This window comes from Talpa europaea (assembly GCF_964194135.1).
Source record: "Talpa europaea genome assembly, chromosome: 8".
Taxonomy (NCBI): Eukaryota; Metazoa; Chordata; class Mammalia; order Eulipotyphla; family Talpidae; genus Talpa; species Talpa europaea.
Genome location: NC_140075.1, coordinates 96138369 through 96426726, shown reverse-complemented (window position 1 = coordinate 96426726; position 288358 = coordinate 96138369). Strand labels below are relative to the sequence as shown.

Sequence of the window (288358 nt, the reverse complement as noted above, 5' to 3'; positions counted from 1 at the left end):
GAGGCCAGCTTGGGCCGCGCGCAGGAGAACTATGAGCAGTTGGTGGAGCAGCGCACCCGGGATCTGCGGGAGCGGGCCCGTCGAGAGGAGCTGCAGGGCCGGCGGGCCAAGGAGGCTGCGGAGCGCAAAGACCGGGAGCATCAGGCCCACCTGGAGGCGCTGGCTCGGGTAGGCGAGCGGCGACTGCAGCACGCGACGCAGGCTGCAGAGGAGGCGGTGCAGCAGAAGGCGCGGCGGGTGGGCCAGAATCGGTTGGAGAAGGAGCGGACCCAGCGCGCCAACAAGGAGAAGGTGGACAGGGACGAAGACAGCCGCCGGCGGGAGCTGCTCCAGGCTATCGGGCGCAAGCTGGAGCGCAGCGAGCAGCTGTCTCGGGAGCGACGCTGCGCGCTGGAGAGCGCGCGCTCCACAGCCCGGGCCTCTTTCCACGTGCGGGAGAAGGTTCGCGAGGAAACCAACACGCGCTCCTTCGACCGCATGGTGCGGGAGGCCCAGTTGCACGCCAGCTTGGACCGCAAATGACCGCCGCCCCGCGCTGGACGTCCAGTCACACGCAGCCCCGTGGGGCCTCTCAGCCACGTTGACCATATAGTGCGAGCGCCCCCGTAGGGGCGCAGCACCATGGCCTTCTCAGGCTTTTGACCTCTGAAGCAATGGAAGGACAGACTTACAAGACCAGTCTGTTGCCTTTGCTTTAAAAAACTGACTTCGTTTGGAAATGACATAGCACAATCTTTGACCACATCCATTCTTGGTGTTTCTTACACAGGTCCCTTGCCAAGTTGCATCTTTTGGATTGAAATAGAAAAGGCTGGGGAAAGCCTCTCTCCTCCGCCCCCCTCACCCCCCCAGAGTCCAGAGATTACTACCCCATTCCGTAGCAGTCACCCCAGGCTGGTGTTCAAGGTGCCTCCCCTTAAGCAGCTGAGGAGGCATCTCCCTGGCTGGTTCACCTCCATTTCTAAAAATATGGCAAGTTGCACAAAGCTCAAGGGCTTGGAAGAAAAGCACAGCTCTTGAAGGTGTAAGCTCACATCCATGTGACCCAAAAAGAGATTGGCTTTTGTGTGCGTGACTTTTAATCTACCACAGACAAATTCTGATCTTAGTTCTGATAGTATTTCAGTTGATTCCTCTAGGTTTTCTAGTTAGACATTCATCTGCAAATAATAAGTGTGTCTCTCTCTCCTTGTTCTCCCAAGTGACCCAAGACATCAGTTGGTTTGGTGATGCAATTTAGCTGTAGTGGAAGCCTCCAGCACTGCGTGGGGTGAGGGGGAAGGAGGCAGGTACCTTAGCCAGCAGGGTTCCAATTAAGTTTTCTTGCAGGGTAGTTTTGGGGGAATCTGTCTGATGCCACCTCCCAATGTGGAACCCCTGCCTTGGAGACAGTGGCCATGCCTTAAAAGCAGAGTACCTTATGTGCCTGCCCAGGCCAATCCTGCCTAATTCTCCAGCTCTTGATGCAGTCCCAAGGGTGGGCCCCAGAGAATTTGTAGTGTAGGATTCACTCTATGAAGGAATCACCACAGCTGTTCTGAGGGCAATTTGCTATGGTGGCTGAAGAGCCGGAATTGCCTCTTTAATGTGGAGAGTTGTGTGGCGGTGTATCGTCTCCCCTCCCCAAGTGAGGAAAAAGAATCCCCCCCTTTCAATTCCTGGTTCCCTCTCACCTATCACTGACAGCATTTAATCAGTCTCTCTGTGCCTCACCTTTCCCATCGGTCAGATGGGGCCATCAGCACTCTTCTGGTACCTCATGGTCCTCTGGACCCAAAGCGCTGCCTCAGTATTATTTGTTGGTCTTCTTTGTGCCTTTACTGACCTGGAGTTGGGAGGCAGGAGGGATGCTGTTGACCAAGTTTGTTTCTGGGAATCTGGATTCCTAGTGTTGGAAGGAGCAGTGCATCACAGACAGACGGTCATTTCGCTTCTGGGGGACAATACTTGCCACTACCTGGTCCAAACAGCCCAATTTAGTTGTCTTCAGGCCACCTCCAGTGCTTCCCTTCCATGAAGCTGAAATTGACCTTCCCCTGCCATATTCACCCACCAACTTCTGCCTTCTTCAGGAAGGGTGGGAGGTAAAACATTACTTTTTACATTCAGTCAGGATCAAGAAATAAAAGTTACCAAAAGAAGAAAAGAATCAGGGTAGAGAACTACAATATTAAACATATTTCATGTTTTTCTGGACAGGATTTTCCCTGGTAGCTCACAAACACACACACACACACACACACACACAGTGTCGGTGCCCCTCTCACAATCACATACTAAAACAGGTGCAGGAGTTTTGTGTAGAAGGAAGCAGTGCTTACACTTCAGATGTTTATTTCTTGAATGGGTGAACTTTTCCCTCAAAGAGTCTTCTTGTCTGTAACCAGGTTGTCAGTAAGCTGTCATAATTGGCTTTGTTTGTGAATCAAGGTTATTTAACTAAAAGGTTAATATAATGCTGGTTCTTACTTTGTGATTCCTGATTCCCTGGAGGACTTTGGAAGCCTTCATAGAAAGTCCATGTAAAACTACTCACTTCCAAAGTGTGGATACTCATTAGAGATGGACACAATGTGGTTTCCTTGGAGAAGGCACTGAGAAGTAGATAGGTGATCTTACCTGTCTCTTTGTTCAGTTTATTTCTGACTTACTGAGTGACCTTGGGTAGATTACCTCTCTGTGCCTTGGCTCCCCACCTTCAAAGTGGGGATCATGAGCTCTGTCCTCCCCTCTCATGCAAATACTGAGGAAAATCAGAATCATCATGGTGCTCTCAGTTGTATGCTTTGGAAATACAGGTGCAATAGTTGTGAACAGAAGGGATTCTGTGACTATGTCTACAGTGTGTAATGTACAGCCATGACCTAGTGCCGAAAGACATGATCTTGCAAAGTACATTGCAGGGCAAAGTAATGTAAACACCCAGGTCTGAATGTCACCAAATGATGGATTTACACTTAGGGAAAAGCATTGTGTAAAGGCAGAAATGGGATTCTTTAAAAAAAAATCCACAAACCTACATAGAACTAAAAAGAAAACAGAAGGTAAACCTAGTAATAGTAAAGAATGGTCCCTCCAAATGTCAGCCCATGCTCTAGCACATAGACCCATCTGCATCTAGGACAAGTGGTCATGTTGCTCTTTGAGGAGAGACAATTTCCAGGATCCCTTTATTTATATTATTCTCTTTGAAGTGATGCTAGAGGGGGAAGTTGTTTCTTACTTGTTTGCAGCAAGAGAAAATTGCAGGGGCCATTGGGTTGGGGGGTGGGGGGACAGCAGGGATGCTGCGTGGAGAATGGCTGACTTCTCCTGATGTGAACATTCTAACAGAGGAAACTGGAAGTTTTCATACCATTAGGAAATTGTAGCCTTGATGTGTCCCCCAGATCTTCACATCCAAGATGTGCCTTCTTGGATCAGCTCCTTGCTCAGAAAAAAAAAATAAAGAATGTAAAGTGGCATGAGGATAAATGGAAAGGGTGGGGAAAGCCTAGTTTAGTTCCTTAACCAAGGAATAAGCAGGACAAAATAGCTTCAAACAGAATTACGGGTGAAGCTGGCCAGAGTCTTGTTCAGGCTGGGCAGGAGCCTCCACCACATCTGGGCAGGAAGATGAAGGTTTTGCTTCAGAAGCACACACCATGAGGCTTCAATTGGAGCAGTCACCAGGACTTGCCAAAGGCGCAGAGGCTCTGGCATAGTAATGGCAGGTGAGAATGCAGTGTGTGTTCACACCACTTCGGCACAACCCACCATTTATCATGCCCTCTCCTTTGAAAGTCTGTTGAAACAGAAAGGTAACTGATGCTACTTGAGGGCATGCGTTTTGCTTACCACTAAATCTCCTGTAGTTTAGCACCTCACATATAGTAAGCATATAAATATTGGATGGATATTTGGATGGATGGATGATGGACAAATGAATGGTAACCAGAGAGATCCATAAAAATAAATCAGGTGGACAGGCCTCTATTTGACAACTTTTTATTGAGCAACTGTTAACATGCTAGGCCCTGCTCTTGGTGCTAGGGAGACAGAGCCTCTCTGATCACTAACTCTGGGACCAAAGTCAATGCAGACCCCTGTATTTCCCCAGTGGGTTTTCACCCTGGATTTCATTCACAGACCTACCTGATGGTTCCTTAAGCACTAACTTCCAGCCTGTTTGGTTTCCTGGGGACACACATCCTCAACCAGCCATCATGTAGTCACCGTTGCTTTCTCCCTCGAAGGGGCCTTGATTAATCAGGTCAAATTCCTCATAAGATCATGTATTTAATCAGCTGTAAATAACAGTAAAGAGAGAGAGATTAATTAGTACCTTAAAGGGCTTTATCTGTCATGCCTTGAGCAGCATAAATAAGAACTGGAGACTAGAGAACTAAGCCCCAGGCTGTGCAGAGTCCCAGATCACCAAACAGGGTTCTAGGTCCATCACTCAGCTGTTCTTGTTGAGACGAGAAACTCAACACTTCAGAAGGATTTCTAGCTTAAAGTCTCCACAAAAAACAGATTTTTCATCAATGCAAAATGTGGTATCAGCAGAATATCACACTACTGAAGACTGCCAGGTGAGTGAGGTTACCTGCACATTGCTGAGTAGACTTGCCTTCTTTTCCCATGACTACATTTCCACCCTGTGTGTCCCAGGGGAACATTTGGCCCAGAAACATAAGGAAACCTGGTGTTTCTTGATGCAGCCTGGAAAGGGGCTTTCGGGGCTTCAGCAGATGAAGTTCTAGAAATGTTTATGTATGGGGCACTCAGTATAATGCCTGATCACATGCTTTGCCTACATGTCTCTTTACAGAAGAGCCCATTGTCTGCTCCTGGATGTGCTCTGTTCCAAGGAGCTCTGGTGCTCTCTCCAGGCTCTTGCATCTGCCCCCAAACACCCCCAGCCCTTCTTGCTGTCCCTGGTCACATAGGTCACATAGGTCAGGGCAGGGACAGAGGGAGTTAGCAGCACATGTTAGGACATGGAAGGACAGGGTGGTTTCCTCCTGAGGAGCACTGGTAGTGGCAGTGTGGTTCCTTCCCAATTCATCAAATGTTATCATGTCCCATGTGAGCACAAAAACCTAGTCCAATGTGATTTTCAAATTAGCTGCCATTTTCAAGTGTTCATGCCTTTCTTCCTCTCCACTAGAACAGAATAAATGACATGTTTTTGTGTCAGACATTTGCACAATACAATACACAGGACTGTCAGAAAGATGACCTATATTTACTCATGTTTTTGAGTGTGCACGAGTGCTCAAGTAAACACACACAGACACACACACCAGCATCTGCATTCTTGCAGAGGTAGGGACCTTATAGCCATCTCATCCTTCCTGGAAAGGGTAAACTCTGGGAAAGGTGAGTTGCCCCTTGGTAGGGGTCCACTGATTCCACCTACCTCCAGCCCCAAGGCCACTTCAGACTCTGGCCTGTAAGCCTAGTGTCCATATTTCCCAAGTCCATCTGTCATTGAGCCACATGGGTGGTGAAGGACTTCCATGTCACTACTGCCCTTCTCTTTCCCCCTGCTTAGTTTGAGAGACTGACTGGCAAATGGAATTTGGAGGCAGAAATGTTGACATTTGGGACATCTCAGTGTGACAGAATGACTGATACCTACAAAGCTTTGAAAACTTTGTCCATGTGGTTATGACACCTTCAAGGCAAAGAGTTTGGCAAAGGAGCAAGTGTCTTTGTCTTGACTCATTGAAACTCTTATATACTGTTCCACAAGCCCTTCTTGTCCTCTAAAAACTGGGGACATTATATCCTACTTGTAAGCAGTCATTAAATGGATTAATGTTTAGAAAGAGCACAGTCCCTGGCAAATAACACTGAATTCATGGGCACAGTTACTCTGAACTCGGGAGGGTGGTAAAGGAAAGAAGTTGACCTTCTCAGCCAGGTGGTATGTGTGGATGACAGGCTTGGATAGTAGCCCTTTGCAGCGGGTCATACCCCTTACTGTATAGCAATCCCCCAATCCCCCCACTATTCCAAAGGAAGGGGTTCTGGAATAATGATTCCCAGGTCATGTGCAGTAGTCTGAATTAGAGGAGGGGGGGTGGAAGGAAAGGGATGACCTAGTTTACCAAATGTTTGGCAATAAAATTGACATCTGATGATAATTTTTTGAAAATTTCAAACTCCTAAATGATGACCAAAACAACAGAATGCTTTAAAATTTGTGTATCTTTCTTGGGGGAACAGAGGGTATGTTTCTGTCCTGGTGAGACCCAAATTCTATGATGGTAGCTTTAGCAGAACCAAGTAGGAGAGGCTGTGGGAAACCACTGTTCTGGGGGTCTCTGAGATTGGGGGTCTGGTGGTAACTAACAGGAATTCTGGGATGCCCAGTTATCTCTGCCATGGCCCCATGGGAGTGAAAAGCAGACCTGGGATAAGCTCAGCCTGGGAGAGTACAGATAGATCATTGTAGGAACATATGTTGGAGCAGAAAGGAGAGAGGTGGGTGTGCATTAGCGTCACTTCATCCTCAACAAATGACTTTCTCGGAGAATAAGAGAAAATGCCATCTCCTCTCCTGCACCCCTGAACCTGCAGACAACTGCATGGTAGTTAGCTGTGGGGCTGGCTTGTAGAAGTCGTGGATGCATGTCAATCAATGCACAGAGGTGCCAAACAGGTCCACTAGCCTATGCCAGCTCTCACCTGGCATCGGGAAGTAAGGACAATGAGAATGACAAAGTTCTGGGAGCAGCCAGCAGATCACGATACTTTAGTGCTCGAAATAGACAAGTGCAAAATAGATACCATACCATCTCTCTGTCTACTGAATTGATAGGCGCAAGCCCCCTCCCCGACCAGATATTGTACCGGGGGGGTCCCACTCTAGACACTCCATTCATTTTTATCTTATTGGAGTGGTTGCAGGTGTCAGAAACTTGACTTTCCAACTCTCCCTAAATATGTAGCTTTCATCCTCTGAAGGTGGGGGTGATGGGTGGGGGGGGGTAAGGGGGTAGAACTACCCATAGAGCAGTTTATTAAGGACCTTCCCTTCACTCTATCTTTTGGTTGCCAACTGCCTTTTTTATTTTCTGGTCTTACTTATGCTTAGTATTCCCAGTTACAACAGGCTATGCAGTCTTCATTCACAAGTAAGCACTTGCTTTCATTATCATGTAAAGCCAGGGGGTTGAGTGAGAATGTCTGGTGATTCTCCTGTGCAGAGAATGCATCGGGTGGATTCACCTCACAGTTACACATGTCATCCAGCCCGTCCTGCCTCTTGAGATGAACGACAAAAGGATATTAGGGGTGAAGCAGTTTGATTGTTTTATAAGGGCCCAGCCAAAAGCTCTGGCCTTCATGTTTCTTAGCTGCCTCTGTTGCCAGAGGTGGTCAAGAACTCTGCTTGGGGGCCTCCCCGGTGGTGCAGCGGTTGAGCGCTGGGTTGCGAAGCTGCCCGCAGCCTCTGCAGTGCCGGTTCGGTTCCCAGCTGCTCCCCGGACACCGGAGGAGGGTCCCACGTGGCGCGCAGACCGCCTGCTGCTCCCCTCAGCAGTGTACTTCGATCCTTCTGCCTGCTCTGCTCCCCGCTCTGGCTCTGGTGAATTCTCTCACCCTCCCGCACTTCTGACTGTACCCAGTGCTTGTATAAATAAATAAATAAATCTTTAAAAAAAAAAAAAGAACTCTGCTTGGGGGACCTCTGTGGTGGTCTGGGGGTTAAGCCTCAGAGCTACTGCCATGACGGCCCACACCCACCATGAAGGCTTGAGTTCTGTCCCCAGCCAGGAAGCTGACCCACACATGGTGCAACAGACCTCTCCTGTCTCGCCCGCTGCTCCCCTCAGCAGTGTATTTCAGTAGATCTCCCTGTTCTGCTCTCCATTCTATCTCTGGAGAGCCTCCCCACCTCTGGCCTACACCCCAGATCTTCTACACAAAAATAAATTTAAAAAATTAAAAAAAAAAAAAAACAACACTGCCCGGGCCCTCACTTTCTAGAGCCATGCAAAGAAGTGGAAAAAATGACAGGGAGAGAGAGAAGTGAGGTTCTTGGAAAGGAGAGAGTTGATTTATGAAGGATAAAAAATAAGTCAAAATAAGTCATTATATTCAAGAAAGGAGAAACTCTAGTAAGTATATAAAGGAAGGGAGTGAAAAGAAACAGGGGCTGGGGAACAGTGAGACAGAGCATTGGACAGAAGAAAAAAAAAAAACAGGCAGGATATAGAGCTTGTGAGTCTGAGCAAGGGGAAATAAAGCAAAGGCTCAGCTGAGGAATAAGAGGCCCATCACTGGAGCCATCTGAGGGCAGCTCCAGGAAGATCCTGGGTGGAGAAGAGACAGAGCGGGTGTACTAGAAACTGAGTTGCTACTTAGGCCCCAACTCTAAATGTCTCTTAGTCTGGAGGTGTCACATCTACAGAGATAAGTGTGTCTTGAAAGAGGCTTTCCAAAAGTCATCAAAACACGTAGCAAAAAGAATGTACAAGTAATGAAAACATACGGATTCTGTGTTTGTGATAAAAACCAGTTCGCAAATCCTTGGAATCTATTAGAAGTTACTTTGAGGTGTCTCGTCTCTCTGTGGGCACTAGAACAGCTCTCTTTTCTACAAAAATTAAGGAAAAGAGTGTGTTTTGTAATATAAAGGGCATGATTAGTAACAGGTGCTTAGCTAGGACGGTGAAGACTGAAGCATTTGTGAGAGCTAGAAATGAGAATGATTTAGAAGGTAATATTACATTTACAGGGCAAGCAAAAATCTGTGGCTAATTTTCTTAATGTTATTACTATCTAATCCTGAAGCAAGGTGCCAGATTGCCCTGAGGTTTTAAATTAGACTGAATGATGTGAAATTGTTGATGTTCACTGTTTCCTCACCTACAAAGCAGCAAACAGTGGGGCCATAGTTGCCCTAAATGGGTTGTCTGAAGCCCCTGAAGAAATAATTGGAGGTGTGGTAGGAGGGGGATGCCCAGGCGGTTGGTCTCATGTAGAAAGAGGTCTCTTAAGGAGCTGGCATAGAATTGGTGCGGGGCAACCGCTGGCATGCATTAGCTAAGGGCAGCTTTTCTGCCTGAATGAAGCACAAATTTACATCAGTGCATCTAAATGGGAGTCTGTTTGGTTGGGCTGCACAACACTTCATTTCCCAGGGATCTGCAAACTTCTGTGCTGAGGCTGTGGCCTTCCCTGCGATGCACCCCCCCAGGGGGCCTGCAGGAAGCAAGCTGATCAGTTCATGCCCACGCTGCCTGCTTGGAATACCAAACAGTAGCAGGGGCTCACATCCTTCTGCATGGCTTGCTACCCTGGCACCAGCTCTGCCCTCCAAGGGCCCTTTCTCTCCTTCCATTGTAGCTTTTCTACAAACCCACTTGTTTCCAGGTGGCGAGAATATGCCTGCAACCCAACAATATGTCTCTGAAACCTTCTCCATGGCAACACAGGGCCTCAAGCAGGCCACTGGCTCTGAGCCAACCAGCGAAAAGTGGTGGGGGCAGATGGCACAGACTGCACCAGGCAGCTGGGGATGCCAGAATTCTGCCTTAGCAGGAGAGCGGTCCGAGGACTAACATGACCCAAGTTCTGGGGAAGCAGTGAGCACATGTCCCCAGATGTCCAACTGCAATAATTCGTAAACCCTGACATTACCATGGGGGTCCAGGCCAGCATAGACTTGCTTTCATCTTGAAAGATTTTTTGCAGTTGAATAAAATGAATCATGAGAGCCTAGCAAAGGATCTGGGTTTTAAAACAGGCTGCTGGTACTCAGTGATTGGACAAATCATTTTGATATCTCAAGTGTTGCCCAGATGGTATTGCCCACCTGCCATTGTTCCCCAGCCCTACCTTGTTATCGCCCAGTGGCCAGAAACTAACAACCAGGGCCTCTATTTTCCCTCCCCAGCATTGTTGACCTCTGACCTTGGGCAGAAGGCAGGGCACAGCAAAGATGCAGCTCTGGATCCAGCTCCACAGAGGAGCTTTCTAGGAGGCAGCTGTTGGCATGGGGATAGGGTCATCAAGAAGAATCCTGAACCAGCGAGAAAACCACAGGGGCAAAGCAGGGGCATATCTGTGAGTTAGATAAAAGGGGTAAAGACAGGAGCTAAAGTGGATGGCACCAATTGGCTTCCCATTCTGTCCTTCAATTTAGTTTCTTTATGGCCAAAGCAGAGGCAGGACCTCCAGACCCCTGGGCAGCCATTCGTGGGTGCCAGTCACTACCCCTGCCTTGCTAGGCTGCACCCCTCCCCAACCCCCAGCCATCTAAGAAGAGCCTTCTTCTGTGGTTCAATTTCAAAACCAGGAACCGAAGGCTCTGAACTCCACCCTGAGATCAGGACACGCTCATGTCAGGTGCTAAATAGGACCATTTGCCTTCAGTCAGGGCATCAAGGAAACCCAGACTCAGGGAACATTGAGCCACCTATCCCTGTTCTTCTGGAATTTTCAAATAAGAGCAGCTCCTGTCATCTCTGTTCTGCCCTACTCTTAATGATGGTATCAGTGCTGAGCTCCTGCTCTCGCTGCAGGGTGGGCGAGCGGACATCTCCTTGGGGCCTCGCCCTGTGGCCACTTACTCTCCATGGCACGTCAGCTTTGGCCCTGGGGCAGGTCATGGCGGTGGCTACCCTAGGTCATTGTGCATTCTTTTTATCTCCTAAGTGACAGGACTGTTTGCACACTTGTAGTGTGCACAGCGCTGACTGAAAATGCATGGCCTCACATTCAAATATCACTAAGTTTCAGGACAGCTACAGCAGGGCATTAAACCAAACATGGAATCCCTCAAAGTGCAGGTTCCTGTGACCACACAAGTTGCACCCCCAGAAAGCCACCTAGCCAAGTCATCACACCTGATGGAAGAGGCTGTTGCAAACTGAGATTCCACCTCTGCAGTCTCTAACTTGGGGCGTGGCACCCTAGATTCTCAAAAGCACCATCTCATTCTTCCTAGGCTAGAGGACACAGCCCGCCTGCTCAGGGGAAAATACCACTAATGGCCAGCTTACACCCTGGGCTCAAGCTCACTGGGGCCACCAGCCCTCTGGAGAGCTGACGTGGTGTCTGAGCCCCTTGGGGCTGGCATCACTTGTGTTTAGAGGTGGGTCTGGGTGTGCAGAGGCTGCTGTGCGTGCGGTTCCTGAAGCCAAGACTGATGCATGGTGAGGCGGGCTGACTGCTCTTCTGAACCCTCAGGCAGAAAGCAGAGCTGCTGTCTGCACAAAGAACCCCAAAGAAGGGCCTGGCAAGGGAGAAGGAAGCACTAATAAAAAGCGGCAGCATCTAGTTGCTGCCAAGGCCAGTGCTCTTGGGAAGAGTCTTCAAGGAAAGGCTGGCGGGGGGCCAGAACCCAGCTTTCAGAGCTGGCTGCCCAGGCCTCTGTCCAACAGGCTGCGCAAAGTTCCCGCCACACGGTGCCCAGAGAAAGCCACTGGGGTGCCCTGGCCCAGACTTGAAGATAAACAGACCTCCACAGCTGTCTGTAAATTAAAAACAAATTATATAGGAGGGTTTTTATACCTTTTTCAAATAAAGTTCATATATAGATCCACCCCCCTTGGCCAAGAGACTATTTTCGCCCAGGATTTCAAGGCAAAACTAACCAAGTGAGGGTAACTCCTGCTACACCTCACAGACCTAACCAAAACACCACCCGTGTGAGGTAGGGGTGGAGCACGTCTGATAACAGGAAATCTACTCCACAGGCTGGGGACCAGCGCTGGCTGCACTTTGGCCACAGGCAACAAGCCCCCCTGGGGAGCATGTCTTCCTGGGACCTGGTCTGGCCAACTGGATATTGGAAGAAAGTGCTGGATGTGTTTAGGGCCAGGGAAAGAAGAATGGGAATTGGGCTTCGGTTTTGCTTGGGATTAAGCACGTGGCAGTGGCAAGTGTGTGGCACTGCCATTGATTTAACATTTACTACATGCCTACTGTAGCCCAGTAAGGCTACAATACTGAGAAATCAAGGACCAGTGAGACTGTGGTCCCTGCCTCATGGCACGCCCAGTCTGGTGGGGCCTGTAGACAGGCTGACAAGTCTTTATTTTATTTATTTATTTTTTTAATCAAGCATTTTTTTTTTGATTTATACAAAACTGGGGTATAGGCCAGAGGCGTGGGAGGGTGAGAGGATTCACCAGAGACAGAGTGGGGAGCAGAATAGTTAGACTGACCGAAACACTGCTGAGGGGAGCAGCGAGCGAGGCAGGAGAGGTCTGGTGTGCCATGTGGGTCTCTCCCTGGCCATCTGAGAATCGAACCTGTGCTGCAGAGGCTGCAGACAGCTTCACAGCACTGTGCTCAGCCTGCTGCACCACCTGGGAGGCCCCTGAGAAGTCTTTATAGGACACCGTGGTGTCCAGTGAGGACAGGGCCGAAAGCTCTCAGGCAGTGCTGGTCCTGGGAGGATCAGATGATTTCACAGGGGAGGTGACTTCTAGGTGTGGTCTGAGGGCTGAGCAAAAGGCTGAAAAGAGGCTTATTTTGCTCTTGTGTGGTAGCGATAGCAGGCAGATAGTCAAGTCTGGGTGGATGGTACCATGGCATGAGGCTGACCAAGGTCTAGCTTCCTTCTGTCCTAGCTTGCTATCTTCTAGGGTTTTTCCTCCTTTGTGTGAACAAAGCTAAAGCACCACACCATTTCCACATTCCAGAAAAAACAGGACATAGAAGACAAACAATTTCCTCCTGTAGAAGTTGCATACATGACTTTTGCTTCCATTTCACTGGTCAGAATTTAGTCATATGGCCACCCCTGGCCTGCAAGGGACTCTGGAGAATATAGTCTCTGGCTAAGAACCGTGTACCAAACAAAACTTACAGGGAGGAATGAGAGAATGGACATTCTATAGTCAAGGGTAGGAGGCAAAAGAGTTCAATGGACTTGGGGAGAGGTGGGCTGAGCACTCTACTGAGTGCCTTATCTACGTCATTTTGTTTAGACCTCATAATCCTTTACATAAGGAGTGCTACTATTTTCATTTTACAGAAGAGGAAAGTGAAGTTCAGAGAAGTTAGGTGATTTTTCCAAGATCACACAGCTATGAGGGAGAAGCCAAGATATTAATCTAAGTTCACCTGGTTCTAGAACTGCTGGGACTATCTGGTCTCTCCAAAAGGCTACACTTCTTTGTAAAACCAACTAGAAGGTAGGAGAAGCTATAGGAGACTCCAAGAATCTCTGGCCGGCTGTGCCAACAGTGGGCACTGTGGGAGTGAATGAAGATTAGGAGGCAGGGAGAGGATTGGTAACAATTGGCAGGTAAATCCAAAAAAGTAACATCTGATAAAGTCAACCATTTTTGAGCATAAGAGGATGAAGTCAGATTCTGATTTTATACCAATTCATGCCTAATAGTTGAACCCTAGGATTTCAAGACACTCAGGTGTGAGGATAATCTTGAGCCTCAAACTGATGAAGAGATCTTCAAACTGATGGCTTTAAATGATCACCCACAGACATCGATCCAGTCCCACCCCACCCTACCTAGAGCACGCCTGGGGTCTCCTCATTGTGAACGCAAAGGCTTTCAGTCTGGGGAACTCATTACCTACAGAAAACTCTGGATCTCCTGGTTCCCTTCTGAATGGTACAGCTGCGGGGATGTGGGTTCCACACAGGTCTAGAGACTGGGTGAGGTCTGGCCATCTGCTGGTGTGTTTAATCTATCAGTCCAGATTGAAGAGCTGAGGAAGACCAGGGTTCCATCCACACCCAGGCCAACCACCCAAGGCCAAATGTGTGCGAGTTTCTACGCATGCATTTCTCTTTACCTTGCTTGTCCTAGTACTCATGAGACTGAGACTCAGGACTGTCTGGCTTCTGCTGGCACTTCTGACTTCCACGAATGTTAGGTGTGTTCATTAATTCATTCACCCATGCCTCACAACCACAACCTTGAAGAAAAATCACTCTGAAATTTGCAATAGATTTGGTCTATAAATAATTCAGCAAGACTCTGGACTCAGGGGAAGTATTCAATTTCTGATCCTTCTTATGCTACAGGAGACAGTAGAGAGCCTGCTGCAGGGATGCATCGGCTTAGATTTGAGTGAAAGGCTGGCAGGGAGGAGCAAGGGAGGGGAGGAAAAAAGGAAGGAAGCCAGAGGGGAAAGGAGAGGGAGGAAGGGAAAGTTAGCATAGAACAAATCTCCTTCAATCCATCTCAGAGGCTCCCAAGAATTTGATCTCATGCTGAGTAACAGGCTAAGGCAAGGCCACCAGTTAGGTTGTGGGAACTGCCTCTGGGGACAGGCTACCGACCTCCCAGGGCAGCTGTGGAAAAATAGTGACTAACTGTGGCGCACAGAACCGTGAACCAAGTCAGAACCTAGAACTGGTATGCAAAGCTTCTTCTGGAATGCCCAGGGCTGCAGGACCAAGCCCTGCCCACCCGCCCCCCATCTTGGCTAGATGTTGTCTCAAGAGTAGAAGAAGAAGCGAAGAGATGGGGTCTTGGGTGGAAAGTCTGAGTTCCCACCCCAGTTCTACCTTTCTTGGCAGCGGACTTGGGCAAGTCACTAGCAGGACCAGATAGGACAGTGGGTTGTAGCCAGAGACCCTGTATCCTCCAGCCCCATCCCATCAAGGGGCAGACAAACACAAACTCTTTTATTACTGATGCCTGCTTGCCTGGTGGACCAGCTGCCCCATGTAAGGGGCTCCTTAATGTAGGAAGAACTCACTTAGGAGCCTATTTTTCTCTTCTCCTGAATCCTAAAGCTACTTGACACTCCCATAGATGGGAAAGGTGAGTTCCAGGAAAAACAGGCCAGGAAGAGTGAGCAGCTCTGTGCAGAGCCAGGCAGAATGGAGCCAACCACTCTTGGGCGTGGAGAACAGCCCGAAGAGGCACCTTCCCCATGGGGTAGGCCGAGAGTATCACCTCCTTCCCCAGATACCCCATTGCTCCTGGCATCACCCTATGCTTGCAGATGGAAGAGCTGGCTGGGCAGGGCAGGCAGAGTGGGATTTCAAACTACTCTTGAAGGCAGCTGCTCATCTTTAAAATAGAAACTGTAAAAGTATCAGTCCTATCTTCTCCTGGGGCTTTTGAGGGGAAGTTGAGGCAACTGAGGTGAATGTGAGCTGTCAACAGCAAGGAGCCCCATAGAGCTCTCATTGTTGGGGTGGCCAGCCCGTTTTGGTAAAGCCCCCCTGCACTGCAGATGGGTAGTGGACATCCTGGCCACTGCAGGCTCCTGGAGGGGCGCCCTGTGGATGAGACACAGCCCCTGCCCGCAAGCTGCCTACATGCTTGCTGGGAACAAAGCGGACTCCTGCAACACCTCGAGGAGCACGGACAATCTGGTGGAGGTTGCGCCGCAGGGAGGCGGTTACGCATGGTTTGCATGACTGTTTTCAAAGAGACACACAGTCTCCTCTGTCAGGCATCTGACATCTTCACACTGACTCCCAGCCCAGTCCTTGACGCTGCAGTTCTAAAAACCCTTTCAGAAACTGATCCACTCTGGGTCAGAGGATCCCAGCAGCCAACCCCCATGCCAGATGCCCGTGGATTTTTCACAAAGGAAAAGCCCCCTTCTTTGGCTCCGAGCACTCATCCTGACTTGGCACCAATGCACTCAAGGGACGCAGTGAGAGGCCAGGTTTCCTTTGAAAAGGATGGGGCCGGAGGGTGCTGGTCACCCCCAGGAGGGGCACCTGTTCCTCCTCATACTTGCATGGCAATTGCCAACCATGCTTGTCTCATCCAGGACTCATGCATGAGTCCTATCCAGGGAGCTCTGAGTTATCACTGGGACTGAAACTGTCACTCTCGTGGTAGCGCTTTGCCCCTCCTCTTCTGTCCTCCTTGAATCGTGCTACTGAGAAAACACAGCAAGTTACCTGGGAGCCTACACTTTGGATATGGCCTCCTTAATGAGACCTCAAGTGAACCAAATCTCACCCAGCTCAGGCTTCCAGGCCCTTCTGTGACTGACTGGGCTGTGTTCACTGTCCTACGCACCCACTCTGTGCTTCAAAGGACAGTCTATCCCCCACAAACAGGGAACTTATCAGCATGTCCCTTAGGCCCTGATTCTCATTGTTTTATTCATTCTTTTAAGATTTATTTATTTATGCATACAAGAACTGGGGTACAGGCCAGAGGTGTGGTGGGTGAGAGATTCACCAGAGACAGAGTGGGGAACAGAACAGGCAGACTGACTGAAATACGCTGATGAGAGGAGCAGTGGGCGAGACAGGAGAGGTCTGCTGCGCCATGTGGGTCTCCTCCCTGTCTGGGTGTCGAACTCGTGCTGTAGTGGCTGTGGATAGCTTCATAGGTTGCATCTCAACCCCTTGCGCCACCAGGGAGGCCCTGATTCTCATTGTTTTAAAACTCAGAGCCTACCCACAAAGATTCAATCAAGCTTTGTTGCCAGTGGCTTAAATGAGAAAAAGTGATAGATGATGATGATCATTCTAAATTATCTTAGAATACTGGATGCATTTTCAAACTGCCCTATCCCTCCCAGAATATTCTCTGCCACCTTGTCATGAATTGCTGTTTCGGGGTGACCTATTCAAATGGACCCTCTCACTTGTGATACCACAAACCAATTTCACAGGCAATTAGGAGTGCCAGGCGCTGTGCTGATATCACCAGCCTGTGGGTGGGTGGAGGGGGGTGGGGAGAGGCAGAGATTTGGAAGAAATAATCAGCACCAAATTCAATAGTGAAAGTGATTTGTTTTTTTCTAATTCTGTTTTCTGATTCTAAGGGTGGATCTGGAGCACGGGGTGGCATCTCACTGAATACAGGAAGTCTAATTAGCTACAGAATGAAAGATAAGGAAGCAAAGGAATACGGGGAAGGGGTGCATAGCAAAGGGAGAGCAAGGGGAACAAGGACCACCAGGATCCCCCCAAGCTCTCCTTCTACAACCCGCAAACAGAAAGTGGCTTTCCCAGCCCAGATTCCTCCAAAGGTCCCTCCACTGTGTCCTGCCTCACTCACAGGCAGACAGAGACCGGGACTAAGTGACTTATGGTGTCCCCAGTGCTGGAAGGGCAGGTGGAATATCTCTGGGAGTTTCCTCATTATTTATTATCTGTGAAGCTCCCAAGGCTTTGTCTCCCCTGTGAGAAAACCAGTCGCGAGCATCACTAACACCATATGAGTCATGGAAAAGAAGGAGGTGATTTTTCCATGGGTTGTTTCCCTGTGGACATCGACAAAGCACACACCCCTGGGCCAGGGAGGGGTTTGGGCAGCCAAGAAGTTGATGCTCCTCTGGCCTGGGTAGGTGAGGAAATAAGGTCCTCAGCCTTGGATGGCTGGACCACAGCAGCCACCAGCAATCTGGGTGGAGACAAGCCAAGAGTAGGGGTGGGGGGGCTGTGAGACCTGGGACCCACTGGGAGCGGAAATGGCAAGCAAGCACCCCTCTTGGACTGATCAAATCAGGCATGCGGGGGAGAGAAAACTCACAGGCATCTGTCCTGCCCTGACAAGTCAGAAAGCAGAGGATGGTCAAAGTAAGACCCCTTAGCTCTATTCTCAAACTTTCATGCTAATTCTTTTAAAAGCTCAGAGACTGGAAGCATGGAAAGACTCTATGTCACAGCATATCATTCTTGAAGGACAGGCTGGGGTGCGACTCACAAAGAGGTTAACGGTGATGAGACCAGAAGCCTGTCTCTGGAAGCTATGGGATGTGGTGTCTAGTTACCCCTTTGTCCTCCATTGGGAACCCCAGTTTTGAGCATAGGGGCCCGGTTCTTAGTCTCTGGGAAACTCCTCCTGCTGTTGGGGTGCCCCAGGGCCAGGCCCTCATCTTGACCCTTCTCTCACTCCTTTGGTGGCTTCATCCCACACTATGGCTTTATTTTTTTTTAAAGATTTATTTATTTATGCATACAAGAGCTGGGGTACAGGCCAGAGGCACAGGGGTGAGAGGATTCACCAGAGACAGAGTGGGAAACAACAGGCAGACTGACTGAAATACACTGCTGAGGGGAGCAGCGGGCGAGTCAGGAGAGGTCTGCTGCTCCATGTGGGTAGCTCCCTGGCTGGCCGGGGATGGAACACATGCTGCAGTGGCTGCAGACAGCTTCATAGGTTGCATCTTAACCCTTGTGCCAACAGGGAGGCCCACACCATGGCTTTAAATACCAGCAGTATGTAATGCCTCCCAAGTTTTCATCTCCACCCCAGATCTCTCTCCCAACACCAGCCTTATATATCCAGTCACCTACCTGATACATCCCTGGGATAGCTAGCAGATATCTCAAACTCAAAAATTCAATAGTGAAAGAGTGATTTATTTTTACTGATTTTTTTCTAATTCTAACCTAAAATGGAAAACACCTGGTCCTTCCACCTCAACCTGTTCCACAGGCAGCCTGCCCCATCTCAACCAGTGGCAACTCCATTTTTCCTATTACCCAAGCCAAACCTTGACGTCATCTTGAGTCCTCTCTTCTATCACAGTCTATGTCCAATTTGTTAGGAAATTCTATGGGCTTTACCTTCCAACCATATACAGAATCTGACCCTTTCTCATGGCCTCCATTCTTATCACCCTGTCCGAGCATCATTCATTACCAGGATTTCTGCAAGAGCTCCATGACACGTCTTCCCGTTGCCTGAAAACACACTGTACGTACTCTCATAAAAACAAACTTTACTGGGCCTCCCTGGTGGCGCAGGTGGTTGAGTACTGCACTGTGAAGCTGTCCGCAGCCTCTGCAGCGCGGGTTCGATCCCAGCTGGCTGGCAAGAATCCCACATGGAGCGGCAGACCTCTCCTGTCTCACCCGTTGTTCCCCTCAGCAGTGTATTTCGTCAGTCTGCCTGTTCTGTTCCCTGCTCTGTCTCTGGTGAATCCTCTCACCCTCCCGCACATCTGGCCTGTACCCTGGTTCTTGTATACATAAATCTTAAAAAAATAAAAAAAATCCACAAACTTTACTGCTGCCCATTGCTCAGGAGACCTAGTGGCTTCCCCCTTCTGTCCTCAGATGTGGCGGCTCTCCCTTATGCTAAGCTGCCAGGAAATGCCCCTGTTGGTGAACTCATAGAATTTGAAACCCTCATCACCCCTCAAAGAGCGGTTTCAGAGTGCCTTCAAACTGACATGTCAATGTTCTCAGCATGAAAAACGTGAGGTCGAATGTTCATGTAAGGAAAGTGCTATATACCCAGTAAATACCATCCCCCCAAAAGCAAAGAGATAATGCTGGCCATATTTGCCCTTCTGATGTCTGGGAATCTGCAAGTACCTCCCTTTCCCCCTCCCACAAACAAGACCTTTAAGTATGTGTTAAGACATAACTACAGAATGTTTAATAATAAAAAATCTTGGGCCTCCCCAGTGGCACAGCAGTTGAGCGCTGGGCTGTGAAGCTGCCCACAGCCTCTGCAGCACCAGTTCGATCCCCGGCCGCCGGGCAAGGGTCCCACATGGCGCGCAGACCTCTCCTGCCGCCCGCTGCTCCCCTCAGCACTGTGCTTCTACTCTCCGCTCTGGCTCTGGTGTATTCTCTCACCCTCCCGTGCCTCTGACTGTACCCAGTGCTTGTATAAATAAATAAATAAATCTTTTTTTAAAAAAAATTAATGTTTAAAAAATAATAATAATAAAAAATCTTATCACTCAAAGATACTAACATAATCAGAGCCTATTTATTTTATTGGCTCAGGGTTGCCACAAACCTTTCATTTGCTAAAAAACAAAAGCAAAAACAAAAACTCAGTATCTGTAAAGTGCAATAAAGCAAAGCCCAGTAAAATGAGGGATGCCTGTAGCTGGGCTTTGTTTTTCTTTAGCCCACAAGAAAGGGGCTTGTTATAGGCAGATATCATTCAAAACAGTCCAGTCTTTTCCTTAAGACCCTGCCATCAGACTGTTGCTATGTCAACCACAGCTGGCCCAGCCTTCAGGAAACTGCTGAAGCCCTGGGAGGATGTGGTCCTGCTGCTGCTGCTGCTGCTGCTGCTGCTGCTGCTGCTGCTGCTGCTGCTGCTGCTGCTGCTGTGCTGCTCCTCCACATCATTCATGCTGGGAGCCAATAGCCTTGGCAGCTTTCACTTCACACACACACACACACACACACACACACACACACACACACACCCCCCTCTGCATCTGTCTGCTGCACATGTTCTTTCCACCCCCTCTGTAATGGATGGCCTAGGCAATTACAAATTGGAATCCCCCCAATATCCCCCCCTCAACACACACACAACAGTGATTCAATCAAGTGGCACATGGTTGACGGGCATATGACCTAAGCTGCAGGACTAATTCCTTCCCGGGCATGAATACAGAGACCCTCTAGAAGAAAAGAGCTTTCCTTTAGGCACCAAGCTGGGACTGCCAGCAGCCATATCTTCTTGCAGGTGTTTGCAGCGGGAGAACAAGGTCAGCACACAAAGAGAAGCGAAAACAAACCAATACCCCAGCAGAAGAGTCCAAAATTCAGAGGCCCTGGCTCCTGCGGCTAATCCTTTGTTTCTGAGTCCTTCTCAGCCCATTAGGTCAATATGTTCTGTCCTCACAACCAGAAGTGTCCTGCCAACCTGCCTGCTTTCCAAGCAAATTCTTCTCAGTTAAGTCCCATAGCTTCTTTGGCCCCCTCTCCAGGTCTTAAGTTGTATTGCTCTAAAACAAAGAGAGTGCTTCTTGTTTCCAACCTCTCTTTCCTCTAAGAACTATAGAAGAGGGGCCTCCCTGGTGGCTCAGGCGTTAAAGTCAGCACTGTAGGGCTGCCAGCAGCCACTGCCATTTGTGGTTCAATCCCCAGCCAGGGAACTAATCCACACGGTGCAGCAGACCTCTTCTGTCTTGCCCTCTCACCCCCCATACCTCTGGCCTACATCCCAGCTCTTGTATGCATAAATAAAAATAAATCTTTTTTAAAAAAAAACAAAAAAAACTGTAGAGGAGCGAGACAGCCAAGCACTCAAAGGCCTGGGAACTCAGAAATATGCTATAGGATTCAGGGAGGGCACTCAGGGAATGGTTCATATGCAAAACAGGTAGACAGACAGAACTGGACCAGACTACAAAGCTGGCCTGTGGAAGAGAGACAAAGTGTGTGTGGGGCAGCCCCAGCCACTGGCAGGCTGCTGCCAGGAAAACAAGTGCTCATTTGCCACACGTGGTGAGAGAGCCAGGGCCAGGCTCTCTCCCCTTTCCTTGGGAACTTCTCAGTAATATTAGACCTCAGAGCCTCAGTCCTGAGTTAGGGGCTTTACGTTGAACTCCCGGGAGAGGCTTTTAAGCAAGTGACTTAGAATGGCCATCAGATGTGCTGCCCATGCCGACATCACCCTCCTTCACTCGAGGAGTGCTCCTGGTTCCTTCTAGGTGCGGGCGCTGTGCTCTCTTTGCCATCACAATAAAATATTTGTATAATGCTTTGCTGTCCACAAAGTCTCCCTACTTCAGCTCTGTGCATCCTCTCCACAACCTGAGAGGTACTAGGAGCAGGAATTGTGGCTACATATACGACCAAGGAACCAAAACCCAGAAATTTTAAGTGATTTGCCCAAGTCTCAGAGCTTGTGATTGGTGAGACCCATATTCCTCCGCGGGACCTCCAGTGGCCTCTGCACTGCCCCTAGACCTCTGTTCTAGAGTCTGGAGTCCTGCACCTATTCTACAGAGCAAACTCACCAGGCCTCCCAGGCCCCGACCACGCAACCTGGTGGGATTAGCAGAACCAAGTGACAGGGCTTTACAGGCACACCTGAAAAATCTCTTCTGCCTGAATATCTCCAGTAGAGGTTCACGGTTTAGGATAAGCACTACAGAGTCCATTAATCCCATTAGCCAATTGGTAACGTGATCTATGAAAGCCTGGTCATCCATGGGGGGCTATTATTCTGTGGCATGAACTGTGGGTCTGCTAAACTTAAGCGGCCTGTTTGGCCACCATTATTGTACCCTGCAGTTCTGGATTCCTGTACAAGGTCAGAACTGCCCTTCAGAACTGGCCAATCAGCCAAAGTAACCAAAATTTACAAGGTGCCTGTCAAATCAATCAAGAACAGAAAACTTGATCATCTGGGAAGGGTGTGCATCAAGAAGTATGACCGGAAACCCCCGGAGGGCTGATGACGGATGAATAAACTTACTCCCGACTCATACATCATGAGGTATGACTGGGAACTCCCGGGGGGCCGAGGACCGATGTATATGACAAGGGACCCCAGAAGCTGATCAGTGGAATGCCTTGTTGATAAGATTAGGACCATGGCCGGGGCCTCACGTCTGGTTTCCATTACAAAACTTAGTCATCAAACTGATAACATGGTCAGCAGACTCATGTCCCCCCAAGCCCTAGATGGCATTCTTTAGTTTCACCCATATTTTTCTCCTTGTCCTCCTAAACTAGGTAACTGATGCTGTATGATTATTCTACCAATAAAAACGGCCGGGATCTTGCTCTCAAGCAACATTCTGCATTATGTAGCCTGCTCCATGACTCCCATTTCTTTATCAGTGTGGTGTTGCCTGATGCAACAATGAACATCTTCCCATTCTATGATGATACCTCTGATATTCAGGACAGCGTCCACAGAGGCAGCAGCAGAAGGAGCAGGGTGCTGTGCTTTCTTTACTTCGGGAGGCTCTGGCTGCTGGAACCCCACCCCACCCCACCTCACCCCGCCTCCACAGTGCTGCTTCCAGCGTGAGGCACAGACAGCTGGCTACTCGTCAGCATCCATATCATCTTTCTCCTGGGCAATTGAGGAGGCTACATTTCCCAAACTCCCTTGTAGGGGATGTGGCCATGTGACTGAATTTCAGCCAATTAAGTGAGAACAGAGGTGATGGGGGTTACCTTCAGTCAACAAAATGGGGAATGCTATAGAGGCTACACCTGAGGGCATCCTTGGAAACCTCAGGCTGCTGGTGGGAATAAGGACTATTATTTAGGTCCCTGAAAGATAGTAAAGGAATGTCCACAGGAAAACTGTGCAAAAAAAACAGGGTTTTGTGTCTTTTCCAGTGCTGTCTCCTCAGCACCAGACCAATGTTTCTCTGAGAGAACATATCATATAGAGCCTTCTGGTGGCACAGGGATTAGAGTCTCAGCACTATGAAGCTATCACCAGCACTATGGCATGAGTTCAATCCCCAGCCAGGAGGCTACCCACATCACAGCAGATCCCTCCTGCCTCACCTGCTGCTCCCCTCAGCAGTATATTTCAGTCAATCCACCTGTTCTGCTCCCCACTCTGTCTCTGGTGAATCCTCTCACATATGCACCCCCACCCCCGTACCTCTTGGCCTACACCCTAGTTCTTGTATGCATAAATTAAAAAAAAATAAATATTCAAAAAAAAAGAACAAATCATATAACTTAAGGCATCTTTGAGTGTGAGGCACACCATTATTCTATGTACCATGAGGGAATAAAAGATGCTGCCAGTTAAACCACAGTACTATGCTTTTACAAAGAAAGAGCTCTCTCAGATTCATTTAGTCACAGACACTCATAAATCACTTCTGTGCATAATAAAGCAGGAAATAGAAGTAAAATAACTGGGGTTAGGTACTTCTAGGATGTTTCATTCCAAACCTGACTCCTTTCTCTTGACTAAGAATGACAATGACCATCTTTTTTTTTTTTTTTTTTTATGTGCTGCCATCCTGAGGCATCAAGGTGTTGAAGATGCAGCATTTCTCAAAAGAATTCATAAGATAACAAAGCATCTTACATGCTGAGCTCTACGCCAGCATTACATTTCCATGGATCTTGCTGCACTGAAATGCTGCCAAACATATCTGATTCACCACCTCCCCATAAACATTGGATTCTTTTTTGTTATGAGCATTCTCTGTGGCTATTTTGGTACATTCTCCCCCAAACTGTTGACAGTCATTCTGCACATTTTGATCCTGGCATTTTTGATATCTGCACAGGTAGTGACAACCTCCCTAACCCTGCTGTGGCCAGCAACTGTCAGAGATGCCATTGATTTAAGACACATCCCAATTTCAAAGATTTTGAGTCACGGGGTGGGGTGTGTGGTGTGTCATAGAATTTGAAAAATAGGGTTGTAGATGCTCAATAAGTGTTTGTAGAATGGATGAGGAGATGAATTCTAGTTCCCATTCTGTGATAGAAAAATGCTTCCCCCTCCTTAGGAAAAGTCTTCTCATCTCATCAGTCAGCCTGAGTCACATGTCCACCCCTAAGAAATCTCCAGCCGAGCAGTGTGACAACTACACTTAAGTGAATCAGGATTTACTTTTGAGCTTGGAATATCATTCTTATAATCACCTTGGATACCTGAAAGTAAACCAGGATTCTGCTTAGAAGGCGTGGGAGAAATGTCACCTCAACCTTTTCCTCATTCTATGCTTGTGTTTGCACTAATACTGTTATTTTTCATCTATAATTTCTTTGCAGGAAAGTGTTAGGGCATTCTATGTTAGTATATGTTTAAAACTGGACAGTGTAATCTGTGTACCTGTTTCATGAAATGTAAACTGCAGTACCCTGAAAGTGCCAAGATGTGAGGGAGGGGCCTCCCTGGTGGCGCAAGGGGTTTAGACGAAACCTATGAAGCAATCCACAGCCACTGCAGCACGAGTTCAATATCCGGCCTGGGAGCTACCCACATGGCGCAGCAGACCTCTCCTTACTCGCCCGCTTAGCAGTGTATTTCAGTCAATCTACTTGTTCTGTTCCCCATTCTGTCTCTGGTAAATCCTCTCACTCCCCCACCCGCACCCCCTGCACCTCTGGTCTGTATCCCAGTTCTTATATGCATAAATAAATCTTTTTTTAAAAAAGTGAAGGATGTCCTCCAAATTGTGGGACTCAGAATTCCTCCTGTAGTGTCTGTGTCAGGGACCAAGGCATGAGAAGTGATGGTGCCAGTGTCACTGTGTATATCATGTTTCTTCCTGGTGCCTCAAATGAGCATCATATGTGCCCCTGGGTACCTGTACCTTCTCTGGATACTACTGGGGTGACACCCACAGGATTCCAATGACCTAGATAGGCAGGTTCCTTGCTCTCCACGGCCACTTGCAGGAAGCTGGCTTTGAAGAAGGCTAGAGGGTCAGAGATGGAGGAGGCTTTGAGTAATGTTTCAAGGTATGAGTGTTACATACTCCAAGAAACAAACTTTTTGATGAAAAAGTACTGCCATTTATTTTATGAAAGGTTCATTCCTCCCAGATAACCTCTCCAAGGTGAAAAGTCTGCTACCACAGCAGAACTGGAGAAGGGTTTTGAAAGCATTTAATTCTGTGGCCTCATTTTACAAAGGGGAGGTCGATGACTTCCTCTCTCTCAGGATTAAGCACTGGCTCTGTCGGACTGCCAGGCTTCTGGATCCCTAGCTAAGGCCCTGCCATTGGCTGCCTCCCCGCTGAGGGGGACACTTCTGTGCCAGAAGACACTGGACTGGGGAGTGTGGGGAAGGGCAAAGGAGAGGGAAGGGCGAGAGACTGCCAGCCTGGAAGTGGTTTGAGACAGCAAGAAAAGGCCCAGATGCTCTGCAAAGTCCTAAGGATGAGCAGCTCTGATCCTTAGGCCCGGCTACATGGGACTGGCCAGACTTTCGGAAAGGAAGGATTCTTTCGAGACTGTCAGTTTCCAAGTAGATGAATCAATCCCTTAAGAACCCATAAAGGAAAGGATGTGAAAGGAGATTCTTGGGGCTTAGAACATAGAGGAACTCAATATATTTGTTGAGGGAAAAAGGAAGCTATAAATAACCTACATATGTATATTTCTTATATATAATAATATAACATTTATGTATTACTGTGTGAATATGTGGTTAGAAGAAGCACTGACTCAAATACCTGAACCTGCATTTACAAACTGAAGACCTCGGGCAAGTTCTGTGGGTTTCATTTTTCTGCAAATCAAGGAGAGGGATGTTGTGAGGAGAAAAAAGAGCAATCAGCGTGAAAGTGCATGGTATATAACAGACACTTAATAAATGATAGTTGAGGGCCTCCCTGGTGGCGCAAGGGGTTAAGCACAGCACTGTAAAGCTATCTGCAGCCTCTGCAGCACAAGTTCGATGCCCGGCTGGCCAGAGAGAAACCCACATGATGCAGCAGACCTCTCCTGTCTCGCCCGCTGCTCCCCTCAGCAGTGTATTTCAGTCAGTCCACCTGTTCTGTTCTCCACTCTGTCTCTGGTGAATCCTCTCACCCCCGGTACCTCTGACCTGTACTCAGCTCTTGTATGCATAAATAAATCTTTAAAAAATAATGAATGATAGTTGAAGCGGGTTTTTGTTTCATACCTTTGATGGGAAGAACAGGTGGGAGATTCAACACCAGTAATGCAGAAGCCCAGTATGGTCACAAAGCGCCCCCCTTGCTCTGGAGCCTCTGCTCACTTCCCACTGGAAGGTGCTGCCCAGCTCAGAGAGTGCTGCCATCTGCTGGGAGGAGGGAGGAAGTGACCAGCTGAGCATCCCCAAACAGCTCCTGGAGCAAGCTGGAAGTAGGCCAGCTTAGGGATCCAGCTCCCCCGCAGCTATGACTATCTTTCAGGATGGCGGGCCCCTCCCTACTGGTCAACAGTTTATCAGAAAAATAAGATTTTAATCCATTTTTCTTTCTAAAAGTAAGTGATAGATACTTTGCCCGACCGCCCCCACATTGCTGCTGTGGGGCAAACACAGTGGGCAGCAGGCAGAGTGCAGAGACCATGAGCCCCCAGAGCATCCTCAGCTGACGCTGCAATTGCCTGGATATCTCCTGGTCAAAGCTTCCACCCCTGAGCCTGACTCACCCCAACTTTCCTGCCTGATCACCAAGTCTCACCCACAGGCAAAACCAGACAATGCTATGTATTTAAGCATTTATTGACAATTGCAGATAGAATTTGCCACAAGATGATTTAGTGTATTAAAACCCCCAACTCTCTAAATTCCTGGGTTTGGGGTGCTTCCAAACTTCCCCCGAGAAACTTGAACCCAGCAGGATGGACAGAAAGCTCATTTCTGGGTCAGAAGAGTTGGTGGTATGAGTGAAACCCAATCTAGGAAAAGGAGGGGGAGATGGGAAATGCAGTCAGAAATGAAGCTAAGAAGTTACAGTGCAACCATCCACACTCACTTGGAAGCTGAATAACCAGTTGCTCCCAGATGTTTTGAATGTCTGAGGACCCTCTTTCCAAGTGGCGAGAACAACTACTGTTTCCTCTCCCTAAACCTTGCAAAGAGTACCTCTTTATCCCTGATCACCAAGGGTGGAGTGAGATAGAAGAAAACCCCCAGCACAGGGTTTTTGCTTTGGGGAGCACTGGGAGTTGGTATTGGGGTGCAAGCAGCTTCAGCCTGGCTGATCATAGAAACCCAAAGTTTCTGAGGGACTCCTAGGCTTTATTTGATGGCACCAGGTAGATCCTTTGGTAGGTCTAATAACTACCTTCCAGTTAAATCAGATACATCCTGGGCTGGCTCCCTGGGACAGGAACAAGTTCCTGTTTTCTTCCATCATTAGTCGCAGGCTTCAGATTCACTTGGATGGTCCCTGAGCACCCACAGGCTGTAGGTCATGCTGAGTTCGGTGGCATAGGATGGATGGGGGCCGTTTCTCCAGATCCACCTGGACAGTGGATCCTTCCCAGGGGCTGGGAGCTTGGGAGTGGGCCAGAACCCCAGTGTTTTTTTACAGATCTCTTGCTCCAAACATTAATATATCTTTGAGAGAAAGCATTACAACCAGGACAACCACATAACAATCATCCAAACTGGGACACCTGTGGTAGCAAAGGGGAAGCCATTAATAACCAAGCTGGGAAACAGCACAAATGGGAATCCTGGGCATAGTGATAAATCATCCCCAGTGAGGAAACAAGCCAAATAGGAGGAGAATCCAGTCATTACAACTGCTCCCTCTCCTATGACTAAAAAACAAAAGTATAAACCTCTTCTCATCAGAGCAGTGGAAACTCAATTTCTGGCAGTGATACTGAAACTAGCAACCTGTATGACTACCCTTTGTCTCACTGAGGCTAGTCCCACTCATAGTTACTCTGCCTCTTTGATGCAAGCTCAGATCAGAAGAAAATCCCATTGATATTTCCTGTTACATGGAGACAGCCAGAACTTCAGGGTGGGAACACAGATTTTTTAGTTAATTATTAAGAAGCCTCTCAAAGGAGGTGCAGCCCAGGGGAGTGCTTCCTCAGAAGAGCGGGCAAATCCTGTAACTCCACATTAGGCCTCTAGGGGGCAACATCTCTCCAGCAATGACCACACCACAAGCGGTGCTGCAGGAAATACATTTAATTGGCCAAGGAATGAGGGTTTGATTTTGATATATTTTTTTAAAGCAGATCTATATATTTCCAGTAAGTAATTTCCACTCCTACATATTTTCACGTAGATACATTGCTCTTTTCCTACTTACAGGGATCGGTACATAGTTGAGGTTTTAACAAATACTTAAGAATTGATCAGTTGGTTGATGATAACCCAGGCTGACCTGAGGTATGGAGAACATAGGGTGAAATGGGAGGAAAGGAACCAGGAACAGGTGAATGTGATATGGGAAAGCACTTTTCTTTCTAGTTAATAACTTGCCCAAGGGGGAAAATTCATTTGAAAATTTCCAAAGACCTTCCTCCAAGATCAAACCATTATTAATTCTTTAAAAACAACAACAAAATATAACATCTTGGTTTTACAAATCTTCCTCCTCATTTCACCCCATCCTACATACACATTAGAGAAATGAGTTCCAGGTTTATGCAGGCTTCTATATGTTTAAAGCTTTTACCTTAGGCTCAGCCCTTTTAGATGCATTGACCCTGGAAGCCTCTGCCCTATGCCCACTTAGACCATGCAGAGACTGATTGAAGTCATCAAAGCCCACCCACCGCCGAAAAGGGACTGTTGAGCTAGTCTCAGCAGGCAACCCTGAACTGAGCAGGGCAGCAGGCCTGGCCTTGGCGAGCCTAGCGTAGACACGCTTTTCTTGTCTGCAAAACTCCTTCTCCCACAGAGCAGACTACTGGCGCCCAGGGGCCTGAGCCTCTACTCAGACGTGCCTGGAGCTATCCGTCCATCGCTCAGACTGGGCTCCCTATTTGGTTTTCCAAGCAGCAGAGAATCAGCACCTTTAATACCACCAGTGTCCCTGAGCACCTTGATCCTTTTTCTGGAGAGGCCAACAGACCCAGGCAGCTTTGAGCGTGGAAGGAGAAGAGCATCTGTCCGGGGTGAAGGGAACACCCCACAGCCCTCTGGAGGGTGGCAGAGTTCCACAAAAGCTGGGCATAGGCCTTTCAACTTTACCCAATGACAAGGGAGTAACAAAGGCTACTGGCCTTATCACAGGCCTGGGCCCCCTGTCTTCCAGGGCTTGTGGTCACATTGCACTGGGTGAAGCCTCTTGAGGGCGAGGAGGCAGCAGGGTGAGGCAGCTGGGAGGGAGGCATCCGTGATCCCATGGACCCGCAAGGCCACTGGCACCAGAGGCAGCTGCCTCCCTACCCAAGCAGGAGCAGATAAGGCAGGAGCCAAGGCCACCTTCTTCCACCCTCTGAACTTGCTACGTGTAGAATTCTCCACAGTGCTGAGCCCAGCTTCTGCCAGGGCCCTGAGCATGTATAGAGAAGGGGCGAGGGTGGAAGTGGGGATCACATAACCCTGGAAGGATGCTGGGGCTCAGGTGTTGGGCTCACCTGAGGAGGGGAGTGAGCAATGAATGACAGGTAGTCCCACAGCCAGGAACCAACCAACCCCAGGAAAGGCGCTGGCATAGCGAGTGGAGTGCGGTGCGCCATGCAAACAAGCTGCTGGGCTAGATCCTGATCTTCCCCACCCCACAATGGGGCAGCAGTGTCTTCACTGAGGGATGTCTGTGACTCAGAAGCAATGAGAGGGTTAGTCCTGGAGAAGCAAGGGAGGCCTTTCTACACAAGGGGCATGTGGCAGAGTCACAGAGAGGTATCGTGGGCATGAGAGAGGCTGTGGGCCCTGCCCACTCACTCCCCAGCCAAAAAAATGTCTTTACAACCAGGCCCCTTCCTCACCTCACCCACCATAACAACCAGGCAGCACCCAGTTGGGCTTGCAGGGACCTGGTGCAGACCCCAAGTAAGGGCCTGGGTGGGGGCGAGAGGTGGGGTCCATGTCCTTTGAGGGTGAGGCTGGCCTCCAGGTGGAACTCTGACCCAGAGGAGAGCAGAGGGGAGCCAGGTACAGTCAGGCCTCCCCCTGCTGCCCTGTGGGGCGGGGAGCACCAGGAAACACTGGGAGGCAGGGGAGAGCACCCATCACTTTCCACCCCGGGGAAGTGCAGAGGCAGCCCCAGGCTGGGTCGCCATGATGTGGTAGATGGACTCCCGGAAGCGCTGGTCTCGGCTGAGCCGCTTGGCCACCTCTTTCAGTTCCTCCATGTTGTTGGCTTCCAGCTGGGAGGTCATAAAGGACTGGGATGGCTTCACTGGGGAGACAGTAGGCTTCACTGGGGAGACAGCAGCCCGGAAGGCCTGTGAGCAGCTCTCCTTCCTCCAAGGCTTGGCCCTGCCCCACGCCCAGCCTGCCTCCCTCACTCCCAATCCTACATGCCACTCAACTTCCCCAGCTGCTCTCAGAAGTCACCTGTCTGCCCAAGGTCAGTGGAATCAGAGTCAAGGTCACAACATCCAGTCTCAGAGCTGGGCCAGCCCTTCGGGCTCCTTCTGCGGCCTCTTCCTGCCTTGTCCCCCACAGCCGGGGGCCACCCCAGCCCACCCCACCCCACCAGGCAGGCAGCAGCCACACTCACTGTCGTTCCAGGAGGTGCTGGACCGGCGCCGGTGGAAGCGGCAGCTCTTGATGCGGCGAGTGGCCGCCTTGTGGATGTACACGGAGTTCTTCATGATGACCGGCATCTTGGCCTCCAGCTCCGCGTTCCGGATGCACTCCTCAAAGAACCCTGCGGCCGCAGTTCAGCTGCACCCTTCCCTCCTGCCCCACCCCACACCTCCAAGGGTGCTGAGGCTGAGCGGGAAATATGTTGACCCCAAACCTTGGTAGATGGGAGCCACCCGATGAAGGGGTCAGAACTGTGCCCCCTACTTCCACCCCAGACCCAACAGCCAAGGAGATGCCTGCAGGCGGGAGTCTGGAGAAGAAACTCCATCAATCTACATGTCACCTAAGCTCAGCAGGCCCTGCTCCCTGCTGGGGTGTCCGGGGCTGAGGGTCCGGGCACCGGAGGGCAGGGCTTACTTTTCAGGTGGCTCACGTCAGCACGCATCCTGTCCTCCTTCTCCTTGTTCCGCACCTTGGAGTTGAGCCCTTGTTCCAGGCTCCGCAGGGCCCCCTCTGCCTCCCGGAGGCGCTTCTCCAAATCCATGCGGACCTTCACCTCAGCCTGAGGGGACAGCGGAGAGGGAGGGGTCCTAGGAGCCGTTGGCATCCTCCCTGGAAGCCCGGCCTGAGCGTCCCTGGCTCGGGCGGGCACTCTTCCCTCTGGACTCGGATGCAAGTGACCCTATTCAGCTCACATCTCACGCCCCTGACCAGCTGGCCTGGACTTGGGCCCTGCACCCAGCAGGTGTCTACCTAGGAGGCTCCACCCAAGCGCAGGCTCACTGCTTCGTCCCCCATGGTGGCTCCCACATCTACACCCGGCTGGTCAGATCAACAGAATAATTCAGGGAGCTGCCTGGTAAAGGACAGGGATGTGAGGGAGTTAACTGTGACCGGAGGGCCCTTAGAACGTGCTGCTCCTAGTGGGCCAGGCCAGCACCTTGAGCTCCCGCTCAGCCTGCTGCTTCTCTGCCGTCAGTTCCTGCAGCGAGTTCTGCAGCGCCTGGGACTGGGTGGAGTAGAACTCCCGCTCCTCCTCCAGAGCCCGTGAGCGCGCCTCATTCTCCTTCATCCTGCGAGGGCAGAGGAGGCAGCTGCTCAGTGCCCGCATGACAAAGGGGGCCTACTATAGGGGGGCAGCCCCTCATAGAGACCTGCATGGAGAAACCCCGAGACCCAGGCTTCATGAACCCCAGAATACTCCGGGTCCTGTCACCCAGGTGACGTGAGGGGTGATGTGGTCGGCGAGGGGGCGTGGAATCAGAAGACTGGAGTCCTGGCGCTAGGTCTGGCCTCCTCTGTTAGCCTCTCCAAGGCTAACATCTGTTTAAAAGAAAAAGGGGGCTACGAGGACCCACCAGGCTGCACCTACATCGTTATATGGACCCAATGGCTGTGTGTCCACAGAGCTGTCACATCAACTGTGGGTAGTGAAGTTTCTCTTCCCATTTGCCTGGCAGGGAAATTGAGTCCTAGGCAAAAGAAAGTGAATGACCTGTCTGGTCAATATCAAGTAGAACCCAGGAGTCCACGTGTCCTGTTCTAGGGAAGTTAGCAACCCCCAAACCTATCGTGGCGATCATGGACTCTGGGGTCCTGGGACCCCTACCGCTTCTCTGCCAAGAGCTTCTCCTCCAAGAGTTGTTGCATCTTCTCCTCAATTTGCCTGAGGTTGCTATGGAGACCGCCGCTGGGAGGGGGCTGCTCACTCTGATTGGCCAGTGTCTGCAGCTGGTTCTCATTCTCCTCCAGCATTTCCAGGGTTTTCTTCTTCTCTATGGAGAGTTCCTAGCATGGAGGGAAGGAGGAAGGGAAGCAGAGAAAGAGCCTAATTTAGGTTCTGTAGCCTGGATGCCCTCACGTGCCTTTAAATTCCAGGGAGTGAAGCTCCCTTCTCTCAATTCTTGAGTAGGGACCCCAGAAAAGTCTTCATTATTCCCTTGAAGTAAAAGGCCAACCAGGATCTCACAGTGAGGCAAGCTTACTCCTCCATCGAGGGAGTTGGGGAGGATCCAGAGTGTCATCCTGCAAAGGTGGCTCAGGGCCCACCAGCACCAGGGCCTTCTGAGGTCCTAGTTCCTCCAGGGGTGAGGCAGGGAGTACGGGGGGCTTGTATGTGAAAAGCCCTTCAGGAACCAGCCCAAGATTTAGATGTTCTCCCCACTTAGCAGAGTAGAATCTGGCGCTACACAGAAATTCTAGAATTGAAACTCCCCATGAGAACCACCTTCCATGACGTGAAAATGGGAAACATAATAAAGGTACAAGCCCAGCCCCAGTCAGGGGAGAGAGGATAGAACCCCTCATAGTCTGCAGGGCAATTTGTGAATCCAGTGAACATTACAGATCCTCCATGAGGTGCCAGGCTTGCCCTAGGTGCTGGGCTTGGAGAGAACTTGGCAAGGCCTAGTGAGGTTCACAGTTTGGAAAACACAACCTCGTGTGACATGACAGGTGCCGGGAGAGCCCAGAGCAAACACCTGCTGAGAACAGCCAGGGAGGTTTGGCCAGGCGACGCGTGAGCTGAGTCTTAGGAGGATGAGTGAGTTCGCTAGGCAGATGGGAGACAGAAGGACATTCTGTGCAGAAGGCCCAGCCTGGGCACCGGTATGGAGCATGGAAGCATTTGGCTCCCACAGGGCGTGCGAGCTCAGTGGCTTGGAGTAGGGGGCCATCTTTATGTGGGGTGCAGAGGGGCAGCTGAGGTTGAGTGGACAGGAGGGGAGGAGAGGCTGGGCCCAGAGTAGGCACTTGCACGCCATGCTAAGGAGCTGGAACCTTGTCCTCGACACATGCCACCTCCTCCTCCTCCTCACAGTTTCCGTGGTATCAAATGGAGGTGACCTGGCAGCTGATTTCCCTTCATGTGCAACTACATTCAGGAGCAACTAAGAGTTGAGCCACAAGAAGGAAGTGGTGGGTGGCCCCACGGCCCACCTTCATCCATCCTCCATCTGGTATAAAAATATAAGCACTGAAAAGAGTAGATTTCCGGAGGCCCCGGTCACCACAAGGACACACTTGAATTTGTCCTTCTGGGTCTAGCTTTGGGCCTCAGGTGCTGGCTGGAGTTCTCAGCAGTCCACAGAGAGGAGACCCTTTAGGTAGCACCCCTCCATGCCCCATCCTGCTTACTGATAACCTCTGGGGAAACATTGTTGGAAAAATTATCACATGGCCCGACCACAAGCCCACGTCCCAGCCAACTCACCCTCCAGAAGCCCCTCACCTCCAGTGTCTGCTGCAAGGACTCGGTGAGGTGCCTCAGCTCCTTTTTCTCTTGCTCCACACCCTTGAGGCATCTTGCCGTTAGTTCTAGCTCCCTGCACGGACAGAGGGCTGGTATGGCAGTGTCCACCCTTCCTAATCCCCTCCATACGCAGAAACCCTTCCACTTTACCTCTGGACTCAGAGTCATCGGAAGACCCGGCCCTTTGCCTGGCTGGGTCCTGACAGCAGCTGTGGGGGCCTAGGGCCAGAAGGAGATCCTGGCCAAGCAGGGTTAAAGTCTCTTGTTCCAGGTACCCATGCTTCTGTCAGTCGGGATAAACCAGGGCCATCCCACAGATGAGAAAAGCACTGGAGTAACAAAGGAGTCTGGCTTCACCCCACCTTCCCTGGACAGCCCCTGCTAGAATGCACACATATTCATACCTGGGCTATTGCCGAGGCCCTTCTTTGGGGTGACAGACTCCTTGCTGCCTTCTTTATAAGTCTTAACAACCTCAGGCCTTTATGCCTGACTGCCCCTCTTCCTGCTTCGGCTGCCCTTTCTTCTGCCCAATTTTCCAAATCCTACCCATCCTTCAAGGCCTGGCTCAGCTAACCAAAGAATCACATAGATGTCTTAATTTCTGAAACATAGGGGCCTGTACTATGTCTCCCAGCACCTGGTTATATGTGATTTTGTTAATTTTTCCTGGCTGTGAGTTTGGTTTTTCCAAACAGATTATAAGATCCTCAAAGGAAAGGCCTTTTATTCACTGCCTGGCAGTGTCTGGTTCTGGCTACGTACTTGGTAAGATCCTCTGCCCTCCTTCCTCCACACAATGAAAGTCTACTATTTCTATGTATGAGGTTGTTGCAAGAAAAATCTTTCCGGGTTATCACTCATGAGCAGCTGCAATGGTGACAATGGTGATGATGAAGAGGATGATGGTCACCACCCAGAGCATAGTTTCCAAATTCCAGGAGAGGCTGTGCACACGCAGATTTTTGGATCCTGTCTGCTAGAGATTCCATACATGGGACTAAAGATCCTAAGGGACACCATTAGCTAGAATGTGAAAGAACTAGGTGGAAAAGTCTGGGAATGTTGGGGGTCTTGGCCAAAGGCACCTCCAGCTTGGTCCTGTCTGCCCTGGTAAGGAAGGCTTGGTGGAGGCAGCGGGGTGGGGTGGGGGTGGCAACTGGTGGGGAGATGCCTATAGCTGCCCATACCTCACGCTGCAGTGAGCAGAAGTGGCCTGATTGTGTGATTCCACAGTTCCTTCTGTAACAGTCTAATCCCCACAGAAAGGGAGGTTCCAGGTGTCCCACCTCACCTAAGGAAGGGTGGAGCTGAGCAGCTAGGAGAAGCTAGAGAAGACCAGACGGACTTGGGAGAGGAGAAAGGAGAAGACCTGGAAGAGGCGCGTGCAACAAAGAGGCATGTGAAGAAGGTACACCTGCTTCTCGGCCTTGGACTTGTATCAGGGGCTTGGGGAACATGGAAGGAGACACTTCAAAGAGATGTGAGTGAGAGACCGATAGGGACGCTGACAATGGCAGTCTTTATCTTGATTTGTATATTTTGATTTTGCTCCTTTCCTTCCAGACTTGCCCGGCCCCTTCTGCCTCTTTTCCTATGAGTCCCACCAGAAGATGCCTTAGACTTATAACTAAGCTTTCAGGTCTCACTGGCCCTGCTTTGGGCCAGCCCTGGGCATTTACCCACAAGAGGATGTGTAACTTCGGATGCTTCATTGGGAAACCATATGCTTTCTTTTCTTCTCTCTAATGCACTCTAATTCTACTAAAGTTCTTTTCTACTGATGGTCTTACACACTAAGAGTATGTTTTGTGTTTATGTGGCAGGTGGCAGAAACTATGTAGAGTGTGCAGATTTGGGAGTTAGGGTGTCTCTCATTCTGCCCACTAGCACTTCTGGGTGGAGGAGTCCCCAGACCTGAGAACCCACAGGGAATGTTCTAACCTAACTTTCTTCCCGCTCCCCTCCCAAGACGCCATCACCACCTCTTGATCTGCTCCTGTTCCATTCTCAGCTCCTGCACCACCTCCTCAAACTGCTGCTTCTCGGCCTCCAGCACCTGGTTAAGGCGTTCAAGCTCCTGAAGAGAATCAGAGAGGAAAAGTCAAGGGCAACAAAAGGCCCTGAGGTCAGGAACCCCCACCTTAACTTGGGGACCCCTCCAGGATTCAGCACAGTCTGGAGTACATGCCAGACCCAACCTGAATCAAGTCCTGAGGAGCCCTGGCCCACTCAATGACACAGACTCTACAGAACCAAAATCTGTGGTGAGCTGGCCCATTTGAGATACATTTAGCAAGCAAAAGGCGGGTCGTCTCCAAGGGGCAATTTTAGTCACTTACACCCTAAGGCATGTTGCTGGCCCTTAAGCTCTGGAGGCAAATGTGGATGTGTATTTCCATGAAAGATCCCTGAAGCAACCTTGGTTAGAAGTGGCAATGAAGGCAGCAGTCTCTGCCCACCTGTTACTATGCAGGTGTTTCCTTTCACCAGCTCTCTCCTCCGCAGGGCAGCAGCCTCCCTGCCTGCCCTTGACCTGTACCATGCCCGGCTTTCTTCACTGACCTCCCTCAGCAGAGGCAGCTCTCCTCAAGGCCGCCCACCTGTAATCATGCAGGCCTCTCTCAGCAAACCTGTTCCTCTCGGGGCAGTTCTTCCTGCCTGCTTATGTCTATGCAAGAGTACTTTACTTTTCTGTCCCTTTCCCTAATAAACCTGCTCTTGAATAAAAAGAAGAAGAAGAAGAAGAAGTAGCAATGAAAAGCCACTTCCAACCCAAAATCTAGAAATCAAGACTTTCTCCCGGCATCCGGGAAGCACCTGCACAGTCGGCTACTTCCTAACACTCAGCCCCTGAGGAGCAGGGAGAGAGCCAGGAACCCCGAGCTGGCCCACGGACAGCCCGTCTCTTCAGGAACAGCAGTGAGCATAAACGTTTCCCCAGCAAGTATGCACCTTCCAGGGGTCCTGTTTTCCTGGGGTTCAATGGCAGGTGGTGTTGGGGGGGAGGTAGCTGGAATCCAAAGTAATGCCACTTTGTTTCTCCACATTTTACACTGGGTCAGGGGATATTATAGCTAGACCCACCCTCTTTCTTATTTTCTAGCCCAAAATTATACTCTGACTTTCCACCCAGGAGATTTGTTCTCAAGAATAATGGGAACCCCTCCTGGGACTGTGGCTGCTGATGGGGAGAAGGTGCCATTGAGGAAATACAGAAAAGCTGTTTTAGCTGAAGGAGAGGGAAGAGTTTGATCCTAAACCCCACGACCACCAAGCCTAAACTTTTAAAATTTTATTTATTTATTTATTTTTGCATAGAAGAACTGGGTGCAGGGGTGAGAGGATTCACCAGAGACAGAGTGGGGAGCAGAACAGGCAGATTGACTGAAATACACAGCTGAGGGGAGCAGCAGACAAGAGAGGAGAGGTCTGTTGTGCTGTGTGGGTCAGCCACCTGGCCGGGGATCGAACTCAGGTCGTGGGGGTGATAGCACTGAGACTTAACCCCTAGCCCACCAGGAAGGTCCCATGCCTAAACTTCTTACCCAGATTGCTGCTCTTTCCCATCCCCATCAATGGGCACAGTTGGAAATCAGTGATGGCCACAGCGCTGCTCCCTGGTGTTCTCAGACTCCTCTTGGCATTCTGCACGGCCACAGTGCCCCTCCTGCCCACCCAGAGCAGTCCTCACCATGGGCAGCAGCTTGACCAAAGTGAAACTCACTCACTTTTGGTACCCAAAAACCAGGGTCCACAGCTGACCTGCCTCCCTCCTCCAACATGCTGTGGCTTTAAGGAAGGCCGGCGTGTGGCGGCCTCCGCTGGCCTCATTTCCTGGCTAAAGACCTAGATAGAGTGTCTAAATTTTCCTCCAACTCACTGCTGCCCCAGATTTAGCCTCTCTGATGGATAAGTCCATCTCTCCCTGCCAGTATCTGTGTCTGTCACTCCATCCTCTCCCCTACCTGTTTTTAAGTTGCTGACAACCCACCCAAAAGTCTCCCTTCTTAAAATGTATAGAACTGTAGGAAGGAAATGCCAAAACTCACATGCGGGACCTACATGAGAGTTGGAGACGTGGCCCCTACACTGCTGGACAGTGAAGGCTCAGGGCTGCCACGATGCCAGTCTTCACAGTCCGCATCCAAACCCTCAACAGGTCTTGGATTTGTGTTTGTTAACACGACAATTCCCTTGTCATATCCTCGGGGCTGTGTTCTGCCTAGTTGTTGACTCACAATTTTCCATGTTAATTTATAGACTGATTCCCTTTGTGGCACCACATGTGTAAGTGAAAATGGAAACAATTCATGTTTTTGGTCTGTTTGTTTTGTCTTGTTTATGGTAATTGACAAAATGATTCTGAGGTTCAGCTGGAAGAATAAATGGGCAAGAATTGCTGACAAAATTTTGGAAGAGGAAAAATGTGGCTAGATTGTCCTACTGGATTACAATCAGGTGGAATATAAAGTGACAGAGTCAAACATGTCCATTCATTGAGTCTTTCCATGAACATTTATCAAGCACTCACCCTGGGGAAGTTTGGGGTGAAAAGAGACACTGTGCTTCTTGGCTGTTAGGCCTGATTCAGAGCCCAGGTTGGGGTGGCTGGGAAGAGTCAGGGTTAGCAAGAGGTAAGTCAGAAAGGCAGGCACTGGGCCAAGGCTGCTCACACCGGCCCTGTGACTTGCCTGGGAGAGGACAAGAAAAAGGAGGCAGGCAAAGGGAAGGGACTAAATCGGGGCTCTCCCTCTGCAGGCTCCTCTGGAAATATAGTCTAGAACTTCCAGCTTCAGGCAGTCCATGTGCCACATGGGTCGATTATTAATAACATGATTGTAATACTAACAAAAACATACATTCACTAAGCCCATGCTCTGTGCCAAGCACTTTATGAGTGACACCTCACTCAAGTTTCATAGCCCCTTAATAAGATGGGTTCTATTATGATCTCCAGTTCTCATATGAGAACATGAATGTTCAGAGAGTTAAGTAACCTGCCCAAGGTCACACAGCTAGAAGTGCGCAAGGTAAAACACAAACCCATGCAGCCTGGCTCCAGAGCCTGCCTGCCTCCTTTTTCTTGTCCTCTCCCAAGCAAGTCACAGGGCCGGTGTGAGCAGCCTTGGCCCAGTGCCTGCCTTTCTGACTTACCTCTTGCTAACCCTGACTCTTCCCAGCCACCCCAACCTGGGCTCTGGAGCCCATGGCCACTACCCTCACCCTCAGGGGGGATGATGACTCCTTAGAAAATCCAAGGCCCAATACTGCACAGAGATCCCAAATGAAGAGGAATTTAGGGGCTCCCCACCCTGAAACAAGGGTCTCCTTTGCTCCACAGGCTGCCTGTGTTGAGCATGGTCAGAACTTGCATTGCTGACATTTAGAGGGGACCATTGAGATCATCCAACACAATCACCCTCACAGTGCCAGGAGCCCCCTGGACAGTAGAGGCCATCACAGCCTCCTGCAAACATCGCCAGTGACGGGCGGTGCATTACCTACTGACACAGCTTATAAAATTTTTCAATGGCTCTTTTCTAAAAGGTGATTACTGACCCTTTTTACCTTTGTCCCCTGGGCACTGGCAAGGAGAAACACATTTTTTGCCAGGAAGCTATAGCAAGTCTGTCTCAAGCACTAGCAGCTCATCACTGTGCCCGTTTGATTTCTCAGCAAGTTCTCTGGGAGCCCAGCTCTCCTCCATCATCCCCTAGTGCCAGAAACATAAACCAGCACACCTTGGCATTTAGGGACCCACAGAATGGAGGGGCAGCAATTCTGAGCAGCCTCCATGTGCACCCACCTCTCTCTGCTCCCTCTGCAGGCAGAGTTCTTCGGTTTCTTCCATCAGTTTGTCTGCCAAAGGGAGGACACTCAGTCACAGAAAGCTCACTCCAGATCCGGTGCAGGGGCTTTGGTGTCTACAGTGCCTCTGCCACCCCCAGCGTTCCCCATGGAAGAGGGTGGTACTGACAAGCCAAGACCACCCAGAGGGTGGGACCAGCTCCTGGGGGCAGCAGCTGGATGCTGGCAGAGCTGTCACCGACTGTCCATTGCTGCTCCTGTACTTTGCATTCGCAAGGCAATGGAGGCCTCATCCTTGGAGCTCGGTGGGTCTCTGCACCCCTGGGTCACTGTTAACCTCTGCACTAGTGTTTGGTTGGTGGGGGAGGCCAGAGCCTGGGGAGCAGACAGAGGGGAACCTGGGGCCCCAAGGACCTAAGGAAATGGCAGAGAAGGTCCCAGGCAAAGGTCCCAGACTCAGCACGAGCATGCTTAAAAGCCAGCCAGGTGCACAGGGGCCTGGAGGCCTGCAGTCAGGTTTAAAGTGGGCTGGGGGTGGCAGTGGGGCAAATCCATGAACTCCACTTAAGGGCCCTTCCTGGGAGCCTGCCACAAATGCTTACAGGCTTTTCCCCATTTCACTTGACCCCATGCCACCTTTTAAAAGCCTTTGTTTCCATTTCAAGGATGAGGAAATTAAAGCTTAGAGAGACCACTCTGACTATGGACACTGACAGATAAATGGCAGAGCTGGGTCTGGAGTCAAGGTTCCTAACCACCAGGCTCTTCGGCCTCCTGTCATGTGGGCCAAAAGGACATTTATTTTGCCATAAAGCAAGCTCCAAGCTCTAAGCTCATCTCTGGCTAGCTTGCCAAACTCCCCCACCACCCCCAAGACACGCCCCTGACTGTAGCCCCTGGCCCTGATTGCTACCATTAGGGAGCCTCAGCCTCCAGTTCTTCCCTCCAGCCAACCTAAATACTCCTGCTTCTCCTTGGCCAACTGCAGGCCCTGGGCCTCCAGGCTTTTGATCATGGCTTCTCCCAGCTGGGCGTTCTTCCAAGTCCTGGGGAGGGAGGGCAGATGGATCAGAGGAGAGAAGAGGAAGAAACACAAAATCATTCAAACAGAAGCTGAGAGGAGAAAGTGCGCATATTTTGTACTCGCCCATCCTTTCTCTAGAATCTGAGCTCGGATCCACTCCGCCCTGGGCCCTGGGCTCTGGGCTTGCCACCAGCATCGATCAGTTACAGTACCTGGAGGTGGGCCCAGGTTGCAAAGTGGGCCACCGTGGGCTGGGCCAACAGCACTTTGGGAGCAGGGAAGATTGCTTCCTGGCTCCTATCTACACCACCTGGTGCAAGCCTGGCACGGGGCACACACTGTATTCTTTGTCACACTAAAAAGCACAACCCAACTCAAGCAGGCAGGTGCTGAGACAGGGGTTTACGTGCAAATGGCCTGTGGTGGGCTGCAGGTTTCTGGAATCTGGCTTATAAAACAGTAGCTCTTGATCGTGCTAGGCTTAATTATGGGCCCAGGGAGGTTGAGAGGGGTGTTAGGAGGCAGCTACATCTTGGGATTTGCTCCCAAGAATTTGAGACAAGTGATATTCGGCTGTGACACTAGACAGGTAAAGTTCATTTTGCTCAAAGCTCACTTAGGAGACCCTTCACAGATGTTCTGAAACCTTGCCCACTCCAGCCAACTCCCACAGCCCTGTCCTCAAGCAGGCCCAGAAATTTTCCTCCCCAACCTTGACCTCTCTGGGGTTCTTCAGTGCCCACAGGGATCCCAGCAGAGAGGCAGGGCGGTCAGGGTAGGCCCAGTGCCCATGCCTTCCCCCCTCCTGGACCCACGAGCACTTACACCTTCCCCGACTCCTGCAGCATCTCCAGCCACTGGGTCTGCTCAAACTCAGACTCGGCTGCCAGCAGGACGTTCCCCTGCCAGGAAGAGGAGCCACAGGGGCACCTGAGACGAAGCCACTCTGGGGATGGAGGCTGCTCCCAGCCTCTGCAGGCCCGTTCTGCTCTCCCACCCGGCATCTTTGTGACACTGACACCCCCTCCCTGGCCACAGGGAACCTGGCAGAGCCAAACAAGCTGGCCTGGCCCAGCTGAGTCCAAGCTAAGGGGGCAACTTTACTCACGTGGAAGTCCTGGTGGGAGATTTTCATGGCGTAGGGCATGCTGGGCTCTTCCCTGGCCTCCACCAGGCAGCCTCCCAGAGGGATGACACCCTGAGAAAGAATTGGAACAGGCAACCCCCAACCCACCCAGCCCAGGTCACTCAAGGCATCTGGGAGGGCTCAGCTAAAGTTGGGTCCTGCCAAGGGCCCCAGGCTGGCAGGCAGTCAGAACCGATGCCCAGAAGGGAAAGGGCCGTGGCAGGCTCTGTGGCCCAGGAGGACGGGGAGCCCAGTCTGGGAGGGAGGATAGCGCATCTGTAGCCCCCAAAGGATCCAAACTGCTGGATCAGAGCAAGACAACAGATGATGCCTTACCCTCCCGGGATTCATTTCCCTTTCCCCCTCCCCCGGGGCCCTGGGAAGAGGTGCTCACCTTAGGGTGTATATTGAAGTATTTATTGCTTTCAAAGCTCTTTTTTTCGCTCTCAGAGTAGTAAAGAAGAAAGCTCTCTTTGATGATGAAAAATCTATGGGAGGGGGTGGGGTGGAGAGGCACCAAAAGGAAGGAGTGAGGTTTCTCAGGACAGCAAGTGTGCCCTTCGGCCCTGCACACACACGGGCACCCATGGGACACCAGCTCAGACTCATTCTCATCGACTCCCAGCCCATATCTGAGCAAAGGCAGCCCAGTGGGCATCTGAAGTGGGAGGCCTGCAACTGACTTCCAGCTCTGGCCCCTCCCCCTGTCCACCACCCTTGGCAAGGAGGGTGTCCAAGGTCCTCAGTAACTCCAACCCCATGGGCCATTTATCTCCAGTCCCTTGGGGCTTGCCTGATGAGAGATAGCAAGATTCTGAGATGGGGGCCTCACTGGTACCACAGGGGTTAAGTCTCAGTGCTATCAGCTATCACCAGCCACTTTGGCATGAGTTCGATCCCCGGCCAGGGAGGTGACCCACATGGTGCAGCAGACCACTCCTGTCTCACCTGCTGCTCCCCTCAGCAGTGTATTTCAGTCAGTCCACCTGTTCTGCTCCGCACTATGTCTCCGGGAAATCCTCTCATCCTGCGACTCCCTGTACCTCTGGCCTACACCCAGTTCTTGTATGCATAAATAATCTTAAAAAAAATGATTCTGAGACAGGGCATGACAAGTGATCGTGAGGCTGACTGTCAAAAGGGGTGTGGGTACCAGTCTGACGAGGTGCCTGCAGCTTACATGGATGCCTGCATCCCCCTTTGATTCCTCACAGCCTCCTTCCAAGACAAACTTAAGCCTTCTGTGACCCTGGTGCATTCTGAGTGTCATGGAGGTGATGTTCTTGATGCCAGCACGTGGTGTGCTTGTACCCGCCCTGGGTATCCTTAGGGGACTAATGATTGCAGCTGACTACTATGGGATACCAAGTCACTCCCAAGAGGAGAGCCCATGGGCCCCAAAGCTTGAGTTTCAGGGACACCCAGCCTAGCTGGCTCCTTCCTCCCAGGACCCCAGTTCATGCAGGTGTAGTTGTGATGGGATTGGGGGGCACCGGAAACAGTGGCAGCTGCCACTGGCTCAGGGGCTCAGGATAACCCACAGCCCAAGGCCCTCCCCCTACTCTGGAGTCAGTGACTTCTCACTGGCAATTGGATATCAGCCATAGTGGGAGCAGGTAGACATGGAAAGCACGTTCTCTGAAACATCACAGGATGGGCCAGCACGCCATAGGCTGAAAGTGCTCTCCTGTGAGGAGCTTGCAAGTTGCCGATGGGCATCACAACCCAGTCACAACTCAGTGACTCTGAAGGTTCCACAATCAAGTGATCTTTCCTGAGGCCACAGCTGCTGTTGGGAGGGTCCCTGGGACTGCTGCCAGCTGCCAGCTCTTCCCCAGGAAACTGGAGCTGTTTTGGTATGAGCCTCTTGCTGACCCATTTTCTTTTCTTTTCTTTTTTTTTAAAGATTTATTTATTTATGCATACAAGAGCTGGGGTACAGGCCAGAGATGTCGGGGGTGAGAGGATTCACCAGAGACAGAGTGGGGAACAGAACAGGCAGACTGATGAAATACACTGCTGAGGGGAGCAGCGGGTGAGACAGGAGAGGTCTGCTGCGCCATGTGGGTTTCTCCCTGGCTGGCCAGAGATTGAACTCGTGCTGCAGAGGCCAGGGATTGCTTCATAGTGTGGTGCTTAACCCCTTGCGCCACCAGGGAGGCCCAGACCCATTTTCTTTATTTGCACTGGCCCTCAGGTCTGCCTAGCCAAATACTCAATGGAGTCCTAAGAACCTCAGAGGTGACATCCTGTTCATGCCAACTTTTCCTCTAGGACTTTCTGCCCCCAGTGGAGAAAGAACACATAAATCCCACCCTCTGCAGAACTGTGGGGACGTTCTTGGCCTTCCACCACCTGCCCACCTTCTCAGCTTTCCCTCCTCCCCTGCCTTCAGCCTCTGCTCCAGCTGAGCTCACAGCACCCCACAAGCCTACGTGAAGCCTGATCTGCATAGGAGACCATGAAGTTCCCTCTTGCTCTTCATCTGGCTGAATGCTTCTTGCCCCAGGTGACCAGCCCAGGCCCTGCTCCTTTCAGAGCACCTCCTGTACTCGTGTCCAGGCAGAATGCACTTGGCACTTGCATGCTCATCTTGTCCCAAGGGGACGCTGGGCTTCTGGAGAGCAGAGCCATGCCCCTCACCTCCACCCCTGCCCCAGTCTCATGGACTGAGGGAGATGTCCCCCACCATTTCAAGGGAATTTCAGATTAGTTAAAAGGATAGGCTTTGGCATCAAACAGACCCGCCCTGTCCTAGTTAGAGGGGCTTGGGCAAGTAATATCGTCTCTCTGTGTCTCAGTTTCTATACCTGTAGAATGGGTAACAACTGCCCCTGGACATTGTGAGGATCCGAGGAGTTCGTGCATGGGAAGGGAGAGAGCAGGGGCTCTGGCATCAAGTGGTCCTGGTCCCTCAGGCCACAGCCTCAGGCCAGCTCTCAGACTTGCTGAGTGGCCTTCCCAATGTTATCCTATAAAATGGGGATGCAAATATCTGCAGGAAGTAGATTCATTTATTGATACAACACATAATTGCTGAGCTCCCAACTGTGCCAGGCACAGTTACAGGTGCTGTGGATAGAGATGTGGACAAGGAGACAAAAATCCCTGTCCCTGTGGAGCTTACTTTTGAGTGGGTATACGTGCAGTGGGGAGGCAGACAGTGAACAAGTAACAGATGCCATATACCAGATGCTGATAAATGCCATGGAGGAAAATAAAGCAGCGTAAGTGACAGAGTGAGGGGTTGGGGAAGAGATTTTAAGGTTTAAACAGGGTGGCTGGGGAGAGTGTGGTTAAGAAAGTGACATTTCAGGCCTCCCTTGTGGTTCAAGGGGTTAAGCACCACACTATGAAGCAATCCGCAGCCAGTCCCCGGCCAGCCAGAGAGAAACCCACATGGCGCAGCAGGCCTCTCCTGACTTGCCCGCTGCTCCCCTCAGCAGTGTATTTCAGTCAGTCTACTTCTGTCCTAGACCATCTTCAGTCCTGGGCGAAGCACTGTCTCCAGCCCTCACCCTTAGGGTGAAGGGTCCTAACAAGGAGTTGATGGCCCCACTGGGCTGGAGTGAAGCCCAAAGAATGTGTGAGGTAAAGGGCCTCTGTCAACCTTGCCACCTCTTCTCTCCGGTCTTTAAGAACAGTATATTCACTTCCAGATTAAGGACCATTTATAAATTCAAAGACACTCATTTTCCTGTCTTATTGACTTTACTGAAATCTCCTGACAACTATGAGTGATGGAGGTATTTATTTTTGTTTTACTGTGAGGAAACTGAAGCACCGAGAGATTAAGCAAATACTAAGTTGCAAACTAGGAACTCAGCTCCGTCTCTGCCAAAGTTCATGTTCCCAACTGCTTGCTCTTGATGTCTGGGCCCCCTCATCACCACACCTGACCATCCTTATCACCACACCTGGGCCTCCTCATCACCACACCTGACCATCCTCATCGCCATACCTGATCCTCCTCATCACCACACCTTACCATCCTCATTCGCCACAACTGATCCTCCTTATCTCTTATGACCTAGAGTCGTAGTCTTCCTGGAGCTTCTCCCAGCAAAGAAATTGCAAGCTCAGGTCAGAGCTTATTAATGAATCTCCAGGTACAGACAGGTACCGTGCTGGGGCCGGGGTCTGGATTATTCCCTGCTTTCAGGGAGCTTATCATCAAAATCAAGAGAGAGTGTAGAAATCAATAATTTAAGAACTAACTAATGTCCATCAGGCTCCTTCTTCATGCCAGACACTATTCTAGTATCATCATTATGTGTGTTAACTCATTCACTCCTCACATGAGCTAGGTGACGAAACTGGAGCACAGAGAAGTTAAGTGATATGCCCTAGATCACACAGCTGCCACGTGGGGGGAGCTGCCATACCTATAAAGCCCCAGGGTGCTTATTCTGTGGCATCTTGAAACCCCAAAGTACTCTGTGGCACTGCAAATAGGTATGGGTGGAGGGTGGGTCGGGGGAATGCAGGCAGGGAGGGATGGGGGTTTAGATGTCTGGCCAAGGGAGTTCTCAGAGAGGAGGTGACAACTGAGAGGGGCTATAATAAATGAGTAGGAATAGCTTAACAATGTGGGAAGAAGCAGAAGGGAGAGGTGCATTCTACACAGCAGGAACAGCAGCTGCAAATAATAATGTGTCCAAGTTTATCAGAATATGTCTGGTATTATTGTCCTATAAGCACAAAAGGGGTGGGCAGTGTGTGCAGGGGGCACCCGCTTAGTGGTGGGGTGGTGCCAGGTAAAGGGTGAGATAAGATCAAGGAGAGAAACTGGCCCAGAGCAGCGTGGGCTGAACAGTACTGGGCATGGCCTCCCCTAGCGGATGAGGAAAGCTGCCAGTGGGCCCCACACACGCTCCTTATGAGGTCAAACTAGTTTTAGATAAGGGGAGGGTGTCTCCGAGGGGTCCATAGCCAGATAGGAAAATTAGAGCTGCTGGTGATAATAGTCACTGCTTATTGCTGATAAAAATTGCCAGGGTTTGGGGTCTCCCTGATGGCACAAGGGATTAAGCACCACACTATGAAGCAATCCACAGCCTCTGCAGCTGGAGTTCGATCCCCACCCGGCCAGGAAGCAACCCACATGGAGCAGCAGACCTCTCCTGGCTTGCCTGCTGCTCCCCTCTGCAGCGTACTTTGGTCAATCTGCTTCTGTTCCTCACTCTGTCTCTGGTGAATCCTCGTACCTCCCGCATCTCTGGCCTATACCCCAGCTCTTGTATGTATGAATAAATAAATCTTTTAAAAAATCCACAGGGTTTCTCGAATGCTTATACAGTTATTCTGGGCACCTGGTCCTCCTCATCACCACACCTGGTCTCCTCATTACTTCTGACCTAGAGTCATGGTGTTCCTGGAGCTGATCCCCGCTGTACAGTCAGCCTGGGATGACATGAGGGCCAGGACTCTGGCCTAGGTGATAGGATGCCATCCAGCATGAACTAGGGAACCCAGGAGGGATTTTCCTAAACTTTGCCTCCACCCTTTATTCCTCTTCTCATTGCTGCAGCTAGAGTCGGCTGGAGCTTGATGGTCAAGCCTGACCTCTCCACCGATGCACCGGGGTATGAAAAAAAAATGCTGCTTAGACCCAAAAAGAATCTTCTAAGTTGGGCAGGTCTATTATAGAGGTGCCCATCCACTCTGCTGACCGCATCAATATCTAGAGATGCAAAAGCCAAGTTAGGGAGAAAGTGAGAGAAACTTGGAGTTGGGGGAAGTCCTGTAGGCTGAAAGGAAGGAGGGGTGATAGGACAGCACAGGAAAGAGGATGCAGGCAGACATAAGATCCTGGATCCCACAGTGTCAAGAGACAGTGTGATCAAGCCCGTTCCCACCTCTGGTGATGGCAGATGCGGTGCTGGGAAGACTGGAGCACCAGGTGGCTCACACACAACCTGAAGGTGCTTGCACTTCCTTGATTTAAATGCCTCCTCTTGGCCAAGACTTCCCTTTGGCATAGTCTGCTAGACTTACCAATACCTTGTGTGAGAAGCTGGGGCATCTATCAATATATGGCAGTGATGAGGGTGGGGACTGAGATTGAGCTGAGCCCCACATCTGGTTGTGCCAACAAGGATCAGCAAATTACTCTGTGAACAAGGAACCATGTTTAGAGCCTCTCGAGGATTAGCAGAAACTCTGGGGCAAGTTTTAGACTTGCTCAGATGTGAGATTAGACCTTGGGCCAAACTTATTTCACTCTCAAGAGGACAGTGGGGGTGTGAACTAACCATGGGTTACATTTTGCAGGAAGGAGGATGCTCCTGCTTCCCCAGACTGAAAGTTCTAGAAAAGGACTAGCCTTGAGCCCCTCTCAAACACTGAGAACAGTGTGTGGGGTTGCCACTAGGTGCCTCCGAGAGCCAAGGAAGAGCAGCTCATCAGAAGCGTCCTTTTCAGAAGTGGCAGAAGGAAGGTAGAGATGATGTGATCCCCAAAGTGTGTCCTTGGCCCATTCTGGGTGACCGGGCATGCTCAGGGGATACTCTTCCTGACGATGAACTTTTCTTGAGTTAGGTCTGAGATGGTAGATGGCAGGAATCCCACATGTGATGTGCAGGAGTGTTGAAAGGTTAGTTTATGAACAGATTGTCAAATCCAAGGGTATTTAAAAAATTGTTAGCAGTAATTCTTCACAGTACAGCACAAACAAGCTTCATATATAAAATGGATAATAGGACAGAGATGCTGGGTGTGGACTTTGAAGCCCCACTTCCTCATCTCCACCTTCTTATGCTGGAATCAAGGCAGGTTTAGAATCATCTGTGGAGCACAATTTGAAAACCACAATTCAATCCACCCCCATTTTGTAGAGGAGCCACAGCCAGCCAGTGGGGGGACACGCCGCCATCTGGGTCATGCGGCTGGTCCCCGACAGAGCTGGGACTGGAATTCAGAGCTCCTGCTGCTAAGCCCTGGGTCACTTTCCACCATAGCCACAAGCTACTCTCAATAGAAACGGCTTTATTCTTTCCAAGTCCTGGGCACAAGTGCCTTCAAGTGTTCTGCTTTGGCCTGGCCCCTTAGCAGATGAGACATTTTCAAACAGAACATCAGTGGCCTCTAAAGCAACTCTGGGGGAGGCGGGAGAGGAAGAAGTGTGATTTGTTTGCACCATTAACTCAGGAACTTGGACAGACTTCGTCCAGGTGAGTCACGCTGACCCTGATGAAGGCTGAATGAACGAGTGTTACTTCTTTTACAGCTGGATGAGCCAGAGCCGGTGGCCCTGGCCTTTACCTGAGGACTCAGAGCAACCTCAATGCTGCTCCCTCGGGAGGGCCGCGAGTGGTGGACAGAGATCTGGGGAGATTACTAGCGGCAGCCTCACCACCCACTCCCCCATGCTGTCACTCTAGAACAAGTGGGGAGAACACCGTGGATTATAAAGGAGGGTCTCAGGTCACGCCCAGTTGTAACATGACCAGCAGGGAAGCCACAGCTGCGTTGGGAGGACTCGTGCACGGTCAGCTGTGGGGGAGGCTCTGAGAGCCAGAAAGTAAGATCAGTCCCCAGTGCCGCCTGTGTAAGGCTGAGCCTGGTGCTGGGGATGACACGGGAGGCTCTTCTCAGTGCTTTGGGACACTCAGTCTTGCAGAGTGACTTCTAGGAAGTGGTGCTCAGGGTCAAAGGTCAAGTTCCTGGCCCCAGATCCCTGCAGCACGGTGACCACCAACTGTAGGATCACCTTTCTCCCCTGTGCAGGTGATGGCCTGAGATTTGGGGGGTGCGCCGCCATCTCCATGGCTCCCTTGGCCACAGGTGGACCTTGTGAAATTTGGGTCCCTGGTCAAGGGACCCCTGATGTTTCACAAGAGGGAACTGCTGCTGGGCTGGGCTCAGACCACCAGCCACCCTACAGCTCGGGGGAAGGAGTGCAGGAAAGAGGCTCCACGTCAGGGTTCCAGTCCTAGGAGTGGCACAGAGGGACCTGGGAGAGGGACAAGAATACTGGAGGAAGGATTAAACCCTGGGAACAGTTCGCCTGGCTGTTCTTTCACCAGCCCCACCACAGGGCCCACATGGGCCAAGCCCGAGACCACACTTCCCTCCTGGTCTCTGAGCTGTGGGGTGTGAGCTGCCAATAGCACCCGCCTCTCGACTGCATCTTTACCCACTGGACCTCTCCCCCAGATCCTCTTATCTCTGCTAAGTAATGTTTTTGATTCTTTTCCCCTTTTGGTGTCCATGGAGAAAAAACAGATGCCTTAGCTCAAGGGCATTGTCCCACCCAAGGAAGGGCAGGGCTGCCCAGGCAGCAGGGCACAAGCCCTGAGCAGGAGAGGTTTCCTAGGACCTAACCAGCGGCAGCCAGTCCCATCCAGTCCATTGGTTATTAATGCAGCTCAGGAGTCTTTCCAGACCCCTCCCCTTAGCCGCCCAGCTAGGGCATCGATCGCCCTAATGGCGAGGCTCTGCAGTGAGTGGCCCGAGCTGCCCCCTCCCCAAGCCTTCCTGTGGCCACTAATTAGCTGAGGTCCAGAGATCCATTTCACAAATGGGGGACTGGGACTCAGAGGACTCTGCTGGGAAGTAAGAGGGGGCTAAGATAAGCATCGTGCCTTCCCCACCCCCAGGCCCCCTCTGGATGGCTGTCACTGACCCAAGGCTAAAGTGTGTGTGTATTCCCAGAACTGTGAACACTGACAGAGGCCTAGTGTGGGGCACTGGGTAGTGGTTCTTTTCTGAGCTTTAGGGGAGGGGGCCCTGCACACTGGCAGCTCCAGAATTCCTGGAGCTGGAGGCGACAATCTCCAATTGTCACTGGAGGTGACAATCTCCTTAGAAAGGGAGTGGAGGGCTTGACTTGAACCTGTGTTTCAGGGCATGTACACTTAGATTAGACAGGTTTTTGAGTGAAGCTACTGATGGAGATTCTTGGGTGGGGGTGGGGTGCTAAAGCTCTCCAAGACTCCTTGGCTCCACCAGCGTACTTTCGGCTGAGAGTTTTTGCCTCTGATACCTCCTGTCCTAGTTATCTGTGAGATTAGAGGTCACATCCTCATAACTGTGGGTGAAGGGGGCTAGAAGACATACGCTGGGGATCACATTTATCCCAATAAACCCCCTAGCACTTACTGTGGATGCAATCAGGTGAAAACGCCTGGCAAGAAAGTCTTGGATATCAAGACCCAGACACAATGCCAAGGGCAGCAGCCAGGTCCAGTGGAAGAGTGTTGGCTGCCCGGAGCAGCCGAGGTGTCGGGGTGGGGGGACATTCTGCAGATGGCACTTGAACCTACAAGCAGCCTTCCCACCCCCAACTCTGCCCTAGGAGAGATAAGGCTGCCCCTGGGAGGTATGGCTCAGACAGCACAGCCTAGAAGCCTCTCACAAGCTCCTCTTCCGCTGCCATAAACCTCCATTTAGGGGATCTGAGATGAGTTTAACCTGGAGGAATTCAAGGAGCCTATATCCCACCCAATCCCAGAGGGAAACCTGGCAGAATGAACAGCGGCTGTGAAGCCAGCTATGGAAAACATGAAACACTGTCCGCAATTCCATTTGTTCTGTGGTCTTGTAGAAATAGTAAATTATTCATTAAAATAGAACATCACAGCCAACCACCACCACATCCCCTGAGGTCCATGGTTCTGGGAAATTTTGAGGGCCTCCTGCTCAGGAGCACATCAGTGTGGGTGGGGGAGGGGGGTCTCCACATACTCCTAGTTTGCAGGCAGGGTCACGCCTCCAGGGAGGGTCAGGATCAGGCTCTCAGTTGCAGACCATTCCTGTAGCAAATCTCAGAAGCCAGACTGGCTTGAGGGTAAAAACTGCCCAGAAAATGCCCCAAAGCAGCTGAAAGGTCAGGGCTGTGAGTGCCCCCTTTCTCCTACATCTTTCAACCCTACTTTTAAGTGAGCTTCTACTGACCATCTGGGGAGTCTCCTCTGAGATGGGAACGGGGATGCTAGTGCTGAAAGACAGGCCTCCAGTTGCTGTGACCCTCCCAGCCACCCCTTCCAACAGCCCAACCCCTTAGCTCTGCTCCTTCTCCACCCAGGGTTAGAGCCTCCTCTCTGCCCGCATCACTGGCATTCCTAAACCTCAGGCCAGGTTTTTAAAATTATTTCAAGGGACAGTTAGAGGGATTGCCAAGATCATTCCCACAGGAGGGGGCACAGAACCTTCCGGGCTCTTCTTCCCTCCCCTGGCCTGAGACTTTCCAAGGGCCTGCATGCAGCCCAGCTCACTCAACGCCACTGCATTTGGGTAAACAGAATGGGGAAGGTGGGAGGTAGGACACCAAGCCCCACCTCTAAGCCTGCTGCTCCCAGCCAGGAGGAGCAGCTGAAGTAGAAGGGAATTAGCAGTGGGGGGTCCAGGAGGGTGACTTTGGAGAGAAGCCACTTCCTCAGTGGTAGAATTTGGCCCAAGCGGACCCAGCTGGGATTCTAACCCAATCAAGACCTCTTCAGCCGCATCCATGCGCGCCTCCCCACTCTGATTTAGATCAGTTCCACAGAGACTTCACCATCACCCCTGGCCAGTGGTTCCAAACCAGTTTACAGCCCTCAGACAGAGATGACCCCAGCCCAGGTTGGGAGCCAAATTTTCCGGGGGGTGGGGTGAGCGTCGAGTGAAATGGGGGTGAGGCCAAGGTCACAAAGGAAGGCAGAAGCAGTTGAGGTGATGAAGGCAATGAGAAGGGCGTGATCTTCAGGCCCTGCGCTCCCTCCCCAGCCGGTGCCACGCGGCACGGGGCACACTCACCGGCGGGACCACTTGGCCGACTGCCTCCCGAAGGGCCGCTTCCACAGCACTCCATAGAGCTGCACTTTGGTGCTGATGTCCAGGGCGTCCGAGTCAGCCTGCTCCAGGGACGGTGAGGGCGACACCGAGTTGGACTTGGACGTGAACATCCTGCCACGGCCGGGCAGCCAGGGACCCGGCCCAGCCCCTCCCCGGGCGGCGCGGGCGCGGGGCTGAGCGGGAGCGAACTCGGGGCGGGAGGCTGCGCGAGGCGGTGTCTGCGGGAGGCTGGGGGAGCCGTCGGGGCGAGCCCCAGTCTTCAGGGAGGCGGAGTGGCCGGGTCGGGAGGCGAAGCGTTAAGGCGCTTGGGGGTCGGGGCGCGGCGCCCGGGAGCGAGGGGTGAGCAGCCAGCAGCCGGGCTCGGCATCAGGGCGGGCCCGGCGGGAACTCCTCCAGCAGCAGCATCCCTCCCCCTCCCCGCGACAGCCCCAATTCTGGTGTCCCCGATTGGCTGGGAGGGGCAGGTGAGCGAGCGGGAGGCCCGCCGCGAGCGCCAATCAGTTCGGGCGCCGGCGGGAGGGCCGGGCTGAGCGTCCGGAAGGGCCCGGCGGGTCGCTCTGCTCCGGGATGCGGCCCCAGCGCTCCGCACCCCCTCCCGGGCGCGCTTCTCGCCCGCGGCTTCCTCCTCGGGCGTCCTCGGGACTAGCCCCCGCTGGCCACCGGGCGCGCCTGCTCTGCGGCGGGCTTGGAGTCCCTCCTGCAAAGACGCCCGCGCCCCCGGGGAGGGGCGAGCAAGGAGCCGGGGTCTGGTGTCCGACAACCAAATCAGGCTGGGAATCCCAGCTCAGTCCTCAGACAGCTCCCTGAAGCCGCGATGAGCCTTGCTTTCCCGCCAGAGGGGAGGAGACGCCCCAGCCTCCGTGGGCAGGTTGGTGGCCAGGTGAGACTTGGGTAAGTGCCCGAGGCGCCCCCGGAGCGCCGGCTGTCTGCGCTGGCGGCCCCCCCGCCCCTGCCCGCCCCTGCCCGCCCCTGCCCGCCTCCGCAGGGGGTTCACTTTGCACCGCAGCCACCTCGCCGGGCTCGGATTTCTTTTCCCAGCACTTGGCTGTCTGCGTTGGCAGTTGGCACTCAGTGCCCATGCCGCACAGTCAGTGCAGTTGGAGCCGTGATTTGTCTGCGCGACTGGCTGGTGCTCCCTGGGCCAGGCGATCCCCTCGCTTCCGCTCGTCTCCCCGTCAGCCCGAGGTGGCCGTCTCACTTTCGGGCCGGGGCAGACGTCTGTCTGGTCCCTGGGCTCTGCCCGCGGAAAGGCTGTGTTAGCGCCGCCGCGCCGAGGGCGAGGAAGTGAGTTTGCACAAGATGCGGCCCCCTGGACGCCGCTGCGGGCCACCACCCCTGCCTGCCCCGACCCACCCGCCAGCTCTGGGTAGTCGGGGTTCGCCTGCGCTCTGGGCAAAATCACTTAGTCCCGGGCCTCCCCCGCGGCGCATCGGGTTGAGCGCAGCGCTGTGAAGCTGTCCGCAGCCTCTGCGGTGCCGGTTCGACTCCCGGCCAGCCAGGGAGATACCCACATGGTGCAGCGGACCTCTCCTGTCTCGCCCGCGGCTCCCCTCAGCAATGTACATCGCCCCTTCTGCCTGTTCTGCTCCCCACTCTGTCTCTGGTGAATCCTCCCGTGCCTCTGGCCTGTAACCCAGCTATTGTATAAATAAAAAATAAATCTTAAAAAAATATCACTCAGTCCCTCAGGGTATGGATAGACCGAAAGCCAAATCACTTTATAAATATACTACTTTACTACCTTGCTCAAGTACAAAATTGAGGAATAATTATTACACAGTAAAATGCACAGATCTCAAGTATTTGATGAAGTTTAATTGATGAATGTACACACTGAGTAACCACCAATGAAAGCAAGAGGCAGAATATTTCCATCACTCAGAAAGTTCCCTCATGCTCCTGTCTAGTCAACTCCCTATCCTCCACTCCCTTCCAAACAGCTTCCAGATGCTTATCAATACTGACACACTGTATTGATAAATTTCCAATGTTAATGCCTAAAATGGCATTTTCCATTTTGAAAATGGTTCCATTTCCAGAACCACCATCCCCTCTTGTTCTTTGCTCACTTATGTGCTTGGCTCCTCCTAGTGGGTGTTTGAATTTGGGACCCTCTCTACATGCTCCCACAGGTCTAATATCTTGTATGCCTCATTAAGAAGGGGCCTCCTCAAGGGCTCCCGTGTCCTGGTGTCATTGTCCTAAGCAACTCTTGGGTTCCCAAACCCAGGCAGCGACCTCTTGTTGCTCACTACCCAAAGGGACCCATCTGAATCCCCATGTGCCCCTCCCATGGCTCGTGTGCCTCTGCCTCTTTGGGTCCACCCGGTGGGAGAGGACAGAACTTGGAAGATGACAAGAGCCCACAACCAGAGTGTAAAATAGACATTTCACATGGTTTTTTTTAGCTATTTTGATATCTGTCCTAATGCTTAGAAAATTTACTACTTTAGGAGTCTTGCTTTACCCAGATGGGAGCTAAAAAACAAGTGTTAGAAGCCTGTGCTGTATAGTTTATTGGTCAGGGGCACCAGAACAGGACTTTGAGTTGCAGATGACAAACAAGTTTGTCAAGAAGAAAAATGCAAGTTTCTCAAGGGAAGATGGTGCAAGAGCATTGGACTTGCTTTGGGGGTCAGCTGTGGTGGCAAGTTTGCATCCCAAAGCAGCAAGTCACATTTGCACCAGCTGCAGTGACAGTCATAGGCTGGGGGCTCCCGCCAGCACGCAAGTACAACCCCAAGTGCTCTGGGTTTTTTAAAATTCCACATATAAGTGAGGTCATACAGCATTTGTCTTTGTGGCTGGCTTATTTCACTTAGCATGATGCCCTCCAGGTTTATCCATGTTGTTGCAAATGCTAGATTTCCTTTTTAAGGGCTGAATAATACTTGATGTTTGCTAACAGTTCATAATACTTGAAGTCTGCTAACAGAATAAATCTTAAGTGTTCTTAACACACACACACACAAGCAGCAGCTTGCTTCTTAGGTTGCTTCTGCAGTTTGGTTCTGGGTAGCATTCCTGGAAGCTTCACTTCAGGTCAGGCCTAGTTCGCTAATTAATTCCTTTTCTGCTTAATCAGGTTGGTGCCAGTTTTGGTCGCTTGTAATGGACTAGTAGTGTGCTCAATAGCCCTAGAGGGGAGAAAGGCAGGTTACCTGGAAGCCCATTCTCAAGGAATTCTTTCCCAAAAAGGGCTGAGTGTGCCCAGAAAGTTCCTGGGAAAGAGTGTTTCTTCAGTGAAAGAAATACAGTCCATGTGTCTTTGGTGGCAAAGATAAACTAATTTTTGCCCATTCCCTCTGCATACAGAATATTTGAACAGAGCTTCTTAATAGCGGTTAAGGCTGGTGGAAAGATCACCAGGGCCGCAACATGGGTTTCATCAACTACTCCATATTTCAGTGGCTTCTGCTTCCCATTACCAGCCCAGGTCATGCCAAGTCAGCCTTCAGAGAAGCTGTTCCTGCTTCCATTGTGTTCTCTGCCCCAGTGTACTCCCAGTGAGAGTGCTGTGTGCCTGGCACATAGTCCTGCAGAAGACAAAACAAGCTAGGTGCCAATGTAGTGCCCCAGACCGAGTGTGTGCCAAGATAAGTGCCAGGCTTATCAGGAACTAAGTGAAACCAGGCAGGGATGGAAATTCAGGTCCTGAGAGCCCTACCTGCTCAGATATGGAGCGGATGTTCTAATTATCTTTCTTATACTGTATCCCAGTCCCAATGAGGTACATACTGCTTTTCTTTTCCAACTGAGAAAAATGAAATTCAAAAAGTCTGTCTCAGCTAATCATTTCCTGAAACATGATGTGTTAAATGGAGGAAAGTGGCAGGATCATATACTTGCCTTGGTCTGAACCCTAAGCCCAGACCTGTCATACTGCAGCACGCATACCGCTGTGGCAAATGCTAGACCTCCCTCTCTGCCTTTCCCTTGTAATTTATCTCAATTGCCAACTCACCTAAGACTCAAAGTTCCTGTAGAACTGAATATGCAAATCTACATACAACTATGAAATTCCTGCCTCTTAACTGTACTCAGGGATGGAATTCAAATAATGAACATAAATTTTCTTTTTCTTATAGCTTTTATTTTCTCCCCAGCTTTATTGAGGTATGACTGACAAATAAAAATTGTATATAGTTAGATTTTACAACATGATTTTTAAAAGATGTACATGTGATGGTCCAATATACACATACATTGAGAAATGTTACCATAACCAAGTGAGTTAACACATCTATTACCACACATACCTTTGTGTGTGTGTTAAGAACACTTAAGATTTATTCTGTTAGCAAACTTCAAGTATTATGAACTGCACATTAGATCCCCAGACCTTATCCCTCCTATAAATGAAAGTGTATACCCTTTGACTAACATCTCCCCATTTCTCTACCCCCAGCTCTGATAACCACCATTCTACTCTCTGGTTCTATGGATTTCACTTTTTAAAATTCCGCATCAGTGAGGTCATACAGCATTTGTCTTTGTGTCTGGCTTGTTTCACTTAGCATGATGCCCTCCAGGTTTATCCATGTTGTTGCAAATGTTAGATTTTCTTTTGTGAGGGCTGAATACTATTCCATCCACGTGGGCTTGTGTGCACATGCTCTCACATACACATATAAACCACATTTTTTAAATCTCATCCATTGGTGGACATTTAGGTTGTTTCATTATCTTGACTATTGAGAATAATGCTGCAGTGAACACAGGGGTACAGATACAATAATCCCTACTCATCTGCAGTTTGGCTTTCTATTGTTTCAGTTATCTGTAGTCAACTGAGGCCCCAAAATATTACATACAATAAAGTATTTTGAGACCATAGTCACATAATTTTGATGACAGCATATTGTTATAATCACTCTTATTATTAGTTATGTTTGTTAATCTCATACAGTGTCTAATTTATAAATTAAACTTTATCATAATAGGTATGTATAGGAAAAAACAGTATAGATAGGGTTCAGTACTGTCCATACTTCCAGGCATTTATGGGGATCTGAGAATGTACCCCCTATGGAGAAGGGAGTCCACTGTGTCTCTTCAGGACACTGATTTCATTTCCTTTGGATATTATTTCCAAAGTGGGATTACTGGATCATATGGTAGCTTTATTTTCAATTTTTTGAGGAACCGCTATACTTTTTCCTATAATGACTGCACCAATTTACATTCCCACTGCAGAGCACAAGAGTTCCCTTTACTCCACATCCTTGCCACACTTCTCTCCTCTTTTTGACAATAACTACCTGAATATGTATGAAGTGATATCTTGTGGTTTGGATTTGCATTTCCTTGATGATTAATTATGCAGAACACCTTTTCATGTACCTGCTGGCTATTTGTATCTCTTCTTTGAAATATGTTTATTCAGGTCCTTGTTCATTTTCTAATCAATTTTTTTTTTTTTTTTTTTTTTTGCTATTGAGTTGTATGAGTTGTTTCTATATTTTGGATACTAACCCCTTATCAGACATATGGTTTGCAAACATTTTCTCCCATTCTATAGGTTGCCTTTTCATTTTGTTGATTTTCTTAACTGCACAAAATAACATACATATTCATAATATTGCTTTTATCCATAATCTGTAGGCTCATGTGACAGTAACATTGTTCCATGAAACAGGTATTAGCAGACCTCCCTTGTGGTGCAAGGGGTTAAGCACTGCACTATGATGCAATCCACAGCCTCTATAGCATGAGTTCAATCTCCGGCCGACCAAGGATAAACCCACATGGCGAGGCAGACCTCTCCTGTCTCACCTGCTGCTCCCCTCAGCAGTGTGTTTTGGTCAGTCTGCCTGTTCTGTTCCCCACTCTGTCTCTGGTGAGTCCTCTCATGCCCCACACCTCTGGCCTGTACCCCAGCTCTAGTATGCATAAATAAATAAATCTTAAAAAACAAACAAACAAACAGGTATCAGAGGTGCAGGGCCGGCGGGGTTGAGGGGTGGTGGTGGTGGTGAGAGGATTCACCAGAGACAGAGTGGGAAGCAGAACAGGCAGATTAACTGAAATACACTGCTGAGGGGAGTGGCAAGCGAGATAGGAGAGGTCTGCTGCGCATATGGGTTAGCTCCCTGGCAGGGTGGGGATCAAATTCATGCTGCAGAGCCTGAGGATAGCTTCAAAGTGCTGTGCTTAATTCCTTGCGCCACCAGGGTCAACGTTTTAGTACTGACTGGGTCCAAGAGAGCCAGATGTCAGCATCTTCTTTAACCCACCCCATGCAGGAATGGGCAAAAAGACATCCTCAACAGGAAATGATCACAAGGGTCTCTCTGGAGTCATCCTCACTGGGTCTCAAAAGCTCCCAGCAACCTGAACAAAAGAGGCTCATCTCATAAGGCCACCTCCTTAGCTCCCGGTCCTCTCTGTCCCTGACCCCATCCTCAGGCAGGCTGGCCATGTCTTTTCCACCTGGTGCCAAGTAAAGGATTTAGGACTCTGGGCTCCCTAAGCTGTCCTGTCAGTCTGATGGCTGGGACCTCTGCAAATATACTTACAGGACCAAGAATCAGAAGAGGCAAAGATTTGGACATCAAACTAGAACTTGCTGCAGCGCCAGATCTCCTCCAGGCAACCTCTTTCCCTCCTCCAGTCCAATTCCATCATTCAGGGTCCTGTTCTGTATTCCACAGGGTATGGCACCAAATCAGCTAAAACTACACCCCTCCTTTTGGTTTCTTTGCCCTCCTTCCATGCTAGCACAGTCTGTATGTCCTGTTCAGTTTTTCTCTATGTGCTTGCATCCCTTCCAGACTGTGAGCTCCTGAGCACAGATTCCAGGCACATAGTAGTTGCTCAACAAATGCTTACTGAATTGATTGATCATCACTTTGGCTGCTGTTCCATGTTTGTTTGCAACTAAGTGGAGACTGACCTTGCTGCCCTCAGCTTTTCCTCATCTATAACACAGAATCTTTGGGGAGCTGGTAAAAGCAGTTTTTAGATGGCAGACTTGTCACCTGCTTTAATGCTATGGATTTGAGTCTGACCACTGCCCATAAACTGTGTGAATCAGGAATAATCCCTGGACTTCTCTGGGCCTCCCAGCTTACTTCACGTAATCCTCTTCCACTTGGACTCTACAATAATGGCCCTTCAGATGCCTCTGCACCTCCAGCAGTATCCCCCAAGGAATCCCAGCTTGCCACCATCACTCATGTATCTTTTCAAGGCTCAAAGCTGATTACATGAGTCTCCTGCTTCAAACCCTCTTCAGGATCTCCATTCAACTTCAGCTCCCAACTTCTGACCTTTGACTATAACACCCTCTACAATCTGGCCCTGACCTATCAGGGTTTTGCCCTGCTCCTGCCCCACTGGTTCTGAGACACCTGAGAAGCATGAAAAGCCTCTTCCCCACCTGAGGATGAAAACATTTGTGTCTTTAATTGTATTCCTACTTTGAATACATTTGCTAAGGCCGGGGTGGGTTTTGTGCTCCTTTACCCACTGCAGGGCTTGGCTGCACCTCTGGGAGAAACTGAAGGAGGGGAGTCAGGGTAAAGGGACTACATGCAGGTTAGAAGCTAGTGGGCCAAAGGGCTAAAGGGGTGGGGGCCCAAAAGAGAGCCTGTGTGGGCACAGCCCAGCTGCTCTCTCTGGGCAGTCGCACATTCCAGATGTCCCAATACGGAGAGTCCCATGTTTTAGATCTGTTCTCATCAGCAGGATCAGCCTCTTGCTAGCTTCTACTGTCCTCTCATTGTCTAACAACTGCTCACACCCAAGGCATGCCAATGTAGAAGTGTTTCTGGGGGGTGCAAAGAACCTTACTGCCCTGCCAGCCTGCCAGCAATGTTGCAGCACTAAGGCGAGTTTTTGGCATTCCAGAGCATGGCTGTGGGCAGCAAGCAGCTTAGAAACTCTGAAGTTATTCAGTGCTCCCCCTCATGGGTAAGTAGATAAAAATGTAGATACTAAAGTGACTGCTAAAAGTAATCTATTTCTTTAGGGGGGAGAATACATTTAGTTTAGTGAATAAGCCTGCAGTCATTTATTGTTACAATCTCACATACTACCAGAAAGCCTGAGGGAGGGCCACAGTGTTAGTTTCTCCTAGGGAACAAATTAGCTGTTCATCAGACCTGGTGCCAGTGGCACCAGTGTTAACCCCATCTTCATTCAATGAAAAGACCTTAGCTCAATCTTTACTCAATGAAAAGACCGTGGGCGTTACTTTGAGATCTTGGGGATTCATAGAAGGGGGCCATCCTTAGACTATTTTCCCAAGTCCAATAGCACATTCTTTTCTGGCTTCTCAAAGTACCAAGCAGAGCAAAGGCAGGGAGAGAAGAAAGCACAGCAGTTTCCTGCCCTTGGCAACCTCCTGCCTCCCCTCCACCAGGCCAGGGAAAAACCCAATTCACATTGGTTGGCAGGTTGGAGGAAAAGAAGAGGTGGAGGGTGGAGGTTTTGGTGAGACAGTGGTAAAAGGTCTGAGCACACAGGCACAGGGAAAATAGGTAGGGACACTTCCAGGGCACCCCCTTAAATAAGAGAGCAGAGGGCACAGGAGTGTTGGGCAGGGAGAACGAAAGGGTAGAAGGACGAGTGGGCACCAGCCCCAGGTGGGCCAGGCCCTCTGTACATAACTAACACAGATGTTCAGAAGTGGGATTAAGGGAGTCCTTGGGCCCCAGCCAGGAAGTGGTGGAGACACTCAAGGATGAGGGAGGATCAAAGTCACCAAGCTCCACCTTGAAGTGGCTATGAGCCACTGGAGTGCAAGGATCTAGAAACTTCGAACTAGCACCTCCATCTGTGTGGTGACAGGCACTTAGAGGTCAGCCGGACTGCACCTGTGAAGAGAGCTTGGAGTTGAGGCAGGAACGACAAGCTCCTGGCTAAGTCCAACTATCTGTAGAATTTGAAATCTGGAAGTGTAGAAGTCATCCAAAGATTGCGCATACCACCTTTCGCCTCACCTCTCCTGCAGCCTGTGGGCTTTCTATGCAGAGTCCATATTCTTGTGTGCTACCAGCCTTTGCCCATGCAGGTCCTCCTGCTAAGAGAACCTTTCCTATCTTTTTTTTTTTTTTTTAAACAAAGTTTTTTTTTTTTTATTTTTTGCATAGAAAAACTGGGGTGTAGGCCAGAGGTGGGGTTAGAGGAGACAGAGTACGAAGCAAAACAGGTGGATCTGCTGAGGGGAACAGCGGGCAAGACAGGAGAGATCTGCTACACCTTCCACACTCCTCCAATGCTCTGGCTTCCCATGCCCTCCAATGCTTTGGCCCAGTCCCCCCTTGAATGTATGAGGATCCTTCTATAAATGAGGCAGCCAGAGTGGGACACATGCATTCACTCCCATTTCTACCCAACATTTATAAAACTGGACAATGGCTAACACTGCAACAGAAATCAGTAGCTGAGTCAGAAATGGGAGTCACATACTCCGGTCCCTAACCAGTCATATAGTACCTTACTAATGTTTGTCCTGGATTAGTAACTTGAACCTAGTTAAATGCCCACAGGTACACATTCAGTGGTCAGTTCCATGCCCTTTCTTTTTTTTTTTTTTTTTTTTTTTTTTTTTAAATGATATTCTTTTTTTTTTTTTTTTTAAGATTTATTCACTTATACAAGCACTGGGTACAGTCGTGGGAGGGTGAGACAATTCACCAGAGCCAGAGCGGGGAGCAGAGCAGGCAGAAGGACCGAAGCACACTGCTGAGGGGAGCAGCGGGCGGCAGGAGAGGTCTGCGCGCCATGTGGGACCCTCCTCCGGTGGCCGGGGAGCAGCCGGGGAACGAACCGGCGCCGCAGAGGCTGCGGCCAACTTCGCAACCCTGCACTCAACCGCTGCGCCACCGGGGAGGCCCTCCATGCCCTTTCTGACTCCAAATCTCTTGATAATCCTGCACAGCCCTCACCCCAGTGTGAGACAAAAGTGAATGCCAGCAGCTGGTTCTGCCAGGGGTCAGGGTAGCAGCTGGTGGCAGGTATGGGGGAGAGCATAGATTAGAAAAAAATATGTCCCCTTCAGGTCAAATCAATACATTGAACAATATATATTTCCTGAGAACCCAATTCTTGGAGCTTAGTTTTAGTAGGGAAGAGGGACAAAGTAAAGACACATAAGACAGATTAAAGGTGATCACTGCTACAGAAAAAGAACAGAACAGGGTAAGGAGCACTGGGGTGGAACTGGGGGCAGTTTACAATTCTTATATAGGCCCAATTGAAAGAGTCACAGGTTAAGGAGACGAGGGAGCTGGGGAAAGTCATTCTGGACAGAGGGACAACAGAGACACAAGGCTGCTGATTTCTTACGTTAAAAAACCACACTTAAGATACAGGTCTAGTTTGTTAGAAACAAAATTAAACAGAAAAAGGATTGCTGGCCACATACAAATTATTACTCCCCCCCCCCAAATATTTATCTCAGGACAATAAAGCACAGGCTGTTAACTTGATAAATCTTACTACGTTTTCAAAGTCTAGTACTCAAGGCAAAGGAGGGATATGTAGGCACTTCACAGGAACCCTTCCAGAAGAGATGGCAGCAGTCAAAAAAACCTTTTTGCCCATTTTCTTCTTTATGAGGAGGGGTCTTCAGGAAACATGTAACACCTTGGACACAAACTTTGTTACTAGCTGTAGCTCATGTGAAACAGAAGACCAGCACAAAGTGGACCGTAAGAAATAATGACATCTAATAAACAAACATACAAACCACACAATTAAATGAGACGCCGGTGTACACAGCGCTGACAAGCTCTAGCTCCAAAGTCCACAGAGGGAGAAAACATCCAGACCACAACTGCCTTTCTATTCAATCTCTAGCATCAGTTGTTCTCGGCTCTAAATAGCCATATAATTACTCCACCTTTTAAAATGAATACACCGTGATTTGGGTCTGCTGGCTTCTTCTCTTTTATGGGACTATAAATATGGGATTATAGATAGCTATCCTCACAGATACTTGCTACCAACAATGACAAAGCCAAGAGACGAGCATTAAATTTGTATCTTTTGGGACAGCTGGTACATCAAATCCTTAATCCCCCTCCTCCTTTCCTTTCCCCTCTCTCTAAACCATGTGCACATGGTGGGCACAGCTTTCCACTGTCCTCAAAGCTTTTTTTTTTTTTAAGATTTATTTATTTATGCATACAAGAACTGGGGTACAGGCCAGAGATGTGGGGGGGAGGGGGGTGAAAGGAATCACCAGAGTGGGGAACAGAACAGGCAGACTGACTGAAACACACTGCTGAGGGGAGCAGAGGGCAAGTCAGGAGAGGTCTGCTGCACCATATGGGTAGCTCCCTGGATGGCCAGGGACTGGCTAGTGCTGCAGTGGCTGCGGATAGCTTCAAAGGTTGCGTCTTAACCCCTTCCGCCACCAGGGAGGCTCTGTCCTCAAAAATTTTCATTACCATTTCCAATATTCACATGTGGATCACATCTGGTTGTCAAACAGAAAAACAAACTGCCCAGAGGATAAATAATGAGTCACTACATAAGGTATGCACTAATAAAAATTTAATATCATAAAACAAATCAGAAAAACAGGGGAACAATTTTTGAAGCATTCACAATTAAAGTGGAAAGGGACAAAATTATAAGGCAGCCATCCATGGAATGATTTCATGTTTACAAAGGATCCAGAAAAAGGGACATTTAAAGTCATTGTTCAGGCTGCTGAGCCAGGGGAGCTGTAGTGCTGTCCCAGGAGACTTCCAATTTGCTAGAAGATGATATCAGAACACACCAATCCTTGTGTTAAGCTGGGCATATCTAGAGAATTCCTCAAGTTTGTCTAGTCCTTTCCTACCAGTCACACATTTCCCTCAGGTCTCCTGAGGTCAATGGAGATGTCTCACTTACAAGGGGACTAGCTACATCCTTGGTTTTAATTTCGCAGATTCACCACCAGTGCTCTTTGGGTGATGGAGACCATTCTGTATTGAGCAGAAATTTTCTAATGCAAAGCAAGTTCCCCCCGGAGAATACTTTACAGACGGTTCTCATCTTGCACTGTAGCAGTTAAGGAATGTTCTTTGGCAGCTTCTGCCATTGGCAGCAGTGCCCATGTTCAGTACCTAGTTACCATGTATCTGAGGGGTTTAATACACTCCAATGCTGGTGTGCCCTCCTAGTTCCAGTTCTTGAAAAAAGAGAAAAACCAGGCAGTGACACTTAGAAGCAGGCCAGTTAAATAAAATAAAATAAACAACACAAATCTCCACAATTACATTTTCTCTTTTACAAAAAAACTGAACACTCAAAACAGCCATCTCTTTTTTTCCTAATGATTTGTAATACAGGCACAGGGCTGACTCTACTGTTTGGAATAGGAAAATAAAAAAGTGAAAGGAGGAGGAAAGAACACATAGCCTCTGTGGGTAGTACCATTTCCAACTCTCTACTCCAGAGCAGAACCTTGATCTAAAACAAATCTGGCAAGAGCATGCACAGCAAAGCCATCAGACCTGGAACATTGCTGCTTTGGGGAGATGGGGGCTGATAAGCAATTCACTGGGGAACATGAGGGGATAGATCAGTAGTACTTTTTCAGTTTAATTTTCCACCTAAGAGAATACTTAGAATCTGAAGAAAGTCTATCCCTACCAAGGAAGAAGAGTCCAATTGCAATTAACATTAACTTTGGTTATAAGGAAGGACTATCATCGATTACATCTCTTTGGTAGCCAAAAATTCCACCTGTAATCATGGCAGCAACTTAAGTATGACCAATGTTTTCAAAGGTGTGAAAGTGTTAAGGCATCCCCATCTAATGAGGCAGTTTTAAACAAGAGGAAAACGCAACTGAGATATGCCCAGAGAGGCCAACCACAAGTTGGCCTCTCCTGGAACAACATCTACTAAGAGCATGTCCCTCCCCCAGTGAAGGAGGCTCTGCCGTGCCACTCAGTTCCCTATGTTCTAAAGATGCATTTGAGCCCTGTAAGGTTAGTATGGCTATTTTTGCCTGCTGACCAGGAAATGGGGGTTTCCTGAGGCAGCAGCTTTAAAATCTGGGAAAGCCCAGAGCTTCTGAGAGCTGATAGTCCATGAAAGGTTTGCTTGTTAATGTGAGGTTCAGAGGGGAAGGCAAATTTGGAAGTTCGATGGTTCGATCCTTGCCCTACCCAGCAAGATATTCTAGCCCAACTTTTAAGTGTGATGGCAAGGCACTGCTGAAAGAGGCTTTGGCCAGCAGAACAAATTTCTGATCATTGCACACGACGGTATGATAGAAAGTGCTACTATCCAAACCAAACAGACACTAAAATGTGCTATTTATTGAACACAGTAAATCTGCAAGAGAATCAAGGCAGCCATATCATTTTGAAGGACCAGATAAAACCCCATGACTCTCATAAGCCAGGGTTGTTTTCAGGAAAATCACTAGGCCCTTCTGTATAATACCTCCTGTTGGCTTTAACATCAAATGCAATGGTTGCCACCAGTACACAAAACCATATCCTATATATACTACTTTGGTCTACAGTCAGCAGAGGGCCTGCAAGTTCCATTTCCAAGCTGCTGACCCAGTGAAAACTCTAGGAAGGAAATAAAGAAATCATAGGCATGCTGGCTTATGCATCATATAAAATGTTTTACAAACCTTAAGTTCACTGCCCTGAAGAAGAGTCTTGGTTTCCTCTTTATGTAGTGTGTTTTGAAATGGTACAGAAAATCAAAATAAATTAATAATACAATATTATACACTTATTTGATAACATAAGGTTTACAGGGATTTTGGCAAATAAGGAAAAATATCCTAGTTTGTTAAACACTTTTACTATCTCAATTGTTTAAATTACCAGAATATTAGTGATTGTACCACATTACATATGAGGAAATGATATCTTAAGGCTGCACTTGACACAAAGGTAACTTCATTGAAGGGAATAAAGAAAAGACAGTATTTTCTTCATCATCACAGTTCAAGAAGTGGTTGTCCTGATGAGAACTCAACTCACACATATATTAACATTGCCACCAGCAGTAAGCAGCATATTGCAGGGAGGAAGGGTTGAAGGGAAAAGTTAGGAGAAAAGCATGGAAAAGATGAAGTGACAGCAGACATGATTTCGGTAAGTTTTATATCAACAGGCAAACACTTCCCATTTGTGATACATCCTGACTTTCTTCACTGCTACAGGTGCTTATGTAATGTGACACTGACCAAGCTCTTCCCAAGGGCACCAAGTATTTGCCAGAGGGTCTGCTGGTCTGCTAAGAGAAATACTTAGAAAGAAAAAAAGGACACCATAGGTTTTGGTAATCTTACTTGTAAAAATGCTACTACAAAGATGTCAACAACTATTCAAATTCACTTAAAATTTAACACCCTTTAATTTCCAAAGATACTCTGGAATCTGACTGTCCTCGAGGGAAAGCCTAGGCCTTAATCTACTAGAATTTGGCTCTTCTATAAGAATGTTTTGGAGGCAGGTATTCTGCAGAAAACTTAAAAAGAAATGCTACAAAATACTAGTCACCTCTTTAGAAGCTAGTTCACCTCAGTTGCTCCATTTGATGGAATAGCAGGCTCTCTTTAGAGAGGCACGTGCAGTACGTCTCTCCAGACACCCCCTTCTCATGGATGTCTCGAGTATAAAGTCAGTTTCAACGTGTCTTGTCATCATTTTCCTGACTCTGGCCCCAAATTAACTACAATTATCTTTAGCATCTAAGACAGTGGGCATTATGACCTTCTATCAAGGCATGTGGCATAGATGCTAAAGCACCAGTAGTACACGGTGAAAACCATGTTAAAAATCAGTGGATAAAGTGGCAGAGCCTCTAAACTAAGAGATTTAGCTTAATTACAGAACACTGTCCTTTCATAATTACTGTTCCATTGTGAGCATGAAGTTCTCCACTTTTCCTTAAAACGAAATTCCATCTTCCCTGAGAATAGGGTTAAGAAAAACATCAAAACTCCAAATGCCAAGGGCCCTTTAAAAGACAACACAACGGAATGTCTATGTCCAATCCTATGTGTTGTTTCTACTCTAAAAGCTTTCCATTACTCCAGGTTTTAATCTCACCTCCCTCTGGACTCTAGGAATACAGGTGGAGATGGGCAAGGTGAGACAAGAGACGGAGGAAGTGAGCAGCTGTCATGTGCCGGCTCGTCTCACGGGATGGTAAACGGCCATAGGTTGAGGCTGGAACCAGATTAATGCTGGTGTCCTATTGACAGGATGAGTGGGATGAGGCAACCCAGAACCAGGGCTGCCACTTCCAGGCGGCTGAGGCCTCTCCCCCCAGCGGGGTCAGATTTGTGACTGTGCCCCATTCCGCCCACCTCAGGGAGGACGTGTACTGTAGCAACATAAAGAAATGTCCCAGCAGAGAAAAGCATGGCCACTCCAGTGGCATTGACCTCTGAAAGGGCTTCTTTACTGCTCTGTGAATTAAGAGAGAGAAGAAAAATTAAGTCAAGTAAAACTCAGGCTCAGGAAGAAGTTCCAATAAAAAATAACTTGTAACTGGTGCTATCTGGGATCCTGGGGACATTCTGAGGTCAGAGAGATTTTATGTTATTATGGAAAGCTTCCAAATATGGATTCAAGACTATTGGTGATGTACATAATTTCTTTTTCAAACAAACTTCAAGTCTCCTTGAACAGGTTTGGTGTGTACTTTTCCTAAGATGGAATCAACAGTACCATAATGCAGATACTAAATTTCACATATTCACTTATTTATTCTTACTAATATTTAATAAACATCCTCTATGCACGCACCACCAGGCTATAGGGTGGTGGGAGATACAGCAGTAGTCAAGTGGGTACCTGCTCTACAGAGCTTAGAAACAGCTCATAGCTAATCTTTATACAATTAATTTCAAGCTTTTCCATTAAAAAAGTGGACCTATGGACTAAGACAATTATTTAAAATTTTAAGAACAGGTAACATGTAACTCCATGCCTCCAGAATTATTAATGCCTGTCAAAAGTGCTAAAAACATACTGATTAACAAGGTGATAAGTAGGGCAGTATTAAACAAAGAACTACTTATTGCTCATTGACTGAAAGATAAGACTCTTCAGATGAACAAGAAGAGGCTTTATAACAACTCATTTGTTAATAATCCTGATAAACAAACCCTTGGTTAATAGGACCTTAACCATTTTTTGACCATCTAATTTCTCACGTTTCTTTTTTTTTTAATATTTTACTTTATATAATTCTTACATCATTTTTTCATTTTTGCACAATGTATGCATTTTCATTTTGGTTATATTCCCCATACAATTGCACCCCCCCCCTTATTTTGACCCTAATCCTTCCTCTCCCCGCCCCCTCCCCTGCTGTAGTTTGTCTCTAGTTTATAATTGCCTGTTGATTTTGATTTTCACTTTGTATTAATTAGTCTTTTTCCTGATCCTTTATTTAGATTTCCTAAATTCCTGCTATGAGTGAGACCATCCGGTATTTTTCTTTTTCTTTCTGACTTACTTCGCTGAGCATGATCCCTTCTAGCTCCATCCATGTTGCTGCAAACTGCATCTTACGTTTCTTTTAATACATGTTTTACTGTATCATGTATCAGATATGAATTGAATGGCATTCAGAAGAATCAGTGGCTTAGAGACAGTATGGGGGAAAGCAGTTCCCATGAACTAGACTTGAGAAGAAGACCAGAAGATCTTCTTCTGTTGTCTGCCAGTTGACATTTAAGTAAAATGGGGGCGGGCGGGTGGGGGGGGGGGGGGAGTTGCTCAGCACTGCAGCCTTAGCAGAAAGAATGGGAAGGTCCAAATTCAACAAGAGGAGAGAATGCCCAGGCTCTGAGCGGACAAATGACACATGTCACTTCAGGTCTGAAGCTATGTTCAGTGCTATCAGTGATATGAGAGCTGGCAGTACACGGATTTGCATCTTCGAGGAATAAAGATATCTCTCCGTATTTTCTACTGTTCTCAGAGTTGCTGCATGGCATGTTAGTCCTGCTTCATGGGCCTACTTAAGCACTAAATATGTATTGTTGTGACTTATACATCTGTCAAGTAAAATTAGCATGTGTGGTTAGGTACCTTATATTACAGATTGAAGTACTATCATGTATTTGTGCAAATATTTTTGGAACAGATAGAAAAATGTTTTTGAGCTAAATGAATAAGAAGATGCTCTAAATTTATGAAGAGGACTGACTTGGAATTAAGACGTTTACCTTGCACAGGTTTTTACTCCTCACTTTACCCTTTAGTTTGAGGGAGTAATTTAACTGAAAAATTCAACACAAGAGACCATAAGTTCCAGCTAATCACAAGAGTAAGACATTTGTCTAGATAAGCTCGGAGTGAGACTCACCTTACTCAGTCCTAAGTAAGTCACCATGGACATAACTGGTGCTGCCAGTGAGAAGACCAGTAAGTGTTTTCTGATTCGATTCCGCTCTAGGCCAGCGTGCATTAAGAAGGAAACCAGCCCAAAGGCAGCTGGTGCCTGTAAAAGAAAAATACAGCAATATAGACTTCCTCTACATTAAGAAATATATGTCATTTGAACTACCTACAAAAAAGCCAGGAATTGTACTGAGACTGAATTCTGACTTTTAGGAATTCTTATTCTAAGCTAAGAAAATATCCCCACTTGTGTGTGTGTGTTTACTGGACAGCAGAAAGATAGAAATAGTTGAGACAATAATTTAAGAAAACAAAAATATGAACAAAAATTATTAAGAAACATAGAAATATGTTTCACATATGCTTTCACATGTTTCAAATATGCTCACAGCTTGTATGTATGACCACACACCAAAAAACCCTTCACAACTAAGTTTTAAGAAAATGATAGCAGGGCCTCCCCGGTGGCGCAGTGGTTGAGCGCTGGGTTGCGAAGCTGCCCGTGGCCTCTGCCGCGCCGGTTCAATCCCCGGCTGCTCCCCGGCCACAGGAGGAGGGTCCCACATGGCGCGCAGACCTCTCCTGCCGCCCGCTGCTCCCCTCAGCAGTGTACTTCGGTCCTTCTGCCTGCTCTGCTTCCCGCTCTGGCTCTGGTGAATTCTCTCACCCTCCCGCGCTTCTGACTGTACCCAGTGCATGTATAAACAAAAAAAAAAAAACAAAAACAAAACCACAAATAAATAAAACATGCCTCTATAAAAAAAAAAAAAAGAAAAGAAAGAAAATGATAGCAAAAAAAAAATTTTTTTTAAACAGATTGATTTATTCTATTCTCCAAAAATAATTATGAAATAACTAAAAAAAAAAAAAGTTTCCCATTCCAGGAAAATGTTAATGACCAAGAGAGATTTTAATTATGAATATACACAATATCAAATCTTATACCAAAATGTTGCTTACCTTATGTAGCATTATCGCCACAAACACAATTAACTGGACACTCGTCTGTGAAGTTGAAGCTGCTGCTCCCAAAGCAACACCGTCAGCTAAATTTGGGAAAAGTGAAACAAACAATAAATGTCAACTGCTAACAGGGTAGTCGTTGAGTGTGGGCTGCAGAGTCAGAGAGGGTTGGCTTTGACTGCCTGAAGATTACCTAGTCTTTCTGAACCTTAACCTTCTCATCTTTGCAATGGGCTTAATAAAGTAGAAGCTGCTGCTGTGTTCTTAAGGTTTTCATGAAGGTCAAATGAGATAACACACGTAAAGGATTTAGCCCAGAATACTCAATGTCAGCTATCGTTGTTGCTATTATTGGAAAAAGTATAAAGCTCAAAAATTTATTAATTACATTGTAATAATAAATATCCAAGAATTTTAAAGGAACCATTTCTGCATTTTTCAGATTAAAAAAATGACACTACAGAGAAGACCAACATAAACTTAGTAAGTAAATATTGGATTGAAAGGATGAATTTTTTGTTAAGAAAGGATGTATTTTTTGATTAGCAACTAGAAAGGTCCAGATAATAACAATGTGCCATCTTTCACCTGCCTTTGTTTGTCAATGGCAGAATCCTTCTACTGGAGCTAGTTCTGGGTCATGTTCTAAGGTATGACCAGTCAGCTATGCTCAGGCTTGTGTAGCCTGCCTCTTTCTAAACTGGTACTTTGGGTATATACTGGGCAGCAGTACAAAAGTGCCCAGGCTTTTTTCCAGACAAGATTATAGGGCAGATGTCAGCAAACTTCCTTAAATGGTCAGATAAGAAATAATTCAGGTTTCACAGGCCATCTGGTCTCTCAAAACTACTCAAGTTGGCAGTTACTGCTCAAAACCAGCCATGGATAATACATAAACAAGTGGGGATGGCTGTATTCAAACAAAAGCTTTATTTTTGGACACAGCAATTTGAATTTCATGTAATTTTCATGTGCACAAGATATTTTACCTCATCCATTAAAAAATATAACCCTTTCCCAAAAGGAAGGCCAGACAAGCCTAGTGTTTAAAGAGCATGCTCCTTATACTGTAAACATGAAACCTCCCCTTGTATGGCAGAAAAGAAAGGGGTTCTGCAATCCAAACTTACCTGCAGCATGGACGACCAGACCCAGCGTGGTGGTGATTTTGGAATTGGAAGGCCTTGCTGTTTCTGTATCTGAAGTAAGAACAAGAAAGTCAGTCATTAAATAATGTGAGACAGAAACTATTAGGACAGTGACCTAAAGATGGAAGGATTATTTGAAAGCTCCTAAAGTAGATTATTATTTTCCTGACTACTGTCTTTTTTCTTCTGCTTTAAACACATAAAAGTTTCTCCTGTCTAAAAAGATGGATAGGAGGGAAGTCTTCATTTGGCCCAGGCTTCCCTGAACAGACATGTCATCATCCCCTACTTGCCTCAAACCCCTTAACTGTCTACCCCTATGGAAAGTGCTCTGTGGCACCGCTGACCACTTCTTTTCAGACTAATCGACTTATCACTACCTACCGGCTCCCCTTCCTCAGTTTCCTACATCAAAAGTTCTGTCACATTTCTCTATTTCAATGCCACCATCCTAACCTCAATTTTCATCAATTCAAACCTAAATTCGCAATAGGTTCCTAACTGGTTTTCCTTTACTCTCATTTCTCCCTAATCTAACTCATCTTACACATCCTTTCCAGAGTCAGCCTTCTGAAACACCACCCTCCTGATGTGTCAGTTACTTTATTAAGAATCTGCTGCTTTTCAAATTTAATCAAAACTATTCTATAAAGTAGTTCCTTGAAGCCTTTATCAACTGGTATCAACTTATTTCTCTCTATTCAATATTCAGTATTCAGAAACTATAGTTTCCTTGTAACTGTAACAAAACACTGTCATTCTCCTTTCCTTAAATCTCATCTATAATTCTTGGCATTACTGAACTTCTCAGTTTGACAATATAAATATAAAACCAGACACTGTTCAAAGTCTCATTCTAGGACCACTTTCTTCAAGGAAAAAAAAAAAAATCAAAGATTAATTCCAGCTGAAAACAATTCTCCCCTTGCCTAGATACCAAAAGCTCAGTCTTGCTACTTCAGTTTCTTCTATAGCATCACCTTAGATACATGAAATGCTTTTCACTCAAGTGTCTCATATTAACTCAGACTGAATGTAAATTATACAGAATTAAAATTCCTACTTATTTCCATTTCTTTCTACATGTCTTAGAAAGTGTAACACACTGGACAGTGAAAAAAGTCATTATCTATATCACATGAATGTAACTGCTATCACAGAAACTATCCAAGCACATAAATAATGTGCAAACAATGTAAATTTACAAGATGAGGACGTCAAAAATGCCAGATGAAATGACAGAACATTAATTTGTCAAAGAAATTTCAAGTAATTTAATCTTGACGAGCCTAGCACACAAAAGGAATGGTTTATAAGAAAAAGCATATATAAAGTAACATGTCATCCTTTTTCTACAAAATTTACCTTCTAATTAAAACACTGCAAGGAAGGACGCCAAACCCCTGATAGTTCTGAGACAACAAATATTGCAATATCACCCCAAACTGGGAATAATCATGTGACATTATTTGACAGGCTTGTTTGGCTTTTGTTTATAAAGTAACATCTTAAACAAAAATCAGACTTTAACATTACAGCACAGTTTTTATAAATCTACAAGACTTCAGCAAAATTAAAAAATATATTAAGTATTACTGATACTAAGAATACAAAAAATCCTGCAAACAGGTAAAACCAAGAAAGCCAACAGGGCCTCCCCCAGTGGTGCAGCAGGTTGAGCACTGCGCTGTGAAGCTGTCCGCAGCCTCTGCAGAGCAGGTTTGATTCCCAGCCGGCCAGAGAGAAACCCACATGGCGTGGTAGACTTCTCCTGCCTCGCCCGCTGCTCCCCTCAGCAGTGTCTTCTCCCCTCAGCAGTGTCTTCAGTCCCTCTGCCTGTTGTGCTCCCTGCTCTGTCTCTGGTGAATTATCTCACCCTCCTTCCCGCACCTCTGACCTGTACCCCAGTTCTTGTATAAATAAATAAATCTTTTAAAAAAAAGAAAGCCAACAAAGTGACCGCAGAGCTAAAACAGAAGAAAGAATAGAAGAACACATGTTCGAGCTAATTCTTTGCATAGGATCGCAGGGCACTAATGGGCCCATGAATGTATTTTAAATTGAAATGGTGAGAATCATAAGAAAAATGTCCTAGAGGTCACGGTGGATGATTGTTATGTTATGCAGCTGGAGTCAGCTACCATCCAACAGAGCATGCTTCTCATTTGTTATTTGTAATAAAGCACAAGAATAAAACCATATACTCCTAAATCAGTTTTTCAATGTTAGTCTTTGTGAGTGTAAAAAAAAAATTCTATGGAAAAAATTAGAAATAGTAAATGCAAGGAGATTAAAAATCTTTCTAAACCAAAGGGTTTTTGTTTGTTTTTTATTCAAGTTTAATCCCATGATTAAAATTTTTTTTTTTTAATTTTGGAAACTTGCTTCATCATTTGTCCTTATTGCTTTCTCTTTCTCTACCCATACAACACAAAAACACACATGCCATTGAAAAGTTGTGCATGTAATTCTTTGCTTCGGTGTGTAGTTCCTATATTATATTTTCTTACATAATCACAGTACAATTTTCAACTTAAGTAAATTTAACACTGACACTTTTTTCTAATCTCTCTTGAATACTCCAATTTTGCCAATTACCCAAGAATGTCTTTCAGAGCATTTTCCTTCTTTCCAAGAAGGATCCAGTCTAGGATCACATAGTGCAATTAGTTGTATCTCTTTAGTTACCTCTTACCTGGAACATTTTCTCTGCCATTTACTTTTGTGACATTGATGTCTTTGGAGAATACATTCCCCTCCCTCAGCTTTTCTTGTTTTTAAAGAGAATGACCCTCCCTTTTGTTTGTCTGATGTGTCCTTAGATTTTGTATTCTTGGAGAGAATACAGAGATGATGCTTCTCAGGACATCACATATGGAGTCACGGGATATACACCTGCTGCTCAATGGCAATGTGCATTCTGGATTATATCTTAGACATGGCAAACACTATCTTGTTAGATACTCTGGATTCTATTATATTCCTCCAAATAATGTTTTGTTTTGCTTTAAGTAACTTAGTTTGGACCAAACTAAGTTCTGACTTTTCAACAACTGCTCAACTCTCAGCTTAATTCCTCATCTTTAGTTGAGCAGGCTGGTGTCTGCCTATGAAAGCATGGTTCAGGGCTTAGTCAGAGACCAGGGCAAATTTATACATAGAATTTGGGGCTATTGTATTTCCGTCTCCCTTGTAAGATTCTCCCTTCACATTCCAGTGGCTCTAGTTGCCCTGAACTCTGTCCTCTGGTTCCTTTGGCCAGAAAGAAAGCTTTCAACCAGTTTTGGTGATCTCACTGGGTGTAAATTAAAGAGCAGTAAAAGCAGGAAACTCACCCTGTTCCAAATGTTGACTCCCCTCCAGAATTTGCCTGCTCTAGTTGACTCCAGTATCATTAGGCAGTGGGTTTTGTTTTGTTTCAATTTTGTCTAAAGTTTACAGTTATCTGTAGAGGGTTGGTCTGATAGGAACTTACTTGGCCACACTGAAAGCAGAACACCAGTGACATTAAGGTATTATCTGATTTCTTCATTATTTCTTTTTTCACTCGCAACTAACAAGCAAATCAAAATTTACCCCTTAAACTTAACATTCATTGTTGATTCTTGCCTAAGCCAACTTTTGTCATGAAGGTTGCAAAAAGATTATTTTCTAACTCTAGTTAGTTGATTTTTAGCATTCTATTGTAAGCAAGTGCTATCTCCACCCATCCACCCATCTGCTATATATCTGTCTACTTAACTACCTACTTACCGACCTATCTGTCTACCTACCTACTGATATCTATCATTCATGTGGCTGGGCTCATCCAATCCTATTTTCAATACTTTATATTTCATTATGTTCTTAATTATTCCGGCACTCAAATTGTTCTAGTTTTGGCCAGTGGGAGCTTCTTCAGGCTGGCTCCTATATCCCATGCCATGTTTTCATATTCTTTCTTACTTTTTTCCAATCATTAGATATCCCAAGTTCATTCTGTACTTACACTGGCCCTGCTCCGGAATCAATCATTTCTCTGAAAAGTACCCTGGTATGCTTATTATTAGAGCAGTGTCTTTACTTCTAGACTCTCTCTGCAAATAGTTAGGACATACATGCATGTATACATAAACACACATATATATGTAAACATACATATACAAACACATTTTAGAAATCATGAGTCCAATACTTTCAAGTTCAATTCATCCCCTTAGGGTTCTTTCTTGCCTTCCCCCCCTTCCATATTTATATGGCTCTTCTTCCATAGTGAGAGACTCTGATTCTACCAATATCAACAATTTACTTATTTGTTCAATTCTATAATATATCTAAAACAGTTTAAGAATTGTTTTATCCATACAATTACAAAAAGCAAAGCCTGCTAAAAAGAGTTGAGTATTTGTTTATTTCTTCCTAACTCCACCCAAGACTAATGGTATATAAACATATATACTACATTCATAAGTGACTTGAATTATTTTTTAAACCCCCTTTAGTGTGACTATGTTATTCATTTGAAATATAATTCATGTTTCAGTGAGTTCCATCCTTGATTTTGTTTTCTTTTTTGAATATGGAAAAGATTAACATGTTTCCAAAATCAAAACTGTATCAAAAAGGCATGTCCAGAGTGAGATCCCTGTTGCTGAATTTTGGGGGCAAATAACTAAGGCCTGATGGGAACACGACTTCTAACATGTGGCTGGAAGGCTGTGATCATTTTTGCTGGCTATAGCGGGGTCTCCAGAACCAGAGGGAGCATACAGTTATTCTTAAAATTCAGGGGTTTATGCTCAAGATGAAACTGAATTCTGTCTGGGCAAGAGATGTGCTTATATGCACAAAGCAAAGAACACCACAGTGACTGGTGGCAAACTGAAATAAAATGTAGAGTAATCTGGGGAAAGGTAACTCCTGACTAATTCCTAATGATTAGAAAAAAGTAAGAAAGAATATGAAAACATGGCATGAGATATAGGAGCCAGCCTGAAGAAGCTCCCACTGGCCAAAACTAGAACAATTTGAGTGCCGGAATAATTAAGAACATAATGAAATATAAAGTATTGAAAATAGGATTGGATGAGCCCAGCCACATGAATGATAGATATCAGTAGGTAGGTAGACAGATAGGTCGGTAAGTAGGTAGTTAAGTAGACAGATATATAGCAGATGGGTGGATGGGTGGAAATAGCCACCTGGTTCATGCCAAATTCCAGTTGCTTTGGACACACAATCCATGTGACCCTTCGAGGATTTAAAATTACTGAAAAGGCAATAAATAAAAGTAGATTTGTCCTTCTGTTTTTTAAAAAAAAGACACATCCATGAAAACATTGTACCATCCTATAACCCTTTGGACCCATCACACAGTCCAACCCCCACTCTCTCCAGGCATTCAGCTTTGTTTTCTAGCTGATTCTTAAGTTTCTTTTTCATAAAAGCTTAAGTGAGTGTGTGTAGTTGGGATGGGTCCATTTATACAGATTTTCTAAATGATGTAAATTTATAATATTGATAAATACAGAAGAATATAAATGTATTTTCTCATGATTTTCTGATAACATTTTCTTTATTTCTAGCTCACTTTATTGTAAGAACACGGCATATAATACATTTAACATATAAAATATATGCTAACTGTTTATACTACTGGTAAGACTTTCAATCAAAACAGGCTATTAATAGTTGTTTTTGGGGAATCAAAAGTTATGAGGATCTTATATGAGGGTTAGTGGCCCTAACCCCCATATTGTTCAAGGGTAAACTGCATGTGGTTAATTTTATTTATTTCCCCTTGTTTCTCATGCAAAACATAGTATATATGATGGATGTTCATTTAGATTTACGTTACATTTTTTACTTAACAATATTTCCTGGAAATTTCTCCCTAGCTGTTCAGAGATCTGATACGTCATTGTTTTTCATAGCTACACAGAATTATAATATATAATACACCACACTTCATTTAACCAAACCTCCATGACAGTATGTATAAGTGGTTTTACCATGATAAATAATGCTGCATTGAATAATCATACACATAGGTATTTCCATATCAGAACTGTGTTATCAGAATAAATGCCTAGAAGTAGAATTTTGGGGTTAAATATTAAATACATATGCATTTATTTATTAGCTACTGCCAAATTCCCCTGCACAGGGCTGTACCATTTTGCATTCCTACAACAATTTTGCATTGCCACAACTTGGGCAATAAAGTGTATTGCTGATTTTTTCAAGTTTTGCCCTATAGACGAGAAATGGCATCTTAGTGGAGTTTTGATTTGCATACTTCTTAAAATAAAATTGAGCATCCTTTCATGTGTTTAAGGATCATTTTTGTATCTTTTCATGAACTACCTGTTCATTTCTTTTGCCTGCTTTTCTACAGAATCTTTATAGACCAAGGATTATTAACATGGGGTCCACAGAGAACACAGAATATAGGGGATATCTGTGACATTAATTTGGGGGGAAATGCATTCTTCTTTTTACTAACCTCTAACTGAAATTTAGGATTCCCTTTCATCATAAATATGGGGTCAAAATAAGGGGGTTGCAATTGTATGGGGAATATAAAAATAAAATTTATTTTTAAATAAATATAAAAATAAATAAATATAGACAAAAACCCTAGGTTGTATCAGTACAATCTGTACTTGATGGTCAACAGGAATCAGGTAATTTTACATTATTTTACAGTTATAGATATCTTCATATTATCACTCATCTATGACTCATCACTTCTCTAAATCAAGAACTTAAAAGAACTGCCTGCACACTGCATGGATACAATCTTCCCATCTGCAAATGCCATATATGTAATGAAGATGGGCAACCATCCCGGCACCAGGTTGTAAAAATCATGGAATCTCTCACTGGGGACAAGGAGACCTATGCTGTTTTCCAGTAGGTTCTTACCTACAAAATTCTCTTATCACTGGATTTGAAGAAAGATGTCTATAAACACCTACACCTATTAGAACTCTCCCGAAATTATTTCTATCCCAGTGGTATCAAAGTTGTATCATCAATCAGAATCCTTTATTTACTATCAACCAACCATATCAAAGATGTTCATCTAGTCAGAGATGAATTCACTGACCTTAAGACAAAAAAGTTACTGTAACTAGAATAAAAGTGAAGTCTTACAGAATTCTAGTTGTCCTTGAGAGAAGTTTATCATTCCTTAGAAACAAGCTTAAGATGTTTAAGTAAATTTATTTTTTAAAGATTTATTTATTTAATTTATTTATACATACAAGAACTGGGGTGTAGGCCAGAGGTGCGGAGGGTCGGGGTAGGGTAGAGAAGGGTAAGAGGAGGTCTCACTCCCTAGCCAGGGATGGAACTCATGCCGCAGTGGCTGGTGATAGCTTCATAGCACTGAGACTTAACCCCTGCGCCACCAGGGAAGCTCAAAATGTTAAAATAAATTTGTAAGAAAATATACCTGCGAATCAGAATTTTCCAAACTAGGAAGCATCAAAAAACAAAAAAAAAACACAGAAAAAAACCCTCAATTCAACTGGAGGTCTGACTTATGAAAGTCCTTCTCACAATTTAATGTTCTTAGCAAAGTTAAGCAACAATAACTCATACTGATGCCTAGATAATAAAATTTAACTCTATTTGCTTGTGGTTTAATCTTATCTCATTATTTAAAGCATTGCTAAAGAAGACATATAATACTGTATCACACATCTGTTTTCATGTTTTAGTAAGTATGCTTCATGTTATTGGTCGTCTCTGTAATTATATGCACTATGCTTTAAACATTTAAAAGCATCATTCCAAAAAAGGTACACAGATTTAGATTGCCTAAGAGCTCCCTTGCACAAAAAAGGTTACGAGGGTTTCTATTCTAGACTTTTCAACCAAATGCGACAGCTCTAAGATAACCAGAGTTAATAACCCATAAACGGGCCTCCCAGGTGGCGCAGCGGTTGAGCGCTGGGTTGCGAAGCTGCCCGCGGCTGCAGCGCCGGTTCGATCCCCGGCTGCTCCCCGGCCACCGGAGGAGGATCCCACATGGCGCGCAGACCTCTCCTGCCGCCCGCTGCTCCCCTCAGCAGTGTACTTCGGTCCTTCTGCCTGCTCTGCTTCCCGCTCTGGCTCTGGTGAATTCTCTCACCCTCCCGCGCTTCTGACTGTACCCAGTGCATGTATAAACAAACAAAATAAATAAATGAAAAACATGCCTCTATTAAAAAAAATTAAAAAAAAAAAAAAAAAAAAGAATAACCCATAAACACTGTCTTGTGCCACATGTCACAGCTCACTAGCTCCCCCAACTGAACAAAATGTTCACTGGAGAATGTTAACAAAGATAAAAGAGGGCCTCCCTGGTGGTGCAAGTGGATGGGCATCAGCACTGTGAAGCCGTCTGCAGCCACTGTGGCATGGGTTTGAACCCTGGCCAGGGAGCTGACCCACAAGGTGCAGCAGACATCTCCTTTCTTGCCTGCTGCTCCCCTCAGTAGTGTATTTCAGTAGATCTGCCTGCTCTGTTCCTCACTGTCTCTGGTGAATCCTCTCACATACATCCCACAATGCCTCTGGCCTGCACCCCAGCTCTTTTATGCATAAATGGATAAATCTTATATTAAAAAAAAAAGACTTTTAGCACTAAATAAGGGCACTGCTTATTGTACTATCCAGAAAGCCTTGGAGTCACTTACCATCAGTAGAATGCACATGGGAGCTGCCAATCTGGTCCACAAGCAACATGAAAACGAAGCCCAGTACTAGAGAAACACCAATGTAGGCATGCAGGTGTGTGTGGTCGTGACTGTGCTCATGTTCATGGGCAACTGGCATTTCTGCTTTGTCTGATGCAATCACATTCTGTGTTTCACTTGATTGGTGGTGTTTTCCTAGAGAAGAATGAACCATAAAGAGAAAATGTGATAACCCCTTTAAACCATTTTCCATTTCCAAGAAACTACCATTCTTTTGTATTTCAAGCTCTATTTTTTTTTTAACTGCAAAGAGATCCACTTCTTAGATTGTAGTCATAAACTCCTTCAATTTCAAGTACACAATGAAAATATTCCCAGGTATCTTTTCCTTTTGGCACACAGACCTTTCAACTGCCTATTAATCTCAAAACATAAGTGGAAGCAAACCACCACACAAAGTCCTATTTCAAGGGATATCATCCTAAATCCCCCTCGGTTGAGAAATTCATGCTAATTTCATTAAAAGCTACAGTGTGTTTTATTCCAATGAAAACAGGCATATGAAGAGCAATAACACTGAAAATAATTACAATTACAAGTCATCTACTTTTTAACCTAGGCTGATAGAAAAACTGCAAATAATGTGCAAAATGAGTATGAAACTTTAGCTTTAAAAACATCAGGGAGCAATCACTAACTGGAAATCAAAAGGGCAGTTTACAAAGCATGTCCTTCAGTCTTCATTCAGTTCTAGCTATACTATGATTCCTATGAGCCTCTGAATTATAGCAAATGACACCTGGCCAAGAAATACACTACTGGTTTATATCCACATATTTGACACCCAAAGCACAAATGCTTCAAGAACAGAATCCTTATCTTTGCTGTATTTCATGAACAGAGGCTAAAATACTAGTTATATTATAGTTTGTAATGAGATTAAGCATGTTCCACCTTTGATCAAATAAATTGCACAAGCCACTTGTAATATTTTAGATCCTACCTCAACTCTTTAAAAGTCATTTTTGAGGGGTACAAAGCACATGCCATGGGGAAATAATAAAAGTATATGCATTTTTCTAATTTCTGAAAGATTGTTTTGGTTTTCATAGTTCTTTATAAATTTTTTACCGTTACATATATATGTGTATACACACACACACACACGGATGTTACTCATGGATGAGTAACACATATATATATGTGTTACTCATCCATGAGCGAACTCTCAGGCTATTATGTCTGTTTCATTCAGGGCATTGCTGGGTAACTCATTAGCTGACACATGTTCCACGTCATAATCCCTGGTGCAAAGTACACAAACCAATGGTGTTACACTGATTATGGCACATCAGCATTGTTTCTCATACCACTAACAGAGTGTTCAGCAAATCATTATGGGTTTGATTCTTTCCCTAGAACTCATAAAGAATCCTTCCAGTAAGTTCCATGAGTAGCTGAACTATTGATAAAATGTACAAGCCACCCAAAAAAAGGTAACAGAACAGGTAGTTTGAATCTAAACAGATTAACTGCCTGCTAAAACAAAAGTAAACATTCTCCAGAGGATCTTGAAAGGATGTAGAGTCTCAAATTAAAATATTCAAAATGGGGCCTCCCCAGTGGCGCAGTGGTTGAGCGCTGGGTTGCGAAGCTGCCCGCAGCCTATGTGGCGCCGGTTCAATCCCCACTGCTCCCCGGCCACCTGAGGAGGGTCCCGCATGGCGCACAGTCCTCTCCTGCTGCTCCCCTCAGCAGTGTACTTCGGTCCTTCTGCCTGCTCTGTTCCCTGCTCTGGCTCTGGTGAATTCTCTCACACTCTCGCACTTCTGACTGTACCCTGTGCTTGTATGTATAAACAAATAAATAAATAAATCTTAAAAGAAAAAAAAAAAAAAAAGATGGTGGTCTTAATGATGTTGTTTAAAAATAAATAAAATAAAATAAAATAAAATAAAATATTCAAAATGTATAGGATACAATCCAAAATTAGATATACAAATAAATAGGAAAATTTGACTAATTATCAAGGGCAAAGAATCAATCCCAAGATAACTTAAGATACTGGAATACTCAAAAGACTTTAAAGCAGCTGTTATAATTATGCTCCCTGAGATATAAAACACACTTCAAATGTGTTTGATAGTTTGTCTCAGTAGGAAAGAAACTGTAGAAAAGAACCAAGTAAAAATTTTAGAACTGAAAACTGTAAAATCTAAAATAGTAAAATGGCCAGATGAACTCAGTAACAGAACAGAAATGAGGAAAGAATCAGCTACAAAGGTGGAGTTTGATAGTGCCAACCAAGGTCACATGGGTTACATTGTCTAAAATAGTCATTACTGGGCCTCCCCGGTGGCGCAGCGGTGGAACGCTGGGTTGCGAAGCTGCCAGCAGCCTCTGCAGCGCCGGTTCGGTTCCCGGCTGCTCCCCGGCCACCGGAAGAGGGTCCCACATGGCGCGCAGACCTCTCCTGCCGCCCGCTGCTCCCCTCAGCAGTGTACTTCGGTCCTTCTGCCTGCTCTGCTCCCCGCTCTGGCTCTGGTGAATTCTCTCACCCTCCCGCGCTTCTGACTGTACCCAGTGCTTGTATATATAAATAAATAAATAAATCTTAAAAAAAAAAAAAAAAGAATTATTAAAAAAATAAAATTAAATAAAATAGTCATTACTAATCTTTTATAGACATTTGCCAAGCCCTAGTCTAAACAAACCAATTAGAAGACGGAGATGGTCAAATTAGATTGAAAAAACATGATCCAACTGTGTGCTGTATACAAGAAATCTACTTTAGATATAATGAATGGCACGGCTAGGTTAAAAGTAAAAGGATGGAAAAAGATACGCCATACAGACACTGGTCCAGGGAACACTGGAGTGACCACTACTATTAGGTAAAATAGACAAAATAGAACAAGGAATAGCAGGATATTACAAAATGACAAAAAAGATCAATTTGCCAACAAGAAATAGCAATCCTAAATTTCTAGGCACCTAGCCAAAGAACTTCAACATGCATAAAGCAAAAACTGATATAATTAAAAGAAGAAATAGATAAAGCCACAATCATACTTGGAGAACTCAATATTCCTAATGCAGTAGTCAACAGAACAAGCAGAAAATCAGCAGAATGCAGAAGACCAGTATAACCAAACAATTTGACCTAAGTGGCATTTACAGAATACTCCGCCAAATAATGGAATACACATTCTTTTCATGTGCCCCTGGAACATTATGCAAGATAAACCATATTTTGGACCATTAAAAAAAGCATAAAAATTTGTAAGCATTCAAATCATACCAACAATGTCCTCTGACCATAATTAAATTCAACTAGAAATCAGTAACAAACATTTGTGGGGGAGGGGGTTGAAACACCCAAATACTTGAAAATCAAATAACACTTCTAAATAATACATAAGTCACACAGGAATTTGCAAGGGAAATTAGAAAGTATTTTGATCTGAATGATGAGATCAGTGATTGCCAAAGGTTTGGGGATAAAAGGAAAGGTTTCACTACAAAAGGAGGGTATGACAGAAATGTTCTGTATTTTGATTGTAGTGGCAGTAACAGGACTCTGTATTTGTCAGAACTTATAGATGTGTACACCAAAAAGAGTGCATATAAAATACATAAATGAAAATAATAAATAAAAGATTTTTAATGATACATACAATTGGGGCTGGAGAAAACATGATAAAAGGTTAAAGAGATTGGAATGCTTAGTTTTACCAAAGTGGACTGATACAGCACATATCTATTTTCAAATGAATCCTGAAAATTCTTTTGGACCCAAAATCTGGAAAGCTGAAAATAAGAGACTGTAACCTGACCCATGGTAGCTAAATTTAACCACAAAATTGCAACTAATTTATAAGTGAATTAAATCTCAATAAAACTGAATTAAACAGCAACAACTATAACTACTATATCTGAAGCATTTCTTCCCCCTTAGCCAGTGTTTCCCAAACTTGTCTAATAAGAATCATTTGACAACTTGTTCCCAGGCCACTTTCCTGGAGATTCTGATTCTATAGTCTAGGTTGAGGGCAAAGAAAATAGATTTTTAAAATGCACTCCTCCTTCAAAAACTTTTATTATTAAACATGTTTAGAAAACAATTACTGTGGGTTCCTATGAACTGGCTACTCATGGGCAACTGTGACCTATTTGCTATCTACAGTAGAACATTCCTTGACTACCTACAGAGTTTAGCTCGTATCACGAGGCAGGCCCGGGGACGCCTAGGCTGCTGTTGACCTGACTATGTGACTATCTCCATGGCAATCTCAGGATAACTCTGCCTGTGACAACATCATATTTTGCTGACACAAATGTCTTTTGACACATGGTCACGATGTCCCCTTCCCTGTCCCTCCTAAAATTTTGTCCCCCATTCCTATCCCATCCTTTGGACCCTGTTCCTCACACCACTGTCGCATGATCAGCTTTTACTAGCCTGTATGATTTCAATAAATAGCACAAGAACTTCTGCTCAGGTAGCAGAGTCTTGCCTTGAAACCTCCTCCACCACTGTTGTGTCCCTCATGGAGTTTCCCCCTGAAAGCAGCAACAAAGTTCCTGTTGCAACAAAGTAGCGCCCAAAACAGGGACAAATTACAATCCATAATTTTTTTCTTAGCTACAAAGCCAAGCAAAAATTTTAAAAAGTTTGTCTATTTAATCACAGTCTGAATGTTTCCTATTATACCAAGACAGTGACAGTGGAATAAAAAACATCCAAATGTTCTACTGGGAAATAAAAGAAAACACTATCTTCTACATATACTTACTTTATATCTCATACTTCAAAACTTTCTATTTTTGGAGTGCTTTAAAATAAGCAAATAAGTGCAGCAGTACATGTATATCTTTATTCCCTAATAATATGTGTGATCAAAAAAGTAGAAACTACCGTTCCTGGGCTCCTTTTCTCCCCCATAAAACACACAAATCCTCAGCCTCAGTCCTGCATTAAGACTGCATTATAACATCTGCCATCACTCTCTGCCTAGTAAACACCATTCTACCTACTTTTATGCCCTCATAAAAGCATCATCACTCTGGACCAAAAACACAATTCTTTTCCTCTACCAAGATATGAAATAGTATTTATTGTATTTTTGCCTAGTAAGAAATTTGGAAAGTGTCTCTCTTTTATACTGTTCTTTAAGTCCAGTATAGTCTTGGCATTTGAGGATTCAGCTCCAATTTAAGTGGTTTCAATTCTTCATATGTAGCTGTGAAGCTCCATGACAAGCAGTAACCTGATTTTGCTGCGTCATAAATCTGAATCAAGCATGCATTCAAGTGGATGTGAAGGATGAAGTTACTCAGCAGGTGTAAAGCAAGTTGACTGCGCAGCATTTATTCTCACACAGCTAAACTGTTTTCTACTTATTAGTAATTAGGATAAGGAAAACCTCTAATTTTTTAGTTATCCTTTACTGCTTCAACAATTATCGACAAGTTTTCTGTAAAGAGTCCTTGACTCCAAATGTGCACATATGCATATATTTTCAAAGAACACTAAAATACAATCACTGCTATGTAGTGATACTGGGAAGTTTGACAAGTTTTGCAATAGGCCTTAAAAGAAAGATTGTGATGCTAAGACTGGAATTCATGCATTTTTGCAAATAATTCTAAATACTATTCATAAGTTGGGACAGTTGATTCACAGACAGTTCTAAGGAAATGTTAGATGTTAAAAATGTCCAAAGATCTGTTTCTAAGAACACTTTCCAGGAGAGAACTCTACGGCAAACATGAGCTATGTTCAGAAAAAAATACCACTACGCTTTTCCTTTCAACTCTCCATGTCAATAACATATCTCAAAGAAAGCCCTTCTCCCTCTCACCCTCAAGAATATCTTCATAAAGTGCGTGTACTCCTTCAGGCACGATGACCGCCAGGGCAGTTCCACAGAGAAGGCCAGCACCCAGAACAGTCACCAGTTTTAGTCGCTCCTGGAAAGAAAAATAAGGAACTGTTGAAAAGACTGATGAATGGGGAAAAGTTTCTGAAGCATCTGTACTCAAGGCCATGAACTATTCATTTGTGAGACCAAAATCCGTACTGGCCAATGAACATGAAAAAGGGTCAGCTTCATGAATAATTAATGCCAATTAAAACAAGGAGACGCCATTTTTCAAGTTACTAGATTGGCACCATGTTGGGAAATCTGTCTACTATTAATGATGGGGGAAAATGGTCACCCTTGTCTAACACTGAAAAGAATATAAATTGCTGTGACCTAATGGATTGCAACTTGGCAGTTTTAAGCCTCAAAAATGTGAATTCTTTGATCCAGCAATTTCACTTCTAGAATTTCATCCCAAGAAAGAACTATGCAAGGATGACCACTGCACTTATCAAAAATGCAAACTTGAAAATAATACAAATGTCCAAGAGAGGAAATTGGCTAAACTATAATACTTGGTTACAATGCCATAGCACTAAATCATTAAAAAGTATAATACAGCTCTATTCATAATATAGAAAATCATGATGTACTGTTCTCAGGAAAAGGCTGGTGGCAAACAATATGTATTGATAATCTTATATTTGTATAAAAAAGTATACATATGAATGCATTAAGTACACATTAACACATTTTTACTTTGTAATTTATAAATATATAACAATTTATAAAACATTTGTAATTTTTTCACAATGAATATATATTACTCATACAATGAAAAAAGTGTTCAGTTCAATATTAAAATGTCCTTTGGTTTTTTAAAAAATCATTTCGTTGAAAAAAGATGGACATAAAAAAGCAGGTATTTAATGAATACAACTTGACATGAATATATCTGCAGAGCCACCACTACCATCAATGCCATAAATGTTCTATGGTTATAATCTGACTCAATCCCATTTTCCCTTTATACTCAGATTTCTTTGAGAGGTTGCCTTCTGACATAAAAGGCAAAGTTTCAAAATTTCTTAAAGTACTCATGTACCATATATGGCTTCCGTGACTTAGCACTATGAAAAATCACCTTAAAAACTACAATGGGTAACTATGTATGTATCTCATGAAAAAGTTTCAACAATTTAAAGGTACAGCATGTACTTTGCATTTCTGTTTTAGTTTCCCTTATGAAGTTAGCAAAAATAACAGTAACTGCATTAGACCTGCTACTGAACTTCTGACTGAAATTGGGGAGAATACACACACTCTCTCTCTGGGAAAACGGGTACTTAGCTAAAAGGCTGGTTGAAACATTACTATTTCCCTGTGTGGGAGAAAGACGGGATCTATATTTCTTTGGGTCTCTATTGAAAACAGGAGAACCACAGCTACAATGTCAGCATCAACTAATTGTTGTGTTTAGCAAGAAGGGAGTCCCCCCCCCACCCAAATCCCTGCAACCCCACCCCCATCCCAGATCAGTCCTTCAACAAATTCAAGATGGCCATCAGCTACTTAAAAACAGTATCTTCTGAATGCATCCAGTGGCTGGCGCACTGGCTTGGGAGACAGAACTGACACCATGGCCAAATCAGTCAACATCTCAGCATCTCAAATTTTCTTCTGTAAAATAAGAATACATGTCTCATGAAGCTATCAGTGGAAGTGATTAAAGCTGATCAGAAAAATGACATCAAACAGTTGGTGCTACTATTTTAATATGGAACTATTCTTTAAGAGTCTGTCTTTTCCAGGTTACTAAACTCACCAAAGCACTGCTAATCACAGCATTCACTTGAGACAAACTGTCAGAGCACAGGGAGTACAAGATGGAAAAACAGCTGTGTTCTGTGTAAAGGGTGACACGGTGATTACTTAGTCTTTTCATGGTTCTAACCTAACCAATTTGACACTTTCTGGAGATTCATATGAATTCACAATTCATAAAAGTCACCATTGTCTTTAACACAATTCAGAAATATAAAGTTTTATTCCTAAGGAAGTACAAAGATAAGGGTAAAACTGAATCTGACAAGGCATACCATTACATTTTAGGGACCTGGTTTAATTAACTCCCCAACTCAAACTAATGAGTAAGTTGCCAGAGAAGAGAATTATCCTGTCAGCATTTTGACTATGCTCTCCTTTGGGAAATGGAAAGGAAAGATACCTCTGTAATTTCAAATTAAGGAAGAAGTGATGAAAGGGGTATACTTAAAAAGAGAGTTATTTACCCTCGAGAATTACTTGGGTAATAGCTCAAAATATGCACAAAAATTAATTCTTGATGTATTATATACCTGAGATAAAACCTAAAACTCAAAAGGCTCTAGAAGAAAATATAGAATATGATCTTGGGATTGGTAAAGATTTCTTAGTGAGGACATGACGAACACAAACCATAAGAGAAAAAAATTCAAAATCAAAATTTAAAAATATTTGGTGATCCATTAAGAAAAGCAACAGACAAGCTACATACTAGAAGAAAATCTTCACAATATCAGCAATGGAAATACACACACACACACACACACGTCCACCCCTTCAGGTTGGAGGGGACAGAAATCAGAATAGTGGTTGCCTCTGGCAGGAGGGTATAACTGGACAAGGTAGTGGCAGGTAAGATTATCTGGAAAGTGGCACCAGGATATTTTTTAGAATAGTCTTCATCTTGTTTGAGATGTGAGTTACACTTGTCAGGATTCATCAAATTGTATTTACATCTATACCTTTTTAAAATAATATATTACAAAAAAAATAGCTGGGTAGTTATTTACTCAGTCAAAACTTCTGAAAAGATTAATTTTAGAACTATTTAATTTTAACATGGCTTCCTCATGGCAGCTCTCAGATGAAGGAATATGAAAAAGTACTTAGTCTAGATTTTTGGAAAAATCATTAATCTTGAGACACAAAAATTTAAAAGGGTATTAACTACCAAAGTTATAAACATAGTTCAGGAACTAGAACAAAATGTAAGAAATAATCCTCTCAATATAGAAAGAATCAAAGGCCAAAGATGAAAAATGATTTGCCCAAGATAACACAAGGTTAGAAATCAAGAGACATGACTAAATATAAAATTGTAATCAGCTGTCCAGTGTATTCCAAGACAAAGTCCATCAGCTAGCACAATATATACAATCTGTAATATAAAATTTACCTCTTGGGCCTCCCTGGTGGCCCAAGAGGGTTAAGTCTCAGCACAATCACCACCACGTTCTGAATTTGATCCCCAGCTAGGGAGCTAACCCACCTATGGCACAGCAGATCTCTCCTGTCTCGCCCACTGCTTCCCTTAGCAGTATATTTCAGTAGATCTGCCTGTTCTGTTCCCCACTCTCTCTCTGGTGAATCCTCTCACCCCCCTGTACCTCTGGCCTACACTCCAATTCTTCTACACAAAAATAAAAAAATAAACCCTTTAAAAAATAAAATTTACCTCTTAAAAAAGGGTAACATTCAATCACACAGTCTCTTTAAATAGTGTGAAACAGCAAAATCCCTTAGCAACAAGAAGAAAATCAGAATTGCAATTAGTTATAATTGTTCTCTAGTAATAGTTTCCAAACTGTCCATGGCAAAATAAGAGAACTAAGAATCATATAATGAGCTTTTCATATTTTATTTCTTAATTGTAAAAGATTCTTCTTTGTTCTGAGATTATACTTTACCTACCTTTGGGATTAAAATATGCTTTGTTTTAAGAAATGATGGTGACAATAGTTATTATTTTTAGTGTTCTTACATGGCAAAATTAAAAGCAGGCAATCATGTATCAATTCTCCTGAATTTCAAAAATATTACTGGCCTATGAAATCCAAAAGTCTGGAAACCCTGACCTACAATGTAAGCATGAGAGCTGTATTATAAGAAATTCACAAAGAATTTGAGAATTTGCAGGAAGATATCACTAAAGTAAACCTGAGTGTATCATCTAGCTTTGTAATATTTCCTTGGAGTAAAGGTGAGCTAAAATTACTGTATTGTGTTTTCAGTTCTTTTTGAAATTATTTAAAGCACGCTATTTATCAAATGAAATTAAATACCCACTGTCCTTATTACCCCTTCCACAAAAATTGTAAATTTCCATGAGGGCAAAGATTTTTGTTTTCAATTTATTGCTGAATTCAATTTACACGACAGTAGTTGGCATATAACAGATTCTCCGGAAACATTTATTTAAAGAACGATGCAAGGGACTAGAAACTTGGAACCCACCACTTAGATGGCTCCAATCAAAAAATACATTAAATCACAGGAATCTCTTTAGAATATTTGTACTGGTGTTGATTAATAGGCTTAACACATTCCTTATAAGTGTAGCCACATCAAGAATTTTCAGTGGTCGGGCCACCCTTGGTAACACAAGGGTTAAGACACAACCTATGAAGCAATCCGCAGCACCAGTTCGATTCCCAGCCAGCCAGGGAGCAACCCACATGGTGCAGCAGACCTCTCCTGCCTCGCCCACTGCTCCCCTCAGCAGTGTACTTTGGTCAATCTGCCTGTTCTGTTCCCTACTCTGTCTCTGGTGAATTCTCTCACCCCCCACACCTCTGGTCTGTACCCCAGCTCTTTTATGCATAAGTAAATAAATCTTTTTTTAAAAAAAAAGAATTTTCATGGTTAACTGACTCAGAATGTATGATTTGGTTCAGGAGTTATACAACTACATATAATAAAGAACCACAACAGCAGTCCACCAAAGTTAACGTGAGACAGTGCTGTTATTTGTCTTTTTTTTTAAAATTAATTTATTTATTTATACAAGCACTGGGTACAGTCAGAAGCGCGGGAGGGTGAGAGAATTCACCAGAGCCAGAGCAGGGAGCAGAGCAGGCAGAAGGACTGAAGCACACTGCTGAGGGGAGCCGCAGGCGGCAGGAGGGGTCTGCGCACCATGTGGGACCCTCCTCCGGTGGCCGGGGAGCAGCCGGGGATCGAACTGGCGCCGCAGAGGCTGCGGGCAGCTTCGCAACCCAGCGCTCAACCACTGCGCCACAGGGGAGGCCCTGTTATTTGTCTTATTAACGCAAACAACTTATACGACATCTACATTTTTTTAATGGAGCTCAAAACCATACTCAATCATTGTTTCAATCTTCAGCTAAGCAATATAAAATTACTTGTGCTATAAAACTTTTATCAGCCTGTTAATTGTGTACTAATTTGTTCATGGTAGAAAGGCAACACTTTCAAAGAAAAGCATCAGTAGTCAAAAATAAAAGCATCATTGCCATGTAGTTTCAGTTATTTTTTAAAAAGTCCTTTGCATCTAAATCATTTTAACTCATTCTGATATGGCTCTGTGTTATTTGTACAGCTGTCTTCTTTCATACAACTTCACAAGTTGGGATTCAGTATCAAAACTGTGATTGTGCCAAAGTTATCAACATGCCAACAGGTTCTCTCCTTCGTTTACAGTAAATCATTAAAAGGGTGTATTTAAATGAAGTACAAATTCCAAATGTAGTTCAAGATGAAAAGAGTTCCCAAACCAACAGTTTCTGTCAGAGAAATGAAGTATTTGCTCAAGAGATGCATGAACTATGCAATGTCATTGGTTTTATGTTCTCATTTTACAATTTCATAGCTGTAGCCTGGTTAAATCAAAGGACTGACCACATCTATTAATGAAAAAACAACAGCCTGTATTCAATGCCATTTAAAGTCAATTTAATTTTCTTGGCAGACACCAACCAAGTAGTTAGATGCTTTTTTTTCCCTCGCTTATATAAACAATCAACAAATTGTTTGACTGAATATAAAATAAACAGTTTTTAAAGTGTTTAACATTGAAAAGTTTATTTCAATTCCCCTTGTACAATGTTCATTTTAGTAATGAAAGCATTAACTATGGTATTCTTAAAAATTAAAGATGCATCTGGTGGTGTAAGACTGATCCCGTCAAAACTTTTGGCACCAAAATGAAATATCTTAGAGGACAGAATAGCTCTTGTTCAAATAACAAAGCTTTCTCCACATCTTATAAACACTTGTTTCAATAAGGAGATATTGTTATAGGATAGGGAGAGGGGCAGCCCAAACCCCGCAAACCTGCCTATTCTAAATGGGTTCTGCCATCCATCGCATCAACACAAAACATATGAGACTTTAATGGGAAGGAACTTTAATAAAACTAGGAAACAACACAGGTAAGGCAAAGAGTCTAGTTTCTAAATCAAGCACCCAGAGTTACCCGTCCCCTCGTGGGTAAAAGTCCATCCAAATGGGATTAGCCCAGAGAAAGGCCCCAAAGCCTGCCACAAGTCTAAAGCATCTTCCGGTGGGGACCCACAGAAAAGTGTCAGAAACAACCAGACAAGCCCGGAAGGAAAAGAGCAAAATCACCATCAAGATAAAAGCTGCCATTGTCACCTCCCCATGGGTCTCACCCACATCTGTGTCACCCAGTCCACGACCACAAGACAAGCGCAGTTTCTTCACGTGTCTCCTGGCTCCATCCTGCTTCCTTCCTCAGTCTCTTCTGCTGCTTCTCCTCTTCCTGCTCAGCTCCACCCTCTCTTGGGTGGGGCAGGGAACCTCCCCTTTTCCTGGGGACCACCCTTTTACAATATGATGTCAATATCCACCACATTATCTCTGCTAAGTATCAGTAACAGGTAATGAAGAAAACTCAAATATGAAACTTTTTCTTCAAGTCCTTAAAATTGAGCCACGATGCCAAAAACTTCTGGCCTCTAAACAGTAACAACTGTGTGACCCTAGACAAATTCACTGGCCTCCGTAAGAAAGGACTATTACGACCACCACTACCACCATGGAGGAGGGCAATATTAGCTCACTTAGCAGGGAGTAACTATTATTACTGACCTTCAACATCATAGGGAGTATGAGGAAAAAATTTCAACAGCCCTCCCCTACAAAAATACCAAAACAAAACCCAGCTACCTGATAAAGGTGAACAATGGGAAAATGCTTACCATTTTGCCACTGGCATACAGGCTTCCCCTTTCTTAGTTCATTTGTCATAAAGGTTACCAAACAGGTTCTAGGAAGTAATAACAAGGCATACTAATCTACTAATTGGCATTTCCTCCAATCTTGGAAAACAAGACAAATTCGTTTCCTTTGCAAGAAGATGTGGTACATATACACAATGGAGTATTACTCAGCAATCAAATAAGATAAACTCATGCAATTTGCAGCAACACGGATGGAGCTAGAAGGATCATGCTTGCAAAATAAGCCAGAAAGAAAAAGAAAAATACCAGATGTTCTCACTCATAGCAGGAAATTAGAAAACCTAAATAAGGGACAAGGAAAAAGACTATAATAAAGTAAAAATCAAAATCAACAAGCAACTAAAAACCAGAGACACACGGTAGGGGGCGGGGGGAGGAGGGAGTAAGATCAAAACAAGACGGATGGGAATTGTATGGGGACAAAACCAAAATGAAAATGCATACATTACGCAAAAATGAAAAATGATGTAAAAAATACAAAGAATTTTTTTAAAAAATTTAAATTTTTAAAAAAGAATCCTTTCTAAATGTAAAAGGAACTTCGTCACTTAACATGTTCTAGGGTGACAAGCAATATTTTATTAATATCACTTCTTCCAATCTTGGAGGAAACAAATTTGTTTTTCAGTTGAGTTAAACGTAAGTGGAAACCCCTAAGATAGCTACATGTGACTACAAAACAAAAACAAACAAAAATCCACTGGGACAGTACCTGGAAAATACTGGCAACGAACATCATTATCATTACTATATAAGATGACAATGAAACTGAAAAAATGGAAATAAAAATATATTTTCCCTGTCAAATTAGCAGTCTTTAACAATAATACCCAATGTTTCTGAGAATACACTTTATCACCTGCATGTTAGGAAAATCTGGTAATTTAGATTAAGAAACTTCTTAAGAACATATATGCCCTTTTACACCATCACTTTAGCTTTGAGGAAATAATGTGAAATACGACCATAGCTTTAGACACACAAATGTTGACTATTATGGCAAAAACTTTAAAACAAGTTAAATGTGTAAAGAGAATTTCTGTATACAAAATAAATGAATGTAATAAAGACTTTACAACCCTTCAGAGGGTTGAGCACCCAACGGCGGGGAGCGGTAAGAACAGAGAGACAAAGAAACACAGTGGACTCCGGTGGTGGGTTAGGGTGAATTGGTGGCGGTGGAACTGTGGTAGTCATACCTGATGGACTACCACATGGAGGTATTCAAATATTACCTCAACTAAAACTAAGTTAAAAATATATAAAGACTTTTAAAAATGCCTAGGATGTGTTTTCACTAATAAAGAAAAATGCTTATGATATACTACCAGGTAAAACGAAGGAGGATGTGTTGTAATGATTTGAAATGTTTTTCAGTCTCCCCCTTGACATCATGTTCTAACTTCATGTACTTGATCCCCACCTTTCCTGATTTGTTGTTTTTAGTTTTCAAAAAAATTAGAAACCAGGTAATTGCAGCCCGGAAGTTCTAGACTGGCAACAATAGACTGCTTTGTTTGTTACACACAGTGATTGGAGTAATATATTTTTTTAAAAATTTATTTTATTTATGCATATAAGAACTGGGCAACAGGCCAGAGGTATGGGGAGCTGAGAGGATTCACAAGAGAGTGGGGAGCAGAACAGGCGGATCTACTGAAATACACTGCTGAGGGGAGCAGTGGGTGAGACAGGAGAGGCCTGCTGCGCCAGGCAGGGTTGCTCCGGCACGGGGATCAAACTCATGTAGCAGTGGCTGCCAATTGCTTAATAGCAGTATCTTTAACCCTGCGCCACCGGGGAGGCCCTGGAATATTTGAATTAAAAGTCAAAATGTAGGGTCTCCCCAGAGGAGCAGCGGTTGAGCGCTGGGTTGCGAAGCTGCCCGCAGCCTCTGCAGTGCCGGTTCCATCCCCGGCTGCTCCCCAGCCACCAGAGGAGGGTCCCACATGGCGCGCAGACCTCTCCTGCCGCCCGCTGCTCCCCTCAGCAGTGTACTTCGGTCCTTCTGCCTGCTCTGCTCCCCGCTCTGGCTCTGGTGAATTCTCTCATCCTCCCGCGCTTCTGACTGTACCCAGTGTTTGTATAAATAAATAAATAAACCTTTAAAAAAATAAAATAAAAGTCAAAATGTAAAATTGAGAAGACTTCCTATTAAAATATCCAGATTTCCAGCTTCTGAAGAGCAGGAAGATTTGGTAACACCAGGGCTGACATACTCAACAGCGACCTTCTCTAAAGTTGACCACCCTTCTTGCCACTCCCTTGTGGCCCAGGCACTGCCACTGAAGGTCCAGCTGCCATTTATCATGCCACTTGAACTGTTTTATCTTACCCCAGGTCTGATTCACTGTTCAATTTCAGTAGCAAGTTGATTTTGTAATCAACCCATTATCTAGTTGTATTAATTAGGGTCCAATCAGGAAAGAGAAGTCATACAGTACTTTGAACAAGGGAAGTTTAATATAAAGAATAACTAGAATAGGAGACTAGAGTAAGGAGAAATGAGCTAGTGAGAGAAAGCTAGCGAATATAAGAATAGCAAAAATAATCCTCACACTATTTTGAGGTAGGTACTTCTATTATCCCCACTTTCAACAAAAGTACAGAAAGCTCAAGCACTTTGTCCACTCACATAGCCAGTAAATGGCAGAGCCACAATCTGAACCTACACAGTCTAGCTATAGAAATTACACCGTTTTTTAAAAAGATTTTTTTATGCATACAAGAGCCAGGGTGCAGGCCAGAGGTGAGGGGGGCTGAGAGGATTCACCAGAGACAGAATGAGGAGTAGAATAGGCAGATCTACCACACTGCTGAGGGGAGCAGCGGGAGAGGTAACAGAGGTCTGCTGCGCCATGTGGGTCACCTCCCTGGCCGTGGATCGAACTCTTGCTGCAGTGGCTGCGGATAGCTTCATAATGACGAAACTTAAACCCTTGCGCCACAAGAGAGGCCCAGAATTTATACTCTAAGGCACTACACTAAGCTGCTTAGCAGCTTATTTCATTGTTTCATTTTTTTGCTTTTAGTACCTGTCTTCTTCCTCCAATTTGCCTTTGCCAAATGCATAAAGAACCAATGGAAAGAACATACAACAAGGTAGAGAAGTTAGGGTATAATTTTTTGGTTATTAGAAAACTGATCACATTGAGAGTTTATAACAGACCTTTTGATGTAATCAGTCCATGCTTAGCCTCCAGACATGTCACTTATACATCTATATAATCAGAGTCAAAAATTTCAAACTAATACCTATTTCTATTTCATTTCAATAGACAGTGAATATCAGTATTCAAGGAAAACTGAGATTACTATAATTCCACTATAGCTTTTAAGAAATATCTGCGCTCACCCTTAACATTGTCAACTTCTTACCTGGAAGTCCAAGCTGAGCTGTAGAAGACCTTAAACTCGTTATCATTCAACAAAGTCTCATATCTAAGTTCTTCAATTAGAGTAGATTTAGACTGTGACATAGAGAAGCTTTTGAATACACCTCAGGTCTTCTGCCTTAAAAGGATGTCAATTCTTGAACAGTTTTATCTAGAATTGACTAACTGTAATTATGTCAAGTATGAAATTAATCTTGGATAGTTCAAAAAGGGAACTGCTTCAGAATCCAATTTGGCAGGTGATAATTTAAAGGACACCTAAGACATATTCAGTTCTCTCTTATAGATTTCAAGACTGGAGATTATTTACCTCTGTAGTTCGAATTCTACTACACTAAGCATGAGAAAAGAAATGCACCATGGAAGAGAAAAATGTTAACTGATGTTAAAGATATTCCTAATTTCGGATAATAAAGAGATAAAGATATTCCTAATTTCGGATAATGGTGGTGGTGTTAAGATGTTACTAATTTTGAGCCTCCCTGGTGGCGCAGGCGGTTGAGCACCATACTGTGAAGCTGTTCACAGCCTCTGCAGCACGGGTTTGATCCCGGCCGGCTGGCGAGAATCCCACATGGTGCGGCAGACCTCTCCTGTCTTGCCCACTGCTCCCCTTCAGCAGTGTATTTCGTCAGTCTGCCTGTTCTGTTCCCTGCGCTGTCTCTGGTGAATCCTCTCACCCTCCCACACATCTGGCCTGTACCCCAGCTCTTGTATAAATATAAATTTAAAAAAAAAAAAAGATGTTACTAATTTGGGCAGCAAACGGTGCCAATTTAGACCCATCATGCTTTCATTCCTTTATTCTGTGTTTATTAGGAAAGGAAATAAGCCCTTTAGGACTGGGTATCAAACTGGCTTAGTTTCAAATCCCACCTCTACCAGTGTTTGTGATCTCTCCAAGCCTAAGTATGCTCAGCTGTAACAGAATCTATCTCATATTCTTGTCCTGAGGATTAAATAAAATAATGTATACCTGTGCCTGGTACACAGAAAGAGATCAATAAGCATTAACTATTAGTATTATGCAGATAAGTTTCAATGTTATCTCCCATATATTTAAGAGAAAATAAAGTTTTTCAGAAAAATAATATTGAATCAGATTGTATCTAGATTTTTATCTGATCTAAACTTAGTTTTATCAAGCAGAGATCACTAAAAGACAATAACCTTTTGAGAATAAGCTGAGGAAAACAAAATTACTGAGTGCTTTCCAAATATGGGTAAATTAAAGAGAATGTAATTTTTTTTTTAATAGAGGCATGTTTTATTTATTTATTTATTTGTTTGTTTGTTTGTTTTGTTTATACATGCACTGGGTACAGTCAGAAGCACAGGAGGGTGAGAGAATTCACCAGAGCCAGAGCGGGGAGCAGAGCAGGCAGAAGGACCGAAGTACACTGCTGAGGGGAGCAGCGAGCGGCAGGAGAGGTCTGCGCGCCATGTGGGACCCTCCTCGGGTGGCCGGGGAGCAGCCGGGGATCGAACCGACACTGCAGAGGCCGCGGGCAGCTTCGCAACCCAGCACTCAACCGCTGCGCCACCGGAGAGGCCCAAAGAGAATGTAATTTAAACTATTAGATTTTAAAAACTAAATTCCAAAAACATGTAGAACCTATTGCCCTACCAAAAGAGAATAAACCATTAATACACCATAGATGCAAGAGTCCCTGAAAATGCAATTTTGTCAAACCTACTTCATAAAGCAACAATTGCTGGCGAAAAAACCATACTGAACAAATATGTTCTTTAGACACAAACTTTTGATTGGTGGTAACAATTGTGAATGGATCAGTTATGGTAATTAGACCCAAAAATAAAACTACGGCATGAAAGAACAAAACAAAGCTTAAAATGAGAATATACTGAAGAAAGTTAAGACTAAGAAAAACACTATAAAACATGAGGTTTAGGGGTAAGTCCTAGTCTCTCCAAGTGGAACATTCAAGGTGAATAGGAATGGGCCTCCCTGGTGGCGCATGGGGATAAGATGCAACCTACGAAGGTATTCGCAGCCACTGAAGCATGAGTTTGATCCCCAGCCAGAGAGCTACCCACATGGCACAGGAGAACTAGCCTGTCTCGCCTGCTGCTCCCCTCAGCAGTGTATTTAAGGTCAGTCTGCCTATTCTGTTCCCCACTCTGCCTCTGGTGAATCTTCTCACCCCCAACCCCATACCTCTGGCCTGTACCCCAGAGGTATGCATAAATCTTTAAAAAAAAAAAGGGGGGGGCCTCCTTGGTGGCACAAGGGGTTAAGACACAACCTATGAAGTTATCTGTAGCCACTGCAGCACAAGGTTGATCACTGGCCAGTGAGCTACCCACGTGGCGCAGCAGACCTCTCCTGACTCGCCTGCTGCTCCCCTCAGCAGTGTATTTCAGTAAGTCAGCCTATTCTGTTCCCCACTCTGTCTCTGATGAATCCTCTCACCCCCACACTTCTGGCCTGTACCCCAGCTCTTGTGTGCATAAATAGGTAAATATTTTTTAAAAAACAAACAAAATAAAACAAAACAAAAAAACCAAGGTGAACAGGAATGCCAAGCCCCAAACAAGACCTTTCAGTTTCCAAACTGCTGATATGTTTCTACGATTTTAGTGGAAAGAAGGGGAGTTTAAAAATTACAATTCAGAACATAATTGTAAGAATGAAAATCTTTAGGTTTTTGTAATCAGTACTGAAACTAATCCTCAACATGTTCTGAAGTTCTTATTTTAGATACAGTGTGCTAATATTGTTTCATTATATCCTCAACATAAATCTTCTAAGGTCATTTACCAGAAGAGACATGGTTATTAAGTAGTTTGCTAAAAAGTCTTTTTTTTTAAAAAAAAAGCTTGTTAAAAAGTAGAGACAACCCAGTGGCGCAGCAGGTTGAGAGCTGTGTTGTGAAACTGTCTCCAGCCTCTGCAGCGTGGGTTCAATTTCCAGCAGGCCAGGGAGATACCCACATGGTGCGGCAAACCTCTCCTGTCTCTCCTGCTGCTCCCCTCAGAAGTGTGTTTCAGTCAGTCTGCCAGTTCTGTTCCCCACTTTCTCTCTGGTGAATCCTCTCACCCTCCTGCGCCTCTGGCCTGTACCCTAGTTCTTGTATAAATAAATAAACCTTAAAAAAAAAAAAAAGAAAATAGCTTAAAAAAAAAAAAAGTAGTGACAATGATTTTGAACTACACCACCTCTCTCTGACAGGGCCTTTAGAAATGTGTACATTATTAATCATCTTAATCCTTTACTGAAGTTAGAGTAGAACTATTTTCACCCATCCCTGTGGATTATACTGTTATCACACATGAAAAATGTATCATTATAATCCAAACTGGTCTGTAACAAAAGAAACTGAACGGAAAGCTGATGAAAAATTTTACAGGAGTGTGACTATTACATATAATTAATATAAGTACATGTATGTCTGTTAAATCTAATAACAATTCATTTGAACTTGTATTCTGCATGGTTTTTTTTTTTCACTTCATTTCTTAGTACTTCATTTTTACTAATATACTGGTTTGCAGTGTTAAGAAATTAAACACTAATTATTTGCCAGAGTTTGAGGAACATGCACTAGAGCTCTGGTGCAAACACAGCTTGCTCTCTGTTAACCAGCTCTGTGACAAAGAGGACACAAGCTCTGGTAATCAATATAAAATCCCACTTTGGCCAACTGTTTATACTTTAACTTCAATCATCAATCAGGTCACCTGCTAAACTAGGTTTTTATTGGTAGTTAGATTGCAGGCTCTCAACTTAGCACTTTTATTTAGACCCAAAGAAAACTACTCATTAACAATTAAATCTGGGCCTCCCCGGTGGCGCAATGGTTGAGCGCTGGGTTGCGAAGCTGCCTGCAGCCTCTGCAGCGCCAGTTCGATCACCAGGCGAGGGTCCCACATGGTGCACAGACCCTTCCTGCCGCCTGATGCTCCCCTCAGCAGTGTACTTTGTCACTCTGCCTGTTCTGCTCCCACTCTGGCTCTGGTGAATTCTCTCACCCTCCCGTGCTTCTGACTGTACCCAGTGCTTGTATAAATAAATAAATCTTTAAAAAAGTCATTAATAATAAAAAAATTAAATCTAAAATAACCAAAGATAGTGCTAAACTAGTGAGTCCAACACTTCTACCACACCAGACCTCATTGTCTTAAGCATACTTTGGTCTCCTTTACAATTTATATAGTTCTTCCCCATACTATATGCTGAAGAAGAGAGCATCTTATTAGTTATTTTAAATTTCATTTCAAAATCAGAGACTATTTTTCCTACATTTTGCAAATACAGGAATTTGAGGAGCTACATTCTAAGAATAGAAATTGTGATTCTCAGGCCCCATTCTTTCAACCTTGACAGTATAGTTGCTGGGTAAAAAGGCAAGGAAGACGTTTGGGAGTAAGGAATGTCAGGCAATAATTTTTATAAACTATCTCTCTTTTTTTTTTTAAAGATTTATCTATTTATTTATACAAGCACTGAGTACAGTCAGAAGTGCGGGAGGGTAAGAAAATTCACCAGAGCCAGAGCAGGGAACAGAACAGGCAGACTGACCTAGAAATACACTGCTGAGGGGAGCAGCGGGCACGACAGAGAGGTCTGCGCGCCATGTGGGACCCTCGCCAGCGGCAGGGGATCAAACCGGTGCTGCAGAGGCTGCGGGCAGCTTGGCAGGCCAGTGCTCAACTGCTTCGCCGCCAGGGGAGGCCCATAAATTATCTCTTTAACTTCACAATACATTGGTATATACTAAGAGTCTGATAGTACTTATAGTCTACACTAATAGTCTATGTTCCTATTACAATAAACAGATTTTATGAATGCTGATTTATTTATAGCATTTTAAGATCTACAGCTGGAAAAGACCTCTTGACCATTAATTAGCCATAAATGACATGACATACTAATTGTCTTTTAACAGCCTGGTTATTTACATTCACATATACATTTCCTTTTAGTGGAAAACCATGTACCTACGTACTGCAAAAATCACTTAAGATAGTTAAATACTGAAAATGGAAAAGTTCTCAGCATCTTAAAGAAATAAAAACAGGGCCTCCCTGGTGGCGCTGGTGGTTGAGGGCCGAACTGTGGAGCTGTCCGCAGCTTCTGCAGCGCGGGTTTGATCCAGGCCAGCCAGCGAGAATCTCACATGGCGCGGCAGACCTCTCCTGTCTCACCCGCTGCTCCCCTCAGCAGTGTATTTCACCAGTCTGCCTGTTCTGTTCCCCGCTCTGTCTCTGGTGAATCCTTTCACCCTCCCGCGCATCTGGCCTGTGCCCGGGGTTCTTGTATAAATAAATAAATCTTAAAAAAAAAAAAGAAATAAAAACAACAGTTTCTTAACTTGAATTACAATTCTTGATGTTACTTCAGTAAGCTTTAAAATATTCAAATCAACAAAACCCCACAAATGTCAGTGCTAATAACCTCAACTGATTTCCAATGCAGTTATAAGAAAATATAGTTTATTTCAGAGGAAAGATAGCAGGGTCAGAGTACTGGGCAGGCAGGTAGCCCAAGTATGCTTCACAGCCAAGGGCCACAGCAATCTACTGCTACTCATCTCCAGCCAACTGTTGCCTTGAGGGAATACAGACAAAAAAATAATAAAATTAAACATTCTGCTAATACAACAAGGCGAATCTGTGGACTAGATTTGGTACATGTAGATTCACAACAACTAAGAGTAGCTAAAACCTATTCTGAGTCAGAAAAAAAACTAGATTTAAAAACAGCTCTTGGGCCTTCCTGGTGGCGCAAGGGGTTAAGACACAACCTATGAAGCTGTCCGCAGCCACTGCACAGTGAGTTCGATCCCCGGCCAGGGAGCTACCCACATGGCGCAGCAGACCTCTCCTGACTTGCCCGCTGTTCCCCTCAGCAGTGTACTCGGGTCGATCTGCCTTTTCTGTTCCCTACTCTGTCTCTGGTGAATCCCCTCAGCCCCCACACCTCTGGCCTGTACCCCATAAATAAATAAATAAATCTTTAAAAAAAAGATTTATTTATTTATGCATAAATAAATAAATCTTTAAAAAAAAACAAAGAACAGCTCTAGCTCTAACATACTTCAGTTGTGTGAGTTACAAACTACTGAGTCTAAGTTTTCTCACCTGCACCCGAGTTTTAAAAATGAAGTCAGATAATGGGTATACTGAAGAAATTCAGCTTGGTGTTATCATTAAAGAAGGAGGGATACAGATTTTTAAAAAGGAAATGGAAGAGTAGCAATAATCCAGGCCTCCTTCCATCTGGTTGTAGGCTTTACTATTTCTCAAACTCAGAATGCCTAGTCCCACCTTCTTTCCACCACACAGGATATTTTCTTTACCAACAATGCCTCCTCTTCCCTCAGGTTTCAAAGTCTACCTCACACGTCATCTAAATCCATTTCTCCTCTCCCCTCTACTTTGAAAGCACATATTTATTTTACAGTTGAATCCCAGGTAAAACTCAGAATCCTGTTCCCTCTGCATGTGGCTTTGCACCCTAAATCTTTGAGCCCTGTAGGTGATGTGAAACCTTTATGACAATTTAAAGAATCTATCTGCATTTTTACTGAGCAATGCTTTCATCTATCTTTCGTTCCTGTTTGTTCAAGTAATGACAACAAAATTAGCCAAAATGTCCATCAAAACATATTTTAAGAAATGTACTTCTAAGCAGAGATTTGAAAACAACTTGAAATATCTGCTCCAATGTTCTCTTTCTTTAAAAGGAAATATATGTTAAGAACTACGTAGGTTCTACGTACTTTTTCTTACCATCATTCTAATACGGGTATTCCCAAAAACTTCTTTCCCCCAAAAGACTGTACTTGATTTTCTCAAAAAGAGAATTACATTGATTTCAACTAATGTTGTCAAATAATGTCCTCCATTTATATTTCTTGATAGCAGCCTGGAATTTTGATTCCTTTTGATTTCTTGAAATCAAAAGAATGTTATGGTATCTCTTTCCAGGAAAATGCACAAAGCTCCAAATTTTTTATTGCAACTTCAGGGGATTCAGAGTACCACCGGAATCTTGTGGATCCACGCACTTCAAGTTAAGAACTGTATGTTGAATGCGAGGTTTGTTTTTATTATGAAATGGTATGCTTCTTTTTAAGATCGTTTCCCTTAATAAGGTCTTAACCTTTAGCTCTGAGATTCACTAGGGAAGCAGCTTCCCTTTACAACTGTCACTACTTCCCAACAGCCATCCCGACAGCTAACAGAAAATCAAGAATTTCTTACCTCCGAAAAATTAACAGCCAAGGGAATGATTCCAGCCACGTAACATCCCACCAACATAGCCAGAGACAGCAGACTAATGGAGATGAAATCATCCATCATGCCCTCCTTTATTCACCCACCACTACCAGGTTAGGTTTTCAGAGGCTTCAAAGGGTGCTTAGATTCCTAAACACGTGTCGTGGTTCCAAGAGAATTAGTGAGCTTTCCAGGTCTTGCGTCCTCCTCACCAGCAGATTTGTTCACGAGGCACCTTTCTCTTCAGCGTACCTGGAAACAGCCCCTTTTTGCTGATATAGACACCAGCCCAAACTCTCAGCAATCCTGAATCCCAGCCCCTGGGTTTTCAGATGCCAGTCACTGAATTCCCGCGGTCTAACCGATCCGGCAAGCGTACAGGGAAAACATTCGAATGAGCGATTTCCTGGATCGTTGGAATGAGGGTGAGACAACGGACCCACGCCCCCCAAGACAAAGTCCCAAGTGGCAGCAAGAACGGGAGGAAAACCCAAGCGAATCTGTTCGTTCTCTCGGTACCCCTGTCTCTCTGGGGCAAACCCCTACCCAGTGACCCCCCTTCCCAGGGCTGGGACCAGCCCACCAAACTCTCTTCCGAGTCTAGAATGAGGAAAGGAGTCCTGCAGGCTTCCAACGATGGGTCTTCAGGGCTCAACAGCGAAGCTGATACAAAGCTGTCTCTGCCCTATACCCGGTGCTACCCATGCTACTCCACTCCGCTGGGCCTTGAGCCGGAGCCTCCAATACTACAGCTGCCATGGCCGCCAAGTGGCATCTCTTCATCACATCCACTTCCGGATTGCCTCCTCGCCCACTTCTTGAAAAGGGCACTTCCGGGTTACAACCGACCTATGGCCCGCGATTTTTATACTGCCGCCATTTTTGAGTCGGGTTAATGAAAGATAGCTTGAGTCCCTGTCTATATTGGAGGTCACGTTAGTCGCATATCCAATAACGAGAGTACGGAAGAAAGCGTCTTGAGAAAAGATGATTGCTTTTAAAGCTCCGAAATACTGCCTGTGTGGCTCATCGCCCATAGCCAAGATGGCTGAAACAGATTCACGACCGCTCTAGCTGCCGGAAATGGATGCGCCTCTATGGTCTAAAAGGCTTTTTCCCCGAGCGCTTGTGACGACTTCCGGCGGCTCCTCTCGCGGGGATTGGCTGTTGGCGGCGTTGCCTCTAAGCTCGTGTGCGGCAGCGGAGTCGGCAGAGGTTGCAGCGAGAGAGTTTGGCGCGATGGTGAGAAAGGCCTGAGCGGCTCCCCGATTTTCCAGCCCCCGGGTGACCCCAGCCCTGTACCTCTTCTGTCCACCCCATTCACCGCGAAAGTGCTGCTCCCCGGCTCTGGCTTGGGGGCCGACCATTCCGCTTCCCGCCGCGGAGCCGCCTGGCCTGGCACTAGGCCCCGGAACCCGGGACCGCCCTCAGATCGCGCGCCCGCCCGCTGGCTCGGCGAGGCGTGCTTGGGGCCTGAGGATGCGCTTTCTCGCGATTGCTGCCTGGTAGAGGCAAGGGTGGGGTGATGCGCTGGCCTCCTAGGGGCTCTTGCCTTCTGTGGGAACAATGGCCGAGGGGGGGTTGAGAAACCGGTTCCCAGAAGCTGACAGATTGAATTTATTGCAGCCAGCTCCAGGAGAGGTCGTCTTTGCTTTGTAGTGTGGTTTCTCAACTGTTCCCTTTCGTTTTTCGTGCTTTCCTTTTTAGAAAATACATGAGGTTTCTCCTTTCTGAGGCTCGTGGATGCCTGGTTTAGCCTTTCTTTCAGCTTTCATTCATGTTCTTAATTTCGTTTATATTCTCTTGGAATTGGGAGACCGAGAAGATGGGCCCCGCTCAGGCTCCAGGTCCCTTGCAGCCTGACGGGGTGTGGTGGTGGAGTGCGTGGGTTTCCCCTCTTCCCCTTCCCAGTCCACAAAAGGAAGATGCGTACATCTTCTCAGTAATTTCTCAGATTCTGAAGAATGCTTTTTTGCTCCCACACGTAAGCTTGGGTGTTCTGGTTGCTGCAGCTCTTACTAAGTTATGCAGCTGCTGTTAACAAGGAACTTTTTCCGTTTATATTTTTCTGAGGTTGATGCCTTTCAATGCTTGATGTAACATAGGCTCCCAAAGAGGACCGGGAATGAGAGGGCTGGGGTTCCACTTCATTTTTTTGTCCTAACTAGCAAGCCACTGTAGAGTTTTCTTCTCTTTTTATGTCACTATTTGGTATTGTGTTATAACGCTTATAGTATTGTAAAATCTGAGAAAGTGACAGCAGTTAATGTTAACAACTCATTCTTATTTGACAGTGTTAGTGGTAATTCTGAGTCAGTCTTGGTAGAATTAAAAATTAGAATTTGTATTTGAGGTAAATAACGTTTCAAAAGTCTTAAATACCTTTGCTTTATTGGAGATACAAGCTTCTGTTTTGTTTTTAATTTGGAGGAAGTATTTAAAGCTAATGAGCAAATTGTACTATTCTGCAACAGTAGAGTGACTTGTTAGGGCTCATGTTTGTGAGACTAAAAAAGTTAATACAGACAGGTTAATCCTTTCTCACAGTGAGCATAAACTGCTTTGTAATCAGAGAGAGTAAGGAATTTTTAATTCTGGTTAACTTTCCCCCCCTCATTTGGGTGTCACAGTCTTATTTCCCTATTATGCAAATGTAAGTCCACATATATTCTACATATGTATTTACATTTTACATTATATATTTTTGCACTTGTTATTCCCCTGAGAAATAAGATCATGAGGAAGGCAAGGACCAAATCTGCCCAGAAGAAGGGAAAAACTGATGAGAAAAATATATTTGGACTTTTAATTAAACGGTTCTGAAAATAGCTCCATTAAGAAGAAAGTGATCAAAACTGGTTTGGGAGGTATCATAGTCTTAAGCAACTTGTAACAGGAAAGCACTGCCACTTAAATATATTAATTTTGCCTACAGTTTCGTTATTTAGTCATTTTTAAATTCTTAGTTCTTAATCTTTGCTTTGGGAAGTAAGTATTGAAACGAGTGAACTTTGTCACAGGTTCAAGACTAGATATAGGGCCTCCCCAGTGGCGCAGCGGGTTGAGCGAAGCTCTGTGAAGCTGTCCACAGCCTCTGCAGCGCGGTTTCAATTCCCCACCGGCCAGGGAGATTCCCACATGGCGTGGCAGACCTCACCTGTGCACCCGCTGCTCCCCTCAGCAGTGTGTTTCGGTTGTCTGACTGTTCTGCTCCCCACTCTGTCTCTGGTGAATCCTCTCACCCTCCTGAGCCTCTGGCCTGTACCTCAGCTGTTGTATAAAAAATAAATAAATCTTTTTTTTAAAAAAGACTAGATATAAAAAACAGTATACTGTTTAGCCTTTTCCACATCTTTACTCTCTTAAATGAGTCCCTTAATTTTCATTAAAGTTAGAAAAATGGCTGTTGTAAGTATGATTAGTGTGCAGGGCTATTCCTATTGTAGGAGTGCTAATTTGGTTTCCATAAAATCTTTTTTTCTCCCATATGACTCTTTGAAATGGCTTTTTGTTTTTGAGGAGATGGCTTAAAAAATTTCTGTGTAACAAATAATCTAATAGAATGCTTTGTTTGACTTACAACCACTTATTTTTTTAAAAACAAAAGTTTTGATTTTCAGGTCATTTTAAGTGAGAAACCCCTCATTTCTGGCACTAAGTTGTATTTTTATCTCAAAACCTCTCAAACTCAATCAGAATGACCCAGTTCTTGGTGGGTGATGAAGGAAATATGTAAATCCTTTGCTTTTTATTTTTTGTCCAAAGTACTGTTTTTTACTGCTCAATTTGAAATCTAGGCATTAGCTATTTCAGTTCTGATTTGTTAATAGCTAAAAATTTCTTCTTGCTACAAAAGTTTGGCATCCTGTCATTAGAGAAATTTTTTTACACTAAATACTAGTACAGCAAGGGAGAAGAATGTGAATAGTTTTTGCTTTGAGATTGGGTTTACAATGAGGTTGCATCATATATTTAACCAAGCATAATTTCAGTAGACAATTTTGATTGTCAGGACTTTGCAGATAGGGCTGGGGCTAAGGGTGGTTGGTGTAGGCCAAGGATGCTGCTAAACATGATACAGTGCCTAGTACAGGCGCCACAACAAGGAACCATCCGCCCAAAATGTAACAGTGTCACTAACAGAAACCTCACACCCTGGTAGCAGGAGGTAAAAGACAGTGTACTGTTCACTGTTAGGCATGTCCACATTTCTTGTAGTGTGATCATTTTGTGTGATTCTGTTGTTTAAAAATACCTGATTTCAGGGCCTCCCCTGGTGGCGCAGCAGTTGAGCACTGGGCTGCTCGCAGCCTCGGCAGCAGTTCGTTCCCCGGGCACTGGTGAGGGTCCCACAAAAAAAAAAAATCTGATTTCAGTAAATGTCCCCTTAAAGAGAGTCATGTACTGGGCAAATACTTTAAGGTTTCCTTGGGTAATATAAACTATATGTATGTATTTTATATTGCCAGTTTATCTTATGCTTTCATGTTTGAGTCTCACCCCCCACATAAGATGTGGTTCCACTATGGTGCTAAGCAGAGAAAGCATAGATTGACTCAAGTGCTTGCAGTCATAGTGCTTCCCTTTTTCTCTCATTTCCTATCCCACCCCCCCATATCTGGATTTTTATTAGGCACTTTGTAGGGCTACAGATAGTGACCAGTGGAGATCGGAAACCTAAACAAGTTTGTGATTTAGTTGAGAAGAAATACGAGAAAGAAAAAACAGTGTTAGGGAGGTTATGCTGAGTACTTACTGACTTGCAAGTACAATGGAAGTTTGAGAAAGCAGCCATTAAGGGCTAGGAGACAAAAGCCCTTCCAGAGGAGTTGTGAATCTAGCTTGAGGCCGCTCTTGGACAAAGGCATATTGTAGGAGGAGCACCCTCATAATGTTTTAGTAACCAACAATCAATTGTCATGAATAGGGATTTGATATCAGACTCTGAATTTCTCAAACATCAGTTAGAAACTTTTATTGACATCACTTTTTTCCCCTGCAGTCTCACACCATTTTGCTGGTACAGCCTACTAAGAGGCCAGAAGGCAGAACTTATGCTGACTATGAATCTGTGAATGAGTGCATGGAAGGTGAGTAAACATAAATCAGGAGGCAGAAATCTTTGAGTTATTTTTTCTGACATTGACTATCATAATGTTTCAGTTAGGAATTGATTTTATGGTTTTCTACATATTTTATCACTTCATAATATGAGTAAGGAACGTATATGGTTAAGACCGTATTTATTGAATATTTGAAACAATTATATATACTTTCTTTTCCTATTGCAAATACTACTTTTTGAAAATCCAGCTCTTGTATATAATGAGTGACTTTCCAAAGACTCATTGTAAATATTCTCTTATATATTATTACTTAAGTAATATTTGTGTATTTTATGTAAATCTTTATAGGGTATTTCATTCTGGTTAATAATCTGCTTATTTAAACTAACATTAAAAGCTGTTGAGGTTTGAGTACAGTCCAGAATGTTAGAAAATAAAAATTAGAAAGATTTGGCAAATGAAGCCAAATAAGTATGTTTTATTATTCATTTGATAAGCTGAAGGGAACTATTAACCCTTTTTACTCATTACAGTTTTAGATGTGAGCACATAGATTGGATTGTCATAAATAGTATTCATCCTTTTCTACCCAATTTGTCTGTTCTTCATTTCCTTTTTTTTTTTTTTTTTTTAAGATTTATTTTATGCATATAACAACTGGGGTATAGGCCAGAGGGGTGGGGAGTGAGAGGATTCACCAGAGACAGAGTAGGGAACAGAACAGCCAGATCGACCGGAGTACACTGCTAAGGGGAGCAAGCAGGTGAGTCAGGAGAGGTCTGCTGCACCATGTGGGTCAGCTCCCTGGCCGGGGATCGAACTCATGCTGTAGTGGCTTCAGGTAGCTTCATAGTGCTGCGTCTTAACCCCTGTGCCACCAGAGAGGCCCTGTCTTTCATTTCTTCCTAAGAAGATTGTGTAGTTGTTTTTGCTGCTTGACATATTCTTGAGCTTGTTGACTATCCAAAGCTAACTTGATTTGACTTAAAATCTGTCTACTTGGGCCTCCCCGGTGGCGCAGTGGTTGAGCGCTGGGTTGCAAAGCTGCCCGCAGCCTCTGCAGCGCTGGTTCGATCCCCTGCCGCTGCTGAGGGTCCCACATGGCGTGCAGACCTCTCCTGCCGCCCGCTGCTCCCCTAAGAAGTGTATCGTCAGTCTACCTGTTCTGTTTCCTGCTCTGGCTCTGGTGAATTCTCTCACTCTCCCGCGCTTCTGCCTGTACCCAGTGCTTGTATAAATAAATAAATAAATAAATTTAAAAGAAAATAAAAAATAAATAAAATAAAATTTGTCTACTTAACGTTAACAATGGGTAGACCTTTGTGGGGAGTAAACCAACTTGTAATAATTAGACATAGCCTCAGGATGCTGCCTCCATGTCTTCCTGGCTGCTGTCATATTCTGTCTTATTTTTACTGAAGTGACATTGGTTTACAACACTGTATGTTATTCAGAGGTCACACCACTTCAGTTGTATGTTACCACACCCACCACCAAGACACCCATGGTCCTCCACTATAGCACATTGGGGCACCTCCACATTTTGCTCTACCTCCCCATCTTTACTTTCATTTTTAAAAAGAAGGCTTTCTTGTTCCTTTCTCTTCAGGTCCCTTCTTGCTTGCCAGTAAGGGTGTCTTTGTGCACATACATACTCTTTGCTGACTTTAGGAAAGCCTATTTTTTTTTTTAAATACAATATTTCTAGGGCAGTTTCAGATTTACAGAAAAATTGAACAAATTACAGAGTTCCTATGTACTCTCTTTACCCACTGCCACACCATTTCCCCTCTAGTAATGCCCTGGTATGGTACATATGTTACATTTGATGAATTGGTATTGATACATTGATGTTAACTAAAGTTCATAGGTTACATTGGCGTTTTGTTCTTTGTGTAGTGTTGTTCTGTGGTTTATACCAAATGCATAATTTCATGTACCCACCATTACAGTGTCATACAGAAGAGAATCACTGCTTTAAAAACCCACTTCGTCCCATTTCACCCCCTCCTTTGCCCCCTGCCAATCAGTGGTAATCTTACCTACAATTTTGCCTATTCCAGGCAAATAATGATTCACATAATTGGAATCATTGTTACATATAACCTTTCTCACTGATTTGTTTCACTTAGCAACATGCATTTCAGATTCTTCCTTGTCTTTGTGTAGTGTGGTAGGTTTTTTTTTTTCCTTTTGTAGTTAACACGGGTCACTTATTTTCCATTTAAGAAGTTAAATGGAATTCTCACATAGTAAAAATTGCAAAATGATCACTTTAAAATTTTTCTTAAAATAGTATTTCTCTGTAAAGCAGAGTTTATCCCTCTAATTAATAGGCTTTTTTAAGTGTAGGTTAGAATTACAGGAAAGTTGGTTTAAAATTACAGAGAATTCAGTCATAACCCTTTTTCCTTCCTTATACTCTCACAATTTCTTACTATTTACAGTATTATTAACTAAAGCCCATAGTTTATATTAGTATTCACTTTGCTTAAACATGTATTTACTGCCTTCCAAATCCCCTGTACTCTACCTTTTTTTCCCCTCCCCCCCAGGCTTCTGGTAATCACTGGTCTTTTATTTATTTGTTTATTTTTGAGATTTATTTTTATTTTGCTTATGCATACAAGAACTGGGGTATAGGCCAGAGGTGTTGGGGGTGAGAGGATTCACCACAGACAGGGTGCGGAGCAGAACAGGCAGATCTACTGAAATACATTGTTAAGGGGAGCAGTGGGCAAGAGAAGTGAAGTCTGCTGCACCGTATGGGTTAGGTCCCTGGCTGGGGATTGAATTCATGCCACTGTGACTGGCAATAGTTTCATAGTGCTGAGACTTCAACCCTTTTCCCACCAGGAAGGCCTACCACTGATTTTTTTCATGTCACCATAGTTTTGCCTTTTCCAGAATGTCATATAATTGGAATGGTACGGTATGCAGCTTTTTCAGATTGACTCTTTGATCTAGCAATTTGCCTTCAAGGTTCCTCCATGTGTTTTTGTAAACTGATTGCTCATTTCTTTTTATTACTGAATAATAGGCCATTGTATGGATGTACCACAGTTCGATTTTAACCATTCACCTATTGAAGGACATCTTGGTTGCTTCCAAGTTTTCGTAATTAAGACTAAAGCTGTATGTATGCACACTTATGCCCAGATTTTTGTATGGATCTGAGTTTTCAACTCCTTTGGGTAAATACCAAGGAATGCAATGCTGAATCGTATGGTAAGACTGTAAACTTGTAGCTTTGTAAGAAACTGACAGACTTTTCAGAAGTGACTGTATCCTTTTGCAGTCTCACCATAATAAATGAAAGTTCCTATCACTCCAATTTTTTTCCTAAAGATTTATTTATGTGTAGAAAAACTGGGGTGTAGGCCAGAGGTACAGGGAGTGAGAGGATTCACCAGAGACAGAGTGGGAAGCAGAACAGGCAGATCTTCTGAAATACACTGCTAAGGGGAGCAGTGGGAGAGAAAGGAGAGGTCTGCTGTGCCATGTGGGTTGCTCCCTGGCTGGGGATCAAACTCATGCTGTAGAGGCTGCAGACAGCTTCATAGGTTGCGTCTCAATCCCTTGTGCCACCAGGGAAGCCCCAAAACCATCTTTTAGATATGACACCAGGTCATATACTTTAGGTCCCTTGTATTTCTATATCATACTTAAGATTGACTTGTCAATCTCTGCAAAACAGCTCTGATTTTGAGAGGGATTGCTTTGAGTCTATACATCGTCTTAGGGAGTATTGCAATCTAAATATTATTAAGTCTCCCCATCCTTTGACCTGAAATATTCCATTTATTTCTGTGTTTTCAATGATATTTTGTAGTTTTCAGTGTATGTCTTGTGCTTTTTAAATTATTTCTAAGAATCTGACTTTTTTGATGCTATCATAAATGGAATTTTTTAAATTTCATGTTCAGATTGCTTATTGTTGAGGTATAGAAATAGATTTTTGTACAATGACCTTATGTCCTGCAATCTTGTGTTTTTAGATCTATGGGTTTCTTGGGGTTTTCTATATGCAAGATCATATCACCTACACGTAGAGATAGTTGCACTTATTTCTTTCCAGTTTGAATACCCTGGCCGTCAATAGAACTTCCAGTACTATCGTGGATAGAGGTGGTAAGAGCAGATAGTCTAGTATTCTTCCACATCTGACTGGGAAGCCATCTGACTTTAACCATTAATGGTGGCTGTGGGTCACTGCCTTTTTAAGATCAGCAGTGAACTAATTTTTCTGGGTATTATTTCCTTTCCATTTTGACCTTTCTGATCAGTAACTCTTGAGTGATATTCTCTGATCACAGAGTGTATACCAGTGGCAATCAGAAATCCTAAGATAGCTTTTGATAGCACTAGTTGAATATTAATTTTTATTAGGAAATTTATTAAGTCACTTTAGCAGCACATAAGGACGTGTGTGTACAGTATAGGACATGTTTCCCAGATAAAAATTTTTGCTGATTGTCCATCATAATAGTCGGGGGTTTTTTTGTTTTGTTTTTTAAGATTTGTTATTTTGCATGTAAGTTCTGGGGTATAGGCCAGAGGTACAGAGGATGAGAGGATTCACCAGGACATAGTGGAGAGCAGAGCAGGCAGATCTGAAATACACTGCTAAGGGGAGCAGTGGGCGAAACAGGAGAGGTCTGCTGTGCCATGTGGGTCAGTTCCCTGGCCAGGGATCGAACTCAGGCCATCGTGGTGATAGCGGTGAGACTAACCCCTAGACACCAGGGAGGCCCCATAGTAGTCTTAAAAGTATTTTATAGTGGGGGGCCTCCCTGGTGGCGCAGGGGGTTAAGACGAACAAAGCCCATGAAGCTGTCCACAGCCACTAAAACACAAGTCAATCCCTGGCCAGGGAGGAGACCCACATGGCGAAGCAGACTTCTCCTGACTCACCCACTGCTCCCCTCAGCAGTGTATTTCATCAGTCTGCCTGTTCATATTCCCCACTGTCTCTGGTGAATCGCCTCACTCCCCATACTTCTGGCTCCTTCCCCAGTTCTTGTATGCATAAATAAATAAATCTTTTTTAAAAGTTTTTTTAAAATTATTTTATAGTGGGAATGAACTGGAAGTTTCCATTTTGTGGGAATGAGAAATGAATGTGTCACTGAATAAAAATTAAATACTGTGTTCTTCAAATTGTTACATTAATGTGACTTTGGTCATTATCCTTTTGTTATATTTGATTATATATTTATTACCTATGTTATTTTTTACTTTTTACTTATTTTTAATGAAGTGCCATTGTTTTACATCCTTGTTAATTTTTTGACGGTATAGGATATCTCCCCTCAGATGTGGTGGTCATGATAGCTACTTCATATGTATTATTTCACATGATCCTCATAGTTGCTCTATGAAGAGATAGTATTTTTCTTTTCATATAACAGGTAGGATGGGGGCGGGGGAGGTGAAGTCATTAGTAAAGGGCAGAGCTGAAATTCAAGTCTAAATCCAGCGTCCAGGGTCTCAAGTACTATATTAAGATTATCTCTTTATCTTTGTTCCCTACTCCTTCTATCATACACATTGTATCAGAGTTTGAAAGCATTTTTCATCCATTATTCCTAAGCGTGTTGTTTTTCTTTATTTACTCTGAGGTTTTAGGAATAGTTATTCATTGAAAACCTGGTAGGACCCATGGTGTCATCACTTATTGAACCATCATATGTCAAAGTTTTATAAAGTTCTTAAAAATCCAGTGTTTTGAGTGCCATTTTATTGCTACAGCACAGAAAACTTAGCAACATTTTGGTGAATTATAATATTTGTCAATGGAATAATGAAAACAGAAGTGATCAACTTACTGCTCTTTTCCTACCCCAACTTTATAAAAATATGTATGATGATGTCAGCATATAAAACTTCCCCCTCTAAAGTTTATGGATTTAAAAGATCTTGGTTTTCTTCCCTTTCTTAGGTGTTTGTAAAATGTATGAAGAACATCTGAAGAGAATGAATCCCAACAGTCCTTCTATCACATATGATATCAGTCAGTTGTTTGATTTTATTGATGATTTGGCAGACCTCAGCTGCCTTGTGTAAGTATTAGCCATGATCTCTTTAAGATGTGTTTTTCTGTTGTTTATCATTCCGCTTGAGATGATTTATAGTACTGGGAGTTCACTGTGTGCCTTCTACTGCATTTTAGCTACTATATAGCAATTAATATTTCACCTACATACATATAACTTATAAATTGGCAGCATAAAACTGAAGGCACAGGAAACTTAACTTTGCTAATTGGGGTAATTATAGTATGCAGAATACATGCTAAGAAGTTCAAAATCCTGATTCTTTGTCCTTTAAACTGAAAAGTCTTCTCCTTAGTTTCTTTTCCCATATAATTTTTGTCTTAATGGACTTTATTTTTGTTTGTTTGTTTGTTTGTAAAAAGTTTTATTAAAAAAAAATCAAGTCCATTTAATCTTCTATCCCATGAGCATCCATCCACACAGCTCTCTGCAATAAAACAATGGACTTTAGATTAAAACTAAGATTATTCTGTTTTCGTGACATCATTTTTAAAGCGTGAATGTATGTAGAACGGAAATGGTTTGATTTTAATCCCACCAAGTGTTAAACACGTGTATTTTAGTTTGTTGAAATGAAAAATTTTTTTTTAGACCCTTGTATTTTCTATTCTCGGATTTGTCAATTTTGTAAAAATATTTGTTATAATAATTTGTACTTATCTATTTATCCCCATTATTGCCAGTGAGCAATAGTATTATAGACTTACTTAATTACAGACTTACATAATACTTAAAAAGTATTATAGACTTACTTAATCTCAACATATTTGGACTAGAGACTTAAGTCCAGCTGATTTTAAAGTGGAAAATGGAAACATCTTGTAATGAGATGATTTTCAGTCGTTATATGCTTCAGTATTTATTATATGCTAGAGACCATGCTAGAAGTGAGTATGTTTTCAGTGGTGAAAGACATTGGACCTACTCTTGGGCACTTTAGGATCACCACTGGAGTCAGGCCTGGAGTTGCTAATTTCATCAAAAAGGTTCTTGTGAAAACAAACTTTTCTTTCAAATTTATTTGTTTTTCTGTACCTTTTAATTGAGTTTCACTTAAGGTTATTTTACTTGATTTATTCAGAGCATTCAGATAATCTTGTGATCTTTAATGAAATGTGCTGATAAGAAAGTTTTTATTATTTCATCATGAACTCAGAAAACTCTTAAGAGGGCAACAGATCTGCAGCTATTAAGGTACATTGGCTTTTAATGTCTCTAGTTGATCAGCTTAGAGTCCTACACACAAAGATATATATTCATTCAACAAATATTTGCTAAGTGTTGGTGTTTTACCGTACATGTTGCAGGCACTGGGGATTGAGCAGTGAGTAAAACAGGCTGAAAGGTAACCGGTATATCTGCAGAGGAGTAAGTGGGGGGGGGGATCAAAGGAGGTGAAATTAGAGGAGCAGGAATGGTGATATCCTAGGAACCAGTTCAAAAGTATTTCATATTATTGATAGGTCAAATAAATGAGAACTGAAGATTAACCTCTGGTTTTAGTTTTAGTCTTTGATGACATAAAAAACTAGATAGCAGGATGGGAGTAAAATCGTCATAGATTTCGGTGTGTTTAACCCTTTGCACTCCAAACCATTTTACGATATTTTGATTTAATTTCTTGTGCCATTTCAAGATAAAACTTCAGGGAAACATGCATGTCTCAAAAAGTTGCGTTGAAATAACCTCAATTCCCCGTAATCACTAATAAATTGCAATGTCCCCTGAGAGGGGACATCTGAGTGATATGCTAGAATTCCGATGTCCCCTGAGAGGGGACAGTGGAGTGCAAAGGGTTAAGGTAAGAAGAGAGGAATTATAGTCAGCCAATGTAGACTTTTTTTTAACAATTTAAGTTGAAAGAGAGCAGAAAAGTGGGGTTACAGCTCACTGGTGGAATAAAAAGATGCTTTTGTTGTTGTTAAGGTGAGAGAAATAATGAAAGTTTGCTGACTTAATGAAATGATTTAGCAGCGGGAGGTTTGATGCCTTTTAAATAAGGTCTGAGACAGTTCATTTATAGTAAAGTAGGAAGGAAGACAGATGTAATGGAAGCTAGGGGAATCTATACCTTGATTGTAATCAGAAAACTAGGAAGTAAGGACACCACTTGAATTAAGAATGAAGGAGGAAAGAGGTACAAGAGGTAGGTGTAGGAAATTATGAAATGAGGTAAATAATCTAGAACAGTGAAGGGATTAGGGAAATGTGTGATTCATGATTCCTGATAATTAACTTAAAATGAAATTAGTCATTGTGATGGCTTTTTTCTAGTCATTCTTAACCTGGATGGTTACAGGTGAGTCTTTACAGAGGGAGAACTAAAAAAGATTTTGCGAAACATTGGGGGTGTATGTACAGGAGTTTTATGCACAGGACTGAATGACCATGAAATGTTAAGTAGAGGATGGAGACACAGGTAAGATCAATTAATTCTAGGTCTCAATAGGGTCAAAGGATTGTAAAAATTGAGTTATGAAGTAGGGATAAAAGAATGAGATGCTTGAAATTAGGGGATTGCAATTACTAGTGATGACAAGATTTAGGATCTGGCCAAGGAAGGACAGAAGATGAGATAATTGGAGGAGAGGAATTCAGGAAAGTAAGAGGCCCAGATGTGGGCAGAATTATCTGAATATGAAACCACCAATAAGGTTTATGTTTACTTTCTAGAATTAAATCGCAGAATAGGTGTCTTTGGTTTTTTTTTGTTTTTTTTTTTTGTTTTTTTTTTTTTGTTTTTAGATTTATTTATTTATTTATTTGCACAAGCACTGGGTACAGTCAGAAGCGTGGGAGGGTGAGAGAATTCACCAGAGCCAGAGCGGGGAGCAGAGCAGGCAGAAGGACCGAAGTACGCTGCTGAGGGCAGCAGCAGGCGGCAGGAGAGGTCTGCGCGCCATGTGGGACCCTCCTCCGGTGGCCGGGGAGCAGCCGGGGATCGAACCAACACTGCAGAGGCCGCAGGCAGCTTCGCAACCCAGCGCTCAACCGCTGCACCACCGGAGAGGCCCGTGTCTTTGTTTTTGTTCACTACCGTATCCCTAGTGCCTCAGTTTCTGGCACATAGTTGATATTGAATGAATATTGGTGATATAAATACATATCACCTAGATAATATGATTTAAGGCTGCTTTTTTAAATTACTGGTAATTTTGTTTCTATTTAGAGCTATATTAATTGATAGGATAGTCTAAACAAAGTGAAGGAATCTCAGATGACATTTCATGATAAACTCTATAGTGTCCTATAGTCTCAGAAATCAGTTATTTAGCTAATAAAATTTTTAATATATATTTATCATAGGTATATCTGGGGAAGTTTTCACACTCAACTTAAACTGGATGTATCGGTTGGAAGTTAAGATTTTAACATGCAGAGGGACATTTTCATTCCTATTATAACAAGGTCAGGAAGACAAATTGTTATTAGTGAAAACACTAATTTTAGTGCTTAGACCCACAGCTTTCTATTCTTGTATAGACCTGCATCCATTGACCACCAGTAGGCTGAACAGTTCATCTGTGCCAATAGCTAGGGATTTTATTAAAGTAACATTTAATTGTATCATTTTCAAGTACCAATTAACAATCACCAACCAACACACAGCTTTCTATAATGAAGGCTTATTACTCTTTCTTGAGTTGGAAAATAGCATGTAAGTCAATGTATTCCTCAGTGTTCACAAAGCAAGAGTTATCTTGTTGGGGGAAATGGTCTGTCCCTCCCAAACATAGTTCTAAAAATTGTTCCTGAATTACTTTAAGCATTGGTAACTTAATAGGTATTTATTATTATCATTTGTAATTATATGTAATTTTGCTGTAATTTTATCATTAAAAAAAGATACTTGCTAAAATGAGAACAATTGATAAATATTTGGAGTTTTTTTTTTTTTTAAGATTTATTTTTTTATACAAGCGCTGGGTACAGTCAGAAGTGCGGGAGGGTAAGAGAATTCATCAGAGCCAGAGTGGGGAACAGAACAGGCAGAAGGACCGAAGTACACTGCTGAGGAGAGCAGCGGGCGGCAGGAGAGGTCTGCGCGCCATGTGGGACCCTCGCCTGGCTGCCGGGGATCGAACCGGCACTGCAGAGGCTGCTGGCAGCTTCGCAACCCAGCGCTCAACCGCTGCGTCACCGGGGAGGCCCTGGAGTTGTTTATTTTTTGAGGCTATCCTTGTGGTCATTTTTTTAAGGCAAATTGTATCTTCACTTCTTAGATATTGTGTACTGTTTCCACCAGATGGGGCACATGGCTTTGAGACATTGTGAAATTTGTATAATCTCTGCTTACTCACAGTCTTTTTTTTTTTTTTTTTTTTTTAAGATTTATTTATTTATTTATTTATGCAAGCACTGGGTACAGTCAGAAGCGCGGGAGGGTGAGAGAATTCACCAGAGCCAGAGCGGGGAGCAGAGCAGGCAGAAGGACCGAAGTACACTGCTGAGGGGAGCAGCGGGCGGCAGGCGAGGTCTGCGCGCCATGTGGGACCCTCCTCCGGTGGCCGGGGAGCAGCCTGGGTTCGAACCAGCGCTGCAGAGGCTGCGGGCAGCTTTGCAACCCAGCGCTCAACCGCTGCGCCACCGGGGAGGCCCCACAGTCTCTTTTTAATGTCATAGCTTTAATATTTTACTCCAAATATTAATTATCACTTAAACTACCTAGAGTTCAGTTTTAAGTCAGCTGGAATGTTTCTGTTTCCCATGTCCTTTAAAGATATCTTGAGTGATGGGACTATTGAGTGATACCTTGGACTCCAAAAAGCCTGGCGTTCCATTAGTTTCATTGCTAATGCTAGTCCTTGAGCTCCAGACCCTTTTATTCTGCTAAGAGCTATTTTGGAGTTCCTTATGTGTTCTGATAATTTTGCAGTGGCCACTAGCAGTATTTATTTTAAAAAGCAAATCTTAAAGGTTTAGAGATTTCTTATATCAGTGCTTTATAAGGAAGAATTTTTTGTGGCACTGACATGTTTTTAAAGGTTAATTAAGAATAAATTTAGCAAATCTGTAGTTTTTATTAGTGTTTGATTTTTGTTTTTCATCATTAAAGATACCCCAAAATAGTAGCTATCAGAGAAAGAACGGTTTTGGTCATACTGTGTCGAGAGATAGATGTATAACACTGGGCATTTAGTGTAAGATCTCTAGACCTTGGTTTGTCACTATAAGGTTGTATCAGGTAATCTAAAGTTCACATTGCTCAGAATTTAACACGTGTAATCAGCTTTTTTTGACATTTCATTAAGTTATGTATTAACGTGTATATCTTCACCATTATTGGGTAGCTATAATTTGGGCTTTTAAAAACATGTCAATAATTGACTATTGTAACCTTGCCTCTTATCGTTCTGTTTCTTAGTTACCGAGCTGATACTCAGACATACCAGCCTTATAACAAAGACTGGATTAAAGAGAAGATCTACGTGCTTCTTCGTCGGCAGGCCCAACAGGCTGGGAAATAGTTGCGCTGGAAGCATTCGGGGGATGGGGGTGGGCTTGGAACACAGGTGTGTACAGCGTGCTGTAGTGGAAGTTTTGTATTATAGTAATCCTGTTTCCATTTTGGTACATTCTAGCCAGGATTGAATGTATTAGATGAAATGCGAGGATCTTGTTCAATCTGAAACCCCCATTGCCTGCCTCCTTCCCACCCCCTTTTTTTACTTAAACATTTTTATGATGTTTTAGATGGAGGTTGTTCTTTGTCAGTTAATGTTGGTTGCAGTCCTTCAAACTGTTCATATCTGCTTATTAATATTCACTGTACTAACCATTGGGGGGAGGTGATCGGGGGGTGACACTTCAGTTATGTCCTCAAGATAAAGTCTTAGTGCAAAACAAATAAATGTTCTTTAGTTATATTTTTCCTGAGTGATTTTTTTTTTTTTTGGTCCTAAACATTGAATTTTCTTGCAAAGCATCAGCTGTTTTAAAACCAGTGGGCTTCTACATAAAGAATTTGAAGAGAGCTCTTATATGTGCTAGGTATACTTTGCTGTGATTTATGTGACGCTAACAAGCTTTTTAACCTCATTTCTTCAGAGAATCTCAACTATAGCTCCAAGGTTTGTATTTGCTGTTGATGAACACATTATGAAAGACTTTGATAACATAGCTTGTCTGCAACAGCAGCAGCCAGGTTAGTTTCTTAGCTGTGGTCTTCTCTCTCTGGGTGGTTCTTGTGCCCTTCACATAGCCTTCCATGTTTGATTACTGATTATCATCCCTGTGTGGAAGCTATAAGGGTAAGGGAAAGGCCACAGATAAGTAGTGAGTAGTCTTGCTTTAAATGGTTTTTTTTAAGGATTTGTTTATTTATTTATACAAGCACTGGGTATAGTCAGAAGCGCGGGAGGGTGAGAGAATTCACCAGAGCCAGAGCAGGGAGCAGAGCAGGCAGAAGGACCGAAGTACACTGCTGAGGGGAGCAGCAGGCGGCAGGAGAGGTCTGTGTGCCATGCAGGACCCTCCTCCAGTGGCCCAGGAGCAGCCGGGGATCGAACCAGCGCTGCAGAGGCTGCGGGCAGCTTCGCAACCCAGTGCTCAACCGCTGCGCCACCAGGGCGGCCCTAATCTTGCTTTAAATGTAGAGACTATGGTCACATTGTGATTTGATCACACATTATATTGTACCTCATCATCAAGTACATGGGCATTCCCTAATGTTTCCTTGCCTCTCCCCCACCATTAGGGCCTTTTTCTTGTTTTATGCAGAACCAAATTAGAACTTAGTGTTACGTGTATATATATTATTATATATATATACACATATGTATGATATATATTATATATATACACATATGTATGTATATATACACATTTTTTCTATAGACCTATTAGTCTAATAATGAAATGTCATCACTGTAGCACAGGATTATTAAAATTAGGGTACTTGACAGAATTACATATAGTTGTAGTTAATGTTTCATTATGAAGCAAAGTTTAAAGCTAAAATGTTCTCACAAAATAAATAGATCCAAAAGTAAATTGGAATATCTCACCTTTCACTTGGCCTATCTGGCTGATAGTTTTATTTCTCCAACAGATACAATCTTAACATTGCTTTGGGGGGATAAGAAAACGGCAGCGAATCTGAAGGAAATGGGATCCCTTGCTTCTCATAGACAATGTTTCTGGCATTGGGCTTACAGAGGAAAATAGGATTCTCTAAGGAATATGAGGAAACATCTGCATCCTAGATGTTAGAATATGAGCAAAAAGGGGAGCAGTATTTTGAATCACACTTTATAAAGTTCAAGAAAGAATAGCCCTGGGCCTCCCCGGTGGCACAGCGGTTGAGCGCTGGGTTGCGAAGCTGCCCGCAGCCTCTGCAGCGCCGGTTTGATCCCCGGCTGCTCCCCTGCCACTGGAGGAGGGTCCCACATGGCGCGCAGACCTCTCCTGCCGCCCGCTGCTCCCCTCAGCAGTGTACTTCGGTCCTTCTGCCTGCTCTGCTCCCCGCTCTGGCTCTGGTGAATTCTCTCACCCTCCCGCGCTTCTGACTGTACCCAGTGCTTGTATAAATAAATAAATAAATCTTAAATTTAAAAAAAAAAATAGCCCTGGAATAAATGTGGAGAAATACACATCTGACTGCCCAGTATCACACAGAAGTAGCCTTTTCATTGTTAAGGGGAAGCCTGTGATGAAACTGCCAGTGGTTTAGACCCCTGCAACCACTCTTCCGTGTTGCTGGAGAGTTGGAGTATTGATTTTGTGGCCTTTCCCCAAGCACAAGTAAAACCAGTTTAATTGCTTATATAACATACATAGCTACCTAATGGTGAAATCTACCGGACCAATTATAATATCCCCCAAACTCTAATTCACTTTTAATATACCTGAGCATTTCTAAAATACTTTTTTAAAAAAAAGATTTATTGTGCATATAAGAACTGGGGTACAGGCCGGAGGTGTGGGGGGCGGGGGTGGATGAGAGGATTCACCAGAGACAGAGTGGGGAACAGAACAGGCAAATCAACTGAAATACACTGCTGAGGGGCCTCCCCAGTGGCGCAGAGGTTGAGCGCCGGGTTGCGAAGCTGCATGCAGTTTCTGCAGCGCGGGTTCAATCCCCGGCTGCCCTGGCTGCCAGGGAGGGTCCCACATGGCGCGCAGACCTCTCCTGCTGCCCGCTGCTCCCCTCAGCAGTATACTTCGTAGTCTGCCTGTTCTGCTCTCCACTCTGCTTCTGGTGAATTCTCTTGCCCTCCCACGCTTCTGACTGACCCAGTGCTTGCATAAATAAATAAATCTTTAAAATATATATATATATATATATACACTGCTGAGGGGGGCAGGTGTGCTGCGCCATGTGGGTAGTTCCTGGCCGGGGATCAAACTTGTGCTGCAGTGGCTGCGGACAGCTTCATCGTCTGCATCTTAACCCCTTGGGCCACCAGGGAGGCCCTCTAAAAGACTGCTTCTGTCTTTTAGCATTTGACCCAAGAGGCCCCAGGAGTATTAGAGGGACATCCTAACTTCCATCTCCCTGGCTTAAAATATTTCCAGCAATTCACTAAATGCCCAAATTATACATCTTAGTCATACTGTATAGGGTGGGAATGGTAAACTGTTTCACTTTAATCAAGGATGAGCAATTTTTTACTGTCCTGAAAGCAAACCAGACTTTGGATTGGGAGAAAGAGGACAAGGAAGTGGGTAGTATGACATCATCCATGTCAAATGGCCTTCCCTATGTCAAATTGTTTTTATTAATTAAATTTTGGAATGAAAGTCAGGATCAATATGTGAACTATATGATAAATATTACTACATTTGTAGGAATACTGCTAGAAGAAATGTTAATTTATAGGCTGTGTTAAGTATTATCACTTAGGCATAGCACTTACTGCTTAGAAAACATGTTACATGTATCTTATCAGCAATCCTTTGGAGTAGGAAATAATTGTGTAAAGTTGTCAAATACATTACCATTTTGAAGAAAGGGAGCAGTAGATAGATCAGGACCTTGAAGGTATATCTTTAGATCTTCTGTTAATTTGATTTCTCAGGACATTCATTTTTCTTGTATACCTTTGCTCAGCTTTTCTGTGCATTCTCCCATTTCTTTGAATTCTTAATCATGGCAATTTTGATCTCTGTGTCTGATAGGAAGAACAGATCTTTCCTGTCTTTGTGAATGGCTCCTGGAGATATGTTCTCTCTCTTTGGTGTAGTTTTCCCCTGAGGACTCAGGTTGCCATTTGTTGTATTTTTTCTGTCCCCTCATTATTTGCTTTCTAAAAACTAAGAGGGGTCTCCCTGGTGGTGTAGGGGTGAAGTCTCAGGGCTATAGGCCGAATTCCAATCCCCACCAGGGATCTAACCCATGTGGCACAGCAGACTTCCCGTCTGTCACCTGTTGCTCCTTCCCTCAGCAGTATATTTCAGTAAGTCCACCTGCTCTGCTCACTACTCTGTCTCAGGTGAATCCTTTCACCATCCCACCCCCCCCCCACATCTCTGGCATACACCCCAGTTTTCTACACCAAAAAAATAAAAATAAAAAAATGAAACTAAGAGTGCAGCACTTCTGCTTTTCCTGTAGATTGTGCTCTGTGTCGGAGAACTAATCTGTAGGTGTGTCTTTAGTGTATGGGGCCAGGTTCTGTCTGAGGGTCTGAGGGATCTGCCATTGTGGATTCGCCCTCATGTCCCTTCCCGGAGTTTGCTGAGCCCATGTTGATGTCTGTTGGGGTGGGTCTGCCCTCTTGCTCCTCTAGGGAGTTCACTGGGGCCACTCTGCTGTCAGCTGGCCTTCTGCTGGGCATGACTGAAGGTATATCCTTAGAACAGATAACACGTGGAATATGGGTTACACACTTCGTGGAACTAGTCAGCATGCTGTGACTGACCAGAAGTACTCAACTAGAGTGTTAGATATTGGATGCTCTTTGGTAAATAAAAACCATTTATGGTGACCTATACTGTTTCATACGTAGGTTCTCTGCCTGAATACCTTATTTCATCTTCATTCTTGCATATCAATTGTTATTTTACAACTTATTACTGAAATTAAGGGCAGTATTCAAGGTCAAGAAGTAAAGTCCTCACTTTGGAAGGCTTTTAAAAATAAGGTTCTCAGACCTTCTGTATTAGGGATGAGCAAACATTTTCTGTAAAGGCCAATAGTAAATATTTTAAACTCTGAAGGACACATGGTCTCTGATGCACATTCTTTGTATATTTTTTACAACACTTTGAAGATGTAAAAACCATTCTTAGCTTGCCAACCATGCAAAAATAGTCTGTAGGCTGAATTTGGTCTGTGGGCTATGGTTTGCCAACTCTTCCTCTAGAGACTCTGATTCAGTCCATCTGGATTATAACCAGGGAAGATGAGAACTTTTTAAAAAATCTCAGGACTTGCACTTCTAGCCATAACAGAGAGTCAGACCTGACACTGCATTTAAACAAAGTTCCAGATGACCACACTTGGAGTAGCAAGGAATTCCTCACCATACTACTTTCTATGAGACAACATAGAGGAAAGTCCCTGTTAGATATTATGTGCAGTAATTGCATCTGATAAATATTACAGGGTACATAATTGTAGGGTAAGGAAAAATGTCAGGCTTTTCTGCCCTCCTGCCGTCAGGATAGATGATGGATCCTTGCAGTCCTGAATGCATGCCTGAGGGCAGGCACCTGAAGTGGGTACACCTGGGCTGAGAGACTGGACTTTTAAGGGTGGCGTCACGGGAAGCCAGTGGAAGCCAAGAACGAACAGAAGCTGAAGGAGAAGCCGAGAACGAACAGAAGCCAAGAGAGAAGCAGAAAAGAGAGCCCAGATAGAGTGAAGACTTGCTGGGGGCTGGGAGGCCTGCCAGCCTCCCGGCCCCCCAGCCCCTGCCTGCTGTGTACCTGGTAATCCCAATAAAAGACCTGCAAAAACCACTGAGGACTCTGATTCCTCCTTTACCCAGTCTGCTGGATCCTAGAAAACCTGCTCAGTGGCCATTCCTGCCCTTACAATAATAGACTACAAAAATAGGGGTTAAGTGTGTCAGCTCTATGAAGCTATCCGCAGCCACTGCAGCAGAAGGTCAATCCCCAGCCAAGGAGGAGACCCACATGGTGCAGCAGCAGACCTCTCCTGTCTCACCTGCTGCTCCCCTCATCAGTGTATTTCAGTCGATCTGCCTGTTCTGCTCCCCATTCTGTCTCTGGTGAATCCTCTCACCCCCTGCACCTCTGGTCTATACCCCTGTTCTTATATGCATAAATAAATAAATCTTTAAAAAAAAAAATAGGGGCCTCCCTGGTGGCATAAAGGGTTAAGACACAACCTGTGAAGCTATCCACAGCCTCTGCAGAACAAGTTCGATCTCTGGCGACAGAGCAACACACATGGTGCAGCAGACCTCTCCTCACTCACCAGCTGCTCCCCTCAGCAGTGTATTTCAGTAGATCTGCCTGTTCTGTTCCCCACTCTGTCTCTGGTGAATCCTCTCACCCCCCACACCTCTGGCCTGTACCCCAGCTCTTGTATGCATAAATAAACCTTTTTTTAAAAAAAAAGTAAGACAAAGGTGATCTTAGGCAGTATGGATCTCCTGTAGTAGAGAGTAGAGAAGAGCCTAATTTGTGTAAGGAGCAGTATAGATTTGTATGGGAGAGCAAGCTGGGGTGGGAGTGGGGAGTTAAGGTGTCAAGGAACACAGGTAACAAAGGCTAACCAAACTCTAGGCTAGACACAAAGGCAAGTGAGTGATGGGCTAAGAGAGACTGAAATCATGAAGATATCTGGGAGGTGGTGAAGGCTGAAGAAGTTAGATGATGGTCAGAGGGATGCTTAGTAATTTGCTTTTTTGTCTCCACAACAGTTTGGTTTGGAAGTCTGATCTAAGACATTATAACCTTGAAGACAATAGTAATCCCTTCAGCTACATTTAGAGATCCTGTGTCAACTTACCTAGAACACTCTTTTCTCTTTTGTAATTGTATGTTTCAACTGGATGTTCAAGTTGAGACAAATTGTGAAAAGGTTCGTTTAAAAGCCTCTTCTGTGCCAAATGTAATTTTCTTTATGCTTTTCAAGAGAGTAGGGAGAAGTCTAATGAGGACTGATTGCATCACTTAACAGAGACAGATCCTGTGTCCTTGTCAACAGATGTTTGAATTTAAGGTCTCTGGACTGTAATTTAAGAGAAATGGCAGAGAGCATCATGATTTCTTCTTTGGAAGCATGAAATTGGAGAGGTTGCCATGGTAATGCTAACTCCCACCTTCACCTATAGACATTGGTTGTGGAGTACCTATTCTATTCCAGGACCCCCTATCTGGCCAACTATATTGTCCCTCTTGTCTTTGAGAAAAAGAGTTTAGTTGAGTCTTTTAGGTCCTGCTCCAGGGTGAATAGTTTAAAGAGCACCCAACAACCTGGGCCCTTTCTCTCCAGTGGCCCTGGCCATTCCACAGAGTGTTTTATATCCTTAACACTCAGTGAGCCCTGATGCCTGTTGGAGGCATAGTCAATCCATGCCTTTATGTCTGTGATTCAGTTCCAGAAGGGATTACCATAATGCTCTTCCCAGTTAGTAAGCAAATCCCAGTGGGAAGTTGCTGTTGTAGTGACAGGGTTAATTAACCTCACCCTTCCTGCAGAGGAGTGGTATCAAAGGAGTTAAAGACAGTTTCCAAAAGGCTACTGAAGGCATATATGCATGAGCCCGAAGTCCTCCTGATGCAGCCCTAAGAAATCTGAAGATAGAAAGTCTTGACATCTCAGTTTCTGGTGTCTCTGAAGCAGGACTTCTGGATCAGCTCAAGTTTTTGATTGAGAAATCACTTCTTCCCCTTGTGTAAACAGCTAGTGATCACTGCTTAAACAGTAGAGTATTTAAGGTCTGCATGACTATATGTGATAGTCACCATTTGCACAATATTGCCCAATAATTCCTGCAATTGACCATCCTAAATATTGGAATTATGCTGTTTGTATAAAGGGTCCTTTATCATCCCTTCAGTGGATCACCCAACAGTGAGTCAGTGTTGGTGTTCAGCAAGGAAATGCTGCCTGGGGGGCCCATGAGTGGTAGAGTCACTCCAGGCTTCCCTACATGAACACCCTCCACTAGATACCCTTGGCATGGACATCTCCCCTTATGCGGTCCTCTGACTTCGCACCCCAAGCCACTCTGGGGGGATTCCTTTCTCACCCTATTCATCCATAAAGATGCTTCCACATGGTAGACATGAATATGACTGGCTGTCCTAATAGCAGTCAGTTGTGCAGCCTACATTTCATTTTCAGAATGTAATCCTCAGGACAAACACAGAGCTCAGTAAGTGGTAACTTAATATTATTGCAAAACAAACTTGGAGTTTTGTGTGCTTTTCTAATATACTATACTTTCATAAAATTTCCCAATTGCTGTTAAAACAATACTACCAGAAAAAAGGTCTAAAAAATTCACATTACCATGAATTTATTCCTGCAACTTAGTAGAGGTCTGGCAACCTCAGGGGTCCAGCCTCAAGCTGACCACTCAAGAAAACTGTTCATCTTCTTGCTCTCTAATGAGCTGTCTTGGTAGCACTGGGGAGTACCAGCAAGTCTGATGAAAACTGAGGGTCGCTGTGTTAACCTGTCTGTTAGGCTACTTCTTAGAGTGTTTTTAAATGACTAAAGTTGCTTGGCACATCAATAACAATCCTAGTGTGGATATGATCTTGCCATTCCTTCATCTTTGTCATTTTCATTTCACTACTTTGCATTTGACATATTGTTGCTGCTGAGATGGAGGATAAAAGAGAAGGCAGTGCCAGGAGTTGCTGTCACTCACCAATATATGGTTCAATCAGTATTGAGATTTACTGTGACTTTTTGAATAATGGTATTGTGGTATTCTTTTAAGTTGTTCACTTTCAGAGTATGTACTGAACCATTTATGGATAAAAGTGACATCATATCTGAGATTTATTTTAAAATAATCCAATGGTGGGGCCTCCCTGGTGGCGCAAGGGGTTAAGCACCGCACTATGAAGCAATTCGCAGCCTCTGCAGCACGAGTTTGATCCCTGGCCGGCCAGGAAGCAACATGGCGCAGCAGACCTCTCCTGACTCACCCGCTGCTCCCCTCAGCAATGTATTTCACTCTGCCTGTTCTGTTCCTGACTCTGTCTCTGGTGAATCTTCTCACACTCACACACACCTATCTCTGGTCTGTACCATGGCTCTTGTATGCATAAATAAATAAATAAATAAATCTTAATAAATTAATCCAGTGGAAGAATGTAAATAAAACATGAAACATAAATTGATACATGGTCAACCAAACTTTTTTATATGCTTGCTATTTTCCATAATAAAAAGTTAAAAAAAAAATCGAACCCCCAGTTACAATCCTGTCGTGACTATTGCACAGCTGTAGAGCTGAAGCCAATATGAGTGTTTTGAGGCTGGCAATGAGAGGCTGGCAATGAGTGCTCAGCCCTTACCCTCAGAGTGTTTTGTTGGTCACAGCATCCATAGACACGCCTCCATTCACCCTGGACACTGCCCAGCTCCTGCCCCTCAACGTGAGCTCAGAGGAGGGGAATGCAGACTGCTCAAAGCAGGACATATTCGGGTCATAAAAGAGCCTCTTCTCTGTACTATTTGGCCACTGGGTCAGGAGGACACTGCAAGGAGGCACAGCTGGTTCTGCAGAGTCAGGCTGGCATTCCAAAAGCCCAGCGATGTTTGGAGGGTTGTTTGGAGTTGCTGGAGCTGCAGTTCTGACACATGCTAATGAGCTTCACCCCGGGATGTAAACACAGAGCTTCCAACTGATTCTGGTGGAATTTAACAACCTTTGCTTAACTATCTCCCTAGATCCTTCTGAGTGGACAGAGAGCCAGTATAAAAGGGGGTATTTCCCACCTCTGACAACTTTACAATTCCATTTTTTTTAAAGCTGCAACTATCCCCCACCTCAGTGTGGGCATCCCCAAAGGAGAAGCATGGGTATGTTTCCTGAATACCCAATTTCAAGTTTTCAACTCATCTCCATAATCTTCCCCAGTCTGGTTGGGAAGTAAGCTGTCCTACGGGGGACCCTAGACAATTGGTCTGGGCGTCACAAGACTGATTAGACTGGCACTTCACAGCTGATTTTGTCATGCTACTTTGAACCTTGCCTAATCAAGAACCACCAGTCCCCCAAGGTGGTTATGATCATTGGCTATTTGCAAAATTAGTTCTTTCTCTAGCAAGCAAATACTTTGATTGCATGCAGCGGTGTTACTCAGCTGGCTACCTGGTTAGAGTGAAGGACAACAGTGATGCAAGGGTTCCTCATAGAGATAGATGAATTTCTCTGTTTCACTAATCCCCCTCCCTGCTCCCAGCCCTTCTTAAGGGTTCCTTGGGTATATCACATGATCATTTCCCGGCCTTTGCACACACCCTTTCTATTATAGACTTATCCAATCCTTTGAGGCCCCCCATTCTACCCTCTAGTCATAGGCTGAGACACCACTCAGGCATCACCATCTACTGGAGGTCGGGGGCCTTCATGGATGGAGGAGCTCGGGATTCTTGCCATTCAGTCAGGAAACCCCTGTGGGAAAGCATTCACTGAACATGAGCCACTCACTCCTTAAGGTCAAGTATCTCCCTACAAGCCCTCTCACTCATTGCTCCCTCTGCCTGGAATGTTCTTCCCTTGGATAATCCTCCGACTCCTTGTCACCCAGATCTCACATCAAATGCCAACTCCTCCCTCATTTTAAGTTAGTCCTTACCTTCCTAGTAACTCAAACACATTGGCTCCATTTATTTTCTGCCCCATACCTATTCATATCTTGGAATATACTTGTATATCTTTGAGTTTACTTGTTCTTATCCCTTTAGCATATACGCTCCATGGGGCCAGGGGGGTTGTATTGTATTGCTTACTGGTCTACCTCTATGCCTGGAACACTGCTTGGCATATAGCAGTAGTTGACTATTTATTGCATTGATCCATTCAATTAGACAACGGGTTTTTTTAATTTTTATGAAGATTTATTTATTTATTTATACAAGAACTGGGGTACAGGTCAGAGGTGCAGGAGGGTGAGAGAATTCACCAGAGACAGAGCGGGGAGCAGAACAAATGGGCAGAAGGACCAAAGACACTGCTAAGGGGAGCAGCAGGTAAGACAGGAGAGGTCTGCCGCATCTAGACAACAGTTTTTTCAAAGTCTATCATGGCCAGACTCAAAGTCAGGCTCCAGGATAAAACATATCTCCAACCAGTCCCGACTCTGGGCTGGCTTCATGGGCATGCAACCTGTGCATTGTACAGAGCCCTGTGCTTCGAAGGGCCCTGTGCTTGTTTTAATGCTCTGCTGTCATTATTTTCGAATTCTTATCAGTTTACGAATTAGGTTATTCATATTTTCATATTGCAGTTAACCACACAAATTACGTGGCTGGCTCTCCCCTGATAGTAACCCCAGAAAGTTCCCCAGCACACACAGATCTGAAAACAGTTTAGGTAGAAGTCAGTGGACCCTCTACACTTTTGTTAATGATTTTTTTTAATATGATTTTTTTTTAAGATTTTATTTATTTATTTATTTATACAAGCACTGGGCACAGTCAGAAGCACGGGAGCGTGAGAGAATTCACCAGAGCCAGAGCGGGGAGCAGAGCAGGCAGAAGGACTGAAGCACACTGCTGAGGGGAGCAGCGGGCGGCAGGAGAGGTCTGCACGCCATGTGGGACCCTCCTCCGGTGGCCGGGGAGCAGCTGGGGATCGAACCGGCGCTGCAGAGGCTGCGGGCAGCTTCGCAACCCAGCGCTCAACCGCTGTACCACCAGGGAGGCCCTTTTGTTAATGATTTTAACAGGACTATCTTACATATTTAAAGAGATGTAAAGAGCAAGTGATTTATAGAGATGTAGTTTGAGTATAATTCTGGGGGTCTCCCTGGTACAAGGGGTTAAGCATCAGCACTATGAAGCTATCCACAGCCACTGTAGCATGAATTCAATCCCCAGCCAGGGAGGTGACCCACATGGCACAGCAGACCTTTCCTGTCTCGCTGCTGCTCCCTCCGCAGTGTATTTCAGTAGATCTGCCTCTTCTGCTCCCCACTCTGTCTCTGGTGAATCCTCTCACCCCCTGCACCTCTGGCCCATACCCCCAGTTTTTGTATGCAAAAATAAATTTTAAAACCTTAAAAAGAAAAAAAAAGAATTCTGGGAGCCAGACATCCTTGGAATGCAGATCCTGCCAAGTTCTGTGTGACCTTGAATGACTGAGTGACCTTGAGACACAATGTCTCCCAACCTTGATTTCCTCATCACAGAAGGAGATAATGTCTACCCCATAGAGATGGCTTGAGAATTCAAATACTTAAAACTTGGGTCAGGATCTGAGTGTCTTAGAGTGGGTTCTGTCACCCAATCACCTCCCTTCTTTGCGCTCCCCTTGGCTCCTTTTGGTCTCCCACACACTCCAGGAAAATCTGGGTCAGTGTGAGCGGCTGCTAAGTGAGAAGAATATTGAAGAGAAAAACCAAGGAATTACAGCCTTCAGGAAAGCAAAAACATTTTTACTTAAAAACTGCTTGAGCATAGACTTTGTAGATGTTTGCAATTTGTATGCAAATAAACTAAGGACTCCTCTATCTTGAGCTGAGACATGGCCCTGGGCAAAAGCTTAGATAAGACCCTGCTTGAGCCACAGAGAAGCCTTCGTAGTTTCTCTTTGCTGCCAGTTCACACTGAAACTTTAGATCATCCCAACACTGCAGTTTTCACTAGTTTAGCCTTTAATAAATTCGTTAGTATGGAAGTCAGTTTTCCAGCAAAGTAGGTGCATCCCAATCTGTATTTGTGGCATCATTTCTATTGTATGAATCTCCTTATTTTCACATTCATTGTCTGTTTAATCAGGGACTGATTTGAGATTAACTTGCAAAGGCTGGGTCTCTTGTGCCTGATAAAAAAGAATTTCCACTGGCCAAAACCCACCTGATTCTTTGAAAACCCAAATCAACACCAGGTAATAGAACGCTAAGAACAGACATGCATCTCAAACTTGCCTTCCAAGTCCAGAGAGTCTCAGAACTGAAGGAGAACAGTAACTTGTTGTAATCATTCATTCATTCATTCATTAGATAAACATTTATTGAGCACCTACCATGTGTTAGGCATTGTCCTAGGTGCTGCAGGGAAGTCCTTTTCTTCATGCAATTTGTAATCCAGTGGGAGTATAGAAATGTTCAGGCGATTCCACTATAACCTTGATTCAAGGTCAAGGGACAGGTAGGGACACCCAGGGAACCCCCGTGGCTAGGGATGAATATAGAGCACCTCATAGATACTCCCAGTGTTACAGGGCTACCCCAAAGGGAGGTGGGATGGCCTGGGTGTGAGTCCTCACTAGCATGCTTAAAAATTCAGAACAAGACCTAAAGGCAGGCACACAGAAAAGGGTTAGTAAAAGGTTTATTTACAAGGGAAGTGAGAAAAGGAGAGCACAGGGAAAGAGGGATTAATTGGTCATTATGTCTTACCAGTAACACTGTCTGAGCCGGAATCCTGTGTGCACGCTGAAGACAGACAAAATCAAGCCCCCTGCAGGCCCATGTGTTTGTTTTTATACCAAGCATGGCTGCTTAACTCCACCCTTAATTCCCAGTAATACCCCCTTCAAGAAGTCAGGTGAGTCATGGCAGATTCGTGGCATGATGGGAGTAGTAGTCCTCTGCACCTGAGATCTCTGGCATGGAGGTGGGGGTAGAGTCCATTCAGGGCATATTGTTCCCCCAACACTGGCATTCTTGCCTCCCACAGCCCATGTACTCCATCTGCTTGTCCACTTCTCAAATCCATGCAAGCTGGGACTCTGTTGTCAAAGTTAACACGCCCAGAGGCCTCACTGGTAGTGCAAGGGGTTAAAACACAGCACTATGAAGCTATCTGCAGCCACTGCAGCATGAATTCGAGCCCCGGCCAAGGAACTACCCACATGGCACAGCAGACCTCTCCTGCCTGGCCCGCTGCTCCCCTCAGCAGTGTATTTCAGTCAATCTGCCTGTTATGCTCCCCATTCTGTCTCTGGTTAATCCTCTTATCCCTCCATACCTCTGGCCTATATCCCAGATCTTGTATGCATAAATAAATAAATCTTTAAAACAAAACAAACAAAAAACAAAGTTAACAAGCCCAATATATATAGCTATCTTTAACACATACCCCTAATGTTGTCTTGGGAACGCGGGCCAGGGCTCCTTTGCTCACACAGTTACACTCATTCATCTGTCATTAGCAAACACTGATCACACCCCTGTCCAGGCTCTGCTGGGCCCTCCTTTGGGTACCATGTCCCCTTTTCTTTATTCACTCCAGCCTATTTACAAATGTCACCTTCTTCAAACCTTACACTGAGAAGTGGGTGGGGGAGGAGATTGAGGTTCAGAAAGGTAAAGTGCCTTGCCCAGGTGGCCAGCTAATGACAGAAACAGCCAGGCTTCAGCTCTAGGTTTGGCTCCACAGCCTCTGCTCCTCCTGCCCTGCATGAACCCTGGGCTGGAAAAGGATCCCCCAACTGCTGCTTGACATTGGTATTGACAAATATCTGGGTCTTGACAAACTGACTTTGTCATCCTCCCTCAGGCCTTCTGTGAGAGGGCACCTGCCTGTGACAGTCACCATCTCCTCTGCCACCTGGGTCAGGCCCAGTGAGCCCTGATCCATACTAGCAGAGGACTCAGCAGACAGGGGCAGCTCTGCTATCTATCCCAGATGGAACCACTCTTCCTGCCTCAGAACCTTCCCTCCTGCCTCCCATCCTGGCCTCCCTGCTAAGTCAGAAGATTTCCAAAGCCTTCTTGGAACATCAAACCCCCTGTTAATTTGCTTTCCTTGTTTCTCAAAGGCAAAAGTAAGTGCCACCAAGAGTTTTCATAGCTAGAACAGCAGTTACCAGCTCAGGAACTAAGTGGATGTCTAGACATCCCTCACCCTCACTCTGGGGTCCCCATGTCTGGGCTACAAGACTTTGCCCTAATGCTGGGGAATGTCCTTAGCAGCTGGAAAAATCCATAGCTTTGGGGTCTAACAAATTTAACCTACCCCAGGGTCAGAGAAATACTCCCTAATATTCTCAGACCACTGCACATGCTTTCCAGTTTGCCAGGCCTGACATTTTCTCATTTGCTCTTCCCCCACCTGATCCCCATTTTTCAGTTGAGGACTCCATTCATAAATGTCTGGGATTTCTCTCTTACTATCCACTCCTGCTGTGACACAGTGAAGCAGCCAAGAAATAACTGGAATAGACACATTTAGTTATAATAAACAAAAATATTAGCCCAGCTGCTTGAGGAGCTTGCAAAGACCCCAGTGCCTGGTGAAAACTGGGTGGGTCCTCCAGGCTCCATAAAGCATGCACAAGTCTCTATCTCAGATGCACAAAGCCAGAGAGACAGGTCTGCACAAGGGGAGTCTACCTGAGCAAGCACAAAACTAGTGTCTGTGGAGAAATAATGCAGAACAGAGAACCTCGGTGCCAAGAAGACACTTGGAAGCAATAGCCGCAGTCAGGATGCAGAGAGAAAGCAGGTAGAGGGAGAGACAGATGGGGAGGCCACCTGGTTCCAATTTCACCACTGGGAAGTAGGTTATGCCTGTTTTACCAGTGGGAGGGGAGGGGGGCTTTCTGGGGGAAGGTAGAGAGGTCAGATCATTTGGGTTTCTCACTCTCCTTTGTTCCAGAGAAGGCATCTGGCACCAGACAGAACCATCGGTTGCCTCTGTCTCTGTGCCATGGTCTCAGGTCTACTGAGTCCTCTTGCTCCCAATTTCCTGCTCTGGGACTCCAGGTGTATGGGCCTGTAAGCCTGTATCAAATCCGTAGATGATAATAGAGCTAGCCCTACCCCACAGGCTTCCAAGAATCAAGCATGAAAGGATGTGCGTTATAGGGGGACAAGCCTTGGGCTCCGGAGTGAGACGAAGAGCTTTCATGGGGCTTTAGTTTCTTTGAGTGCAAGATGGGGTCATAGCAAGTTCAGAGTTGGCATGAGGATACAAATGAATACATTCAAGGCAAAAAAGGGCAGTAAAGAGCATGGGCCCTATACTTGATCTTAAATCCTGACTCCACCTCCGACTAGCTGGGTAATTTCGGGCACGTATATATTAACGACTCTGGGCTTCTGTTTCCTAGCTTTCCTAGCTGTAAGTTGAAAACAGCTACATGACAGAGTTGTTGTAAGGATAAAATAATTTAAAATGTGTGGATCTCAGTGTCTGGTGAAAAGCAACAGCATCAGCTATGAATGTCAGCAGTCGGATGATCCATAAAAAGGACTTTGCCACGTAACTCATGGTAAAATGTATGCCGGCCTTCGGGCTGGGAGGTGCAGCACCAATTCCTTGATTAATGAATCTTCTGGGGTGGAAGCACTTCTATAATGAAGTCAGCCATATGTGGCTGGTGTTGGGGAAGAAACTCATAAATCACACAAAGCAAGGTTGGCATGTGGCATCTGGCTCAGCAGCAAACCTTGGCCCAGCCTCGTGCCCACCCACCTTCTGCCCCAGAGAGATCCATCACCGCCCAGAGCCCCTTGGGGGGTGGCCTGCTTAGCAGAGGCCAGGCCTGCCACACAAAGCAACATCTCTGAGATTCCTGTGCCAGGTAGTGCTCAGTTAGGGGACCAGACCTATCTCGGTCACCAAACCAGTGTTTCTCAAATTGAGTGTGGATCCCAATCCCCTAGGGCCTTGTTATGCTCAGGTGACCAAGCCTCACCCCCCAGAAAGCGTGGCATCCAAGAGTTTGCATTTCTAGCAAGTTTCCAGGTGCTGCTGTGCTGCTCTGTGAGACCACACCATTTTGGTGGGACTGGATTTAAACCTCAGTACTTGGGCCTCCCGGTGGTGCAGCGGTTGAGCGCTGGGTTGGGAAGCTGGCCGCAATCTCTGCAGCGCTGGTTCGATCCCCGGCTGCTCCCCGGCCACTGGAGGAGGGTCCCACATGGTGTGCAGACCTCTCCTGCCGCCCGCTGCTCCCCTCAGCAGTGTACTTCGGTCCTTCTGCCTGCTCTGCTCCCCGCTCTGGCTCTGGTGAATTCTCTCACCCTCCCGCGCTTCTGAGTGTACCCAGTGCTTGTATAAATAAATTAATTAATTAAATTAAATAAATCTTAAAAAAAAAAATTTAAACCTCAGTACTTGTCTTTGGGCAAATTTTTCCCCCAGATTTGAGTCCCCATTCCCTCATCCACAGAGTGGGCATACCATACCTCCTGGAGGTATTGGGGTCTAAATGGGAGAATGTAGATGGTTGCCGCGTTGAATTCTGGGTGTCCAGGAAAGGCTCGATGCATGGCAACCCCCAACATCACCAACACATTGCTGTTGTGGGCTTAGGGGCGACTGATGGGTAGGAGGGGTGGCGTTGTGAAGATACCATACTTTTAAGGAGAAATGAGAGGAACAATGAGCAAATACCAATTGAGTGCTTTCTGAATGCAACATACTAATTCCTAAATGCAAAAAAAAGCTTTATCACTGAACAAAAAACCCAGCTGGAAGCTTTTAATTGATTCATTTGGCAAGCCAACAAGTGAATCCGAGAAGCAGGCTCTGTGCTGTCTGTACGATGTAGGAGCTGAAGCAGACATCAGGCCTGCTATCAAGGAGCTACAGTCAAACAGGAATAAAATAAGTAAGGACCAGAGAAGACATGTTCACATCACAGTAAAAGGAGGGAGGTGACCACTGTGTCTGGAAAGGAGCGTTCAAAATGCTGAAAAAAATGAGCTGGGAGATGCTTCTCAGACAGGTGGGCGATCAGGATGGTTTCCTTTGGAAGCAGCCTTTGTCTGGAAAATGGGCAGCATTCCACCCATGGAGACTCTGTCCTCCCCTACAGGCAGAGGAATAGCACGAGCACAAACTTAACAAGGGCAGGAAAGAAGCACCCTCGTGGAAGAGGACTCGGGTCAGCCTGGCTGGATTGCCAGCGGAAGAGCCAAGGGTGGAGGCTGAGGTTGGCCTGGCTGGCTGATGGCAAACAGCCTTGACCACTGCTTTATAGGCTCCTTTCAGGCCCTTCTGTGTCCTTTGCAAGGACACATCCTCTTGGGCTTGATGATGCTTGTGGTGAGGATGCCACAGGAGTGAGGGTCTGCCTGATCCCTCAGCAGCAACCCACGCAACTCAACATGCTCCCCTTCTCAGCATGTGTCAGAATGAAAATGGTCAGTCTCCACCTCATGCTGCGGGACATGAACTCAGGGCTGAGTCACATACACACAGGCAGACCAAAGCCCCCAGTGCTGCCCACTGCCGCTCTGCTGATGGACCTGCCGCCCCCCACAACTTATTGCAACCTGACTTAACCTTCACAGTTCCCCCCTGTAGGGGCAGGAAGGACACAGTGCAAGGTTTCTGATCCAGCAGACTGGGTAAAGGAGGAGTCCTGGAGCCCTCAGTGGCTTTTGCAGGCTTTTATTGGGATTACCAGGTACACAGCAGGCAGGGTCTCTGGGGGGCCGGGAGGCTTACAGGCCTCCCAGCCCCCAGCAAGTCTTCACTCTGGGCTCTCCGGCCTTCTCTCACGTTCTCTCTGCTCTTCTCATGGCTCTGCTTCTCTCTCGGCTTTTCTCTTGGCTTCTGTTGGCATCCCCGTGTCGCCGCCCTTAAAAGCCCAGTCTCAGCCCAGGTGAATCCCATCTACCTATGCCCACACCCTACTCCAGGTGCCCGCCATCAGGCATGCATTCAGGACCATGGGGATCCATCATTAATGCTAATGGCGGGAAGGCAGAAGAGCCTGACACTTACCCAACACTGTCCCACATAGGGTCTCCTAGCTGGGGGTAAATCTCCATCAATGCTCTCTTGGCCAAGTTCTGTCGGGGGCCTCTGGCTCCTAGATATGGTCCCCACATTCATCAGATCCAGGGGAAGCCTACTGAGGATTGTGGGGGTTGCCTTTCTTTGCTGTGGCTTGTTCTTACAGTGAGGTCAGGTGCAGCCTACTCAGTTGGGAGCGTGGGCCCACCCTGACTCTCCTCTGCAAGGCTTCCTGGGACCTTCAGTTCTGCTCCAGAGGGTTGCTGATCCTTTATCCCTAGCACCTGGGCCACACTTCACACTGATGAAAGTTCTGAGTCAGCAGGTTTGGGTCAGAACCAGGACATACCCACGTGATTCCCCAGGTTATCTGGTTTCTTGTTGAAACTGTTGGCAGACAGCTGGGTTTTCAGATGGCCTGAGGGGATCGGAGATAACCTGAGCCAGGTTCAGATCATTTGTATTCATTCTCTCCAGATAAGTATCAAGGTGGGTCTCCCTAGTGGCCTAGGGGATTAAGGCTCAGTGCTATTACTACTGCAGCCTGGGTTCAATCACTGGCCAGGGAGCTGACCCACTTGGCGAAGCAGACCTCTCCTGACTTGCCCTCTGCTCCCCTCTGCAGTGTATTTCAGTTCAGTCCTTCAGTCCTTTCGGCTCCCCAGTGAATCCTCTCACTGCCTCCCCACCCCCACACCTCTGACCTATACCCCAGTTCTTATACTCAAAAATAAGTATATAAAATCCTTTTTAGGGCCTCCCTGGTGGCGCAAGGGGTTAAGACACAGCCTATGAAGCTGTCCGCAGCCACTGCAGCATGAGTTCAATCCCCGGCCAGCCAGGGAGCTACCCACTTGGCGCAGCAGACCTCTCCTGACTTGCCCACTGCTCCCCTCAGCAGTGTATTTCAGTCATTCTGCCTGTTCTGTTCCCGATTCTGTCTCTGGTGGATCCTCTCACCCCCTGCACCTCTGGCCTGTACCCCAGTTCTTGTATGCACAAATAAATAAATTTTTAAAATCTTTTTAAAATCAAGGAATTTTCTGGCCATCTAGCCCCACCCCTTCCTTGGCCTTCCCCAAGGGAAGAAGGACATTGGCCTCTAGAAGAATGCTGAGGGCTGCCTGTGAGTTTAAATGGCACCCACAGTTTCCTTCTAGAATTCTACGATTATAGATTGGTCCATAACACCACAGATGGAGGCTAAGAGTAGGAAATTTAGGATGGAGGCGACACAAGACCAAAAACTGCTGTGGGGCTAGAAATGATTAACAGAGTGGCTAAAACAGCTATAGAAAGGTATCCTGAGGTGCAGACTTGAAGGTGGGTATACAGAGATTGAGGGCCACTGTCAAAATTACTGATTCTTTCAAATCTACCTAGTTACACCCTAGAAATAATTAATTTAACAACAGTTATCAATTCCCTAAAGGGACAAAACTCCCTCCCCACAGAAAGAAGATTATGTAAGAACAAGGCTGCCCCCCTCTGCAGCTCACCTGCCCGCTGTGACTATGCAGGTGTTTCTCTTCACCAACCTCCTTCCTTTGTAAAGCAGCAGAGGCAGCTCTCCCCGCAAGCCTGCCCGACTGTGACATGCTGGTGTCACCTTTAACAACCTGTTCTTTTCAGAAGCAGCTCTTTCTGCCTGCTTATGTCTGTGCAGGCATCCTGTCCCTTTTCTTATATAATGAACCTGCCCTTTTGGATATAAGTAAACGTCTCTGCCGCGTGAGCAAACTTGCTGAGTGCCACTGGAAGGGGAGCTCTGCTGAAAGTTTCCTCAGTGGTGACCTAAGGACCCGGTTCTCTGAACAGAACACTTCTCCAAACTGACATCAACCACAATGTGGCATAAAAAGCCCAGCCCCTCAGGTAGTGGTCTGCTGAGTTTCTACGAGTAGTGAGGCCAGTTGACTTCACCAGGACCCACCCAGCCCCCTTTTCTCCAGTCTGAGGCACACACAGCCCAGAATGTCTTTCAAATTGACCCACACACAACGTCTCCTGAGACTTCCTGGTCCCCAGGTCACAGTGAGGGGCCCCTTCTTGCTGTTCCTGTAGCTCCTGCCTCCCCTGTAGCTTTTATCCTGTTGTATTATGGCTGCCTGCTTATTGTTCCACCTCCCCTCTGACATTAGTTCCTAAGGGCAGGGATCATTTCTGTCTTGTTTGCCCAGTATGTAGTAGGTACGTAGAACATATTTTTTAATAATAGCAACAACAACATTAACTAAGCATTTGGAAAGGGCCAGATGCTTGGCAACCATTGAATAAGTTAGTCCTTACAAAACCCTCTAGGGCTAGGGACTGTTTTATGGGTGAGGAAACAAAAACTGAGCCAGGAGCCAAGTTATTCAAAACCACAGGTGGCTGGAGCCCATACTCCTGCCGGAGGTTGTCCTCAGATGACCTGATCTTATGTGTACGGGGTCACTCACACAGCCTGTGTACAGGGTCACTCACACAGCCTGGCTGCCAGGCCAGGGGACAGCACCCCTCCTTGCTCTACCACCAGGTCCTCACTAAGGGCCTGGCAGTGAGAACCTTATAAAATGAAAGAAGCTGCCTGGGTCCCGTCCTCCCTGGAAGAAACTGACTCAGCCCATGACAGGGGACAGAAATACCAAAGACTTGGAGAACACTGCCGCGAGAGAAGCTGTGGCCATTCTCAGCTTCAGCCTTGCCTTTCAGGCTTCCTTTTCCTGCTGTCCTGGTGGGAGAGGCCCACAGGCCACTCAGTGCTCCATGACATTCCCAGCAGGCCTGGGGGTGCCAGACCTCAAGGGACAGTGGCATTGCTGGGCTCATTTCTCTCTAGAGCAAAAGAGACCACTACTGAGAGGTGGTGGTGTTAGGGGGAAGTGATGTCCTGAGTTAATCCCATACAGGCTTTGTGGACTCCACCCCCACTCCAGACTAAAACCATCAGGACATTGGGGAAGACAAATCCCATCACCACCAAGGGGAGGGTGGCTGGGACCTGAGGGTGGAGTTGGGCAGCCAGGTTGGATATAAAAAACCAAACACGTGGGCCTAGGGCTCTCTCTGGCTTGCGATCGCTCGCCTCCCGGCTTCACCGCTCCTGGCTGGCGGCCAGCTCTCAGAGCGCCATTTTGGGGTTCCAGATCGGCGGATCGGGTAGGACTCATTTAAAACTTTGTCTCCCGCTTTTCTCCCAGAGCTGTATATTTCCTCATTTCCCCTTCCCTTGTAAATAAACCTTTTATTAACCTTTCACGTGTGCCTGCAGTAGAGCATTGATAAGTCCTTTTAAGCGCGCGGGTGAGGACCCACAGTCAGGCACCCCGTTTTGTATCGGGGTTGCTCTACAACAGTGGGAGCCTTTGTGAAAACTGCAGCCAAGTCTCAGAGGCCAGGGAATGGAGGATGTCCTCCCTGCTGGACAAACGGGAGGCTGGTCCCAGCAGAGACCTTCCCTCTGTGCTCTGGGAGAATTTCTTCTACTGGGTTATATAAGGCCTGTTGTTAATGGCCAGCCTGAGGGCTTTTGCTGATTCCTCTAGGGATTAGCTAAAGATTAACAGCCTTAGTTCCCAGGAAAAAAGGAGATGGTGAGAGAGAAAATGGGACTCCGGAGAGTTAGATTTGCAGAACAGCAAGAGAGTAGACACTGGAGAAGCAGCACCAGAGCCCTGCAAGGAAGGGAGGAAAAAGAGAAGGGAGGTGGGAAGCTGGCTCACCCTGGCCAGGGAGGAGGCCTGACAAGGTGGTGGTGTTAGGGGCAAAAGATGTCCTGAGCAAACTCCATACAGGCTTTGTGGACTCCACCCCCACTCCATCAAGACACTGGGAACTACAAATCCCATGATCACCAAAGGGAGGTTTCGAGAACCTGAGGGCAGAGTTAAGCAGCTAGGCTTTCGGGTTGGGTATTTAACCAGTCATGTGGCCTGGGGTGGGGGGTTGCATGCTTGGCCACGAGGCGAGCTAGGTTTTTTTGCCAGCTCGGCAGGTCACTGGGATTCCATGTTAGCAGAACGGGTAGGACGCATTTACCAACTTATCTCCCTCTTTTTCTCCCTGAGTTATTCATTTCCCATTTCTTCTTCCCTTGTAAATAAACCTTTTATCAACCTTTTGAGTATGTCTGCAGTTTAACATTAATAAGTCCCCTTTAAGCGCATGGGTGAGGACCCACAATCAGGCAACCCCATTTTATATCGGGGTTTGCCCTGTAACAGTGGCAGCAGGGACTGTGCTCCTTGAGAGGAAGACCAGGGACAGAGACTGCTGCCAGGATCTTCTGTAGCAAATTGCCACCTTAGCCCGGAAGAAGCCGGACTCTGCAGCCACCAGCCAGAGCTTTGCCCCAGGGTCCTCAGGGTCCTTCTGGTGGTCAGAAGTTCTGGGGAAACCTGGATGAGCAGCCTTGAGACAAGGTGGGGTGGCCAGAAGTGGCTGCATTCTGGGTAGGTTTAGCACACACTGGCCTGCCCACCACAATTCATGTGCACATTGAAGTAGCATTTATTTTTACCAGGGCAGGTTCGGCTTCTGATCACAGAAATGGTGAGGGCTTTCCATTGGTTTCCATGGAAACATAGGCAGAGCATCTGCTACCAGATCAAGCAAGGCTGGGCTGTTAAGATTCCTTCTGAATGGTCTTGCTGTTTACTCAGAAGGCTTGACTCACCTGCTTTTTCACTATTTGGCTTCTAGCGTGGGAGAGGAGAGGAAGGGCAGTCCAGAGGGATCAGGGCTGGTGGCCAGAGGGTTGGCTAAAGGCAAGCATTGAGAGAAGCCCTTGGCTTCTCTTTCTAAGCCCCATATAGGTTCCTGTGATGAGGTCACAGGAATCTGGTCTCTGGTTCTAGCCTGACCCTGCCCTGTAACAAGGCCAGCCGCTGGCTCCCTTCTGAGTCCCTGTGGCACCAAGGGGCACATAGGCCAAAGAGCAAGTTTTCAGGTGCTGGAGATAATTAGATCAGAGCACTTTCAGTTCCATTTTACAGAACAGAGGCATGGACTTTGCTACAAGGCCTGGGAAGATGGCACTGAGGGCTTGGCTCTGGAGTCAGAAAGCAAGACAACGGTGCATGTGTACATGTGAGAAGTGGTTTTATTCCAGGTGTATTTTCATAAAGACAAAGTCCTCAGGGACAGCTAGTGGCACATGCTTTGGTCAAGAAGAGGAAAAGCAAAAACAGAATAGGGTTGAGTCCCACAAAGGACGGCGGACAAGTGCCGAGCCTGGTCTGACCTCAGGGGAGGAGGGCAGGCCCCTCCACGTCTCTCTGAGCAGCAGTCCTCTTACATTCAGTGACAGAAGTACAGGCTCCCCCTCCCCAACAGGCCACATTGCCTGCTGGGTGGACACGAAAACGGAGGTGGTAGTGGATGAGACAACAGAGGACAGGAGAAGTGTGGCCAAGGGCCCTGGGTTGGTGAGCTCAGGAGCTGAGAGGACGCTGGTGAGAGCCAGGAAGGAGGGGACACCACTGAAGAGCTCTCCAGGGGGGCGCTGCCAACTAGGGACGATTGGCCCCTGACCCCTAGGACCAAGTAGAAGGAGCAGGAGGGTGGCAGCGCAGGCACATCGGGGAGGGAGACGGGCACAGTAGCTTCAACCCAGAGCAAATGTTCAGACCCTTTGGGGCTCAGGGATCTCTGTAAGAAGCTGGGGAAAAGCACAGACCCTCTCCTCAGGAAAACGCATCTAAGCACACATGCAATATCTGGGGGATAATTTCAGCAGATTCCTAGGCCCCCTGGGAACCATAAACTCTCTAGGGGGTTGTGGGTCTCTAAGAAAGGCCAGGGGAATTCCTGGAATAGCTGTGTCCATCCCATTTCATTAGCTATGGGAGGGGCCTCCAGGGTCCTGGTATCAACCTCTTTTACCCAAGATCATACTGCCTGAGTCGGCGGGGGGAGAGGGGGTGGAGGAAAAGGGGGCACAGCAGAAACAGCAAGACAAGTCCATGGGGTAGAAGGAAGAGGCCGGTGAGGATGAGAAGGACCCAGGCGCTCTCCGCACAGACAGGGGCCAGCAGCCCGCCTCCCGGCCCACTGCGGGAGCTGACCTTAGGGGCCTCTCTTCTGAAGTGGGGAGGGGTGAGGATGAGGCTTAGCCTGGATGACTTATCTCCCAGGGACTTAAGGAATGTTTATGCTCCAGAAATGAGGTTCCATTCTTACAGGGTACCCCAAGGCCACAATGCTGTATTTACAGGGGCAAAGGCTTTTGAGAAGGCGGGAGTCAAAAACTATGAATGAGATCAGAGCTGTTCAGTGGTACCTGGTGGCTGCCTCTCTTTGGGGGTCCTCATGGTGGGCCCAGGCAGGGGGGCAGGGCACAGCTGGTCATTAAGGCCTGAGGGAGAAGTCTTAGCCTGAAACATGGTCAGAGGCGGGGTGTGTTTAGCTAAGTGTGTCTCAAGGCTGCCCACACAGCCTCTGACTAAGAATGTAGGGTCAGAGTGGAGGGCTGGAGGCAGAGGCCTGGGCTGGTACGTGTGGGAGGAGCTGGGGTCCTCAGGAAGAGACCTGCACTTTGGGTGGTCTTGCAGCTCTTCTGCCCATGTCCTGCAAATCCTACATGTTTTTCCCAGATTCCAGCCCTCCATACCCAAGCCAGTGCCTGCCCGGGACAAGCTGCTGAGCCCCTCACCTCCTTCCTGTTCCTGGCTGTGCCGCAGGCTGCCCCCTCCTCTCACCTTCAGCTTTCCCATCCACGACGCCCACATTCTCCTCTCAGCCCCCGTGACCCAATGAGGCTGCTGTGTCGGCTTCTGTATTTGTTCTCCTCATTCAACAAGGGGAGGATTGTAAACCACAGCCTGGGCCCCCAGGAGGACCACGGGAGGGAACAAAGGACCAGGACACCTCCCAGTCTCCGTCCTACAGCAGTCCAGCACCCTGAGCGCCCCCTGTTCCTGGCAAGGCCAGGAAGGCCCTCCCCGTGCAAGCTTTGGAGAGTCGTGTCATGGCAGGGCTGTTTGCTGATGATTCTGGCAGAAATGTGAGGAGATGGAAAGGGCCCGCTTTACACTCGCCCACCCTAACCCCTTCGGGTCCCAAAGTCTCATGCAAAAGGTACAGGAGGCCCTGGGGCTACCGTCATGTGTGGGGCAACAGCTGCCACTGTTGGGCCGGGGCATCCGCCTGGCACTTGCTGGTCACCAGCTGGTCGGGCTTGGTCTCCAGGCAGAGGCCGCTGACTGAATGCTGGATGAAAGAGGCTTTCCTCTTCCATCTCTGGGGAAGGAAAACAGTAATTGTAACGTAAATGACCCTGTGTAATCTGTACCCCTTCATTTATCAATCTGTGCGTCCCCTACACTGGAGGCTCCCCACGCCCCTGCTGTGCTCTTGCCTCTGCAGTGTGGTGTGAAGTCACTGTCTAGAACAGAGGCCTGTGGGCTGACTCTAACCCAGAGATGTATTTTGCTTGGCCTGCACAGCATTTATTTAAAACTCGGCCAAGTTGTCACAGAAAGTCTGCATTTCTAGTTTCCTCTTAGACTTGGGCCACATTCTTCTGTGACATCACTGTTTGGGCCCAGGATCTGCTCCTAGCTGTAGATGGGGCTCTGTCTCAGTTCTCTGTAGTCCCAGGACTGAGAAAGAGGTTCCCAACCACTCCCCAGAGGCACTTGAGTTTGTGGGTTCTGGCCTAGGTGAATCTTTCACTTCTCCAAACATTTCTTTTCCCTGCAGATCTAAGCTGACCTGGTCTGTAACTGCAGCTGGCTGCCTACATACTTTAGCAGATTGCGAGCAAGGCCAGCAGGTGGCAGGAGTGCTTGACTCCCTATTAGAGTCATGAAGGGGGCCTAGGTCAGTGCCTTTTCCTTCTGGTGCCTCCCGTGCCCACATTTAACAATGGGGGGGCGTGGGAGTGTGTGTTCCAGTAGAACATGTTGGAGGTGCCTGGATGGAGGATGGAATGTTCTTTGGAACAGTTAGGCAGGAGAGGCTGAGACCCCGGTCTCAAAGCTCAGGGAAGAATAAATAGTGAGATAAGTCTTTTGGGGGCTTCTCTCCTATTTTCTGTCCCATTCATCACTCTCCTATCTTCCTATGCCCACCTGGTCCTCCATAAGAAGTGCAGAGAGCTGGTGACTGTGTGAGTGGAGCCTGAGGCTCTGAGGGGGAGGGGAATGTTCTTTTTGGAGCTGCAGGGAGAAGGGAAATGAGCTGCATCCCACCACAGGGCCGGGGCGGGGCTCTGAGGTTACTGGAGTGGGCACAGAAGGGAACCGAGTAGGATGAAAGGTGGGGAGCCGCAGAGCCTGGATTCCCCCTGTGAATGCAGAGCTATGAATCAGCCTCTCCGACCCATGTGGCCCCAGCAGCGGAATCTGAAGGTCAAGAGTGGGGTAGGACAGGGCCTCGGCTCTCTCTGGAACTCACAGCATCCTATTGCCTGTTCTCACCTAGGCCAAATGTCCAGCAATGCCCAGCTAGAGTGCGCACCCCCTCTCCAGGAGGTCTGACTGGCTGTTATGTCCTAGTACCAGGCTCCTCGGGGCTGCACGGGCATGCTTAGTGCTGCCTCAACATCTAGCCCTGGTGTGGGGTGGATGACTCCCTCCCCTTGCTCCCCCACCAGACTGTAAGCTCCTTGGGGACCAAGGACCAAGCCCTTCTTTCATGCTTGTGGCCAACATGATCCGCACAGACCCTGGCACAAGGGTAACACCAAGTGCAGTTTCATTTTATGAAGAATGAATGCAGGGGTGAATGCATGAATCCCTTAATTAGGAGGTGCTCCCTAAATCATAAGGGTCACACTTCCTTCCAGTGCCACTGGGCACACATTCAGGGCACTCCCAGCTACGTGGCCTGGCCAGTGAAACAACATCTCCAGCACACTCCTGCACCACCACCCCTGGCCTTGGTTCTGGCAGCTTCCTTGTGGGGCAGGCAGAGGAGAGAGCCCCTCATTTTATAAGAGAGAAGACTGAGGGTCAGAGAAGTGACCCCGCTAGACTTGCTGGCCCCATCACACTGTCACTAATGCACAGGGAGACATGACACCACATGGCTTTGGAAACAGGGTTAAAGGGAATCAAGAGGGAGCCCAGATTCTAGAAGACTTTGGCACTGGCCATCCTGTCCTCCCAGGGGGAGGGGGCATAGCTGCCCAGGGTGCTATTGGGGGGCCTGGCAGGACTTGTAGGATCAAAATGAGTGGAACCAAAGGAGATTGCTAGAGCACCTTAGCCAGGGTCAGCACGAAGAGAAACTGGATGCTTCAGTCCCTGTGAGCACTTGTGGGGTAGCTGCCCAGGAAGTTACTTCCCAGTTGGCTTCAACAAGGAGGGGATTCCCATGGGCTCAAGGCTCGACCCTCAGGGAGACCCATGCTGCAGGTGAAGGGGAGCTGGATGGCAGACAGGTCTCACTCCAGGGCAGAGCAGAGGGCAGGAAGCCTGGGGAAGGGCAGAACAAGCTGCGTCTCCCCAATCAAAAGTGCTTCAGAAGTATCGAGACCCAGCAAGCAGGCCAGGGCAGACAAATCTCTCAAGCACACACACACACCCTGCTCTCAGACCTCTCAAACATACACACATACCTCTCAAATACTCTCTCTCTCTCTCTCTCTCTTTCTCTCTCTCTCTCTCTCTTTCTCTCTGGAGGAAAAGGACCTGGCTAATTTTCCAGAATAGAATAGCAAACTGCCAGTCATCCCTAAAGAAAGAGCTGACCCAGGCAAACAGCAAACAGCAAAGAGGTGGAAGGAAACCCCTGCAGGCCAAACCAGAGAGCTCCACAGGCTGGCCTGCTGGGTCAGGCACAGGGAGGACTGCAGAGAAGGGCGAGAAGAGGAAGAGCTGGAGCAGGCACCGGCTGGGCGTCCATTCCCTGCTCAGGAGGGAGCCAGGCCTCCTGCCACGGGCTGCCGTGTGCCCTGAATGAGTGATGTCATCTCCCTAAGCACCAGTGTTTCCTCTACAGGTGGGCCTGACCTCTCTCTAGGGACGAATAGAGATCAAGTGGATGGGAATGTGTGACTAACAGAAAAGGCAGCCTTGCGTGGAGTTGGAAACCATAGTAACTGGATCTCAGTTTCCCCAGTCGGCCAGCAGTCAAGAAATACTTACTGAGCATCACCCATGTGCTGGGTTACAACTAGGCTTAGGAGTCACACTGACCTGGGTTTGAATCCCAGCTGTGTGATCTGACATATTCCTTAAATTCAGTGAGCCTTGGGCTACTCGCCTATAAGATGGGGAAGTACTAGGGCCTTCGTCTCTGGTTGCTGGAGGATTCCATGTAGAGCTCCTAGCACAGGTGCTTAGTGAAGCTAACACTTACTTTGATTGTGGGGGTTGTCAGGGGCAAGAGATAAAGTGCTGACAAGACAAACAGTCCCTGCCCTCCTGGAGCTCACAGGCCAGCAGGACAAATTTACCCAAACAAGTGTTTCCTCATAAGTAAAACAACAGAGTTGGCCATGACTTGACTTGGGCCCCCAAAATCCTCACTCTGGAGGCCTGATGAGTCTGTCTCAAGCTGGGGTTCCTTTACTGAACTGCCCCCCCTCCCCCATCCAGTGTGCTCCTGGGACTGCTGGCAACCCTGTGCCCTGGGGGAGGAGCCTTACCTGGCGGCCTTCTCTTGGGTTGCACACCTGAAGTATGACCAGGGACCCAGTGGAGACGGAGGTGGAAGTGGCAGCCAGGCACTTGCCCTGCTGCTGGATGAAATGGTCACTGAACAGCCACGTCTGCAAGACAGGGACCAGGAGGGCCAAGTCAGGAAGTATAGTGACGGACGGCTAGGTGCGTAGAGGGGTGACAAAGCAAGTAGGTCGTGCTTTCGGCAGACTTTTCTACAAATGACAGGTGGGTGTATGGGTACTCACTCTTCTATAAGTTTGAAATTTTTATAATAAAATATTAGGGGGGCGCTTAGGAAGAGCTAGTCAAGAGGATATAGCAAGGGATGTTGGGGTGGAGAAGAAAGAGAGGATGTGTGACCAGGGCCACCGGGGAGCTGGCTCTTGCTGGGGGCTCTGTGACCTGCTCTAGTTGGTGCATCTACATTCATATGTTGCCACGTGTGCACACAGGAGTCCCCAACACCCTGCTGCCTGTCATACAAACTAACCACAGCATGCGCCAGGAGAGAACAAGGTGATGTCAGGGCAGCGTTTCTCCCACTGTAAAGAGAAAGTGGGTAGTGGACAGAGGGCACCTGTGTGACACTGGAAAGCAGAAGGGAAAATGGTTGGAATAGACCCGAGGGGAAGGTTTGGGGGGGCATAGACAGAGAAGATGAGAATGAGTAAAGGGAAACCTCTCACCCCATTCCTGGACAATGACCCTGGCTCCTCTCCCCTCATCCTGACCCAGAGGTCCTAAGCAGCTTACCTGAGGTGCTGGGGGGTTTTTGGCTGATCCTCTGCAGGTCCCCATTCCGAGCAGGAAGTTACCAGCCGTGTCCTGGCCCTGGGTTTCTAAACAATTAACCCCCTGCTTAATGATGCCAGGCAGGACTTCCTTCACCGGGACACTGAGAAAAAAAGACAGCTGTCAGGCTTCTTCTTCTGGGTTTATCACACCTGAGGATAGCACCTGCTCCGCTCCCAGGCACCAAGGTCCCTATGGGAAGCAGCAGGTGGAGAGGGTACCTAGCTGGCAGGGGGAGGTGGGCAAAGAGAAGAGGGGAGTCAGATCCCTCTGGGAAGACCTGGCCCCACTGGATTTTGAGCAGCCTGAGACTGTCCTGGAGATCAGACTTGGGAGGCCCACAGGGCCAGAAGTCCAGGGCTCCCAGTCCTGATATGGGCTCAATAAGCAATCTCAAAATGACAGGGAAGGGGTTGCTATGGAGAGGCAGATTTAAAACACACATATAACAATGTGTCCAACCTCACAAATGATTGAAGAAATACATATTAGAGTTACTACAGTTTATTCACCATGTAAGAATATGGGTGGTGTGTGATTTTCAAATATTTATTAATCAGTGTAAATAAACCCCAATACAACAGACTGACATAATTTCATGCATTTAAAGGGGAAATATTTCCTGGATAAGTAGAAAATGGTGCAGGTGGGTTCTGGAAGACCTTCATTTTAAACAGCTTTACAGTGAAATAATTCATTTACAAGTCTGGACCTTCCTTCAGTTTGCTGTAATTGACATTCACTGAGTGGAACTTGTATTGATCATTGTGACCCAGTTTGTTCCAAGGTTCTGGGTTATTCTTTCTGTCCCAACTGACATCTGGATTGAACAGAGCTAGACGCATGACATGCAGGCTGCTCTGGTACCTCCGGCGCCAATTAATACAAAGGAGGGATCAAGCCAGGAGGCTGCTTGGCCTAAATGAGTATTAGATCTTCTCACATCCTACTAGTAACAGCATAAATTGACCCAGCTTTTCTGGAGCACAATGTGGTATTATGTATCAAAGACCTTAAAAATGTATCTGACTTTGACCTAACAATTTCACTTCTGGGAACTTAATATCCTGTAGCATTGAACATAGTTGTGTGCAGAGATTTAGTTAAAAAGATATTTTATTCACAGTGGTTGTTTATACTGAAAGCACTGGAAATTCATAGATATCCAACAATAGGGAATGGAAAATAAATTCTGATTCATCTGCAGAACAGAAAACCCTTTAGTCATTAAAAAGGACTTTGTAAAAGAATACCTGGTGGTGTGGGGAAGTGTGCACAACATACTTAAATGTTAAATAAAAAGGCATGTTTCAAAATATTCTATTTTAAAACACTTTATAGTCCCAGGAAACCATGCTTAAATACACACAGTGTGAGATGAGACACCGGCTGGGTCTATGGATAGCACACCTAAGGGCCTGCCGGCCCAGGGACACTGCGTTAGGAGGTTGTACACTCTCTTGGACTATGGACTCCGAGGGAGTGATGGGGAATCAATTAGAGTGACCATCTGCCTAATTTTATCTGTCTCCTGTTGCCACCGATGGAAAGAAAAGTGGGGGTGGGGGAGCATCATGACATTTCTGGCATTCTTTGATGTGCAGCTCCTGCAGGATCTCCACCAAACCAGGACTCCTTCCTCAAGATAGGTTGGAAGCCCCCAGAATCCCAAAGCCAACCTATTCTCTTGGCACACTGGGGAGGTCTTCACACTCTTGCCTTCCTGGCAGCAATGCACACCCTGTAGGCCCCCCTTGGAGAGATTGCCTAGTTCTAGAGCAATGTTTGCAAACTGCTGGCCCTGGAACTGAATCTGGCTTTGGATATGTTCTGCCTCACTTGCGGTGTTGAGGTGGTCGCTTTTAATTTTTTTTTTTTTAACGATTTTTTTTTTTTTTATAGAGGCATGCTTTATTTATTTGTTTGCTGGTTTGTTTGTTTGTTTTTGTTTATACATGCACTGGGTACAGTCAGAAGCGCGGGAGGGTGAGAGAATTCACCAGAGCCAGAGCGGGGAGCAGAGCAGGCAGAAGGACCGAAGTACACTGCTGAGGGGAGCAGCGGGCGGCAGGAGAGGTCTGCACGCCATGTGGGACCCTCCTCTGGTGGCCGGGGAGCAGCCGGGGATCGAACCGGCGCCGCAGAGGCCGCGCGCAGTTTCGTAACCCAGCGCTCAACCGCTGCGCCACCGGGGAGGCCCGGTCGCTTTTAATTAGATGGCAATATTTAAAAATTTTCAAGGTTGTACTGGAAAATCTGAATCCAGCCTCTCTTGAAAAAAACACAAACAAACAAACAAAAAACACAGAAGATCTGGTCACACCAAATTTGCATTCCAGCATGGCATTAACAGCCCTGAGTAGCAGCTGCCCCAGGGGCAGTAGTGGGGGGAGTTGCAGCTCCCTGTTTGCCACAGTTCCCTTAACTCCCTATAGTCTCATCCCCACCCACTCGATTATTTGCATCAGCTGTCTGATCACTGCAGGATTTGTGCTTGCAACGCCTGCCAGGTGCAAGGGTGTTAGGAGGCAAGAGCCCATGCCCTTGCTTCCTCAGGGAAAGGGGTTATATTTCCCCTGTCCAGATGGAGACAAGATGGCTGCTGGTCCTCTGGGAGCTTGACTCTGGGGAATGCAGTCCAAGGATTATTACAAACACTCCTACTCTCTTTTTCTCCCTACTCTGTTGTATAGGGAGATCGGCATCTTTCAGAGGTGAGATGGGCACTGTCCAAGGGTGGCCAATGGCCACGGGCACCAAGACCTACCCACTGATGCTTATGGAGGAAACTCGGGGCCTGGGCAGCAATCTCAAGACCAGATGCACTTCCTGAGGTGCCTGTGTGGTAGCAGCCCTGGAGCTGCTGGGAGCAGCTGGGGTGGTCTCCATCCCCACCTTCCTCAGGTCCCTGAGCCAGGCCAAGCTGCCCTATTATCAACAGCCCTCTTGAGTCTGCACCTGCTTCCCTCATATGGACCTCCTCCAAGCTGGCTGCCATTAGCCTTTGTGATGCCATTGCATAAATAGCAGTAGGAGCCCCTTCCTTAAGACAGTTTATTTCCATCTGTTAGAAAATTATGGCAACATACTGGTTTTGTTAGTTGAGGTTTACTGCCATCTGCCAGGAATTATTGTAATAAACATACAATATCTACTGTGTGATGAGCGCACTCACAGAAGCTGTAGCTTGTGCAGTGCACAGCCCGCCCTAGTCCTGACCATACTAGTAAAAGCAGGGAGTGAGCAATTGCTGAGGCCAGCTGCAGAACTCCGGGGTGGAGAAGGGGCAGAGCTGTGTCAGGGCTGCAGCAGGATGAGCCTGCATGCAAAGGCCCCTTCCTTCAGCCTCCTCAGTTTCCCTCTTGACCATCTGCAAGTGCAGGCCAACTAGTAATGTAACAGGGTGGTCCCCAGGAAAGGGGGAGGTTCCCTGCCCCACCCAAGGGAGGGTGGAGCTGAGCAGGAAGAGAAGAAGCTGCAGAAGAGACTGAGGAAGGAAGCAGGATGGAGCCAGGAGACCTGGAGGAGGCGCATGGAGCCTAGAGACACATGAAGAAACTGCGCTTATCTTGTGGTCGTGGACGGGGTGACACAGATGTGGGTGAGACCCATGGGGAGGTGACAATGGCAGCTTTTATCTTGATGTTGATTTTGCTCTTTTCCTTCCGGGCTTGTCTGGTTGTTTCTGACCCTTTGCTGTGGGTCCCCACTGGAAGATGCTTTAGACTTGTGGCAGGCTTTGGGGCCTTGCTCTGCGCCATTCCCATATGGATGGACTTTTACCCACGAGGGGATGGGTAACTTTGGGTGCTTCATTTAGAAACTAGACTCTTTGCCTTTCCTGTATTGTTTCCCAGTTTTATTAAAGTTCCTTCCCATTAAAGTCTCCTATGTTTTGTGTTGATGCGGCGGATGGCAGAACCCATTTAGAACAGGCAGGTTTGCGGGGCTTGGGCTACCCCTCTCCTTGTCCTATAACAGTAAGATCTTTCCTTTGGAGAAAAGTTGGTTTCATTTGGGCTTCTAGATCTCCTTTCTAACCAACAGCTGATCTGCTCCTGGCTTCTCACCCTGAGGCAGAGTGGGCGGGGATAAATAATCTGGATAGGAATGAGGTGTGTGGCTTCTAGCTTAACAGAAAAATCGTATTTTCCTTCCACAGTGACAGAAGGAAGAGAAGATGACTTACGCTCCTCATTTAACACAGTTGGTTTCATCTACTCTCCTGTCTTGTGACTGATCCAAGTTTCTGAGAGCTTTAAAATTCTCTTCCTCATGGTCCTCAGGGGAGGACAGGGGAGGCTGTGCTCGGAGACAGGCCTGGAGGGAAGGGCACACTCCCGGCCCTCCCAGCACCTGCCTGCCTGGGGCCAGTCTGTGTCTCCAGCTGTGTTTTATGATCTCTGACAGAATGTAAAGAAATGACTTTTCCCCTCAGAAATGACAAGATTCAATGAAATTGTCCCCTTGGAGGTGGTCATTTGAGGAAGTTGTTCATTTATGACACTTTTAATGCTCGTCCCTTCACCGCTATCACCTGGGAGCTGGGCTTATCCAGGCAGGCAACTTTTTTCCAAGGATGCTGCCATTGCTCAGATTGTTATGGAACTCCTTGACACTGCTCCTTGACACTGTTCATTCTTATTGCTTGCATCAGTCTTGTCGTGCTGTATTTGGGACACAGGGTGTGTTACCTGAGTTAACGATCTAGCTTATCCTATGGACTTGGTTACCATTTAACTCTGGCTGCTTCCCAAAAATCAGATATGCTCTCAAAGAACAAAGATTTGCTCTCTTTGAGGATAGACAGGTGCTGAGGGATGGAGTGTTCCAGAAAACCACAGAGCATCCTTGGGAGAAAACTGGCAGCAGTGAGAGTTATAGAAAGGAGAATGCCAATTTTGAAGTTATTGCTGAGGGTTTTTTTTTTTAAAGATTTATTTATTTATGCATAAAAGAACTGGGGTACAGGCCAGAAGAGTGGGGGGGGGAGGTGAGAGGATTCACCAGAGACAGAGTGGGAAACAGAACAGGCAGATTGACTGAAATACACTGCTGAGGGGCAGCAGGCAAGTCAGGAGAGTCTGCTGCGCCATGTGGGTAGGTTTATTGAGTGCAATTTTTTCAGTCAAAAATATTTATTGAGGGCCTCCCCTGGTGGCGCAGGCAGTTGAGCATCACACTGTGAAGCTGTCCGCAGCCTCTGTAGTGCAGGTTCGATCCCCACCAGCTGGTGAGAATCCCACATGGTGAAGCAGACCTCTCCTGCCTCGCCTGCTGCTCCCCTCAGCAGTGTATTTCTTCAGTCTGCCTGTTCTGTTCCCTGCTCTGTCTCCGGTGAATCCTCTCACCCTCCCATGCATCTGTACCCCAGTTCTTGTATAAAAATAAATAAATCTTAAAAAAAATATTTATTGAGTGCCCATAGATGCTGAGATAAAGCCATAGACAAACACCTCTACCCTCATGGAACTTACTGTCAAGTGCAGGGAGGTGACAAGAAAATTAATTGGCCGCATACATGCTAGATGATGAGGTAGACAGAAAATAAGCAGGGAATGCTGGGGATCAGGGTGGTGTGCAACTTTTCTGTTCAGAGGGTTTCTCCCTGAGAGGGGGACACTGAAGTCAAGACCTAAAGGAGTTGAGAAAATGAGCCACATGGATTTAGACAAGACACAGAAAATGACTTTGAAGGAAGAAGAAAGGCATCTTCTGCAGTTCCAGCCGTATCCCCTGTACCCGGTTAGCACACACAGAGGCCCCGCCACTTGAGTGATGCTCCATTTGCATTTTGCATCCTCATTTGCTAGAGCAAACATTTCCCTGTGTTTTTTCCCACAGTCTTTATGATTACAATATTAATGGACACATAATATTTGCTTAGATGGGTGTATTGTGATTCAATAAACCCAGCCCTTATTGTTAATTGTCTCTTGATTTTTCACAATAGCAGGAAGCTGACTGTCAGCACCTATCTATGCATCTACATTTTTTTTCTTGGGTTGCTGATTTCCTTAGGATAAACTCCTAGAAAGGAGAGAACAGGGTCAAAGGGGAGTGCATGTTTCTTTGGCCTTAGCTACAAAACACTGTGTTGTATCCTTAGGGCACAATGCCCATTTCTAGCTCTAAGACCCAATCCACTAAACATTTGCTTCTTACTATACGTCACTTTAACTCCTGTGAACATCCTCCTAGTTCTCCCACAACCTTCCCACAAAGACAAACACTGACAGCCAGAGAGAGAAAACTTCCTGGGGGGTGAGGGGGGTGTCCCCAAGCAGCTGTCCCTCACCCAGCCAGAGGCACTCACGTGAGCTCTGGGTAGACGTTATCCAGGTACCAGCGGAAAGACTTGCAGTTCATCTTCTTCCTCTGCTCGATGCGGGTGGCCACACTGAAGAAGGAGGCAAGGCTCAGTCTTTGGCCAGTGGCATGGGAGGAAGCCCCAGGGAGGACAGAGGTCCCTTCCCAGCCCAGGAGGGCCAGGACCAGGAGCCATCCCTGACCAAATTGGCCACCTGTCTTAAGTCGTCCTTTGACCTAGAAGCTCACCCTAAGTTTCCAAACCATTCCTCTCTCCTCTGTACAGTTTCCTGTTCCCACTCACATTTCAGGGTTAGCCAGCCCCCAGGGACCAGGCTCTACTCTCAGCTTCTCACTCTTAACTCCTCAGTTGGAATATCATTAACTGGTCCTTATATCCATAGAGAAGCTTCATGAACTGACGTTTTCCTTTCCTGCATTCCAAATTAGGAGCAAGAGCCTAATGACCAAAACAAAAACAACCCAGGCTTCAAATATTCCTCAGAAATTCTGGAAAACAAGAAGCCCTCTGCTGTGTCCACAGGACACCCTGGTTTGTTCTCCTGACCATCCTCAGCTACACTGACCACAGAGACTGCTGACAGAGGAACCCACATTCTGAGCCTCAGCTTCTTCTCCAGTAAACTGAGGACACGAACACCTGCCTCAGGCTTTTGTGAGAATCAAATGAAACCAGGGTGCATAAGTGACTAGTAGAGGGTAGGCCTCAGTAAGTATTATTTCCCAATTAAAAGGAAGAGTTAGTGCCATAACATTTTTTATTTTAAGGAATAGCTATAAACAAATAGAGGAAGATTCACTGATGATCACTAATAAAGTTTTCCAACTTTTCTGACCACAGCCTTAAGTAAGGCAAATAGACATCTTACATTGTGAGCACATATGCCCCATGCACATTTGTAGGTATACACACACACACACCCCTATATCTGAAGTAAGTTTCACAAAGCAATACGTACTCTTCACTGCAATCAAATGTGAGAGCTTCCCTGGCATATTTTTGGCGTATTTTGCTAGGGTTGTGCTAATGTAGGTGGAGGGAAGCAGACAGGGATATTGGGGTGCGGGGGAGAGGGCCCACCTGCCAAAGGCCTTTCCGATGGCCGAAGGTCGAGCCTCATAGTAATATTGCTTGTATTCATCCATCCACACCTCTGCAGTGCGCTTGGTATTCCTGAAAGGAGAGGAAGGAGCAAAATAAGGTCACCAGGGCAGTGACAGTGTTAGAGTTTGGCTCAGGTTCAGCTATGCACAGTACAGGATAATGAGAGAACAAAACTGACTGGGATGGTATAAATGAGTACAGTCTTTCAGGAGAACAATCTGTCTATCTCCATCAACTCTGTAGATATGTATACTCTCTGATGCTCCACTTGAAGAAATCTATTCTAATGAAATACTTGGCAACAAAATAAATGCCCATCAGTAAGAGGATAATGAACTATTTCTGTGTGTTGGAGTACTAGGCAGTCTTGAAAAAGGATGTACTGACACAGAAGGATGTCTGCATTTAGTGTGGAGTGATTAAAAAACATGTTGCAGAAAAAACATATAGCATGACCCCGTTTATATAAAAACACAAACAAAAATCCATTGTACATGTATGTACATCTCTGTCCATGAACTATATATTGGAAAAATGAATGAAAAGGTAGACCAGAAATCTATTAACAGTGGTTACTTTTGGAGAGGCAAGTGGGATAGGAGTAAGGCTGAGTAAAAGGGAACTTCACTTTTTTCTCTGTATATCAAGAATCAAAATTATATATATGTGTGTGTATATATATATATACATACACACATTCACAAGTATGTATATATTATATATTGATACTACTTGAATTTTCACAGTGTATATGTATTACTTTTATGATTATGAAAACAAAAATGGGGTGGGGACAAGCAAAACAAAGTGATGGACCATTGGGTTCATGAGACTTGGGAAACTTGCTCTAAACAGGAGCCTGAGCCCAATAAGGCAAAGAATCATCCTTGGAAAGGAGAGATCATGACACTCCTCCTACCCCCGCTTGCCACTCTCACAGGAGAGTGGGTCATGGGGTGATTTCTCAGGAACTTACCTATTCCCTTTTGAGACCTGTGGCTGGGAAGGATGGGCAGATGCTACCCAAGGGAGGGTTGGGACATGGCATCCATGACTGACTTGGCGCCCAGTGAGTGGGGGGCAGCTTCTACTTGGTCATTTGGTGGATTTTCCAAGACTCTCAAGAATAAAGCAAGTCAAAGCAAGGGAGACACTCTAACTTTATGCCTCCATTCCTGAAAGTACCTGGAATCCCAGAAGAAAGGACTGGAAAGGAGCAAGTGGGGAAACAGACCCAGAGAGGTGGGGTAACAGGCAGAGCTGGGGTCTAAAGGGTAGGTGTCCTAGCTCTTAACCCAGGCCACTGTGACCTACCTGATGTAGGTGAGGGCATTGCCCTCAGGGAAGTTGTAGGGGTGTCGTTTCCTGAAGACGTGGCCCACCCTGCTGCAAGGCACGATCTCCAAACTCCCACCGCACATCCACACCCTGAAGGAGAGCTCTGTAGGAGAAGGCAGCAGCTATCACCAGGAAGAACCCCTTGGCAAGTCCCACTGAGTGAACAGAGAAGGGCTGCCTTCCCTTCCCTTTGGTGTCCCCTGGGAGGCATGTGCAAGCATGGGAGCTCCTTGGCTTGCTTCCAGGGGCTGCACCCACTCTCTGCATTCGATCCTAACTGCTCATCCCATGCATGTGCAACACAACCACACTGTGCCTCACATACACTACACAGCACACATGCATCAACCCTCTACACACACACACACTCTAAACACACCATATGTATTTTCCACATACACACACATCTTTTACCTGTATATCACACACACCTCTCCACATACATACATCCTCCACATACACCAAACACAGCCCTCCATATACACACCCCTTCACACATACACCGTCCACACACACAGGATATACAAATATACCATACACACCCTCCACACATATCAATCATATACATCCCTGTACACACCACATACACACGTACCAGTCACACAGACACACCTTCCACACACATACCATATACCTGACACACACACACACACACACACTCACACACACTATTCCCTACATTTGTGCCCTGGGATATCAGGGGGAGAGCTTTGAAGGAATACCAAGACCCTGAATAGAAAGAAAACTGAGTGAAATGGCCGCATCATTTCTAGTCTCTGTCCTGAAAACCCCATCCAGACATGAGCTAAGAAAGAACACATTTGCTCATCCAGCTCTGAAATCCAGGACATTAGGAGACCAACCACCAAGCAAACCCCAGGCTGCTTCCGCGGCATCTTTCTCACCGGCCCAGGCTTCCTCAGTGGTTTCTGATCACAGGTCACCACTGGCCCTCTTGAGACAGGCTTTCTTCTGATAGTGGTAAGGGAGCTAATGAGGGTTAGCAGATGCCTGCAGTCCCTGGTGGTGTTGGGAGATGCCTGAAGTGGCCACTCTGCCTCTCAGAAGAGGGCATCAAAGTGGTACACCCTGTCCTCCACTCACTAATCATCACTTCTGGCAAGGCCCCCTGAGCAGCTGACTGGACCTCACATAATTTCTCCTGATTTCCTGCTTTCTTTCATTCTAACCCCATAGTTGGGTACCCTGTGACAGTAAAACACCTTTCTGCCGCAGAAATCCATAACTTTTGGGTTTTTTAATTTTTTAAATAAAGATTTATTTTTATTTATTTATGCATACAAGAAATGAGATGTAAGCCAGAGGTATGGCGGGGGGTGAGAGGATTCACCAGAGACAGAGTGGGGAGCAGAACAGGTGGACTGACTGAAATACACTGCTGAGGGGAGCAGCGGGTGAGACAGGAGAGGACTGCTGTGCCATGTGGGTCAGCTCCCTTACTGGGGATCGTACTCATGCTGCTGCAGTAGCTGTGGATAGCTTAATAGTGCTGAGACTAACCCTTTGCACCACCAGGGAGGCCCACCCATGTTTCTTAAGTAAGGACTGTGAAGCTCAAAGGTGTCAAATCACCTTTCCAAGGTCACCCAAATATTCAGTTGCAGAATTACAATGCAAAGTTCACATTTTGTCCAGCCAGCCACAGCATTTGAAACATGTTCTGGACTTCATTCATGAAATTTTTACTGAGTTTCTATTTATTATATGCTACACACTGTTATAGAACCCCTTCCATTCTAGTGGGGGCGAGACAGGAACTCAGTAAAATAAGAAACAGAAATAAATACAAGTAGACAAGAAAATGAATGGAACATGTCATCTGTCAGATGGTAATAAAGCGCAGAGGAGTAAAGTGAAGCAGAGTAGGAGACTGAAGAGGGCAGGTGGAATTGGGGTAGGGGGGGGACTACAATTTTAATTAGATTGGTTAGTTAGAGAAGTTCTCACTGAAAGGGGAGATTTGGGCTAAGACCTGCAGGAAGTGAGGAAGCAAGTCACGTGACTCTTAGGGAAGAAGCATTCTAGGCAGAGGGACCAGCCAGGGCAAACTCCTGGCAAGTTCAAGGTGTTCCACAGAGAGAAACAGTAGTTGAGAGCCGAACTCTGGGCTGGTGTGTGCCTGTGTGTAGTGGGGGTGGGGGGCAGGGGAATAAGTAGCATAAGGGCTTTGCTCAGAGTGACCCTGAGGCTCTGCAGGCCTGGAGCAGTGGAGCAACATGATCTGAGTGAGCGACAACATTTTCTAAAAGGATCCCTAATGTGAACCCAGAAGTTTTTGCCTTGCCCACCCCACCCCCCAATTTTCCCAGTGGTGGCTCCCATCCCTGACCAGGGCTCCCCAGTATGCCTTTCTCAGGGATGCAGGAGGAATGATCTCAGCTCGGGCATACCCTTTCCCTCAACAAAGGCATAAAATGAAAGGCTCAAACCCACCAGCAGCAGGAGTCTCCCGGCTCCAAACTCAGCTCCAGCAGCCGAATTACTGAGCACCTTAGCTAGCCCAGACAGTTCTTTGAAATTCTTCTAAGAGACAAAACCTTTCCAGAACCACTCCACCTTTCAAGTTCCCCAAGCACTGAGCCCTCGCCTCAGGCAGAGTTTGAAGTTAGCTATTTGATCATTCACTTGTTTCTCTGTCAGTCCCCAGACAAAATAAAAGAAAAAGAAAAAGAAAAAGGCCCTGGACGCAGAAGAGACCATTCTTTCCCAGTCCTCGAAGTCTCCACAGGGAACCGGCTTTGCCAGAGCTCCCTTCAGGCTGAGACCTAGGACACAAAAGAGGTCACTCAGGCCCCAAACACATGAAAGGAGGTCAGAACAGAAGAGTCACTGCATCCCAGTTCCCAGAATTTACTCCTCCAAATGCCTGCTCAGAAACTATTTCCAAGAGTATGTTACAGAGGGGAGAGAATTTTACATCAGCGTCCATGCTGGTTGGTTTTGAGTAGGAATCAGGTCTGTTTTAAACCCCTCGGCTCATTTGTGTGCCATCAGGGACAAAGAAGAGAAACACAGACTGACTTTGCTAAGGCCTCACCCCTCAGCAGCACTGCGGAGGCCAGCATGCACCTGCCAGAAGGGAGCTCCTGACTAAAATCTGGAAGGCAGCATCCACCTCAGTTTTCCCATCAGAACCCCACCAGCTCTGTTTACTTCTCAAGATACCTAATCAGGATGACAAAGGAAAGACTAGGAACAGGTTCTGCAAAGGACTGGCCCACCCCAAAAGCAAGGACAGGCTTTGGTGTGCTGCTGCTTCCACAGACCTCTGTGAGTGGCTCTACACCATCCCATTCAGGAAGGCTGCTGTGTGGGCTTCCCTCTGGATTTCCTTCCTGTGGCTGACAGGTTCTGCCTGCAGAGGTGCTAGCGACACATCAGAGTGGGGACAGTGAAGGTGGGTGTTCATCCCCTCCCAAGGCTGACAGTTGGTGCCCCAAGACCACAGCTCCCCTTAGGGACCTCTCCAGAACATCTTTCAGACCTAGGGGGCCTACACCTCCTGGCAGTCACCAGGGCAGCCCAGTGCAACACTGTCTCTTGTGGTTCCCTATACCTTGCTCACACTGTATCAACAGGCCTTTTTTTTTCCTTAAGATTTATTTATTTATACAAGCACTGGGTACAGTCAGAAGTGCAGGAGGGTGAGAGAATTCACCAGAGCCAGAGCAGAGAGCGGAACAGGCAGACTGACGAAATACACTGCTGAGGGGAGCAGTGGGCGGCAGGAGAGGTCTGCTGGGCCATGTGGGACCCTCGCCAGTGGCAGCTTCGCAGCCCAGCACCGAACTGCTGGGCCACCAGGGGAGACAACAGGCCTTTTAATAAACCTCCTTTAATTACCAGTGATTATTCCAGCTGTATTGGACCTTTATTTAACCAGTGACCTGGGATGTTTCCTGGGCTCTTACTTCCTATTTTGCCCTGAGGTTCAAAAACTGATTGACTGAATCCTCTCACCCCCACACCTCTGGCCTGTACCCCAGTTCTTGTATGCATAAATAAATAAATCTTTTAAAAAAAAACTGACTTAGGGCCTCCCCTGGTGGTGCAGTGGTTGAGCACTGGGCCGCAAGGCTGCCCGTAGCCTCTGCAGTGCCGGTTCGTTCCCCGGCAGCCGGCGAGGAGTCCCACAAAAAAAATAAATAAATAAAATAAACTGACTTACCCAAGGACACTGCCATATATAGGAGAGTATAGGGTCTGGCATCTGGTGTCCACTCCACAGTGTGCAGGGGTCTGAACACCAAGTACTGAGAAGCGAGTATGTGAGGGGCAGCTTTCTCCAGAATCTTTTTGCCCTGCTGTCTCTTTCAGGGGAGAGGGGTGGCTTCAGGGAGGAGAGGGAAAGGAAAGCTTCCTTTTCCTCCTGGGCTAGAGGGTTCCTTCAGGCAAGACAAAGGCCACCAGCACTGTGCCACACCTCATTTGGTACTCTTAACTCTTGAGGAAGCTAAGGTTTAGGAACACTTGAACTAGCACAGGACCAAATAACTTGTAGGATCTGCCCCCAGGCCATCTGACCCCATGACTTATAGTTAACAATTATTCTCTTTGCACCACCAGGTTGTATCCCCAGTCTTTCTGGTAGGGAAGCCACCACCTTATCTGTAAGTTCTTCTACATAGGTCAAGCCGTGTGGCCATGGGTTTCCTTTGACCACCTAAATATTTGTTTATGAGCTATGTCACTCTGGACAAAGTACTTAACTTCTCTGTGTCACAGTTTCTTTGTCCGTAAAATAGAGATATTAATATGTATACTCAGCGGGTCATTGTGAGGATGAGTTAATGTGAAGCCCTACAACAGGGCCTTATGCATAGAAAATGCTCAGTCAAGGTTATCTGTTATTGTTGTTATTGTTATTACTTTCCAACTTACCAAAATTCTCACCCCCCCAGATGTCCATCTGGGCATCATACTTTCCCAAGTGGTTGAACCAGGACTTGTCAATCACAAAGATTCCTCCAGCTATGACAGGTGTCCTGGGAGGAAGGAAAGGAAAGAGGCAACACATGAATGAGTCTAAGAAGCAAGGAACCCCTCTAACTGTCTCCAGGGTCCCAGGCAATTTGCCCCAAACTCTCCTGTGAGCAGAGTTACTTGGTCAGAATGTCTGGCTAGCTTTCCTAGCCACTGTCCTCTCTGTCTCTGGGACCCAGAACAGAGTCAGCACTTAGATTGTGCACTTTCAGAAGCCCTTGTAATGCAAACAGCCCCTGAAGTACCACCCAGGCTCCCTGCCCAAGAGAGGAAGGGGTCTCCAGGAACCCACAGCAGTCCTGACCTGATGGGCCGCGTGGGGTCTGTCCGGGCAATCTTCTGCTCAAGAGGGATCTGCTCCCACTTGAAATGTAGGCTCCAGTCGAATCCTAAGAGACAGAGTGGGGTGAGGACAGGCTCAGGGCCAAGCCTACTGGGAGCTAATGCCCTCTCCTTCCACCACCCCTCAGGGTCTCTCTTGATCTAAGGGTCCTCATTTCCTCTTTCGGAATGAGACAGGTCTTTGCCCTCATGGAGTTTCAATCTACTGAGCAAGACAGAGGCTATAGAGATAATATTAGTGAAGGGGTAATATGTAAGTTGGGGATGAAAAATGCTAAAAGGAAGAAATTAAAGGAGAGATGCCTATATTATTCTAATAAGGGTCATCAGGAAAGGTTCTCTGACGAGGTGACATTTGAGTGGAAAACTGAATGAAGAACTGATCCACACAGATAACTGGGGAAAGGAAATTTCAGACAGAGGGAACAGTAAGTGCAAAGGCCCTGAGGTGATTTTCCAAAGGAGAAGTGCTTAACTCCCTTCAGAATCCCACTCAGCCCCAAGATCTACTAATGGATTATGTCCCTTTACTGGAAGTCTGGGCCCCAGACAGGAAATCCACTCTGCACACTAGCCCCAGAAACAGATTCTGTAGAGTCCTGTCCTACAACTTTCTGCAATGATGAAAACATCTTATATCTGCACTGTTCAACATGGCAGCCACTATACAACTATGAATATTGAGCACTTTAAATGTGGCTGGTGAAAACTAAGAAACTGAACTTTAAATTTTATTTAATTTTAAGTAATTTCTTCTTTTTTTTAAAAGATTTTATTTATTTTTATGCAAGAACCAGGGTACAGGCCAGATGCGCAGGAGGGTGAGAGGATTCACCAGAGACAGAGTGGGGAACAGAACAGACAGACTGAAGAAATACACTGCTGAGGGGAGCAGTGGGCGAGACAGGAGAGGTCTGCTTCGCCATGTGGGATTCTCGCCGGCTGGCTGGGATGGAACCCACTCTGTGGCTGCGGACAGTTTCACAGTGCAGCGCTCAACCGCCTGCACCACCAGGGAGGCCCTAATTTTAAGTAATTTAAATTTAAATAGCCAAATGTGGTTATTGTCTAGTATATTGGACAATACAACTCTAAAGTCTAGAATAGTGCTGCCAAAAGAAATAGAATGCAAGCCATATGTAATGTAAATTTTTCCAGTAGCTATTAAAAAAATAAGAACATATGAAACCAATTTGGATAATTTATTTTTAATGCAACGTGTCAAAAATATTATCATTTCAACATATAATCAATATAAAGAATCACTAATGAGATATTTTACATTTTTCATACTAGGTCTTTAAAACCTTCTGTGTATTTTATACTTACGGCACATCTCAATTCAGACTGGTCATATCTCAAGAGCTCAGAAGCCAAATGTGGCTCACAGCTACCGTGTTAAACAGCACGGGTCTAGACCACTTCCAGGTGTACATGTTAGGAATTCATGCAAGGTTGAGGGCTCCCCCTCCACCACCCTCAAGACAGTTGTCATGCCATGCCCTTCTGCCAGGACTTGGCTGTGGTCCCTGGGTTGGCAGCATTTGGGAGGATGTGTCAATGTTTGGGGGAGGGAATGATGAGAGAGTAGGTTGGCTCTGCCACTCAATATGCCAGGAGCCTGCAAGCGCCAGATCTGACCCTTGTCCCACCCCAGGACTCCACCCAATCCCTTTTCACTTTCTGGAGGTATAGAGGGACGTGAGACCCTCTGGAACAGCTGGGAAGAAGAGCACCAAGCCAGGACTTTAATCTGCCCTCACCTGCTTCCTTTCAGGTCTAGAGCCCCTCCCCTGGGAGCAGGACCCACCTCCGCGAAGGTCAGCAGATGCAGCAAGGTAGGCAAAATTATCCAGGCTGATGACATCAATGATGGGGCTCACCACACGGGTGTGGTCCTAGGAGAAGAAACATAAGATGCTGTGAGGCCAATGAATAAAAAAATGAAATGAAAACAAAACAAAATCTACCTTCCTGATCTGACACCATCTCTTCAGAAAAGGGGACACAATTGCTTACTGCAGGCCATGTTAGTCTCCCAGAAGCTGTCCTACATCGCCATATCCCGGTTCCTGGAAGGTCCCCCTGGGTGCCATCAGCACAAAGCTCTCTTTCACGCATCATGTTGAGCCCTGCTGGGATCTCACCTCCTCAGTGAAGCGCTCCCTGATTGCTGCAGGCTGAAGGAGTTCTTCCTCTTTTAAGCTGCTCTCACAATTGTAGTCTAGACAATTCCTAGAACATGACTCATGTGCTATCTAGAGTGGCTCTTCTGTTGCTGGTTTGAACTGTTGATTTATTAATTGTCATTCACTTTGTGAATGTTTGGATTGAGTCTTCCCAATAGGATCACCAACAGCTTTGAGGTAGGGGCCCTGTAGTTCCCATGTAATTTGGGTCTCACTCCTCATATACTTCAAGGTCAGATTGTAGCTCCTCCATCACCTCCCAGACACAAATCCACCTCCAAAACATAGGTGAGTAATATTGATTTTACCAAAGTTTGTTTGGGGGGAGTTAGAGGTAGTGTTGTTACTTACGCAACTTACAAAACTGAATCATTAGCTCTCTTCTCTTTCTTTCCAAACTCCTCCTGCCTCCCTCCCAACTACTAATCTACTTTCTACCTCCATGGAATGTTTGTTCTGGACATTGCATATAAATGGAATCATATAGTAGGTGACTGGCTTCTTTCACTTAGTATGAGGTTTTCAAAGTTCATAAATTAGCACTTAATTCTTCTTTATGGCTGAATAAATTACCTTGTAGGGATAGAACACATTTCATTAAGCCACTTAACAGCTGATAGACATGGGATTGTTTCCACATTTTGATAATAAAGGATAACACCGCTCCGAACACTTGGTGTACAAGTTTCTGTATGGTGTATGTTTCTATTTCTCTTGGGTATCTATACCCAGTGCAACTGTGGGATCATATGATCCTATGTTTAAACTTCTGAGCACTGCCAGACTATTTTCCAAAGTGGCTGCAGCATGGCACATGAAGGCTTCTGTTTCTTCACAGCCTCAGCAGTGTTTGTTACTGTCCAACTTTTCGATGGTCTCCTAGCATGTATCAAGTGGTAGCTCATTGTGGTTTTGACGTACATTTTCCTAATGCCTTAATGTGGAGCATCTTTTCATGTGTTTGCTGGCCACTTGAATATGTTCCTTGAAATAAATGTCCATTTAAATCCTTTGCCCATTTTTAAATTGGGTTATTTGTTTCTTTATGGTTGAGCTGTAATCGCCTCATCCTCTCCTCCATCTGTCCAAATCCTCCTCATTCAGAGATGGCAGGAGCCCCTTTGTCCTGATCTGCATCTGTACACCCTCTCCTGCCTCCCTCTTGATCTTCCCAGCCCAACTCAAAGTTTCTCAGCACAGGACCCTGTGTCCCCCAGGAAGAGAACAGCACCCACTCATTGTAGGAACTCTGTAGCTCACTTCAGCTTTCATCCAAGTTGATTCTCCCATCAACCCAGCAGGGCAAATACTACAATTATCCTCATTTTCAGGAAAGAAAGCTCAGTGAGATAAAGTCATTGAGGAGGAGACCATCTAGACTGTCTACTCTGCCTGTCCAACCTCAAAGACTGTTCTACATGCCCACAAGTCAAGAACTGGCGGGTGGCCGGAGGGACACAGCCCCCCTGGGGCAGGCGGCTCACCTCCTTCACCCGCTGCAGCATGGGCTGCAGCCACTCCGTGTTCACTTCACAGTGGCTGTCCAGAAAGGTGAGGACAGCAGCTGCAGCCACATCTGCCCCTCGAACTCGCGACCGGATCAGCCCTGCAGTGGGAGTGAACAGGGGTCGGTGCTGACACTGAGCCAATTTGCATCCCAGTCACCCCTACAAAGTCCCCAGTCACCACCCCTGCGAGCTGAGGTTTCCCCTGAGTTACTGTGATTCAATGCTACTTTGTATTTGTTTATTTCCTCCCCCATTTCTTTCTCTCATTCATCCATTAGCCATCATTACCCCAAAGTCATTGTTTGGGTGCCTTCCTGTGGCACACACTGCTCTGGGCCCCAGGGACACACTGATGAACAGACACAGTAGAGTGAATGGAAATTGCAATCAAGTGTAGTTTGTTACCAGAGAACCAGAAATCAAAAGCCTTTGACCCTCCCCAGGGAACCTCAGGGTGGGATTCTCCACTTGTACCTATGTGACCTGGAGAGAATCTTCTAGACTAAAACAGGCTTGAATTAAACTACCAGTCCCTTTATTCACCTTGAGCATATTATTTAACATCCCTGAGCCTTCGTTTTCTCATGGAGAAGATTCAGAGAGTTAATCCCTGCCTGTTGGAAGAGCACCTGGGACCTAGTTGGCTATGCAGGCTGGATTCTGTTGTTTCCACACCACCAACCCCCCAAACCACCCCCGAAGTCTCCCTGACAGCTCAGAGAATGACCTCACTCTTGGCAGCTCCCTGATCAGGGCTGGGAACTTTCCTGGCCAGGAGAGGGGAGACCCAGCTGGTCCTGCCCCAACAGAGCAGCCCCTGGTGCCCTGTGAGCTATGGGTCTTTCTCTAAGACCTTGGAATACAAATTGCTGCTTAGGGATATTTCCCTACCCGTCACTCTGCCTTGATTCCTCTGATTGTCCACCCATCTGTGCGAAAGTCCATCTGCCCCCCTCCTTGCACTCCACAGGTGGCTTAGCACCCGATCATAAATTTACCTCTCCGTCAGACAAAATTCCAAGGCACAGAATATCCCCGACCTGGTACTGGGGACTGATTTCTCTTTGTCATTTCCATTCCAGACCGACTGATCTTTCTTAAACACGCCCATCACCCCTCTTTCTCTCACCTTCAGTGCTTCCCTACTATCTGTCTTATCAAGTTTCAAGGCCTTTCTCTGGCTTCCAAGGTCCTCTGTCATCTAGCCTCACATCTCCCCTGCTGACCTGGCTCAGAGTCTCCCTGGAAGGGAGAAGAGACACAGGGAGATGAAGAGGCTGGGTTTGGAAAGTCTGGGTTGGCACTCTGCCTTTTCTATTCATCATTCCAGGCAAATTACTGAACCTCCTTAAATCCCACTTTCCTTATCTGCAAACTGGGGTCATGGCTGTTATGAGGACTGAACAGGTCCATGTAGGCAAAGTGAAGGCCTGTTCCCAAGGGGCACTCAGGAAGGGGCCATTCACATTCCAAGGGTGCCCAGTCCTGGCCCTGCCTCTGCTTGCAATGCTCTGAGCCTGGAATGCCCTTGTCAATGGCCTCACAACTCCCTCTCCCAATCAAGGCCCACTCTCTAATCACCACCTTTCCTCTGAGCTCCATGCTATGCCCATACAACTATAACCAGCTCTTGCTCTGGTAGATCCTGACTCCTTGGCCACGGAATAAGCTCCCGGAAGGCAGGGACAGCTCTAGTGCTGTGGTTGATGCTGGAAAGCCCCTCTTTATTAGATGCAAGGTTACATCTGCTTTATAAAATCTTTAGATTTCTCTCTATCTTGAAAGAGAAACCAAGGCAGCCAGAAGCAGAGCAACTAGCCCGCATGCTGTACAGGGCTGCACTGGGACAGCTGGAGGGTCATGCCACATACCTTGGTCCTGGCCTCCAGGAAGGCATAGGACCATGCTGGCCTGGTGTGACATGGCGCCAAAAGAGAGAGGGGAGGTTCAGAGGACTAGCCCACAGTGACTGTGTTGTGGCGCCCAAGGTCCAAGAACTCACCTTCCCGCCGGTCATTGCGGAGGCATTTGACCTTGGGGATCCTAGTCAGGAGCAGACAGTCTTCAGCTGAGGGTGGAGAGAAGGAAACATGCACATTCCGGTACAGACATCAGACCACGAGAGGTTTGGCCACCTCTGGAGCTTCACCAGGAGTTTCATCAGGCAACAGGCCCACGGAAGGACTAGGCTGGGGAAGGTCTGGGGGTGTGGTCATCATCTACTCCCAGGTGGGACTGAGGAATGCCTGTAGCTCCAGCATCACCCCCAGGGAGCGCCAGAGAGCATAGCTCGGTGGCCAGACCAACCCTGGTGGAGCTGGGTTGGAAAGACTACTGTCCTTTGTGTATGGCGCTTGCAATAAAGAAGGACGTTGCTGTTCCATTTTTTTTTTTTTTTTAATGCCGCTGCACTGGTGTCATATCAAGGCAACACCACTACTCCTCTTCCTTTGGCATCAGGGAGCAGGGCCAGGGATGGCACATAGAAAAGACTGAGAATCCTAGTGGAGAACACAGAGGTCAGTCTGTGATGGCCAGGGTCACTTCCAGAATGTCTGTCTCGGTGTTCTGGGGAAACAGGGATCTGGAGGGGTGCAAAGAAGGTGGAAACTTACGATCTGAACTGAAGTCATCCACTAAGATGATCTCCTGGATCAGGCTGGCAGGAGTTCGGTTCAGGACACTGGAGCAGCAGCAGAACAGAGAAAGAACCCGACTGAGGGGTCACCTTGCATTTATCTCTCCTGCCATGGGGCACCCTCCCACCCAGTTTGGTGTCAACACACAGGCAAATGCTGGCAAACCTTCCAGGCCCTGATCAGTGGCTGAGAAAGTGTGTTCTGGAGACTCCTCTAAGGGTCCAGCTGACCCTGCTTCATGGACCCTCAGGCACTTGCGACACCCACCAGAGGCAGGGAGGGGCAGGGAAGGCTCTATCTGAGTGGTCCAGGGAGGAGCAGTAGCTGCTCCAGCTGCCTGAGGCTTGTCCTGTGTGGGGCAACCCCTAGCTGGATCCAGAGCTGCCAGCTCAGCTCAGGAAGTCTGGTGAGGTTCCCATTGGCCTAATGGGCAGGAGGGTATTCTCAGAAAGCCGCTCACTCTTTCCTTTAAGGGCCCTCCTCTTCCTCTACCCCCTGGGAAAGGAAACTCAAGCATCTTTAGTCCCTGGAATATTACCACTGGACGCTCCTTTCTGAATGCTCCTCTGTCCATGCTCACTGAAGAAGCAAGGTGAGTATGGGTTCAATTGGACCACCAGGCAGGCTTAGAGGGCAGAAGGGGCGCCTCTCTGAATGGCTGATGGTTGTCTACTGGACTGGCACCTGTCCACCTGGGACCTTATGTCCATCCCCGCCTCCCTTGACCTCACCCTGCATCTCTGCCCTGTCCGAGGAACCTGACCTGGTGTTTATACATCTTGCTAACAATTGCACTTCTTTTTAAAAAAATATTCATTTATTTATGCATACAAGAACCAGGGTACAGGCTAGAGGACTCACCAGAGACAGAGTGGGGAACAGGACAGGTGGATTGACTGAAATACACTGCTGAGGGGAACAGTGAGCAAGATAGGAGAGATCTGCTGCACCATGTAGGTTACTCTCTGGCTGGCTGGCCAGGGATCAAACTCGTGATGCAAAGACTGCAGCTAGCTTCACAGTGCTGTGCTTAACCTCTTGCACCACCAGGGAGGATCCAATTGCACTTTTGGGGTCTCCCTGACTCTGATTCACCAGCCCCAGCATCCCAGAAGGGCAGTGGGAGGGAGTGCCCATGGGCTTCATGCTGTCTGGGCATAGCACCCTACCTCAATGACCCTCAGTCAGGGTCTCAGAAGATCACTCCAAGGCTTTGAGGGGCAGCACCAGTGAGATGAGGGTCCCAAGGCAGGGCTCACCTTTTCACCGTGCGCAGGAGGGTAGAACGGGCTTCATTGTGGAAAGTGATGATAACACTGGTCGCTGGCAGGTCCAAGGAGTAGGACATGGAGGGGCAACTGGGAAAGGAGCAGAGCGGTCAGAGGGCAGCTGTGGGAGTGACACAGGGCAGACTTGAGGCCCCTCCTTGTCCAGCCTGCTGCCCCCTAGCATCCCTCTGTGGGACAGAGAAGGCAAGTCTGAAGCCAGGTGCTGACCCCACCACTCCACACCCAGGCTCTGCCCAACTCAGGCCACCCAGCCTGGGTCCTGGAGGAAGCAGCAGGTTGGGGGCCTTTCCAGGCCCAGGAGTCTATGACCAAAGACCTGGCACACCCAGAGCCAGTAGTCACTGAAGGACTTAGGAGGGCTCCTATGCTACTAGGCGCAGGCACCCCACCAGGGCCCGATCCATCCCTGAAAACCACAGCAGTGAAGACAGAAAAATGGGGGAGAAAGGGGGAGCAAAAACAGCCTCTTTGTCTGACGAGACCCCTAGCTTGTTCCTTCTCTCCTGGCTCATGACAATTACGCCTCCTCAGCCTGTGAATTTCTCCCTCTCACTGCCCAACACTCAGCGCCCAGACACCAGGAAGAGCGACAGTCTCACTCCGCCCACGGGTGCCTGGGACTCCTGGAGGAAGCTGGAGCTGGGAGCAGACACCAAAGGCATTTCCCGCCACCTGCTCTCCCCCGCCGCCGAGCCCCACCAGATATGGACACCACGTTTTTTGGCTCCCTTGGCTCCCCCCTCCTCGGGAAAGGGAATTGAGACAATGCATTCTGCCTGGCTTCTCCCCTGCCCTTCAGCAAATGCATCTATTCCACTCCTGGGGTGGCAGGCGGGCAGGCAGCTGCAGTGGTTTTCTTCTTTATAGTGGCAATCTTCTTTATTACAATTGCTCTCTGACTATTCCAGCAATGACTATTTTTTCATTACAGCATTCATTCCTCTGACAGCAGCTTACAGCCAAATTCCCAGGCCCATTTCCGGCCCTGCAGAGTAGACAGTGTCAGACAGGCAGGCGTCCCACAACCCTGGGACGCCCGCGGGAGAAATCCTGAAAGGGTTTAAAATAATTCTCCTTGAGAGGGGATGTGGGAGGGGTAAGAGGAGCAGGAGGGGTAGGGATATTCACTTCTGCCCCTCTCCCTCAGCCAGGCTTCCCAAGTACCCATGGGGACTTGGGGGTGGAAGGGGCTTGGCTGCTGAGATAGGGAGTGCTGGGAGAAGCAGCCACTTCCTGGGTGCCCAGCCCCCCAGCACTGATCTCTAGGGCCCCATGTCTCTTTTCTTAAACCCCAACCATCTGGTGTCCAGGAGGAGGGACTCTGGGTAGCAATACTCATTCTTCACCCACAGGAGGCCAACCTACCCTCACCACATCTGGAGGGGGGACTTGACCTCCTCACCACCCCTCTCTTCACCCTGCTTTTCTCTGGGACTTAGATCTGCGATGATGGGATTTACCTGGCTCCCAGCAGCCAAGTGTCTCTGAAGGGTTTCGTGCTGTGTCTGTGTTTTGAGTTTGGGGCTGGTGGGGTTTTCTCTGATAGGTCTGTCTTGTATGGTTTAAGTTTCTTTTTTCCCCTGGCGGGGGCCTCTGTAGATTGAGAGCTGGACCAGAAACAAGCTTGACAGTTTTGAGTCCAACAGACATTGGAGGGTCAAGAGAAAGAGGGTGGCTTCTGCCAGCACACCCACCTCGGCCATGGGAGCCCTGCCCACCAAAGCCACCCCTTCCTTGCTCCCCCAAACATAGGGAACACCTGTGCATAGGCATGAATGTGCGTGACACACCTTCTCATCCACCTTGGGCTTCTGAGAAGGCAGGGCCGCAGCAATGGGGCAGGAGGAGAGGCCTACCTTACCCACCCATCACTAACTTGGATTTAAAGAGTCTCATTTTTATTTTATTTTTTTTTTTTAATTTTTTTTTTTTTTATAGAGGCATGTTTTTTTTTATTTATTTATTTGTTTGTTTCTTTGTTTCTTTGTTTATACATGCACTGGGTACAGTCAGAAGCACGGGAGGGTGAGAGAATTCACCAGAGCCAGAGTGGGGAGCAGAGCAGGCAGAAGGACGGAAGTACACTGCTGAGGGGAGCAGCGGGCGGCAGGAGAGGTCTGCGCGCCATGTGGGACCCTCCTCCGGTGGCCGGGGAGCAGCCGGGGATCGAACCGGCACCGCAGAGGTCGCCGGCAGCTTCGCAACCCAGCGCTCAACCGCTGCGCCACCGGGGAGGCCCGAGTCTCATTTTTAAATTAATGATGCCTCAAGAGGAATTTCCCCTTTCAGTTCCTTGTAAATAGGTGGGAGAGATGGTAGAGATGAGGCAGGTCAAGCCCTCAATTCACAGATTTGAGTCGGCAGGTCCTCCATCCAGGCCCTGGTGGATAGGTTGGCCATTCCAGGGCTGCCCATGAAAGGTTTCCAGGTGAAGCCTCATGGACTTAACAGCACAGGCAGACATGAGGGAAGAATGGCCAGGACTGACTGAGAAAGAATTTCCAAAGCCTGAAATTGGCCATTAGATCTGGGTAGGGGGCCTTCCCCAGTAGCAGGCTTATGGCCCCCTTTGGTAGCATGAGAGATCTCTGGAGGCTGACAGTGCTGGGTTACAGGATAGTGAGGACAGTCTGGGGCTCCCTAACCCCATGTCCATCTCACCTTGCACAAGCATAAGCCCATTGTACCTCAGGCACACCTCCATGAGTGACAAGGAAGGTGCTAGAAACAGACCCCCTTCTACACCCTTATTGTGAGAACGGTCTCTATGTTCTCTCAGATCAATGGCCAGTGATCTGAAAAATAAGTGTTTATTATTCAGATTCAATTCTTGTCTCTGCTTATTGGCCTATTTGGCAATGACAGGGAGCAGGACCCAGCCTTATTCCCACCAACATTACCTCACGTTCATCTTGTGCTCCAGGGCAACTGCTTCAGAAGGAAAAGCACTTTTGACCCAAGTCATTCTCTCCTATCCTCAAACAAGGGCCAGACAGAGGCCTAACCTGGCGCTGGGTACTTAGCTACGTCCAGCACAGCCCATGCTGGTCATTCAAAATTGCAGGCATATCAGCGGGACCACAGCAGCCCCTCCCTGCCCTGTTAGACGTCCACATGGAGCACAACTCGAACTGGCCTCGGTTGTCAAGAAACCTCCCCTGAAGGAAGGACTCTGAGAGGAGCTGTGAAAGTGTGTGTGTGTGTGCGCGTGTGCGTGTGTGTGTGCATGTGCACAAGTGCGCAGAGAGGAAACAGCACAGGTAGAAATGAGGATGGAGGCAGCAGGAGTACAGGGTTGTGTTAAATACCAGGTGCAAGTGATCAGAGGCTGGGAAGTAGGGAGGGTTTTGTGCTTCAGGATAAGGAGCCCAGTCTGGTCAGATGGGGAGGCCAGGAAGAGGAGTGACTGGGTAACCTGGATAGGACACAGCAGGGCCTGCACTAGGTCGGTCACCCACAGTGGGAAGTCAGAGCTGGTGCTGGCGTGGAAGGTGTCCTTGTCATGGCCGAGGGCCCCTCTCACCTACCGCAGCAGCGCCCACCCCCTCAGACCTCTCTAAGTTCCCCTGGGAGGTCACTCTTGCTAATGGACCTTCCTGACCTGGGCTAGGAGGTCTCCTTGGTCTTCACAGGTCTTCCCTCAGCTGGCCAGTCCCTCATGAGGCCAATGAAATAAAGAGAAGTGAGAAGGCCCAATGAAAATGAAGTTTTGAATGTCTCAGCAACTAGATTGAATCTAAGGAAGTTTTTTTTCATTTCTTAAATCCATGTGACTGAAAGAAGACAAGCTAGGCAGCGCTGGCGCTTCCCTCCACCTTCTTTCTCCCTTGGCACAAAGGAGGCCGTACCTATAATGGCGGGTGTCCCGGATGGGCCTGTCTGGGCTCAGCTTGTCGCTCTCCAGCTGGTTGAAGGCGTGCTGCCTGTAGGGGTCTTCTCCGGCCTTCAGCTGCTTGGCGGCCAGGTACGCCTTCTCATCGAAGCCTCTAGAGGGCGTTCCTGTCACCTGAGACAAAGGTCAGCATAAGCGGGGCGAGGGCAGCCTGTGTGTGAGGGGGCAGCCATGGGATCTCATCTGTCCCTCACCCCCAACTCTGGGAGGAATATCATTATCTCCCCCATTGTACAGTTGAGGAAACTGAGGCTCAAGAAGTTAAAAACAGCACCTGCATGGGGGGGGGGCGGTTAAAAGGGAATTGAGTACTTTTCTGCTCACTTTTGCTCTGTACCTAAAACTTCCAAAAAATAAAATTCATAAAAAAAATTCCAAGGTCAGAGCTATTGAGTCAAAGGTTCTGGATTCAAACTGATGATTCTCACTCTGAAACCCATCATCTTGATCCCTGCTCTTCGCTGGATATAGAACTGGAGACTTCCAGAGTGCAGCGGACAAGGCACCCAGAGGGACCACAAACCAGAATGGAGTCAACAGTCAACCTGCGGATTGACAGCCTCCTGGGGGTGAACTGGGCCTGACCCTGGACTAGGCAGTAACTGAGCAGTAACACCCAGAGCTTGGACGAGCTGCAGCAGAAGCACGCAGGCCCTCACTGGCGAGTACCACTGCTGCCAGAACTCTGCACACCGTGATGCATCTCCCAGACCCATGCTTGCTGCTAACGCAGCCCCACATCAGGCCTACGGGGCTCACCGGCATTAAGTCCTGGGGAGTGATAAAAGACAGGTGCTATCTAGCCTCCTTCCTAGAAGCCACCTCCCACTCCACGCTCCCAAAGTGCCCCCATGAAAGACACTGGGGAAGGACACATATGAGATGAATGGCTGGATAGATACATCCTGACAGGTCATTATTTGAACCAAACTGCTGGCCAATGTCCCCCAGAGTGCCCTGAAATACCTTCGGCTATGAGCGCGCTCCATCCCCAGCACTTCCACCTGACCACAGCCCACACTAGAGGCACAGGCTCACAGAAGGTGGGAGGGAATTGTCTCCACAGAAGGTGGGAGAGAATTGTCTGTGCACAGCTCCCTTGCATGGGGACTCCATCACAGGCCAGTGGCCCCAGGAAGGCAGCGGGACCTTCAGGACAAGTAGCGGATATGTTGGCTGATGCTGGGGAATACCCATCAGCAGCCCAGTGCTCCCATATTCCTCTGAGAGCCTAGCTCTCCGCCAGCCTGGACAGAAAGGCCGAGGGCTCCAGGGAGCACTTATCTCCTTAAAGGCTGCCAGTCTGTAGTGTTCACAATTCCTGGACAGGTTGCATCCTGTCCTAGGAATCAATCCCCAAGCTTCATGAGGTCAGAGTCAGTGAGAGAGCTTGTGTCCCCTGGGCCATGTTAACCATGCACATACGTGCTCAGGATGGTGCCAGTGGCTGCCGCACCGTGATCTCCTGAGTTAGTGCCATGCTAGAGACTGGACAGTTGTGGCAGAGCCCACGTGGTCTTGAAGTTTATTTCAGAAAAGGGAAGGCAGGAAGGACGGGATGAGAGAGGGAAAATTTTCTGACTTGAACCTTGAATTGCCAGAAGCATCCAAGCAGCTGGACTTTGAGAATAGGAATGTCCTTTCCAGCAGCAGAAAGAAAGGGTGCTAGCTCTGCCTCCTTCCTCCCAGCCAAGGGACATGGAGAGCAGACTCCAATCGATGGCTGAGCAACTAAAATGAAAGAAAAACTTCAGAGGGGTGATTTTTTGGAAGCTTCCAAAGGCCACTTAATTGCCCTATAAGTCTACTGTGGGAAATAACCATGTTTATTTATTTAGGACTATGGCCATTCTGTGGGCTCAGGAAACCTCTGAGTCCTCAACCTATATCACCCATTGCCCAGTAAACATTGATTGGAGCCTCCATCTCCCAGACTCTGGGGCACCCTCTGCCAGCAACTGAGGATCACCTGGGCATTCATTCACTTGCTTATGAATGATTGAATTCATCACTCATTCAGCCAAACTCTGCTGAACACCTCCCATGGGCTAGGAAGCGGAAGGAAGGCTTCCAAGACTATGTTCCCCTGTTCCCGCCCCCGCCCCCCAAATCCAGCCAATTGCTTTCCTGGTCCTCACCGAAAGCTGCCTATGGGCCACACCAGAATGTTGTCGAAAGCGTCTGCCTGGGTCCTTGAAATTGAGTCAAACAGCCTCACAGGTGTTGTCGGGGAAAGTCAGCTGCTCCTGCCTACAGATCCTCAGCCTCTGATGGTCCTGCCCCCTCCCAGGTGAGACCCTTTACCTGTGAGACATCTTTCCCTTGTGAAGAAGGGCGCCATGAAACAACAGGCCCGCTCCTTCCCAGAGGTCTTAGCTCGCTCCCACGTTGACCCTGCTGTCCCCAGGATTTGGAGCTGAAACACTAGTGGGCTCTGAGTTGGCCGGGGGTGGGGGGCGGTGCTGGGGAAGGAAAATCCCCCCTTGCAGGACATTCACCTCCTCTCTGCCCAGCCCCTCCCTGGTATCACCCTGTCACCACCCAGAGCTTCCTCCTCTCATGTCTACCCCCAGCCCACGCGTCCACACTGCATTCATATCCTCCCAGCTCGCCGACTCTCCCTTTAGCCTTGTTCTTTGATCCTGAGGCTTCAGGCCTTTGGCGACCCCATTCCCACTCTTAACTCGGGATCTCCAAAGTCCTCATTCATCCCCAAAACAGTCGCTTCCTCCAAACCACACATCCATGGTCATCCTTGCTGCCCTTCCCATGCTGCACAGCCTGCCCAGATCCTGGCCCTGGGTGCCCATAGGTGGGATTCTGTGGGCAAACCACTAGTCATTAAATCCACAAATATCTATTCAAAGACATTGTGCAAGAGGCTGGGAAGATGGGAATAAACGAAAGGCGGTTTTGTCCCCAGAGGAGGGATCTCGGAACCTGGTGCCTTTCCTCCCCTGTCCACACCAGGCCAGGCCAGGCCATGGGGAATGACAAGGAGCATGAGGAGCTGGAGAACTGAGCGTGGCTCCTCACTCCACCCTAACTCCAGCGAGGGCTGGGTTCCCCTCCCCTCTTCGCAGGAGAGGTGTGCTGACTCGCTCCCGCTTTCCCGTACCGCTCACCCAGCATGGCAGCGAGGGGTAAATGCATCCTTTGGCTCTGGGCTGTGGGACCAGGAAGAGCTGAATCTGGATCAGCTGGAGAGCCCCGAGATGCTAGGCTGGAGCCACTGGATGGGACTCGAATTGCTGCCCCTTCTGGAGGGGTGAGCGCCTCAGGCACGCTGTGCACTTCTCGTGTCACATGGCCCTGACCTCTTGCCTTGCTTCTCTTTCTTTTCAACTAGATGGGAGGGTCCCGGCACCTGAGCAGGTGTGGCTGAGTAAAGGAATGGACGAGTGAATGAATACCTAAAATAGTGTCCCTGTAGCCACTTAATATAATCAACTGGGGAGGAAACCACAGCAAACAAAAGGAACCAGTTAGCCTCCACGGTAGGGGCGCAGTCACCCCATGGGCTCAGCCTCTGCAGGTGCCCTTCCCCTGTGTAGGGTAAGGAAAAATGTCAGGCTTTTCTGCCCTCCCGCCATCAGGATAGATGATGGATCCTTGCCGTCCTGAATGCATGCCTGAGGGCGGGCACCTGGAGTAGGGTGTGGGCAGAGGTAGATGGGATTCACCTGAGCTGAGACTCGGCTTTTAAGAGCGGCGTCACAGGGATGTCAGCAGCAGCAGAAGCCAAAAGAGAAGCTGAGAGAGAAGCAGAGAAGGCCAGAGAGCCCAGACAGCCCAGACACAGTGAGGATTTGGTGGGGGCTAGGAGGCCTGCCAGCCTCCCGGCCTCCCAGCAACCCCTGCCTGCCATATGCCTGGTGAACCCCAATAAAAGACCTGCAAAAAACCACTGAGGGCTCCAGGACTCCTCCTTTACCCGGTCTGCATGGGATCAGAAAACCTGCACCGTGTCCTGTCCTGCCCTTTACACCCTGGCTCTGCTCCAGCCGGGGCGGCCGCCTTCTGTTCCTGGAGCCCGGGGGGACCCTTCCCCTTAGCCCTTTTGCGCCTTCTGCCTTTCTAGAAGACTCTCCCCCACATGTGTGCACGGCTCCCTTTTCCAGCCCCTGCAGGGGCTCTGTTCAAGCCTCACCTCCTCTGTGAGTGTCCCCCGACTGCCATCTATAAAACTGCTCCCCTCGCCTCCATTTCCCACCCCCTGCTCTGCTTTATTTTTCCCTTACGGCACTTAGCACCTTCGGATGTCCTACGTGTACTTTGCATTTTTCTTTTCTTTTCTTTTATCGACTGCTTCCCTCCACACGTACATGGGCTTTGCCAGGACAGGGGTTGTCTGTTTTAAAGCTGGATCCCAAAGTCCCGGACAGCACCAGTGATTGCGGGACTCAACATCCACAGCTGATGGTGTTTAGTGTATGAGGGATGAGCCTTTGTGACCGCCCCCCCAGCCCCCCCCACATGCACCTGGTTGACACACTTGGAACTGAGGTGGCCCAAGCAGCTGGCAGAGTAGTTTTCACCTGCCTTAGGGAATCCTCTTCCCCACTCAGCGATTGATGAACTGTCAGTCGCTGTCGCCTGACTCCCAACACCTCCATCACCGCCACAGGGGAGTGGGCCAGACCCAGCTGATCCCATCACTGCATCCCAGGCAAGGGGTGGTAGAGAAAGGTTATTTGACTCAACGACAACCATTCAGAATTTTCCTGAGGCTTCTCTCTAAGATGAGCTCTTTTTGTCAGCACTGCTGAGGCTGGGAGCTCAGCCTTCTTGCCCCGACATGGAGTCTTGTCTGGAGAATGAAACCGAGAAGAAACAATCGGAGCCAAGAAATGGAAGGAAAACACTCTCAAGACACTGTTTGTGGTCCCTGGAACCAGACTCATCTGATCCAAATTCACCTTGGGTTTTTTCCTTGTCTCTTTAATTATCTAGGGGTTTCGTCTGTTTTTTGCTTTAATTAGTTTCAACTGGGCATCCTTCCCCAATAAGCGAAAGTTCAGAGATACAGTCCTTCAGGCAATTATTCGTCAAAAGTAAAAGACAAAATGAGAAACAACCCAACAAGGGAGCCACGAAGGGCCAGGACATGGTGTAGGTGACAGCCACTCATTGCGAGTTATAGGCTGGTCTCTAGCATCAGCCCCATGACGTGAGCCCAGAGCTAGGCAGGTCATTCCCTGCTTTCCCCAGCAGGCAGGGCTGTGATCGGGCTTGGGGGTGGGCAGTGAGCAGTTCCAGCTGGACTGTGGCTTAAGAGGCCCTTGGGTTGCCATGGCAAGGAACAAGGGGAGGGGACTTGTGAGTGATAGTCTGATGGGCTCCCTCCCACAGTCCTGCATTCTCCTGCTGGGGAGTTCTTGGCTGCCAGTTAGGCAGCCGCCTCCACCCTGGTCTTTGTCTTTTTGGGAAGTGCCAAATGCAGCACTTCCATGTCCAATAAGGTCAATCACATCTGAAACTGCTTAAGCTGAAATAATGACTCTGCTCTATAAAATGAGAAGAATGATTTCTCATCTTGGAGAGTTTTATTTTCAGTCTATTACTTCGATTAAACTTTGAAATTTGCCTGAAATGTTTCAGGTTTGTTGTTGTTTTTTTTCCCCCAGCTAGATCTGCTTATTTCTTCTTGACTGCTAAATTTAGGAAACAAACAGCAAAGGGGAAGGTTTAAAATAAGAAAGGAAAATATTTTCCATGTCATTTTCATCAAAAGCAGTTCAACCCAAATCCCTAAGCTTTGTAAATGTTCTTTTAAAACATACAAATACCCCTAAAATTTATATTTAAACAACTCCCAGCTCCTTTTAATAACTGCTGCTCAATTTCCTCTTACTGCCAGTAAAACAGGTACCTGCTGGGTTTGCCTTTTGCTAAATTTCAACAAAACTCCAAATAAAAAGGGTCTTGTCTTAGTTTATGGATGATTCCTGATTTTTTTTTTTCTGACTCTGCCTTTAAACCCCAAACACTTGATGAACAAAACATGATTCCCAACCACTCCCCACTCCCGTGGGAACAAAACCTCAGCTGATGCCGTGTCCCAAGTTGAAAGACTGCCATTCATTATGAGAGCTGGGAAACTAAGTGCATGGTTTACCGTCTCTGAGCTCAGGGTCTCAGGTTCCACCTTTTCCAAATGAAAAGGCAAGCAGATCCCATAGGGCCTTCCTGCAAGCAGCTGGGTTCTGGGGAAGAAGCCAACCCCACTAGGCCTGCCATTGCTCCTGTCCAACCAGACAAGATGCTGGGGGCAATGCGGCTGGGAATCTCAGCTTGGGTGAGAGGAAAAATCCTCAGGGTTTTGAGGGTCCCTGAAGGACCTGCCTCAGCTGTGTCCCCATCTTCAACTTCATATCACCTTAAATGCAATTATTATAGGGGTTAACAGCCCAGGCTTTGAAAGCTGATGGCTTCGGAACAGAATACCAGTGATCACTGCTCCGTGGTCTTAGAAAGTCACTTACCCTTTCTAAGTAAATGTAGATAAGGTGCTTAGCATAGTATCAGCACATGAATTATCATTATCAATTTTTATTCGCTCACCTGCCTTTTGGTTCTTGGCCAGACATTAGAATTATCTGGGAAGATTTTTTTTTAAATCCTGATATCCAGGTTCTATCCAAGACCAACTAAATCAGAACCCCTTGGGGGTAGGCCACAAGCATCAGGAGTTCCTAAAGCTCTGCAGGCAGTTTTAACACACTAGCAAGGCCGAGCCATTGCTTTATGCAAAAGCAAGCTGATGAGCAATGGGCTAGTCATGGGTTGGTGAAATCACAGGACCAAGAATAGATGGGACCTTAGAGGTCACTCTCCTTGGCCTTGTTCCCAAGGATCCTCACCATTAGCAGAGCCCATTGTAACCTGTTTGGAGCCTCTGGGGTTACCATGGAAACCACCACCTCTGTAACACTTGTGTTCACAGGCCTGGGAGTCTCTAGTTCAATTACATACCCAGGAACACAGGGTAGGGGCTGCCTGGGAAGCCCACCTCTGGCTTCCAGTTACAATTCACAGTCCGATTTTCCAGGGGTGCTGATGACAAAGCTTTATGACACTAGTGGCCTCGCCAGGAAAAGGAATAGCACACTGTCCATCTGTTTAGGGATCTGAACTAAGTCCCACTATTCAAGGCTAGGACAAGGCATTAGGCCCACATTCTAGATGGTCTCTGCTCAGATCCAGGGAGATTCCAGGCCCAATCACACTTCCAGGTCTCCTCTCCCACATCTGCCCAGTCCGGGGGCCATCTAGGGATGACAGAAGGGAATCCATACTAGGGATATGTGGCGTGACGGCTCAGTTCCCACCTGCATGTCAGTTTACCCAGCTTGAGTAGAGCATTCCTGGCTCTAGGAAAGGCCCCAGAAGCCTGCCTTATCCTCTCAGCCATAGCTACTGTGGAGCATGAGGAAATACGGGGCCTATGGACAGTGATGAACAGCTACTGCTCACTGAGGGCCAGCCATGAGCCAGATGCCATGCTAGGGACTTATTTCTGTCCTCAAGGAGTCCTGTCAAATGGGTGCTCTCCTTATTCTCATTTTACATAGGGAGAAACTGAGATCCAGAGAGATAAAGTAACATGCCAAAGTCACTCAGCTGCTGAGTGGCTGGGCTGAGACTGGAATTGAAGCGATCTGGTCGCAAAGCCTAACACAAGCTTTCCCTGTGTGCCTTAACACTACTCCTAGGCTCAGATGGACCTGCTACCCTCTTCCAATTCTGAGTCACTTGGCTCCACAGAAGGCTGGCCTCTGGTGCCCAGAACATAGCCAGCTCCTGAGCAGTGCAGGCCAGAGGCTGCCTCCCTCCTGATCTCAGGAGTCAGTGCATCAGCTTATGCCTCAGATGGGCCTTGCTGGGGTTGTTGTCTCTTGACCTGACATGGACATGGAAACACTTTTCTGCTATGGCCAGAAAGAACATGGGAAGAACAAAAAGTATAAGAGTTTGTATTACTCAGGCCAAAACAGCACATGACCAGATTTCCTGGGATCTGCCTGGGCCCCTCATTTTCCCAGCCAGGGTACCCTCAGGATCCTGATGACCTTCTGCTGCAGTCACAGCAAAGGAAAGACTGAGCCAACTCCTGCTGAGGTTCTTGTTTGTGTGATCTCACGTGCCCTCCAACCAACATGGCCACGGTCCACAAACGAGGGAGGAGCAAACAGCAATCAAACACTGTCCTGGCCAACATGCCATGCGGGTCACCAGCCCACTCTACTCTAGTCACACAGATGTCATATGTTGATATTTGTAAGTTGTCATTGTTCTTCATGTGAAAACTAGTGAACTTGACCTGTCGGTTATTAACTAGAAGAATAAAAGCAGTGTCAGGCCACGTAATCAACAGGACACATACAACAGTGTGACTATTCCTGAGGTAGTGAGTTTCCTGACTCACCCTCTAAGGTCAGTAACCAGTAGGTCAGGATCAAATTCAACACACTAAAATTCAGTAGGGCCCTGGTCATGGGCTGGGCACATCAGTTTGCAACACTCCTCCAAGCAAAGAGCCATAAGAGAGTAGCCATTACAGGCACTGTGGGTCAAGTTTAAAAGTAAATTACCAATCATTAATGACATAACCAAATGGGTAGATTATACCCACCAATAGGAGATGGCATTACAAAGGCAGACTTCTATTTTTTTAATTAAATTTATTTATTTCTATATATTTTACATCATTGTTCATTTTTGCACAATATTTGCTTTCGCCTCTCAGGGATAGTCCCTGTAAAAATCCACCCCCCCACTTCACCCGTGCACCATCACCATAGTCCCTTGTGCTCTTCCCTCCCTGTTTTGATCCCTCTCTCTGCCCCTCCCCTGCAGAATGTCTCTGATTTATAGTTGTCTGTTAATTTTGGTTATTTATTTATTTATTTTTCCTGATCCCTTATTTGGTTCCCCTAATTACTCCTACAAATGAAACTATCTGATATTTTTCTTTTTCTTTCTCACTTACTTCACTGAGCATAATCCCTTCCGGCTCCATTCAAGTTGCTGCAAATGGCATGAGTTTATCTTTTTTGGTTGCTGAATAGTATTCCATTGTGTATACATGCCATATTTTCTTAATCCAGTCATCTATTTTTGGGCATTTGGGTTGCTTCCATAGCTTAGCTATTGTAAATAGTGCTGTAATAAACACAGGGGTGCAAGTCTCCTTTTGAATTAATGATTTTGTGTCCTTTGGGTAGATTCCTAGGAGTGGAATTGCTGGATCATTGGAAACTCCATTTTCAGTAGTTTGAGGAATCTTCACACAGCTTTCCATAGTGGTTGGACCAGTTTGCATTCCCACCAGCTGTGCAGGAGAGTTCCTTTTTCTCTACATCCTCGCAAAAGCAGACTTTTAAAAATCAGAACAAGGAAAAAGAAAAAGGAGATGGGGAAAAGGCACTGGCCTCGTGTGTGACTTCTGGCTGGGCAGGCGCCAGCTGTACCCTCCATAGGATCCTGTCCTTAGGCTGGACCTTCCTGTTGCCACCCAGCATTTTATCTAGGTACAATATACAAAGTAGCTATAAAATCTAGAAACAGTAATAATTTTAATACTCTTTTAACAGAAAGAACTTTTTAAATTATCCCTGGAATATAGTAAAGATGCAATTTTATTCAATGAGAAATCAAAACAAACTGATCACAGTGTCTCACCAATGCACAAACACCGAGCTCAGTAGAAACTCTGCTTATCCATCACATTCATGACAGGTTTGCACAGTGCACTGGTCCACACGAGGACGATGTGATGCATGCAACAGAGTCTAAATAAACCACTGAGATGATTGTCTAGGCTTTCCTTCATGGCCACCCTGGAGTTAAATGAAACCTTAAAGGGAAAACACCTGCCCTATTCTTAAAAAAGACTCAGTGATCTAAAGATACAAATCCTTCCTGACTTAATCTACAAACTCAGAGCAATCCTGATTAAATGATAACTGTGTTGGGGGTGGGGAGAGTTCAGCTGGAAGCATTTAAACATGAGCAAATAATCAAGAGAACTCTGAAAAAAATTAGCTAGGAAAATTGACTGACCAGATATTAAGACTTATTAAAGACTGCTGACTTTATATAGCAAGATGCCACTGGCATAAGGCCAAGTAGATCAATAGAAGAAAAGAGAGAGGTCAGAAATAGACTCAAGTATACATGGAGAGTCCACATAAGATACAGCTGCACTTCAGAGGACAGGAGGAGGGAAAGAGGGATCATTCAATTAGGAAAAGTGACTAGACAATGTGGGAACAAATAAAACTGAATTTCGGGAGCCTCCCTGGTGGCCTAGGGGTTTAGTCTCACCACTACCACCAAAATGGCACTTTTGATCCCAGGCCAGGATTAATGGCAACAGCAGACCTCTCCTGTCTCCACTGCTGCTCCTTTTAGTAGTGTATTTCAGCTCCCCACTCTGTCTCTGGTGAATCCTCACACTCCCAGCCACCTGCACTTCTGGTCTACACCCCAGTTCTTCTACACCAAAATAAATAAAATCTTTTAAAAAAGAACTGAATTCATTTCTTAAGCTAACATCAATTTTAGGTGGCTGAAAAATTTAAATTTAAATAATAAATGAAAAAGTATAAAAATAATAAAAATACTGGTTACTCTTTGTTGTCCTTATTATTGTTTTTGCAGTCTTTCACATAAAATCCATTGGTCATAAAAGAAAGACTACAGAAAAACTGGACATTTTTTGTAAGGCTAAAATTACCCCAAATTCAAGACACAAACAATAATTGTCACAATAATAAATGAAAAGATGATCAACCTCATCAATTATTAAATGTGAAAAGATCCAATTTCTTGCTAATATGGCAAATTCAAAAATAATTATTAGTATACTGCTTAGTGTATTGAGAGTTTGAAGAGACAGAAGTTCTTATATGTTAATGGATTATATATTTTCCTGACCAAAGGTTTTGTGTGACACATTAGTATTTTAAATACTTCTTTTTGATGCAGTAGAAGTTTCACTTTAAGGTAAACCTATACCTGAATTTCCTGAGACAGTCCAGGATCCACCTATGCTCTCAGGAGCCCCTCTGAATTAGAATTTGTCCTAGTTTAGGTTTTAGATTATATTATCAACTGACATTATTAAGCATTAATTCTACAATTAAACTCACACAAACATATGAAATGTATATTTTACAATAGTATCACTGTTTATTAAAAAGACTAGAAATAACAAATGTGTATTACAGTGTATCTCTATGATAGAATTCTAAACAAATGTTAGAAGGAATAAGTTATATACGTATCATGTGATTCATTTTGTATAACCCATGTAAATGGACAGATATATCTGGGAAAATACTCAGCAAACTGCTAACCAGGGCTCATCGCTAGAATGTGGCTCTGGAGTGGGCTGCAAGACTGAAGAATTGTATTATTTTCTTTATAAAGCACTTAAAAAAAACTAAATAAGCATGTATTCTTTTACAATAAAATTCTTTTCAAAAAAAGCTAAATCTTAATTCTTCTCTATCAAAGATGAATGATTTGAGCTAATTGCTGTCATCATCCACACCATCATCTTGAGAGTGAATCTTGGGTATAAATAAATAGATGACAATTAACCTCTCCTTGGCTGCCACATTGAGGGCAGAAGTACCAGCAGGAACAGGTTACTCTTGATGGAGAGAGAAGGGGAAAGAAGTGGCAGGGGAGGAAAATCATTTTCCTTCTACCTCTCTGAGTGCTTAGCTGAGATCCTTATAATGATGTATGATTCGCCAAAGAAAAACAAACAAGTTTATTAGCATGTATACCTCTTGTGTACATGGGAGATACCCAGGGGAAAGTGAGCAATTCCCCAAGGTGGCTCAGAATTCAGGATTTAATATCATCTTAATAAGGCATGGAGGGGATGACATAGGTTCTTGGTGGAAATTGAAAGGCTTTCAGCAAAGATGAAAGGGCAATAGATGGGGGTGTGTGAGTGCCCACAAGCCTCTCTGCGATGAGGTCCCCTCTACCCTGGTTGGTGAAATACCCAGGGAGGTGCTGATGGCAAGTGAGTTCCTTTTGGAGGATGTCTTTGCACAGACAGGGGGGGTTCACACAAAGCCTCTTCCTACCTTTGCTGTGTTTCAAGTGCCTACAGTTCAAAATAATCAATATACCAAATGTGGCATTTTGGAAGGGAGGGGAGGCAGTGTCTTCTGCTGTCCTTCAAAGTGGAGGGACAGGAGCCATATCTGGAGGCTGAGCCCTAGTGTGTGCGGGGGAGGGGGTAGTGAATTCATTGTTTGGATGGTGCTTGCACACCCAACTGATTTTTTTTTTTTTGCTTGTGAAAACAGATTCCCTTTTTTATTCCACAAATATTGCACACACCGGACTTCTCTCCTGATTTCTTCCCAAAGCACAAGCCTAACAATTGAAAATGGGGGAGAAGGGTGGAAAGGCTAAGAAGCCAAGTCCTGCCAGGGGCCATCAACCTTAGAAGGACCCTCGGAAGAGGCTGGGACTCAGGCGCAGGGGTGATTGGTGCCATTTCCTTGTCTGTTTTGTCCATTTTAAGTGTTGGGTTTTTTTTTTTTTGACCTTTTCTAAAGTACTTGGTGTTGTGTGCCTAACTTAGTGACTTTGTTCCTCAGGCTAGTTCACAAGCCACTCTGCAGTAAGCAGCATCCACAGCCTTTCTGATAAGGATGTCTACCACCCAGGGGCGCTGGGCAGAGTCAATAAAGTCTTCCCATCATGCATGGAGCCCTTCACAAAATGACAGTCTCAAAGGTGGGGGTAGAGCAAGTCTTTGGAGCACGCCATTGAGCATCCCATCATGCTCAATACCTATTTACTGGAGGCCCAGGTCTCTGAACAGGGCCACTGATGGGCCCAGGGCTGCTTCCCGCATGCCCTACTGCTGGACTTGACACAGTAGGTGCTAGGGGTGTGGTGGGGGGGCTGTTGCCACATAAAGAAGGTGAGCACATTGTGTCTCCAGAGACCCTGGTTCCACAGTTGCTGGAAGAGTGGGCAACATGTCTGATTAAGTGCTCCTTCCAGGAGGTAAAGAAAAGGATCTCTACAATGGGGGATCCTCACAATAGGATTAATGTGGGAGCTCCTATGTTCTCCTATCAAGTTTGTAAGTTAGGCCGATGGGCATGCTTTGTGTTCAGGAGGGACAGACATGACTGTTTTATTGTGGACGAAGCATCCTTTGTGGGGAGTGACATTATTGTGGGTTAATGGTAGATACTGCATTTCTCCCTTGCCTGATATCTTCGAATATTACATTAAATTGTTTTTAAGATACTAGAATGGCTATTAAATTAGCCGGACCCTTTTGCAAAGCAGCCTGGCAGTACTAGCGTAATAGCCTCTGGCACAGGCCTTGTCTATTTTTTTCTGTCCATTACCTTCTTCTATCTTGGCAGAAAGCCAATTGGGCCCCAAGTCTCCTATATATCCAGAAGCTATAATTTAACTTTGAGAAAGAGGGAGAGATTGACATGTATAAATAGGTCCCCTCATCGAAGATCTCTGTTTTAATTACATAATTAATTATAGACAAATATTAGGCACAAAGATGTTCACAACAGTCTTATTTACAGGAATGAAAACTTGAAAACAATTCAAATGTCAACAGCAGGGAAAAGAGTGAGTAGATTATGTTCCATCAGCTGAAAAGAATATTTGGCAGCCATTTACAATAATTGTTATAAATTGTGGGTAAATAAATACACTCTTATGTGTTATTAGAGGGAGTATAAACTGGCATAAATCTTCGAGGAAAATTTACCAGTATGTATTAAGAGTCTGGAAAAGATGTATACATTCAATTCAACTTTAGGAGTCTGTCCTTAGGAAAGGATTAAAAATGGTTCTGTTTATAACAGCAAGAGATTGTGGAGGAAAAACACCAAGATTTCCAATAACAATGAATTGATTTAATAAGTTATCGTATGCCTTTCAATAAAATACATTGCAATTATTTAAAAAGATGTAGAAATGTATTTTTAAACATGGGAAGATGTTCACCATGCACAGTTAAGTGGGAAAAAAGCAGAATACATATCAATATGTGCATTTTGGGTTTCCTTTTTGTTTATCTGAATGTTCTAATTTATCTTAATGAGTAATTATTACCCGTGAAATCAAGAAAAAATAACATTAGCAATATTAGCTATGAAATCTGTGTAGCCACACAGAAGAAAGCTTGCACAATAATGGGAGGAAAGGGCAGGATAAAAATTATATATACTCCAATTGCAGCTGTGTAAAAATTATGGAACTTGACAAGGAAGGCATACTGAAAAATAAAAACAGCGATTTGTTAGGACGGGGAGATTATGGATGATTTTCCATCCTTTCAGTTATTACTGTTTATGTAATTTTTATTTTTTAAGTGGAATAAGAAACCCTTTGAGACTTTCTCCTCCATAGCCTCTCCCCTCCTTGGCATGGTTGTCTTTATGGAACAAAATCTGCTTACTAAAAATAATGCTTTATAAAGGGCCTAGGTCTTTACAGCTTATTTTGATTTCCCCTGAGTGAAGTCAGTCATAGTGTCCCCTTCTCTTTTTATGGGAATGCATGTCTCTACCCTATTTCTTACCTGCCCTGATCCCTTATCCAAGCACCCAGATGCTATTGGACAACACAGCTCTTTCCCTGGGCTCTTTAAACACACTCTGGCCCCACCCCTTTTGACTGTCCTGGACCCCACAGATCAACTTGCCAGCCTTGAAGCCTAATGTCTCAGAGTCTTACTGGGGCAGGAACCATGAACTAAAATAAACCACTCAATATGAATGGAGCATGTTTAACCCCTCCCACAACAGCACTGCCATAGACAGCTCTGGAGAGTTTTCTTTGTGGAGAACAACTTAGCAAAAAAGTATTAAAAGTCTTTAAGGGCCTCCCCGGTGGTGCAGCGGGTGAGCGCTGGGTTGCGAAGCTGCCCGCAGCGTCTGCAGGTTCGATCCCCCGGCTGCTCCTCGGCCACGGGAGGAGGGTCCCACATGGCGCGCAGACCTCTCCTGCCGCCTGCTGCTCCCCTCAGCAGTGTACTTCAGTCCTTCTGCCTGCTCTGCTCCCCGCTCTGGCTCTGGTGAATTCTCTCACCCTCCCGCGCTTCTGACTGTACCCAGTGCTTGTATAAACAAAAAACAAACAAACAAATAAATAAGCATGCCTCTATTAAAAAAAAAGTCTTTAAAATATTTACACCATTTGGTTTAGCAATTCTGATTCTAGGGTGTTACAAAATGATAAATATATGAACTGTGGGTACAAAGATAGACTGTTCAGTAATTTTTATACTAGTAAAACAGTGGAAATTACCTAAATATGCAACAATGAGAGGTTGGTTAAGTAAATTATGGCACATATGGTTACTATATATAATACAGTAAAATTAGAGTTTTAGATAAATAACAAACAATTTTTTAGTATAAGTATATCCCAACTCTTACAGGGGATATACTTATTCTAAAACCATATTCATTGTTTATCTCAAATTAGAACATCACTATACTAAAAAAAAAATCTATTTGTTGTTTATCTAAAATTCAAATTTACCTGGGCATCTTGTATTTTTTTTTTTAAGATTCATTCATTTTTGCATACAAGAACTGGGCTACAGGCCAGAGGTGTGGGGGGTGAGAGGATTCACCAGAGACAGAGTGGGGAACAGAACAGGCAGACTGACTGAAATACACTGTTGAGGGAACAGTGGGCCAGTCAGGAGAGGTCTGCTGCGCCATGTGGTTAGCTCCCTGGCCAGGGATTGAACTCGTGCTGCAGTGGCTGAGGATAGCTTCATAGGTTGCATCTTAACCCCTTGCACCACCAGGAAGGCCCCGTATCTTGTATTTTTATTTGCAAAATCAGACCACCCCACAATTCATATAATAGAATACATTAAAATGAGTGTGATTAAAACAGGGACTTTTCAATGTGTATCTTCTGTGCTTTAGCTAGAATTTCTCCTGTTCATTTTGTGTTTTAGACTTCTGTGTAACATTTGGTTTGAAAATAAGAGTTCCATTACTAAAAGAAATTTGAAAAAAATCTGTTTTAGAACACTTCAACAATAAGAGACAATGCTCATAAAATAAGTTTAAAATCATCTTAAAAATAAGTATGATTCTATTTTTGCACATACACACACATGCACATTTAAGGAGAGAGAGAATGAGAGAGTCAGACACCAGACACTGGTTAAAAAGAAAAGAAGATCGTTATTATTCCTGGGTGATGGGATTATAGGAGAGTATTAAAAAGACTTCCCAAAGATTTTTTTCCAATTTTCAACAAAGAACTGAATGCATTTACATTGTGAAAAAAAATTACTATTTGAAATATACATCCTCTCAGATGACGTTAATATTTTGTCACCATTAAGACTCTGTATTTGGAAGTGATGCTTGTTGAGGGAATGTAATGACTCTGGGTCCTAGTCTCAGATGGCACATCACGCTACATTTTGCACACAGTTCTATCTCCCATTTCTTCTTAGGACCCCTCCCCTAGATTCTAGAATGCAATTCCTTGACTTGCTTATAAAGCTACTTCCTGTCCTTGTGGCAGTGGTTCTTGACCTTTGGTGCGAGAAGGTGTGGTCACGCACCTGCTCTCAGACCCTGTTACAGCTATAGACTCCCATCAAAATAAAAAGCAGATGTGAAGCCACATGGTGGTAGGTTCACAGACTTCCTGGAGTTCATCCTTGGACCTCAGGTTCAAAACTTCTGGTATGATCCTAAGCTTTGGCAGTCGCTGAAGTCCTGACTGGCTAATTGCCTTTAGGACCAACTGGCTAAAGATGGATTTTGAAAAGAGGGACAAAGTAAGGGATAAAATATAGCTCAGTGCTTCCAGGGCAGCACTGCCACCAGTGTACGTGTGTGTGTATGTAAAGCATTCAGTTTGGGAGGGCTCCATGAGCAGGCAGAAGAACCAGAAGGGAAATTCAAAGTCAGTACCTCTTACTTTGTATGACCTGTGCCTTTGGGTAGCTGAATGGGCCAGGGAGGCAGTTGGGGGAGGAGTATTGTGTTAAGTCCAAGTTGGTCACCCACTCTCTTTAAAGACTCTCTCAAGCAGCTATACCAAAACCAATCTTGTTTATGCCCCTGGAGAACCAAGCAGGGACTGACAAAGTGCAAAAGACTGCGAGTTGCGAGGACAGTCCTCTGCAGGGCTGGGTATTTGGGCAATAGTTATGGAAATGTTTAATATGCATGCCTTATCTCTTAGTATCTCTATAAATAATCAAATCAAATCAAAACAAAAACTTAGCTACATAAAGAGGCATTTGTGTAGCATGTCAACCAACACAAAGTTATCTCTGATCCGCTATATATTTTAAAACAAAACGTAGTCACCAAACCCTATGAAAACAACATGAATTTTATCTCTTTTCCAGGGGGAAAACCCAATCTCCTACAAAGCTCCAAGCTCAAGCTAAAGCTGCCTCTCTGTCTTTTTCATCTCACTCCTAACAGAATCACAAGACCAAAAAGTGACTAAGACAGCCATGTAAAGTGCAAGGAGCACAGACTTCAAAGTTATGCAAGAGGAAGATATGGTTGCTCTTCTAATGGAAATAAACATCGTTTTCTCTCTCTTTTTTGCTATCATCTTGATGTTCATTTGGAAGAACAAATATCTGAAAAGAGCCCTACTCCTTCTATTCCTTCCACTTCCCTCTCCATCCCCAAGGGAAAATAAAAAGCAGTAGAAAACACTTGTCTTGCCAGTTATTAAAACTAACTCTAGGGCCTCCCTGGTGGTGCAGGGGTTGAGACACAACCTATGAAGCAATCCACAGCCACTGCAGCATGAGTTCGATTCCCGGCCGGCTAGAGAGAAACCCACATGATGGGACAGACCTCTCCTGTCTCGCTCACTGCTCCCCTCAGTGGTGTACTTCAGTCTGTCTGCCTGTTCTGTTCCCTGCTCTGTCTCTGGTGAATCCTCTCACCCTCTGCATCTCTGACCTGTACCCCAATTCTTGTACAAAAATAAATAAATCTTTAAATAAAATAAAATAAAACTAACTCTAAAGACACGATAATCAAAACAATATGGTACTAGTTAAGGAAAAGACAAATCAGTGGAACAGACTATAAACTAAAAATAATATATACAGGGACTTAGTAAATAACAAATTGCATTCTAATCTAGTGAGGAAAAGAGTTTGACATAAACAGTGCTGGCATAATTGGCTATTCGTACAGAAGAAAACAACATCAGGTCCTCACTTCTCAACAGAAACTGATATAAATTCCAGATACATTTAAAATACAAATATAAAAAAATCTTAAACTCTAGTAGGATAACCAAGAGGTAAGGAGGATACTTCAGGAGGGTAGGACCCATAAACCATTAGGGAAAATATAGAGAAGTCAGACTACACAAAAAATGAAGAATTGTCCCGTGGCAAAAATACTGTTAACAAATCTAAAAGACAACAATATCCTACTGTTCAATAATTCAATATTTATATCACATTTCACAGATAAAAGATTAATCCCTGAAATGTGCTGAATTCCTCCAAACTGATAAGAAAGACAAACAGTCAAAACAATAAATGGGCAAAGGGTGGGGACAATTCATTAAAGAGACAAAGGGAATTACCAATAAATATAAGATACAGCAGATAGGCAGAAAATCAACATAAAATAAGGTGCCGTTTCCATTTATCCGATGGGCAAACATTTTTAAAGAATAATAATGCCTCCACTGGTGAAGCAGCAAGAAACACAGCTAGCAAAGGAATTTATTTCCATCACCTCTAGGGAAAATAATTTGGCAAGTTGTGTCTAAATTTAAAATACACAAAGATTTGGCCAGTGATCCATTTTGGGGGTTTTACCCAACAGAAATAGAAGCAGGAGTACGTAACGTCTGACGTCTAAGAGTGTTTATATAGCAGTGTGTATGCTGGCAAAGACTTGAAACAGCCTGACTGGCCATTAGTGTGGCGTGGTGAAACAAACCGTGGTGGGGCAGTCTACACAGTGAGCGAGGTCTAAACTCATTGTCTTGGAGAAAGCCTCTTCATGTTTGAAGGGAATCATACATAAGGTGAGATACCATTGGCAGCATACAGGAGAGCTGGCTACGCAGGTGTATGCACGATGTACAGTGTTTTCATGATCATTGAGGAAAGAATAGAAATTGAAAAGGCTATTAAAGTTTAACATGACAGCCTATTAAAGTTTAGCTCTAGGATGGGGAGAAGGGGCAGGGAGAGAGTTTTATCTTTCTCTTTATCTGGCAGCATTTGTTAAAATAGGTGTGTGTTGCTTCTGTTATTTTAAAAAATCTAATAATCCTTTTCAAAGAGCATGGTCTGCCCTCATGAGCTATCTGACCTAGTGCTCTGGCTGTAAAATGGGACTGTGCCTTGAGGTCCCAGGAGGATTACATGAAATACCATACACAAAGAGCTGCCCGAGGCCACTAGAGGAAAAGGAGGCCCAATGAATGAATAGAGGCGTTTCAGCCAAAGCCTTGAATGGGGTAACGAACTAGGGCTGTCAGTCACCCAGTTTCTCAGGGGGGACCCTATGTGGCTTTGCTCCACTAGAGGGCTTGTTATGAGATCTGCCAAGCTCCAATTCTTCCTGAGCCTTTTACCTAGACCAAGTTTAGAGGGCACAGCCCTGGCCCTAAAACTGAACACTGCTAGCTGGCTCTCTCAGGGACAGGACACTCAATGCTCTTGGCCTCTGCAACTGGACAGCATCTCCTTCCCTCCCCTGTCCCAGAAAGACCACACCCTGACACTCCACACTGCACCAGTGCCCCTGCTCCGCCTCCAACTTCTACCACCCACCACAAGCCCAAGTCTCACTCCTCTGCCCATGGGCCCCAAACTAACACCCATCACTTCAAAAGCCAGTGACACCCAGGAGGTGGTACCCAAAGCCAGCCCACCCCACTCTCCCCAGTGCCGTGGTGGATGCTGTGAAATTCTGCAGATACCGGTATCATCCAAATCTACATTCCAAGCCTCCCCTGCAGGCTTCACAAATCACCCAGGCTCTGAGTAGGAGAAAGAAAGAATGGTTTTCCCAGAGATCAGACAAAGTCACCTTGTTCTCTGGGGACCAGCAACACTTGGAGGTAGCCCTGGCCGCCACAGCAGCACCAACGGTTGTGGTCCCAGCAGCCGCAAGCGCTGGGATGGTGTCACTCCTATCCTGGGTCTGCTATTCGGGGGCTGCAAACTGTATATGAGTCTGGGGTGCATTTGTGTGTGCACAGGTGTGTGGTGGGTGTGCTTATGTGTGTGCACGGACACAAGTTTTCGTATGAACATGGGCTTGTTTGTGGCTACCAGGGAGTGTGTGTGTTCACATGCTCTTGTGTGTGTTTGGGAATGCGTAGTTTTAATATAAAAGCTCTTCAGGAAGGCAAGGGAATCACCTCTATGGTTACAGATGTACTTATTTTGGCTCTGACTAATTTTTTCAAAATTCAAAATCACCTACGGCACATGCAATGTCCCTGCCTGCGGTCTGCATGCTTAGGTGCTACGAGGCCCCCAGCTCTGCAGCACCAGTGGTGCGGAGAGGAAGTGGCAGAACTGTGGGCCCTCTTAGAGCCTCCAAGGCACACAGCTCAACATGCTTTTTAGAGGTTCAATGAGGCAGAAAGGATGTTGGGGTTCTAGGAAGCAGATGTCCTCAGAGTGGACAAGTTGAACAACTTCACCAGCCTCAACCTTTACCTGCAACATGAAGGCAATGACAGAAACTCCTCTGTGAGGGCTTTCTGGGAATTCAGTGAGGTAATTCCTGCAAAGCACAGGGCGCAGCACACCCCAGATCCCACCCAATCCCCTGGGCTTAGGCCCCAGATGCAAGAGCCCCACAGTCCAACTCCTCCCTTTCCCATGGCCTCCAGGTGACCTGGAGTTTGTGCATGTGACCCTGCTATCCCTCTCCCACATCACCTCGCTCCCTTCCTTTCATGCTGGGACCAGCAGAATGGCTCCCACAGAGAAGGTGGTGGGAAGAGGAAGGGCTGTCCTTCCACAAGCGCATCTGCACAGGGTCTTCAAGAAGTGCGCTCCTCTGGCACAAAAAGAGATTCAGGAATTTGCAGTGAAGAAGGAGGCGCTCTAGATGTGCACACTGACCCAGGCTCAGCAGAGCTGTCTGGGCCAACAGAATAAGGCATGTCCATAGCATATCCTTGTGCTGTTGTCCAGGAAACGTACTGGAGATGCAGAGTCACCAAACAAGCTGTATACACTGGTTACCTGTGTACCTGTCCCCACTTTCAAAAATAGGCAAATAGTCAAAGAGGGGATGAGAACCACTGATTGCCAAATAAAGTTATAAAACTAAAAAAAAAAAACCACAAAAAACTTCCCCTCTGCCCCAATACCCACCTCCCACACCCCCAACATCGTTCCTCCCCAGGCACTTCCAGCAAAGCTGTGCATGTATGTCTCTGACTCAGGGCCTGTTTCCCAGAAACCTGACAGTCTAGGTGAGGTCCCTTAGGGAATGAGTGAAGATAAAGCAACAAGCCTTGAGCCCCAGGCCCTGCAAAGTTTAAGGGTCACAGGACAAAGAAGGGGAGAGAATGGCTGGAAGAGTGTGGTCTCTAGAAGCCAGCATGACCGGAAATATGGCCAGGTGTGAGTAGCCTTCATGAAGGCTGAGGACCAGGAATTAGTGATGGGATTCAGTCAAATAGAGGCCACTGATGACCTTGACAAGAGCATTTTGGAGGAGCAATAGGGACAAAAACCAGATTGGAGCAGATCAAAAAAGAATGGGTGGAGAGAAGCAGTACAATAAGCACAGACAACTCTCTCCAGGAGTTCTGCTATTTTAACCACAGCAGAGTTGCGGTAACAGCCCACAGTGTCCCTAGGACCACCACACTCACAGAAATGAGCTTGTAGGGGTAGACACCTACCCTGCCTGCCTCAGTCTGCATCACACCACCATTTTCAATGCTTTGTCCATGGTTTCCAGCTGCTCTCAGCCTGGAACCAAAAGTGCAAGGCCTCGGCCTCTGGTGTTGTCGAGTTCACTCTCAGGACCGCTGAGGAGGCAGGAGCAGCTTTCCCAGCATGAAGCCACCTCTGCAGGATAGCCCCTGAAGATACCCAATAAAATCTCCACCAGATCTTCCCACTGGGCCCCCAAATTTGGTTTATCAAATTGTTTTCTGCCACAAGGACCACTTACTTTCAACAGCTGTTGTCATAGCAACCAAGCAGCCAGCCTGCTGTTCTAGCTAACAGCCACAAACCTCCCGCTGGCTCTTTGGCTTGGAGAACTCAGGGGAAGGTACCCCAAAACCATCTAAGAGGCTGGAACATGGAGGAGGGACGTGGGAAGTGAGAGAGGGGAAGGGAGGGTGTTTGTGAAGTGCCAAGCTCCGTGCTTCCTGCAATTATTCCAGAATTCTCCACCAGCAGGTTGTGACTGGGAAAGTCTGTGAAATGACTTGTGTCAGAGAGGTCCCTCATCTTGTGAGACAGGTCACTTCTGCAGAGACACATTCACCACTCCTTCTACTCCCCTTCTGCAAGCCAAAGGAGGAAAGGGTTCTCCCAGGACAGAGATGGGGGCCACACAGCCAGGAGAAAATCCTGCACATGGGCCGGGACACTGTCCTCACTAGCAACCTGTTTAACATGAGGCAAAGTACTCAACCTCTGTGAGCCTTCCTTTCTTTAGCTGTAAAATGGGGATGAGCAAAGTACCAGGGTCATCAAACTATTTCAAAGATTAATTGAGACTGAGCACATAAAGTGTGCAATGCACAGTGCCTGGCACACACAGGCAGTGGAGCATATTACCACCCCTGCTGATACTGTTATCATCCAGGATGAGCACGCTGGTTAGCAGGCCTAGAGGCTGAAGACATAAGTGACTTACAAGAACAGAATAAGAGCAAACCTCAGTGTAATATATACATTGTCACTTTTGCTTAAAAAATGTTAACAGTGAACATCTTTAAGTGATGGCACTACATTTATCTTGGTACTTTTTGTTTTACCAAGTTTTCTGAACTGCTTCTGTAATTAGAAAACAACACTTCAAATAGAGGTTAGAGATGAATATTAAAAATAAGCTATAGGCTAAAAACTACTGAATGATATACTTAAAATGGGTGAATAGTATGGACTGTAAATTATATCTCAAAAGACTATCTTTAAAAAAAGACCTTAAGAAATGCAGGAAATAACCCATTTAAAAATTCTTAATATAAAAATGTAACACTAAACAAAATTAAAAATAAAAGCAAGAAAATGAGAGAAGAGCTAAAAAACAGCTATTATGTGAAAATCAAAAAGCTGAACTCATTGGTGCAATGAGGAAGAATCAAGTACTTGTATATATTACTGGTGGGAGTGAAATTGATACAACTACCAAAGAATGAAAATCACAAAGGTCATGAATGCAAATACTCTCTGACCAAGCACTTTCTTTTCAGGAAATTTACCTTATCGGCATTCTGATAGAAATGTGAAATGATGTCCGTACAAGTTTAATTACAACAGCATTGTCTGTGACAGCAAAAGACAGGAAACACTCCAAAAGCCAACCAGCAGGTAACTGGTGGGATAGGTCAAGGTACAGCCATACAATGGAATCATATAAAGCTATAAAAATAAAAGAATGAGGGAACTATCTTCTGATATAAAAAAGTTCACCAAGATTAAGTGAAAAATACTAAACTACAAACAACATATACAATACATGAGCTACCTTCTATTTTTTTTAAAGATTTATTTATTTATGTATACAAGAGCTGGGGCACAGGCCAGAGATGCAGAGGGTGAGAGAATTCACCAGAGACAGAGTGGGGAGCAGAACAGGCAGACTGATGAAATACACTGCTGAGGGGAGCAGTGGGCAAGACAGGAGAGGTCTGCTGCACCGTGTGGGTAGCTCCCTGGTCGTGGTGCGAACTCGTGCTGCAGTAGCTGCAGACAGCTTCATAGTGCTGTGCTTTACCCCTTGCACCACCAGGGAGACCCTGAGCTACCTTTTATGCCAAAAGTGGGTAAAGACTTCGTATCCATATTTACCTACACATGCATTTTGCAAAAATACATGACAATTGGAGCCTCCCTGGTGGTGCAAGGGGTTAAGCACCACACTATGAAGCAATATGCAGCCTCTGCAGCACGAATTTGATCCCAGGCTGGCCAGGGAGCAACCCACATGGCACAGCAGACCTCTCCTGTCTTGCCCGCTGCTCCCCTCAGCAGCGTACTTTGATCCATCTGCCTGTTCTGCTCCACACTCTGTCTCTGGCGAATCCTCTCACCCCCTACATCTCTGGCCTATACCCCAGCTCTTATATGCATAAATAAATAAATCTTAAAAATTTAAAAAGTATTCATAATGGTCAAAAGGAGGAAACAATCTAAATGTTTATTAAGTGGTAAATGAATGGACAGAATGTGGTCATCCACAGAACAGACACGTTTTATCAACAGAAAGGAACAAACTACTGAGATGAGGATGGACCTGAAAAAAACTCAAAGTGGAAGAAGCCAGATGCCTGAGCACATACTATACGATTCCATTTATATGAAATGTCAGAAAAAGGCAGATGCATAGAGACAGAGAGTAGTGGTTGCCTAGGGCTGCGGGTGGGAAGGGGAAATGACTGTAAATGGGCAAGAGGGATCTTTTGGGGCTAGCAGAAATGTCCTTGATTATGGTGATGGTTGCAAAACTTTATAGACTTAGTAAATTTAGTAAAAGCCATTGAAGTGTACCCTGAAAATAGGTGAATTTTATTTTATTTAATTTTTATTTATTTTCATGCAGAAAAACTAGGGCACAGGCCAGAGGTGCAGGGGGTGAGAGGATTCACCAGAGACAGAATGGGGAGCAGAACAGGCAGATCCACCAAAATACACTGCTAAGGGGAGCAGCGTGGGTGAGACAGGAGAGGTCTGCTGTGCTATATGTGGTCCTGCTCCCTGGCCGGGGATCCAAACTAGGCCATCATGGTGACATCACTGAGACCCAACCCCTAGGCCATCAGGGAGGCCCAACAAGTGAAGTTCATAGAATGTAAATTATGCCTTAGTAACATAGTTTTTTGTTTTTTTTTTTAAAGAGTAAAGGAATGGAGGATACTAAGAGATGATAGTGATGAAGAGCCTGGGTACTGGCACTGGACTCATTGGGTTAAAGTATCAGGCCCCCAGGATAGCTAAATAAGCTAGTCTCTTCCTTGTCCCTGTCTATGAAGCAGTCCAACATTAGCCAGTGCTTGCTGGAAGCCAGGTGTTGCTCCAAGCATGTTATAAATATTAAGCCATTTAAGCCTCAACTCTTCTAATGAAGATCATCATTTTACATCACTTTACAGATGAGGGAACTGGGCAGAGAGAGCTTAAGTCACTGGCTCGTGGCCACACAGGTCACACAGCTAGCAAGCACAGCATAGCACGTAGCCTGACTTGAAGGGCCCCACTGCTTAACCAGCACAGGGCACAACTCACAACGATACTGCCAAAAAAAGGCAAATCCATAGAGACAGATAGAGAGCAGTGGTTGTCTAGGGCTGGGGGTTTGCAGGGGAGTGGATGTAAATGGACAATTAATTCTTCATGAGAATTAGATAAAAAATAATTAATACAGGTGTCTGACATACATTAAGTGCTCAATAAATGCTAGCCAGAGAAGAAACCACTCTCTAATTGACTTAAGTGACTGGGGTTTATACAATTGTATTTTTAAATGTTCAGGGAGTAAAAAGCCAAGCCTGTTTAAGAAAATGTCTGAAAGAAAAGTACTAACCTCTACAGATCAGCCATAAAGAAATCCCTTTTCTGTCTGGTTTAGACATTAAAGGATAGAGAGCCGAGAGAAGGCAACACGGTTCCTAGTGTGTTCGTAAGTGCCTGGTTTGTCTGGAGGGCGCTGAGACAGTGTGTTAAGGAGTTGAGAATCTTGCCTTTGGAGCAGAACAGAAAGAAGTTTCCTCTGGGCTTCTTTACCTACCTGGTCTTCTGATCAATGACCACATATATAACTTCCGTTAAGTCTCAGCTTCCTCAACTGTCAAATGGGTTAGGAAAAATTGTAGCTCCTTGGGCTTGTGAGGGTTGCATATTATAATCAGCACAGGTTCATGGCACATACTTGGACTTAATAAAAGGCAATGATCGTATTACCTAATTCTCTTGCCTACAGATATATTTCCCGTTGCAGATCATTAAGGAAGCAGTGCCTTCATAGAGGAAGCTTACCCAGACATCGTGGGCTCCCAGCACTGTAATCTGACTCCACAATGGGACAAGGCTGCCAGGTGGGTCAACCCTGTCCTCACTGTGGAGGGAAGTGCAGTCACTGTCCCCAGGAGGCAGCTGCCAGGCTCTCCGGAGCATACCTGCAAACCTACCAGACAGAGGAAGCCACCCTCACTAGACTAATGAGGAAAGGACCAGAGGTTTTATTTTAAGTAGATCTATGAGTTTGGTACAAGGAAGGTTATTATGGTGGGATGGAACAGTCCCGAAAGTGGAGCAGGAGGCTGGCCAGGCTAGGCATCCGGACTGCTGGTGAGCCATAGACCAGGGGAGGGGGAGAGGGAGGGACGCCTCGGTGTCTTCAGGGGACAGGGAGTAGCAGAGGAGCGTGCATTCCCTGCTCTGCCTGTATTCGAGGAGGGGCAGAGCCCAGAATGCAGCACCATCAAGCATCTGACCTACCTTTGGCCTTCAGTCCCAGGAGAGAGGTCAAATGAGAAACAAAGAGGTGGTTTGAATAATGGCTCAGAGTACTAACTTAAGGAGACTTACCTGGGTGAGAACCCAGTTCTGCCCCTTATTAGTACACAATTTGGGGCAAGTTACTTGACCTCTCTGTGCCCCAGTACTGACCCCACAGGGACACTGGGTGAAGAAAAGGAGATCACGTGTGTAAAATGCTCAGCTCGGTGCTGGGCATGGAGTTAACGCTCCATAAATAGCAGCTATTATTAAGCTACTGTGGAGGCTGAGACAAAGCCACCCCTTTCCCACCCCAGGTTCCTGCCTTAAAGAAAGACCATCAGGAAAACTTCAGGTCTGTGCCCAGTAGGTGCATCTGAACCCCTCCTAAGATAGCAGTGCTCCTGGGTCACACCGATTACGGGACTTGGGGTACTCACCGTAAAAGTGACCACAGATCCTGATGTGTTTATGGCTCTGGATCATTTGGGAAGCAATTTCACATTTACTATTTCTTGGATAAGACTGTGTAATCAAAATAGCCATTTTACAGATTAAAAAACTGGAGAAATTCAAGGGGGAAGTTCCACAGCTAAAGAAGTGGGACTTAAGCCCAGGATGTTGGACTCCTGTTCCATGTCACTTTGACCTTCCTGGCAGGGGTGAGGGCTTAGCCTGTCCTGCCACACTGCCTTCCTGCCTGAGCTTCTGCACCTGGTGGTCAGCTAGCACAGACCTGGAGGCAGGCCAAGCACAGGGCTGGTGTATGGGAAGATGGACCAGTCGCTCCCACCACTTAGGTCAAGAGCAAGGACAGGCCCTGGTCTCAGTGGGCTGTGTCCTCACCAGCCCAGCTGCCTGTGCAGCAGGTCACCCAGCAGAGAGATGTGAGAAAATCAGAGTTGAGCCTCCTAGGATGCTTTGGGGACAAACTCAGGTGTTTCCATGTAAAATTTTAAAATATTAGCTTATGAAAAAAAACCTGCCCTTCCAGAAAGAATTTCCCTCATCCCCTAACATTAAGGTAAAGACCACTGAAGTTGAGACTATGAATATTAAGAGGGTCACTGAGCCCTAGCAAGTCTAAAGGCCCCTAACCCTGCTCTCCTACCCTGTGAGCCACAATACACCCCTTCCCTAAAAATCTGGGGGGTCCAAGGAGCTCTGCAGTCCAGAAAGCTGAGGGGAGCCTTTCCAAATGACATCTCTTCCTGTAACACAGCTCAACGTCGTCAATAATGGCGCTGGTGTGGAGGGTTTTGCAATTTAATTCTTTCCAGTTTGAGCTGAAACAGCATTTTCTTTCTCTACCCTTATTTTCAAGGGCCGGTAATTTTCTGAACCCATTACCATTTGGGCTGAGATTTTGTTCCAAGTCCAGAGGTGAAGTATACAGGGAATTTTCCTCAGCAGGTCTGAATACTAGAAGGTGCCCTCAAGAGTCACATTCTTAATGTGAAACTTTCAATCACTCTCCACCATACCATCTTGGGGTCAATGAGAGCCTGACTATTTTTATAACCTTTTCCTTTGCTTCTGTCAGTTTGAAATCATCAACACTGAAACCAAAGGGCAAAGCCCACTTGGATGTCTTGTCTCAGCTCCTCTGGGGAAGCAGCAAAGACAGCTGACTCTGGGAGTCTGCCCTGCAGAGCTACCCTGATTCCAGGCAACCTGGATTCAATTCTAATGCCTTGGGACAGCTTGCTCTTCCCCCGCCTTCCTGTCTGCCGGTAAGGCCATCCAAAATGTTGGTTTCTCAAGGCAAAGGGTCCTTCTCTGGGGAGTGCTGAATCCAGTAAAACAACTGCCTCCCAGGAACCTCAAAGTGTGGGTGTGTCAAGGCGCAAAGAGCATTTAGCGATCGCAGTCCTGACAACAAAGATGCACATGCTGGCGGCCACAATAACCTGTGAATGGTGGCGCTGTCTCTCACTTTTAAGGTTGGAGCACTGACAGTGACCAACAAAGCATACGTGCAGATTAAATTCATTAACAAAAATAGCTCGGAACAATTTCTACACTGAGCACGGAGGACTGCCTTTGTTTTGGGAAGCCCAGCATCCATTTCTTCTTCCTAAGAGCACCCAGTTTCTTGTTAGGGATTTACCGCTAGCTCTGAAGGCAGCCTTTCTGGGAGGGTAAAACCCAGGGCCTCTTCCACACTCCCCATCTATTTCACCACCCAGCCAGAGGGTCCTGGCAGGCCTGTTTGGGGCTATTCCACTTATTTCCACCAAAGGGCAACCACAGGGCTTAGTAGGTCAACAAAGTCCTGCCAGGCTTCAGACTTCAGACCAGGCGCAGAGAATCACAGAATTTGAGCTTTCTAGCAAGGTGACAGCTTCAGACCTGGAAGTGGCTGGTTCCATGCCTCCCCTAGTATACCAGCAGTACTTTTCTCTGTGAGGTAAGACTTAGGTCCGTGATGCTAACTTACAGCGAGAGACTCCAAAAATGGTGATTTCATCAAAGCAATGATTCCACATGGACTCAGTCACTCAGCCTCTCTGAGACCTCCAGCACCTCAGCATCCCTCAGAGGCCCCGAAGGGAAAACAAAACCTTTCTCTCTAGCCAGGAAAAAACGCCAGCTTCAGACTCCCAGGAGCCTGGGTCAGCACTCACACCCTCATCCATAGATGCTGACTTTCCCAGACCTGGGGTTGAGTTTTAAGTGTCTAATTCCATAGAGACTATTTTCTAATCCGCAGAGCTCTGGGTTGATGGAAACCTACTGGAAACTTCCAGTCCTAAAGGATGTACTCTGTGAAGGGCCCATGAATCTCATTATCTCAGAGTGATGCCGGTGGTAAATTAGTTAGGTCTGGGGCACCTCACCTGGCCAGGCTCTGGGCTCACTAGGTGCAGAAGGAACAAAGGCGATGCCACAGGCCCTAGCTGGGTTTTGGAATGGCACTGGTTTTGGTGTAACTGGCAGGAGTGCTGTGGTCTTGTGGGCCCAGCCTATTCATTCACCACCACAGGCTTTTTTGCAGCTGGTTGTCAACCTGTTCCAACTGCCTTTTGGCTTGCCCTAATGCAGAACAAATGTCCTGTGGCTTTCTAAAGAGGCAGCATGGTGTAGCAGGAAGAGGTTGCGGCCAGGAGGCGGGGAGGCCTGGACCCCAGCCCTCATCTGCCCAAACAAGCCATGTCACATTAAGCCAGTGACACTGGCTTAGGGAGAAAAGGAAACACAGGCTTCTTGCAAATCAGGCCAGATCCGCAGCCTCCCAGGACATTTCCTCAGATTCTACCGGCCTTTCCTCCAGTCTCTGCTGGAATGTAGCGGGGGGACTTGAGAGGAGCAGCGGCCAAGACCCTTGTTGCTTTGTGTTGGACTCACGGGGTCACTGATTCCAAGAACTGTTCTGTTTTTTATCATTACTGTCTTTCAGGACTCAGGGGACTTAGGGTACAAATCAGAGCTCCCGCTGTGGAGGGGTCTCTCTGAGGCCGCAGGATTAGCCACTCTACATGCAGATGAGGATCAAGGGGAGAATTTCTACTGGATTCAGGTCCTCAAGTGAGGCTCCTCAGTCGCCTACCTCACTTAGAGGCATCAGTTCCCAGTAGTAGCTTCACCTCAGGTCTGAATACAGATCCAGGAGAAAGATTTGAATTTCTGCTGCACCAAAGGTGAATTACTCTTGGGGCCTCCCTGGTGGCGCAGGGGTTAAGTCTCAGCTCTAACAAGCTTTCTCTTGCCATTGCAGCAGAAGTTTGATCCCCAGCCAGGGAGCTAACCCACAAGGCACAGCAGACCTCTCCTGTCTTGCCTGCTGCTCCCCTCAGCAGTGTATTTCAGTAGATCCACCTGTCCTGCTCCCCACCCTGTCCTTGGTGAATCCTCTCACCCCCCACACTCTGGCCTATACCCCAGTGCTTGTATGTATAAATAAATAAAACAAATCTTTAAAAAAAAAAAGATTTACCTTTGTTCTCAGTTTTCTAAAAGAGAAAGTTTACCTACCAGTCAATTTTTTAATTTTTTGGTATCTCAAAGGAAGCAGTAGACCTCAGCATATTTCACCTTTAAACAGTTGAGCAAGCTTATCACTAACTAGAGTTCAAAATTTACTTAAAGTTTTATGTGGGGAGGGGAGGCGTAAAATGTACACATTTTCAGAATATCTTTTTATGACTGCTGATAAAGGCATACACTTGTTTAATCCAAATCCCTATCAAGAAATGGAATATTACTATCACCCCAGAGAGTTCTCTTATTAAGGGACTCTGTCCCTGCCCTATGTCCATATTCTCTGCTGCCTTAATCTGTGTGTTCTGTGCCCCAGGGCACTGAGCTCTTTACTCTAGCTGTTTGCTCAACATGGGCACCTGACTCAAAGGGGGCGTCCATCCAGGTGTTGGCAGGTGACCTTTAACTTCTATGACTGGGCTCAGCAAGATAAGCTGGGCCAATCAGAAGTTTTTTCAGGAGGTGGGAAAATGAGAGCTGCTAGTAGGGCAAGGACCACGAGTATGGATCTGGGGCTGGGCCACAGGCCACATGCCAGCAGAAGTACAGAGAAGCCAGGACTAGCGACGAACACAGGGTGTGCATCCACCCAGAAGACACAGCCTCTGTGCGAGGGGCCACATGACCCCTGAGGGAGGGACAGGATACAGGGCCTCGGTTTCCTTGTTTGCAGCTGCAGTTCCAGGGCATGCCCAGCTTACCCCCCTGAGGGGTGGGCTGCAGGCACGACCCAATTTCCCTGGGAAATGGTAACAATAAGTGACATCAAAATAACAAAACCAGGCCTCCCTGTTGGAGCAAGGGGTTAAGCACCTCACTGTGAAGCAATCTGCAGCCTCTGGAGTTCAATCCCCGGCCAGCCAGGGAGAAACCCACATGGCGCAGCAGACCTCTCCTGACTCGCCCACTGCTCCCCTCAGCAGTGTATTTCAGTCAGTCTGCCTGTTCTGTTCCCCGCTCTGTCTCTGGTGATTCCTCTCATCTCCCACATCTCTGGCCTGTACCCCAGCTCTTGTGTGCATAAATAAATAAATCTTTTAAAAAAAAAAGACAAAGCCAAACCCAACGCTACAGGTTTTAATGCATAATCTCATCTGATCCTCACAGTCTCCTCCAAAGAAGCAGACAATTTACTTTGATTTCCCCAGTTTTGCAGTTGAGGGAACTCAGCACAGACACATAATTTACCAAAGTTCATGGTAGGCAGTGGGGCCCGAGCAAGTCCCAGTGTTTTGCTAGATGAGCTGCTCGCGTGCTCAGCGGAGGGCCTGGGCAGGCCTGAGCTGCTCGCATGCTACCTGGAGCAGGCGTCACAAGCTTGCGGTCCGCCTGTAAGGAGCCTCCTTGCTCTGGCTCTGACCATCACCTACCTCAGGCCAGGTGAGGTGAATTACCTGCAAGGGGCAGCCCAGGAGTGGATGGCGGCATGTGGGTGTCCCAGCCACCTGAGATAGCTGCGTGCATCTGTCCTCCAGGAAGGTGAAGAACCCTGGCCTTTAAAAGTGGGGTCATGGCAGGAGAGCCACCGCAGCAGCAGTCAGCTCCAGTGCCTGTCTCCCGGGAGAAGAGCTGACTTCCTGCCCTGGGGAACTGCTGCAGGTATTAGTGTGGGAGACAAGGAAGAGGTCCGGTCCTCTAAGGCCCCCGCCAGCTCTGAGAAGGCAGGATGATTCTAGCCCCAGGAGAGGGTCAGAGAGGCCTTGCTGCAGGGCAGGTGTGAGTGCCCTGAGTCGGGAATCCAATTTTCCAAACCCAAAGGGCCGAGGCTTAGTGGAATCATTCTTCTAGTGGTCCACTTGTAAGGAGCCTCCTATCTCTGGCTCTGACCAGCACCTACCTCAGGCCAGGTGAGGTGAATTACCTGCAAGGGGCAGCCTTGCAGGTGTGGTCTCCCTGCTGTAGGGTTTTCTTTTTTTTACACTCTATATTTTTATTCCACTTCATTTTTAAAAACTGTATTACTTGTACTGAGGTAGCATTGGTTTACTACACTGTACACCATTGTAGGGTAAGGTGAAAAAGTATCAAGCTTTTCTGCCCTCCCGGCATCAGGATAGAAGATGGATCCCTGCGGTCCTGGATGCATGCCTGATGGCGGGCCCCTGGAGTAGGGTGCAGGCATGCGTAAGTGGGGACACCTGGGCTAAGGCTGGGCTTATAAGGGCAGCATCATGGGGACGCCAGTAGAACAGAGAGCATGAACGAACGAAAGAGCAGAGAAGCAGAGACCACCAGAGAAGGCCGGAGAGCCCAGCTAGAGTGAAGACTTGCTGGGGGCTGGGAGGCCTGCCAGCCTCCCGGCACCCCTGCCTGCCGTGTACCTGGTAAATCCCAAATAGAGCCTGAAAGGGCACCGAGGGCTCCAGGACTCCTCCTTTACCCTGTCTGCTCGGATCATAGAAAACCTGCCCTGTGTCCTCCTGCCTTACAACCATTTAGGGAAATAGGCGCACACCTCTTCACATGCACGTCACCACACCACGCCCACCACCAAAGCACCCGGAACCTTCCTCTATAGACCATTGGGCTCCCTCCTCCCTTTGTTCCCCACTCCCAACCTTTCCTTCTGGTAGCTTCAATTCCGCAGTGATATGTCTAGGGTTTGTTTTGGCTTCGTTTAGTCTGATTCTTTATTTTGTTTCTTTATATTCCACATACGAGTGAAATAATCTGGTATTCCCTTGGTATTTATCCACACCTCTGTCATGATCTGTTCCCTCACTGGACTATAAGCATCTTGAGGACAGAAGCCAGGGAGCCTTGTTCACCTTTGATTCCCTGGCACCTGCACAGTTCTTGATGTATAGCAGGTGTTTAATGAATGGTATTGACAAGAATGATAATGACACAGGGAAGCTGCGAAAGCAGAGGGAGACCACACCGGCTGCCCCTTGCAGGTAATTCACCTCACCTGGCCTGAGGTAGGCCTCTCTGACCCTTTCCTGGGGCTAGAATCATCCTGCCTTCTCAGAGCATTTACTAAGCACAAGCATTCTAAGAGCACTACTTAGACAAATAGTCAAATCCTCCTAAATACCCTGTGATGTAGGTACTGAGGCACAGAGAGGTTAAGTAACTTGGCGAAGGTCACACAGCTAGTAAGTGGTGGAGCTACATTTGAATTCAGGCATTAGATTCCTATGTATTGACCCTACCCTATCTTTCCTACCCTGGAAAAGCTGCCTGGCATATTACACCAAGCTCCTTACCTACCTGAGTCCAAGAATCAGGACATGTAAGGGGCTGGGTGTGAAACTGGCAAACACACTGACATCCTGGCAACTAAGATGTAAGTGCACGAAGGGCTACACTGTGTGCAAAGCAATGCGGTCATATCAGTAATAGACAGCCTTCCTCCAATTTGGTCAACATCACCACAGGCCTATCAGGTGCCAGGCACTGTGTTGGCCCTGGTGCAAACTAGACAGTCAGCTGCCACAGAAGCTGAGTGACGGGCATTAGTGATCCATCTTTGTGACGTGCCTCCTCCTGGCCACACTCCACGTGTACGGCGTCTCTTCTGATATAACCCCTAGGACTGACTACTATCCCCGCTGCACAGATGAAGAACACAGAGGCTCAGAGAGTTTAGAGGTCAGGTTATGAGCTCTCTAACACCACATGCTTGCTCCACATGGCAGGCCCCTACATATGTGCACAGCACAGCAGCCTCTCCTCTCCCGGCTGTGCATTCCCGCAGAGAGCAGAAAAGAACACACGGCCAAGATCATTTCCAAGACTGATAAGTGTGAGAAGGCAATAAAGCAGGGTAAGGGGCTGGAGAGAGGAGCCAGTTGGGGTGGGGCGGTGGGGCACTCAGCAGTGGGGCAAACCTGTGCAAATGGCCCAAGGGGGGCAACTTGAGCAGAGGGGAGGAAAGTAGGGTGGTGTGGCTGGGACACAGTGAAGCTCGGTAGAGAGGGAATTTGAACCCGGGTCTGGCAGACTCCAGCCCAACGCCTGTATCAATGCAGGCAGTGTACAAAGGAAATACACAAGGAACCACCCTTCAAGGTAAGAGACCGGAGCAGCTTCCCAGCTGCTCACTAGGCAGCTTGAGTTGTCTGCATGCAAAGAAAAAAAAAGCAGCTCGGGCAAACATAATCCTTGTCAACTCTGATGTCTCTCCAGAGGTCCTCTGGGGCGAACCCCACCATGTAATTTATGAAAATTAATCATCTAACACTTGGTCTTTGAAGTGCTCTCTGTATGCATGTGCACACTAGCAGGAAGTAATTCCAGAATGAGTATCATTCCTCTAATGACCATCACAGTGGCTTGGGGCTTAGACAGGCCCTGGGGACAAGCTCAGCTCCCACCCAGCACCCCACACTTGGGCAGAGGACTGTGTCTGGAGTGATGGGGACTGTGCCGGGCTCTCCAGGCCTGTGAAATGTCAGATGTCAGGAATGCCAGACCTTGTGTCCTGGAGAAAAGTGAGAGTGATGTCAGCGTTCTGGAGCCAGCCGCTTCTCCCCTCGGTCTCGACAGCACATGCACGCAGCCCAAGAGATGGAGGCTGGGCTGCTCTCGGGACCACACAGCCCTGCTGGCAGCAAAAGAGATTTCTACTGCCCCGGAGCTCTTAGAGCATGGCCAGGTGGCAAGCAGAGAGCAGAGGAGCGCTGGGTCCACCAGCTTTGGTCTGGCTCCCCTTTCCTCTCATCCTTTCCTCCTTCCTATCCAGGGGTTCAGCGGCTGCTTCAAGTGGGACCTCACAAACCTAACAAGGTCTGGAACTGAACTGGATTCCCCTCACAGCAGAGGGGAATCTTCTGTGTGGTGAGGAGTCCAGGCACCTCCTTTACACACCAGCGCGGTAACTGTTGGCTGCGACATCAAACAACTTCCCTGCTCTCTGAGCCTCGGTTTCTTCACTGGACAGTGGAGACATTGATAGTCCTCATGCAGAGTCAAATCAGAGAATGTCTGCCAAGCTCTTCATCCTAGCCCGGCACAAAGTAGGCTGTAGGTTCAACCATCACAGAGTCACTGAGTGCTATCGCATGCCAGGACTTACGGAGGTCAAAGTGGAACAGCCAAGGAAAGCAATTACATAGTGTGTCTGGGCTGAGCGGCACAGGCAGGGTTTTCATTGGCTATGAACAGTCCAAGCTGATATTTTTGGGCTGCATTTGGGTGACTGATGCTGGACATGCCACCCCTTTCCCTTAGAGTTATGACGATCAGTGGCAACTTTTGGCAATGATTGTGGGCAGTCAATTGGGGGAGGGCTACCTAAGGGCAGTGTCCTCAGTTTCCGCCTCAAGAGAAGGGAACGGAGGTGAAGGGAGGTGAAGGGAGGTGAAAGGAGGTGAAGGGAGGTGAAGGGAGGTGAAGGGAGGTGAAGGGAGGGTGAGGCTCCTCCCAGGACTGATGAAAGCCAGGCCCTCTCAGGGAGCCCTACAGTCTGGAGATAAAGAGCTTTGGTTTCGGGGGTTCCTCTTCCCCCACCTCCTGCTATGGGCCTTGGGTGAGTTATTCAGCCCCCTGGAGCTTCATTCAGCCAACCATCCACTGCATACTCACTAGGGGCAGGCACTGTGCTGGGTGCTTGGCTCCCTTTTCTGGTAAAATTAAGGAGAGCAGTTCCTCAAAATATTAAAAATGGAATTAACATATGACCCGTCATTCCACTTCTGATATACACACATACCAATTGAAAGCAGGATTGCAAACAGATACTTGTTTCATCCATTTTCACAGCCGCACTATTTGCAGTAGCCAAAAGCTGGAGAAGCAACTTAAGTGTTCATCAATGAATGAATGGCTAAGCAAAATCCGGTGTGTATATACAATGGAATATTAACCAGCCTGTAAAGGGAAGGAAACTCTGACATGACGGTTGCTATAAGGATGAATCTTGAGGACATGATTCTAGTCATAAAAACATAAATGCTGTGTGATTCCACTTAAATGAGTCTCAGACTAGGCAGTTATATAGACAAAAAGTACAACAGTGGTTTCCAAGGACTAGGGGAAGGAGAGGAGGGGGAGCTGGCATTTAATGGGTGCGGAGTTTTAGTTTGGGAAGATGAAAAAGCTCTGGAGGTGGTTGGTCGTGGTGGTTGCAGGGCGATGTGAATGGCCTAATACCACCAAGTCTACTTAAAAATGGTTGATGCAGTAGAGCGTTACGTGAATTTTATCACAATTTAAATAATCAGAAGAGCTAATCAACTTTAGGCATCAACGCCACTATTATTTCCGTTAGGTGGGGAAGGTGGCACTCCTGGGAGAATGAATGGATCATTCTGGGCAGGGTTCTCGGTACTCAGTGTGCTCTGGAACCGAACAAACATCGGGCTCAGGGGGAAACAGCAGTGTTTTCCTCTCATTCTTGGCCTAGTCCTGCTCTGTTTCAGGCTATGACCTTATGAAACAACTTGGAATTGAGGTACCACACCAAGCTTTTGCTCAGGACATACCTCCTGCCCAATGTTCTTTCTTTCTACGTCCAACCAGTATGTTCTCACCTTCAGGGACTCCAGGGACTCTTTCATTCCTCAGCAAAGGCAACCAAAACTTCACTATTCTTAGCACTTCACCCTATGATGGCACCCACACCCTTCCCCACCATCACCAGCTCCCTCATAAGCCCAAAGAACCAGGTCCTATTCACGCTTGCACCCCAGATTCTAGCTGAGTAGAGAGGTACATGACTGTTATAGAACTCACTCCTCACGGACACTGTTCTGAGAGGTTTACGAGCACTCACAGTAACAACTCTAAAAGGGACTTGGTATCCAAGGATGGGACTCACCTCAGAGGGACTCACCTCAGGTGAAAAATGTAAGGGGGCACCAAACCCCTCAGGAACCGGGATAGATATTTTGATGGAACATTAAGGTATTTATATTACCATTACAATAATCTTATGTTATTTTAATGATTTTTCATTAAATATCAATGCAAAAAGCCTAGAATGAACAAAATATTAAATTTTTAAATTAAAAAAAGGATCTGCACTTAGACCTCTCATCAGACTCCCCTCAGCCTAATCCCAGGCTTATCAGATTCTGTCTTTAATTAATTGTTTAACAGTTTGTTTGACAACTCCATTTCCAGCTATTTATCTAAGGGATGACTCAAAACAATGTGTGCAGATTTACCTATCAGGATGCTCATTGCTGTGTTCTTTATAAAAGTGAAAACCTAGAAAACATTTGATTGAATCATGTGAACTGCCAATATTTGATCATTTTTGACAAAAAAAATCATATTGTTCAAACTAATCTAAATGTACAGCGTTTGCAAACTGTGATTATATAATTCACCCAATGAAATATTAGACCGTCATTAAATATGGCTTTGGAAGAAGACAAGACAGAAAGCTGTTCATGATATAATACTAACTGAAAAAGCAAGTTACAAAACTATATACAACCTATGATTTCATTTTTTTTAAAAAGTAAGCAAAAATGTGAATGTTAATAGTGGTAAACCCCAATGGTAATATTTAGATTTGGGGTGATTTTCATTTCCCTCTTTTTGGACAGGAATGTCTTTTGTGTATTAAGCATGTACTATGTCTAAAAGGAGAGAAAAGAATAATAAAGAAAAATCTGGGCCTCTTTGGTGGTGCAGGGGTTAAAGTCTCAGCTCTATCAAGCTATTGACAGCCACTGTGGCCTGAGTTTGATTGCTGGGCAGGGAGCTAACCCACATGGCGCAGCAGACCTCTCCTGTCTCACCCACTGCTCCCCTCAGCGGTATATTTCAGTAGATCTGCCTGTTCTGCTCCCCACTCTGTCTCTGGTGAAGTCTCTCAAACTACCCCACCCCTACCCTGGCCTATACCCCACCCCTACCCTGGCCTGTACCTCTGGCCTATACCCCAGTTTTTGTATGCATAAGTAAATAAAAATAAATCTTAAAAAAAAAAAAAGAAAAGAAAAATCTCCTTGTCTTTGATCTCATACCTTTCTACTAAAAGCCTGTCCTCTCCTCAACCCAGTAAGCTGGCTCTGGGCTTACCTGCAAGTAAGTGAAGGGGCTATTGAGGTGTTCTGGACAGGATGGGCCACTAGAAGTCTGCACAATGTTTGCAGGTCTTGTCACATCTCCTTAGTTAGGGTTGTGGGCCATTAGGATGACCGATTTCCCCTCTGCTATTCTGCCTCAATGCAAGCTTTATCCTTGTTTCTTCAAGCTGCCAGTGTATTAAAACTACAGTGTATCAAGTCTACAAAGTGGAGAAAAATAACTCAAGCAAGACACTTCATCAGCACAGGATCAGTGAGTAGAAGGCACATATTCTATGATTCCTTCCTTGCCCTTCACAGACATGGCTAATCGATGGCTCTTCCCCACACAGCCTGGATGCTGCTTCAGAATCCTTTAACCGCCTGCTGCAGGCTGCCACTTCCACAGGTTCTGAGCTGGCAGTAGAGTTGAGCCCTATTTGTCATTCTGGCTCTAACAGGACAAAGATGAAATGCCAAAAGCAACAGACTGGAACTAATCCCTCTTCTTTCCAAGGGAGTAAAGTCTCCCCACCTCCACGGCTCCTACCCCTCCTTCAAAACCCATTTTCATCACGGTCAGAGCTTACAAGGGATTTTAGAAAGAGAAGATGCTATAAGAAAACATTGCCCTTGGTTTTAATGATGGGATGAGGGTTAGGACCCATGCTGGGAGGTGGCCCAAGACCACAGATGATAGTGAATTAGGAACAAATGACCGAGCGACAACAGGTCCAGAAAAGACTCACTCTGCAGTCAAGGTAAACTAAGAACTAGCCATATTCTTTATATATAGACCTCCCTTGACAGCCTCCTAGTACTTTAGAGAAGAGTCATGAACACATGTAAAGAACAGCTATCCAGGGCCTCCCGGGAGGCGCAGCGGTTGAGCGCTGGGTTGCGAAGCTGCCCGCAGCCTCTGCGGCGCCGGTTCGATATCCGGCTGCTCCCTGGCCACCAGAGGAGGGTCCCACATGGCGCGCAGACCTTTCCTGCCGCCCGCTGCTCCTCTCAGCAGTGTACTTCGGTCCTTCTGCCTGCTCTGCTCCCCGCTCTGGCTCTGGTGAATTCTCTCACCCTCCCGCGCTTCTGACTGTACCCAGTGCATGTATAAATAAATAAATAAATCTTTAATAAATAAATAAATAAATCTTTAAAAAAAAAAAAAAAAAAAAGAACAGCTATCCAGGGCCTCCCCTGGTGGCGCAGGCGGTTGAGCGCCATGCTGTGAAGCTGTCCACAGCCTCTTCAGTGCTGGTTCAATCTCGGCCAGCAGGTGAGGGTCCCACATGGCGCAGCCGACCTCTCCTGTCACACCCGCTGCTCCCTTCAGCAGTGTATTTCGCCAGTCTGCCTGTTCTGTTCCCTGCTCTGTCTCTGGTAAATCCTCTCACCCTCCCACACACCTGGCCTGTACCTAGTTCTTGTATAAATAAATAAATAAATCTTAAAAAAAAAAAGAACAGCTCTCCAATGGAAATAGAGTGAAAGCCACATATATAATTCAAAACTTTCTAGAAGCTGCATAAAAAAGAAAAAGCAAATAGCAAAATTAACTTTTTTTTTTAAACATTTATTTATTTATTTATTTATTTATACAAGCACTGGGTACAGTCAGAAGCGCGGGAGGGCGAGAGAATTCACCAGAGCCAGAGCGGGGAGCAGAGCAGGCAGAAGGACCGAAGTACACTGCTGAGGGGAGCAGCGGGCGGCAGGAGAGGTCTGCGCGCCATGTGGGACCCTCCTCCGGTGGCCGGGGAGCAGCCGGGGATTGAACCAGCGCTGCAGAGGCTGCGGGCAGCTTCGCAACCCAGCGCTCAACCGCTGCGCCACCGGGGAGGCCCGCAAAATTAACTTTAACAGTATATTTTGTTATTTTATTCAGTCTAACATATCCAAATGTTATAATTTCAATATATAATCAATATAAAAGATATCAGTGAAGTTTTTTATTGGTGTGTGTGTGTGGTTTTGGGGGTTTTTTTGGTACTAAGTCTTTGAAATCCAGAGTGTATTTTATAGTTAGAGCACACTTCTATTTACAGGCTAAATCTTCCCCAGAAATACTTGATCTATATTGAGATTTCATAAAATTTTCTGTTGAAGACATAAGATTCCACATATTGAAATTCTTCTAAACACTCCTAAAAGTTTTCCAATAACTGAAATGAGGGTCTGCTTTTAAATTTAAATCAATTTAAATTAAATTAAGTTAAAAATTTAGTTCCTCTGTTGCACTGGCCACATGCCAAGCACTCAATAGCTGCATGGAGCTGGTGACTACCATATTGGCCAGTACAGGTATGTACCAATTGGGGCTCTTCCTACCTCTGTCAGATTCCAGCTTCCCATCAGAGACCCTGTGACTGTCCAGGCTTGTCTAATTACCTACTATCTGTCTCCTCCAAAGACTCTTGCCTGGGTCTGTTGATGCACAACTGGTTTCACTCTCTAACCAGCCTTCTCTCTCTGCCTGGCTTGCCCTCAACTGTGCCCCAACACTGGCTCTCAGATCTTCCAGGCTCCATGTAAAGCAGTTTTCGGGCTAGCCACCCTGACATGGTTCCAAGCCCAGCTTCAACCACAGAGATGTGGTTCAGGGACCCTACTTGACTGGAAGGACTGTTTGGTGATGCTGCTGTGTTTCTTGCTGTGCAAAGAACCCCATGGACTAGCAATCTTGACTTGTGTCCAGGAGGGACTGAATTTCTTTTGGTGTTTTGAGAGAAGTCCCTTATCATTTTCATAGCCCCACAGGGTAGCACTAAGACTGTTCTAAAACATCACCTACCACAGGCACCCTCTGTTCCCAAACACCGTTCATTACCTCCTCTGGTTCCTGTAGTGTGTCTGCTCTGTCCCTTAGGTGGTTCCCTTTCTTCCTCTGGTCTCTTGACATGATGAACTATTTGGGGGCTGGATCTCAAACCTACCACCTCACTTCTTCAAGGCACCAACACCAAGGTAGACATCATTAACTGGTCATAGTTCTTTCTCTCTGAGCCTCAGTTTCCCCCACTCTCTCCATCCTCCCAACCCCATGAGTGATTTAGAGGGAGGAAAAGATGACTTCTAATCAAAGAATCTGGTCACAGGCTTGTGAAGTACCAGAGATAGCCCCCTTGGAACTGACCACAGACTTAACAACTTTGAAAGGTGCAGCAGAAAGGGACCCCACCCTTTGGCACTCCAAGGCCAGACCTCCTTGAAATGAATGACCTTGAAACATCATCAGCTAACAATTTAGTTAAGGAAGCTAAGTGCCAAAGCTGCTGTGAGAAAATAAAGGGGTGACAATCTTAACCCAGAAAAGCATCTAAAAGGGAAAGACTGACTAGGGTCTAGAATCGAGTCTGTGTGACCTAAACTCCAAATACAGACCACCGTTGCTTGCCAGTAATGCATGCGGCCATATTATACCAGTCACCTGGGTGCTAGAAAGCATCTCAAACATAGGTGGATATAGCCCCAGGTGGAGCCGTATTTCTCCTGAGAGCAGCCCCTTTCATCCATCACCTGCCTGAGAAAAAGCTGTGTGGTGTCCTTGATACTGCACCAGGTGTAGGGGCCCACCTGTATCTGATGGAAAGCCCTAGATGCTTCCTCCTGAAGGAACCTGAAACTTGGGACAGGAATGGGCAAGAATTCCAAGTTTCTACATCACCAGAAAACATTCTCTCCAGAGTCCTAAATACATCCAAAGAGAACACCATGAACCAGATGAGGAAACAAAGGAGGACCTGATCAGGTACCACCTTACAGAGGAATTCTCCTTTTCATACAAAACTCTCCCACTGGAGACAGCGCCCTCCCCAGCTGCCCTCCCCAGCCTGCCCTCCCCCACTGCTTCAACAAGGACTCCATTATCTCTTCAGGCACCAACACCTCTGTTCCTCCTCACCAGCCTCACCCCCCAAAACACACACATACACACACAAACACACACACATGTGCACACAGGCACACACACACACACAAACCTCCTCCTTGATCTCACTTTATAAGGAAGTCAAGCATTCCAGTCACAGAGTATATTTCAAAAATGTTTGTGTATCTCTTTAAGAACCAACACTTACTAATACATTTGACCATATTGCTGGAAAATTTTCTGAAATGAATGACATGGTCCCCGACTTACCAAGCCTGTACACTGAATGTTAATTTATCACTTCCTGATGACTCAAGGACATGTTACTGAGTCTGTCTTTACCAGGCCCTGTGAGACCTAATGATCTGATCTTCCACCTTGGGCCATTTCTACCCTTGCTTAGGCTGCCCCAGTCAAGTGCACCAAGCACACACCCTGGTCTTGGCTGTCTGGAACACTCTCCCCCTTTGTCTGCATGGCTCGCTCTTCATATTCATGCACAGCTCTAATACCATCTTATCCAGAGGCCTTTCCTGGCCAACTGCTCATCTTTCTGTCCCCTTTTGTTGCTTTCTTTCATTTTCATAGTATTTGCCACCACTTAACACATTGTATGCTTGTTTATTTATGCTCTGTCTCCCCCCCACTAGAGTGTGATCTCCTTGAAAGCAGGGATTTTACCTATTTTGTTATCTCCAGTCTATTTCAGGGGCTCAGTAAATCATTGCCAAGTAAATGAACAAGTGACCAGCCTGCGCCCACTCCAGATGCTGGAGTGTCTGATGGTGGACTTCGCACATCTCCACAACCTGGGAAGAGCAAAGCGAAGCTACAGAGACTCCTGAGAATTCCTCTGTACAGTGTCTCCCTGGGGGAGACATACAACCAGGCTGGAGCAACCAGACTCCAGCCTCACATGGCCCTTCCTGGTTTGTCCTTCGCTATCTACTGTGAGTTCTCAGTGTGTCAGCAGCTCCCAGCAGTTCCCTCATCTTGCTTCTTCTAATCTGCTGTATTTGTGACCTACAAAAAGCTGAAGGTTGCCTGGGGATGACCAACTTCCTGAACTCCTTAAACTTATTATTATCACAATGTTAATTTCAAGCTTGTGGTCTAAAAGCAATTCCATGGCTGTCTTCTGAGGAAAGTTCAAGGGTTTGTGACGCTGGATTCTCTGCTCAGGAGTCTCTGAAGCTTTGCTTTGCTCTTCCCAGGTTGTGGAGATGTGCAAAGTCCACCATCAGACACTCCAGCATCTGTGTCTACGTGCACACCAGGCACTGCACTGCCTTAGGCCTCCAAGTCACAGAAGGGGAGCGGCATGGCTCCAACAGACAGTGTGTCCAGAGAAGAGTATGGGCAATGGGTAGGTCCTGTTTATTCCTTATGAGAATTTAAAGTTTTCTCTTTCTACTGAACACAGTGGTTGAGGTCTTTGTATACCTCATCCTCTGGCCTTATTCTCTCCTTGGTTCAAGTACTATTAGACCTTGAGTTCTGGCTTGGGGTCACCTCACTTTTGCCTGAGCAATTCAACAAAGAGAAGGGCGGTTTGAGCTGAGAGGGACCTCAGAGACCCTATAGTTCAGCTCTCATCTGACAGAAGAGGAAACTAAGACTCAGAGAGTAGAAGTGATTCACCTAAGGAAACACCTAGAAACAGGGCCACTTGGCCTTCATCTCCTCACAGCCTCATGACTGGCAGCTGATGTCTGTTCCTACCCACACCATTCTTCCCAGCTAGGGTCCCTGCCAGTCCCACAGAGGCAGGTGTCACAGCCCTAAGTATGTCAAGAGATGTCACCATCTCTGAACTCTGAGACCTTGATCTACCCTGGGCCACATGTCACCAGGCAGAAGACTAGAAAGAGGCACTGATGCCCTTAGGCTAAAACTTGAAGTCACCTAAGGGGTTCAGAAAAGTAAGAAGGTTAGGAGCAAACCTGCCTCCAGGTGGACCCAAATGTGTCCTCAGCAGTATCTTGCTTACAGAGCATAATCCAAACGTTTTTCCATGTGTCCCTCTTGTCCCCAGATGTACCCTGTCTGCCACTCCTACTTGGTCTGGTCATGAAAGTCCTCGATAGTCATGCGGTCTTTAGCCAGATACCCTTAAAGGGGGGTGGCTGAAATTCAGGCTGTGGGGGAGACCAGGAGCCTAGGCTTCAGCCAACACCACAATACACAGTTCATGTGTATTGTCAGCTGCTGCTGCCCTGGAAAACAATGGGTGGGGCCCAGGAGGACAGGACAGGCCCCCTTAATCTCCCCATGCAGGCTCAGGAAATAGATGGGGAAATTGGGACGGTGGGAGGGGCCTTGGCAGGCAGGAGGACCTTGGTGGGCTCAGTCCTAGGGAGCAGGGAAGATGCTAAAAAGCAGCTCTTCCTCTTCTGCCTCTTTGCTCTGTCCAGTCTTGTTCTCTCTCCTTTCCTGCTTGGCAGCCCCAAAGGATCAGCAAGGGATGGCTCAGAGATATGACAGTTACATGTTTCTTTTAGCCACCTCTTCCCAGGTCTCAGTGGCAGCCAGCCCAGCTTCCCAAGGTGCCAGGTCTCTTGTGGTGCAATAATTGAACCCTGAGTCAAGCTTCGTTACAGAGCTGCCCGACTTCTTAAGAGACAATGAGGCTTTTTTCTCCCAGTCCCCGCTGCTGTTGGAAAGAGGTGCTGACCTGTTGACAGGGGGTGTGAAGAAAACACATATCTCAGGTTAAGAAGTCGACACCTTCATTGAGGAATCAAGAGTGACTTTACTCAGTCACTGAAGTGTTTTAAAAATAATTATCCTGATTGTCTTTAGCATTATCATATTAATAGAAGCTTATGTTGGAAAAGAGACAAACTATGGAAGGGGATTATCCAAAATCCTACTTTCCTTACAGGTAACACTTTGTTCTAGATGGTGTTTGCATTTTTCTCCTAGCAAGTGCTTATGGATTGAATGCAAAGCGAGGCGCTGGGCCAGGGCTCCAGGGAAGACACACCACAGCACCAGCTCGGGTCTTGCCCAGGAGATGCTTTCAGGGAAAGCAGAGCTGGGGTTGCAGAGACAGCAACACTTCACTTGAAAGGTGCCAGTTGCCAGATCATGAGTAAATCACCAAATCTCTCCAAACCTCAATTTACACCTCTACTAGCTGGACCTAATAATAGGATCTAGTTTGTTAGGTTGTGGAGAGGATTCAAAAGAGTGAAAGTTTGTAAAACACTTTACAAGGCAATGAAGGAAGTCACCCAAAAATGTCACGCGGAGGTGACAGATGACGGAGGCTGCTTGGTGCAGCTCAAAGACCAAGCTTTCAGAACAGAGACCAAGCCACTGGAAGCCATTTCAAGAAGGGGCTGTCAACCATCTATGACTGTCCTGCACCCTCGTCTGACCTGTGATCAGACTCACTGCTCAAGTAAATTATTACTTGACTTGTGCCTGAAAGCTCTGCTCCCCTGATCCTTTTGGAAGCCTTAGGTCTCCCGTCTGTTTGGCCTCCTTGTGTCTGTGACCCACTGTTCATGGGGAAGGTGTGTCAGGTCTCCCTGGGAAGCAGACAGCAGATAAATCTTCAATCTTCTAACTTAATGAACTGCTCGGCTACAGGCTCACCTCTGACTTCCAATTTAGTAAGACTGTCCTCAGGGCAATCTGGCCCAGTCTTGCCCATCAGCGCCCCCTCTACATTGGCTTCAATGGCACTTCTAGACCCAAGAGCATCCCCTGTTCACAGGCAACAAACAGCACCTAAAAGGAGAGTCAGGCCAAAGCCCTTGGGGCAGCCAGTGGGGAAACTGGCACAGAGCTAAAGGGCCCATCAGGGAATGAGCAGCACCCTAAAACTAACCCTGTGCCATTGGGCCTTAAGCCTCCAAGGAAGGTGGGCTGTTGGGGCCCTTACCAGTCTTGGTGACTCTGAGCTGTGCCCAAGTCCAAGTGACAGACCTCAACATGACACGCGAGGGGATCCAGGTCATGGAAATCAACCCTTTCAATCTGAACATTTTGGCAAAGAGAATTGCAGGTGTTTGTTTCTCCTGCCCCCGCCCTCTTTCTTGTGTGTGGCACCTAGACAAATAGAAAATCATTTTCCAGATAAACTAAATAAAATGAAAATCAACATTTGGATTGTAAGACCAGTTAGTGGTTACCAGAAGGGAAAGGGGTAGGTAGGAAGGTAAATCAGGACACAGGAGAAAATGGCACGGTGAGGGGTAAAATCAGACATGTAACAGGCTGTTTAACTTAACCTAGTTTGCACACATACCCATGGTCCATGGCGCACACCTGAAACTTACATAATGTTGCAGCCACAAAAAGGGAAATCGTTGTCTGTCATTTAGGCAAATCATATCCCACAGTCTTAAAATGCACATAATACAAGTAAAATATAAGCTCATCCAGATCTGACTGAAGTCTACTCTCAGAGAACAGTTCTAGAATGGCCATCAGCTGTGTTCTCTTCTGCTGGGTAAACAGGACCCTTGTGAGGGTCACGCAGGACCTTCTCCTGACTGGCAAGTCCCTCTCAAGCAACAAACCACACACTACCCTTCAGGAGAGCTCCTGTAAGGCCACTGACCTGCTTCTAGAAATGAAGTTAATGTTTGTCTAAGGATAAGCCCTACAAATAATTTAACCATAATAGAAGTAAAGTCCAGAGAGGTTAAGTATTTTGTGCATGGTCACTCAGAAGTATCCCAGAGGGTAAGAAACTCTGGTTTATGAAAATGCTGGCCTAAAATTTTCATAGTTCCAAATAGGAGACGTGTCACAATGAGAATATCTCATTTGTGGATAGTCTTTTAAAAAATGTCTGTAAGGTGAAATTCTCTGTCTTTCTGTCTAACACCTTAACATCCCTCCAGTGCCTGTCAGAGAATTAGCATATGGAAAACCTGACACCAAACCAATCACAAAAGTTCTTCCCGCTGCCAGAGCCAGTGAGCCAGCGTGCATCAATGTAGACAGAAGTAGATGTACTCAAATCCACTGCCTTCCCTTCAAAGCACAGCCTGGAAAGATTACAAACCCTGCCACATTGTAAGCAATTATATAGGGAGGGAGTCAGTACCTCCCTTTAGTTTTACAGATTCCATAATAAAATTATTCCCATCAAAATTTGTAACACATGGACTGACAGCAGGACAGAATATTAAAAATCAGGACCTGTCTGAGAAATCCGGGCCATACGGTTGCCATGCCGACACCCCACAATGCCAAACAAGCGATTCCAAGGTCCAGAAACAACTTGGCTTGCTTCGAATAGGCCAGACATTGGGAAGGCAGGCTGCCTCCAGGCCCGGCTCTTCTGCAGACCCTCCCTTTCCCAGCTCAGCTCTCTGATTCCCCAGGGGAGTGATGATGACGCTTGTCTGAATTTTCTCAGCCTCTGTCAGCATGGCTGGCCACATCATTCTCTAAGAATCTGAAAATCCACATGCAGCATCCTGGCCCAACTAAACAGTGATATTTTAGAATGACCAAAAGGTGGGTGAGAGGTAAACCACAGATTTCAAGGAGAAAGTAAACCCTTAGCTGCATCTGGCCCTTGTAAGTTGAACAAAGGTTTCAGCTCATGGAGATATATTCAAATTGGAGCTGCTCCGAGACATGGGCAAAAACCCGACTTCACTCATCTTGTAAGTACTTACTAAGTCTTGCTGTGTGCATCAATGTAAGGTTGAAAGAAGCTTCTAGCACAGTCCCTGTGTGGTAGATTACATTTAGCTGAAGAGACAGGGCAGATGACTGAGAATCCCACTGATGTGAAATACCTCGAAGATAAGAATACGGCGTATGGTGTCCAAGGCACTGTGTAATTGGGGACCAGTACCTACAAACAGACTCCCCAGGGCTAATACTTAATAACAGAGATGAATAGCTGTGCCGTGCGGCCCGAGAAGGCCCTGAGAACTTCCTCTCCCCCCACTTTCTTCAACTCCACTCTGGCTCCCAGAGATGCGCCTGATATTCCTGTACATTTCAAACTGAGCTACCTGTTCACAGCCCTTTTCTAATCTATAGCAAGTCAAACGCCATAGGAACAAGGAGAGAACGAGGATGCTCCCAGGAGCTCCCTCATGACCTCCAATTTCTGTCCCTCCACATCTCGCCTCCAGCAGTGCCCTCCCCCCACACCAGCTTGGGGGTTCTCGGTCAGGTGGCTTCTGGGTCAACCTCTGAGAAGCAGGAGAGAGGCCCTCCAACAAGGTCACGACTGTAGACCCAAACACCACTGGGAGCAGCATCTCCCCTGTGTTACTCCCCTTGCATACAACACTTCTCCAGTTCTCCCTCCAGGCCAGACCCTCCTCCCATCACTACAACCACAGAGAAGGACAGAACATCTGGTCTGCCTGCCTCTCCCCTGGGGGCTCAGCCTGCCCTACCTGAGGTGGGGCTGGCCTCTCAGGGTGTGAGAAGGGAGCAGCGGGATGTCTTCACAGTGTGGAGGCTCCCTGGGGTCTGGGGCTACTCCTGGATCTGCCAGTTCCCACTCCACTCTGTCAGTCCACCCAGATCCCCACATTCTGGGGTCTTTACAAGGGATGCTTTTATTTCATCAGCTTTTCTGTCCTAACATCCAGGACCTGCTTTGAAAACAGTCTTAGTGACAGGGATCATCAGCCCAGAAAGGAGCACCCAACCTATTTGGGTTTGCTCCCAAGAGAGTTCAAGCAGACAGAGATGTGGGAATTGGGAGAGGAAGACTGGGGGACACCCACAAACCCCAAGGTCCCCTCAGGCCAAACTGGGAAACATGGATGCTTTGTAAGGGATTTTTACTTCTTTCTGGGTGGCACAAACAAAACAGAGAATCTGATGCAGGACAGGACTATGAGAGTGCTTCCACGCCGATACCCTGTCCATCCCCCCCCCCCCCCACACACACACATTTCTGGGGCTCAGCTACCTTTGCACAAATATCTCAGATTCTACTCCTGGCCCTGCACTGCCTCTCCCCCGCTTCCAACCTCAAGGAGCCCCTAGCCACTTCCTCCCCAGACCTAGATCTTTTCACTATAGAATGGCCACCCTCTGCTCTCCTCCACCCAGGGCAGCGCACTTCGCTCTCTCCTCCTGGTCCCCCTCAGGCTAAGATGCCCCAGCCCAGCCGCTCATCCCGAGGGTTGCCGAAGGCGCTCGCCTACCTCCCGCCCCCGTTGGAAGAACGTGCCCGTCGGAAGAAGGCGCCGCCGGAGCGCGCTTCGCCGCGGGTCCCAAAGCCTCCCGCCTCAACAGGTGCCCCGGCTACAAGCTGTCACCCGGGGCCCGGGCGGAGGCGGCGACAGGAACGCCCCCTGCAGGGCAGCGGGGGTTGCGCATCCCCAACCCTGGTCCCAGGAGCGCCGAGGGGCCCCAGCAGCTCCGCCGAGGCCCCAGTCGAGCAACGTCGCCTTTGTTTCCCCGCTGGCTTTGACGGCGCTGACCTAGTGAAAGGGGATCTTCGCGCCCGGGCAGACACTGCGCGCTCAGGAGTGGCGATAAACTCTAGTGTTGGGGTGAGGGGCTTGTACAGAGCAAGACCTTTTCCCGATCCAGAGAACCCGGGGTGGGGGTGTTAGTGGGGAGTGCTCCGTGCCAAAGAAGCAGTTTCCAGTTGGCGCGGGCTGGGAAGAGTGTTCAAAGTCCGGCACAGCCCCTAAGGAACTCTGCCTTCCCCAGAGCCCCCACTTGAAGTCCTTTGCCCCCAGGAGGCTGGCAAAGGGGTGCGTGTGGTCACCAGGCGCTCCGCTGCACGCGGTTCCCACCGCCCGCTAGCTGCGCGCAGAGGCCGGCCCCCTTCCTCAGCGGGCTGGGCGCGGGCGGCCCCCGGCCCCCGGCCCCCGGCCCCGAGGCGCAGTGCCGACGGAGCCGCCACGTTCCCAGTCGCGCGCGCACGCCGGGCCCACCAAACTTGCAGCACTTTCTCCCAGCCCCCACCCCCTGTCACCCCACCTCCCATGCGAGTGCCTTAGCCCTGCCGGCCCGGCAGAGGTTACCATAACAACGGGCAGGAATGCTCCGACACATACAAAGCTGGCGGGGAGCGGCGGGCGCACAGCCCCCGGCCGGGCCCGGCGCCCTCCGGAGCCGTGCGGGGCCGGGATGCGCGCCGCGGCTCTCGGGCCGGCTGCCCGGCGCGCAGGGCACACTCACAATGAGCGGGATGGTGCGGTCCTCGCGGAGCGGCTCCGGCCTCCCGCCGGCCCTCTGCGCGCCGCGGCCGCCGGAGGATGCTGCGTGGGCTCGGTTGTCCTGCCATAAGTAGTAGAAAGTGCCCAGGATCCAGGCTACAGTCAGGATGGCGATGGCGTTGGCGCGGATCTTCCTCATGGTGGGCGGGCGGGCGCCCCGGCTGGGGGCCCGGGCCGGCGAGGTCTCGGGGCCGGGGCGGGGGCGCTCGCAGCCCCAGCTGTTTGTTTTCGCTCGCGCCCGGCTGCTCAGTCCTGCAGAGCAGAACAGGAGAGAGGTGGGGGGCGGGGGGGTGATAGGGAGAGACAGGAGCCCCGAGCGATCCTCACGGTCCTAATGCCCTTCAGCCCCGAGCGCGCGCGTCCCCCGGGCGCCCATTCATTCGCGCGCAGAGCCCGCCCCGCGCTCCAGCCCCCGCGGCCGCCGGGCCGCTGCGCACCGGGAGAGGCGCCCGGCGGGTGCGGGGCGACGCGGGAGGGAGGCGGAACGAGGCAGGCGCCCGCGGCGGAATGGCGACGGGCCAGAGCTCGCCCCGGCTCCCGCCGCTCTGCGACCGAGTACCCGGCGGCTGCCCCCGCGCGGCCCGGGTCGGTCCCGCCTACCTCCACCCACCCCCGGACCGAGCGGCCCTGAGTCAACGGCTGGAGATGCGCGACCCCGGCCCGGGCCCGCGCCGCGCAGCTGCGATGGTGGCTGAGCGCTGAGCTGCGCGGAGGCGCGGGGTCCGAGGGGCGCTTGCCGAATGCTTGGGCAGGGACGGTGGGCGAAAGGAGAGTCCCGAGTTGGCCCTGGAAGCCTCCGCAGCCGAGGATTCAGAGCGGCCGGACGAGGGCCCGCCCCGGGGAGGATGGAGAGCTGGTGCACTTGACATTGGAAGACAGCAACCGGGAGGCAGCGCTGCTTCCCAGCCCGGGAAAGCGGAGTGGGGGTGCAGGCACGCCACATCGCCCACTGACCCGGGGCTCCCGGCTCTCATGATGCTTCTCTCCACCCCGCCTCGTTGTCCTGTGGACAACCCTGAGGTATCATCATCACCATTTCATCATAAAGATGGGAGGCCAGAGAGGCAGGAAGATTCGCCTGGGGTCACACGACTGGTGGGGCACAGCCCAGTTTAGAAACCATCTGGAAACCACTTCCGACAAAGTACAAAAGACGGTGGTGAGAAACACGTACACAAAAATTGAGATTCTGTCCCAGCCCTGGGAATTAGAGTGAAAACCTACTGTCACTCCAAGCACGAAGCAAGGAGGGCTAAATTAATTCCAGGAGATCAGCACAATATAGAGCACAGGGCAGACACTTCATGAATAGATGTTAAATAAACAAACCAAGTAAGGATCACAGTGGAAGAAATCATTTATTGCAAGGTGGGCCAGGGAAGGCTTCCCATAAAAGGTGGATACAGCCTTTGAATAAACTCTGAAGAGGCGGGGAAGGAAGGGGGGAGAGGAATGGAGGATATGGGCTGCATGAATACCCCAGCAAAGGCCCAGAGAATCGAATTGATGTGTTCAAGGTATAAAGCTGCCTGGCATTGCTGGGACCCAGGATGCTGGAAAGGATTTGGGAATTGAGGTTGGCCAGGCTGGGTGAGTCTGGACTCAGGAGGTCCTTGAATGCCTGAGGCAGAGTTGGCAGGGGGTGTTGCTGGCTGCAGGCTCATCTGAAGACCTGGAGAGAGTACACCTCCTAAGGAAGCTACTCTGGGTACTTGACAAACAGTGAAGTCACAGCTCGTGCCTTCCCCCACCCATCCCTGTCAACCCTACTTAGTTCCCACTTGTCCAGTTCTCCCGACTGCACCATGCATATAATGACGGCTCACTCCTTTTCTGTTGGAGTGGCATGAAATGAAGAAAACCCTCATGGACTTTTTGTTGCAGAAAATCCAAGATCATTGTTAAAACCACAGGATCCTCTTCATCATTCAACTAACCCTGGGGGTACCTAGACAAGTTCAAAAATGGCAAGAATCAAGAATGTGACCCTAGAGAGGGAATACACAAAAGGGCGGCTCACAAAATCTGTCAAAGTAGCAGAGACTAAGGCAACAGCTGGCAGTAAGGAACAATAGGGCATATATGCCCACTGGCCCTGGCAGAGTAGGCAGTCTTGCTCTCCTGGGCCTCTCTTGCCTAGGGAGTGTGAGTCGACTGCAGTTGGGGCCAGGGTTCATTTGCATGGATGGAGAAAATCATTGTCAAGGCAGTACTGTCTGGTTCCCATAGGAGTCAGGCAGACCCAGTGGTCATGTTCTCTCTGCCAGGTCAGGGAGAACTTGTTCCTTAGCAATCAGGTCCCACAGGTATTTCCAGACAACAAGGGAACTTGGAATTGCAAGGGTACTGCCCCCCCCTGCTTCTAGGCAGGCTCTCCGGTCTGCCAGGCAGAAAGATTTGGGGAATATTCTATTGCCATAGGCTGCTGGCCTCATCTCAGCCTGGTCTCTGTATGCTCAGTTGCCTTTGGACTTGAAAGAACCAGATAAGAGGATGTGGGATCCAAAGACACCTCATCAACCCCTAGTAAACATTTCCAAATTCAGCCCTAGGCATGCGAGATAAGATTAGGCTGGATTATGCCAAACTGAGGCTGACCTGGGAGGGGGGTGGGGGGTGAAGGGGTGGGTTCTCAGAGCTGCAGAGGAGGACTCTATCAGGAGAGGGAGGGAGGAGCTGCCATTTGGTAGGTTTCCCCTGGGTGAGGATGCTACGCATCTGAACCAAATTCTCACTCCCTGGCAGTTCTGTCCCAAAGAGGTTTCCCCACCTCTTACCACCACCAGAAACATCCTGCAGGAGTGTGTCCTCTCTGGATGGTGACAGACTTCACAGCCAGCCCTACTTTAGATAGACATAAACTTCCCTGGGAGGGTGGGGGCTAGAGAGCCGCTAATTACCATGTCATGTGACCCAACAGAAATTTGACATGGACAGAGAGGTTCAGCGATGTGCCATAGCCATGGGCACAAGCAGCTGCCCCTTCAGGTATAGGCCCTGGTCTTTCTTCCAGAATCTAAACCCAAATAGAAGCAGAACCCTCCCTGGGATGGATTTCAGTATTCAGAGAAGACATGAGCTTTGTTTCCTCTCTGGTCTTAGGAATGGATTCCAGCAGAATCACAGAATCAAAGTGATACCTAAGAGACTCAGTGTTGCCTAACATTTGTTGAACTTCTAAAACAAGAGTGATAATAATAGCCACTTTTCCCTGAGTACCTAGCAGGTGCCAGCTGCTATACTGGCATCTCACACACATTATTTCTAAAGTGTCCACAACCTGCAGAAGAGGACTTGGAGGCTCAGTGACTCTGTCAGTTGCCAAGAGGTATATGGACAGCTGGTAAGTGGAGGGGCTGAGTTTAAGTCCATTTTCAATGCCAGTATCTGGGTGCAGGGCATCTGAGACCAATGGACAGTCTGCAGGGCAGTCAGGAGTGCTGTCTGCAGAGACCCCACTCCCCTGACTGGGCCTGTTTTCTCCTCTGTAAAAGGCAGGATGCAGAGAGATGACCAGTGGGGTGCCTCCAATTGTGCCACTGTGGATTTCCAATTCTTTGGGTATCTTCTCCATTGTGGCATTGTTCTCAGCGACTCCTTGTCTCTTTTAAAGCTGTTGAAACCAGCAGTCAGGTAAGCTAGCAAAGTGTCCATGTGCCCCTAGGGCTCCCCAAAGCCAGAAGAAGCCTCTGCTTCTGCGCATGTGATGTGGGGTTTTGAGGGCAGGTAGATGACAGAGAGGAGAAAGAGCATAGCTCAGAGTAAGACCACAGCTCCGGAGTTGGACAACCTGAATTCAAACGGTTCTGTCACATATTAAGGAAGTGACTGGGGCAAATTCTTAGCCTGAGTTTCCTCCACTGTAAGATAGGGCGTTGATAACACTGAACTTGAAGCGTTGTTGGAAAAATAGAATGAAATAAAGCCTGTAAAATCCAGTGCCTGATCACCATGCTAGGGGCCCACTCTCATAGGCACTGCTGCTGGCTGCGGGGGTGAAAGACATTCCCGAAGGGCCTGCCCGGGCCACAGGCAGGGATCGCTCACCAGTACTGTGAAGAATAGACCCCAGGCAAGCCTCTTCAGCCACTGGGGTTGACTACCTCTTCCAGAGGTAGCAGTCGAGAGGCAGGGCGAGGGAGAGGCGGGGTGCAAAGCCCCGGCTTCTGTTGGGTGTCCATTCCTCGTGGCATATTCATTACCCTTGATACCTGGTTCTTGCCTTGTGTGTAGGTTCTGTGGGGGACTCACTAGACCCAGGTGTGCTATAAGTAGGAAAAGAGGCGGGCATGGTGAGCAGAACATGTTACTGTACAACAGGCACTGTGCCCAACCACCACCTCAGAATACAATGACCCTGTGAGGAAGGCATGAGCACCTCCATTTCACAGATGAAGAGACTGAGGTTTGCAAGGGTCACCCAGCCATCAAGGGGCACATGTGCTACCCACTGCTAGCTGACTGCACTAACACACCAGTGTATCTAAGGAAAAGTTATTTAGAAGTTTCTATAAACCATTACAGATCAAGGAGAGGACCTGGCTCTTTGAAAGGAACTCAAAGAATCTTCTTACCAGTCGTCATTCTATTTGATGGCCATAGGCTTTTCTATCAGCTTCTGCCACTGGAGAGCAAGCTCTGTGAGGGCAGGGGTTCTTGTGTATTTTGTTTTTGTTTTTTTTTTTAAAGGATATTTTAATAGTCACATTTTTTTTTTTAACTATTTTTTTTTAATACAAGCACTGGGTACAGTCAGAAGCGCGGGAGGGTGAGAGAATTCACCAGAGCCAGAGCGGGGAGCAGAGCAGGCAGAAGGACTGAAGTACACTGCTGAGGGGAGCAGCGGGCGGCAGGAGAGGTCTGCGCCTGCCATGTGGGACCCTCCTCTGGTGGCCGGGGAGCAGCCGGGGATCGAACCGGCGCTGCAGAGGCTGCGGGCAGCTTCACAACCCAGCGCTCACCCGCTGTGCCACCGGGGAGGCCCCTTGTGTGTTTTGAACCCATTCCCCCAGTGCTGAGAGCAGTGCTTGGCATATAGAAGCACACGGTCCATGTTCATTAGTACTTATTGATGGAAGGAGAAAGGGGGAGAGAAGGAATCATGCATTTATCACCCGCCCAGATGACAGCTACTGGACCTACAGGCGGGGCGTGACCCTTCTAGCGTCAGTGCGGCCAGAGCAGTGAGTAACCTAGGTTCCCTAACGGTGCTTCCTCAGGAGCAGCTGGCTCCGTCCCCACACCCTGCTGCCCCAGGATGAGAAAGTTTTCTGAGGTTCCATCAGAAGTCAGGGGAGGGATGACCCTGTCTCGGTGGGTAACTGCAGGAACTACGATTAGGCCTGACCATGAAATGACCCAGCTGTTGCATTTGCGGGTAGGATTGCCAAGGCTGAGGACTAATTAGTCATGTGTCAAATGCTTTTTCTCCACAGCGAGGAATTCCTACAAAGGAAATACATTCACGGAGCCCACTGGTCAACAGAATTGTCATGGAGGCAGAGCCCTTTCAGAGGCCTCGCTGATCTGCCCATCTTCACCATCTTTTCCTTTGTCCCTCCCCTTCTCCATGGCCTCTGCAGAGCCGAGTGGCAAGGGTCCTCGGAGCAACCCAGATGCCTCAAAATGCCTGGCCAGTGCCAGCCACATGCCCATCTCTTGCCCTTGAATGGGAGTGTCTCTGAGCAGGGACTGGCTGTCTTATTTTGTGTATCAGTTTCCAGCATGGTGCTGGGCATTATGACAGCACCCACTGATATCTGTGCAGTGAGTACATGAATGAATAAAATCTAGGGTGGCAGGCTGCTGCTGTTCCTCATTCTGTCCCATGAAAATGCCACCAGCCCACTCAGCCCATTGTTTGCCCATTGGAGTAGCATTTCCAGTCCTTTCATTTCCTTTTCTTCTTGAACACCTACCATGCAAGGCACTGCTAGGTTCCAGAGATAAAAATGAGCAATACCGCATCCCAGCTCCTGAGTCCAGTAACCGATAATAGGGAAATACATATAAGCGGTTACACGCTGATGTAACTGAGCTCCAGAGAAGCACGAAGGGGGCTTCGTCACAAGAAGTCATCTGAGAGCTGAGTCTTGAGGATAAGTGGGTGCGAGGTGTAACCAGGCACTCTGGAAAAAGAAAGGTGCAAAGGACAGTAAGATGTGGAAGTGTATAGGAGCACAGGAAATGGTGGCTGGCACGATGTGTATTGGGTAGAGGGTGCTGATGGTCATGAGGTTAGAGGAATGGGCCTGGGCCAGTTGGCAGACGTCTTCTATGTCTTCCTAAGAAGTTTGGACTTATTCTGGAAAGCAATGGAGAACCATCCGGGATTTCATGATCAAGTTAAATATTTTAGGTAGGAAGTTGGAAACGAGTAGCACAGGATCACAAGATATTTTCATAGTCTAGGCAAGCAATGCCATGTGTCTGGATTGGGGCAGAAACATTGGAGCAGGGAAGAGAGTAGACGCCAAGGATTTAGTGACCAGTAAGAGGTGGAGATGAGAGAATAACATGTAAATTTCTTGTGTTGGGGAATCGAGGAGGAGTAGATTTAGGAGGTATGTTCAACTGAACTTGAGTTCTCTGTGGTCCATCGAGAAACCTAGCTATAAATCCAGATCTGGTGCTCGGGGAGCGAGTGGAGGCCAGTCTGGTGATGAGAAAACCAGAAACACAACTGGGGCAAAAACATTGCTGGGTGGGTATTCATGATGGACCCCAGCACCCAGGGAGGGGAGTGAGGTCAAGTGCATCGCAGAGTAGGGCTTCTGGATCCATAGTGTGCATTGTTTTTTGGCCTAGATCAGATACCCTGATTCAGGGTCTTAGAATACTCTTCTACCAAGGACTTCATCATCTGGTACATATTAGGATGGACTGCTAGGCCAAGGGCTGGACCAAAATTTGGCTTAAAAAGAGGGCAAGCAAGGAGACCAGAGAGAATCTGAAATTGAGAAGTGACATGATCCTGTCCGGCAAATCCTTCAGTCTAATGGTGCCTAGCTCTGATTGAAACCTCCATTTTCCTTGAGAAACTGGGAAGTGGAAACGCAGAGAATGTTCCCAGGATTGGCATATATTTTGAAGCTTTCAGCAAGGCTTCAAATACCCATTGATATATTTTGAAGTGTAATTTCCACTCCCTTTCCAGCCAAAATAATTGAACAGGAAGAAAAAAGCTGTTGATGCAGGAGGCGTATAACATCAGACTCTCATTGCCTGGAAATTTACCATTTCAAAGCAATTGGAGGATTTTACAGCCAGTGTTTATAGTCATACATGTCCCCTCTCACTGAAGCCACCCTCTGAAGCCATCAAAAGCTCATCAATCTAACGTGGACACTGAAATTTTGTCTAGTGTCTGGAGCCGATACCAAAGCAGAAAAATTTTTTAAATTATCCTCCATTTTGCCAGCATAAAAATCTTGGGGAATTTCCTTCTGGTAGGTGGTGTAAACAGTTGGGCTATCAGTGCTCATAGAGCCAGTGGAGCAGAGCTCCGTGGTGGCATGGCTGGCACACCTTCTGCTCTCCCTTGGTGCTCCTGCCCTGCATCCACGCACAAGTTGTCCTCTCACACCCATCTAGGCTGGCGTTTCTCCTCCCTGCCCAACAAAAAAAAGTATCTGCCTCTGCCTCTAGCTCCATGACAGGAGGCTTGAGGGGTGCAGGCATTTCAGCAGAGGGGGCGCTGTGCCACCTCTCATGGCTTCTAGTCTTTACCCACTGCTGTCTTCCTCCTGCATGTCTGGGTGTCTCTGTGTACAGCATGTGCGTGTGCTGGTTTTCAACTGCAATTTGAGTTCAGGCTTTTTCTGGAATTGCTAGTATCTTCCCCTAAATTTGCATCCATTGGAGAATACTTCTAAATTCACATCCAGTGCTTTCATATTTCTTCATGTTTCTTTCCTCTCATTTTGGGACCACGACCTAAAGATGGAGCACTTAGTACGTGCTTGGGCAACTATGACAATTAAGACATGGGAAACCCGGGCTTCAGGGCCAGGTGTGCCATTAGCTGCTTGGTGACCCTGAAATAGTCACTCCTCTGAAACTGTTGTCTCATGTTTAAAATGAGGGGCTTTTTGGTACAAAGGCCCTTTCTAGTGCTAGCATTTTAGGATAATATTAACTTATTTTAATATTTTAAACCATTCCCTGCCCCAGCAAGAATTACTAGCAATAAACTGAGATACAATTTTATTTATTATCATTTGACCAAGAATCTGGACACTTCTGGATTATAGCAGACCTGAAAAGGAGAAACTAGAAGAATGCACAAGCAATTGGTGCATCTAGAAATATCTCTGGGGAGGGGAACTGGAGGAGAGCAGGAGTGGGAGACTTTTAATTGCATATTCTTTTGTTCCCTTTTAATTTTTCACCACATGCATTTATTACCTCTTCATTTAAACAATTTTTTAAGAAAGAGAAAAGTTTTGTTTTCCCTTCCTTCAACTGTAGGCTCAGGTCCTAGGGGGACAGGAGCCCATGACAGGGTTGGCATTACATGCTAGAAGCCACCCCTCAGCTCAGGCCATGCCTAAGACCAACCCAGTCCTCCAAACAGGGCTGGCTGATAGCTCTGCTGGGGGTAGGAGGCAGGGGACAGACAGAGGGAGCCCAGGAGCCTAGTGGAGTTCTGGCTGCCCTTGCTGCCTGCACTCCTGCCAGGATATCAAGCTATGCTAGGGACCCCATTCAAGGCGTTCCTGTGATGGGATGGCTCTCGTAGCTCCAACAGCGGATAAGCAAAGGAGACTAAGAATTGTAGCAAAGAAAGAAGTGTATTGGGTCTTAAATGCTCCTGACCTTACCACTCCCTTTCAAGGACAGTCTTTTTTGTTTGCTTTTTGCTGCAAATACAACATGAATACAGGAACATGAAAGAAGAAATAACAAAAGGGCCTGAAATGAGGAGGGAGAGAAGTCTTCTAGGCTCCCTTTACTCCTGACTCTACTGCCCCTTTGCTTGCCTCCACTTGTCAGGGGAGGGCTGTAGCATCGCAGGTGGGGTTACATGCCTCTGGTTTTCTCCCCCTGTTCCAGCTCCCCCGTGACATCTAACCTCCATGTGGATTTCCTCTTCTACCCCCTTTTCTGATGACCACCTTGGATAGGTGCTGTCCATTTCTGCATCTCCAACCTCCCTCCACCCCTCTGACTCCTCCTCTGGCTGACCTGTGCACTGCCACCCTGCCCAGAAACAGCTGCCATCTCTGAGGTCCATTTCCCAGCCGGAGCGGTCACCTATCACAGCTGGGATGGCTCAAGGTAGGTTCCTCCGCTCTCCTCTCACATTCCCTGCACCCTGCTTCCTTCCAGGATCAACCAGGCCCAGGTGGGGGTGAGCTGTACCCCTGCAGGTCACAGGAAGGTGGAGGAAAGAGGACAATTGAGAAGCCGTGACAGAGCCGGACAAGGAGCAGCAGATGGAGATGTGCACTTGGTAGAGTGAACACGAACAGACTCCAAGAGATGAAAAGATACTGAGCATGAGGAAAAACAGCTTCAGGGAAGGAAAAAAGCAGCGAGTGAAAACCAATAAAAGGGTAATAAATACTAAAACCAGAAAAGCCTGGAGAGAAACCATCCAGAGAGCAGCGAGAGGACACGAGTGTTAGTGGAGTCAGGTCAGAGAGGAGGAGCGGGAGGGGCTGCAGTGGTCAGTATGTGAGGGGCTGGAGGAATGGTGCAACATAAATCTCTCAGGAAGGGTCACTCACCTTCCAAGCTGTTGGACTTATTGGCTGCAGCAAGCAGAATCTATTTAAAACACACCAGGCATTCTGCCTCGTTCTGTTTCCCTGCCCAGAAAAGACTGAAGCCAAAGGCTTAGAGGGAACCAGTCCAGCATTAGGACCCTGCACGGGCCACAGACAAGGCTGAGACCATGAATCTCCCTGCCCCATCTGGGAATGACCCCCCCACCTACCCCCCTCACACAAGCTGCCAAGCCACTAAACTCATAGCATATTGATTGCAGCCCCAAAGATTGCTGGGAAAGACTCAATGACCTCCTTCATTCTGTCTCCAAGCTTCTCAGAAAGCAGATGTCACTCAAATGTGACAGCTGCTCTAAAAGGATGCTCGAAGGGAGCTCCGTGACCAGTGGGAATACTCTTAATGATGATTGGAGAGGCCTTGGGTGATTCGATTACAGCAAGACAGAAAATAAAGTAGGAAAGGACAGCATGGATAAAATGGCCCTAGGGAAACCATATGGGCCTTGAATTGGAAAACACCAAGAGCCTTCCTCTTTTCCCTGGCATATATTTGTGAAGCTCTACACTTGAGAGATCTGACTTCTCATCCACTTGCCACAGAGTACGACACATGGCTAGGGCTAGAAGAGGCCAAGGAACACCACCCATACAAGTTTTGTTTTCCCTCCCACTGAGGGTAGGGAATAGATTCTTCCTTCCCAGGCTTTTAAGCCCATAAGCTGTATAAAATACTGTTAAAGGTTGAATATAAGTCCTCTGATCTACATGAAATTTATATTCTTAAAAAACTTAGTGTACAAATCAAATTTCACCTGCCAGAGAGTCTGGCTTTTCATAATAAATCTGAGGTCAACCTTATGTTTAAAGAGAAGGGTAGTTTGTGAAGGTGAATAATCATCCTAGTTCATGTTTGGACTTTGGAAGTTTGAATGTCTGGTTTGAATGGCTGTGGCAGTGGTGGTAAGGCTGATTAAAGTTCCACCTATAGTTTGCTTTAGGTTGCAATTATGCATTACTTAAAAAATAAAACAACTTAAGAAGATAGGTGTAATTCAGAAGCTACTGCTAAAGAGGTATGTGTTTCTAAAAAAACATTTTAATGGATATTTTCAAACACATACTTAAAAAAGCAATGAACCTAATATAAAAAACCCCAGTTTCACCAATTATCAACTCCTGGTCAGTTCTGTGAGAAAAAGGACTTTCAAGACAGATGACAGATAAAGAGGGTGAACTTGCCAATACAGGAAAATAGGATTAATCCTACTCAGAATGCATGCTCCCCATTTCTACATATATGCCCTAGCCTACAGCCAGGAGTATGAAGAGAAGGGCAGAGAAACATTCTTGATTAACAACCAAAGACAAACCAAACAAGCAAAAATCCTCTTTTTCTGAAGGATTTGCAATGCACTAGTAACTGACTGCCTTCAAGGAGGGAAAGCACTGAAGAGAGCACTTTTTCATTATACACTGAAAGAAAGTTTTTATACTATGTACATATAGTACCTATTTTTAGAAGCAACTTATTAAAAACAAACATCATGAAGCTTCACAGTAACCAAGTTCACTAGCTGTGGCAAAAGGACAAACTGGACAGAGATCAGCAAATCGTCATCATATATTGATCTGAATTTGCTTTCTTAGAGTAATTTGCTCACTCTGCCTTCTAACCCCAAGCTACACATCACCAACATAGATGTTTCATGTACTAAACATCTAATTTAAAATGTCTCTAATGGTTAAACAGGTGTACACAGGTCACAGTTCACAAACTGCACTCTTAAGATCTCACGATACTGCACTTCAACAAAGAATTATTAAGAACAAAAAGATTCCCAGCCATTGTATGTCAATAAGTCAAAAAGCCAGTCACCATTGGGTTGGTGGTTTCAGAGAAAGCTGTTGTTTTGAGAAAGGAACATGATGCGGACTTTTTGCAAAAACTTACTCTTTGGAAACCAACACTACAGCATGTGCTTTTGGTTAAGCATTCCATGGCTGAAACGCAACTCCATGCTGAAATGCCGAGAGGATGAGGCAAAATCTTGGCCAAGGTCAAGCTCTGCTGATGGTTTGAGAGGGGATGGCAGCCAATTGTTGTGCACTTGTATAACATTTAAAAAGAAAAACTAACCCCAAGTCATCTTCTGTTCCTTTTCTGAGCCAACTTGAGTCCTGCTCATTGTATCCAAGAAATCAGAGGAAGCCATATGTGCTACAGCTCAGGCCTACTAAACCTCCAGGGCCAAACATACATATCTTGATTAAAAAGAAACCAAGCCAGCTAAGTGAGGCTCTGGCTGGCTTTATAGTATATAAAAGATGTCAGAATTTTAGATAAAGTTGAAGTTGTCTGGGAGAAAGAAGAGAAATATACTTCAACCTCCCTTCTGATTATGTGGTCACTTTTTATGGAACAATAACAAAAATAACATCACCCCAATTTAGTAGAAAACAGGGCTCATGTCTATGTCTAGGTGATTATTGGGAAAAAAGCTTCAAGTTTTGCATAACTTGGTACAAATCTCTGCCACACAAAGAAAAGCCAATACACTCTTTTGGGAACTGAAACTAAGCACAAGGATGGACTCAAAAATGTATTTTCTGCCAGGTCATAAGGAATGGATATGTGTAGGGAGAACAGTTTTTCAGCAGCTTATAAAATACAAACTTTATATTTCACACATCCCTCTAGCTGGCTGGTAAGCAGGTTAAAAATCTATGGCAAGTCAGGGTTATACAAGAGCAGGCCCCAGAGACTTTCCAGTTCTGCTGTGAGTTAGCGATGGCTTAGGACTCAGAGATGAGCGCCAACTGTCATCACTGTGGACCTCTCAAATTTTCCTAGGTAGTCATAATGACATACATAAAAAAGAATATTTTTAAATTATGTTTTCCTTTTAAAGTAGCTAATTCTGCTCAATTCTCTCTATATAGTATAGTCTCAATTTCTTCTTTCCTAAAAATGAGAAATGCTCACTCTTTTTTTTCCAATATCGTCTCATCTACAACACTAGGCAAAGTCACTTCATTTCTACTCCTCTTACCTCTTATTAAACCTTACAACACTGGCAATGTAGCTGAATATAAAGATTTCCCCTCACTCTGTATAGTTAAATAGTGAACTAGGTAAGTGTGAGTTCCCCAAGGCCATATACAGTACATCTCTGCTAAGAAGAGTATTTTGACCCCAGGAGGAGCACCAGATGGCAACAGCAGGCTTCTGCCTAGTCAATCAGGCCATAGTGTGGCATTCTACTTCTTTCTTTTTTTTTTTTAAAGATTTACTCATCTATTTATACAAGAACCAGGGTACAGGCCAGATTCACAGGAGGGTGAGAGGATTCACCAGAGACAGAGAGGGGAACAGAACAGGCAGACTGATGAAATACACTGCTGAGGGGAGCAGCGGGAGTGACAGGAGAGGTCTGCTGTGCCACGAGGGCCCTCACCGGCTGGCCAGGATTGCTGCAGAGGTTGTGGACAGCTTCACAGCACAGCACTCAACCGCCTGCGCCACCAGGGGAGGCCCGGCATTCTACTTCTTCCATTCTGCTTCTTTCTACACAGTCTCCACTCCTAGGGCTGGAGCAGGATGGGAGTGTGCAATGAAGCAGAAGGTACACAGCACCCAAGGGAACATTCCATATAAAGAGACAGTGGGATGTATTACAGAATGCAACAGCAAGGAGGGCCCCTATAGCATATCTAATTCAAGCTTTTTTTTTTTTTTTTTTTGGTGGGACCCTCACCCAGCGCTCAACTGCTGCACCACCAGGGAAGGCCCTCAAGCTGCTAATTTTATAGGCCCAGAAAGGAGTCCAGAAAAAAGTAACTGATCCAAAGTGGCCAGAACTAGAACCCAAGTCACCAGCCCACTTCTCTGATCCTCCAACCATGACAAAATTAAGTATGGGAAAATGAAAAGTGTACAGTTAAGTCCATGTACACTGTACCCCCATCACCTCCACCAGCTAAACAAACATACCTTTTTAAAACTACCACATCTCAATCTCTTATTTCTTTTCAGTCCTGCTACTTATGAAGTTCAAATTTCTGATTCTTATCCAGGACTTAGCAGATGCCTTGAAGACCTGAGTACTCAGAATCCCAGCTCTGCTCAAGTATGTTGCTACCTGGGGAGGGAGAGCTTTGGGAAGCAGGAATAGAAAATAAGTAGTCTCCTCAACTCAAGAATATTCTGGATCACACGTCATGGTTACAGTACAACTGACTCTAAACCCAACAGCTTTTGAAGCTCACTCTCACAGAAAGACAACAGGCTACCCAGTTAACGAGAGGAAAATTAATAACAAGGAAATTGAAAGGAGGGCAAATGCTTCAGGTTCAGTCTGGAGGGCGTGAGTTTAACTATCTTCATTCAACCTGATTCTCACTTATATGCCTGAGGAATTAGGTACTTCCTGAGAACAGAGATGGTACAAGGCAGGATATGTGGACAAGGTCCTATGTGAACATTTCCTATTTCTATGCAAAGGAATGAGTTCTTGATTGAGTTCATCAAGAACCCTTGATGAGTTCTTGAATGAGTTCTTGAATGAGTCCTCCCAATGATTACCCATTTGCTGCAGTTCCCCATTGTCTAGGCACCTCCAGCCAGAGTTGGCTACAGACAATGTTGGCTACAAGGAAACCGATTATTTGGTTCTGCCTTCCCAAATAACAGGGGAAGGCATTTATGGAAGAACCTTGGTGCTTCCATGGAAGAACCTTGGTGCTTCCAGCACAGGGAGTGGCTAACACACCTCGTAGCAGGCTGGTGGGTAGGTACTTTTGAACATGTGGGCTGTCTGGCTGTGTGTCAGCCCTGCTTTACCACCTGATGAGAAACTGTTCCAGGACTGGGAACAAGTAGACGATATTAGGTTCCAGCATGAGGGGGCAACTTGAGAAAAATCTAAAAAGTATACCTGAATTACAAAACAAAACTATTTGGGGTACTATGTATTTATTTTATTATTCAAATCAAAAGTTAATCATAATAAGACTCATGCCCTCTTTTAGCTTATCTCATGCAAGAAAAAATGATTTTCACTATATACCTGAGGGATTAAGGTACACTGAAAGTGGCCATCTCAACAACAAAAAAGACAAAAGACTAGAAAGAATACGTACTAATAAGTAAACCAACAAATCAAGAAATTATCTCCTTTGTAAGAAAAAAGTGAGGGTGAGATATAGTGGTGAGATATGAGGGTGAGATATAGTGAAGGGGAAAAACAGAAGAATAAATGAGTGAATGAAAGAAAAACTCAGAAAATAAGGTAAATTAAGAAATTATAGTCAAATATTAGGGCACCAAAGTAACAGGAAGGATAAGAAGCTGAGCAAATGCTTTTTCTGCCTAATGGGTTCCTAAGAGTCTAAAAGTAGAAATAAAAATGTCTTTATTTTAACACAACACATTTTCTTCCAACTGATCTCCATCCATGACATGGATAAGAGTAAGTCACTTATGGTTGCACTTTTAAGAGGCTACAAATCCCTGAATATTATGCCATACATACATGTTCACTATACAATGACAAAGCACTAATTGCTCACCAATCAGAAAAAAAAAAATCTGTCAAATCTGTCTATAACTTTTACTCTAAAATAAAAACATTATTCTTAATTAAAATCTTTTCACATTTTTATTTTAAAATAAAGAGCTTCCAGAACACATTGACAGCAATGGGGAAATGAGGGTATAAAGGATAGAAGACAGCAGGGAAGCAGAGAAAAGGCCCTAAGGCTGCAAAAATAATGATAGGGCAGCTTTAGAGAGGCCCCTGCTATGACACTGCCCCCACCCCACCCATGCTACTCATAAGGAAGCTCAGCTAATGCACAGGGACACAGAGAAAGGGTTAAAGAAAAGAGCTCCCTTGACATTAGGCTAAAAGATGAAATCAATTTGCACTCACTCCAGTAAAGTGAGTCCCCCTCCTCAAATCCAATTTCTAGGAATCTATCCTAAAGAAATAATCAAAGAGACAGTCAAAGATTTATATGCCAGAAAGTTTATCACAGCATTTCTGACATTGACAAAGGATTAGAAACAACCAAAAGGTCCAACAGTGTGGGATAGGTAAGATAAAGCCACTAGAAATCTACTTTCAAAGATTTAAAGACACAGAAAATTACTTGCAATGCCATGTTAAATAAGAGGGGAAAAATTAGGATACCAAGAAGTAGGTACATATGACTCTCAATTGTGTTTAAATATTACATGTATTAAATGCATTTTTAAATACTGAAAAGAAATTCATAAACATGCCAGCAAAGGTTAGCTGTTTTAAATAAAGGGAAGACACATGATTTTTATTCTTTCTTTAGACTCATTTCTAGTAAGTATACATGACTTTCATATCAGAAAAAAAAAGATTTGTTTTATAATATTCCTGCCCTAACATAATTCATTTGAGATAGTAATTGTCAGTCTTAGGGAAAAGTTGCTGAAGACCAAGGCTGACCCAGAACAAAAAGATTTGAAATCTACAGAGTAACTCTCTCCTGAAAAGGAAGAGAAGTCTGGTGTGCCACACTCTAGATTCTTCCAGCCTGGCTGCTGGCTCTGCTACTGAGCTTTGCAGGAAGCTCTACTCAAGAACAGATTCCTTCTCCACAGTAACCACACCCCCAGCTGTGTCTCCCACCTCTTAGAGGATTACAAGGTAAAAGAACGAGCCCTAATCCTTTGTTTCAAATAAGTTTTTCTTGTAATGCTAACAAAAATGACTCAAAATTAGCTATGCAAATTTTGAAACACAAATCATTATTTTCAGTAACCACGTATAAATGACCCATATTTCTCAAGAATGAATATAAACCAAAATCTGAGTGCCATCTTGTGGTGAGTTTCACTATTACCTCGCCCGCCCATCCAGCCCCTAGCTCCCTGCAGCACTCCCATAGAGGCATATGCCCATAATAACCTACTACCTTGAATAGTACCTGGTACTATTTGTTTTCAAGGGTTTTTAGTTTAGATCCCAAAGGTGCCCGAATGAAGATAAGTGGGAATTAAGTGACATGGGAATAAAATGCAGATCATGCATGTGTGTTGTGTTGAGGGGCCAAGGGTAAGTTGTGGGTGTGGTAGATCCACACATACATACCAGTACCGCCATAAGGCAGGGACCTGTAGGATAAATATCTCCTCCCTGGGAATATTTATTGATTTGATTAAATTATGAAGAAAAAAAATTTTACATTTACAATTAGTGAACTTTGTGCTTAGAAGTTTTATTGATCAAGGTTAGAGCAACTATCACTAACTTGGGCACAATTCCAAAACAGAGCTCTTTTTGGATGGCCATAAAATTTCTCTAAACTTGTTAAGATCTTGAAAAGTAGAAAGTTTTCCTAATACTTTAGAAAAAACACCAGTCACTAATAAGTTGATTTTACACTGAAAGTGGTGTCCTCCTCTTTTGAAAGGCGGGACACCACTACTTGGAACATCTAAATGTGTTCATTAATTTCAATGTACTAGGCATGAGAGGAGATGGAGAAATCCTCACATTACAATTGATCAAATGGCTCTGGGATAGAATTAAGCATTTAAAAGAGGTCAGTATTGCAACTCTGATGGAACACAGAACACTGAAGAGACCTGATACTGATTCTGAGAAAAGATAACCTTCCTCTTGAAAGGGCTTGAGCTAAAAATCTTGCAGTTCTGGGCAGGAGGATCCCAACGAACAGACAATAAACAGCATGAAGGGAGAAGCTGAGCAAATTATTGTTATTTTGGGAGATGGTGCTTACTTAGGCTTTCTCTGCCCCACCCAGGATGAAGGTCTATTTCCAGAAAAGGGCCCTCCTGTTAGGACTTTAAGGTGCAAACATATGGCAGGAAGTTGTTGCTTTGGTCCCGGACCTGTAAAGGAGAGCATTTTCAAGCATGTGAAATACATTGAAGTGACCCAGATGGGAAGAATCCCAATTAGGTGAGTTGTGAAGAAGCCATTAGCCAAAGAATTTACAGTTATCTGGCTGAACTGGGAAAATTAATCTGACTGCTTGTTCACCTCTCCAACCTCAAGAAGCAATTTTTTCCCCCTCCTAAGCTGAAGGGATTGAAATACTCGACTGCTCCTGTTTAAAATAAGCCAACATACTGAAGAGGAAAGAAATGTATTAAAAACCTGAATCTTGACAAATCAATTCAGGAAGAACCCTTCATTTGTTGTCTGCACAGGGAAAGCAAATAACAAGGCTCCCGCTGTCCACAAAATTTAAGAGGGAGGGAGGGAAAAGAATTCTCTCCTTGCCCAAATAAAACTCAAAATCATAAGCTCCCTTTAAAACAGTAATAGCCTTGCTCCACCAGAAGAATCTTGGGATCAGTATGGGTTAGTGCTCAGTCTTGTCACCCTGGCTTCGACAATTAACAAGATTATTTAAATGGAGAAAAGACTTTTATCTTGGCTCCAGCTTCCCAGCTGTCCTAACCTGGGAGGGAAGCTGCGATCATGACAGCTTGATGGGAAGGTCTTCCCCATATTTCCGGAGGAGCTTCTGATGGTTATGGTCCACTGACCATTGCTGAGGCAGGTACTTGGGCTGCATGGAGTCCAGGAAGTGCTGACGCCAGAGGCTTTCCAGGTACATGAGGGAGCGCAGCCCACCATGTGTGTGGCACTGCACCACCTTGAGCCCATGAGGAATGTAGTTTTCATTGGAGATCCTGTCAAGACACAAAGTACAAAGGGTCTGAGGGAAACCGCACAGGAGGGTATCACAGGTGGCTCCAATGGTACTGGCCCAGGGGCTTCCACAGGGATACATGGAGAAGTTGTTTAGACTCTTAAAAGGTTGGTTAAGTTTTCAGAACATCTTTCCCATATCTGCCCCTTTTAAAAAAGTTTGGACATACTGCACACAATCCAAGGTTCTGAGCTACACTTATGGGAAAGCCATTAAGCTCAGCCCTTACTAGAGGGGCCCCTACTGTCAGGCTGATAGTGGGTGAAAAATGTTGGTCTTTTATTTACATTAGAGTTACTCAGTGACCAGCTCACTCTTGTTTTAAGTTACTCGTTCTGAACCATTGTAAGGGCAGGAAGGACACAGTGCAAGTTTTCTGCTTCTGCTTCTTTCTCGGCTTCTGCTGGTGTGCCCGTGATGCCGCCCTTAAAAGCCCAGTCTTAGCCCAGGTGAGTCCCATCTACATATGCCCACACCCTACTCCAGGTGCCCGCCATCAGGCATGCATTCAGGACCACAGGGTTCCATCATCTATCCTAATGGTGGGAGGGCAGAAAAGCCTGATACTTTTTACCTTACCCTACAACCATATACTCAATATATCAGCCCACATGTTCCTGTTTCTTGAAACAATGCAATACCTGAGTGTAAAAATGCAGGAAGGTAGATTTCTTTAGTGCTTTCTTTCTCATAAAAAGAATGCCAAACTGCATCCATGAAAAATGCTTCAGTCACCATGAAATGCTACAATGGTTGCTCACACGTGTAGCTGATGTTGTTTAATGAGAAAAGGAATCCTGCCTCTTTCCTAACTAAGCAAAGAGCACTTAAACACTTTTGTGATACTGTAATAGTGTAATCCCCATAAAAAGGGAAGGACTGGGGTTCCCTGGTGTAGGGTAAAGAAAATATCAGGCTTTTCTGCCCTTCCGCCATCAGGATAGATGATGGATCCTTGTCCTGAATGCATGCCTGATGGCGGGCACCTGGAGTAGGGTGTGGGCATAGGTAGATGGGATTCAGCTGAGCTAAGACTGTGCTTTTAAGGGCAGCGTCACGGGGACGCCAGCAGCAGCAGTAGAAGCCAAAGCAGAAGCCGAAAGAGAAGCCGAGAAGCAGCAGAACGAACGCTAGAGAGCCCAGATAGAGTGAAGACTTGCTGGGGGCTGGGAGGCCTGCCAGCCTCCCAGCCCCCCAGCCAGCACCCCTGCCTGCCATATGCCTGGTGAACCCCAATAAAAAACCTGCAAAACTACTGAGGACTCTGACTCCTCCTTTACCCGGTCTGCATGGGATCAGAAAACCTGCACTGTGGCCAGTCCTGCCCTTACACCTGGCCTACCTAAGGAAGGGTGGAGAGCAGTGAGGGGAAGTTAAAGATAAAATCAGGCCATTTGCAGCAATGTGGATGGATCTAGAAGGGATTATGCTCAGTGAAATAAGCCAGAAGGAAAAAGAAAAATATTGGATGGTCTCACTTATAGCAGGAATATAGGGGAACCAAATAAGACATCAGTGTAAAAAAATAACAGTACAAAACAGAACAAAGCAAAAACAGACAATTATAAATCAGAGACATCCTGCAGGGGAGGAGGAGGGAGAGGGATCAGAGGGAGAAAGGGAGGAGCACAGAGGACTGAGGTGATGGTGCACGGGTGCATTGGGGAAGGAAACTATGAGGACTACACCTGAGGGGGTGGGGGGAAGCAAATATTGTTTAAAAATGAACAATGATGTAAAAAAAATTTTAAGATTAATAAAAAGAAATGAAAATGAAAAAAAGAAATTAACAAAAAGGACTTGGGACAGAAGACTGGAAGAGGACTTGGAGAAGGAACATGGAGCAGAGACGTGAAGAAGCAGCCGAGCTTGCTTCTTGGCCTTGTACCAGGGACTTGGCGGGGCATGGAAAGAGACACTTGGAAGAGACGTGGGTGAGAGACCTGTGGGGAAGGTGAGTGACATTGGCAGCCTTATATTGACTTGTATTTTGATTTTGCTCTTTTTCCTTCTAGACTTCCCTGACCCCTTCTGCCCCTTTCCTAAGATTCCCCACCAGAAGGTGCCTCAGACTTGTGGCAAGCTTTTGGCCTCAGAGGCCCTACTTTGGGCCAAGCCTGTTTGGTGGGACATTTTCCATGGGGAGATGGGTAATTGGGTGCTCTATTGGGAAACTATATTCTTTCTCTTCTCTTCTCTCTATTGCACACTAGTTCTATTAAAGTTCTTTTCTATTGAAGGTCTTATGCACTAAGAGTATTGTAGGGTAAAGAAAATGTCAGGCTTTTCTGCCCTCCTGCCATCAGGATAGATGATGGATCCTTGTCCTGAATGCATGCCTGACGGCGGGCACCTGGAATAGGGTGTGGGCATAGGTAGATGGGATTCACCTGGGCTAAGACTGTGCTTTTAAGGGCGGCGTCACGGGGACGCCAGCAGCAGCAGAAGCCCAGCAGAAGCCGAAAGAGAAGCCGAGAGAGAAGCAAAGAAGCAGAAGCAGAAGCAGAGATCACCGGAGAGCCCAGATAGAGTGAAGATTTGCTGGGGGCTGGGAGGACTGCCAGCCTCCCGGCCCCCCAGCACCCCTGCCTGCCATATGCCTGGTGAACCCCAATAAAAGACCTGCAAAAAACCATGGAGGACTCCGACTCCTCCTTTACCCGGTCTGCATGGAATCAGAAAACCTGCACTGTGGTCCAGTCCTGCCCCTACAAGTATGTTTGGCTTTATGTGGTAGATGGCAGAACCATTTAGAGCAGGTAGGTTTGGGGGGGGGGTCCCAGGTAACCCCTTAGTCCGCCTGCTAGTAATATCAAATAATGTTCTTGCTGCCTGTGAATAAGGACTACTTCTCTCAGGAAATGTCCTTGACCTGAGGAAACCATTCCTCTCCCTGCATCCACACCCCACTCTAAATCTTCCTCCAAGACCTCCACCAACCTAGCAGTGCTAGCACCCTCTGGGTATTTGCAGATTTTTGTTATTTAGCTCACAAGTATGCTAACTTGCTTATCTTTCCTGAAACAGCTGTTGTCAGTCCTAGAACCAAGCCCAGCACCCTTCTATCCAAGTGGACAAGATGAATTTGTAAGAAAGGTCTGTGGCTGAAAGGGGAAATTTAGCTGTTTTAGGAAACACATTTGGGAATTGGTTAAAGAAGCCAGTGTCATTAATTTCTAATATGACTTTGGCAAGTTACTTAGCTTTAATCTCAGGGAAGCTAGTATAAAACTTGAAAAATAACATCTGTTCTACATCCTTGCACTATAGTTATAAGGCTAAAATTCACTAATTTTTTTAAACTTTGAAATGTTTTTAAAATGCAAGATATAATGTTAGCAGTACCAACAAGAAATTTAAATTTTACCTCAGGATTGTAATAAATAATTAAGGTAATTTATGTAAAGGCTATTCATTTGGTTAAATGGATTAGGGTGTCTAAATATATGATCAATAAATAAGTTATAATTAGGTTTTTGGCTTGCTGATGGCAAAAAGAATGGGCAACCAGCATCACTATCAGTTTCAAACTTCTGAGTTCAATTATTTCAACCCCTAACTATTTTAAAAAGTGACCATTGGGAAGCAAACTATAGCAGGTAGCCTAGAGTTTTAATCATTTGAGCCCTGTGCCCCTCATTACTCAGGACCACAAACTTCTCCTTTGGGAACACTGAATAAAGTCACATGAATTCGACTATGTACTCATGGGGAAGGGGGTAGAAGGCAAGGAAGGAAAAAGAGAAAAGTAATTTAAATAGTAACAGCAATTCAGGCCAGCATTCCATTCAGTGGGTCAATCCCCTGGAGTGCAGGTGAGATAGGAAATATGAATCCATTGGCCTCAATTCCCAGAGTTGGAAAAGAGACACAAACCACACATACTGTACCACCTGGGCAACTTCAGTGATTTATGGGGTTTTTTTTTTTTTGAGTGCTATTTTCATCTTAAGTTTGACTTTAAGATTTACTTCTGCATAGACTATATAAGGTACAATTCTACTGCATTTGAGCCCTCTTGCTAATCATGAAAATGACTGGACATATGAATATGACTGTATAGGGTTAGGATAAGACAAAAGTCTCCTATGGAAAGGAAATTTAAATTGGTCATTCTATCCCACCCCCAAGGTATCTGATGCCATTAGATACTTCATGGGATAAGCATGAGGCTACACACTGCACCTAAATGGCTATTGCTCTCTTCCTGACAAGCATTCTCACTAAGTAATCAGGGCTAATGTCACGGGGTTATTCCTCAGTCCCTTTTCTGATGAATACTATAAACTGTACCTGGTCTCTAGGCTGGCAGCCTCCCGAAGCATCTCATCTGTGACTGTGTCCGTGTTATAAAACTCTCTGAGTGATTGCAACAGCTCCTTCTTTCGATCAGCAGGCAGGCTCTCAGCATTGAGCAGGGCCCTGGCCCCGGAACGCACCTGCCGGCGCTCAGGATCTTCTAAGAGACGCAAGCCCTCCTCAGAGCCAATGGGTGCCTGGAACTCCTTGGCCAATTGCTGCTTCAAATGGTTGTCATAATAGTTAGAGATGGCATGGCAGGAAGTGCAGAGCAGCAGCACATCGTGGGAGTTATGGTCCTTCATCTCGATGGGGAAGTGCTTCCGGTATTCATGTGGAATCACATTCTTCCTGAACAAACCCATCCAGGAGGTAATGCTCATTAGCATATGACACAGAACATGCATAGAGGTAGCAGGCAGGCTACTAGGATTTGGCAATGGCCTAGACATGACTGAGAAACCTTGGGCACCACAATTCAGCCGAGATTACATAAAGGTAATAATGCTACCTACTCCATTATTGACCCACCTGCCTAACTGTGCCTAAAGGTCCTCTCTCCTTGCAGTACAGATCACCTGCTACCAGGCTTCAGTGGAAGGCCAAGGGTAGGGAGAAGGCAATAACATCCTTTGAGAAGATTGTGCTTCCAGAAGGAAAAATGTCAGAGGGAAAAAAAAAAAAGACAGTCTAATGGTCTTTAATATCTGGAAAATAATCACTCAAAGAAAATTGTAAGTAACCTATACTCTTGAAATTTTTGAAGTCTGGTGCCCTGAAAAAGTCAATTTCCTTCATCTGAGGAATCCCTTATTCTGAGATGATGTCTTTGATTCATCAAAATCCATCATTGTTTTCTAATGAGAACTAATCTTTCAGAAAAAACTCCTGACAACCACAACTACTTATCTCACTGCAAGGAGAGAAAGGAAGAAACTGAGTTATTCCACAGAATCCAGGGAGACAGTCCAGATGCCTTGGGTACCTGGATGCAGTAGGCATATTCACTTTCATTCTGTAAGGACCATGATGAGAAATACACTTCCCAGACTATTCCAGAGGGTGCCTTCAGATTATCAGAAATTTCATGAACAGTAAGCACCAAGGCTCAGAAAGCTGTGAGTCACTCAGGGAGGATTAGAAGGACAAAGAAAGACAGCTTCTGAAGGGACATGTTTCTGGTTCTTCATGAGCAAAAGGAAACCACTCTCTTTATAGTAAACTATTACTGAGAAGAGTATTGCATTCCAGATACAAAGAACTGGGCTTAGGAGGGGGCAAAAGCCATTATCACAAGGTCAGGCAGAGTTTTGAAACTGAAGCTGTTGGGAAAAACTGGGATATCCCCTAGGGAAAAATCTCTTAGCCAAAGTAAGCAGATTCAACTAAGCCCCTGAGGGCTCTGCATGTGGCTACAAAGGCAATTTCTGTCATATGCAGACAATCAGGACAGCCCAACCTCACACTCACCGAATGTAGGAGTCTTTCTTGCCACACACTACACACAGGTTCTCTTTTACCATCAAATAATAGTCTCCTGGAGATTCAGGTCTTCCGGCAGGTTCAAAATGTAGCTTGACCACAAAGGGCTCTTCACTCACCAGCTCTTAGAGAAAAGAAGTGTTAGTGCTTATCCACCTCTTCCCAAGGAAGAAGTACCACCTTAATTGTTCTGCTCTGACTTAGCAGAGATGACTATTTCGATTGTGAATATCAGCCCCACTTGTCTCAAGTTCTGTCTGCCTCCTACCTTTCCCTCTCTCCCCCTTATCTTATGTCCCACACCTGCTAGCATCCACAAGCACCTCTTTATAGCTCAAACATGACAGTTGAATCTCAAACCTCCAATGCCTTTGTCCAGATACCACTGAGCTTTTCTTCGATCACAAGTGCAGAGGGGCTGTCCATCAGGAGCATGGAGAAAGCAGTTGTCATAGAGGGGTGATTTTCTGCAGGGAAGAGAGAGAGAGAAATCTAAAACTAGAGGCTTAACTGTTGCAAGGCAGTAGTTGCCTTTCCATGTTCTCTTTTGAATGACCCAATATATTTCAACAGGACAGTCAAACACTACATTTATGACACAAACAAACAAAAAACAGACAAGAAACTATGTTTATTCCTCCATCTGCAGTGGGCTTGGAAACAACCAAACCTGAATTGTTTATAATTCCAGTTTTTATACTTATGAATTGACACATTAGGGGGTGAGTTGGGTAGTGTTTCTACAGCTCTGTTATGAAAGCAAATAGGAACAGCACCAAGAAAATGCTCTACAGAGTAATCACTGGATTAAACAAAGTAAATTAAAGAACTTTAAGCTAAAGTAATTGCTGCACCTCCCCCTGCAGTGACCTTTAGGGTTAATGTTCCCTAGGTCCGGCTGGGCAACCAGTGCGCAGGGGGAGAACAGCAAAACCCTACATACCTGCTGCACCTCCCCCCGCAGTGATGGCCATGTGGATTTATTTCTGGTTTATATGCAATATTTGCTTCAATATGATTATCTAATTCTAAAGGCACGTTGCTATGGGGACCAAACTTTCATTCCAAAGTATTTATTAGTTATCTTTTTCTAATAGAGGAATAAATTGTACGGGAAAATTTTCATTGGCCAGAAAATAACACTGGCTTAGAGCTGGATGACATTTTAAGTAGTCATATCAGATGCATTTCTCCTAAAAAGTATGAGGCACTTCATGTTATTCATTTTCACAGCTAGCATGAACCAAGCAAGGTAGTAGTAGTTATATTCTCATTTATAACTGGAGAAGTTATAGGTCTGAATTCACATCAGGGTCAGTTAGATTAAGCTCTCATTTCCACCCCAACCGTCAAATAAAAAAAAAAAAAAAAAGGATAAAAGAAGGGGAAAAGGAGAAAACTACACAAATAAAGCCAAAGAGAACTCCAAATGGTCTTAAAGGAAAGAAAAAATAAAATTAACCCCTGGAGAGGCTTTCCTTGCTTCCCACACAAGCCTCCCCAGAAGTAAGGTGAGGCATCATGCCTTTTGCTGGCGGCTGAGTCACTGACTCTTTAGTAGACAAGGAACAATTCAGTTACCTGGCAGAATAGCCCACTCCCAGTGGCTTTCTTTTATGTTTTCTGGGGTCTCTCCCTTGGTGGCTGCCTGACATCATTCCATCATTCTTAGACTTCTTATTTCTTAACTTTTGCTGAGATTCTGTTGCTTCCCCTTTATCCTCTTCTCCCAATCTGCTAATTCTTTTGCTTCGGAATGGAACGTCAACTACATCCTGGCATTTCTCCAACACTTTCCTCCAGCCAACGTGGTTACTGTTTTCTTCTAGAGTTGAATTCCTAGAGAAAGGGTATCCAAGAAGATGGAGAAAGAGAGCCACTGAAATCTGGGCATCCCTGGCAGCATAAATTACCTGAAGAGAAAAGTCATAGATCAGTGGAAACTGGAAGGTAAACCAGAGAGATAGACTTCAAAGTCAATTACAAAGACAGACAACTTTTCAGATTTTTAAAAAAATTTCTTTTTTCAAAAAATTATTTATACATACAAGAACTGGGGTGTAGGCCAGAGGTATGGGGGGGGGGAGTATTCACCAGAGACAGAGTGGGGAGAACAGGCAGATCTACTGAAATACACTGCTGAGGGGAGCAGCGGGTGAGACAGGAGAGGTCTGCTGCACCATGTGGGTTAGCTTGCTGGTGGGGGGATGGGACTCAAACTATGGTGACTGGTGATAGCTTGATAGCACTGTATCTTTAACCCCTGTGCCACCAGGGAGCCCCCAACTTTCAGATTCTAATTCAAAAGGTACAATCACCTAGGCACCATGTACTTCTTTTTTTTATTTATTTTTATTTAAATTTTATTTTTATATTCCCTATACAATTACAACCCCCTTATTTTTACCCCAAGCCCTCCTTTCCCCACCCCCCACCCCCCATAGAGTGTCTCTGGTTCATAGTTGTTTGTTGATTTTGATATTTTCTTTCTTATAGTTATTCTTTGTCCTGGTCCCTTATTTAAGTTTTCTAGATTCCTACTATGAGTGAGACCATCCGGTATATTTCTTTTTTTTTTTCTGGCTTATTTCGCTGAGCATGTTCCCTTCCAGCACCATCCATGTTGCTGCAAACTGCATGTGTTTATCTTTTTTGAATGCTGAGTAATATTCCATGGTGTATATGTACCACATCTTCTTGATCCAGTCATCTATTTTTGGGCATATGGGTTGTTTCCAAAGCTTAGCTACTGTAAATAGTGCTGCTATAAACATAGGGGTGCAGGTGCTCTTTGGAATTGATGTTTCTGTGTCCTTTGGGTAAATACCTAGGAGTGGAATTGCTGGATCATATGGAAGCTCTATGTTTAGTAGTTCAAGAAATCTCCACACAGCTCTCCATAGTGGTTGGACCAGTTTGCACTACCACCAACAGTGCAGGAGAGTTCCTTTTTCTCCACAACCTTGCCAACATTTGTTGTTGCTAGTTTTTTTAATATGTGCCATTCTCACTGGTGTAAGATGGTATCTCATTATCATGTACTTCTTAAAGGCTTTTTATTAAAAACTTTATAGAATTTCAAACTATCCAAAGATAAATAGGATAGTGTAATGAATCCTCATGAAATCACAGCCTCCCTTGTCTATGTTTTCACTAAAAACATGACAACTCTAAATATTTGAAAATCCTCACCTTAAATCAGTGACTTTTATTCTGTCTACTACCAAACCTGTTGATCAGATTTTTCTCAAGTTTGGAATAGGTAGTAACTACAGATCTGGCAACCAATACATGAAATTCACTTTGGGGATAGGAATCATGTAGAACCGCTGAAACCAAGCTTCATTAAGATACCTATATGACTGTCAATCAGAAGTTACCTACCAAATCTATTAATGAGATATTAAAAACAAATAGATTTCAAACACAGGCTTCAAATCAAAAGTTGTAAGGGTCCATTTCTGTAATTTAATAATGATAAGCAATACTCCCACCCAACATAGGCAAGCTGGTCATAAATAAAAGTAGTCAAAATTATAAAAATATCTTTTCCTGACAATGGGTATAAGGACTTTAAAATTCTTTTAATTTATATTTGCTAACCAAGCCTTCCAAACAATACTATTAGTTAGGCTTTTTAATGTTTTTAGAATAAAATAAGTTTGGGTAAAAATTTCCACGTAGACCCAACAATCCACACATCTATCAATAAGCTGTTTTCCACAGAAAAGGCTTGAATGTGAAGAATACACAGTGATTTTTAACAAACTGTTTTCAAATGATAAGGAAACCAAGGCACTTTCAATATATTTGATGTTGAAACAACTGGATGTTCAGATGCAAAAGTATGAAAATGGGCCCAACCTTATATCACACACAAAAATCAACTCAAAAGTGGACATAAGCCTAAATCTTAGAGCCAAAACATAAGAGTCTTAGAAGAAAACAAGAATAAATTGGGTTAGACAATGATTTCTTAAAGGTGATATCAAAAGCATGAGCAATAAAAGAAAAAATAGGTAACTGGATCTATCACAACTAAAAACTTTTTTTTTTAAAGATTTATTTATTTATTTATACAAGCACTGGGTACAGTCAGAAGCGAGGGAGGGTGAGAGAATTCACCAGAGCCAGAGCGGGGAGCAGAGCAGGCAGAAGGACTGAAGTACACTGCTGAGGGGAGCAGCGGGCGGCAGGAGAGGTCTGTGCACCATGCGGGCCCCTCCTCCGGTGGCCGGGGAGCAGCTGGGGATGGAACTGGTCCTGCAGAGGCTTCAGGCAGCTTCGCAACCCAGCGCTTAACCACTGCGCCACCGGGGAGGCCCTCACAACTAAAAACTTTTGTGCTTCAAACAGCTTTAAGTAAATAATAGCCTGCAGCACTGCAAGAAAATATTTATAAATTATACATCTGATAAGGGAAATATATCCAGAATATACAAGGAAATCTTAAAACTCAACAATATGGGGACAAACACAAAATTAAAATATGATCAAACGATTTGACCAGGTATTTCTCCAAAGGAGATATACAAATAGCCAGTATTATATGAATATATATTTAGCATCATTCATCACTACGGAAATGTAAATCAGAAGCACAATGAAATATCACCTTACACCAGTGAGAATGACATATATTAAAAAAACTAGCAACAACAAATGTTGGAGAGGATGCGGAGAAGAAAGAACTCCTCTACACTGCTGGTGGGAATGCAAACTGGTCCAATCACTATGGAAAGTTCTGTGCAGATTCCTCAAACTACTAAAAATGGAGCTACCATATGGCCCAGTAATTTCACTCCTAGGACTCTACCCAAAGGATGCAAAATCATTAATTCAAAAGGAGATCTGCACCCCTATGTTTATTGCAGCACTACTTTTAATAGGTAAGGTCTGGAAACAACTCAAATGCCCAAAAATAGATGACTAGATCAAGAAGATGTGGTATACTACACAATGGAATACTACTCAGAAATCAAAAAAATAAACTCATACCATTTGCAGCAACATGGATGGAGCTGGAAGGGATTATACTCAGTGAAATAAGTCAGAAGGAAAAAGAAAAATATTGTATGTTTTCACTTATAGGAGGAATATAGGGAACCAAAATAAGGGATCAGGGAAAAAATAGTAACAATAAAAAATTAACAGGCAACTATAAATCAGAGACATTCTGTCAGGGAGTGGGAGGGAGAGGGATTAAAGCAGGGGAGGGAAGAGCACAAAGGACTACGGCGATGGTGTGCAGGTGAATTGGTGGTAGGAACCCTACGGGGACTACACCTGAGGAGAAAGCAAACATTGTACAAAAATGAACAATGATGTAAAATATATATAAATAAATTATAAGTGTTGGTAAGAATAAGTGTTGGTAATTATAAGTATTGGTAAGAATATGGAAAATTGGAACCCTGATGCAATACTAGTTGGAATATAAAATGTTGCAGCTACTTTTGAAAATAGTCCCTCAGTTAAACATAAAGTTACATGATTCAGCAATTTAGTTTCTAGGTATACATCCAAGAGAACTGAAAACATATGTCTGAGTAAAAACTGACACACAGATACTCATAGTGACATTATTCATAGCAGCCAAAAAATGGAAGCAACTCATAACTCCACCAACTGATGAAATGTAATGGAGTATCACTTAGCAATCAAAAAAGAAATTAAGTACTAATAAATGCCACAACATGGATGAACCACAAAAACATGGTAACTGCAGGAGCCTCCCTGGTGGTGCAAGGGGTTGAGACACAACCTATGAAGCTATCCGCAGCCACTGATGCACAAGTTCCATCCCCAGCCCGGGAGCTACCCACATGGCGAGCAGACCTCTCCTGTCTCGCCCGCTGCTCCCCTCAGCAGTGTATTTCAGTCAGTCTGTCTGTTCTGTTCCCCACTCTGTCTCTGGTGAATCCTCTGTACCCCAGTTCTTATATGCATAAGTAAACAAATCTTTAAAAAATATTTGAAAAATAAAAACAAAACATGGTAACTGCAGAAGTCAATCACAAAGACCACATACTATATGATTCTGTTTTAAAATGTCAGATTTAAACAATGTTTTCTAAAATCTCAAGTATTATGTTTATAATTAAAATTAAAGCAATGACTTCAGATAAAAAAAGAGTAAGAATCTTTGGAAATTCTAAATTCTGACAATAATATGGATCACAAATTTGGTTTCAAATTGGGCAACAATGAACTTTTCCTCCCCAACTATTTTGACAGTTTTTAACCTACAGAAAAGTTAAAAGAATAGTAATGACACCTCACATTCACAATTGTCAACATCTGCTTATCTCTCTTTATAATAAACACATCATTTTATTTGGCTAAACACATTTCAATACTACACAGTTATTAATAAAAAGATGAAATAGTGTCCCTTGGAATAAAAGTAATAGACTTTGAGGTGATTACATTAAGTGAAGTAAGTCAGAAAGTGAAAGATGGTTTCCCTCATCTGTGGAATATATATCAGATGGTTTCCCTCATATGCGGAATATAAATAGCCAAAAAACATACACAGACAATACAACAGGAACAAATCGTGCACTGATGAAAGAATTTACTGGTTACCAGAGGGGATGAGGGGAAGGAGGAGTCAAGTGTGACGGTGGGGAGGAGGGAGATGGGGTACTGGCCTGGGTGGTTTGGAGTGGGTGAGTAGAACATGTGCTTATACAGAGGAATAAAAATGTAATCTCAAAGTTAAAATTTTAAAAAATTAATTAAAAAATATATTTCAAAGTTAAATTGTAGAATTATGCCATTCATCCAGAAATACCTGCATGGATATATTCTAAGGACAAGGACACCCTCCTACATAATCACACCACCATTACACATTCAAGAACATGACAAAATTCAGTAATACACAATTCTATTCTAATATCTCATATTGTTCCAAAATGTCTTTTACAGATTTTTCAGGATTCAGGACTTTTAGCATATTTACGTCATTTTGCAACCACCATTACTACCAATTTTGGAACACTTTAAACACCCCCAAAATGAAACTTTACATCTGTAAGCAGTCAACTCCTAGTTTTCCCAGCCCTAGGCAACTACTAATTTGTCTATCTCTACAGACTTGTCTATTTTGAATATTTCATATAAATGGAATTATACAATATGTGATCTTTTGTGAATGACTTCTTTATTTAATATAACATTTTCAAGACTCCATGTTATAGCATATATTATTTTTATTTTTATTTTTATTTAAAAGAGGGGCCTACGTTTTGTTTGTTGTTTTTTTTTTTTTTTAAGATTTATTTATTTATACAAGCACTGGGTACAGTCAGAAGCGCGGGAGGGTGAGAGAATTCACCAGAGCCAGAGTGGGGAGCAGAGCAGGCAGAAGGACCGAAGTACACTGCTGAGGGGAGCAGCGGGTGGCAGGGGAGGTCTGCGCGCCATGTGGGACCCTCCTCCGGTGGCTGGGGAGCAGCCGGGGATCAAACCGGCACTGCAGAAGCTGCGGGCAGCTTCTCAACCCAGCGCTCAACCGCTGCGCCACCGGGGAGGCCCCTATACCATATTTTATTTATTCATCAGTTGATATATTTATTCAATACCTTTAATATGAACAGTAAAGAATATACACATTTGAGAAAATCTTTAATGCAAAAGAAAAGGACAAATTAAACATTTAAAATAAGGAACTCAGAGGGGAAAAGGCAATGCAGGAAGAAGAAAACTTCAGAAATCTTTAACACTCTAAGATAATAGAAGATATATCCATTACACAAAAATGAAAAATTAATTTAAAGAGTATATTCAGAAAACATAAGGAGCTCTTATAACTTAAAAATATGATAGGGGGCCTCCGTAGTGGCACAAGGGGTTAAGCACCGCACTATGAGGCAATCTGCAGCCTCTGCAGCATGATCCCCGTCTGGCCAGGGAGCAACCCACATGGTGAAGCAGACCTCTCCTGTCTTGCCCGCTGCTTCCCTCAGCAGTGTATTTCAGTCAGTCTGCCTGTTTTGCTCCCCACTCTGTCTCTGGTGAATCCTCTCACACCCCCCGCCCCCGCATCTCTGGCCTGTACCCCAGCTCTTGTATGCATAAATAAATAAATCTTAAAAAAATAAAATAAAAAAATATGATAGGAATTATTTAAAATTCAATACAGGGCCTTTCCAGAGGCACAGCAGTTGAGTGCTGGGTTGTGAGGCTGCCCGCGGCCTCTGCGGCGCAGGTTTGATCCCTGGCTGCTCCCTAGCCACTGGAGGAGGGTCCCACATGGCGCGCAGACCTCTCCTGCCGCCCACTGCTCCCCTCAGCAGTGTACTTTGGGCCTTCTGCCTGCTCTGCACCCCGCTCTGGCTCTGGTGAATTCTCTCACCCTCCCGCGCTTCTGACTGTACCCAGTGCATGTATAAACAAACAAATAAATAAATAACATGCCTCTATTAAAAAAATAAATAAATAAAATTCAATACAAATATTGGAAGATAATTTCTCCATAGGTTACAGATATGAGAAATCAGGGAGAAAATATTTTTCTAAGATAGTAAGAAGTTCAATTCAGGGATCCTAACATGCTAATAACATGAGTTGTAGTAACAAAAGCAAGGGAAGTTTTCAAAGAAATATTGTGAAAATAATTCCATGACCTGAAAGACGTGAGCATCCAGATTAAGTTGAGTAAATTCTAAAACTGTAACGAAAAAATTGCCCACACAATTGCCCATGTATATCTACATGAATTTTCAAAAACTAAGAATAAAGAGAAGATATTCTAGAAAGAAAATCAAGTCATATTGAACACCAACATTGGAAGCTATAAGACAATGAGCATTGCCTTTAAAGTTCTAAAGGCAAATTATTTCTAAAATGCTACAATCAGCCAAACTATCGGTTAGTAGAGAAGGAATCCAACATCTTTTCAAACAACCGGGTGTCATATATTAAAGTCCCTTTCTCATGAAGTTATTATGAATGTACTTCACCCAGACAAGAAAGGAAAAAGACAATGAATTAGAAAACAGAGGATCTACTATAGAGGAGATGTGAAAGGAATTCCCAGGATGATGGTAATTAAAAATCCAGGAAGAAAGGTGGGCAGCAGAGCTGGAGAGAAATCAGTCCCGAAAGAGATGGATGACAGGGAAGGGACATCTCCAAAGGAAAACCAAACAAACAGGTTGCCTGATGTGTCAGAATGAGCTGACAGGAGGCCGATAGTAGAGTATGGGTTTGAAAACAGTTGACATGTAGAAAACTAAGAAATGAAAACACGAGTATCACTCCTGCGAAAACAAAAATTTGTGTAAGACCAAAAAAAATGCAGTTTATCACATGGCTTAGCTATAAATAATATCAACGTTAATAGTAGATGTTAATCTGATAAATATGACAACTTACCTATATTGGCAAGAATAAGAGGGAAATAAGTATTTGTTTCAAGTGTAGAAGAACTTTAAGAATATTAAATTGGGCCTCCCCGGTGGCGGAGCGGTTGAGCGCTGGGTTGCGAAGCTGCCCGCAGCCTCTGCAGGGCCGGTTCCATCCCCAGCTGCTCCCCAGCCACCGGAGGAGGGGCCCGCATGGCGCGCAGACCTCTCCTGCCGCCCGCTGCTCCCCTCAGCAGTGTACTTCGGTACTTCTGCCTGCTCTACTCCCTGCTCTGGCTCTGGTGAATTCTCTCACCCTCCCGCGCTTCTGACTGTACCCAGTGCTTGTATAAAAATAAATAAATACATACATACATAAAAGAATATTAAATCATGTTTTCCACAGAAAGAAGTCAGAAGATAATAAGCAAAATAAGAGAATAATATATGCATGTAATAAAACTATAATGATAATTACCAGAAAGAAATGAAATTGGTTTCCTCTGAGAAGAAAGAACAATTAGAAGTAGATGGGAAGTAAGGCAGGGAACTACTTACTATTTCTTAAAAGTTCTGTTAACACTTTGGTTGTTTTTTTTTTTTAAGATTTATTTATTTATGCACACAAGAACTGGGGTACACACCAGAGGTGAGGGAGTGGTGAGAAGATTCACCAGAGACAGTGAGGAACAGAACAGGCAGATTGACTGAAATACACTGCTGAAGAGAGCAGCAGGCCAGAAGGAGAGGTCTGCCGCACCATGTGGGTCTCCTCTCTGGCTGGGGATTGAACTCATGCTGTAGTGGCTATAGATAGCTTCATAGTGCTGCGTCTGAACCCTCTGTGCCACCAGGGAGGCCTTAAACACGTTGGTTTTAAATTATGCATCTGTATTCATGATTAAAAATCACATTTTCTAAAATATCTAACATATCGTATATGCTCAAAAAAATTAGAACAGGGTCTCTTACCCTTTTATTTATTTTTTATTATAAATTTTAATTTTTTTTTATTTTTTACATCATTGTTCATTTTTAAACAATATTTGCTTCCCCCCACCCCCTCAAGTATAGTCCCCATAGAATTTCCTTCACCAATGTACCCGTGCACCATCACCTCAGTCCCCTGTCCTCCCTCTGACCCCTCTCCTGCCTCCTCCCTTGCAGTATGTCTCTGCTTTATAATTGTCTGTTTTTGATTTGTTGTGTTTTATACTGTTATTACTTTTTTTTACACTGATGTCTTATTTGGTTTCTCTATATTCCTGCTATAAGTGAAACCATTCGATATTTTTCTTTTTCCTTCTGGTTTATTTCACTGAGCATAATTCCTTCCAGCTCTTACCCTTTTATTTGAATGGTATCTACATTATTATAGACTGAGTAGTTAATCAAACAATGAGTCTGTTTTAATGCATTGTCACCCAAAACTTATACATATCTCATGTTTGAGGACTAGAGTTTTCAAAACAATTATACTTCACAAGCAATTGACTCTTCCATTCTTCAACTACTCTGACAAGAAGTACCTGGCCATCAGTAAGATTCTCAGCATCCCAGTTGCTGCAACGAAGTAGAAGGGACTTGTCAAGGGGAAAGTTCAAAACAGTCTCAGCAAGTGATTTCAGGCTAAGTCCATTACAGAGCAAATTGTTTCTATAAGAAGTAAATAAAATCACATATTAAAAATGGACAAAAGAAAATGATAGAAAAATCAAAAAGACATAAATGGCTAATGAAAATATGACAGATCTCATTAGAAATCAAATCAAATACAAATTATATACAATTTTCATATCTATCAGATTTCACATATAAAAAACTATATCTAATATTGGGAAGAATAAGCTTGAAGAATCAGTCAGTCTAATACAAAATTCATGAACCTTTTTTACAACCTTTATGAAAAGGTTTAAGAGAAAAAGAAAAAAAAGTTAAATAATAGTTATCAAGATTTTTGAATATGAAAATTCTCTAAATCAGCAATTTTACTTTAAGGAATTTATCCTAAGGATAAATATACATAAAATTTCAGTATTTTAGTGCAGTACTATTTATAGTAACAAAGAATTGGAAACAACCTAAATGCCCAGCAATAGAAAAATGGTTAAACAGTCATTTAAAATAAGAATGTGGATCTATACTGAGGTGACATTATGCCCTTGACATATTAAGTAAAGAGAGATTGTGAAAGAAATCATATAATATGATCCCTTTTTGTTAAATATATATACTACATAACAAATGTATGTATGTGATTCTAGGTGTATAGAGAGAGGAAACACAGAGATAACTAGAAATATATTGATCAAATTTTCATGATGCTATCTCTGCAGGATTTGGGGAGGTTACAGATCTTTATATCTTTCTATATTTGAATTGGTTAATATTCATGTATTACTCTTCAAATTTGTAAAAAGATAAGACTATTTTCATTCATGGGTGAAGACGTAATAAAACCAAACAATACCCTATTTTTTCTGCTCTTCACTTTCTGATTAAAATAGCTGCAGGTTGGTGAAAAAAATGAATTTGTCCGAGGACTAGAGACTTCAACCAAGAGATATATGTGAAATTAAGAATCGATCTACAAAATTGGAGTTGACTTCTTGGATGCCAAGTGAGAGACGAAAGTTTTAAACTGGGACGCTTGCAGGTGGAGGTTCATGCCAGTGTTACAACATGCAGGATTTCCTCAGGTACTGCAGAAAATAGAATCATTATGATGATGAAGAAAAGGAGGTCTTTCCTTACAAAAACAAGCTGTACATTGGTGGATTCCACCACCCCCAAAAGGTAGCACTGATTAAAAAAAAGTAAACACAGATCCAAATATACTTAGATAAAATACATAAAATCTTGGTTCAATTATGTAAAAAATTTATAAAATAAAAAAATAAACACAGAGCAGTTGGTTTTGCAACTCCACAACTGTAAGTTAATTTTTTTTTCCTAAAAGGATTTTGCTAGTATGAGAAGTAATGGAAAGAAGGAAGGAAAAAGGAGAAGGGACTTTGTGTTACATCCTTTTCAATCTTCTCTTGCTGTGGCTCTTTCAGGAGTTATATGAACAAGATTTACTAACGCTGAAATTCATCATTTTTGATCTACCAATTACAAATGCCGCTAAATTAAAAAAAATGTTGGTTCAATTAGTGGAAATTAAGGATTTGAGGGAAACATAAAAATTGCTTTATTAAAATTTATAAAAATGGAATGGATGTTAATTAAATTTACTGTGAAAATAATTTTGCAATACATATCTACAGATAGATTGATAGTTATAAAATCACGATGTTGTACACCTAAGACTAATATAATGTTATATGTCACTTATATCTAAAAAAATCAAAGGTAATGAATGCTTATTATTAAGAAGCCAGACAAGGAAGCATAGTAGTAAAAGTCTTCTTTCTCATAGTCCTACCTATTCCTCAATAAAAATGACTGATAAGAATATGTTCTGGCTCCCTCTAGAACTTTTCTATGTATAAATAAACAGAAGGTTAGATGGAAGAATAAATATAGTTTCTTGATATTTGTTTTTTCCCCCCCCCAGAAATCATGCAACCTTACTTTTTTTCTCCAAGTATATTTTGGATAGAAATAATCTGCTTACATCCCTATCTTACCTATTAGATTAAAGCTTCACAATCTTTTGTTGTACAAGAGTCAGTGGGATACTTTTAAGAGTACAATCTCCTGGAAATTGTACTTACTTTGAAGATAAGCCTGGGGTATGGCCTTGGAATCTGCATTTTAATAAGCAGATTAGGGGGCTCTGACACAGGCTCTGAGGATCACACTTTAGAGAGATTACACTGGAGAGAGTAACTTGGGCCATTTTCGGTTCACCCTATACTTCCAGTGCCCAGATATGTTAGGCAGTGATCTAGTTTGTTTTTACTGAGGTGGCACTGGCTTACCACACTGCATATGATTTAGGGGCATAGAGTCACACCTCTTCAGATCTTTGTCACCACTCATGCCCACTTCCAAAGCATCCATAACTTTTATTTTGCTTTTTATTATGCAACTTGCTTTTCAGTTAATGTATCACCGACTTCTTCCACTGACACTAAGTACTTATTTCACACTTTTTAACAGCTATGTAACTTTCCAATTATGTAATTTTTCATAATTCTTGAAAAAAATAACTATCAGCAATGAAGGGTAGCACTTAACTTTAGTTATTTAATTCCATTTAGGTCATTCTCTTAATGTTATTATTTGGGAAGGCTTCATACTTCCTGGGGATGAATTAAAGACAAAATGCTACCTTTACCACTTCAAAGTTTCACAAAGAGAAATTCCTAGACCAGACCATGTACAACAATCTCAAAAATAAAATCACTTTCAGTTAACATACAATAAAAAATATAGAGTGAGACGAGAAGAACACAGCATTACCCCCTCCAAAAGTGCTCTTATCCAAAGGCAACTGCCAGTAACAACTACATATAGCTAATGTCAGAAGAAACCGATAGCTCATAATGCTAAGTATAATTCTTGTATTATAACATCAAATTTCTTGTAGCATAATGTCCAAAATGTAATTTTAGTACTAAAGTGTATAATAATAAGTTATTATTAAAATTTTAATAAAATTTTGTTAAAAAATAAAGGCCTTATAACCCTTCACTCTTATTCCTAGAGAAGTTTACAGTAATATTCAGCTTTGGCCAAATTTTATATTGACACTTGGAGACTCTGCATTTAGCCAAACAAATTTGGTTCACCTCTCATTTGTATATACTCATAGAGAGGACTGTAACTGCAGAGTAAGAGATCTGTAAGGAAAAACTAATCAGATGATGATGGTGCTAATGGTAGTAGTTAAGATGATGATGTTAATTGTTAAAATTTACACAGCACTTTCTAAATATATGTCAAACATCATTAATAATTTTTTAACATATTTTAACCCATTTAATTCTCACACCATCTTATGACATGGGAACACAATTGTCTTCACTTTACAGAGGAAGGAATTAAGGAATAGTGAGGTTCGGTAACTTCAGACATTCTCATAGCTGGTAGGAGGCAGCACTGGAACTCCCACCCAGACTGTCTGCTGCAGAGTCACCTTCAACACTACATATGACACCTCTAACAGCACAGAATAATGGGGAAGGTAAGTCTGGGAAAGGTGTCATTTGCTGTTATACTCCACATACTTTCCTAGAGTTTTAATTTTTTTTAAATTTATTTATTTATGCATACAGGGGCTGGGGTACAGGCCAGAGATGCGGGGGGTGAGAGGATCCACCAGAGACAGAGTGGGGAACAGAACAGGCAGATTGACTGAAATACACTGCCGAGGGAACAGTGGGCGAGACAGGAGAGGTCTGCCTCGCCATGTGGGTTTCTCCCTGGCTGGCCAGGGATAGAACTTGTGCTGCAGAGGCTGCGGATTGCTTCACAGTGCGGTGCTTAACCCGTTGCGCCACCAGGGAGGCCCTAGAGTTTTAATTTTTTTATAGTAAATATTTTAAAGTTTTACTTGAAAAAAATGATACTTCACTTATAAAAGTTTTATTTATATAAGCAATATTACTAACTAAAATTTCATTTTGTACTAAAAAATTATGATAGGCATAGATTTTAATCACACCTTTCTTTACTTTGTCAAATTTCTGCACATTTAACATCAGTGTTATTTGGGACAAGAAAAGAGACTATTTCAGTGCATGTTATTAAAAGGAAAATGCACTTAAGAAGGCAATTTAGATTTCATAAAAAAGTTAAAATAAATTTCCATAAAATAGAATTCCAAGGGAAAGGGAAATCTCTCTTCCTCCCAGTCAGCGACTAGGTCTACCATCATTTTTGGCCTAAAGCAGGGTATACAAACTCAAATGCTTATCAGAATGAGTGTGGGTTGCAATGGGAGTGGTGTGGACTCTGACTAATTGAATTAATAAGCCTGCTCATCCAGAGGACAACAACTGGCTGGGTAGCGAGAGACTCATCTTTAGAGCATACTTATTAATTCAATTTGTTTAACTGTAGCTAACTAGATTGTCTAATTTTTTTAAGAGAAGCTAGAAATACAGATTTGTTTTCTTTTTCTTAAATTTTAATTTTAGGTATTACAAGAACACAGACTGTTACAATTAATCTGATGTATTTAAACTAAGATTTCCCTAAAACATCATATGGGGAAGAAAACAAATCCCCTGAAACACTTGTGGCCCTAATTTAGTCAGCAGCGCCCATCATTTTACAACTCTTACCTGAGAGACACACCTTACTCAAGTTTCATCTAGAAAGACCAATTTAAAGTAACTAGTTTTCTCAGAAATTGGAATACTTTCTCACAAATTCAATATGCACATTAAAATCTTCAGGATTCTACAGGATTTTAGATGGTTCATTACTGATTTTCATCAATCTACAAATCTCACTAAAATATTTGCCTCACAGCTACAGGAAGCCTAGCATTCACAGAACATACCTCTGCCTCATGGCTAAATAACGAAGGTCCAGGTATCCCCTAACAACGAGGCCATAATCCTGCAGAAGCTTGCTGGCATCTTCTGAACATCCTACTCCAACTTTTAAAACAGTGCCATCTGCCAAAATGTCCAATAATGTTTTTGGTAGTGTTTTTCCTCCGCAGGTCAGCTTGGGCAAGCGAACCAAGACACAGAAGCCACTTGGAGAAGCTACTTGTAGGAGTGACAGAGGACTGGCTTTGCCTTCCAAATTCACCTGCAACAGAAAAACAAGGCCATGGTTCATCCACAAGCATAGCACCAAGTGCACCATGAAACTGTAGTAAAAAGGTATGGGGCCTCCCCTGGTGGCACAGGTGGTTGGGTGCAGCCCTGTGAAGCTGTCCGCAGCCTCTACAGCGCCGGTTTGATCCTGGCTGGCCGGCAAAAATCCCACATGGCGCAGCAGACCTCTCCTGTCGCGCCCGCTGCTCCCCTCAGCAGTGTATTTCCTCAGTCTGACTGTACTGTTCCCTGCTGTCGCTGGCGAATCCTTTCACCCTCCCACGCATCTGGCCTGTACTCCGGTTCTTGTATAAATAAATAAAAATCTTAAAAAAAAAAAAGGTATGAGGCACATTCTTAACTTCTAAAGAGAGCAATTGACCAGTTTTTGATTCATATCTAAGGATAAGCCTATGATAACAAATGCAATGCAAACTGTGAAGCAGCAGCCCAACAAAGGGCCAAATTCCAGGATCTGAAATAAACAGTTCATAAACAGGGTCCAGCAGACACTATGGATCTTTGGGACATACATTAGCAGAGTCAAATTAAGTATACTCTTTTAAAAGGCTAAGGTGGCAAGAAAGAGTCAGGATCTGAGTGCCAAGTCATAAACATACACTTTTCACTATCTAGATTCCCAAATGAACATGCTAGTAACTAACTCATTTATCATATCCTCACTTTCTCAAGATCCAATTTTTTGAGAGTTAAGAAATAACAGTGCTATAAATGTTACCTACTAATATAACAAATCCTAGCAGTACGAAGTACTTTCTTAGCATTTTATGGTCATAAATATTGTTCATAAAAGAAAAATGTACATTTATCATAAGTTAAGATCCTTAAGAAATGAAAATAACTATATATTAAATGATCTAGTTCTTAAATTTTGAGGTCATAGGTAACTTGGAGAAAATGCTTAAAGTTAAGGAAGTTATCCCAGAAAAATTTATATACAAAATTCACATTAATTAGATCTCCCTGGTGGCACAAGGGGTTAAGCACTGCACTGTGAGGCAATCTGCAGCCTCTGCAGCACGAGTTCGATCCCTGGCCGCCCAGGGAGAAATCACATGGTGAAGCAGACCTCTCCTGTCTCGCCCACTGCTCCCCTCAGTGTATTTCAGTCAGTCTGCCTGTTCTGTTCCCCACTCTGTCTCTGGTGATTCCTCTCACCCCCCACATCTCTGGCCTGTACCCCAGCTCTTGTATGCATAAATAAATAAATCTTAAAAAAAATTCATATTAATTAAAGATTCCCTAAAGCTGTTCATGGGACAAAGGTTATTCAATAAATGCAATCCTTCTCACTTTTCAGAAGAGAAAACATAAGGCCTATTGGTGAAGTAGTTTGCTTAAATAATGAGAGATAATGGCAAAGTCAGATCTAGAACCTAAATCTCCCACTCTCAAGAAAAATAATTCTCAACCAAGATTAATTTTGTTCTCCCTCCACCTTCCCTCACCCCTCCATTCCATGGAACATTTGGCAATGTCTGGAGAAATTTCTGGCTGTCACAACTTGAAGGTGTCTAGTATACCCTGGTATCTAGTAGGTACAGACCAGAGGCTGCTAAACATCCTACAATGTCCAGGATAGTTCCTCACAACAAAGAATCACCTGCCCCAAATGTTAACTAACAATGGGGAACCCAGATCTAGGCAGTTGGGTTCTCTGTCACATTATCAGTGTGCTAGACCTTTGACCAGGTGCCGCCGTGTATGCAAAATTATGTAAGGGATGAAACCTATCTTAAGGATTACCACCACATAGGAGTATCATGCACATACGCTCACACCACAGGAATTAAGTGGTAAATACCAAAGTAGAGAGATATTTCAGAGCTGGCGTAACCAAAATCACAAACAGGAAATAGTCAAGATCATAAAGAATACCTATTGAAAACCAAAATTTGGGAGGGGCTTTACCTTCAACTTCTGTATCAATGCTAAATCAAGTTTCAACTCACAAAAGCCTTAGGATTTGATTTCCCTTCTCAGGCACTACTTTATCAATGCTATTTCCATATCCTCAAATGAAAGCATGTCAGTGTCACCTCTAACGTGTCTATTTCTTGGGGCTCAGCCAAGATGAAATAGACCTTTGACTTGGGTGCCTAGTCTATAACATTTAATCAAGATGAGGTCAAATCAAGATGAGTAATTTCCTACCTCTATAATGCCAAATATGTCCAAGAAGAAGCTATAAATCTCTACTAACACATAGTACTGCTAATTTGACATAAGACTCACTGCAAATTCCTAAGGCTAGATCTTTGCACATCTTTAGTCAGGTTGCTGACTAAAATACATTAAATACATAGGCAGATATATAAGTTGTCATTTTAATACTGTTAGTGAATTGTGCTTAAGATTCAAATGTATTATAATGACAGCTTCCCCACTAGGAATCCAAATGTTTATGATTTATACTGGATATAGATCTGGAAGCATAACTATTCTAGCAGAGTCAATTTGGCTTAAAGAATAAGATTATCTAGTCTTTACTTCTCATATATTCCCCTTTTGCTTTCTAATAATTTTTTGGTCTTAATTATCACTTATTACTCATAGTAAACTATGAAACCCTTGGCTTTCCAATGTTTTATTTAATAAAGAAAAAAATGAACCATTTAAATTTCATTAATATTTAATCCAGTAAATTCTGATTTTTCTTGATTAGTTAATTCATATAAGGAGTCATATATTATATACATATGTATTTATAACTATATACATGTAGACTAAACTTTGTTATACACATAATTAAATATACACGAAAGTAAACATTTCTAATGAATGGTGCCACAATCATTACAGTCAAGCAGATGCAGCCTCCGCCAGATCGCTAGCATAGCACAGTCAAGTCAACCCCTTGCATTCTTCAACACTGCTGCCAAAGGTGGGTCCGTGGGCCAGGTCTCGTCTGAGCTGTTTCTAGTGTTCCAAGACAGCAGAAAAGGTCTGTGCTCTGAGCACTGGGGAGAGGGCATTTCGTTATAAAAGTTCCTGCTTTCGGGCCTCCCCGGTGGCACAGCGGATTGAGCGCAGCGCTATGAAGCTGGCCACAACCTCTGCAGCGTGGGTTCTATTCCCGGCCAGCCAGGGAGATACCCACATAGCAGGGCAGACCTCTCCTACCTCGCCTGCTGCTCCCCTCAGCAGTGTCTTTGTCGGTCTACCTGTTCTGCTCCCTGCTCTGTCTCTAGTGAATTCTCTTACCTTCTTGCGCCTCTGGCCTGTACCCTGGCTCATGTATGAATAAATAAATCTTTTAAAAAAATTAAAAAATAAAAGTTCTTGCTTTCACAAATTATGACAGAATTTGTGTTGGGTGATGACTTCACATGCCATACTAGCACAAGTGACAGGTGCACCTGTGGGGAAAAATCTGATGATGAGAATTTCATCCTAGGGAATAAAGGTCCCAGTATCTTGCCTATGATAAATTCTGGGCCCAACACAAATGCTTCCTAGTTTTTCATCTACACTGCCAAGACAGAATGGTTGGATGGAAAGTATGTGGTCTGTCCAAAGTGTAGGGTAGCATGAATACTGTGGAAGCCATGGAGCTCTTTGGGTCCCAGAATGGCAAGATGAGCAAGAAGATCACCATTGCTGTCTGTGAACAAATCTAATAAATTTGATTTGTGTTTTATCTTAGCCACCAGAATATTCCTTCTGTATCTCAAGAAAGGAACCTTTCAACCTCATTTGCCTGAAACATCTTATAATCTTTATGATCTCTCTACAGTTCTTTGGGGTCTATGTTTTTTTTTTTTTTTTATCCTCTTCCAAGTCTAGCTAGATTATAAAGTTAAGTATATGCTTACAAAATAAAAAAAAAATTGATAGACAAAATTTCTAACACCTTTTTTTTCTGTATTTCAGGGATTTACTTAGAGAGCATAGGTTTAGAAATCTTCCTTCCTCCCTAAGGACTAGTGGACAATCCATTTAGTTTCAGGATTCTTAAAAGTCCATAACTAATAAAACTTGATGCCAAGGTCCATGACTCCTCAACTGACCCCACGCAGGCAGCAGAGAATAAAAAATGATCTGGTTTCATCGGGGCTGAAATAGGTTAACTAATGTGCATCCCTACTCTGGAGTTAACATATCAATTAAATTTAGGCCATGGCGTTGAGACAGGAAAGAGCTTGCCCTAGTCAAGTGACAGAATAAAGGCCCAATGTGGCTGGATGTTAATAAAAGAAGGATGGGAAGACTACAGAAGGAGACAGAATCAGCTAGGTGAAGAAAGTCCGAAGCATGTGAGTCCTTAAGAAGATGTAGGTAACTAAGACATCTGAATTTTATTTAAAGCAGTAGAAAGATTTTAAGTAGAGTACTGACATGATCTGATTTGCATTTTTAAAAGATCACTTTAATTAATGTATAGAGAAGGAATTGCAGATACACAAGAATCCAAGCAAGGAAGAGGGTCAAGAGAAATTGCAAAGGTCTAAATGAGAGATGCTGAATATTCCCTATTTGCACTAGGGAGGAAGTAAAGGAAATGCAGAGAATGTAAACTCTACTTTAGAGAGAGCACTGTTGATACTTCCTAATGGGAAGGGAGAAGTTAATAGTAAGAAAAGGGAGTAGATCTCAAGCAAACAGACAAAGCTAAATTATGGTGCTTAGGTATGCATATTTAAGTAGTAAGAGTATAAAGAAAAACAAGAAAGTGAGTGTCATGAAATCAGGATAATGATAACCTTAGGAGAGGAAAACGATTGTAAGGCGACACAAGGGGCGCATTTGAGCACTAGCAGTCTCCTGTTTCTTGACCTAGTTTCTAGTTTCTCTGCTGTTCATTTGGCTATTTATTTTGTTTCTGGAACTAGGTTTAAAAAATACTCAAAAAACAAGTTTAATAACAGATTGGATAAAACTAAAGGAAAAAAAAACTATGAAAGAGACCTGAAGAAATTATACAGAATGAATCCAGAGAGACTAATATGTGTTAAATACAAAAGACACTATCAGACACATAGAATAGCATAAAAATCAAGAATATAGCGATGGAATTCCAGCAAGAAAGGAGGTAGGGGAGCAACAGAGGAGTTAGAGGAGGAAGAAAAGGAGACTAGGGAAAGGTAATCTTCAAAAAGAACTTAAAAACTGGTAAAAGAGGGCCTCCCCGATAGCACAGCGGTTGAACGCTGGGTTGCAAAGCCGCCTGCAGCCTCTGCAGCACCGGTTTGATCCCCGGCTGCTCCCGGGCCACCGGAGGAGGGTCCCACATGGCGCGCAGACCTCGCCTGCCGCCTGCTGCTCCCCTCAGCAGTGTACTTGGGTCCTTCTGCCTGCTCTGCACCCCGCTCTGGCTCTGGTGAATTCTCTCATCCTCCCGCGCTTCTGACTGTACCCAGTGTTTGTATAAATAAATTAAAACAAAAAACAAAAAAACAAAACAAAAAAACTGGTAAAAGATACTAATTCTCATATCCAGATCTCATGCTGATACTGAAAGTGGAAATACAGTAGAAAACAAACTCTAACTTCATCACAGTGAATCTTTAGAATCACAAACTCAGAAAGAAGATATTAAAAGTAAAAGTTATTACAAAATATTAGACTACCTACAAAGAAGCAACACTTAAACTGACAGTTATCTTGAACAGGAACAATGATGAAAGTCAGAAGACAATGGAATACAATCTTGAAAATGATGATAAATTCTGAAACTAGAATTCTGTACACAGTGGAAATACCTTTCAAGATGAAGGGCAAAATAAAGACTTTCAAAACATTAACAGTTTATTATCGATGAGTCCTCAAGTAATAATCTTCTAAAGAATGACTGTTAAGGAGAAACATCCCCAAAAAGTCTGAGATAGGAGGAATGATAAGCAAAGAAAAAGGTAAACATTTTGGTAAACCTAAATAAATGCTGGCTGTATGAACAAGGACATGAACAACAATAACTAAAAACACTCAAAAGTGAATGAAAGAGAAAGGGAAACAGAAATGAAAGAATGCAGAGATAAAGGATGGATGACTTTTCATCAAGTTTTACCGTGGCAGCAGAGAAATGTAATCACACCAGAAGGAAGATGTGGCATCTATCGCGAGTTCAATATATATCAAAAGTCAAAATGGGGCCTCCCTGGTGGCTCAAGGAGTTAAGTTTCAGCACTATCAAGCCATTGGCAGCCACTGCAGCACCATTTCAATCTTCCCCATACCTCCCCCGCACCCCCCTGCACCCCACCCTTGTCTGACCCCCCAGGGAGCTGAACCACATGGTGCAGCAGACCTCTCCTGTCTCTCCAGCTGCTCCCCTCAGCAGTGTATTTCAGTTAGTCTGCCTGTTCTGCTCCCCACTCTGTCTCTGGTGAATCCTCTCACCCCCACAGCTCTGACCTGTACACCAGCTCTTGTATGCATAAATAAATACATCTTTTTAAAAATTGTGCTTTAGTTTTTATTGGGGTAATCTATTTGAATCTTTACATACAAGTCACCAAGACTTAGGAAGATTAAGTAGCTGGTCTAAGATCACAGAAAACTAAGTAGTGAAAATGGAACTCATACTGGTCTAATCTCCAGAATCCATGACTGTAAGTACTCTCCTATCCTGAGACAAGAAACAGTTTCTCCTGCTAAAATCTGCTTATATAAGCAAGTTGAGAACAAGCCAATTCCCCTTTAATTTTATTCTCTACTTGACTATTTCAAGGTCTACTTGGAAAAACAGAAAAGATTTTTCTTTTAAATTTCTGTGTTATAACTTACCCATTCACAGTCCATTCCAAGTACTGGAAAATCTTCTAGCTCACTCCTAAGCAAGGGCTCAATTTGATTCCACTCTGCCTCCTGAGACACAGTCACCACCTTTGCTTCCAGGATCCTCTGTTTCCATGAGGCTCTGGGGGCACCAGCGTGCAGCTGGTCCTCTTCTGGAGCAGGCAGCTCTCTCCTGCCTGGCACTTTCCATTGCTGCTGAGTAACATGGTTTGTTTTACTCCTCCTCCGGCGCTGGATGCCTTTCCACAGGACAAAACCCCCCACAACCACGCCAAGAAGGGTGGTCACTGTCAAAGCCACTAAGTGCTGTCTAAACATCTTCAATTCTTCTGCTAGTTAGGAAAGCACATCACTAACTCCACAATCTGCAAAACAAATGACAAAATGTATTTATGCATAGAATATAAACCTTCATGAAAACAAGTTTTCCCCCTAAAAAGTGATCTATTTATTATAATCCATGAGCCCAAAAACTTTAAAAATGGTTACATATTTCCACATGAAACTGATAATTTTTTTCATTTTTCTACATTCAGTACTCCAGCTCTATCTCCAGCTGTCCAGGGCTTCCTTACTCATATAAAATCATATATATCAAAATAGTAAGTCAGACTCTTGCTAACATTAGTGAGTAAATTTTAGTTAGCAGATCTCCTTCGGGGGTTTGCACTTTCAACCTTCAATCTCTAAAAATGGAATGAAAACTTCGGCTTTTTCAATAAAATTCTAGTCATTGTCAAGTTGGTGGTAGCTAATTTTACTTTTCTGGAAAGTGTGGGTAGTAAGGACTGGAGCAAACAGCTTCATTAAACATGGGTTTTCTGTTGCTCCAGAATGCTCAGCAGTCTTCCATGGGAAGTTATGAGCATAAATTAGGGCAGTGCAGAAGGGAAAAGAGGACTAGAAGAGAAAGAGAAAAAAGACTTAGAGAGCAATCCATGATGCTCAGAGGAGGCTTCAAATGGAAATGTCCTCAAGATAAAGGTAGAATAACATAAATAAGTGAAACAAGTCATGGGCAAAAAAACTGACACAGAGGCTCTATTAATTATGTAAGAAATATCTTCATTTCTATCACAGTCTCTCTCCATTTTTCTAAAATGTGCTTTTCTCAATCTATTTTTGGCTTTCCTGTTTTTGACAGACAGACAGATATAGGCTACTATTTCCATACTATTTTAAAAATAACAGTAAACATGTAACAATAAATGGCAAGTGGCCTTTGGCCTGAGTGACAGGGAGAGAACACGTGGCAACAGCCATTCAGCAGAAGCTAACTGATGCAGGGCAGGAAGAAGGCCCAGAGAGGCCAGTTAACTTGACCATTCAAATGAAGTTAGATATCTGGATTTTATGTGAAACGTCACCATTTTTAAATGTTAGCAACATATTTACAGTTTTTAAACCAATGTGCCAGCTAAACGAAGACTGGGCTACACATCCGTGGGCTCAGGTCTGAAATCTATACTGTCCCAAAGACACAGTGACCTGCCAGACCACCTCCACTTCTCCATGGCAGCGGTTTCCCCTGGATCTGTACTGTTTTTTATCTCTTTTTAAAAATGTTAAAGACATAATTTTTAAAATAATTAAAAATTTACTGGTCTATAATCAGTTTATGGAGATATCTGGCTATTGGAGAGGAAAATTAGGAAAATTAGCATTGCAACAATTTTTACAATACTAATGAAAATGATAAAATGACTATGCTGTTTTGAAAACATTTACTTTATTACAGAAACTGTGTAAGTACTTGTATATGCTTTCTCCAGTACTTTTACTGAAAAGACAATGAGGCTTAATGAGATTAAATAACTTGTGAAGAGAGAATTCTAGTTAAAATAATCTAAGAAGATACAAAAATCTCTAGAGTCAAAAGCTTAGTTCAAATCCAGTCTCGGGCCTCCCTGGTGGCGCTAGGGGTTAGGACGCAGCATAGAAAGCTAACCACAGTCACTGCAGCACGAGTTCGATCCCTGGCCAGGGAGCAACCCACATGGCGCCGCAGACCTCGCCTGACTCGCCGGTTGCTCCCCTCAGCAGTGTATTTCAGTCAATCTGCCTGCTCTGTTCCCCACTCTGTCTCTGGTGAATCCTCTCACCCCCACCTTCGCACCTCTGGCCTGTACCCCAACTCCTGCATGCGTAAAAATAAAGTAAATCTTAAACCAACAACAACAAAAACAAATCCATTCTCTGCCACACAATATATTAACATGGGCAATTTAAGCAATACAAATGCTAGAGAAAACATTAAAAAGGTAAAATCTTAACACACAGTTAAACTTAAAAAGAGGAGAAGGAAACCATCAGATACTAGAAATGGAAAAGAGGAACCCACAGTGGGTGGGAGAAAAAGCTGGGCAAAACCAGAACTCATGCCAGCCCCAGTGCTGGGGTATTGCTAACACAGGGAAAGAAGTCTAGGCCACAGCTGGACCCCAGGAGAATGCAGCCTTAGAAATTAACAGAGACCTGAGAGTAGGAGGCCAGGGCCTGCCACCTGCCCAAGACTGAGTGTGAGAAAGGTATTCCTCACGAGAGAGCAGACACTCAGCCTGTACTCTGCCTAGCACAGGGCCAAGTCCACATTATTGTCACAAAAGGAAACCCTAAACCAAAAAACTAAAACTAAAATGGTTAGAACTGTTGAATTCTGTTGGAACCAGGCAGAGTCAATCATAAAATTATTTACATATATATACACACATACATATATATATACATATACATACATACCCACACTTACATGTATGTGTGGGTAATACAAACACATATATAAAATTCATATACACACATGTACATAGAGTTGAGCCTTGAACAACATGGGTTTGAACTGCAAGGATGCACTTATATATACATGATTTTTTCCTATCTGTGGATTCTGAATTCACAGATTCAACTAGTCAGTGACTGAATCCCTATATATGGAGGGCAGACTGTAAGGTAGATTTTTTTTAACATCCTTGTTATTTTTTTCACAATATAGGATTTACTCCTCAGGTGGGTCACATAGTTCTACTACCACATAAGGTGGATTTTTAATGGCATAAGGAAAGAGCACCCGTAACCTGAGTGGTTTATACACACAAACACCCTCGAGCACTCATACTTCATGCAGGAAACATGCACAACTTCCAAAGGCGATCAGTCCCTAGAAGATCAAGAAATCTGAGCAACAAAACAAAAAACCATAAAGCCAACAAGTTAGGGCCTCCCTGGTGGCGTAAGGGGTTAAGCACAGCACTGTGAAGCTATCTGCAGCCACTGCAACGTGAGTTCCATCTCCAGAGGCCAGGGAGGTGACCCATATGGTGCAGAAGACCTCTCCTGTCTTGCCAGCTGCTCCCCTCAGCCATGTATTTCAGTCAATCTGCCTGTTCTGTTCCCCACACTGTCTCTGGTGAATCCTCTCACCCCCCGCCACACCTCTGACCATACCACAGTTCTTGTATGCATAAATAAATATTTTTAAAAAAGGACTATTCTGGAAAATAAAATCGAAAATATGAACAAGGGGCAAAAAAAGTAGAAATTCTCAATTGGAAAATATTTTTTAAAATGTTAAAACTCAATACTCCATAGACAGGTTATTAAACAGTAGATCAGACAGAGGTGACAAGAATTTACAAAACTGAAGATAATCTGAGGAAATCTCCCAGAGCACAGTATAAAGAGGCAGAAAACAAAACAACAGAGACATGGAAGATGAACTGAGGAACTCAGTATTTTCATAATGAAGATCTGGAAGATGGAGACCAGTTATGGTACAATTTTCTAAATCCCAAGTTGGGTAAATTAAACCAATCCACAAAAAGACTTGTATATAAGTGTTCATAATAACCAAAACCCAGAAACAACCCAGGTGGTATATCTATACAATGAAATACTATGCAGCAATAAAAAGGAATGAATTGCTGATACATGCAACATGGATGAATCTTAACTAACATTAAACTGAGTGAAAAAAGCCAGATACAAAAAAAGATACTGCATAGTTCTATTTACATAAATTTCTAGAATAGCTATAAACTAATCCATGGTAGAAAAAATCTGAACAGTATTTGGCTTTGGGGAGTGAGGAGCAGGGAAGAGACATTTAAGCTGAACTCAAAATTACACAAAGAGGTCAGTTATGCCAAATTCTACAGAAGAACATTTCAACCCTGAAGGACTTTCTGGAGTTGCAGTAAAGTTCCATGTGTTAATGAGGGCTGGCTTTACACATGTGTATTCATTTCAGGGATAGCAGTGATTTTTCTCCTGTTGGCCTGACTGATGAGTGAATAACTATTGGTTCATTCATTAGCTGTCTTTCCCACTAGAATGGAGAACAGGGCCTTTAACTGGCTTCTTCATCAAATACCCAACAACTACCATAGAGTTGATAACAGTCAACAGATATTTATCGAATGAATAAAACTGAATTCAAGGTATTATATATGTTAACATTTTATGATGTCTTTAATTCAATCATCAAATTACAAAAATTTGCTTATTCAAATGAAAAAAACAAACAAACAACAATTCCCCTTATTGTGCTTCAACACTGTAAAGCAGCAATATGATTCAGTACTGAGCTAGGAGAAAAATAAAGTCTTGTTATAGACCAAACGTCTGTGTCACTATGTTGTAATCCTGTCCCCTAGTGTGATAGTATTAGGAGGTGGGACCTAAGGATAAAATAGAATATCAGCGGTCTGCAATCCAGAAGAGAACTCTCCCTAGGACCTAACCAAGCTGACACCCTGACCTTGGAATTCCAGACTCCAGGAGTGTGAGAAATAAATTGTGTTTTTTTTTTTTAATAAGCCACCAAGTCTGAACAGCCTAAAATACCTTACTAAGAGCTTGTTTCATTTCCCAAACTTTTCAATGCCTCACCATCTCCTGTGACAAAAACAATTTTCCATTCTTTTTTCTTTTTTTGAAGGATAAAAAATAGATAGTCAGAGGTGGGCAGGAGAGCTCCAATTTGACATTCTTATTTTTTATTTTAATTGTGTGATATAATTGAGCATCAAACTGATAACAATAATTATCTAAGGGTAGTGGGATTATAATTTTTTTTTTTTAATTCTACATGAGCGGGCCTCCCTGGTGGCGCAAGGGGTTAAACACCGCACTACAAAGCAATCCGCAGCCTCTGCAGCACATGTTATATCCCCAGCTGGCCAGAGAGAAATCCACATGGTGCAGGAGACCTCTCCTGTCTCACCTGCTGCTCCCCTCAGCAGTGTATTTCAGTCAATCTGCCTGTTCTGTTCCCTACTCTGTCTCTAGTGAGTCTTCTCACCAACTGCCTCTCTGGCCTGTACCCCAGCTCTTGTATGCATAAATAAATAAATCTTTAAAAAAAATAAAAATAAATAAATTCTGTGTGAGTATGTACATAATCATACTTAGAAAAATATAAGTTTTAATGATGTTTTTAGTGATAAGCAATCTAACTATCCCACTTAACACTAGAGACATGATTATAACCTGGAAATAAATCATATTTTAATAAATAAAATATGTTAAAGTGTTCAGAGGCTAGCATGAGATAGACGATAATAATATGGGCCCTAGAATCAAAGAGCCTGGATTCAAATCCAGCCTCTACTATGTGCAATTTACTGAATCTGTCTAAGCCTCAGTTTCCTCATCTGTAAAATGGTAAAGTTAGTACCTACCATGTGGGATTATTTTGAGGTTTAAATAAAATTACCAATATACTTCATTTAGTATCTACACTTAACACAGTAGGGTTCAGTAAATAATAGCAATTACAACTACTAGAGTTCTATAAACCACAGAACTCCTATTAAAAGAAAACAAAGAATCTGGCCACATACATGCAAATCTACAAAAAAGGTGATATTGTAGACATCAAGAGGATGGGCATGGTTCAAAAAGGAATGTCCCACAAATGCTACCATGGCAAAACTAAGAGTCTATAATGTTATACAGCATGCAGTTGGCATTGTTATAAACAAATAATGGCAAGTTTCTTGCAAAGAGAATTAGTGTACTGGGCACATTAGGCACTGCCAGAGCTGGAGAGTGTGAAAGAAAGTGATCAGGAAAAAAGGGAGCCAAAGAGAAAGGTACTTGGGTGCCTGAGTTGCTGGAACCCATTCCCTATGAATTTATGGCATGATGGGTTTGGGTGTGGCCAGGGGTAGGGGGGTGGGGATGAGGGTGGGTGGAGGTGGAAAGACTTCTGGACTATGGAAAAAAAAAAAGAAAGAAAGAAAACAAAGAATCACAGAATTAAAAATTGGGAGCCAAATTCTGCTCCCACCCAATTCAAGAATCCTTTCCATGGTATCCCTGACAGATTATGACCTGGTCTTTACCCGAATACTTGTAGGAACAAAGTTCATTACTTTAAGAGACAGTTTCTGTTGAAAAATCCTTGCATTCTATTGTAGACAAGTGCCCTACATAGAAATCTCTCTTCCTTGATGTTCAGTCAGGTTTCTGAAATGGCATGTGTTTAGTCCCTCCTGAGAGCTTGTCAAATATGTGAAGAAAGCTCTTATGATTCCCCTTAGCATATTCTTAACCCAGCCATCCTCCTGTCATCTAGTTAATACAGACCACTCAACATGTGGCTAGACGATTTTGAACAGTTCCCAGTTTGTCAATATATCTTTTCAGGTGCTGCACACAGGTCTGTATGAGTACATGAAACATGGTCTAATTGATATGTACTATATTGATACTATTATGTCCAAGTGTCTGGATGCTATATTTTAGTAATATTATCAAATGATAAATTTTTTGAGTGGTAGAATCACAGTAATCATATAAAGTTTGGAGTAAATTAAAATTCACTGACACCAAAATGAGTGCCCCATTTTATATATTTGTAATTTATTCTCTGCATTTAAATCTAAAACTTTATATTTCTTTCCTTTAAATTTCATCTTCTTTGTTCCAGTTAAATGTTTCATCCTTTGAGACCAATCTGCATCTTGATTGTATCTCCCCTTTCAAACATGATTTTATAAAGGATATTTTGATTTTGTTGTTAAAGAAAATATTTTCTAATGTGTTTTATTAATTCTTTTTCAAAGTACTTTTGCATTTCAAACTATTTCCATATTTAGTAACATCAAAATGTTACATTAGAGTAGAAAATGTAGTAGAAAATAAATAGTATTGATTTACTTAAACTGAAAAGGGCTCCCTCAGATACAGAAGTCCCAGGGATACAGATTCTTGATTTATCTTTTATCATGTGTGGCCAGTGTAAAAGAAAGGCCTTAGAGGGAAATTGAAGGGTATACCTCAAGTGGGATACTCCCTTAAGAGATAACTCATGGCAACATCCAAAATTCTTAATATTAGGTCATTTTTACATGAAGGTTTTGTGTGGGTTTTTTTTTTTTTAAAGCAAAAGAATTCACTCAATAAACATGGATGTGGTATAAATCACACTGTGCTAGACTCTGGGTAAAAAGAGTTCAAAGGCACAATCTATTTTCAAAAATTCAGGAGTTATAAAAGGAGAAACACATGTAATGAACAAATTGCAAGACAGTTTGTTACCACCACCAACAGAAGCACACACACTGGAGAGATGGCAAAGAGGAAAGAGCTAACTCTTAACATGATACCTCTTGCTGGGACATATGCTAAGATTGGTGCTAGTATTTAAAATGAACAAAGGGGGCCTCCCTGGTGGCACAAGGGGTTAAGATGCAACCTATGAAGCTATCCACAGCCATTGCAGCACGAGTTCAATCCCCAGCCAGGGAGGTGACCCACATGGCACAGGAGACCTCTCCTGACTCGCCCACTGCTCCCCTCAGCAGTGTATTTCGGTCAATCTGCCTGTTCTGTTCCCACTGTCTCTGGTGAATCCTCTAACCACCCGCTGGTACAACCCCAATTCTTGTATGCATAAATAAATAAATCTTTTTTTATAAAAAAAAAAAAGGAACAAAGGTCTTCCAAGTACACAAGGCAGCTAGGAGAAGGGCACTCCAGACGGGGGACGAGTATGTGCAAGGATAAGAAAGGCATAGAGCATCAATGTGTAAGTGAAAAGGTTCAAGCAAATGTAAGATGTACTACAAGTAGAAAATACATACAGAATTTTGAAGATTTACAACTAGAAAAATGTAAAAATATCTGACTGATAACTTCCATATTGATTTCTAAAGTGACCTTTTTCTTGTAGTCAAATATACGTAACATAAAATTTACCATTTTCACCATATTTTAAGTATAGTGGCATAAACTAAATTCATAATGTTTACAACCATTACCACTATCCATGTCCAAGTATTCATCATTCCAAACAGAAACTTTGTACCCATTAAGCAGTTAACTCCCCATTCCCTCTTCCCCATCCCTGGTAACCTCTACTTTCTCTATGAATTCAACATCCAATTTTTAAAGCTATGTTAAAAATACTTTGGACAGGGCCTCCCTGGTGGCGCAGAGGTTAAGTTTCAGCACTATCAAGATGTCGCTAGCCACTGTGGCATAAGTCCGATCCCAGCCAGGTAGTTAACCCACACGCTGCAGCAGACCTCTGCTGTCTCACAGCTGCTCCCCTCAGCAGTGTATTTCAGTAGATCTGCCTGTTCTGTTCCCCACTCTGTCTGGTGAATCCTCTTCCCGCCCTCTTCACCTCTGGCCTAAACCTCAGTTCTTGTATGCATAAATAAACAAAATTAATCTTTAAAAAATGTTTTTTAAAAAAATAATTTTGGATAAACTGGGTTAAATAAATTACTAATGTTAAAAACATAAAAAAAGTTCCTTTTTATTTTTTTTAATGTGGCTACTAGAAAACTTATTTATGGGGCTCTCATATTTCTACTGAACAAGATTATGCCGGAATATAATGTGCAAATAAGGAAATAAAGATGATGCTGAAATGAAGAGATACAGGTGAGGTCAGGGAGGACCTAAGGACCTTAGGTTTTATCTTAAGGTGAAACCTCACAAGTACTGGAGAGCCAATAACAGAATAAAGGGAGAGGGTCAGACTCATGTTTCAAAGAATGCCATGGTGGCAGTGTGGATGCTACACTGGGCAAGGGCAAAGCTAGAGACAGGGAGACCCATTAAAAACTCACAAGAGTAGAGCCAGAGGGGAAAACGATCCAATTCAGATCAGAAATGAACCACAGTTCCTAAACAGAATGACTGTATCAGGATCACTGGGACAAGAAAATAAGTCACAAGTTTTTTAACTTGTAAGATAATTTTGAAAGTTTGATGAATATAAAATAACAGCATTCCAAAACCCTCATAAAAATGTGAAGAAAATCCATTCATAATAACAAAATACACAGTTTTATAACTACACCAAGCAGCCACACACACACAAACCCAGGTATAAAGCGGAAGATCAGGGCCTCCCCTGGTGGCGCAGCAGTTGAGCGCTGGGTTGCGAGGCTGCCCACAGCCTCTGCAGCACTGGTTCGATCCCCGGCCACCAGAGAGGGTCCCACACAAAAAAAAAAAAAAGTGGATGATCAATATTAAAAAAAAAAAAACTTTACTGAAGATGCAGAAGCCTAGACAAGTAGAGATATCTTGCTTCCAGAGTACATATCAGGTGCCAGACACTGTACATGTATATATGTATACATTACTCATTTTACCTTTTCAACAACCCTCTGCAGAAGGTAATATAATTATCCTACTTATTTTCAATAAGGAAAGATTATTTAATAAAAATACTCAAAGTAATACATTCAATGCAAACTTAACTTTATAAAATGTTTTAAAAATTAATTATCTATTATGAAAGTGGAAAGACAACCTACAGGATGGAAAAATATCTGCAAATCATATATCTGATATGGACATGTATCTGGAATATATAAAGAACACAATAATAAAAAGACAAACAAATTAAAATGGGCAAGGATTTCAAGAGACATTTCTTCAAAAGTCATATATACAAATGGCCAAAACACACAGGGAAAGATGCTCAACATCATTAGTCATCAGGGAAATGCTCATCAAAACCAGAATAGACACCAGTCACCCACTAGGATGGCTCTAGTCAAAGAGACCGGTAATAAGTGCCTCGTTATTTACTGTGCTTCCCTTTATTGCACTTCAAAGATTCTTCAGTTTTTACAAACTGTATTGAGTAAACCCATCATCATCATCTTTGCAATAGCATGTGCTCACTTCCTGTGTCTGTACCACATTTAATAAGGATGTACATTTTAAAAGATATAAAGCTATTGTACACTTAACAATAGAGTGTAGATATGATTTTTATAAGCACTGGAAAACCAAAAAAATCATGTGACTGACTTGACTGTGGTGGTCCAGAACCAAACTGCAATCTCCCACAGGTGTGCCTGTAATAAAAGGAAATTAGAACTCTCATACATTACTGGTATGTAAAAAGTAATGTAAATATAAAATGGTACAGCTGCTTTAGAAAATATTCTGGCAGTTTGTCAAACAACCTACTCCTGGTTATATAACCAAGAGAAATGAAAACTTTTGTCACACAAGAATTTATAGCAGCATTATTAATAATAGCCAAAAACTGAAAACAACCCAAGTGTTCATCAGATGATGAATGGAGCAATGTAGTATATGTATAATGTTATGCGTTGAATTGTGTCCCCCCTAAATATGTTGAAGTCTTAACTCATCTTAAGACTACTTGTGAATGTAATTTTATTTGGAAATAAGGTCTTTTTTAAAAAGAAAAAAGATTTGGGCCTCCCCTGTGGGGCAGTGGTTGAACGCTGGGCTGCGAAGCTGCCCACAGCCTCTGCAGCGCTGGTTCAATCCCCACCGGCCACCGGCGAGGATTCCACATGGCGCGCAGACCTCTCCTGCCACGCCCGCTGCTCCCCTCAGCAGTGTATTTCATCAGTCTGTCTGTTCTGTTCCCCCCCTCTGGCTCTGGCGAATTCTCTCACCCTCCCGCGCTTCTCAAGGTACCCAGTGCTTGTATAAATAAATAAATAAATCTTTCAAAAAAAAAAGAAAAAGAAAAAAGATTTATTTTATTTATTTATGCATGCAGAGCTGGGATGTAGGCCAGAGGTGTGGGGGTGTGAGAGGATTCACTAGAGACAGAGTTGGGAGCAAAGCAGGCAGATCTACTGAAATACACTGCTGAGGGAGCAGCAGGCAAGACAGGAGAGGTCTGCTGCGCCATGTGGGTTAGCTCCCTGGGCCGGGATTGAACTAGTGCTGCAGTTGCTGTTGATAGCTTCATAGTGGTGAATCTTAACCCCTTGTGCCACCAGGGATGTCCTGAATTGTAAACTTTAGATAAAAAACTGTGTGTTGTGGAATTACATCTCAATAAAGCCACTTTAAAAAAGAACTATTTGACAGGTTGGTTCTAAAATTAATCAGGAAAAGAAGCTCAGAACGCAAAAATATACTGTTTTTTAAAGAATGAGTTTGTGAGCTGATAAAGTCTATCCCTTGCAATGAAATAATAGGTCACCAGGGAGTATTTACCTTACTAGATATCAAACTATCACATATATTTAATATAGGATGTTGTGGTTTTGTCCAGCAAAATGGAAAATTAGGCCAGAGAACAGAGTTCAGAAACACTGAGTAAGACTGAGTAAGAGAAATTAGTACTTGATAAAGGTGGCATTTCAGATTAATGCATTAAGAATGGACTGGCTTTTCTGAGTGGCACTTTGAAAAACAGTAATTATGCACACTACACACAGGCACACACACAGGATTTAAAAAACACTCAAACTTATTAAAAAAAAATCCTGCTCTGTCTCAATGTAAATCAGGGTTTTTCAACCTTAGCACTATTGATATTTTGGGCCAGAAAAATTCTTTATTGTGTGGGGTAGGCCTGAGCATTGTAGGACAGTTAGCAGCATTCCTGCCTTCTGCCTACCAGCTGCAAATTTTAGCACCACCACTCCAAGTGGATAACCAGTAAAGTGTCCAGACTTTGCCAAAAGGCCCATAGAAGGCAAAACATCTCCCATTTGCAAACCACTGGGGTAAGGAATAACCACAAAAATCAAAATACAGTAAAAAGACTGATAACGGTTAAAACTCAAATTTTAAACACTGGTTCAGCAAAGATGCCATGCTTGTTTTTAAAAACAAGCAACAACTTTAAAATGAACTATGTTTGGAATAAATATTTAAAACTCATACATGACAAAAGATTAATATCAGGAATATACAAAACACTACTAATATTTTTTTTAAAACCCAATAGAAATGAGACATTTGGGGCTTCCCCGGTGTTGCAAGGGGTTAAGATGCAACCTATGAAGCTATTCGCAGCCACTGCAACACAACGAGATCCATCCCCAACTAGGGAGCTACCCACCTGACGCAGAAGACTTCTCCTGATTCGCCCGCGGCTTCCCTCAGTAGTGTATTTCAGCCTATCCACCTGTTCTGTTCCCCACTCTGTCTCTGGTGAATCCTCTCACACACACCCCCACACCTCTGGCCTGTACCCCAGTTCTTGTATGCATAAATGAACAAATCTTTAAAAAAAAAAAAAAAGAAATGAGACATTTTTCAAAAGAGGAAATACAAATAGACAACAACCATGAAAACATAAATGCCAGTAGAGGAGCAATCTCCCATTCAATGGGAGATAACTGTGTGATAGAAGGTCAAGCTTTCTGGACACTGATGTCCCCCTGATGTCCTTCAGAGGCTGATAGGAAATAGGGGTGGGTGGGGCTGGTACTTTGGCAGTTAAACTGTTGGTGCTTTGGCAGTTAAACTGCTGGTGAGAAGGAGGACCACTGGAGAAGGCACCAGCTTGCCTCTGGCAGCTTCACCGAGGCTTCAGCTTAGATCTTCATCTCTGCTCACAAATAGCATCTGAGCACATGGCAACCAAGAAATTCATCCTCTCCCTCTCTCTCTGGCTCTCTGTTCTCCCTTTACTCAATATGTAACTAAACCCTTTTATTGTTATTTCTTTCCGTGTGCCTGCTTTTGGGTTGAGGCCTACATTCTTAAGCATGAAGGTGAGGACCCACCAACTGGATCAATCCTGGTTACCAGGGTTTGTCCCATTTCAAAAAGAAATACAAATCAAAATCAAAATACCAATGAGAATCATTTTCCATCTATCAGATTTGTAAAAAATAAAACATACTGCTACTATCAAATGTTTTTAAAACAGTGTGGGGAAATGTACATTATTATATCCTACTGGTGGATAATTTGGCATTAAAGGTCCAAACCCTTCTGCCCAGCAATTCCACCTGCAGAAATGCTCACATAGGCACACAGACACATGTGGAAGGCTGTTTTCTAACACACTGTGACTTAACAGTGAAATCCTGTAGTTAATCTATGTAATCTTACATATTATGAAGTCTTGACATATTATGGAATTTACAGAACAAAAGAAGAATAAGGTAGAATCTCTACCAAAGAAAAAGTTCCAAGATCCATTTTTAAGCATGAAAGGTTAAGTTGCTGTGTATAATGTGCCACATTTATGAAATACATATTTGTAAAACTGTAACACAAAGTCTTATATACCTATATCATATGTACAAACACTTGTCAATAAATGCAAAGAAAAATACAACACAAACTGATAATTATTTTGCCGGAAGATTAAAAAAGAAAAGAAAAAGGAGATAGTCAAAGAAGATCTATTTTTTTTACATGACTGCTTTACAAGATTGTACCAATTCACTGTAACTAAAATAATACATTTTAAATCAAGCTCAACTGGACCCAAATAAATCATTATTTTCCTCCCCCACCCCCCATTAAACCTCTTTTCTCCCTCACTTCCTAATTCTGATAATGAGCAAAACCTCTCAGTGCAGTTCTTTCTTGCCTTGTAATACAACTTTAAAATCACGATATAAATAAATTAATGTTTTCAAGGAATGGCTACCTAAGGGAGTTTGCACATCTAAATCTTATAAAGGTTTGGGTTTGCTTATATTTTAATGAGCAGGCATCAATTTTGTAATAAATAATGATTAAAGTTCCAGGTTGGATATAAACCGAGATGCCTAAAGAGAGGCGGTTCCTAGCTAGGCCCAGAGCCTCGGGTGTGGTCTGGGAGAAAAGAGGTGTTAACAGTGGGGGAGGGCACGTCCCCACGAATGGAGGGGGAGCAAACTGTGACCGCGGACGCCCCGAAACCAGCTGCGCCCGAGGAGTTAACAGGTACTGGGGGGTGGTGCCTCCTTTTTAAGTGACGGGTCAAGCAGCCATAGGGGTGTGATAAGTGCTCCTAAAGAGAAGGGGATCCGGGTGCAGCCGGGGAGAGGGTGACAGCTCTCCTTCGGGACCCGAGTGCTGAAC

General features: G+C 45.3%; 6 protein-coding genes across 8 annotated transcripts in view; 2 read left to right on the top strand and 4 right to left on the bottom strand.

Annotated features, from left to right (window-relative positions):
* CCDC177 (coiled-coil domain containing 177) overlaps positions 1 to 671 on the top strand; it is a gene marked incomplete at its 5' end in the record, with an annotated part of 2219 nt that extends 1548 nt beyond the window's left edge. The window contains one exon of the mRNA XM_084240048.1: positions 1 to 671. This exon is cut by the window's left edge and continues 1548 nt beyond it. Within this exon, the coding sequence (XP_084096174.1) occupies positions 1 to 522 (522 nt within the window). The 3' untranslated portion in view covers positions 523 to 671.
* A 29549-nt stretch (positions 672 to 30220) lies between these two features.
* PLEKHD1 (pleckstrin homology and coiled-coil domain containing D1) lies at positions 30221 to 52840 on the bottom strand (the record flags this gene model as incomplete). Its single annotated transcript, XM_084239785.1, has 13 exons — positions 30221 to 30390; positions 30715 to 30864; positions 31161 to 31305; positions 31684 to 31816; positions 32353 to 32531; positions 33973 to 34066; positions 35979 to 36073; positions 39803 to 39855; positions 40759 to 40850; positions 41654 to 41730; positions 41937 to 42026; positions 42349 to 42442; positions 52692 to 52840. The coding sequence occupies 13 exons, from the start codon at positions 52838 to 52840 to the stop codon at positions 30221 to 30223; spliced, it is 1521 nt and encodes a 506-aa protein (XP_084095911.1).
* A 15047-nt stretch (positions 52841 to 67887) lies between these two features.
* On the bottom strand, positions 67888 to 104474 carry SLC39A9 (solute carrier family 39 member 9; the record flags this gene model as incomplete). 3 transcript variants are annotated; one of them, XM_084239685.1, is made up of 7 exons in its annotated part: positions 67888 to 68118; positions 70029 to 70163; positions 71024 to 71109; positions 72157 to 72225; positions 80841 to 81035; positions 86705 to 86813; positions 104379 to 104474. In XM_084239685.1, the coding sequence occupies 7 exons, from the start codon at positions 104472 to 104474 to the stop codon at positions 67888 to 67890; spliced, it is 921 nt and encodes a 306-aa protein (XP_084095811.1). The 3 variants fall into 3 exon arrangements, with proteins under 3 accessions (XP_084095811.1, XP_084095812.1, XP_084095813.1); XM_084239686.1 differs by lacking the exon at positions 72157 to 72225; XM_084239687.1 differs by lacking the exon at positions 80841 to 81035.
* A 3616-nt stretch (positions 104475 to 108090) lies between these two features.
* ERH (ERH mRNA splicing and mitosis factor) lies at positions 108091 to 120983 on the top strand (the record flags this gene model as incomplete). Its single annotated transcript, XM_084240288.1, has 4 exons — positions 108091 to 108105; positions 109396 to 109483; positions 115401 to 115521; positions 120881 to 120983. The coding sequence occupies 4 exons, from the start codon at positions 108091 to 108093 to the stop codon at positions 120981 to 120983; spliced, it is 327 nt and encodes a 108-aa protein (XP_084096414.1).
* A 25415-nt stretch (positions 120984 to 146398) lies between these two features.
* GALNT16 (polypeptide N-acetylgalactosaminyltransferase 16) lies at positions 146399 to 227195 on the bottom strand (the record flags this gene model as incomplete). The annotated part of the gene is made up of 15 exons (XM_084240047.1): positions 226986 to 227195; positions 176292 to 176449; positions 172414 to 172512; positions 171131 to 171198; positions 170518 to 170583; positions 168492 to 168613; positions 166629 to 166716; positions 164781 to 164865; positions 164375 to 164478; positions 159449 to 159575; positions 158111 to 158203; positions 157016 to 157099; positions 150661 to 150802; positions 149892 to 150014; positions 146399 to 146536 (listed from the first exon to the last, which is right to left on the bottom strand). Exons 1-15 carry the CDS (start codon positions 227160 to 227162, stop codon positions 146399 to 146401), a joined length of 1674 nt encoding a protein of 557 aa, XP_084096173.1. The 5' UTR covers positions 227163 to 227195.
* Positions 227196 to 245235: 18040 nt separating this feature from the next.
* EXD2 (exonuclease 3'-5' domain containing 2) lies at positions 245236 to 274405 on the bottom strand (the record flags this gene model as incomplete). Its single annotated transcript, XM_084239628.1, has 8 exons — positions 245236 to 245452; positions 249766 to 250122; positions 251242 to 251377; positions 251614 to 251720; positions 252835 to 253166; positions 262136 to 262262; positions 267064 to 267320; positions 274076 to 274405. The coding sequence occupies 8 exons, from the start codon at positions 274403 to 274405 to the stop codon at positions 245236 to 245238; spliced, it is 1863 nt and encodes a 620-aa protein (XP_084095754.1).
* Positions 274406 to 288358: the final 13953 nt, after the last annotated feature.